General features: G+C 41.3%; 7 protein-coding genes across 16 annotated transcripts in view; 3 read left to right on the forward strand and 4 right to left on the reverse strand.

Moving 5' to 3' along the window:
- The first annotated feature begins 34,355 nt into the window (after window positions 1-34,355).
- Window positions 34,356-85,905, forward strand: adgre5.L (adhesion G protein-coupled receptor E5 L homeolog). 2 transcript variants are annotated; one of them, XM_041587195.1, is made up of 21 exons: window positions 34,356-34,909; window positions 44,760-44,813; window positions 47,156-47,209; window positions 49,054-49,107; window positions 50,350-50,505; window positions 52,322-52,483; window positions 54,594-54,743; window positions 56,358-56,507; window positions 73,029-73,072; window positions 74,858-74,938; window positions 76,431-76,596; window positions 77,475-77,582; window positions 78,901-79,097; window positions 79,410-79,568; window positions 79,693-79,896; window positions 81,004-81,221; window positions 82,288-82,354; window positions 83,435-83,526; window positions 84,279-84,447; window positions 84,610-84,705; window positions 85,103-85,905. In XM_041587195.1, the coding sequence occupies exons 1-21, from the start codon at window positions 34,864-34,866 to the stop codon at window positions 85,133-85,135; spliced, it is 2,460 nt and encodes an 819-aa protein (XP_041443129.1). In that variant the 5' UTR covers window positions 34,356-34,863; the 3' UTR covers window positions 85,136-85,905. The 2 variants fall into 2 exon arrangements, with proteins under 2 accessions (XP_041443129.1, XP_041443130.1); XM_041587196.1 differs by lacking the exon at window positions 56,358-56,507.
- Window positions 85,451-98,377, reverse strand: ddx39a.L (DEAD-box helicase 39A L homeolog). Its single transcript, NM_001087264.1, is given in 10 exon segments — window positions 85,451-85,664; window positions 86,952-87,099; window positions 87,193-87,337; window positions 88,836-88,945; window positions 90,689-90,820; window positions 90,913-91,031; window positions 92,208-92,391; window positions 92,531-92,751; window positions 94,098-94,310; window positions 98,357-98,377. Coding segments are annotated over 9 exon segments (1,284 nt in total). The 5' UTR covers window positions 94,306-94,310; window positions 98,357-98,377; the 3' UTR covers window positions 85,451-85,647.
- A 4,506-nt stretch (window positions 98,378-102,883) lies between these two features.
- Window positions 102,884-155,040, forward strand: pkn1.L (protein kinase N1 L homeolog). 7 transcript variants are annotated; one of them, XM_041587192.1, is made up of 24 exons: window positions 102,890-103,072; window positions 109,312-109,497; window positions 111,627-111,630; window positions 124,998-125,439; window positions 125,550-125,689; window positions 125,852-125,966; window positions 129,519-129,664; window positions 130,590-130,794; window positions 131,326-131,511; window positions 132,983-133,092; window positions 135,979-136,122; window positions 136,671-136,746; window positions 141,988-142,102; window positions 142,744-142,807; window positions 143,352-143,410; window positions 149,467-149,542; window positions 150,440-150,531; window positions 151,435-151,611; window positions 152,074-152,136; window positions 152,567-152,643; window positions 153,032-153,174; window positions 154,044-154,151; window positions 154,240-154,320; window positions 154,501-155,040. In XM_041587192.1, exons 2-24 carry the CDS (start codon window positions 109,484-109,486, stop codon window positions 154,702-154,704), a joined length of 2,841 nt encoding a protein of 946 aa, XP_041443126.1. In that variant the 5' UTR covers window positions 102,890-103,072; window positions 109,312-109,483; the 3' UTR covers window positions 154,705-155,040. The 7 variants fall into 7 exon arrangements, 6 of the variants coding, with proteins under 6 accessions (XP_041443126.1, XP_018109120.1, XP_018109122.1 ...); XM_018253633.2 differs by having other exon boundaries at window positions 102,891-103,072; window positions 111,627-111,725; XM_018253631.2 differs by lacking the exon at window positions 111,627-111,630 and having other exon boundaries at window positions 143,355-143,410.
- A 20,466-nt stretch (window positions 155,041-175,506) lies between these two features.
- ptger1.L (prostaglandin E receptor 1 L homeolog) lies at window positions 175,507-183,774 on the reverse strand. Its single transcript, XM_041587197.1, has 4 exons — window positions 183,296-183,774; window positions 182,050-182,872; window positions 176,778-177,008; window positions 175,507-176,573 (listed from the first exon to the last, which is right to left on the reverse strand). The coding sequence occupies exons 2-4, from the start codon at window positions 182,854-182,856 to the stop codon at window positions 176,445-176,447; spliced, it is 1,167 nt and encodes a 388-aa protein (XP_041443131.1). The 5' UTR covers window positions 182,857-182,872; window positions 183,296-183,774; the 3' UTR covers window positions 175,507-176,444.
- Window positions 183,775-201,553: 17,779 nt separating this feature from the next.
- Window positions 201,554-218,040, reverse strand: gipc1.L (GIPC PDZ domain containing family member 1 L homeolog). Of its 2 annotated transcripts, XM_018250814.2 has the most exons (7): window positions 217,796-218,040; window positions 215,185-215,508; window positions 211,761-211,946; window positions 210,537-210,717; window positions 208,805-208,914; window positions 207,212-207,293; window positions 201,554-204,375 (listed from the first exon to the last, which is right to left on the reverse strand). In XM_018250814.2, exons 2-7 carry the CDS (start codon window positions 215,467-215,469, stop codon window positions 204,224-204,226), a joined length of 996 nt encoding a protein of 331 aa, XP_018106303.1. In that variant the 5' UTR covers window positions 215,470-215,508; window positions 217,796-218,040; the 3' UTR covers window positions 201,554-204,223.
- Window positions 218,041-234,721: 16,681 nt separating this feature from the next.
- dnajb1.L (DnaJ heat shock protein family (Hsp40) member B1 L homeolog) lies at window positions 234,722-247,499 on the reverse strand. The gene is made up of 4 exons (XM_018253637.2): window positions 247,344-247,499; window positions 243,101-243,344; window positions 237,807-238,408; window positions 234,722-235,324 (listed from the first exon to the last, which is right to left on the reverse strand). The coding sequence occupies exons 2-4, from the start codon at window positions 243,309-243,311 to the stop codon at window positions 235,094-235,096; spliced, it is 1,044 nt and encodes a 347-aa protein (XP_018109126.1). The 5' UTR covers window positions 243,312-243,344; window positions 247,344-247,499; the 3' UTR covers window positions 234,722-235,093.
- Window positions 247,500-269,806: 22,307 nt separating this feature from the next.
- tecr.L (trans-2,3-enoyl-CoA reductase L homeolog) overlaps window positions 269,807-288,358 on the forward strand; it is a 21,246-nt gene continuing 2,694 nt past the window's right edge. Inside the window, 12 exon segments of one of the 2 annotated variants that reach the window (NM_001086992.1) lie at window positions 269,807-269,868; window positions 275,190-275,240; window positions 276,364-276,415; window positions 276,587-276,631; window positions 278,157-278,260; window positions 279,425-279,540; window positions 280,699-280,804; window positions 281,655-281,727; window positions 281,961-282,004; window positions 284,095-284,152; window positions 285,820-285,908; window positions 286,016-286,061. In NM_001086992.1, coding sequence (NP_001080461.1) covers window positions 269,854-269,868; window positions 275,190-275,240; window positions 276,364-276,415; window positions 276,587-276,631; window positions 278,157-278,260; window positions 279,425-279,540; window positions 280,699-280,804; window positions 281,655-281,727; window positions 281,961-282,004; window positions 284,095-284,152; window positions 285,820-285,908; window positions 286,016-286,061 — 799 coding nt within the window. In that variant the 5' untranslated portion in view covers window positions 269,807-269,853. 2 annotated transcript variants of the gene reach the window in all.

The following is a 288,358-nucleotide window of genomic DNA, read 5'->3' on the forward strand; positions in this document are numbered from 1 at the left end:
TTATCTTAGTAGTGGCCTTAGCCCAATTCTTCAACCCAAGGATGTCAATCCTGCTGGGATCTGTAATTCAGAACAGCTGGGAGGGAGTGTTTTTGAGATTCCTGGGTTAAAGGGAATATGTATCCTAATTTAATCTCAAATACCCTTTCTAGAAATCGTTTTAAAATATCCCCTGAGAATTTAATTATTTTTTTCCACAGAAAAACGACTTTCTCAGGCTCAGCCATCGAGTGATGACCACCAGTGAGGCTTTTATAGAAGGACAAGAGTTTAAAAAACAAAAGTACCACAAAAATGGTGCTCTCTGCCATCCTTATACCTTGGATTGTGACATTTGCAGTGTAATGACACACCCCCTGATTTGTCAATATGGGCACAATATTTGCACCTGTTTTGTGAACGTTGCGCCAGTGCGTGTGGTGTGAATAATGCAAAATTCAGATGGCGCAAGTGGGAGAGCTTGTAGGTGCAACATGAACAGGGAAAACATCCATAATATTCCTTGTGACCTGATCCCAATGAGGCTGCCATCTTTAGCTCCCTATAGTAGTAAGACAAAACAGAGGCGCCAAAAGGATAAAATTAGCTAAAAACACTTAAAAACCCAATGGGTAATTCAGAGGAGGTAGTAGTGGACTTACCTCCTCCAAGCAGACACCAACGAAAGTGGTAATTTTCAGTAATAGTTTATTCACAAAACAATATTGCAACGCGTTTCGCAGGCATTTCCTGCTTCATCAGGCAATGTGAAACGGGAGCAAAAACAACTAAAAACACAGGGACAGGCAAGTTTGTAAAATATTATTGTATACGGCTGTTGAATTATGGGGAAGTGTAGATACTGAGTGATGCCCTTGGGCCAAGTATATAGGGGGAAGGGGAAACAAGGGGAGGAGAAATAGTTCACAGCATGGGGAAGCAAGTGCTGATGGACATGGGGGATAGGCTGCTGGTATATATTATCTAAATTGGAAACCAAGTATCTGGGTGGGAGACATAATAGGAGACATAAAATAGTAACATAATAAAGAACGTGAACTAAGGTATATTTTTTTTTTTAGCTCCCTATTGTTGCATCATAAAGGTTCTATATACGTTGTGCTTTGTTTTACAACACAGCAAACCTAAAATGCAAACACAAATGCAAATACAGTTACTTGTCAAAGACCTGAATGTTAAAAAAAAGGTCTGACTGCGCCAATTTACAAATCCAGGATCTAGGATGCATTGAATTTGTTTTCTTATAAGTATGTGCATTTGTTTTTTCACTTCGCCTTTTAAACACTGAGAACCATCTACTTCCTAGGAATGATTCTTCTTTTGTTGACCTTCGTCTATTAAAGGAGAACTAAAGCCTAATTAGCTAGAAACGTTGTACATGATGTTTTGTGCTTCTTTACCAGCCCAAGGCAACCACAGCCCTTTAGCAGTAAAGATCTGTGTCTCCAAAGATGCCCCAGTAGCTCCCCACCTTCTTTTCTTTTTTTGATAGTTGTTTTTCTTGAGTTTTCACAATTTCAATAAAACAAAAAAAAAGAACAAAAAGAAAATATATCATAAAAGAAAACCAGAAAACAAAACAAGAGCTAAGGGTATTATAAGCATCATAGCAGATGTGGCCATTAGTCAGGCCTGGCTACGGCTTACAAATAAACATAAGAATATTACATATTCAATTGAGTCTTTTTATCTTATACAATTTATAGTAAGGAAGAAGTATTCCTGTAAACAAGTAATTCTAAGTCATTTCCATCTGTTGCTCAGCATGATTTGTTAATGTTTAATACCCTTAATAAACTGATAAACGTTAAACTGCTGTCGTTCTTTTGTTGATTTGTAAATTAAAATATGAGAGGGAGTAAAAGATTGGGAGAAGAAATAAAAAAAACTTGCCTTTATTCTTGTGTTATTGAAAGATGTTCATCTGCCCAAACAGATCAAATTTTGTGAAATTTTTTTGGGCAGCCTCTTTTTTTGTCTCAACTTTGTATAAGAGGAAGGTATTGGTTGACTAGAACAAGCCATTGGCGAGCTGTAGGTGCTAAGCTTGAATTCCGACTCATAGCTATGAATCTTTTGGCCTGTATAAACAAAAAAACAAAAAAGCTGTAGAGGGGGCAATATCTCCAATCTGAGGAGTAGGGCTAGCGGATGCATAGGTATAATAAGGGCTAAAGTTTGACTTGTCTCTACTTTTTGTGTTTGGGGATGCTGCTATACCATATGAAAAAAGTTTGCAAGAGTAAACCCACATTTTGGGCATAAATCTGGTATGTCCAGTGTAATCTATGTGGAGTAGAGATGCACCGAATCCAAGATTTGGTTCAGGATTCAGCCTTTTTCAGCAGGATTCGGATTTGGCCCAATCCTTCTGCCTGGTCGAACAGAATCTGAATCCGAATTTGCACATGCAAATTAGGCGCGGGGAGGGAAATCGCGTGACTTTTTGTCACAAAACAAGGTAAGTAAAAAATGTTTTCCCCTTCCCACTCCTAATTTGCATATGCAAATTAGGATTCGTTATCGGTCTGATATTCGGACGAATCTTTCGCAAAGTATTCGGGGGTCCGGCCAAATCCAAAATAGTGGACTTGGTGCATCCCTAATGTGGAGTAAGGTATGTTCGGTGTAAAAAATCTGAATTTTATCATCTTGTCCCGAACACTAATTAGAGGGACGTAGGCTAATTCAAGAATTTCTGACCATTTTCAGTATCTATTTTAGGAGTGTCTAGTATCCATTTGTCCCTCAGTTTCGGTAAAGGATCAGTGTTACTTTTACGTAATGTACTGTAAAAAAAAAAAGTTAGAGCTGTTTATGGAGGTTGGACTCCCATCTCCTTTTCTGCTGATTCAGTGCACATGCTCTGTGCTGCTGTCACTTACTGAGCTTAGGGACTCACTCACAATATACAGTACACATAGAATAGAAATGTCACAATATAAGGCTGATTAGTAATTAATACAGATAATTACTACATGGCAGCACAGGAACCAGTGCAATTAGCATCAGAATTTAATAATCAGCAAACCTGTAGCATCAGCTTATATTACAGTGGAAGCTCATTTTCTGCTGGATAATTAGTGACGAGCCCTAAGCTTAGCTTCTCAACAGCCAATCAGAGCCCACTGAGCATGTGAGTGTCACAGACACTTTCCAAGATGGTGACCCCCTGTGACAAGTTTGAAGTCCTGGATCATTGCTGCTATTGACAAGCTGAAACTTTAGCCTGGTGCAATACATTCAGTATATAAAATATGGCATTTTTAACTATATTCAGTTTTAGGGTTTAGTTCTCCTTTAATGTCTAGGTCTACTGTTTTGTGTGTTATATCTCTTACTAATGTCTTTTTGCTGCCTACCTTGATCTTATAACTTCTCTTTTTTAAAATAAGGTTATTTTATGCCTTTAGAAAAAGAAAAAAAAAAGAGAATTAATAATATCAAGGAAGGCAGCAAAAAGACATTAGTAAGAGATATAACACACAAAACACAATACCCTTATTTTGGATACTTCTCCTCATCTTGCTGAGCTTAGACATTACTGTTGGTTAGATATTAGCAAACCCTGTTAGCATTTTCATGAATGGGTTGTAGAAATGCACTTACCTGAGACCACTTGAGGTACAAGACAAAGTTTATTTGACACGAGCAGAGTGGATTCTGAACTCAGCAAGAGTCAGGATACCAAAATAAAGGAATCACAGGGTGTTTATAGACTTTTCATGGACCAGCGCACAAAGACAAGACCCAGAATTTTACATTGTAGTTCTGAACTCAAGGACACGGTAAAACATAACCATGGACATCCTAAGACAGCACTAACAATTTAATGGAGGCACAATGCTGCATCTGAAATCTGCCTATATAGATTTTTTCTTATTCAATACTTTGTCCACTAGAGGCTCTGCTTCTGTGTTTAGTTGAGGTTACATACAATTGCACTGCTAAAGAAGCTTACGTCCAAACATAAAGCTTAAACAGCCTCTAGGATAGGAGTTGGAGAATATGTTTCTTATGCTCCCTCCCTTGACTCTCTGACTGCACAGGGCATTGGCCCAACCAAATATGGGCTAGAAGAGGGTTGGTTTATACACATAACCCCTGACTTTTTTTTTGTAAGAATGGTGTCAGGGCGCCAATGATTGGATTTGTTATTACTCTGTTTCCTTCCCTTATGGTGTTTGGTATTTAAGCAACAATTTCTTACTTCCAAAAGCTTGGCTGTACCCAGCAAAGCTTTTGGTCTGTACCTAGCAAGGCTTTTGGTCTGTACCCAGTAAGGCTCTTGGGCTGCACTTAGTAAGGTTCTGGGCAACTCTTAGAAAGACTCCTGAGCTATACCTAGTAGGGCTCTTGGACTGCCCTTACTAAGACCTTTGGGTTGTACCCAATAAGACTTGTGGGCTGCACTCAGTGTAGGATGGGACACCAGGGGCCCACCCAAAAACCTTAGATCAGGGGCCCACGGTACTATTTTTCTTCCTCTCTTCACTCAACTTCTATGCTCCTTGTCTCTTTTCTATACTTAGTATAATCTATTATTCCATCTATTTGGTCTCTCTTTTTAATTTAGCCTAGAAATAAGAAAAAGCCATGAAAAAGGCCAAATGTTTAGAAACAGGGGGCCCACTGACATCTGGGCCCCCCGGGAGTTTTCCTGGTATCCCGGTGGGCCAGTCCGACACTGGCTGCACTCAATAAGGATCTTGGGCGGCACTTAATAAGGATTTTGGGCTGCATCTAGTAAGGCTCTTGATCTGTACCCAGTAAGGCTTTTGGTCTGTACCCAGCAAAGCTTCTGGTCTGTACCTAGCAAGGCTCTTGGGCTGCACTTAGTAAGGCTCTTAGGCGGCTCTTAATAAGGCTCTTAGGCTATATCTAGTAGGGCTCTTGGGGTGCCCTTTGTAAGGCTTTTGGGCTGTAACCAATAAGACTCTTGGGTAGGGATGCACTGAATCCACTATTTTGTATTCGGCCGAACCCCCGAATCCTTCGCGAAAGATGCGGCCGAATACCGAACCGAATCCGAACCCTAATTTGCATATGCTAATTAGGGGTGGGAATGGGAAATACATTTTACTTCCTTGTTTTGTGACTTAAAGTCATGCGATTTCCCTCCCTGCCCCTAATTTGCATATGCAATTTAGGATTCGGTTCAGCAAGGCAGAAGGATTTGGCCAAATCCAAATCCTGCTGAAAAAGGCCAAATCCCGAACCGAATCCTGGATTCAGTGCATCCCTACTCTTGGGCTGCACTCAATAAGGCTCTAGGACTGCATCCACACTTTATGACTGCGCCCAATAAGGCTCTTGGGTTGCAACTAATAAGGATATTGGGCTGTACTCAGTTAGGCTCTTGGGTTGCACTCCTTGTGCCCAGTAAGGCATTTTAGAGCTGCACTCAGTCAGACTCCATGACAAAGTATTTGTCCTCACACTCAACATGGAAGAAATATGAACTGAGTTTGAGACTTTTAACAAATGCATTGTTAAAAAGGCATTTAGTATGTTAATGTTGATCAGTTAAAAAAGCTTCAAACAATAATACAAGTGAAAAAGTGAGGTTACTAAGGATGTGGTGTGTCAGGCCATAATCACCTCAGAATGTTCTTATCAAAAGTAATTGGTACAGAAACCTCAACCTCAAATAGCAGAACACGGCTGAAGGAAGTCGAAGGGGACTAAGTACAACCACTTGTTTCTGCCATTATAGCAGGAAACAAAACCATAACAATTATCTACATGTTTTTGAGAAAATGTTTTACAGGGACAATATCATAACTAAGGATGGGCAAATCTGACCCTTTTCCTTTAAAATTAGGAAATTAGAGAAAATGTGCTAAAATGCATTGAAGTCTATTTGTCATGAATGCTGAAACTTCGCTATCAGCGTCCTATAGACACATGTCCCACATCACGTTGAAGGCTCGTGCAGTAGATACATTCCCTCCTCCCAATTCAACAAATGGAGTCCTATTCTTTACCCCTAATCTTTTTTCATGTTTTTTTTTAGCTCACACAGTTCTGACACTTCCCCATCCACAGTGTATTCTGTTCTTTGTGGTTTTGGGGGGGGGGTATACATTCCATTGTAGCTATGTAACTTTTATGCAGTGCGATAGGCTGTGCTCTACTCTGACTGGTAAATGAACCAGTCTTTCAAAATACAAAGTCTCTGCAACACAGGAATTCCCTCCTCCTGACACACTAGATAACAGAAAGCACACACTGCATATATAATAAAAACATATGTAATAAAAACATTAAAATGCACAACATAGGGGTCATTTAATTTCACAAATCTGATGCTTCTCCTAATTTATAACTGTGGCCACCACATTAATATATTACATTTTACCTTGATAAGAGTTACAGTTTTCTGATCCTCAGCTGTGTTTTAGAAATAAGGTGCAGAATCAGATATTGGATTCTTCTAGATGTCAATACTACCCAACGCCTTAGAGGGAGAGCGATAAGCGCATTTCACTTGCTTCAGCTGTTATTTCTCCTTTGTAGCTCACACTTTCCATCTGTCAATTAAAATTACCAGTTTTATAGTATCTAGTAGTGATAAATCTGAAGCAACTGGACTTGAGAACGTCACAGTAGCAGTATTCCCCGGCACGTTAAACCCTTAAGGGTAATAACAGTCAACAACATGCAAATTCAATGGTTCCACTGAACTTATTCAATTAGGTGTTAGCTGAACCATAAAGACGTGTGAAGGTGTGATCCAAACTCAATGGTACCATGAATTTCATTGTGGGAGGTGATAATTTTTCAAGTTACATAAGGGGAGGTGTGAATTGATGTGAAACCACCAGGGTGAAGCCGTTAAAGAGCCATTGTATGTTGCTGACAAGTTGTGTCGCAGGCCCCCTCCTCTGCTTACAGACAGTTTAAAATAAATGGCCTCCTTGGAACCCAGTTCAAACCATCCGTCTGCTAGTTCCAAAAGACATGCTTTGCTGTCCTCAAAGGAGTGTCACTTTTCATTTAGATGTAGATATACTGTTGAGTCTTGTACTGAGGAGTTTGCCCTCCTATGTTGGGCCTATTACTGGTATATGTTGGACAGTATATACCAAATTACTTGTGCTTCTGTGTTGGTTCTTTTGGGCATACCAGCTTCTGTCTCTGTGTGGTATGTTTGTGAAATGTTCTCCTATTTGTTCCTGATATTCCGGATTTTGCCTGCTGTCTCCCCATGTGTCTCCCTTCAGTGTGTTGTCCTGGTGTACTTGAACTTGATGCTGTTTTAAAATTTCTCTTTGTTTTGTAGTTTAGTATTGATAATACCCAGATGCTGTTCCAGTGGTGTAAAAATTCATAGAGATGCCGTTTTATGCTTATTCATTTTTCACCTCTTTTCCACCTCTCCCCTCCTTTCCTTTCTCTTATACTTCTCTTCTCATGCCAGTATTTTTCTGATATTCTGCACTCTTCTCTCCCCTCTTCTATTCTCTTGTTCTCATCCCAACCCAATGACGCTCAACTCATCCTCTTATTGCAATCACTTCTCTCTTTCCGCACTTCTTATGGGCTCTTCTTCTTTGCTTCTATTCCAAATCCTAATGCAATTATAAGGCAACGGGAGATTCCGTTCAGACCAATAAATATTTGGCTAGCACAAATATATACAATATAAATTGTTGAAGGAGTAGTTTTGGGCCCATATGTGGGAAATATCTGCTGCCTTTTGAGCAAAAGGTTTACTGGGATCAGAGCTAAATTTGGGGAAAGGTGACAATGGCCCATGCGGTGAAAGGTTTGGTGAGGAAAGGGTGTGCTCCTACAAAAATAAACGTTGTGTGTCTGTAATGTAAGCATAGAATTTGTGGTTAAGTCTCTTCAATGTCCTATGTCACTGTACTGGCATGCAAAGAATGAGGAGTAGTATCACAACAGAAGAGCATTCAGTCTTATGCTTGACTATTTCACTATGGTTAAGTATATGATTAATCTAATAGGGTCCCCAATCTTTTTTTTACCCCATGAGCCAGATGTAAAAAGAGTTGGGGAGCAACATAAGCATGAAAAATTCCATGGGGATGCAAAATGAGGGATGTGTTTGGCTATTTGTTGCCCCTATGTGGCCTGGCAGCCTACAGGAGGCTCTGTTTGGCAGAACACCTGATTTTTATACAACCAAAACTTGCCTCCAAACCATGAATTCAAAAATAAGCTCCTGCTTTGAGGCCACTGGGAGTAACATCCAAGGGGTTGGTGAGCAACATGGAGCTTATGAGCCAATGGTTGGAGATCACTGTAATAGAATATATTTCTGCAACTCTTTTAAATTAATAATAAATTACTTTCAAAACTGTCTCTTTGTGATTGAGGACCTTAATATGTAGGGTAATGCAATAATGCAAACACTCCAAAGCACTCATGACTTCACGCATATAGAAAAAAAAAATCTGTATAACTGTAACCTTTCATGCAAGGAAACCATTATAAAACATTCAAACCCATTTAACCCCCATTGCCGTCCCTTTTCTCTCATTCCCAGCTCACAGTACAGTTTCTATGAGATCAAATAAAAAAAATGAAACCAAAGAAACAAACGCTCTGTTAAAAATGACACAACGCTGCAGTTCAGATGTTAAAAATTCTTTGTAGATGAAAGCGAAAGTTTGCCCAAAAAAGTTACATTCACGCACTTTTTTTTTATTATAAAAACGGCTTTTCAATTAGCTTTGTGAGCTGGTCTGTTGTTCTATTGAATTGCTTGCCATAATACATTTCATAAACTTGTTCTACCAATATTTCATTAAGTTAAATAACTATATCAAGGTAACACTTTTGCAGATAAAACTTGTTCGGTATTAAACTATGAGGCAACGTTGAGCGGATTATTTTCAGAGGCTCGACAAAAGCTCTGTGACACCAAGGTTACCTGGCAATGGGGGAAAAGAGAACAGTGGCATCAAAGCTGTGAATAAAAGCTGAGGCAGATATCAGGGAGAGAGGGACGAGTGGAACAATTGAATGGCAAAGCTCTCGATTCACAAGAACAAGCCAAAAATATTCTGCAAGGAAGGTCTAGCACACATTCCGAGGTTTGTGTTGAAAGAGAGGAGAAAAGACTGATATCCTTACACCTCTCGATACTGAAATATATATATATTTTGCTATTTAAGGGGAACTTTTGTCACCTGAAAGTTTAATAAAGTTCCCTGTGCTACTATGATATTAGGATTTTACATGATATTGTAGGAGCCACTGATGTGGGCCATATTTATATTAAGGCCCTCGGGTGCCTATAAATGTACTTTTTAAATTTTCGTAGGAAATCCGGTGAAAGAGCTGGGGGTGAGGGGTAGGGGGCCGGCTGGTTGGCAGAGTGATGTCACGTTCGTGTTGCACGTGATGTCATTTCCGCACTTCACGTGATGTCACTTCCACGACCCTGCGCATGACATCACGAGAACGATGCACAGACGTCACGCAGTGTGAATCAGACCTAAATACAGTCCTGAGTGTGGCATAAGGAAGGGCAACTTATTTACATTGAGAATATGTGCACTCTCTGCTTGCATTAAAGGAGAACTAAATCTTAACTAAAGAAGTAGCTAGAAATGTACATTATGTTTTGGGTTTCTGTACCAGCCCAAGGCAACCACAGCCCTTTAGCAGTAAAGATCTGTGTCTCCAATGATGCCCCAGTAGCTCCCCATCTTCTTTTCTGCTGATTCACTGCACATACTCTGTGCTGCTGTCACTTACTGAGCTTAGGGACCCACTCACAATATACAGTACACATAGAATAGAAATGTCACAATATAAGGCTGATTAGTAATTAATACAGATATTTACTACATGGCAGCACAGAAACCAGTGCAATTAGCATCAGAATTTAATAATCAGCCCTGTAGCATCAGCTTATATTACAGACCAACCTCATTTTCTGCTGGATAATTAGTGACGAGCCCTAAGCTTAGCTTCTCAACAGCCAATCAGAGCCCACTGAGCATGTGAGTGTCACAGATACTTTCCAAGATGGTGACCCCTGTGACAAGTTTGAAGTCCTGGATCATTGCTGCTATTGACAAGCTGAAACTTTAGCCTCGTGCAATAAGTTCAGTATATAAAATATGGCATTTATCCATATTTAGTTTTAGGGTTTAGTTCATTCAGGGTCGGACTGGGGGGCTTGGGGCCCACCGGGGCTACTGCCCCAGGGCCCCGCTCCGGCCCCCACTGCTGCTCCGTCGTGCTTTTAATGGGCCGCCCAACTAAGTAGCGGATCTGGGCCGGCGGGGCCAACAAGAGCCCGGGGCCCACCAGGTTTTTTCCCGGTGTCCCGCTGGCCCAGTCCGAAACTGTCTCCATTAGGGAAATGCAAAAGACAGCCGCTTAAGTGTTCCACTTATATACAGTATACAGGTATGGGTTTCTGTAATCCATAATGCTTGTGATCTGTGGTTTTCTGGATAAGGCATCTCCATACCATAATTCGGTCCGGTATACGGCCAAATCTTTCACAAAGGATTCAGGGGTTCGGCCGAATCCAAAATAGTAAATTCGGTGCATCCCTAAAGGGATGTACCAAATACTGGATTTGTTTCTAAATTTGGTCAAATCCAATTGCCTGGCCAAACGCAATCCAAACCCTTGAAATTGCTAAATTTTAGACAAAGTGATTATGTAAATTGCCAATTAGTTTCTGTGTGGTTCACATGTGGATTTTTTATTAAAAATCTGGTTTGCATATACAAATTGGCATTATTATTTGGCTGTGGATTTGGCAGAATTTGGTTTTTGGCAAATGCAAAAAAAAGTGGATTCTCTACTCTAAATATAGAAATATATAGTCTAATAGAATATAGAAAACATGTCTAGAGGTTGACCTGTTTTACCAATATTTATTGAAATTGAATATGAATGTAGGGCTTGTGTGGCCCCTGTACCTACTGGGCCCCCTGCAGCTGTAGGATCTGCTTCACCTATAATTACACCCCTGTTAATGACCCCTTTTGAATGGCATATTTTTAATCTAAGCAGTGTTATTGGCTGTTAGCCTCTATGCTGTCATACATGGTTTTGATTTGAGGCATCTTTATGTTAGCGGTCATATGTCAAGGCCCGAAGGCGCAGTTTGCAGTGTGGAAGTAGAAGAACCTATAATTGGGCAAAGATTCAGGCCTCTGGCTTCCTTTTATGCGAGTTTTTGCGCTGGCGTCTTTATGCTGCGCCAGAATGGCTGGCGTCCGACATTGTGGCTCACCTGGGCGCCGCCATCTTGGGGAAGACGCCGGAAGAGAAGGGAGTGCCGGCGAGTGCTCCTTACATCATCTTACATAAGTATAGGGATTTGGCAATGATTAAATACAGGGCAAATACAGGCAACAATAAATTATATAGTTAACCTGACCAATTTATTCAGTTGATGGGCCATGATATATTTAGATTGCATCAGTATAACAGTGTGTGGGGATAGTTACACCCCTGAAAACTTTATTATACATTAGTATATATATAATGGAGTACGATGTTTTGTTACTTATAATGGGGATAGGTTATAATACGGGTCCCGTTTGAATAACTAGTGAATATGGTTTTAATTATGGTTTAAAAATGAAAAATGCACATGGTTTAAGAAGTTATTTATATGCAGGCATGGGATCTGTTATGCAGAATGCAAAAAAAGGAAAGGTTGTGGGAGCACTCCATGGCTTAATAAAAATGTACTAAAATACATTGGAAGTGCTACTGATCTGGCCAAATTAACTACAGACATAGAAAAAAGAAGAAAAATTGATCAATGCACATTCCCTGGTCCCCTGTCATATCAGTAATCTATGCAGATGCATGTATTTACAAAGACAGGGGTTTTTTAGTTACAAAGTTATGATCATAAGATTGATAAGCCACCATACCACGTCAAGGTAAAACCCATATGGCGGTCCCTAACTATTTACCTCTGGTCATAATTTCAAATGCTAAAGCCTCCCAGCATAAGAGCATTACCTGAAATAAAAGGTCTCCCGACCTGGGCATTAGTTTTCATCATAGGGTTTAGTCCTCCCCCGCCATTAGCTTTCAAAGGGGAGAGATAGCCTAGACCCCAGCATTGGTTCCATGAGATTAATCCTCCCCCGCTTGCGGCTTTTAAGAGAGAGAAACTGCCCAGACCAACACCCATTTCCAAAGGCGTTGTTCCACCATTTAAAGAGACAGGTGTGGGGGTGCTACAACCAGGGGCGTAACTATAGAGGAAGCAGACCCTGCGCCTGCAGGGGGGCCCAGGAGGTATAGGGGCCCCACGAGGCCCTAATTCTTATAGAGTTTCAATAAATATTGGTAAAACAAGTCAACTGCTAAAAATTTTGGGGACCTGAAAAATAATTTGCTGTGGGGCCCAGTAATATCTAGTTACGCCACTGGCTACAACCACATGGAAGCCTGGCCTGCAGCATAGTTGCTGAACTTCCGAACAGAATAGATCTGCTACAATACAAAAAGCAAAAAGGAAAGGTTGTGGGAGCACTCCATGGCTTAATAAAAATGTACTAAAATACAATGGAAGTGCTACTGATCTGGCCAAATTAACTACAGACATAGAAAAAAGAAGAAAAATTGATCAATGCACATTCCCTGGTCCCCTGTCATATCAGTAATCTATGCAGATGCATGTATTTACAAAGACAGGGGTTTTTTAGTTACAAAGTTTAAAATACGCTGCGTATTTACGTACAGTGTGGTTTCAAACGTGCAGATCCCATAGAGTCTATTGATTTGGTACTTTCTTGACGTATTGGCGTTTCTGCTAAAAAACGCCAATACCGGCGTCCTGTGGCGGATTTCAGCTTGCAAGCGCCCTGTGAGAATTGCCATAGTGCGTTTTCCATTAGTTTCAGTGGTAGTGCAGTTTATGCGTATTTACGCCTGGCTGTTCATTTTTAAAAACGCAACGTAAAAAATGCCACAAAAACGCCACGTCTGGCCTTGCCCTTACAGGGAAAAAACTACGAAATGTATCAACTAAATGTATCAATTTAGAACAATTTAGAGGGTCAATGACCCTCCCCCTCTAAAAGCTGTTTCAGAAAGACATGAAGATTTAAACTTTTATATAAGAAAAGTGGCCACAAAAAATGTCATTGAAAAAGTCTTCATTTCTGGGAAACAATCAGAAAACAACTGAAAAAAAAAATTTGGAAGGTGAACAACCCCTTTAGTGTTTGGATTTTAATGTGAATTTGGGGCATAATTATGGGGGATAATTTGAACTTTTCAATAAACCTTTATCCTATCTCCGTGAAGGCTTCCAATCTGTGGGACTACACTTTTTTCTAATATTTTTTTTTTTTTTGAATAGTCATTTTAACAGATTATAGAACTGTCTTTCTAATGAATTTTACAAGAAATGGTTCTCTCTATGGGGAGGCATGTTGAGACTGTGCTCGTAAGTGCAGCTTTCTTAATGCAGAAGGCATAAAAAAAACACACAGTTCTCAAGACATTAGGAGGAAGGAAGCTGACATAATATCGGGAGGAAATCAGAACAGAATAAGCAACAGAAAGAAAAGAGACTTTAAACTTATGCAAAGAGAATGGGCTGAAGCCCTCTGCTAAAATTCCTTTTAGGGATATGATAAGGACTTACCAGGCAAGTGTCGGACTGGGACACCAGGGGCCCACCAAAAACCTTAGGCCAGGGGCCCACTATTTCAGTACTATTATTCTTCTCCTAGTCTCTTTTCTTTACATACGGTAATCTTTTATTCCATCTGTTTAGCCTCTTTGTTCTCATAGAAATAGGGAATGACCATGAAATAGGCCAAATGTTTAGCAGCATGAGGGCCACTGACACCTGGGCCCACCGGGAGTTTTCCTGGTATCCCGCTGGGCCAGTTCGACACTGTACCAGGCTAAAGTATAGAAGCTCAATTTCAATGATTTACTTAATTCTGTACATTAAATCTATTTTCTGGCTAAGTTTCCATGTCATGGTTTGTTGCTTGCTGTACTCACTGCCTCTCCCTGTATAATGTTCTTGGGGTGGCAATACCCACTGCTTCTTACTGTACAACGTACTTGGGGTGGCTGGACCCACTGCTGTATAAACTGCTTGGAGTGCCAATACACACTGCCTCTCACTGTATAATATGTATTATACAGTGATTTCCTGTGAGGTGGTCATTGCTTGAAGCATTGAGTCAGAGAAATTATGTTGAATCGAATTAGTTTTTTCATTGTCTTTGTTTCACTCTTAGAGCCGAAGTGTGTATTGGTTGTTTAAGATTTGGCAGTATCCACTGCCTCTCACTATATAATATGATTGGGTGCCATTTCTCTGCCTCTCACTGTATAATGTGCTTGGGGTTGTAGTACCCACTGCTTTTAATTTGGGTAAGGCTGCTGCTGAGGATGACATTATTCATTGCACTTTCTGTATAATGTGCTGGAGGTGCCATTCATTATTGCTCTCATTGAATAATGTGCTGGAGATGCTAAAAGCCACCCACAGTATAAATCATAATCATGTGGCATAGATTACATCAATAAGCACCAATTATAACTCACTGTATAAGGTGCCTGGAGTGCCGATACCCACTGCCTCTCACTGTATAATGTGCTTGGGGTTGCAGAGCCCAGGCACTTTTGCTGGGAGTAAGGATGCTGCTGAGGATGGCATTATCCATTGCACTTACCGCATAGTGTGCTGGAGGTGTCATTAATTATTGCTCTTACTTAATAATGTGCTGGAGATGCTTGAAACCACCCACAGTATAAATCATAATCATGTGGCATAGATTACATCACTAAGCACCAATTATAACTCACTGTATAAGGTGCTTGGGGTTGCTGTATCCACTGCCTCTCCACTGTATAATGTGTTTGGGGTGTCAGTACTTATTGCCTCTAACTGCTTTGGGTAGCAGTACCCACTGCCTCCCACTGTATAAAGTACTTGGAGTGCCATTACCCACTGCCTCTCACTGTATAATATGCTTGGGGTTGCAGTGCCCAGGCGCTTTTGCTGTGGGTAAGGATGTTGCTGAGGATGACATTATCCCTTGCACTTACTGTATAGTGTGCTGGAGGTACCATTAATTATTGCTCTTACTTAATAATGTGCTGGAGATGCTAAAAACCACCCACAGTATAAATCATAATCATATAACCATGTGATACAGATTACATCAAAAGCACGAATTATAACGGATGGCATCATTAAGCACTGTTTATATAGGATATTTATGGCTCTCATGTATTATAAATGAATATAAACGTATATTGATTTCAGTCAGCTGCAGTCCCCATTAAAGGCTAAAATCTACAGCAGAAGATTTTGTCCTTTGTAGCAGTGGCGTTTATTTTCCCCACCTGGGTTGTCTCTGAATTTGGTGTTTATTTACACTATACCCTGGCCTTTAATATATAGCATTAACCACTACTCTCACTATACATTCTCTAAGAGGGGATTACCATTACCTCTGTTCTCAGAGTGCTAACAGATTTTTTTCACACCATAGTGTATCATGGGGGCTAGAACCACAGATCCATAGGAAAGATTGGTGGTGGATCCCTGAATAACCCATATAATAATCCAGTTTCACAAAGAACTTCTTTCACATTAGAGGCAAATGGGAAAGGTCAGACTCTGACCCTGAATATATGTGTATCACTTTGTCTATTTATTCCATACATGCATCTCATCTTTGGTTTGGGGTTTTATTAATCATAGTTGCTTTGCAGACGTGACATTTAGCTGGCATTCAGATTATTTTTTATTGAATAAGATATTGTCCTTTATTTACAAAAATCTGCCCTTGTGCCCTTGTGTTTGGCTTGTTCCTCTAAGCCAGTGATCCCCAACAGTAGCTCGTGAGTAACATGTTGCTCTCCAACCCCTTGGATGTTGCACCCAGTGGCCTCAAAGCAGGGGCTTATTTTGTAATTCCAGGCTTGGAGGCAAGTTTTGGTTGTATAAAAACCTGGTGCCAAACAGAGCCTCAATGTAGATTGGCAATCCACATAGGGGCTACCAAATGGCCAATCACAGCCCTTATTTGGCACCCCAAGAACATTTTTAATGCTAGTGTTGCTCCCCAACTCCTTTTAGTTCTGAATGTTGCTCACGGGTTCAAAAGGTTGGGGATCCCTGCTCTAAGCCCTGTAATATCTGTAATACAGATGGGTCCAAGGTCATCCAGTGTGGCCCTATCTCATACTGGAAGGATGTTTGTGAAGATTCTCATTCATCCAGGTCATGGTTTATCTGTAGGAATAAGTCAAATCAACTGGACTTGCTGTGTTTTTCTTGAAGGCGTTTCATCCAACTGGCTTTCATTCTGAAATGAGAAAGCCAGTTGGATGACTGGTGAAACGTCTTCAAGAAAAACACAGCAAGTCCAGTTGGTTTGACTTATTCCTACAGATATACTGGAAGAATATGAAGGCCTCAGGTCACACAGTGCTACAAAGTTTATACGATATGAGCAAAGCTTTGGATCTATCATAAATATTTTTGCACCGTGTTAGTTGCACCCGCACAATGAATTTGTATCTGGATGGGGTATTGTGCGCTACCTATATAGGCGTGTGTGCATACACTCTGCTTTGGTATTTATGCATTCGGATGCACGACAGTGTTTACACCGCTGTTTATTTGGAGGTGACTCAGCAATGATTAATCTGGTGGTGTTGGAGCAACATTTTATATTAACAGGTACTGAAAGGCGTAAGGCCTCATCATTCCACCCTGAACTCTTTGCTATTATTAGTATTTAGTGGCTTTACACTCATTCTGGGGATTGAATGCAATTTTGTCACGTCAATCTGACAAGAGTACTAGTAGCGTAAAATAGTAAAATGACACACGTTTGTTGGGTTCCGTCTTTTATCTATAACCTGCCTTGATCGAGAGGAAGGCAAATAACCCCTTCTGAAGCCTCTACAATTTGCATAGGGCGGGGAAATATTCCTCCAAGCTGCCAATCGGACCAGTCAGCCAGTACAACTGATTTAGGGAGATAATTCCACAGCTTCACAGCAAAATTTGTTCTGAATATTAAGATGGATCCTTCTTTCTCCTAATCACAATGGATTGTTTGTCAAGATCCTGCTGCAAGAATGCCTCATCCTGAATGGAACTAATTGGGCTGCATTGGTGAATCCTGTCAGTGACTCACAGCATCAGTGTTTAGGTTGCAGCCAGGATAAGAATGTTAGTTGAGCAACACACAAATAAATTGTTAAATATATAACAAACCTGCAAACACTGATACATTACTTACTCACCACAGATGTCACACTTACTGGTAGGGTTGCCACCTTTTGCCCAAAAAAATTCCGCTGGTGGGGGCGGGTACAAAAAGGGGGTGTGGTGTGACATCAAAGGGGGTGGGGTTTTGTTGCAAAGGGGCGGGGCCACAGCACGGCCAGGACAAGAACCGAAGGACAAGGTAAGTTTACAGGGGATTGGGGGCGGGCCGCGTGGGTCTTTTTAAGGGTATTAGAAATTTACCGGCAGCTATATTGCCGGTAAATTTGTAATACTGGCCCCGGCCTTGGCAGTTGTTTTACCGGCTAGGCCAGTAAAATACCGGCCGGGTGGCAACCCTACTTACTGGCCTATAATTGCCAGGCTGAGATTGTAATCTCCTTTTAAATATAGGAATTGCATCATCTTTCCTACAATCCTTAGATACCATCACAAATGAAAGAAAGTCTGAAAAAATTAGAAAAACACCTGGCTGAAACTGAATTAAATTCTCTAAGTAGCCTAGGGTGTATGCCATATGGCCTGGTGCTTTGTTAACTGCATGTAAAATCAAAGAATATGTTTTTTCTTTTTTAAATCCACTTTGAAGCCTGTCTGGTTGTCTGCAATCTTGTGCTGCAATTACCCAATATATATACTTCTCTAGCTTACATGGAAACCATCTATAGGTCAGAAGTTGTTGGCTGGAAACTCTGCGACTGAAGAAATGGCCACATAAACTAACATCCTGTTCCTCATTTGGTAGTTTGTTTACTGAATTTTGTTTACCCCATGTTTGTTAGAGTGCAATGAGGAGGCCCTATGTATGCGTATATCTGATATTTTGCATTTGTGTTGTAATGTGTGTAAAATTGTGGCGCACACACCCCTCTCCCAAGCATTATCTTGGTACAATGCTATACTATACTATACTATACTGGGGGTAATTTATGAACTGCAGAGCAGAGTGCAAAGTTTTTTGCACATTGCTCCCTGCACTTCTCTGAATTTCTGCAGGTCTCTATAGTCTGTGTACTAAACCATAAATACCCTAACTGCAGGGGTTATTAAATGGCCAGGGTGCTAGACACATTTAGGCCATCGGTTTAGGCTATAAACAGCATCTCTCCTTAATCTCTCTAATTACATCGCATGTAGACATAGTTCTATGATTTAGGGCCCAATATATAGATACTCAACCCTGATTTTATCCACTATTTATCCACTACTATTTCCCTTTCAACTCTTGTTGATGGAGGATAAAGCAATTCTCTGTGGAGTGACCTTATCCAAACAAGCACCCACATGCAAATCAGCTCTCTCTAAAGTTCTGTGTTGTACCCCCAGTACTGGAGAAAGGAATATGAAGTGCAAATGATTGACCTCTACAGAAATATCGGCGGAGAAATCAGTGATATGTCAGCAGAAGAGCCACCCGAGCAGAAGACATTTGCATTTGGGAGCAGTAGAGATCTGATAAGAAAGTGCTTGTTGTGTCACTCACACCTGATAAATATATTTATATGTCATGATTTCCATAACAACAAAAGCGGTGGGATATTATCTGTGTTATTACACGGCCGCAGCATCAGACAGTAAAGGGTATTTGCCGAGGGAAAACATTTGTCTTTGCACAGTGCATGATCATATTTGTACTGAGCTTTCAGATCGGCCTATGGGAAGAGACAATGACGGGGGTTTCTGTTGAAATGTGGCGGCGAGCCAAAGACAATGTTATATTGTTTTGTTCTGGCAATGGAATATTTTACATGTAAACTCGAAAATGCTACTGCTACCCTAGCACATCCTGTCTGTGTTTCTCCTGCCTTCAGCGTTTCCTCTGTCACCTCTTACTCGTAGTCTCACCTTTCTCTTTCTACCCCCAAAGCTCTGTATTTTTCCCTCCCTCTCTTTCCTCTCTAACCTATTACCTCTCAATTTCCTATTTCTCTTTCATCAACCCCCCTGTATATACAACACAGTGTCTCTTTCCTCTGACTCATCTCCTTTGGTCTTCTCTACCTTTTCCTCTACCACCCTTGTATCTCTCACCTCCACTCTACGCATAGCATGGCTCAAAAAAAGTTCATACTTTTTCTACAAACTAATTGATTAGTTGACTCATTGTTTGGTATATCATAAGCATTTCTTCTGGGTATTGCAAGACATCCTTGTTACCAGTTACAAGGCACCACCAAGGAATTACTCATTGACACCTTTCCTGGTAGGCACCTCCATAACCTGAGGTTGTTACAGTAAAGATACCCTTCATGTACTGATGATCAATTCTCCTATCCTTCAGTCTAACTTAATATCCTCTTGTCACCTGCACTGCCCTATGAAATAAACATGAATTAATATACAATCTGTCAACAGTAAGTTATAAGTCCTTTGGGTGGGTCTGGTGTGGTTAACATCATACTACCATAGTGTTTGGCCCATCAGATCACTGATAAGCCAGCTTATCTCTCCTTCCTCTTTCACATATCGACTGATCTTCCTCTTTTTCCCTCGTTTCTCGCTCTTACCACCCCATACATTTATTTTCTTCCTCCCTCTTCTTTCCTCCCAATATCTTCTGAACATAACCACAAGGGCTGTTGTGCTAAAAAGAACACAATTTTAGTATGCATGGACACTATTCATTAAAATGATTTGCATCCAAACATGCTTCTTTCACTTGCTTACAGTTTTACCACACTCCATTGCTTCCTGCACCTTCAGCTGAATTGGGAGCAATGGAGCCTATTAATGCAAGGGAACCCTGGTGCTACTGCCACCATGAATGTGGTGGTAAATCCCCGAAACGTTGAATATTTATTGTTGGTGGCATTAATAAAAGGGGCACAATCCCCGACTGCAATATTGGTGTGTGCGGACCGTTTTTCGAAACTACAAAGCAGTAAGGTGACCTGGCAAGGTCAACGGTGGACCAGCACCACTACGCAGAATAAGTGGAAGGAGGTGTGCGGTAACATAAAGTTTTAGTGGTAAATCCAAGGTCAGTAGACGTGTGTTCCCGTAAAACATTTAAATGCAAGTAGTGGAAATGATGATGCAATCCCGTCTCTTTTTTCACAATTTTGCCGAAGTTGCGTATGTTGTACTGCATTGGGCACAATTACTGCAAGTCCACATGCAACTGCAATGATGTTGAAATTTTTAAGGTTGCAGATGACCTTTTAATTCTCCTTATGTATCTGCATTTCCTTGTCTCTGCCTCTCCCACGCTTTCCTATCTTCTTCATCCTCAGCTTTCCCATTTTTTTCTTAATAATTCCGCCTCTGTTTGAGTGAGTGTACAGCATTGCACCACAATTCTTCATGCATAAAAACACGAATACAAAATACCAGATATACACATACTAAGGGTGTCTATTGTATCAGATCATGTAAGCAGCTAGCTAAAAATAAAATAAATGTAAAATGCTTGAAAATCAGATTCCCATATGCATATAAAGCAGAATAATCAGATCTAAAAATAGCAATTTCCTTTGGCAGCAGATAGCAGATTTCCCCTATTGGGCCAAACCCTTCAGCTTCGAACACCCACACAGAATAGACACAGTTTTCCTGTATATTGTAGGGAAGCTCGGCCTTTGTGACATCAAACTATGTATGGGAGTATGCAGCACATCTCATCCCTCTACACTGCTTTGGAATAGTCTGCATCATCTTTACAAGGAAACCTAGGAATAAGTAGCATCTGATTTCCAGACCCCTAACCCTGCTGGAGGTGGGGGGGGGGCAGAGAAAATAACAAAAAAGCAAAATAAAAAGCACATTTCATTTAATCCATACACACAGTGTGTGCCTTTTTTTTAGCATGCTGTATATAAAAAGTGAAATAAGGCAGGCTTACCTATCCATCAAAGCATAACGGATGAGATTATTTACATGAGACAAAACAGAGACAAGCCTTGCGCATTTCATGCCTGTTCATGTCTATGAGTAACTACCTTGTGTTCGCCCAAAAACACATAAGGCTTGTCTCTGTTTGACCCATGTAAATAATCTCATCTGTTATGTACATGGGAAAAAACAGAGACAAGCCTTACGCATTTCATGCCTGTTCATACCTATGAGTAAATACCGTGTGTAGGCACAAAAGCGTACGTCTTGTCTCTGTTTTGGCCAATGTAAATAATCTCACTCTTTATGCATAGATAAATGTGCCTCCCGCGTCTGTATTATTTATACCTTCCATTTGCCATTGCAGAATATGGCTTTTGAGCAGAGCACCCTATCTATTATTCAAGTCTACTTGAATGACTATTTTGGCCCTCTTCTCAATATATTCTATTCTGCCTGTAGACATTATGGGGCAAATTCACTAAGCCGCGAAGCGCCGAACGCTAGCGTTAATTCGCTAGCGTTTGGCATTTTCGCTACTGCGCAAATTCACTAACGAACGCTGGCGTAGTTTCGCTAGTGTTACTTCGCAACCTTACGCCAGGCGAATCTTCGCTAGCGACGGAACTACGCAAATTCACTAACTTGCGCAGTGTACTGAACGCTACCTTTTACGCTAGACTTCCTTCGGCACCTCAGACCTGGCGAAGCGCAATAGAGTAGATAGGGATTGTCCCAAAAAACGCTGGCGTGTTTTCTACATGATGGCTGATAGGCTGAAAAAGATCGAAAAATTTTTGGGGCTCCCCTTCCTCCCCCCTACATTTCCTGACTCATGGCAACTTACCTAGACAGTGGGCACATGTGTAGGGCAAAATAAAATTTTTATTTGCTGATTTGAAGGTTTTCTAGGCATTTATAGTGCAGATACGTGTTCCTCCATTGAAATTTGAATTTCGCGCCGTATGCAAATTAGCCTTCGCTAGCGTAACTTCGCTTTATATAGCTCAACTCCGCAACCTTACGCTACCCCTGTGCGCAACTTCGCATCTTAGTGAATTTGCCCCTGTGTCCTCAGGAGCAATGGAAATTAAACAAAAAAAAACACTTCTTCATGGGATACTCAGAAATATCAACCCCTCAGAGGTGATTTCCGTGAGGTTTTTAGCCATAACCCCATATTTAGCTCTAGACAGCAGTGGAAAAAACTTTGTTAGGGTTGGAAGGTTTTAAGATGAAACCAAGAAGCCCTGAGCAAATGCATCTTTTGTCCATTTCTTATAGCAGCCCCCTGGTGTCATAGGGCAAACAGGTGGATATTTGTGTAGTTTTGGTCATCTGGATCTTATAACCTTTTACTCACAGAATCATTTGTTTCCTGTATTGACGGATTGACTCTGGTATAAGGCGTCCACCCACGCACACACATTCACCCATTATCCATACACAACGAGGATAATTACATTACTCTGGTCCTCTTTTCTTTTATAGACGACTATAGACATCTCAGGTTGGTTCAGAAGGATCTCATAAATGTGACGTGGCTTTTGGTTTATTGGCTTATATATGCCATATTATTCTATCCATAAACAAATTCTTCAGCAGCAGATACCATATTCTGGTGATCTATTGCTCTCCTTGCCCATTGTGTAGCTACTAGTATATCATTGCCACCAGACATTATTTTCCCCACAGACAAAACCAGCTTTTTATATTAATTTCCCACTCCCTACAGTAAATAAAGGGCCACCATCTTGACCTTGCATTCACTCCCTCTTGTGATATCTCAAACGTTTCCCACCCTGACCATTATTTCTTATCTTTTGACATCACATTTCCTCTACTTTATGCGGTATGCTGGTCTTTTGCACATTTCTGCCCCCCTCCCTGTCCCCAAATCTGTCCTCTCTCCCCAACAACTACTGGCTGCACTTGCATGAAGCAATGGCAAGCTTAATGGTCTTTATTCAGTAGATTATTAGTGATATCTTTAAAATCAATTTTTTTTTTGCGTTTGTATTGGTCAAAAGTGCTTTTTAGCACAGAAATCAGATAATGTGAATTTCCTCTTTCTTTGGAAAGTGCCATCCTTTCATTTACTGTCCTGGGATTTTTTTTCAAACACATCAGTTAATAGTGCTGCTCCAGCAGAATTCTGCACTGAAATACATTTCTCAAAAGAACAAACACATTTTTTATATTTGATTTTAAAATCTGACATGGGCCTAGAAAAATTATCAGTTTCCCAGCTGCCCCCAGTCATGTGACTTGTACTCTGATAAACTTCAATCACTCTTTACTGCTGCACTGCAAGTTGGAGTGATATCACCTCCTCCCTTTCCCCCCCGCAGCCTAACAACAGAACAATGGGAAGGTAACCAGATAGCAGCTCCCTAACACAAGATAACAACTGCCTGGTAGATATAAGAACAACACTCAATAGTAAAATCCAGGTCCCACTGAGACACATTTAGTTACATTGAGTAGGAGAAACAACAGCCTGCCAGAAAGCAGTTTCATCCTAAAGTGACATATTAAACAATCTTATCAAACTGGTGTAGCGCTATAGTAAACTGCTTTATGTGAAGACAGTTTCAGCTACTTTCCTTTGTGGGCTGGGGCCACAGATGAGCTCTCTTTCTCAGGGGTAAGCCCTCGCAGCGGGGTGGAGGCAGGGTGTAGTGTAACTGTAACTGTGTGCAATGCACAAGAGATTCGGCGCCAGTAGTTTTATTTGCTTAAACAATAAACGGAGTTTATTAACCAAAACCAGAGTTCACCATGGAGCATGAAACATAGAGTAAAACAGAGATCCATCAAGGTTACAAAATATACTCACTGTGTGAATATAGAAAAACTCTCTGAGGAGTAAGGAGTACATGTAGAGAACAATGCAGCTCGTTGGAAGGTATTTCCCCAATCTTCAGGATTACCTTAAGTGGAACTCAGAAACTCTTACTTCCCTGAGTTTAACACTTAGGCCCTACTATGGGGTCAGTAATAACCGGGATCTTAATCCCTCTAATCTCCTCGGAGGAGCTTTGAGCTGCTCAACTAAATACCCTATCTATCACTCCTAGAGTGATCTATTAAAGGGTATAACTATCACTTCACTAAACTCAGGATGAGTTCCACCACCCCTAACCTCTGTGGCCTAACAGAGGAAAGGTTCAGCAGCAATGGCCTCTACCTCATGGCTTTCAAGCCCTTTTATATTATACCACAGTGCCTCTAGCATCCACTGTGAGAACTGCAGGGATGACATAAGCACAAGGTCCCCATAAGGACCCACTGAGGTGTCCATATTACTAGGGATGTGCCTGTCTGTAATGGGTAAGGGTGTCTAAGATTTTCACATCCCTACACTGGAATATATATTTAAGTAAATATCGTCCTTTTACATCTCTTGCCTTGAACCAACATTTCACAATGGTCTGTGCGCTTCCTCAGAGATCATCTGACCAGAAATACTGCAGCTCTAACTTAACAGTATGTAGTGTGGAAGCAAAAGACAGAACACTGTCTGTTAACTGGCTCATGTGACCTAACAAGTATAGTTTGTTGGGTATGTTTGTGTGCACAGTGAATCATACGATCCCAGGGGGCGGCCCTTATTTTTTAAAATGGCAATTTTCTATTTATGATTACCCAATGGAACATACTATTAAAAAATATTATTATGAAAATGGTTTATTTACATGAAGCAGGGTTTAACATATGAGCTATTTTATGCAATATATCTTTATAAAGACCTGCATTGTTTGAGGGTATAGTTTTCCTTTAAGTGCATTCTTTATTACAAGAACAATCCCCCGTATGGTGTTTTATACATTCATTGTTCTCTGGGGCAGAGAATGCCCCACAGTCAGTTAACATATTTTTAGCCCAATGCCCAAAAAAAGAAAAGCTGTTTGTATATGCGCATTTTATTTTCAGTTAACCACTTTTATTACATTCCCCACTAAATATTTAAAACGAAGTGATAGAAAAATACTTTTTTTTTACATGTAACTATATACCCACCGAAACAGCTTCATTTGAAATTGTTCAGGCTGCTCTTCTGACCACTTTATTTATTTATTTTAAGATATTTTAAGATATTAGCATTTTTACACTGCTAATATCTTGAATTTCTTACAGGAGTACCCCTTCTGCACTGGCCAGCCGGCTGGACACTTCTCTGCTTATAGGTGGCCATACACTGTAAATTTCCTTGTTTGGCTAGGTCACCAAACAAGCATATTTTCCCTCCAACAGCCCTTGGGTGGGCGATATTGTGGTAAAGGAATTGTTTGGCTCTAGGGTCAAATGATCGCATTACAATGAAGGGATATGAAAAGTCGGAGAGAGGACCGCATCAATTAGCTGATGCAATCCTAGATCCAACAGAAAAAGCAAGCTTCCCCGATCGAAATTTGGCTGACTTTTGGCCAGATATCAATTGGGGAGGCCTGTCAGAGGGTCCCATACATGTGCAGATAAGCTGCGAATTGGTCTAAAGGACCCAAATCTGCAGCTTAAATCTGCCCGTGTATGGTCACCTTTTGTCTGTCAGTAACAACGAGGGTCAAACCTGAGCAGAGAGACTTCCCCAGGGTCAGACTGGCGCATCTGGGGCCCACCGGGATCCAAACCTCAGGGGCCCCGAGCGCATGCGCAAAAGCCGGTGCACTGTGTGCATGCGCAAAGAAACTGCGTGACACTCGCATTCACAAATGTCAGCGTGCAATCGGTAAATCTTACACGGATGCGTGAAATCCATTGCACGTGCCGCAAATATTCTTTTTTAGTATTGCCCTATCGGCGAGCCGGTTTGGGCCAAGGGTGGGGGCTAGGGTTGCCACCCTTTAAAATGATCTTTACCGGCAGGTGGAGGGGCGGGGGTTAAAAGGGCGGACCGCGATGATAAAGGGGGTGGGCCGTGACGCGCTATTGGCTGGCCGGGTCGTGACGTCAAAGGGGGCGGAGCCAAGCACGGATTTGGCAAGAAGCCTAGCAAAAAAAGGTAAGTTTGAGCAGGCTGGGGGCAAGCCACGGGCTTTTTTTTAGGTGTATTACAAATTAAACGGCAGCTACATTGCCGGTAAATTTGTAATACCGGCCCCGGCCTTGGCTGCTGTTTTACCGGCTAGGCCGGTAAAATACCGGCCGGGTGGCAACACTAGGGGGGGCCCACCGGGTTTTTTCCTGTACCCGACGGCCCAGTCCGACCCGGGACTTCCCGCATGAGTAACTTAAGCTTTAGAAGTTGGGGCAATCCTGTTACAAATACAGCAGTGTAAAACTGCTAGTATCAAAAAAACTACAACTACTACTTACAAAATGCTCAGTAGAGGCAATTTCAAATTAAGTTGTTTGGGAGGGTAAATGTACCCTTTGAAATTAATCTGCCAGATATATATTGGGGAGGTTAGACTATCCCATTGCGTGAGGGTAAAGTTCCGTTCATTTGGCCAGGTCATCAGTCCAGGCCCATCCTTATGCTATGTAAAAGAAAAGCAATGAGTCTGGTGCCTTTGTTATCTAGCAAAGGGCTGTGTTTACAAAGTGCTGTTTCCTAATTAACTGTACCCAGTTCCACTGATTATCCCACTGACAACATAGACTGTTTGGTTTTCCATGGCACAATATCTATTTTTATTTGTTCCCATCATTGTGACATCATATAATAAACATTGTGTGGTTTTATGAGAATTGTGGGGAAAGGGGAATTTTTAGTTTTTGTCATTTAAAATTCCTCGTTATGCTGCCAGATTACTAAACCATGTAATTTGAGGCACATGCATGAAAAATTACTCAGATCTATTCATCTAAACAAGAATGAACCCATTTCTATTCAATATGCACCATGCCCCAACCACATCACCCAGACTCCTTTAAGTGTCCCCTCATTCCCTTGTACTTGTGCTTTTAATACAGAGCTGCACACACAGTGGGGTTGGCCATGCCAAGACCAGGTATGTTTTCAGTACAAATGCCCCATTTGGTGATTAACACCATGGAGCCCTGCTGCTATATCTATGGCTGATGGTACAAAAGGTTGACAAAAAAACGCCTGACAGGTGTGTATTTTAGCCCTAAATCTGCCTGTATGCATGGTGAAAGATTTCAGCGGCATACAGTATGGGTGATGACGGCATTTGAGAAATCTCCTGGTGCACCCATTTCCGTTTCCCTTTTTCCCCACTGCTTTTTATGTCCCCTTTATGAGAGGTTCCTGTTTCTTGTTATGTTAAAGGCCTGTATTATAAACCAATGTGATTGCGCATATGGACCCGGTGCTCGCGGGAAATAGAAAAGTGTGTCAGCTGGGACGTGTTGATACCTTGCCCTTTGCTTGTAAAATGTCAAAGTTAAATAAATAAGCTGTAACTTATGAAAGCTGTAGGTAAAAAACACAGATAAAAAGTGATATACCGTAAGCTGATGGCTGCAGACTTCCAGCTCATATAGTTATATTACACAAAGCCTCTGCAGATGCTCAGGGTTTGTTGAATACCTAGGGTTGCAGGGCTGCCTCCTGACTGCTATTTCTTTGAACTGAACTGATAAGATATTGCTCATGGTCTGGGCCCCATCCTAGTACTCAAAATCAGCTTGTGAATTCCAATGCCTATCACGAGCAGTATCCTTCTTCTTCATTCATGTCCATAACTATTGTGTCAGCCACGGCACTAATGTACTTGGTGGATTTCGGAGCAAAATGCAAAATATCATATAATTTCTTCACCAAAATCCACTGAGTGTGTTCATGCCACACTCAAGGATTCTGGATTTGAGTGAAGGAGGAGGATACTGCTCTTAGTAGGGGCTGAAATCGGTCAACGGATTTAAAGTGGACCTGTCACTCAGACATAAAAAGCTGTTTAATAAAAGTCCTTTTCAAGTTAAACATGAAATCCAAAAACTTTTTTTTTATTAAAGCATTCATAGCTGTTGTAAACTTGTTTAAAAATCTCAGCAGTCAATCAAATATTGTCTGTCCCTCCTCTATGCCTTAGGCATAGAGGCTGGCAAGCAATAACTTTCACTTTCCATTCAGCACTTCCTAGATGTCACTGCTCTCCCCACATTCCCCCAGTTCTCTTCACCATTTAATTGTGTATCCAGGACATGGGGATGGACATCAGGTCCCCCATTCTGGTGCACAAACAAGATACTGAGATGATACAAGACTTGTCTTAATAACAGTGTCCACACAATGCTCCTGCCTGCTTGCTATAATTACGAGTTCCCAGAATGAAGGAAACAAGATTCAAATAATTTATACAGTGTAACTGAAGTCCATTTTGCTTGACTAATGTGATAAAATAGTATTTGGAATAATTTTTTTGGGTGATGGGTCCCCTTTGAGCAGGCTCAATTCGGCTTTGTCTGACCTTAGCCTTAAGCAGTGATCCCCAACCAGTAGCTCGTGATCAACATGTTGCTCGCCAACCCCTTGGATGTTGCTCCCAGTGACCTCAAAGCAGGAGCTTATTTTTGAATTCCAGGCAAGTTTTGTTTGCGTCAAAACCAGATTTATTGCCAAACAGAGTCTCTCTCAGGAACATTTTAATGCTTGTGTTGCTCGCCAACTTTCTTTACATGTGAATGTGGCCCTTGGGTAAAAAAGGTTGGGAACCTCTGCTCTTAAACCATGCTCCGTTCTGCCCAGTGCATGCATTTTCTGCCCAGAGCACACACCCTTGTTCCACCCCTGCCGGATGTACTATATAAATACAGGTGACTCCCCAACAAGAAGGGTTATGATGTCTGCTAATAACTTAAACTACAGTCAAAGGAGGATAAATAGGACATATTCCCAACACATTTATATTCTATATCAATGTTTTACTTAAAAAATAAGCAAATTCCAGGCCCATGTAGCTATGACTTGAGGCAAGCTTTAGAGCTCCTCTACTCCTCCTTCAACAAGGGTAATGAGTAAACACAGAGTACAGGCCAGGGCTGTTTGATGCTGGCATGAATACCCAACCACTGATCCAGGCACACCTGTGTCTGTTGGCATGGCACTATAACACTTGGACCCATGAGATTAGCAGGGAGGACATTGGAGTAAAGTGGTGGTTATGCCTAATATTACTTACAGCTGCTATAGATCAGTGCTGTTGAAGTGCACCTCACAGAGGATGGTATGAGTTATAGTTCTTCAACAGCCAAGATGCCATAGGAATAATGAATAATGGGGTTCCCAGGCCCTGCCACGGCTAAAGTCCTGGACACCAAAAACATCTCTCACTCTCTGTATATAACAAAAACATTTCAAAATCACACCATCTCCCCTGCCTCAAATGTCAATCTGCTGAGTGTACTTGTGGGTTTCCCCATTTCCTGCCGCTCTACAAATATCTCTCTATCACAAACACATGCAGATCTGCAGATCCTTTGCGAGTAAACGATTCTACTTAGAACACCATGTTATTGATGAACACAAGTGTTGTGGACAAAGTGCAATTTCAGACGTTTTACCCAAAATGTGGCATCTTTCCCCATAATTCCAGTCACTGAAAAATGGATAAGAGAAGTATCAAAATGGACAAAATGGTCCTTGTGTTTCGACATGGATCGGGTGCCATTTATGTCTTGCATTTTTTTGGAGTGGAGGGAGTTGCGCCACTTCTGGAGAAAGCATTCAAAATTTTTGTTTGTATCTGATTCACTGGGTGCAAGTCTGGTGACCGCAGACCCGTGAAACTACTACCAGGGATCCCCAGCTTCAATAGATGCACTAGCATTCCATTCATTAGAAGAGGCAGGCTGGATGTTTTGCCAATAACATGGAAGTGCAGGAGCGTTTGGACCTTAATATTTCTTACTGAATTGAATCAATATTGCATTTCCATTGCGTCCATTTTTGAACACCCGTACTTGTGAATCTCGTGACACAGGGGCCATCTAGAATTCCTTCTTCAGAAATGTTTGATTGGCTTCCCCAAACAAAAATATTCTGAAGTTTTATCCATGGAATTTTTTTTAAAAAAAAACCCATGGTCTGGTTAACACAATGCGATCATGCCCTTGGATTTGTTGCTGGAGGAGGCCTCTAGTAATGGAGAAAGGTTATGACTATGGTGTATTATACATGAAATGTGCATTTTATTTATACTACAATGTGTTCCACTTTCAGACTTCCATTCAAGGCCCCCCTCCCCTTAAGGTTCCACCTTATATTACAAGGTTGAAATATATGAAAATACTGCAGTATCCGCAATCAGCCATAGTTCTGAGAATATCCAGGGCAGCAAGGGGTCACTTCAGCTATCTAACGGCTATCTCATCTTTATCATTATCCTCTATCTAACTGTTGAGAGGCCTCTAAGCACACATGACCCAGAAACATGCAGAAAACACATTTGAATGTGAAACCTATCATTTATTGTTATTAAAATAGATCAATTCTGAAATGCACACAGAGTGTGCTTTTCGACCTATCTAAAGCATTGTGCGTCAGTGTGTTCCTCTACAAATCTAATAAGAGCCTTGTGCGTCAGTGCGTTCGACTCCCAATCTAAAGAGCCTTGAGCGTCAGTGTGTTCTGCTCCCAATCTAGAGCCTTGTGCGTCAGTGTGTTCCGCCCCCCCAATCTAAAGAGTGTCTTGTGCGTCTGTGTGTTCTGCTCCCAATTTAAAGAGAGCCTTGTGTCACCGTGTGTTCTGCTCCCAATCTAAAGAGAGCCTTCTGCATCAGTGTGTTCCACTCCCAATCTAGAGAGCCTTGTGCATCAGTGTGTTCTGTTCCCAATCTATAGAGCCTTCTGCATCAGTGTGTTCCACTCCCAATTTAGAGAGCCTTGTGCATCAGTGTGCACTGCTCTCAATCTAAAGAGAGACTTGTGCGTCAGTGTGTTCTGCCCCCAATCTAAAGAGAGTTTTGTGCGTCAGTGTGTTCCATTCCCAATCTAAAGAGAGTCTTGTGCGTCAGTGTGTTCCACACCCAATCTAACTGAGTCTTGCGCATCAGTGTGTTCTGCCCCCAATCTAAAGAGAGTTTTGTGCGTCAGTGCGTTCTGCTCCCAATCTACAGAGAGTCTTGTGTGTCAGTGTGTTCCACTCCCAATCTAAAGAGTCTTGTGCATAAGTGTGTTCCACCTCAATCTAAAGAGAGCCTTGTGCGTCAGTGTGTTCTGCTCCCAATCTAAAGAGAGCCTTGTGCGTCAGTGTGTTCTGCTCCCAATCTAAAGAGAGTCTTGTGTGTCAGTGTGCACTGCTCTCAATCTAAAGAGAGACTTGTGCGTCAGTGTGTTCTGCCCCCAATCTAAAGAGAGTCTTGTGTCAGCGTGTTCCACTCCCAATCTAAAGAGAGTTTTTTGCGTCACTGTGTTCGCTCCCAATCTAAAGAGAGTCTTGTGCGTTAGTGCGTTTCGCTCCCAATCTAAAGAGAGCCTTGTGGCCAGAGAGCCAATTTCTGTTGTTACCAACAGCACACGATGTTCCATATTACCCTTGCAGAGCGTTGCTGAGGTGATGATGTGGTAGGAAGTTGCAGAGCACTTCCCTTTTCACTCAACCACTATTTGCTACAGAGGAACCAAGGCTGTGGTGCTTTTTATAGCTGCGTATATAAAGTAAGTTGTCCAACAAGACTCTCAGTCTCCTGTGGTGAGCGGTGCTTACAGTAGCTCCCCTTGTGCTGTCACATGGTTGCACCCTTGGGCCCAGAGTTTGCCATTGTCATGCGGTAGCATAAGCCTACACCAAAACTTCGATCCCAATTGGTAGGGTAGAGGGTCTTTTCTTTGCATCTCACCCAGTTCTAATATGCAAAACCAACTAAAGGCAGGGATAGTGTGTATTGTAATGAAATATGGTGTCAGCAGGAGGTGTAACAAGGGGAGAGTAACTGAAATAAATATAGATGGTGCCAGGGGACAAGGCAGTAAATGTGGGCTAGCCTTCATAGTAATACAAGATGCCGGTGTGAAAAGAAAGAGCTACAGTGTGTACAGAATGCAAGATAGATGTGGTATATTATGGATTTCTATTTATCATAATACAATCTCATATATTCCCTGCTGAGACTTGAGCTTACTCAGCTCTCAGAGGTTGCCCCACAGGGATCAGCTGCACGCTACTCCCGTTAAAGGAATTCTAGAACCGTTTCATAGTAACATAATAAGTAAGGCTGAAAAATGACACGTCCATCAAGTTCAACCTTTTAAGTCTATTCCCCATATGTAATATAAGGCACTCAGTTTGTCCAGGCGCAGTGACCTATAGCAACCAATAAGATGTTTGCATTCAAACAGGTGACAAGTAAATGCTGATTTGTTGCTATGGGTGACTGTACCTGGGAAAACGTAGTACCTTTTATTACATAACCCCCATATATATAACCTGCCTGCCTAACTGCCAGTTGATCCAGAGGAAGGAAAAAAAAAAACATCTGAAGTCTCTCCAATTTGCCTCAGAGGGGGAAAAAATTCCTTCCTGACTCCAAAATGGCAATGGGACCAGTCCCTGGATCAACTTGTACTATGAGCTATCTCCCATAACCCTGTATTCCCTCACTTGCTAAACACCATCCAACCCCTTCTTATACCTATCTAATGTATCAGCCTGTACCACTGATTCAGGTAAACAACTCCACATCTTCACAGCTCTCAAAAAATATTGTGAGGGGTTAAGTGTTGTGTATCAGACTGGTCCTACCACAGGGCATTGTGGCTACTATGAAGCAGGCCGGACTGGCAATCTGAGGGTTGTGGCAAATGCCAGATGGGCTGCCATATGATGCCATAGAAAGTCACTATTTAGTGAGCTGGTGGGGAGCTGATTGGGCCTCTCTGTACTTGGAATGCCAGGGCCTATTTTGACTCCAGGTCCAGACCTGCTATGAAGAGAAGCTTATTGCTATGACATTGAAGGTACAAACACATACCCCCCAATTGTCCCATTTTCAGAGGGACAGTCCCTTTTTGACAGCTCAACCCGCAGTCCCTCATTTGTACTGGAAAATCGCGTTTTTCTCTGCACTGAACAGCCACAAATAGAAACAACGTTTCTAACTTAATTGGCTCTTGGCAGAGAGCCCAGAACAGCTGCAGATAAGTTACTTTTGTAACAATTTTGAGATAAGCATATAATTGTAACAATTTAGATAACAGATCCCTTGGGAATAAGTTAGATTCACAGCTTAAAGAGCAATTCACCTTCATTAGCAAAACTGTAATAACTGAAAAAAAACACAGAAATATGTTCAAACTTTCATAACCTGCTAAATTTTGTAAAATGGATATGGTAATTAGGGGATGTGGCCACAAAAATGAGCGCAACAACTTTTTTTCCCCTTCTTTTATTTTCAAAATGTTGGGAGGTATGGAAGCAGGGTTTTATATATGAGCTGTTTTAGGGAGCTAGCACATGGGCAGATTTGGGGAGATTTAGTCGCCTGGTCCCCGAACTGCATTCAGCCTGCCAATGAACTCACGGCGCTTCGATTTCCAAAGTCGCCCGAAGTTGCCTCACGAGACAACTTCGGAAATCGAAGTGCCGCGAGTGCATTGGCGCTGACGTTTTCTCATTATAGCAGGGGGAAGGCAGTTCGGGGAGATTGCCACCCCGCAGAAGAGGTGATTAGTCGCCAGGCGACTAAATCTCCCCGAATCTGCCCGTTTGCTGGAACCCTTAAACCCAATATCTTTTTATAGAGACCTACATTGTTTGGGGGGTATAGTTTTCCTTTAAGTGTTGTGTATCAGACTGGTCTTACCACAGGACATTGTGGCTACTATGAAGCAGGCCCGGACTGGCAATTTGTGGGTTCTGGCAAATGCCAGAGGGGCTGCCATAAAAAGTCACTATTTAGTGAGCTAGTGGGGAGCTGATTGGGTCTCTCTGTATTTGGAATGCCAGGACCTATTTTGACTCCCAGACCAGACATGCCATGAAGAGAAGTTTATTGCTATGAAAGTACAAAACATTCACCTCACAGTGTGAGGGCAAAAAACACAGGGCTGTAATTTCCTGCACAAACTGGCAGAAGTGGTGACGCAATGATGCTGCGTCACGTCACTTACGCTGAACCAGTCAGTGAGTGCGGGAATTCGGCAGCCTCATGTGTGTATAACACCGGGCTAATTCTGGCCTGTACCATTATAGTTGCCCCTGATAAATTGACACGGTGTGTCTGCCCTTACTCTGTTCTGGGGATTTTCCTCGGGTTTTTTCGTCACTTTCCGATTAGTCTCCTCATTTGCTTTCGGTCTCTCACAACTTTGTGCTTCTTCTTCTTCCCACCGCCGCCCCCTCCTCTCTTTCTCCTGAGTCTGATAATGACCTCACTGTCCCACCCGCCCTCGCATTCACTTCCCCCCACTACACTCACACTGAAGCCTCGGGACACCGGTACAGACGTACGGGCGGGACAGCAGCAGAGCAGAGGGAGTGAGGGGAGAGTAACGGGAGTGAGGGGGAGCTGAGAGTGAGGAGCAGGGATACAGCGAGTAGAATACAGAGAGGGGTGTGCTATAACCCGGCCACTATGAATAGCAAAGGGATAAACTACTAGAGAGTAGAGTCAGAGAGTAGAGAATCCTCCAGACATAGTAAGTACAGCTGGGACTATAGAGACGGGTTACTGTTGAGGATAGACAGGCACAGGGAAAGGACAGACCATCTGAGCAGGGGGGGGGGTATTACTGGACAAGGAGGAGAGGGCAGGTGGGACATCACCTGGATAAAGGAATATATATAAGGAGCACCAACCAAAGGCAACACTGAGTGGCCCATCTCTATTAGTCACACAAAGAAAAGTCTCCCAACTGCAGAGGAAACCAGTAGAGAAGTTCTGGCATGGATCATCTCACATTCTACTGCGCCCTGTTCCTACTGATATTCGGTAATTGTCTGTGTGTGTCCCTTTCTGTGTTCCAGGCCGGGAATAGGAAGCTTGTCTGGGCTCCCTGTAGTGGAGAGAGGGGCTGGGAGTACCTGTGTCTGGGAAAGGACCCGCATGTCGTCATGGTAACAGTAAGAGGCGCATGAGGAGGGAGATGTTCTAAGTTAGAGGAAACTTCGACATGGCTTGAGGGTGCATGGAGCTGGGAGAGGAATGGTAGAAGTAGATGCAGGTATCTTGTTTGGCAGCTGTTAGAAAAAAGGTGGACCCATTACTAAATTGTATCCCATCCAGTTTTGTGTGTTCATATATACAGGTATGGGACCTGTTACCCAGAATGCTCGGGACCTGGGGTTTTCCGGATAACAGATCTTTCTGTTCGGTCTACTAGAAAATCATTTAAACATTAAGTAAACCCAATAGGCTGATATTTGCTTCCAATTATATCTTATCTGGGATCAAGTTCAAGCTACTGTTTTATTATTACAGAGAAAAAGGAAATCATTTTTAAAAAAATTGGATAAAATGAAGTCGGCCTTTCCGTAATTTGGAGCTTTCTAGATAAAGGTTCCCGTACTATGTGTTATTGTCTTCAAAAGGGATGCTAAATAGCCGGTGTAGTATTGAAGCACAACTGAACGGTAACTGTTTACAGAAGGAAGAATGTTTATCAGGAGAAATAAATATTTATATGTCTGCTGGTGCATTACAGAAGCACAGTAGAATCTGGCAGGCATTGTGGTTTGCCAAGATTTATTATCTGTCAGGGGATTCTGGGAACTGTAGTTTTATATACCCTAATACATGGCTCTAAATTCAGAGCTGGATTTGCAGAAGAGAGAGCTTCAATTAGAGGGTTGGAACCTTAAAGGGGAACTATTATATTTAATATAAGCTTCATCATACTGAAATAAGAAAATTTCTAAATACAATCAATTAAATATCGTTTTTGAAAAATCAAGTTTATCTTCACTATCCACCTCTCAGCATCTGTTTCTCTTCATTCTCTCTTCATTCAGGAGTTGGGTGTCAGATATTCATTGACAGTTAGATCCAATATATCTTATAGGGGGGCTCCTTTTGCCTAGAAGATGTATTAGAGCTCACTCTATTAAACTCACCAGACATCATGTCTCTCTACATGCAGGATTTGTGCAAATGGCAGTTATTTTGTTAGATTTTGTTTGTACTGGAATCATTTATTTAAGCTATAACCTAGCAACCTATCAGACTTTTGCTTTCATTAGTTTAAATGTTGTTGACAGATCAGAGCCAGCTGTTGATTGGTCGCTGTGAGTTAGTACTCCACAATAAAATCCCCACCTGTTTTTTGCCTTCCCGTCCCCAGGGGTGTATGTATATCTACAGCTAAGTCTCCAGAACTAAATATATCGGCATCTGTTTGTTGGATAAAGTGGTTGCAAGAATCCATTTCGACACTCTCCTCGGTTCCTGTTGTGTCTTTCTCTACTGAGACTACAAGCAGATTACAGTCAGAGGGCAGATATAACACAAGGGAAATAGTGTATATATACTTGGCAGCACCAACTCACAGTTTTATACACTTAGGGGCACATTTCCTAAGGGTCGAATATCAAGGGTTAATTAACCCTCGATATTCGACCACCAAAGTAAAATCCTTCGAATATCGAAGTCGAAGGATTTACCGCATTTCCTTCGTTCGTACGATCGAAGGAAAAATCGTTCGATCGAATGATTCCAAGGATTTTAATCCATCGAACGATTTTCCTTCGATCAAAAAAACCTTCCCCATAGGCTAACATTGATGCTCCGTAGGTTTTAGGTGGCGACTTATATCCTTCGACTTCGAATATTTCCTACGATCGAAGGAAAAAATCGTCGAACGATTAAATCCTTCAAATCGAACGATTCGAAGGATTTTAATCCATCGATCGAACGATTTTCCTTCGATCAAAAAAAGCTTCGCCATAGGCTAACATTGATGCTCGGTAGGTTTTAGGTGGCGAAGAAGGGGGTCGAAGTTTTTTTTAAAGCAACAGTACTTCGACTATCGAATGGTCGAATAGTCAAACCATTTTTAGTTCGAAAGGTTTGATTCGAAGTCGTAGTCGAAGGTCGAAGTAGCCAATTCGATGGTCAAAGTAGCCAAAAAAAACATTCGAAATTCTAAGTGTTTTTTATTCTATTCCTTCAGTCGAGCTAAGTAAATGTGCCCCTTAGGGGCACATTTACTAAGCTCGAGTGAAGGATTCGAATGAAAAAAACTTCGAATTTTGAAGTATTTTTTTGAGTACTTCAACCATCGTATAGGCTACTACGACCTTCGACTTCGATTCGAACGACTCCAACTAAAAATCGTTTGACTATTCGACCATTCGATAGTCTAAGTACTGTCTCTTTAAAAAATACTTTGATTACATACTTCGGCAGTTTAAACCTACCGAGGTACAATGTTAGCCTATGGGGACCTTCCCCAGCACTTTTCTAAACTTTTTTTGATCGAAGAAAAATCCTTTGATTCATCGCTTAAAATCGTTCGAATTGTTTGACGAATTTGAAGGATTTTTACTTTATTTGCGCTAAATCCTTCGAATTCGATATTCGAATTCAAAGGATTTAACTTCGAGGGTCAAATTAGAGGGTTTATTAACCCTCGAAATTCGACCCTTGATAAATGTGCCTCCCCATCATTTATCCAAAGCCTGACACTTATTTATTGTAATGACAGGAGCGATCAGGAGTAGCGATGAGTGAAATTACTCGCTGAGTTTTCCTGTCAAAATGATGCCCATAGACTCCAACGGGTGAAAAAATTTGTCGCTTGTCAAAAAAATGTTGTTTCCCATAGACAATGCATTTTGGCAATTTTTTCGCTGTTTCGCGAATTAACGGCGAAACTAGTCAGAATCACCCATCACTAATCAGGAGCAATTTGTAAATCCATGGGATGGGGTCAAAGGTAGTGATGTGCAGGTCACAAAAACTATGACCCACACCAGACCCTAGTTAACCCCACCCACCTGAGCCCACAGACCCTTACTTTAAACCAAACCCACAAGTGATGTCAAGGAGGTGGGAGGAGCCTACTACAATTACCGACCGTGAGGGCGGTAAAAGTTAACTAACAGTGCTCTAAAGCAGTTCTCTCTTGCTTGATGGTAGGGATTGTAGATAAAAAACTATTAATATTGGTGTGTAGGTGCATCTCAGGTCATTTTGCCTGGTCATGTGCTTTCAGAAAGAGCCAGCACTTTAGGGTGGTGGCACACGTGGCTACTGGGGGAGATTAGTCGCTCAGCGACAAATCGTCTCTTCTTTGGGTGACTAATCTCCCCTAAATGCCTTCCCCCAGGCAAGAATTTAAATCGCCCTTGGGATGGCACTCGGATTGCTTCATTTTTCTGAAGTCGTCCGAAGCTGCCTTACGAGGAAACTTTGGACGACTTCGGAAAGTGCCATCCCGCTGGCGATCTACATTGTAGCCTGCAGGAAGGCATTTAGGGGAGATTAGTCGCCTGAAGACGAGCCGATTTGTCTCTGGTCGACTAATCTCCCCAAGTAGCCACGTGTGCCACCACTCTTAGGATGGAACTGCTTTCTGGCAGGCTGTTGTTACTCCTACTGAATGTGTCGCAGTGGGACCTGGATTTTACTATTGAGTGCTGTTCTTAGATCTACCAGGCAGCTGTTATCTTGTCAGGGAGCTGTTATCTGTTTACTGGTGATTTGTGGGCCGGCCCGATACCCGCGGGTTTACCTCGCACCCCCCTTCCGGGCCTCGGTTTGAGCTCTTCTGCCTGCTCTCCATGCCTCCGACCTTACAATGCCAGCTTCCGATTCCGACTTCCGGGTTCAACTTTTATAGACGCGCGCCTGCTTGCCCTGCCCCATTTGTGACGCCATTGGTGGGGCGGGTCAGCGCGCTTCTATAAAAGGAACCCGGAAGTTGGGCGGTTGCGGGTGGAAGGAGGGACGGCTTATATTGGGAAGGTGCCCTTTCCATTGTTCTGTTGTTAGGCTGCTGGGGGGGAAGGGAGGGGTGATATCACTCCAACTTGTAGTACAGCAGTAAAGAGTGACTGAAGTTTATTAGAGCACAAGTCACATGACTGGGGGCAGATGGTAAATTGACAATATGTCTAGCCCCATGTCAGATTTCAAAATTAAATATAAAAAAAATCTGTTTGCTCTTTTTAAAAATGTATTACAGTGCAGCATTCTGCTGGAGCAGTACTATTAAATGCTGCATTTTGAAAAAACAAATTCCCTTGACAGTATCCCTTTAAACAAAACATGGTTAGAGAATTGGTAAAGTGATCTTGTTTGAGATCAGTAGCCTCCAAAGCTGTAGTCAGGAGGTGGGGCAGCTTGACTGTCAGCCAAGATAAGATTTAAGATGATACTAAACTGTCATTTTCAACACTCTTGTAACTCTATAGCTGAGAATACACTTTTTTACCGAATTTGGGCGATCTCATACATAATAATATAAAATATAAACATAATTCAGAATTATAAATACTTGCACTCTGCACCTCATGGGTGATTAGAATTATCCTGTGATGATAAATGACCCCTGTTGTGTTTTCAAAATCTTTTATTGGTCAACATAATGTCACATCATTTTTAACTGTTCAAAAATCCCAGCAGCAAGTAAACTATTCCCGTAAACCCACAAACTTTTCTCGGAAAGAAACCCAAGCATGTCTCCTCCTCTCTCTCTCTAGTTCCACTGCATGTTGGGTCATGTTGTTGGTCCTTTTGTTTCTTTGGGGAGGAAGACATAACTCAGGGACAGCTGGAGTGCTGTATTGAATATATTAGTTATGCCCACGCATTTATAGAATCCCAGGCCAGGCCTCCCATAGGAACCCAAATCACATCCGTCAGATTCCCCAAAGAAAATCACTTTTCCTTTAGAGAATTAAATGTCCGCTGTTTGATTGTGGGGGTGAACCAGTTCTCAGTTAAAATATGCAGTGGTTTCCATATCTAGAGATACCCAGTGGTGATGTGTGGGTTGACCTGAAAACCACGGGACCCACTAGTTGGCTGATTCAAGTTGATATTTGGGGTACCATTGTGGGTTTGGATTTGGGTGGGGGTGAGATACTCTTCCTCTGCTTCTAAAGATTTCCTGTCTTGGAAGACATGGGTACTGATTGGGCATGGCTTCTACAATGGCAACATTTTGCGGGTTATGGGCAGGTGACAGTTAAAATTTTGCGGGATAAGTCATGAGAGTGGGGGCATAACAGGAGAAGTGATCGCACCTGGGCTCACACCCTCATGGGGCCCCCCCGGAGCTAGAATAAGTCTTATAGCAGGGCAGGAGATTTCGTCTTACGATTTGTAGGGGGTGTGAATCCAGCACCCAGGCCCGTCGGTAACTAGTCACACTACTGCTAGTTAGCATGAGATTTGGGGGGGATTGTTTGCTGGCTTGAATTAGCCGACATGTGACCTTTTGCAGAGAAGCAGTAGAACCGTAGGTACTTGACATATCATTTGATCATTACACCTGCTGCTCCCTTAACTTATAGTCTCATATACAGGTAAGGGACCTGTTATCCAGAATGCTCGGGACCTGGGGTTTTCCGAATAACGGATCTGTCCGAAATTTGGATCTCCATACCTTAAGTCTACTAGAAAATCATGTAAACATTAAATAAACCCAATAGGCTGGTTTTGCCTCCAATAAGGATTAATTATATCTTAGCTGGGATCAAGTACAAGTCACTGTTTTATTATTACAAAGAAAAAGGAAATCATTTTTAAATATTTGGATTATTTTATTATAATGTAGTCAATGGGAGATGGCCTTTCCAAAATTCACGGGTTTCTGGATAACGTTTCCTATACCTGTATAGGCATCTAGCCACAGATTTCAATTATTTGTGTAATGCAGCCTCATTATTTATTTGCTGCAAACTATTCTACTCTATTGCGCAGACTGGTGTTTATTTTCTGCCTGAAGGTGGCACACCTGTTCCATCACAGATCCAGTTTAGTTCAAGAGCAGGAATTTTTGATGCTGACTTAACAAAGCCTGGGGCTTAGTGTTTAAGCAGAAAGGGGTAGAAGTGGATGGTATATAAATGAATGTGGCGTTAAATGGGTTTGTTCACCTTCCAAACACCTTTTCAGTTGAGTTGTTTTAAGATTGTTCTCCAGAAATAAAGACTTTTTCCAACTACTTCTACTTTTATTTTTTACCGTATTTCCAAAATCTAAGTTTAAAGTTGAATGTTCGTGTCTCTGGTGTTTGAGTCTGGCAGCTCAGTAATTCAGGTGCAGATTCTGAACTGTTACAATTTTACAACATTTAGTTGATACATTTCTCAGCAGCATCTCTGGAGTATTAGCAACTATTGTATCAAGTCTAACAGCTGCCTGTAATGAAACGCAGGGATTCTGCTCAGCAGGGACAAAGATAAGAAATGTATCAACTAAATGTATCAATTTAGAACAAATGCTTTAGGTCAGGGGTGTCCAACCTTTTGGCTTTCCTGGGCCACATTGGAAAAAGACAAATTGTCTGGGGCCACCCATGAAATACACAAACACTTTTGATTTGTAACAGTAAAGAAATACACAGAAAGAACTACAATATCAGATGGAGCTATACACTAGAATATGGGACACCAGGATATTAAATAGACTTATAATTATACTAGACATTAAGCCCGTTAAATTAATGGGCGCTAGAACATATGTAGAAAATTCGCCAGAGACGGTCCGTGGGGCACATGCGCAGTAGCGCAATCCCACGGACACAGGGACTGGACGCAGAGACACTTCAACTTTATTATATAGGATTGTTATTACTTACTGGGCAATGGGAAGAGTCCCCCCCTCCTATATCTTTTGCGACATGACGTTTCCTCGGGAACCGAGTGGTTCAAGCTCGGCCGCAGTCATATCCATCCTGGGCCGCAGGTTGGGCACCCCTGCTTTAGGTGAAAAATTAAACTTTACTCTTCAGTATAAGAAAGATGGTCACACATAGAAAATAGAAAGTAATTGGAAAAAGTCTTTATTTTCTGGAGAACTATCTGAAACTAACTGAACTAAAACAAAAAGTTTGTAGGTGAACCAGCCCTTTAAATTTACTTTTAGTATGATGTAGAGAGTGAAATTCTGAGATAATTTGCAATTGGTTTTTTTTTTCAGAGTTATTTAGCTTTTTATTCAGCAGCTCTTCAGTTTGCAATTTCTGCAATCTGGTTTCTAGGGTCCAAACTACCCTCGCAATCATGCATTGATTTGAATAAGAGACTGGAATATGAATAGGAGAGGGTCTGAATAGGGTAAGTAATAAAAAGTAGCAATAACAATACATTTGCGGCCTTACAGAGCATTTGTTTTTTAGATGGGGTCAGTGACCCCCCCCATTTGAAAGCTGGAAAGAGTCAGAAGAAATCATGGTTGTGATTTCCTCACCTGTCTCTGCCTTACCAACATTACATTAAACTGTGACAGGGCTTCAGGGGTTTAATTGGCAGTTTACTATGTGCTTTGAGAATCTACATGATTAGTTTGCTGGGGTTAAAGTTAACAGGATCCAGTTGAGCTGCACTTCCTGTTCTTAGAAGGTTCCATCAGTGCATGTGAGGGCTGCTGCCTGGTTCTCATCTCAAAGCAGCTTTTTAAAGAGAATACTAACCTCAAGATATAAAGGTTTCTTGGTTTGGGGGGTGAGGGGAGAAAACACTGCTGTAATGAGTATTTTCTCAAACCTATAACATCCTCTAGTTCCTAGTTTATGGTAAACCCCCCCCAAAAGTCTTCTTATATTATTATATACAGTGGCATAACTATAGAAGCAGACCCCACAGTCACAGGGGGGCCCAGTAAAAAGGGGGCTCTGGACTGCAGAGTCCGCTTCCTCTATAGCTAACAAGAAAACTCCCCCCACCCCGGCTGCATTGTGGATGGGGGGGGGGGGCGGAAATCCAGACAGGGAGGGGAGTGAGCAGAGGTGGGGCGGGAAGTGGGCGGGAGGGTTGGGAGTATGAGGATTGGAGTGCACCGGGCCCCTTTGAAGATTTTTTTGCAGGGGGGCCTGGCACATGCTAGTTAAGCACTGCAATGAGGCACGGAGCACCACAAAAGGAGAACGTTAAATATAACTTAAACGTTCAATGCTTTATTCATCCAGCACTGAATCGCCCATACATCAAAGAACCATCTTCTTACATAATTACATAGTTAAATTGGGTTGAAAAAAGACAAAGTCCATCAAGTTCAACCCCTCCAAATGAAAACCCAGCATCCATACACACACCCCTCTATTCACTCACATAAATTATATATACCCATATCTATACTTACTATAGAGTTTAGTATCACAATATTATTATATGATATTATGTCTGTCCAAGAAATCATCCAAGCCTCTCTTTTAAAGGAGAAGTAAACATCCCGTTAATCAAAAATCCCCATCCATCTATTGGCCCCCCTCACTGCTTTCTCCCTCCTCAGTGGAAAAAGTGTCCCTGTCATGTACCTTGGCATATTCATGCAGAGTAGCGCAGTGGAGCTCTCCGGTGCCATCTTCTGTATCTACTGGTTCTTCGTGGAAGTGAGCGCCAGCACGGAGCTTTTTCGCACATGCGCAGTTAGGACCATTCTGGTATTCGTTCCTACTGCGCATTGGCGGAAAGCTCCGAAGATTGCCGAAGGAAAAGAAGAGTATCCGAAGATACAGAAGATGGCACCAGAGAGCTTTGCTGCGATACTCCTGCATAATTATGCCAAGGTACATGACAGGGACACTTTATCCACTGAGTTATTAAGGAGGGAGAAGGCATTGAGGGGGCCAATGGACCGAACCGGATGGGGAATTTTAATTAACAAGGGATTTAGTTCTCCTTTAAAGGCATTAACAGAATCAGCCGTCACCACATCACCCCATGGCTACACAGCAGCTTGTTTTTATAAACTATAGTAGTACTTATCTGTTATCTACTGTGTATCCTGTGCTTGAATGGCTGCCCCCATGGCTACACAGCAGCTTGTTTATATAAACTATAGTAGTACTTATATGTTATCTACTGTGTATCCTGTGCTTGAATGGCTGCCCCCATGGCTACACAGCAGCTTGTTTATATAAACTATAGTAGTACTTATCTGTTATCTACTGTGTATCCTGTGCTTGAATGGCTGCCCCCATGGCTACACAGCAGCTTGTTTTTATAAACTATAGTAGTACTTATCTGTTATCTACTGTGTATCCTGTGCTTGAATGGCTGCCCCCATGGCCACACAGCAGCTTGTTTATATAAACTATAGTAGTACTTATCTGTTATCTACTGTGTATCCTGTGCTTGAATGGCTGCCCCCATGGCTCCACAGCAGCTTGTTTATATAAACTATAGTAGTACTTATCTGTTATCTACTGTGTATCCTGTGCTTGAATGGCTGCCCCCATGGCTCCACAGCAGCTTGTTTATATAAACTATAGTAGTACTTATCTGTTATCTACTGTGTATCCTGTGCTTGAATGGCTGCCCCCATGGCTACACAGCAGCTTGTTTATATAAACTATAGTAGTACTTATCTGTTATCTACTGTTTATCCTGTGCTTGAATGACTGCCCCCATGGCTACACAGCCGCTTGTTTATATAAAGTATAGCAGTATTTATCTCAGGTCACTGAGCATGTGCTGTGAAGTAACAGGAAAGAAGTCATACTGGGGACACGGGCTGGTTCAGAAACCCACATGTAACAGTAATTCTTTGTTGAGCTTCAGTTCTCCTTTATTTCAGTTTGTATGCAGATGTCTGTTGTGTTGAATGGCAGTTCTGTTTAAGTATATTGTCATTGAGCCACATCAGTAGAGTAATATAAATATCTTTCTTTTAGGTTACAGCACCGCTGCAAATGACAGTGAGGAAATCAACGAGTGCATAATACAAAGTAACTATCACCTCCACTTCTAATGATACAGAACAGAAAACAAACCTTCTGATTCTCCATCACATCTTCCATTTCATTTTGTATAGTCATAAGTCGGCTATTTCAGTGGAAACCATAGGCGAATTTTCATTAAGACTAGGAGAGGTTAAGCCTCCCCAAACCTATCTGACATGTAAATTAAAACAAAATAAAATCTGCTCCCCGCTGACTGTGCTGTTTTTAACCCTTTAAGTGCCACAAAACATAGATTCTACGATCGGCAGCACTTCTGCTTTGGGGAGCGGACGATTGGCTTTTCAAGCTGCTTGTTCCATCCCCGCTTGTTCCCCCACCCCTCGGCAATGAGCAGAGTGTGGTATCGAGTGGCCCCTGGAGCACCATTACTGAGGGCCCAAAGACAGCAGATGGCACGTGAATTCTACATGTCCTGCTGCTGCAATCACTTTTTGGGAATTTACAAATCTCAACAATACAACCCAATAACTCTAAATCCATTCAAAACCTCAGACCTCTATATAGTAACTCACTTTACTATTATGCAAAAACTATACAATACAGCGCAATATTTGTCAGTATATCTCCAAGGAATAGTGCTGAAAACATGTTGGATATAATGAAATATCAAAGTTGCCAGTGAGTAATAATGTATGTGTTTTTAATAGACATCTGCACTGCCAGGTCTGCACATTATAAACATCATAAAATATATATGAATTTAATTTGGCAGAAATGTTGGATAGTGAATACATGATAATGATAACTTTGTGGGCAGGACATGTTGTAAGATTATGATATACTAGACATTAAGCCCGTTAAATTAACGGCGCAATCCCACGGACACAGGGACTGGACGCAGAGACACTTCAACTTTATTATATAGGATTAATACCCCTCACCCCTTACTAGAGTTATGGTTCTTTTGAGCAAGCAGACACAGAATCCACACCAAGGGGCAAATTCACTAACTGGCGAAGTGGCTAAAGCTAGCGAAAATTCGCCAATTTACTAAAAGTGTCCCTGGCAAAAATTCGGTAGCGAAGTAGATAGACTAGCGCAACTTCTCAGCCTAACGCCAGGCGAAGTTGCACTCTGGCGAAGGGGCGAAACTACCCAAATTTACTACGTTTTTTTTTTTCTGTTACCTCTTTCGCCAGAGTACTTCGCCAGGTCAGACCAGGCGAAGTGCAATAGAGGAGTTTGTAAAAAAAAAGTTGAAAATTTTTCTAAGTCCCAAAAAACGCTGGCTTTTTTTTTACTTTTTATAGGATGATAGGCTGAAAAAGATCGGAATTTTTTTATGGTACCCTCCTTCCCCCCTACATTTAGGGCACCTAAACTATACTGTGGGCACATGCGTAGGGCATTAGAACACCTCTATATAATTTTATTAAGTTTCCCTGGGCTTGTGTAGTGTTATTTATTTGCTGCAGCATGTACGGTCATTCAAACTTATATATTGCGCTGTATGCAAATTTCCGATCGCGAGCGTAACTTCGAACCGCTGATCATAACATCTTCGTGAATTTGCACAGCCCTGGCGAATCTACGCCTAGTGAAGTGCGCGCAGTCAACACTGGCGCAACTTCGAAGGTAAGTAAATTTGCCTCCAAGTGTATAGTAAAACAATTATAAATTGAGTAGTAAATCAATGGACTGGTACGACAATTAAACAATATTTACAGTATTTACAGTTACAAATGATACAGTTACATGATTGTTATCAAAAGAGTAATGGAATAAAGTTCAGCTTCATTATGGCTTCTCTCTGGTCTGCAGTCCTCACATACTGTCTTGTACCAGGCTCCTCCCTCTCTTCTCCCTGGCTGCTCTCATCTCCAGGCTCTCCCTTTAGGGCAGAGACACACATGGAGATTCGGGGAGATTAGACGCCCAGCGACAAATCACCTCTTCTTTGGGCGACTAATCTCTCCACAATGCCTTCCCGCAGGCTAGCCGGCAGGGTGGCACTGGGAGAGATTTGTTTTCCGAAGTCGCCGAAGTTTCCTCGTGAGGCAACTTCGGGCGACTTCAGAAAACGAAGAGGTCCGAGTGCCATCCGCTGGCGATTTAGATTCTAGCTGGCGGGAAGGCAGTTCGGAGATTTATGGTCCCCACATCAGATATAGGAAACCCTTTGTTATGACAATCGGAGTTTAATGTAAATTTACTGGGCAACTGCTTTCCTATTTAATACACATTAATATAAGATGGCAATTTCTTACAATGCTATATGACACGTACAGTATTTATAGTATACATTTATAGTATTTATAGGGATTTGTCTGAAAGTATTACTGTCATTGGGTCAGATCAGTAGAGTAATATGAATATCTTTGTTTTAGGTTACAGCACCGCTGCAAACAACAATGAGGAAACCAACCAGAGCATAAAGCATGGTAAATATCACCTCCACTTCTAATGATACAGAAAAGAAAGTAACTGCTGATATTAATTTTCCATCACATCTTCAGTTTCATCCTACTTTTCAATTGGTCTTCATTATTTATTTTTTATAGTTTTTAAATTGTTTGCCTTCTTCTTCTGACTCTTTCCAGCTTTCAAATCGGGGTCACTGACCCCATCTGAGAAACAAAATTCTGTAAGGCTACAACTGTATTGTTATTGCTACCTATTATTTATCAGGTTTCTTTTCAAGCCCTCTCCTATTCATATTCCAGTCACTTATTCAAATTTTTTTAAACTGGGGAGAATTTCTCAGGCAAAAAAATACCATGAGCATAGAGTGAAATCCAAGGAACCCAGAAATTAAAGGGGACCTGTCACTCAGACATAATAATTGGTATAATAAAAGTCCTTTTCAAATTAAACATGAAATCCAAATTCTTTTTTTTTTATTAGCGCATTCATAGGTGGTGTAAACGCATTTAAAAATCTCAGCTGTTAATCAAATATTGTCGGCCCCTCCTCTATGCCTTAGGCATAGAGGTGGGCAGGCAACTACTTTCCCTTTCCATTTAGCTTGCCTAAATAACAGTGTCACCAAAATGGCTCCTGTCTGTATGCTAAAGTTATGAATTTCCAGACAGAAGGAAACAAGATTCAAATAATTCATATAATGTAATTAAAGTTTATTTTGCTTGAATAACGTGATATAATAATTATTTTTTTGGGTGACAGGTCCCCTTTAAATTTACACCTTCCTTGTATGTATAATACAAACAAGGGAAAATTAGACGACCAAGGTGCTATTCATAGATTGGTATATCATTGCTCCATTGCAAACATTGATCCTTTTCCAAGCATTGTATGTAGAGTCTAGATAAGGAAATGACATGAGGAAAAGTCTCCTTGGAGTAATTAATTCTGCTATGAAACAATTGTGCCATCATCTGCATTGTGGCATCAACAATTATTTCACCCCTAAATTGTAGCCTTCAAACCTAGTGTAATCTGTTTTACTAGCATAAGGGTAATGGTACAGGTATGGGATCTGTTATCCAGAAACATGTTATCCAGAAAGCTCAGAATTAGAGAATGGCCGTCTCCCATAGACTCAATTTTATCCAAATAATCCAAATTTTTTTTGTAATAATAAAACAGTAGTTTGTACTTGATCCAAACTAAGATATAATTAATCCTTATTGGAAGCAAAACCAGCCTATTGGGTTTATTTAATGTTTACAGGGGTTTCCAGTAGAATATAGTTATGAAGATCCAAACTACAGAAAGATCAGTTAACCCCAGGTCCCAAGCATTCTGGATAACAGGTCCTATACCTGTATCTACATTATATTTTGCATTCTGAGCTTCAGGCAAATAACAATTTACATTTCCAATAGACATATTTCTCCTTATTTAGTTTATATAGATGTATTTGCATTGAATGTCAGTTACTTTGAAGTATATTGTCATTGTGCCATATCAGTGGAGTAATATGAATATTATTGTTTAGGTTTTAATGACACTGAGAAAATCAACAAATGCCTAAAGAAACATTACTTTCACCTCCAATTTCAATGATAACAGAAAGCAAAACGAATCCATCAATCTTCATTCTTCATCACATCTTGCGTTACTTCCTCCATCTCTCTCTAACAATTCATTCTTCACCTCATCTCATCTGCTTTCCAACCTCCAATTCATAGTTTAGCACTTTCTCTGGTGGTCCTTCTGTCTCCTTCTGCCTGTTTCATCCCAACCTGGATATATTCATCCCAACCTGGATTTATTTATCAGTAAAAAACATTTTATAACTCCTCTTATCTGTGATCACTTACAGTGAAAGAAGAGAACTGCATTTCTGTGCCTGGATTTTATTTACCAGAATGTGATGGTGAGTATATTTTGGAAGTAGATGGGTATTTCTGTATGTCATGGGGTGGTACCTAATGTGAAGAATTTACAGCATATGTTCAAATGAGCAAAATTATATTTTTGGTGCATCATTGTCTGTAAAATAACAGCTGTAGTAATTATTTATGTATCTATTACTGTCTGTAGAAAGTGTGGGGCGGAGCTATAGTGGTAGGGTTTCCACCTTAAAAAACAAAAATTAGAGAGTCACATACAATAAGCGGGGATATGGGTGGATCATGTGAAGCTGGCTGTGAATGGGGCAGGGATTCAGTTTAATTGGTGGCATTGACTGGATGGGTTGAGACAGAACAGGTGTGTAACTGGGCATGCCAGTGGTGTAAAAACAGGGAATTCTTTTTTTAAAGGAGACATATAGGATAAATGAAAAAAACCTAATTTTGTAGGAAATTATAAGTAATATATGGTGTTGGTTTTACATGGTGCTAAAAAGTAATATTATTTATTTATTTTGAAGCATAGTGGGAGGGGCAGCCAATCACAGCCCTGCAGTCACACAAGCAAAGACAGACTTCAGTTCCCTATCAGGTCCTGCTAGCTGCTGATTGGTTCCTGTCCTACAGTGCAGTGAGTTGAGAGCCGCCAGCTCCCCTGCACAGCCTGGGAATTCAGGGAGCAGGAAGTGGAAGAGAAGGGAGGAATTATTAGGATTGATGCAGAAATATTCAATAAATCAGCCTGAAACACTACTTTTTTTTAAAACACAATTCTTCTATATCTAAATGAGTATAACGCACTAGTACATTCTTATTTTGTTTATACAAAATGTCTCCTTTAATAAATGGATAGGTCTGCTCATTTGGCAATGCTGCTGCTGTTGGAAGAAACGTCACACTATCATATATTATATTTTACTGAAAAATATATTTAATTATATATATTAATATATAAAACTTTACATCAATTCTTGCTCATAGCTTTTCAATATGCAGATATATACCATAATAGAGAGTCTGAGTTAGAGAAAGTCTAAAAGTGAGAGAAAGAAAGAGCCTTAGGTTAGGACCGCAGAAAAAGAGTGACTTCATAATTGGGGGTACAGTGGATCCAGTTTTTATTTTCACCATCCCTCTGATCATACACGTTCCCTGTGCACTGGACTGTATGTATGTACATGGCAGTGTGTGGCCTCAGGTAGTGTATGTAATATGTGCCCACAGTGCAGCCTTATTGGTGTGACAGAACTTGTGTTTATTTGCAGATATAAATGAGTGTTGGGGGAACCCAAAGCTCTGTGGTGCTCATACACAATGCAACAACACTGTGGGAGGATACAAGTGTGTGTGTGAGTCTGGCTTTCAGACAAAACTAAACAAAACAGAATTCTGCCATAATGAAACATATAATACATGTGAAGGTAAGTAAATAACCAGGACAGGAGCACACCAATGTGTATGGGGTACAGGGAGATTGTAAATCCATCTCAGTGTGTACAGTGATGATCCCAATTCCCATTCCGAAGGACTGAGTAATACAGCAAATAGCTGTTTTGAGGCAGTAAAGAATATTTTTCCCATGGCAGTTGGTCTGCTGGATGCATATTTTTTTGCTTTTTACTAGATCAATTTACACAGTGTTTTCTAAAGGATGAACTTGATGTCTTTTTTTAAATGATTTTAAAGAATCAGGAGCAATTGTGCTGCAGTGTGGGGGGAAATGACAAATAGCACCCAGACAATGCACTTTCCATACTGTACTTCATTTGTAAATGACACTTCTAATGTACCTGACTACCCTCTAAATCTGTCCTCCCCTAGGATTATTAGCAGAATACTGTAAATTCTTCCTCAGTTGGCATTAAAATCATGGGACCTGTAGAAATGCTGTGACCTAGAGGCAATATAATTTTCATTTGTCAACATTTGTTTCACCATTTTGTCAATTCTTTCTCTTTTTTGCATGCTCCTTAAAGGAACAGTACCACCAAAAAAGGAAAGTATTTTAAGTAATAAAAATATAATGCAGTGTTGCCCTGCACTGGTAAAACTGGTGTGTTTGCTTCAGAAACTCTACTATTGTTTATATAAATAAGCTGCTGTGTAGCAATGGGGGCAGCCATTCAAAGGAGAAAAGGCTCAGGTTACACAGCAGATAGCAAATAAGCTCTGTCTGTCTAATGGTGTTATCTGTTATCCATTATTTATCCTGTGCCATATAGCCGTTTTTCAATTTCCACCATTGCTCCACAGCAGCTTGTTTATATGAACTATAATAGTGTTTCTGAAGCAAACAGATCAGTTTTACCAGTGCAGGGCAACAGTACATGATATTTTCATTACTTTAAAACACTTTCATTTTTTGGTGTTACTGTTCCTTTAATGTGTAACCTACATGGGCAACAGCTAGCTCCTCCCCTGGCCTCAGCCTGATCTGATTTTTATTTTAATTTTTATTTCTTGCAGATACTGGAGCCAGGCTAAACCTTTACTGCATTTTCTTTTAATATTTACACATTTACCAACAAATCAACATCCATTTAACAAGTATAAAGAATATGTTGTTATTCCATAAAGCTTGTACCCTTTCAAATTTATACTTTTCCCTAAGGATTAAGGATTAGTTAATAATAATAATTTAATAACAATTGATATTGGTTTAAAAAGTGTAAGATTTTTTTTGTCCTGCTGAAGATTTTCAATTTAAACTTTGCTCACATTGGCCAAGGATACCAGCTAACACTATTATTGTTCAGATTATTATTACTGTTATTATTATTAATATGCTTGTTGTGCATCATTGCTAGTGTCATTTTGATGCATTCAAATATCAAAAGTGTGAAATTAAATGATGAGATATGCTGCTGAACCTCTAACTAATAATCATGAAGCTTATGCCAATACCTACAAGTGGGAATGTCAGTTTTTGTGATCAGTTTTTTGTACTGAACATGATCATCTGACCATTTTAAAGGCCATAAAAGTGCTTCCTCTTTCACTTTCCAGCTTTTCCCAAAGGAGACATGGGAAGTTGCCCATAATACATGTTAATGTTGCCATAATACATGATAAAGTTGCTGGACTGCAGTGATTGCATGATCCCTGGTGACATTATTATTTGGATTATACTCAAGATCACAAGATTTACTGTGGACCACAATATCGTATGTAGTACTTGTATACGTAGTGTTATGTCCCAGATTTTACCTTCACAATATCTGTTATTTTGTGTTGCAGATATAAATGAGTGTGATACAAACACCCACAAATGTGGCGCTAACACAAAGTGTAAAAACACAAAGGGAGGCTACCTGTGCCTGTGTAATCCTGGATATCTCAAGAAAAACAACACAGTTAAATTCACCCCCACCGATAATAAGGAGGATAATAAATGTGAAGGTGAGTAATGAAGGAATAACAGAGCATAAAAGACCCAGGGTGAGTCACCCATAATCTTTCCAGCTGTAACAGAACTACAGCTCCCAGCACTTCTGCTACTTTGATGCATTGTTCTGCTTAAACCTGAATTATTCAAGAAGCCGAAGCTGAATGGCGTGCAGTGTTGTGTTTATGGTCTAGTTCGACTCGAGATCAACAACAAAACAGGTCTCTCTTACTGTATACCAGAGCTTTTCAAACTTTTTTTTAGGTTTTTGTCCCCTTTTAGGGCACACGATTTTATAATAGCACCCACTTAAATCATCACATGGCTTCAAAGAACCAAAAACCATTGCAGTCAGGTTCCCCCTGTTATGTACATTGAGGTCATGAGAGCAGGTGTGAAATAGCAGTTCAGCAATATACAGGGGGTGAAAACAGTTCAGCACTGCCAATGGATTATTTAGGGGGGGAATAATACAGTAGAGCGGGGCAGATGGGTTGGTGGGATAAAAATTGACCCATCTATTTTCTGATAAAAATTATATTTTGATACAAGAAGTTGTACTTGCTTTGTATCTATACGAGTGACCTGTTTTAGTTATTTTTCCTTCACTGCACTGATATTGCTCTTATGCTGATCTGTCTCTTCTTTTTCATGCTGCTGCCAACCCTCCCTCCTTCTTTTCTGTCTGTGGTTGCTTTCTATTATCTCCTCCTGAGCTCTCATCAGCTGTAGCCTTCATCTGTGGTCTCATACGGTACTTGGGCAATTGGCTTTAACACCAAGGGGCTGATTCACTAAGCTCGAGTGAAGGATTCGAATGAAAAATACTTCGAATTTCGAAGTATTTTTTTGGTACTTCGACCATCGAATTGGTTAAATTCGTTCGAATTCGAACGAAATCGAACGAATCGAACGAAAAATCGTTCGACTATTCGACCATTCGATAGTCGAAGTACTTCCCCTTTAAAAAAAACTTCGACCCCCTACTTCGGCAGGTACCGAAGTCAATGTTAGCCTATGGGGAAGGTCCCCATAGGTTTGCTAATCTTTTTTTGATCGAAGGATTTTCCTTCGATCGTTGAATTAAAATCGTTCGAATCGTTCGATTCGAACGATTTAATCGTTCGATCGAACGAAAAATCCTTCGATCGATCGATCGCAGGATTAGCGCTAAATCCTTCGACTTCGATATTCGAAGTCGAAGGATTTCAATTCGAGGGTCGAATTTCGAAGTATTTTTAACTTCGAAATTCGACCCTTAGTGAATCTGCCCCCAAAAGTTGAATGAGCCGTGACCTTATTCTGATCAGGGAGGAAATAGTTTTGAACCCAAGCATAGATCAATGCCCTGCTGCATCAGTTGCATCGGCAGCCAACATCCTCCACTGTATAGACATCTTAAGGTGGCCATAGATGTTACAATTGTGATCTTTCCTGGAAACGTTGTTTGTTTCAATAAACACGTGTAGAGCTGAATCGTCAGATATACAGGTAGGAACAATAAAATTCTATCTGTATCTGATGATTCAGCACCAACAATTGGGGTGTCTTCAAAGACACCCAATAAAAATTTTCCCGCCTGGCCGATCGACCACCCCGACCAACATCCAAGTCTTCTGCTGATATCAGTCGGCTCATCTCCCACCATACACGCACTGTATATTGTTTTGAAGGATATTATTGGTGCATCTATGACCACCTTAAAGGTGAGTTACATTACAGCAATGTAACATATATTCCAGGATACATGGAATAGGAGGCATCTAGGTGGGTAATCTCATGCCTAACCAGGCAAATGGCGAGACAACAAATACAGTCCAAACAAATGCACAGTGTCTATATGATCAATTCTCAGTGCCAAACTTGCTATGTTAATGGAATAATATAAACTGGTTTGCTGCAAAAGTCAAGTGGAAGTTGCCCATTATACATGTTAATGTTGCCATAATACATGATAATGTTGCTGGACTGCAGTGATTGCATGATCCCTGGTGACATTATTATTTGGATTATACTCAAGATCACAAGATTTACTGTGGACCACAATATTGTATGTAGTACTTGTATACGTAGTGTAATGTCCCAAATTTTATCTTCACAATATCTGTTATTTTGTGTTTGCAGATATAAATGAGTGTGATACAAACACCCACAAATGTGGCGCTAACACAACGTGTAAAAACACAAAGGGAGGCTACGAGTGTCAGTGTGAGCCTGGATATCACACAAAAAACAACACAGTTAAATTCACCCCCACCGATAATAAATGTGAAGGTGAGTAATGAAGGAATAACAGAGCATAAAATACCCAGGGTGAGTCACCCATGATCTTTCCAGCTGTAACAGAACTACAGCTCCCAGCACTTCTGCTACTTTGATGCATTGTTCTGCTTAAACCTGAATTATTCAAGAAGCCGAAGCTGAATGGCGTGCAGTGTTGTGTTTATGGTCTAGTTCGACTCGAGATCAACAACAAAACAGGTCTCTCTTACTGTATACCAGAGCTTTTCAAACTTTTTTTAGATTCTTGTCCCCCTTTTAGGGCACACCATTTTATTATAGCACCCACTTAAATCATCACATGGCTTCAAAGAACCAAAAACCATTGCAGTCAGGTTCCCCCTGTTATGTACATTGTGGTCATGAGAGCAGGTGTGAAATAGCAGTTCAGCAATATACAGGGGGTGAAAACAGTTCAGCACTGCCAATGGATTATTTATGGGGGAATAATACAGTAGAGCGGGGCAGATGGGTTGGTGGGATAAAAATTGACCCATCTATTTTCTGATAAAAATTATATTTTGATACAAGAAGTTGTACTTGCTTTGTATCTATACGAGTGACCTGTTTTAGTTATTTTTCCTTCACTGCACTGATATTGCTCTTATGCTGATCTGTCTCTTCTTTTTCATGCTGCTGCCAACCCTCCCTCCTTCTTTTCTGTCTGTGGTTGCTTTCTATTATCTCCTCCTGAGCTCTCATCAGCTGTAGCCTTCATCTGTGGTCTCATACGGTACTTGGGCAATTGGCTTTAACACCAAAAGTTGAATGAGCCGTGACCTTATTCTGATCAGGGAGGAAATGGTTTTGGACCCAAGCATAGATCAATGCCCTGCTGCATCAGTTGCATCGGCAGCCAACATCCTCCACTGTATAGACATCTTAAGGTGGCCATAGATGTTACAATTGTCATCTTTCCTGGAAACGTTATTTGTTTCAATAAACACGTGTAGAGCTGAATCGTCAGATATACAGGTAGGAACAATAAAATTCTATCTGTATCTGATGATTCAGCACCAACAATTGGGGTGCCTTCAAAGACACCCAATAAAAATTTTCCCGCCTGGCCGATCGACCACCCCGACCAACATCCAAGTCTTCTGCTGATATCAGTCGGCTCATCTCCCACCATACACGCACTGTATATTGTTTTGAAGGATATTATTGGTGCATCTATGACCACCTTAAAGGTGAGTTACATTACAGCAATGTAACATATATTCCAGGATACATGGAATAGGAGGCATCTAGGTGGGTAATCTCATGCCTAACCAGGCAAATGGCGAGACAACAAATACAGTCCAAACAAATGCACAGTGTCTATATGATCAATTCTCAGTGCCAAACTTGCTATGTTAATGGAATAATATAAACTGGTTTGCTGCAAAAGTCAAGTGGAAGTTGCCCATTATACATGTTAATGTTGCCATAATACATGATAATGTTGCTGGACTGCAGTGATTGCATGATCCCTGGTGACATTATTATTTGGATTATACTCAAGATCACAAGATTTACTGTGGACCACAATATTGTATGTAGTACTTGTATACGTAGTGTAATGTCCCAAATTTTATCTTCACAATATCTGTTATTTTGTGTTTGCAGATATAAATGAGTGTGATACAAACACCCACAAATGTGGCGCTAACACAACGTGTAAAAACACAAAGGGAGGCTACGAGTGTCAGTGTGAGCCTGGATATCACACAAAAAACAACACAGTTAAATTCACCCCCACCGATAATAAATGTGAAGGTGAGTAATGAAGGAATAACAGAGCATAAAATACCCAGGGTGAGTCACCCATGATCTTTCCAGCTGTAACAGAACTACAGCTCCCAGCACTTCTGCTACTTTGATGCATTGTTCTGCTTAAACCTGAATTATTCAAGAAGCCGAAGCTGAATGGCGTGCAGTGTTGTGTTTATGGTCTAGTTCGACTCGAGATCAACAACAAAACAGGTCTCTCTTACTGTATACCAGAGCTTTTCAAACTTTTTTTAGATTCTTGTCCCCCTTTTAGGGCACACCATTTTATTATAGCACCCACTTAAATCATCACATGGCTTCAAAGAACCAAAAACCATTGCAGTCAGGTTCCCCCTGTTATGTACATTGTGGTCATGAGAGCAGGTGCGAAATAGCAGTTCAGCAATATACAGGGGGTGAAAACAGTTCAGCACTGCCAATGGATTATTTAGGGGGGGAATAATACAGTAGAGCGGTGCAGATGGGTTGGTGGGATAAAAATTGACCCATCTATTTTCTGATAAAAATTATATTTTGATACAAGAAGTTGTACTTGCTTTGTATCTATACGAGTGACCTGTTTTAGTTATTTTTCCTTCACTGCACTGATATTGCTCTTATGCTGATCTGTCTCTTCTTTTTCATGCTGCTGCCAACCCTCCCTCCTTCTTTTCTGTCTGTGGGTGCTTTCTATTATCTCCTCCTGAGCTCTCATCAGCTGTAGCCTTCATCTGTGGTCTCATACGGTACTTGGGCAATTGGCTTTAACACCAAAAGTTGAATGAGCCGTGACCTTATTCTGATCAGGGAGGAAATGGTTTTGGACCCAAGCATAGATCAATGCCCTGCTGCATCAGTTGCATCTGCAGCCAACATCCTCCACTGTATAGACATCTTAAGGTGGCCATAGATGTTACAATTGTCATCTTTCCTGGAAATGCACAGTGTCTATATGATCAATACTCAGTGCCAGACTATGGAACTGTTAAAGGAACAGTAACGTCAAAAAAGAAAAGTGTTTTAACCCTTTACCTGCCAGCCATTTTGTCCTAGATGCGAACATCTACTGCCAAGCAGTTTTTAGATATTTTGCACTCTTTCACTTTAAGGGCCTTTCCTGGGGCGGTCTTTTAGTTTACCCAGCAAAACAATATATTGTTTTTTTCAGGACAACCTGAACTTTCAAAATATGCAGGAATTTTGGTGTAATTCTACTTCTGTAAAAAAATATTGGCTTCTAAGTGTCCAATAAAATGAAAAAAATCATGTTTCACAAAGAACAATCACATATATCAGAAACATCATTTACTTTATGTATGAGAACACAGCCTATTTGGAAAGGTCTATGTCTCCTGAACGCGGCAATTCCAAATATATATAGTTTTATGGAGATTTCTCACTTGTATAGATCAAAATCTAAAAGCAGTACACAACCAAATTTCCAAAGCTCCACTCCCCAAACGGCATACTTCTGCTTTCAAGGCCAAACATTCCACTAACAGTAGGTTTACCCTAGAAAACTACCCATTATTAGAAAGAACAGATTCTGGTGAATCAAAAATGGGTAAATATATCGTTGTACTCCAAACTACCAAGTTGCAATTGTTTCCTAAAGTTATAATGTTTTATAGAAATTGGTGAATTTTTTGAAAAATTACCTCAAAGCTTCCAATCTACAGAATCATATCTCCCACAAATCATTAGGTATCAATGTAAAACACCCCAAATATGAAAGCCTGGGGTCCGCTGAACAATTTGATGCCCAATATATATAGGTGTACCCAAACATGTGGCATATAGGGGCCCTAAAATATAGACACCTCATTTGAGCTATCAGTTCTGTAATTCCAGATACTGCAAAATCAACACATTTGCATCGTTTTGGGGGGGGTAAAAGTAGAAAAAAGTAAGTTCACCCCAGAAAACCGTATATTTTCGGAAAGTACACATTCCCACGAATCTAAATTGGGTATGCATGTCTTTGTACTACAAAGTACCAAGCTGCAAATCATTCCTAAATGTGGTGATTTCGGTGACATTTCCAAAAATCACCTCAAAATTTCTACCCTGCAGCATCGTATTACCCACATACTTTTAGGTATCAAGAGAAATCACCCCAAATATGAAAGCCTAGGCTCCTCCGAACACTTTGATGCCCAATATGTATAGGTGTACTCAAGCACGTGGCATACAGGGGCCCCAAAAGGAAGACCCCCATATGGTCTGTCATTTCAGGTACAGCAAAATCAACACATTTACATCGTTTTGGGGGGGGGTCAAAAGTAGAAAAAAGTAAGTTCACCCCAGAAATCCATATATTTTCGGAAAGTAAACATTCCCACGAATCTAAATTGGGAATGCATGTCTTTGTACTCCACAATAACAAGCAGCAAACCATTCCTAAATATGGTGATTTTGGCGACATTTCCAAAAATCACCTCAAAATTTCTACCCTGCAGCATCGTATTGCCCACATACTTTTAGGTATCAAGAGAAATCACCCCAAATATGAAAGCCTAGGGTCCTCTGAACAGTTTGATGCCCAATATGTATAGGTGTACCCACGCACGTTGCATATAGGGGCCCCAAAAGGAAGACCCCCATATGGTCTGTCATTTCAGACACTGCAAAATCAAGACATTTACATCGTTTTGGGGGGGGTAAAAGTAGAAACGGGTAAGTTCACCCCAGAAAACCATATATTTTCGGAAAGTACACATTCCCACGAATCTAAATTGGGTATGAATGTCTTTGTACTCCAAAGTACCAAGCCGCAAACCATTCCTAAATTTGGTGATTTTGGCGACATTTCCAAAAATCACCTCAAAATTTCTACCCTGCAGCATCGTATTACCCACATACTTTTAGGTATCAAGATAAATCGCCCCAAATATGAAAGCCTAGGTTCCTCTGAACAGTTTGATGCCCAATATGTATAGGTGTACCCAAGCACGTGGCATATAGGGGCCCCGAAAGGAAGACACCCATATGGTCTGTCATTTCAGATACTGCAAAATCAAGACATTTACATCGTTTTGGGGGGGTCAAAAGTAGAAAAAAGTAAGTTCACCCCAGAAAACCATATATTTTCCGAAAGTACACATTCCAACGAATCTAAATTGGGTATGCATGTCTTTGTACTCCAAAGTACCAAGCCGCAAACCATTCCTAAATTTGGTGATTTTGGCGACATTTCCAAAAACCACCTCAAAATATCTACCCTGCAGCATCGTATTGCCCGCATACTTTTAGGTATCAAGAGAAATCACCCCAAATATGAAAGCCTAGGGTCCCCTGAACAGTTTGATGCCCAATATGTATAGGTGTACCCACGCACGTGGCATATAGGGGCCCCAAAAGGAAGACCCCCATATGGTCTGTCATTTCAGATACTGCAAAATCAAGACATTTACATCGTTTTGGGGGGGGCAAAAGTAGAAAAGGGTAAGTTCACCCCAGAAAACCATATATTTTCCGAAAGTACACATTCCCACGAATCTAAATTGGGTATGCATGTCTTTGTACTCCAAAGTACCAAGCCGCAAACCATTCCTAAATTTGGTGATTTTGGCGACATTTCCAAAAACCACCTCAAAATATCTACCCTGCAGCATCGTATTGCCCGCATACTTTTAGGTATCAAGAGAAATCACCCCAAATATGAAAGCCTAGGGTCCCCTGAACAGTTTGATGCCCAATATGTATAGGTGTACCCACGCACGTGGCATATAGGGGCCCCAAAAGGAAGACCCCCATATGGTCTGTCATTTCAGATACTGCAAAATCAAGACATTTACATCGTTTTGGGGGGGCAAAAGTAGAAAAGGGTAAGTTCACCCCAGAAAACCATATATTTTCCGAAAGTACACATTCCACGAATCTAAATTGGGTATGCATGTCTTTGTACTCCAAAGTACCAAGCCGCAAACCATTCCTAAATTTGGTGATTTTGGCGACATTTCCAAAAACCACCTCAAAATATCTACCCTGCAGCATCGTATTGCCCGCATACTTTTAGGTATCAAGAGAAATCACCCCAAATATGAAAGCCTAGGGTCCTTTGAACAGTTTGATGCCCAATATGTATAGGTGTAACCCACGCACGTGGCATATAGGGGCCCCAAAAGGAAGACCCCCATATGGTCTGTCATTTCAGATACTGCAAAATCAAGACATTTACATCGTTTTGGGGGGGGGCAAAAGTAGAAAAGGGTAAGTTCACCCCAGAAAACCATATATTTTCGGAAAGTACACATTCCCACGAATCTAAATTGGGTATGCATGTCTTTGTACTCCAAAGTACCAAGCCGAAAACCATTCCTAAATTTGGTGATTTTGGCGACATTTCCAAAAACCACCTCAAAATATCTACCCTGCAGCATCGTATTGCCCACATACTTTTAGGTATCACAAGAAATCACCCCAAATATGAAAGCCTAGGGTCCTCTGAACAGTTTGATGCCCAATATGTATAGGTGTACCCACGCACGTGGCATATAGGGGCCCCAAGAGGAAGACCCCATATGGTCTGTCATTTCAGATACTGCAAAATCAAGACATTTACATCGTTTTGGGGGGGCAAAAGTAGAAAAGGGTAAGTTCACCCCAGAAAACCATATATTTTCGGAAAGTACACATTCCCACGAATCTAAATTGGGTATGCATGTCTTTGTACTCCAAAGTACCAAGCCGCAAACCATTCCTAAATTTGGTGATTTTTGGCAACATTTCCAAAAATCACCTCAAAATATCTACCCTGCAGCATCGCATTACCCACATACTTTTAGGTATCAAGAGAAATCACCCCAAATATGAAAGCCTAGGGTCCTCTGAACAGTTTGATGTCCAATATGTATAGGTGTACCCAAGCACGTGGCATACAGGGGCCCCAAAAGGAAGACCCCCATATGGTCTGTCATTTCAGGTACTGCAAAATTAACACATTTACATTGTTTTGGGGGGGGGCAAAAGTAGAAAAAAGTAAGTTCACCCCAGAAAACCATATATTTTCGGAAAGTACACATTCCCAGGAATCTAAATTGGGTATGCATGTCTTTGTACTCCAAAGTACCAAGCCGCAAACCATTCCTAAATTTGGTATTATGCCGACATTTCCAAAAACCACCTCAAAATTTCTACCCTGCAGCATCGTATTACACACATACTTTTAGGTATCAAGAGAAATCACCCCAAATATAAAAGCCTAGGGTCCCCTGAACAGTTTGATGCCAAATATGTATAGGTGTACCAAAGCATGTGGCATATAAGGGCCCTAAAATTAAGACCCCCCCCCCATATGGTTTGTCATTTCAGGTACTGCAAAATCAAGACATTTACATTGTTTTGGGGGGGCAAAAGTAGAAAAGGGTAAGTTCACCCCAGAAAACCATATATTTTCGGAAAGTACACATTCCCACGAATCTAAATTGGGTATGCACGTCTTTGTACTCCGAAGTACCAAGCCGCAAACCATTCCTAAATTTGGTGATTTTGGCGACATTTCCAAAAACCACCTCAAAATATCTACCCTGCAGCATCGTATTGCCCACATACTTTTAGGTATCAAGAGAAATCACCCCAAATATGAAAGCCTAGGGTCCTCTGAACAGTTTCATGCCCAATATGTATAGGTGTACCCACGCACGTGGCATATAGGGGCCCCAAAAAGAAGACCCCCATATGGTCTGTCATTTCAGATACTGCAAAATCAAGACATTTACATTGTTTTGGGGGGGGCAAAAGTAGAAAAGGGTAAGTTCACCCCAGAAAACCATATATTTTCGGAAAGTACACATACCCACGAATCTAAATTGGGTATGCATGTCTTTGTACTCCAAAGTACCAAGCCGCAAACCATTCCTAAATTTGGTGATTTTGGCGACATTTCCAAAAACCACCTCAAAATATCTACCCTGCAGCATCGTATTGCCCGCATACTTTTAGGTATCAAGAGAAATCACCCCAAATATGAAAGCCTAGGGTCCTTTGAACAGTTTGATGCCCAATATGTATAGGTGTACCCACGCACGTGGCATATAGGGGCCCCAAAAGGAAGACCCCCATATGGTCTGTCATTTCAGATACTGCAAAATCAAGACATTTACATCGTTTTGGGGGGGGCAAAAGTAGAAAAGGGTAAGTTCACCCCAGAAAACCATATATTTTCGGAAAGTACATATTCCCACGAATCTAAATTGGGTATGCATGTCTTTGTACTCCAACGTACCAAGCTGCAAATCATTCCTAAATGTGGTGATTTCGGTGACATTTCCAAAAATCACCTCAAAATTTCTACCCTGCAGCATCGTATTACCCACATACTTTTAGGTATCAAGAGAAATCACCCCAAATATGAAAGCTTAGGGTCCTCTGAACAGTTTCATGCCCAATATGTATAGGTGTACCCAAGCACGTGGCATATAGGGGCCCCAAAAGAAGACCCCCATATTGTCTGCCATTTCAGATACTGCAAAATCAAGACATTTACATCGTTTTGGGGGGGGCAAAAGTAGAAAAGGGTAAATTCACCCCAGAAAACCATATATTTTCGGAAAGTACACATTCCCACGAATCTAAATTGGGTATGCATGTCTTTGTTCTACAAAGTACCAAGCTGCAAATCATTCCTAAATGTGGTGATTTTGGTGACATTTCCAAAAATCACCTCAAAATTTCTACCCTGCAGCATCGTATTACCCACATACTTTTAGGTATCAAGAGAAATCACCCCAAATATGAAAGCCTAGGGTCCTCTGAACAGTTTGATGCCCAATATGTATAGGTGTACCCAAGCACGTGGCATATAGGGGCCCCAAAAGGAAGACCCCCATTTGGTCTGTCATTTCAGATACTGCAAAATCAAGACATTTACATCGTTTGGGGGGGGGGCAAAAGTAGAAAAGGGTAAATTCACCCCAGAAAACCATATATTTTCGGAAAGTACACATTCCCACGAATCTAAATTGGGTATGCATGTCTTTGTACTACAAAGTACCAAGCTGCAAATCATTCCTAAATGTGGTGATTTCGGTGACATTTCCAAAAATCACCTCAAAATTTCTACCCTGCAGCATCGTATTACCCACATACTTTTAGGTATCAAGAGAAATCACCCCAAATATGAAAGCTTAGGGTCCTCTGAACAGTTTGATGCCCAATATGTATAGGTGTACCTAAGCATGTGGCATATAGGGGCCCCAAAAGAAGACCCCCATATGGTCTGTCATTTCAGATACTGCAAAATCAACACATTTATATTGTTTTGAAGGGGGCAAATGTAGATAAAAGTAAGTTCACCCCAGAAAACCATATATTTTCGGAAAGTACACATTCCCAGGAATCTAAATTGGGTATACATGTCCTTGTACTCCAAAGTACCAAGTCGCAAGTCTTTCCTAAATTTGGCGATAAAAGCAACGGTTTTTACATTTTTGAAAATCGCCTAAAAATATTGCAATTGGCCACATTTATCTCACCCAATTTCTTGCATACAATTGTAAAATAACATAAATATTTATGCCAAGGGACGACTGAACAGTTTGATGCCCAATATGCATAGATACACCAAGGCAGCTGGCATGTGCAGACCCCAAATAAAAATAGTGCATATGAGTTTTCTCCGCTGCCGATTCGCCTTCTGTGAACATAGACCATTGACTTCATATTATGTGCCTCAAGACCCTCCTTACAGCAAAGACCCCCCAAAACCATATGTTTTTGGAAAGTACACATTCTGACGAATCCAACAAAGATAAAGACGTCTTTCTACACCAAACTACCAAACTGCAAAGCTTTTCTAAACTTAGAGGTTTTTACAACATTTCTGAAAATTGCCTAAAATGCTGCAGTTTGCCGCATTTTTCGCACACAATGTTTTACGTACAAAGAAAAATCACCCTAAATATGGACGTCAGAGGTCTGATGAATAGCTTGATGCCCAATATGCATAGATTTACCCAAGTATGTGGTGTGTACGGACCCCAAATGAAAAACATGCATATGAATTTTCACACTAGCCAACTAAGCTGCTGAAAACAGTACTCCAACTTTGCGTTATGTGTTGTAAGACCCCCAAACTGTAAAAAGCCCCCAGAACAGCATACATTTTTGGAAAGTACATATTCTGACGGATCAAACAAAGTAAAATCTATCATTCTATACCAAAGCACCAAACAGCAAAACTATACTAAAGATACATAAGGAAAAATAATGCAGGGATAAAATTGCAATAAAACCACAAAAATTGTGTAAATCAATGAAATAACAAAATTACTGATCCAACAGCATAATTAGTGGCCAAAATCGATTACCCAATAGTCATGCTGCCAAAACAAATGGTTTTTAGGGGTAAAAAAACACAAATTAGTAAAATGAAAAAGTAAAAAAAAAAATCCCTCTTTGTGAGTTTTTTGTGTATACATGTGTATACACTTCTAAAAGTGGTGTGACAGTGTGTATATAAGTGTGAAATAAGTGCAAATAAGTGTACATAACTTTCCAAAAAAATTAAAAAAAAAAAAAAAATCTTTACTAAAATGACTGTATAACTGTGTACAGATCTATACAATGTTGTGTAGTGTGTATGTAGTGTTTGTGTAGTGTGTAATTTAGCAAATAAAGGCCACTTACCATTGCTGGAGCAGGGGAGAGAGTCTAATCCTCTTTCAGCAGCGTGTGTGCTGAGTCACTGCAGTCAGGAAGTGCGTGGGCGTCGCCAGAGCAGCAGAGAGCAGAAGGAAGACGGAGGAGCTGGTAAGTTGCTTCTTTTTGCGATTTTAGGTCGATCCTGCAACAATCCTGTTGCAGGACCGACATGACAGCCCCCCAGCCTTGTTGCCCAGGGGGCTGTCAGCACTGCTAAGTCTCTGCAGAGGCGGCTAAAGCCGCTGATGCAGAGTACAGCATGTTAAACTGCAAGAACGTACAATGTACGTGCTTGGCAGTTAAAGCCCTTGCCTGCCAGAACGTACAGCGTACGTGCTTGGCAGGCAAAGGGTTAAAGTAATGAAAATATAATGCAGTGTTGCGCTGCACTGGTGTTTGCTTCAGAAACACTACTATTGTTTATATAAATAAGCTGCTGTGTAGCAATGGGGGCAGCCATTCAATGGAGAAAAGGCTCAGGTTACACAGCAGATAGCAAATAAGCTCTGTCTGTCTAATGGTGTTATCGGTTATCCATTAGTTAACCTCTGTCATGTAGCCATTTTTCAATTTCCGCCATTGCTCCACAGCAGCTTGTTTATATTAACTATTGTAGTGTTTCTGAAGCAAACACATAAGTTTTACTAGTGCAGGGCAACACTACATGCAGGCCCGGACTGGCAATCTGTGGGTTCTGGCAAATGCCAGAGGGGCTGCTATAAGGTCCCATAGAAAGTCAGTATTTAGTGGGCTGGTGGGGGCTGTTTGGGCCTCTGTGTACCTGAAATGCCAGGGCCTATTTTAATTCTCAGTCCGGACCTGACTACATGATATTTTCATTACTTTAAAACACTTTCATTTTTTGATGTTACTGTTCCTTTAAGTTAAAGGGTCAATATAAACGATGTGACACTTCCTGAATACCCTTGGGGACACTTGATCTTGCCCTCTACATCGCTAAACAGTGCAATTATTATTGCTGGTTCTGAGGAAAGGGAATTTGGAGTTGGGAAAGAATACTGCGTGAATTTGTGGGTCCTCTAGAAAATGTTTCCTCTGAGCTGTGCACACAAATTTTGAGGCCAAAAATTGTGGTGCGCACAAAGAATTTTTAAAAATGCACACACAAGTAATACATTTTTTGTACACGTAGCCAAGAAGGGATTAGAGGGACCATTGCTTCTAGATCTGCTTGAGGGAGGATCTACAGGGCAGGCCTAAAAGCTTGACTATAACAGAAATGACGACTGGGAACAGACCCCTTGTACTCTTCATCATGTACTTATTTATGTAGCGCCTACCAGTTACAGTGCTGCACATTCATTTATAATGAACAAGGGGTCTTAATTTAATAAACGAGGGTAACAAAATAGAAATAGTTCCAGAGGCCCCTACTAACAAGAGCTTGTACTCCGGAATACCTTCCCATTACAAAACAGCTGCTGTCACCCCTGCTCATCATCAGAAACCAATGGTTTTCCGATTTGTCCTTTACAACATTTGCCCACTCACACCTTCCTGTATTCTGATGTATTAGCTATTATAGTTTAGTGACCCAGGAGTGACTGCTCAGTTTAACTGAGCAGAAATACACCATATATTACAGTAAATGTAGGATAAAAACATAGACCTCAGTTATTATACAGAGGGACATAATGATCAGTATATTGTTTTTATGAAATGTTGGAGTTGCCTTGCCTCAGTCAATCTCAAATATTGTAGTACCTTTAGTTTACCTAACTGAGCAACCCACTGGTAGTCAGAACAGTGTCTCGCAGAATAGTAAAGGCTTCCTACAGCAGGTTTGCATCAGTAGAGGCACCACACTTTCACACAAACTAAATGGTTATCTGGTCCCTCTCCTCCCCACTCATACCTGCCTTGAGCCAAGGGGAGGGGGATGAAAACAACCAAATAGAGAGATCCCACATCTCCTCCCACTGGCAGTCAGCAACACCTAGCCCAAATAACAATAGATCTCATGGGCCTCCATTTAAAGAATGTCAGCCTTCTTTATTAGCTGTTTCTGACTGGAAAAGGTCCCATTTAGGCCACACCTCTTTACAAATGCACCCCTCTAAATTGGATGCGGCTGTGAGCACATATTGATGCATATTGACTAGTATCCAAACACACTCTCGAACTTCCACATGGTTGCCAATGTGTCCACTCTGTGTCTTTGCCTGTTGACCCTGGAAAACTCTGGAGCTTTCGGACCTGGAGAGGCTTCCTTCGGAAGCAAACATTCTAGAAGCGATGCAACCCCCTACTCTGAAAAAGGTAGGCACAACTTGCACCCGATTTAAAGCAAAACTCAAAATTCATTTGAGCACATCAGGTGCAGTTGTGACAGAAGCAGACATGCTGTAATTACATGTAACATCGCACTCCGCATACCACACTTGTGGTCACAAATGACCTTTATAAACTCCAACAGACAGGATATGCCTAAGGACAAAGTCATATACATTTTTAAGTAGTGTTGAATTAAAGTGCCTGTAACATCTTCACATGATATTGGCCGAAAACCTCAGAAGTCATAAATACTCGAAAAAGACAGGCCAACAGCACAAGGGCAAAACAAAAAACATCTAATACATAATTTATATAAAACCACAGATGGAAATGATACGGTCATACTTAGAACTGTATCTCATGCAATGATGTCAGAGGGAATTACTCCTACAAGCCATACAAACACCCTACCTGAAATGGAAGGTTCGGCTGGTGATTGTCCATATTCAACTGAAATATTCTGAGACAAATGTTATTCTTCCTGATGTCATGACCTGGAAGCCATATTGACCCCAGCCAGGAAATGAGGTCACATAACAAGAATGCAAAGATGACCTACTTCCTGCATGTCTCAAGAACATTGGTTGAACAAGTTTCTTCAAGATCTGTACCGTTATTTATTGTGAAGACATGTGAAGGCAATAAGTCCCTGGCCACCTTGACTGAGGTCCACTGCCTAGGGGCAGCACCTAAATACAGACCAATCAAAGACACAATTGTATACTGGGTAGAGAACATTGATGGATGAATGGAATATAGAGATGTTTATTGTTAGTCATGGTTTGTTCATACACTAGCTGGATTTGTATATCTGGCTGAACCTAATCCCAATTTGCATATGCAAATTATCGGCGGGAAGGGTCACAAAACAAGGAAGTAAAAAAAAATGTCCCACTTTTTCCTTTCCGCTTCTAATTTGCACATGCAAATTAGGATTTGGATTCGGTTTGAATCTTTCAGAAAAGATTTGGGGATTTGGCTGAATCCAAAAAAGTGAATTCGGTGCATCACTAGTGATTAGTGTTCAAAACATTCTGTCATCTAGTCACACTGTGAAATTACAGTTTTATTGGCAAAAATAAGTAATTAATAGCAATATGGGGCTAAAAAAATGCAATAACATCAAGCAATCAATAAAATTAAACAATTGAAGAGACAGACAGATTAATGGTGAAAATACTTCCCCAATAAAACAATATACACTAGTCACAATGGACAATAAACATTGTGGGACAGATTTACTAAAGGGCATCGTCATTAGTGAAAATTAACCAGAAATCCTATCCACAGGCACATCGCCAATTTACTAACATGCGTAGAGGGCAATTCTCTAGCGATCTCTCCCTATCGCCAGGTGAATTTTTGCTCAGGCGCACGAATGTGACTCTGCAAATTCACTAAAGTGCAAATTTTACAGAACGTTACCTCTTTCTCCAGAGTTTCCTTCCCCACCTTAGACCTGGTGAACTGATAAGATGAAGCTACATCCTCCTCAATCTTACGTCAGTGACATCATATCCTGTATGCCGGAAAGTCATAAAAGTTCTAAAGAAACACTGTTGTTTTTTCATATTTTAAAGCGGGATTGCCTTCAAAAGTCCTAACTAGTAAAGATTTTTGTGTTCATTTTTTTAACTAATTTGAGGGGCATGCCACATTTGTTTTAGGGAGGGCTCATGTATAGGGCATTAGAGGATCTCTTTTGTCTTTATTTTGCATCCTTGGACATTTTTAATAATAAGTGGCCTCTTCTAATATTTGCACCAACATCTCTAATAAAGACATATATATGACCCATATGTACCCGCCCTATTCAAATTGACCTAAGCGTAAGAGTATTAAAGGGATACTGTCATGGGAAAAAACATTTTTTTCAAAATGAATCAGTTAATAGTGCTGCTCCAGCAGAATTCTGCACTGAAATCCATTTTTTTAAAAGAGCAAACAGATTTTTTTATATTCAATTTTGAAATCTGACATGGGGCTAGCCAGAAAGCATTTCTCTCCTAAAGTGCAGGCACAAGTCACATGACCTGGGGCAGCTGGGAAATTGACAAAATGTCTAGCCCCATGGCAGATTTCAAAATTGAATATAAAAAAATCTGTTTGCTCTTTTGAGAAATGGATTTCAGTGCAGAATTCTGCTGGAGTAGCACTATTAACTGATGCGTTTTGAAAAAAACATGTTTTCTGATGACAGGATCCCTTTAAAGACGTTTTGCTAGGCAGAATTGAATGCTAGTGAAAGATGAAATGCTCACACTGACAAATTAATGCTAGCAAAACGTTGCTGGCATTCAGCTGCTGAAACACAACCTCTCAATTTAGGGAATTAGTGTAATGTTAATACATTTTGGTGAATTTTTCGCAGGAGGAAATTTGCCCTTCAGTGAATTTGCCACTGTAAGTTGTGTGCACACAAAAGTATGGAAAATAGAAAAAGAAGTAGTTGTCACACGTCTACTTGTTCACATACAGTGGTGTCTAAAGAAACCAATAACGTGCATTACAGGACGTACCAGAAAACACAGAATCTAATTTGCTGCCACTTTGAGCCTGTACCTGTAATCTTTATGCTGGACACATAAAGACTTAATAACCTATGAACAAGTCGAGACAGGACAAATTAACCAAATTTGCAAAAACTGTACCTTTAGATAATTGTCTAGGACCTGTTGTAATAAATCTGAACTGATGAAGTTGAATAGAATGCTCTTAGCTTGGAAGAAAATAATACCTCCAGGCAGTAATATTGAAGTGATGCAGATATGGACTCTGAAGATGCCTGTGAGAAATGAGATCTCCTAGTTGGAGAAGAATCAAATAATTCCCAGGACATGTCTGCATTAACTGTGAGAACCATACTCCAAAATGGAAGAATGGTTATTGCTGGGGTCGCATCCTAAAAAACGTTCCTGATAACTCTGGTGAATATAGTAATCGGTGGGAAAATATAAGCCAACAGAATTTCCACCTGTTCATCATTTCACACAGGGCTCATGGCTGACACTCTCTTGCCATTCTACTTGTTTAACATAAAATTCACCTTTGGGGTCTTCCACTGTTGCAATTATTTGTTAAATCTACATTTTCAAAGGAGTGTTCCTTGGGATCTACATTCGACCTGTTCAATTGAGCCATGGTATTGGCTTCCTCCCTGGTGTCATGGCAGAAATTCTCATCAGATTGATATTGGCCTACAGAAGAATCCTTTGATGTTCTTTAAATAGAAGCTGAGTTGTCAGACTGCATCTTCACAGCTTTGCAAATGACCACAAAATCATCTCTGATCTACCTGAAATTGGAGGAAAAGCAGTTTTCCATGGTAGTACAGCTTCACACATGCTCCCCATCTTCTATGTATCGTATCCTGAGAACATTATCCAGGTGGAATTAAAAACTCTGGTTGAAGGTGACAATTAAAGTCTCACCCTAGGAAGTACATTGAAGAAGCCGTGCTGAATGTCTCCCAGAGACATACATGAGAGGGGATATGGTTTCACAAGACAAATAATGTGATGAGACAAACTATCTGGGGAATCAGGGAAATCAACATTATATTTATGTATTGAAGAGCATTCCTGGGAACTGCTTCTTTCTAAAGGGCTGATATAAGGCAAATTAACTAGAGTGGCAACTGCCACCCCATTACCCCATAATGACCAACGGATTTCTAATGCTACAAAATAAAAAACTGAAGTGTGTGGACAAAAAGCCTTATGCCCATCCATGCTCCCAAGCTCATTATAATGGATAATTAAAGTCTGAGGTCCGTGCTTGTTCTGCCAAAGGGGAGTGGAGATATGAGGATTACTGCTGTATAGGACATTGAATAAATGTAACTAATACAAATGAAGAAGTGTTTCTGGGTTTCATTTTCCTGATTCTCACATGCAACTTTTCACTGAAATGAAACCTTATTGAGGCTTCATATGCAATTCTATTTCCAACACTAAGGGGCCAATTCACCAAGGGTTAAATATCGAGGGTTAATTAACCCTCGATATTCGACTGGGTATTAAAATCCTTCGACTTCGAATATCGAAGTCGAAGGATTTTAGCGCAAATAGTTAGATCGAAGGAATAATCCTTCGATAGAACGATTAAATCCTTCGAATCGAACGTTTCGAAGGATTTTAATCCAACAATCGAAGGATTATCCTTCGACCAAAAAAACTTAGGCAAGCCTATGGGGACCTTCCCCATACACTTACATTGAGTTCAGTAGGTTTTAGATGGCGAACTAGGGCTTCGAAGTTTTTTCTAAAAGAGACAGTACTTCGACTATCGAATGGTCGAATAGTCAAACGATTTTTAGTTCGAATCCTTCGATTCGTAGTCGAAGGTCAAAGTAGCCCATTCGATGGTCGAAGTAGCCCAAAAAACACTTCGAAATTTGAAGTTTTTTTACTTCAAATCCTTCACTCGAAGTTAGTGAATTGGCCCCTAAGCGGCCCATTTACTTATTTCGAGTGAAGGAATAGAGGAAAAATAGTTCGAATTTTGAATGGTTGAATATGGCTACTTCGACCATCGAATGGGCTACTTCGATCTTCGAATCGAACGATTCAAACTAAAAATTGTTCAACTATTCGACCATTCGATAGTCGAAGTACTGTCTCTTTAAAAATTTCTTCGACCCCTTAGTTCGCCCCCTAAAACCTACCGAGGCCAATGTTAGCCTATGGGGAAGGTCCCCATAGGCTTCCTAACAATTTCCTAATCAAAGGAATATCCTTCGATCGATGGATTAAAATCCTTCTAATTGTTCGATTCGAAGGATTTAATCGAACGATTATTCCTTTGATCGTTCGATCGTAGGAATATCGCAAAATCCTTTGACTTCGATATTCGAAGTCGAAGGATTTTACTTAGACGGTCGAATATCGAGGGTCAATTATCCCTCGATATTCGACCCTAGGTAAATGTGCCCCTTAATATGCATGAGTCTCCGTCAAAGTCAAAGTTGTTGGTCTGCAGGCCAATTGAACAGAGAGCTTATGTATGGCCACCGTAAGTCATGGAAACATCTAAGATTTTATTGAACACCGTAGACTTAGTGGGACTAGGTTTGGGCAAAAGAGAAAAGATGATGAACACGGCAATGCTGATAGCTAACAGTGATTATAAAATGTAACATCTACCTATTGTTTTTACATAGACCGTATGGAAATAGCTGGTATGTTAATTCAAATTCATTATTGCAATTTTTCGGGGAACTGATTTGAAGCATATTAGACTAATAATAAACCTGACTTTTCCTCCACCAACAGAGGACCTCTGGTACTGCTACATATGTAAGTTTTTTCACCTTATTCTGGATAAGCAAGAAATTAGGCAAGAATTATTTAAACAAATGCATTTACCCCTTCTGTTGCCTATTAGCAAGGGAGCTGCAGTGGTGTGGAATATCTGGGTGAGAACCCTCACACATATTCTGCCTTGTTCGGGCTCTTCTTCTAGTGATTGCTCACACATTCCATTTTCTTTCTGTCTGTTGCTCCATCTCTCAACTCAATGTAACAATCATTATTACTTATTACATTATTATCATTATTATTATTATAAATAAAACTCTTTGTCTTTTAGTGAAATGTAACGGAAGTGACAGTGGCATGAAGTCCAGTGACTTGGTAAGCCACCCATAATGTCTATTGACTACATAGACTCTTGCCTACAGATATACCTGGTCTATCATGTATTTAAAGTTGTAATGTGGGGTGTATTTTAAATTAACTTTTTAAAAAGATTTATAAATATCCCCCTAGCTGATTTTTTTCCTAGTACAGGGAAATCCCTATGCTATCAGATCCTGCTCCCCATATATTTGATGTCACAGCATGCTAGAATATGCTCCAAATAACTGTATGCTGCAGTCCTAATTTTGTGGCAGATTGACAGAAATACTATTATTCAGAATGGAAATTGTTTAAGTATTTATAAATGTTTATAAATGTCAAAGCAACAATGATACAGAAGCTCAAAATAAAGTGCATTACAGTCGTGTTATCTGTCATCTGCATGCACACTATGGAGCAGATTTATTAAGGTTCAAATTGGAAATTCGAATTTTCGAGTTGGATTTTTGGTCAATAAATAATCCAAACTCGAAATGGAATTCGAGATTTACCATACCTACAATTCAAATGAGACTATTCACCACCTAAAACCTGCCGAGTTCATGTAGAAGTCAACAGGTCCGGACTGAGAATTAAAATAGGCCCTGGCATTTCAGGTACACAGAGGCCCAATCAGCCCCCAACAGCCCAATAAATACTGACTTTCTATGGCATCTTATAGCAGCCCCTCTGGCATTTGCCAGAACCCACAGATTGCCAGTCCTGGCCTGGAAGTCAATGGCAGAGGTCCAGTGATCCATTTAAAGATGTTAATAGCCTTCCTGACATTTCAGAGAAAAAACTCGTTTCAAGTTTAGTCGAATTTGATTTGTTTTTAGTCGGTAACATTCCTTCGAGATTTAGATATTCTATCTTTTTGTTAAATAAGATACTATTCAAATTCCGAGGTCATTCCAGTTTATTCTAATTAAATTAACTCTAATATTCGACCTTTGATTCATATGCTCCTTTATGACCAAAGGTATCTGGCTACCCCATCTAAAATGACATGTTCTCAGTTGCCGTTCAATACGGTAAACGGTATCCAGAGTCAAATTCATGTAAGAACTATTCTTAAGCAGTGCAAGGGTTTTATGGAAGGCAAACAAATCAAAGATCACCACAATGACAATGTTCAGATATAGAGCATTGTAAAGGTTCACCGCCTTTGGACTCTGGATCAGTGGAAGTGTGTTTTCTGGAGTGATAAATGCAATTTCCTTCATATGGCAGGGTCAGATGCCAGGAGATGACTACCTGCCTGAATACATAGTGCCAACGGTAAAGTTTTGGTGGGGAAGGAATACTATTCTGGTGCATGATGTGGGTTAAAGCTCAATGTCCTATTGAAAGGCTAAATCATACAATGATGTTCTTGGCAATTCTGGCAGGAGTTGGGGGAAGGCTCTTCCTGTTTCAGGATACTTTTTGGCCCAATAGACTTCATGTAGTTCAGTGAATGTTTTGTTCAATTAATTAGAAAATTCCTTTGTGGCATACGAGTCCATATTCACTTGTTGGACAGAGATCAGCCTTGCCAGGGCCGCCGGCTAATTTCAAAAGTGTAGAACAGCCAGGCCCCCCTTTAGGACTGGGCCTGGTACAACTGTACTTCCTGTGCCCCCCTGGTGGCACCCCTGAGCCTTGCTGTAAATACTGCTGATGGTGTTACTATCCTCCTATGCATATTCCTGATTATATATCTCATTAAAAACATCAAATAGATCAACCATAATTCTTCAGTAAGATTAAACGCGGAGGTGTGTAGTGTGCCTGCTGAAATTGTCTTCCTCTGTCCAGTTTCAGTGTTTCATGGATAATTTAATTTCTTCGTTGGCTCCATCGTCTAACAAAGTAGACCATTTCCAAAGGATCCAGCAGGTGAGAGACAAATGCTTCCTGTAATTAATGGAACATGCCAATAAATACTTATTTCTTCCGTTGAAGCTCTATTTTCCGCCACTTTGAAGTGCCAAGGGCCCTGAGATTGAATCACAACATCGGAGATGGCTGTTGGGAGTGAGGACTGCATCAAAGAGCCAATTGGGTCCTTGCTCCAATGGGATTTTTAAACCTGTCCAGTTGAATACGGCCAGTTTATGGGCTGATTTCAATCAGAGGGCCTCATACATGGTCCGAGTCTGTTTGCAACTTTTGTTGCCAGTGTATGGCCACCTTAAGTGTATGCACTGCATCTAATCTAGGCTTTCTAGGCCTACATTGTTTTCTTATGGAAACAGTAATGATGCACAACATTTGATCTAGGCTTTCGGGCCTACATTGTTGGAAACAGTTATGGAGGGAGAGCTGGCCTTTGGGTTCTGTACTGTGGTTGACAGTTTGCCTTGAATTTACAGCAGAAGGTGCCAAATGGGAGTCCATTTCTATCCCATCTAGAATAAATTAGTTGAACCTAAACAGGATCTGATAATGTATGCACGAGATAAAATTGTACATGTTTATTGTTGCTGTATCCAGGCTTCCGCCTCATTCCTTTAAAGGGAAAATACACCTTCATAAATGAAAGAAAATGTCATTCTAAGCAACTTTTCCAATCAAGATCCATTACGCAATTTCCATTGGTTTTAAAAGTCTATGTAAATGTAACTGCTGTTGTTTGTCCTTTTGTTTTTTTTTTGATTCTCTGGGTCTGACTTTTAGAGTAATGTAACAGGAGTCGGGTCTACTCCAACGCTTTTAATCAGCTGGCTTGCTACATTGTGTCATGAGTCAGAGCCAGGGGTGCAGAGAATGTAAACAACCAGTCAGATACTGATTTTAATAGCATTTCTGTTTATAAACCCTTGGAAATGCATAATGAATGTACACTGGGAAATTGCTTAGAATGACAGTTTCTTTTTCCTGTGCAATAATTAGTCCTGCCTGGCTGATCAGTACTCACTTCAAATGGATAAATATATACTGAATCTTACTTGTGTTGCAGCATTTAAGACATGAAGAAGCAGCTCCAAAGTTTCAGTAAAAAAATATATTTTTTTATACAACTTTCCATTACTGTACACCTACCCTATACTGTACTTCTGTACTCCCCATACTGTATATACAACTTTCCATTACTGTACACCTACCCTATACTGTACTTCTGTACTCCCCATACTGTATATACAACTTTCCATTACTGTACACATTACTTATAGTATAGGGAATGTGTACAGTAATGGAAAGTTGTATATACAGTATGGGGAGTACAGAAGTAGAGTATAGGGTAGGTGTACAGTAATGGACTATAGCACTATAGTATATTGCATTATGTGGTTGATAGGGTGATATGCAGTTAGCAGGCTGCATGGGTTCCCTATATATGTCTAGCTATAAAAACAATGATATATTTACATTCCCTTGACCCCCACAGCTTCTGGACGAGCTGAACGGTATTATCGACAGAATCCCACGTCGATCCATACAGGAAAGACTGAGAGGTACTGGGAAGGTACTGAAACAAGTGGAACGCATAGTCCGAAACTTGTCTCTTTCATATGGTGGAAATATCACAGCCAAGAGCAAGAACAACCGCACAGGTAAACCTCTGCCGAGTTGAACCTGGATGTCTACATGGAGTTCTCCCCGGCGTTGCGCTTGCACAGATTGCATGTCTGCAGGGCATTGTATTGTAGAGAGCAGATTGCATAAGTTGAACCAACTAGAACACATAACACTGTCATTAACACGTATGAGCACAAGAACAGGACACTTAGAGGCACATTTATCAAAGGTTGAATTCATGTGCGTTTCTAAAAACTCCCCTAAACTCCCATAAATTCGACCAATCGAAAATGTATTATTAAAATCGAATTGGATGAACTGAAACGACTGTAAATTGATCCCTGGACCTCTCCCATTGACTTATACAGCAATTTGGCAGGTGACATACAGTCGAATTTGAATTCTTAAAGGGCCAGAGTATGATAAATCTCAAAAACTACATTTTAAAAAAACAAAACAAAAAAAACCTCAAATCGAATTTGAATAACTCCGTAGTAGAATTTGACAGTTCTGACCATGAAAAATTAGAAAATTCGGATTCAAATTAATAAGTCTGCATACAGAGGCCTGTCTCCTGTCCTGGGTCATTCTGCGCCTTGTGCCGATACCGACATACCAATAGCTATTGATTCAACATATCTGTGTTACATGTAATCCTATAGGGGGAGAAAAATATTGCATAGCAACGTATAGCAGCAGCAGCAGCCACGGCTCATGGCACATGAACATTTGATCATTCACATTAGTTGTGGTTTCAGTAGATATTATATACCAGGGACATACTAGGTTCATGAGTGATCCAAGCAACCATATTGTGCACAGGACCCGCACACTAGCAGTGACCAATGAACTCTGTCAGCGCTCTAACTGGTCTTTCTGCAGTGCCCACTAAACTGACAGTTTCTTTTCACAGAACTTCTGACCCTGAGTGGCAGCCGGAAAAGCAAATTGATTTCTCTGCAGAGCAGACGGAGCCGTTTACAGGTGGATCCACAAACAGCGGCGGCAGACAGCGGAGATGGTAACAGCGCCACGTTTTATAGCGCCCCCCAGAAACAAAACATTGATGCTCAGAGCGTGGGACATCGGTATAATAACAAAAAAAAACAAAATAAAGAAACTTCTAAGGGGACGTATAGCCACCTACATCCTATGCACAATTTTTTGCTATTTACACGATTTTTTTTTTATTCTCATTGGCTGTTTTTTCATTAGCTGTTTATTACTGCTCATATAATGAACATATAACAAGAGAGAGACTCTGCCAAACTGAGGGGATGCAACTGAGCAGAAGTGACAGGACATGCTTCCTGCATCAGTAACTTAAAGGGGTGGTTCACCTTTAGTATGTTATAGAATGGCCAATTCTAAGCAACGCTTCAATTTGTCTTCATTATTTTTATTTTAGTTTTAGTTTTTGAATTATTGGCCTTCTGACTTTTTCTATCTTTCCAATGGGGGTCACTGACCCCATTTAAAATTAAATGCTCTGTAAGGCTACAAATGTATTGTTATTGCTACTTTTTATCGCTCATCTTTCTATTCAGGTCCTCTTCTATCCATATTCCAGTCTCTTATTCAAATCGATGCATGGTTGCTAGGGTAATTTGGACCCTAGCAACCAGATACAATTGCATACTGGAGAGCTGCTGAATAAAATGCTAAAGAACTCAGAAACCACAAATAAAAACCAATTGCAAATTGTCTCAGAATATCACTCTCTACATCATGCTTAAAAAAGTGAACAACCCCTTTAAGCTTTTGTTTTTTTGGTCTGGCCGCGCCAGAACAGCAGGGGAGCACCTGTTTCACATTATTGATATTTGTGGTGTTTATTTAGAGCTAAATTAAAGGGATACTTTCGCTTTTCTAAACACATCAGTTAATAGTGCTGCTCCAGCAGAATTCTTCACTGAAATCCATTTTTCAAAAGAGCAAAAACAGATTTTTTTTCTATTTACTTTTGAAATTTTGGCATGGCGCTAGACATATTGTCAGTTTCCCAGGTGCCCCCAAATCATGTGACTTGTGCTCTGATAAACTTCAGTCACTTTTTACTGCTGTACTGCAAGTTGGAGTGTTTGCATTGCTAAAAGTGCTCCCTAGCCCCACCAAGTGGTAGACATGAGAATAGCCGGCATAACTTGGGTCGTGGTGAAATACAATGGGAAGGGGAGAAACCCTTAAACAAGATTAAAGAGTGTTGCTCTTTTAAAGATAATCAAAAAACAGTGAACACAAATGGGCGTTTTCATTTCTATTGACGAACCAGAAATGGGCTCATCTTTCTATTTCCCTCCTCACCCGCTTGCTTTATCCTGCACTTTTCTCTTCATCAGATTTCCCATTTGTCGGTTTTCTGGAGTATAATTCTCTGGCTCCTTTACTGGAAGGAGCTGGGATTGTTGGGGGATCAAATTCTAGTACCGTCCATCTCATCTCGCCGGTGATCAGCACTTTCCTCAGCCGAGAAAACACCTCCAGTCTGAACAGCTCTATCACTTTCCGACTGCAACATACAGCAATAAATATCACGGTGAGACTGGTAACGGCACATTCGGGAGTGTGGCGTTACAATAATTGATGGGCAGGCTTTTGGATTATGTTACTGATCATTTGGGTGAGAATTGTCCTTCCACTTACAGAGCTGGTTCAAAAAGCCCAGACCAAAAACAAGGGTTGTTTACTAACTCAGTGCAGTGTGTAATGCACAATTTTTGCACCCATATCCTGAAGCTTTTACCTACAATTCCACTTTTTCCCCCCAGATTTCCAAATCCCAGAATGTGCAACGGTGGGACACTGCTTGATCCACAGGTTATTGACACATCTAATTGTTCCCCTACAGATTGACCCCAGCAAGACAACCTGTGCGTTCTGGTCACAGGAAGATGTGGCCTGGAGTACCGCCGGGTGCATCACATTAGAGAGCTCCAAGCAAGAAACCAACTGCAGCTGTGTTCATATGACCAGCTTTGCCATCTTGATGGCTACAAATAACGTTGAGGTAAGGAATGTGGATACGAGGATCCTGTCTGGCAGTATCTTGGGGCACCGGCTCTACATCTTCACTCTTTCTTCCCTATTCTTCCCTACTGTACATCTTCTTGACTTATATGTTCTTCTCCTAGGAGCTCGTGAAGAGTTGGCCTCTCACCCTCATCACACGGATCGGGCTATCAATCTCCATCATCTGCCTCAGCCTCTCCATCATCACGTTTATCTTCTGTCGGTCTCTCCGAGGGACACGCAACACCATCCACACACACCTGTGCATCAGCCTCTTCCTGGGACACTGCATCTTTTTGCTTGGGATAACAGCCAATCACAACCTGGTGAGTTGAGTTCCATGTCTCAACACGTTACTGGCAAAACCGTCTTCTACGTCTCTGGATGGAGTTGACTAGGATTGGGTATAGTAGAAGGTGCACTACATGAGTGTAATAGTTACTAAAAGAAAAGCAGACATGTTCCTGCTCATTCCTAGAGGCACATCTATCAAGGGTCGAATTTCATATTCATGTGAATTTTTTAAACTCCAATGAATTCCAAATTGCGAATTGCCAAAATGTATTAAAAAAATGGAAATCTTAAAACTCGAATGAATTTAAACGCCCAGAAAACTCGAATCGAATCCAATTCAAATTTGATCAAACTCGATTCGAGTTTCTTCGGAGAAAAAAACTTGAATGTCAGGGAGGCTGCAAACATCTCCAAACTGACGGACGTCTCCCATTGACTTAAACAGTAATTCGGCAGGTTTTAGGTGTGGAATAGTCGAAGCCAGAGTATGATAAATCTCTAAAACCCAATTCCAATTTTTTTCAATCGAGTTTGGATAATTCCCTAGTCAAATTTGACCCTTAATAAATCTGCCCCTTACTGATGTAACTAGAGAGAAACACGGGGGGGGGGGGTAATTGGAAAGTACCTACAGAAGTGTGTTTGAAGGGACTCACATGTGTGCTTTGGAGGTTTGGCCACAAGTAACATCTACAGCTATAGAGAGAGCCAGAAAATGTTACTTTAATAGGAGGCCAAGACTAGTGATGCATTGTCCATCCCCAAAATCCAAGGGTCAGATGGGTTTACGCGTCAGACTGGTTTGGGCCAACTGCTTCTGGTGAAGGAAGAGGAATCTTCAGATTTCCATCTCCTCACCTCCCATGTCTACCCCATACAATGACATCTCCATGCCAAACTGTGATATCATTGTGGGGGTGGAGGACAGAAGAACCATCATGCCCAAGTAGGTTGTTTGGAACAGATGGTCTAGGGTTGTCCATTTACGAAAGGTTGTGTAAATTTTACTCCAGAACGGTAACACATAGCAACCAATCACCCCTTGCTTTTTCTTAGTGATCACTGTTAATTGCTATTGGTTGGTTGGAGAGTAACTCTACGTGGATGGCGTCTTGATGACCTTCTTTGTACATCCCCAGGTTGCCTGTAGTGTTGTCGCTGGGCTCTTACACGCATTTTACCTCGCATCCTTCTTCTGGATGTCTCTGGAAGCAGTGGAGCTCTACCTAATGTTGGTGAAGGTGTTTAACACTCATCTCAAGAAAAGATATCTCCTGCTGATTGGCTACGGAGTGCCACTTGCCATCGTCACCATCAGTGCATCAGTGTATCCTGGAGGATATGGGACCAAACTACAGTAAGGATGCACCATGGTAGTCCATAGTAATCTTGGTATAAATGGGTGATCAGTGTAGAAAAGCATTGGCAGTTTGGGCTGCTGTAGTCAAGTAGGAGTAGTACGGGTTTCCTGGGGTCCTGTTTTTATGGAACAAGAGCTCCCTCTAGCTGCCAAGTTCTATATTTTTTCTATACATAGACCAGGGGTCCCCAACCTTTTTTGGGCTGGAGAACAAAGAAGAGCCAAATTGTTTTTTTTTTTGTTTTTTTTTGCAAGGACTGGGGGTGGTGGTTTGGAGGGGGTCTGTGTCCAATTGTGGCGTTCCAGCATCCAACTTGGGCGCGCCACGCTAATTGTTCGGAGGCCCACTTCAGGACTGTCCGCGGCCCGGTGGTTGGGGATCCTTGACATAGATAAGGGCCAAACTTAGCAAAGGTCGTATTTGAAAATTCAAAATTAGAATTTTCGAGTTTTTTTATGGTCAAAACTGTCAAATTCGACTAGAGAGTTATTCAAATTCAATTTGAGTTTTTCAAAAAAATTTGATTTTTCGAGATTTATCATTCGCTGGCACTCGAATTCGACGATTAGCCACCCAAAACCTTCCCAAATTGCTGTTTAGGTCAACAGGAAACGTCCAGGGATCGATTTGGTGATGTTTGCAGCCTTCCTTGCATTCAAGTTTTTTCGGAGAATTGAGTTTTTAGAATTCAATTCGAGTTTTCGGTCCTATTCACCCGAGTTTAAAAAATTTGATTTTTATTATAAATTTCAAGTTCATGGGAGTTTTAAAAAACTCACATGAAATTCGACCCTTGATAAATGTGCCTCTAAAAGTAACAATAAAAAAAAAACACATATAAGCCCCACCCCTCTCCCCGAACATTGGGAAGAGCAATAGAGAAGCAGAAAGTACATAAGACTGGGAGTAATGGGCTGGTTGGCTAAACGTACTTACCCAAGGAGTGGACTTGCACCTAATTACGTAATGAGTGAGCTGCACTAGGCATGAGTAGAAATGGCTGTAGGAAAATGTTTTATTTGCTTTCCACGAGACTTGAGTCGGATCCTCCTTGTGTTCCAGCTGCTGGTTGTCACTTGAAAGGAATTTTATCTGGAGTTTCATGGGACCAGTCTGCATGATTCTGCTTGTAAGTACAGACGTCGGACCCTTCTCTTCCATCTTAGCATGACTCCGCCCATTTACATTCACCTTGATGGTTTGACAATAACCCCCAAGCCTTCCGGCTGCCCCCGTACAGGTACGGGATACATTATCCGGAAACCCGTTATCCAGAAAGCTCCGAATTACGGGATGGCCGTCTCCCATAGACTCTTATTTTATTCAAATAATCCAAATTTTTGAAAATGATTTTCTTTTTCTCTGTAATAATAAAACAGTAGCTTGTACTTGATCCCAGCTAAGATATAATTAATAGGGATGCACCAAATCCAGGATTCTGTTTTTTTAAGCAGGATTCGGATGAAACCTTCTGCCCGGCCAAACCGAATCCTCATTTGCATATGCAAATTAGGGACAGAGAGGGAAATTGTGTCACTTTTTGTCACAAGACATGGAAGTAAAAAAATATTTTCCCCTTCCCACCCCTAATTTGTATAAGCAAAATAGGATCCGGTTCGGTATGAGGCCGAATCTTTCACGAAGGATTCAGGGGTTCGGCCGGATCCAAAATAGTGGATTCAGTGCAACCCTAATAATGAATTTGTATTGGAAGCAAAACCAGCCTATTGGGTTTATTTAATGTTTACATGGTTTTCTAGTAGACTTTAGGTATGAAGATCCAAAGTACAGACAGATCCTTTATCTGTAAATGCCTAACGTACAGCTGGCTTGATAAAAAAAGGTAATCACTGATTACCTGTAGGTTAGGTACTGAAAGCAATCATCTGATTGGCTGCCATAGGTTACTGGCCAGGTGCAAATTTATAAAAAAGCCCAATTGGTGTTACTGTTCCTTTAACTCTGTCACATGCCTCATTGTGAGGAGCTTAATAGGGGCGCATTTAACATTGGAGACAAACCTCACCAGTGATGTTGCCTACAGCAACCAATCAGCAATTAGACTTGACCAGTCACCTACAAGTTAGAAGACGAAAGCAAAAAATCTGATTGGTCGATATGGGCAACATCACCGCTATTTGCCTCCGTTGTTAATAAAATAAGCCCCAGTCATTATAGTGATAACCACTCGGCCTTCTCCTCTCACCAGGTGAATTCTGGGATTTTTGTCCTTACCGTGTGGAAGCTGGCAGAGAAAATGTCCCAAATCAACCCAGAAATGGAGAAATATAAGCGAATCAGGTAATGTAGGGTGAAAGCACTCATCAGAACAGGAAATGATTTATTCCATCCATATGGCATTTTTAGCCACATTCATTATTAGTGTTTAGTTCTCCTTTAAGGGGGGGAAGTTTACTTTAAAGGGCATGTAAAGTCTAAAATAGAATAAGGCTTAGAAATGATGTATTTTGTATACTAAATATAAACATGAACTTACTGCACCACAAGCCTAATCAAACAAATAATTTATGCTTTCAAAGTTGGCTACAGGGGGTCACCATCTTGTAACTTTGTTATACATCTTTGCAAGACTAAGACTGTGCACATGCTCAGTGTGGTCTGGGCTGCTTAGGGATCGTCATAAACAAAGCTGCTTGAGTTCTGCATGGCTGGGAAGTAAGGCGGGGCTCCCCCTGCTGTTCATAAGTATGATTGTTTCCCTGCTCAGCAGTTAGGGACCATCTGACAATTCCTATCCACAGCAGTAAATGAAGGGAGAATTTCACTGCATAGTCAGGTTTCTTATAAAAATGGTACACATTTTTTAATTAAAGTATATTGGAGATATGTTTTTCTCATTAAAGTAAAAATGGGATTTTATTTTTTTTGCCTTTACATGCCCTTTAAGAGAAGATTTAGGAGGTTCTACACAAAATTGTTACAAGCAGCTTCTCAATTGGTCTTTATTGTGTATACTAAAAGTTGCCTGCAGCGCTACTGAATGCCCCTAGTCTATGCAAGTTGCCCTCATTGTTCTATACATTCTCCTGCAGGTCTCTTACAGTCACTGCTGTGGCCCAGCTCTCTATACTGGGGTGCTGCTGGGTGTTCGGCTTTCTGCAGTTTGGCTCCACCTCCCTCTTTTTCGCCTACGCTTTCTCCATCCTCAACATGTTGCAAGGTTTACAGATCTTCATATTCCACTGCTTGATGAATAAAAAGGTAAGCCGTGTGCAAGGCCAACAAATGCAGAGAAGTCACATGACCTGCGACTGATCCCACAGGAACTCAGTTTGAGGTCGGACATCCCCGTATACTAAATGGCAAAGGATCTGGCAAGATGGAGGTCAGTCAGCAAATCTAATAAAAATTGTGTCTTTAAAGGTACGGGCAGACTATGCCAGGTGGTTGTGTGCAATCGCTCATTTCAAGGCTCCCAGCTACTCAGAGTTCAGCAGCAACAGCCAAACACAAACCAGGGTAAGATTGATTTGTTGTAAATAAGCCAGTCCCTAAATACAGCTCCTAGATATTGTAAATAAGCCCTAAATACAGCTCCTAGATATTGTAAATAAGCCCTAAATACAGCTCCTAGATATTGTAAATAAGCCAGTCCCTAAATACAGCTCCTAGATATTGTAAATACGCCAGTTACTAAATACAGCTCCTAGATATTGTAAATAAGCCCTAAATACAGCTCCTAGATATTGTAAATAAGCCCTAAATACAGCTCCTAGATATTGTAAATAAGCCAGTCCCTAAATACAGCTCCTAGATATTGCAAATACACCAGTAACTAAATACAGCTCCTAGATATTGTAAATACGCCAGTAACTAAATACAGCTCCTAGATCTCATAACTGTCTTTTCCCTGCAGAACAAGAATACGAACAAGGACTCCAGCCTCTAGAAGAGGTCTCCAATATGGCCGTTATCTGCACTTACTTCACGTGTACCTACAACAGACTTTACTGTTGAACTGTTGCTTCTGCAAAAGCATCCGACCCAGCATCTAAAGGGTTCAAGTCTACGTGTTGCTTTGCAGGAGGTCCTTATTGTACATACGACCTACAGATTTCTCACGTGAGAGCAAACAAAGCGGTGTAACAGGCTTCCCTGCAGTGGGAAAAACTGCCATCAGCGGGAGCACCCATCTGTCACATGCAGCCCCCCGGACAACCTCTCACACAAATGGAGAAAAAAAAAAAATGTTGGGAAACGCTTCTCATAAGAACAAGTTTTTTTAATAATAAAAAAAAAGTTTAATCTTTTTTACCCTTCTTTACACAAAAACAAAAACATTTAATAAAAAACCCAAACAGTAAAACCAAAAACATTTCATTCCCTGCATGGGTGCGCGGGCAGACGAAGGGAGCAGAATGGAGGCCAGCGCCACGGTCAACTCGGGGGAGGAGGAGGCGGTTATCGGCTCTGCTCAACTGGAGAAAGAGGAAAAAATAGAAAATTGCCGCAATCAGTCGATGGACAAAACCTTCTCTGGTAGAAGCAGTTGGACCACATTCAGCATTTTTATTTTTTTGAGAGAGTTTATTGTAGCCTCAAAGACTGGCAGTTTTATAGCCCTAACCTGGGAATCACTCGTCTGTTGTTCTTTGGCTTCAATGTTATTTTAAGCTTTATGCCTCTCTATTTTCTAAAAATAAAAACTTTTGTTCATTACTTTCCCTTAAAGGAGACATTGTGTAAAAAAAAAAAATAAATGTACCAGTGCTTTATACTTAATTATATATAGAAGAATTGTATATTGTTTTATACAGATTTATTGAATATTTCGGCATAAACCCAAATAATCCCTCCTACTGCGCTTCTGGCAAGGGACACACCCACCTCTTTTATAAAACGGGAACCAGTGAACATCTATATGGACCTCCAATAAAGGGGCTATTGTTAAAGGGACACTGTCATGAGAAGAATCCATTCAGTAAATGGATTTCAGTGCAGAATTCTTCTGGAGCAACACTATTAACCGATACGTTTTGAAAAAAAAAAACATGTATTCCTACGACAGTATCCCTTTAAAGATTTTTATTAAAGGGGTGGTTCGCCTTCAAACAACTAGTTGTTTTCAGATAGATCACCAGAAATAACGACTTTTTCCCTCCAACGACTTTCTATGCGTCATTTTTTCTAATATACTTTAGTGTAAAGTGTCAGTTTTCACCTTCTAAAGCAGCTCTGGGAGGCGGTCGCCGACCCTGTAACCTGTTCTAAATGGATGCCTTTAGTTATTACATTTAGTTGATACATTTCTTATATTTGTCTCTGCTGAGCAGAAACTCTGGGTTTCATTACAGGCAGCTGTTAGAATTGATACAATAGTTGCGAATACTCCAGAGATGCTGCTGAGAAATGGATCAACTCAATGTTGCAAAATTGTAACCGGGACATGCTGTAAACTTTAAAAAAAAAAAACTAAAAAAAAAAACTAAAAAAAACACTATTTCACAACTGAACTGAAAAAAGTGTTTGGAAGGCGAACATGTAAAAGCCAGACTATCAGCCTCCAAAATTAGGGTTTTCTTCATTTATATGTCTCCTTTAATTTCATATTCTCCCTGCAATCTGTTGCATCTGTTGTGCAGCCGCTGTAGTAAATGCAGCACTATGTGTAGGGTTTAAAATGAACTTGTAGTTTAACTATACGTCCGACTATAAACAAGCGAGTGGGAGATTGATGGATTAAATATTTGGATTCTTGCACTTACTGTAGGTGGAAATGTCTATTTCTTCAGGCAATTCTCCCACGTTCACTTCAAACCGATCTTGAACATCGTTAAGGATTTTGGCATCTTCCTCGTCGGACACAAAAGTTATGGCCAAACCCTTTGTGCCGAATCTTCCTGCACGGGCTACCTACAAGAGCAAATGGCAAGTTGTTGTATCACCTGGAGCCATTACATGAAATACAAGGGATAGGTGTGTGTGTGGGGGGGGGGTCGCACTCACCCTGTGCAGGTAAGTGTCAGAGTCTTCGGGCATGTCGTAATTGAAGACGATATTCACTCGCTCGATGTCCATTCCTCGGCCAAACAGATTCGTGGCCACCAGGATTCTTCTCTGAAAGTCTTTAAATTGCTGGTATCTGGAGAGCCTGCAAACATGGAGAAGGGCAATATGAACCAGGAGAGCAGATGGGCCGTGTTAAAGCTGGACAGTGGGGGGGGGGGGGGGGGGGGTTTCAGGGATACCCTTAAAACGATTGTTCCCCTTAAAATGATTGTTCCCCTTTAAATTAACTTTTGGTATGATAGAGAGATATCATGAGACCATTTTTCATTTTTTCTTATTTGTGGCTTTTTATTCAGCAGCTCGAGTTTGCTATATGGTTGCCAGGCTCCCAAGTGACACTAGCAACCAGGCATTGATTTGAATAAGAGACAGGAATATGAATAGGAGGCCCGACTAGATAAAAAAGTAATAAAAAGTAGCAAATATATTTGTAGCCTTACAGAGCATTTGTTTTAGTTCTATAAAACGAGTTTTGTTTTTTTTGTTTTTTTTGATACCCTGAACTCTCAAATTCTAAATGTATTAAAAAAAAAAAAAAAACACAAATTTTTAAAACAGATGAATTAAACCGTCCAGAGAACTCGAATCAAATTCGGTTAGGATTTAAAAAAAAAAAAAAAAAAAAAAAAAACCTTCATTCGAGGGGAAAAAAAAAAAATAAAAAAAAACTGTCAGGAAAGCTGCAAACAACCCCAAATTGATCCCTGGACATCTCCCATTGACTCAAACTGGTATTCTGCAGGTTTTAGGTGGCGAAGGGTCGAATTCTTAAAAGGCCAGAGTATGGAATCTTGAAAAAAAACTTGAATCTCATTTGAATAACTCCCTAATCAAGTTTGACAATAAATAAAAAAAATTTTTTTACCCTTGATAAATCTGCCCCCAAGAGTTAACTGAAAGGTGAACCATGGCTACAGACATGACAGACTGCTGTTGTACCCCAGAACCTCTAGGAGAAAGTCTTTACCCCAGACATCACTCTAATTAGCCTTCAGGATGGGTTCCAGCAAAAACTAAAGCCATTCCAGTGTCTCGGACTAAATGGGCTTCGGGTCAACCATGTTAACACTTGGGGGCAGATTTATCAAGGGTCTAAATGAATTTCAATAGTCCAAATTCGAAAATCAAAATTTATCATGTACTGTCTTTAAAACTTCGACCATTCACCATCTAAAACCTTCCGTTTTAGCCTATGGGGTGACCACCTAAAACCTATCAGGAGTTAATTGAAGGACTTTGAACCGAATAAGATTGTATTCGATTCGAAGTATTTTCAAAAAAAAATAAAAAAAATTTGATTTTCCAAAAACGATTGAATGCAGCCTATTCACCCGCAGAATTTTTTTTTTTTTTTTAAATAAATTAGTTTTTATTCAAATTTCGAAGTTATGGGAGTTAAAAAAAATAAACTCCCGTTACTTTGAAATTCGACCCTTGAAGTTGCATTTTGGCAACATTTGTAGCACATGCAGAACACTGCTCTTAAGGACAAACCAAATGTGAAGTTACAGAAACGTTAGACATTGGTTTGTTCCGCCTTAGCAGAAGCCTCTGAGTGTAATAAAGGCACCAGCACTGACCTCTCCTCCTGAGACATGTTTCTGTGAATAGCGATCGCAGGGAAGTTCTGTTCAATCAACAGCTGAGCAAGAGCCATACATCTCTGCACCGATTTCACAAAGATCACCACCTGCGCGAGACATTACACGTTACACTAATTCACATTCAAACACATTCAAACAGAAATTGAAAAAAAATATATAAATAAAAAAAACTCATTCACTGACCTGGAGATAAAGGAATGTAAATCGCAATTTTGTTTAACACGAACTGAGCTTCCAGTATAAAGGTTTATAAACATTAGGGATGCACCGAATCCACTTTTTTGGATTTGCAAAAGATTCGGCCGAATACCAAACTCGGTATATGCAAATTAGGGTTGGGAAGGGGAAAACATTTTTTTACTTCCTTGTTGTGACAAAAAGACACGTGATTTCCCTCTCCGCCCCTAATTTACATATGCAAATTAGGATTCAGTTTGGCCAGGCAGAAGGATTCGGCCGAATCCTGCTGAAAAAGGCAGAATCCCGAACCGAATCCTGGGCATCCCTAATAAACATGTGGAAATGTAATTGCCATTGGAGGCAGTATGTCCCCTTTGTGATTTGCACTGCTGGTTCTGACCTTTGAGACAATGCAGCAGAAGCCAGGCAGTCTTAAAGGGGTCGTTCACCTTCCTTCAGTTCAATCGTTTTCAGATTGTTCCCCAGAAAGACTTTTTTCAATTACTTTCCATTATTTATTTTTAACTGTTTTTCCAAAATCTAAGTTTAAAGTTGAATGTCTCAGTCTCTGGTGTTTTTGCAACATTTAGTGGATACATTTCTCAGCAGCATCTCTGGAGTATTAGCAACTATTGTATCAATTTTGTAATGAAACCCAGAGATTCTGCTCAGCAGGGACAAAGATAAGAAATGTATCAATTTAGAACAGTTTACAGGGTCGGCGACCCACCCAGAGTTGCTTTAGAAGGTGACAAGCGACACTTTACACTTCAATATTAGAAAAACTGTCAAAATGAAAGATAAAAAGTCATTGTAAAGTGTCGTTATTTCTGGTGATCTATCTGAAAACAACCTCTTTAAGGTTTCTTACAGACGAGCGTTACCTGCGCTACAATGTCATGCATTCAGCCGCAGGAGTAGACGCACAGAATTCTTTTCAATGGGGCTGTACATGCACAGACGCATTAAGCGCCAAACACAGGTCGGGACTCAGCACGTTGCATTTTACCTGCATTCAGCGATTACATGCTTCTGTGCAAATACAACCCCCATCGAAAATAACTTGTGCGCCTATTCCTGCGGCTGAACGCATGAAACCGTAACGCAGGTAAAAACACTCGTCTTTAAGAACCCTAAAAGACATACATAATCCCTTCTGCTCTCTTGATTGTGCCAAGAGAGCAGCAGGGAAAGGCAAGAGCACAATATTCAGAAACCAGATTATTAGATCTATAAAGAGAAACCAGATTATTAAATCTATAAAGAGAAACCAGATTATTAGATCTATAAAGAGAAACCAGATTATTATAACTATAAAGAGAAACCAGATTATTATATCTATAAAGAGAAACCAGATTATTAGATCTATAAAGAGAAACCAGATTATTAGATCTATAAAGAGAAACCAGATTATTATAACTATAAAGAGAAACCAGATTATTATATCTATAAAGAGAAACCATATTATTATATCTATAAAGAGAAACCAGATTATTATATCTATAAAGAGAAACCAGATTATTATATCTATAAAGAGAAACCAGATTATTATATCTATAAAGAGAAACCAGATTATTATATCTATAAAGAGAAACCAGATTATTATATCTATAAAGAGAATACAGATTATTATATCTATAAAGACTTACCTGATTAAACTCTAGTACATCCAGTAGATCAAAGAGCTTGCGGTTCTTCTCGCTGTCCTTTAACTTGACATAATATTGCTGCAGACCATGAAGCGTTAGCTTTGTCTCATCATCCACAAATACCTCCATAGGCTACAGAGGAGGGGGAGGAAAACAAAATGTTAATTACAGACCATTATAAAATATTAGGGGCCGCGATGGCGAGTCCCAGCTGAACGACTTACATCTTGCATAAATTTCCTGCACACAGGACGGATCTCTTTACTCAGGGTAGCGCTGAACATCATGCATTGCTTCTCATGGGGCGTCAGACGGAAGATCTCCTGCACGTCTCTTCTCATGTCTACAAGGGACACAATTTCATCCACAGGTGAGTGACTGAGAAGTGCACTTGCATTAAACATCTTTACCCCCCATCCCTAAACCCCTTGTGTAACATTTTACATTGTGTTCTGGATTCATACGACACAAGCTGAATCAGGGGGGAGGACACTGCTTATGGCAGGACTAGTTACCCTTTATATGAAAGGGTCGTTTATGGGTAAGTGGAGTGCCAGCCTAGAGTTTTAAGTTTCCAAATAAACTGGGACCCCTAGTCAGAAATGTTATTCTTTAGAACTTACAAAATAGGAACCATTATAGAATATCAACATCACTAAGCGTGCAACATTCTGAACAGTTAAACGATACCCCCCAAACAATGTAGGTCTCTATAAAAAGATACTGCATAAAACTGTTTATATGTAAAACCCTGCTTCATGTAAATAAACCATTTTCATAATATACTTTTCTAGTAGTATGTGGCATTGGGTAATCATAAATAGAAAATTGCCATTTCAAAAAAACAAGGGCCGCTCCCTGGGATTGTATCATTCACGGTGCACACAAACAAACCATACATGTTAGGTTGCATGAATCAATTAACAGACAGAGTTCTGTCTTTTGCTTCCTCACTTCTTCCTGTTAGAGTTGCAGCATTTCTGGTCAGGTGATCGGAGGCAGCACACCGACCACCACAAAATGGTGGCTCAAGGCAAGAGATGTAAAAGGGCAAGATTTACTAAAATATATAGTCTAGTTTGGCAAGATTCTTTAATATGTCACTTAATTTGATATAAACGGTTGCTTAAGTGTTCATTTTGGGGGTATAGTTTTCCTTTAAAAGTGCAATTAGCATAAAAAATTAATCTGCCCTGTAGCTTCAGTTTATATTACAAGGTAAGCTCATTTTCTGCTGGATAATTAGTGACGAGCCCTAAGCTTAGCTTCTCAACAGCCAATCAGAGCCCACTGAGCATGTGAGTGTCACAGACACTTTCCAAGATGGTGACCCCCTGTGACAAGTTTGAAGTCCTGGATCATTGATGCCATTGACAAGCTCAAACTTTAGCCTAGTGCAATAAGTTCAGTATTCAAAATATGGCCATATTAAGTTTAAGGATTTAGTTCTCCTTTAAAGGTGAACAACACCTGGGGCATTTCTTACTAAAGGGAACATTTCCCCCTCCATTATCCTCACCTAACTGCTCCAGCATCTTGTCACATTCGTCCAGCACAAAGTGTTTCACGTTCTTTAAATTCAGGATTTTGCTTCTGACCAGCGCCAGGATACGGCCCGGTGTTCCAACAACGATATGGGGACAGCTCTTGCGTATGGTGTCCTCGTCTTTCTTAATAGAGAGCCCGCCAAAGAAAACTGCCACCTGGGAGCAATAGGGAGATTTAAGGGGGTTAAGTATGTTTTCATTTTAGAACAGGCACCCAACTTATTTCATGTTAATGGATATACACAGAGACATCTAATGCCGGTATATGAAGGCAGAAAACGTCTGAATGACTTACTTTGACAGTGGGCATGTATTTGGAGAACCTCTCGTACTCCTTGCTGATCTGGAACGCTAGCTCACGCGTGTGGCACATGACTAGGACAGACACTTGCCCTTCCACTGCTTCAATTTGCTGCAGGGTGGCCAGGACAAAGACAGCGGTCTTGCCCATACCAGATTTCGCTTGGCAAAGGATGTCCATACCCAGGATGGCCTGCGGGATACACTCATGTTGGACTGGAAGAAAGGTGGGAGAGCAATGGAATTAGAGTAGGAGTAGACCGCAGGGGGCAGATTTATTAAGGGTCGTATATTCCCTGTTTGCTATAGCTGCAGTAAAGCACTGCGTATCTTGACAGCGCTATATAAATAAATGATGATAGAAAATTTAAAAAAAAAAATGTTATGGTCAAAACTCATTTGTGAATTATCCAAACTCAAGAGATTGGTCCAGGGACCAATGCGGACAAATTACTAGCCTTCCCGACATTCATGTTTTATTCCAGACAAAATAATGCCTGTTCCTATTTAACCCTTTTATTAAGCCGCCATTAAAAGGGACCCATCACCCTAAAAATTATTCCAAATTCTATTTTCTCATGTTAGTCAAGCAGAAAGAACTTTAATTAAACTGTATAAAATGATTTGAATCTTGTTTCCATCAGTCTGGGAATTCGTAATTATAGCAAGCAGGCAGGAGCCATTTTGGGGACACTTATGAAGACAAGCCTTGCGTCATCTCAGAATCTTGTTTGTGCACCAGAATGGGGGACCTGATGTCCATCCCCATGTCCTGGCTACACAATTAAATGGTGAAGAGAACAGGGGAATGTGGGGAGAGCGGTGACATCTAGGAAGTGCTGAATGGAAAGTGCAAGGAATTGACTGCCCTGCCTCTATGCCCAAGGCATAGAGGAGGGGCAAGCAATATTTGATGGACAGCCGAGATTTTAAAAGAGTTTACAACAGCTATGAATGCTTAAATAAAAAAAGAAAGAATTTGTATTTCAGGTTTAATTTAAGAAGGACTTTTATTATACAGCTTTTTATGTCTGTGTGACATGTCTGCTTTAAGGTAAACTGCTGCTAAATTGCTGGGGACAGGGACCTAAACAAAGACACAACCTTACAGGTTGTAGAAAGGCAAAACACTTGTAGTAATAGTAGCTTTCTAGTTGGTTGGGCTACTTAAAGTAATATTAATGAAGTTACATCTGCATAAATATTTATGTCTAAGGTCCGATTCACAACTCTTACTAAACTAAGTCATTCAAACTGCTGGGGACAGTGACCTGAACAAGGACACAACCTTTAACTTTAACAGTGGTAGTAACTTTGATTGGTTGGGTTACGTAAATACACATTTGCATTTTCATAGTGACTACACCTTTTATAAAGCAGCCATTAAGGCATTCAAGATGTTGCCAAATCCCTGGGGTAAGTGACCTAAAAAAAAAGCAGATAAGTGTTGACCTGGAATCAACTTTAAAATCCAGGAAAAAAAAAAAAAAGTTACGACAGGTACTTGTGTATGGTCCTCTGCTGGCAGATATTTTAAAGCCCATGCATAGACATTGCTTTACCTTCAGAGGGATGTTCAAAACCACAATCTACGATGGATCGGAGAAGTTCGGGTTTCAGCAGGAAGTCCCTGAAGCCGGAGCTGTGGATGGACACGTAGGAGCCTTTCACCTCTTTTCGAGCGATGGGAGCTGCAGTTTCAGCAGGTGCCTGAGGCTCGTCGTCTTCTTCGTAGTCCAACAGCTCATTTTCAACGTCCTGTTCTGTCATGATGTCTGCAATGGAACAAAATCCATCATTCCGAGCCTTTATATATGTTACTAACTAAATAGATACTTTTTTTTTTATTATTTTGCATGGCCTGTGTATTTACCCAGTTTTTATTTTTATACTGAACAATATTTTTAATTATGTTACTATAAATGGGGTTATGGAAGAGCTGCATAATGCACACCCAAGCAAGTCACTACATCTGCTACTGACCCGGAGAAAAAGTCCTGTGAATGGGGACAAACCAGGAAACATACAAACAACTAAAATGAATCTGTGCCCTTTAGTGAATACAGAGCAATTGTTCTCTTGGGACAAAGAACAGGTATCAGAGAAGGTGCGAGTAGCAAAGCTGTTCCCTTGCTGAAAGTTTTACATAGCTTAAGCCAGTCTTGAATCGGAAAGAAGTCGGTAAAATAAGAATGTCGTTTCTCGCGCACAGTAAATTACTTCATATTATTGTTCCCAATAACATGAAGTAATTTACTGTGTGCGAGAAACGAGATTCTTAATTTACCGACTAGTATTTTAAAATAATCTCACACACCGCCTGTAATAATAAAGCAGTTAAATTCAATTTACATGTAGAAGTGAGCGCTGCCACTTTGTTAAGAATCTGAAAGAAGTGCCTAGAATTAGAGCAAATTAAAAACAAAATTGGACATTTAGGAGGAGATTTAGCCTGTAATTCAGCTACAACTCCGAGAGTTTTCCTGGAGACAATTCCACAAACACTGGACAATCTAAACAGCAGAAAGGTAAACAGTGATGTACAAACAAGTCAACAGGATTTGCGGTTGATCTTTCCAGTTCCCCATTCAGACTATACAACCTGGTTGCGTCTGAGGGTCAGTGGCCAAGATACGTGATGTGTGTTTAGGTGGTGCTTCTGGGGCTGCCGTAATCCCAAGCAGCCCTGACTAGTTCTACTTAGACTATTTGTAGCCTCTCAAGGCCAAGAACATGGCATTACATAAATTAGAATTATGAACCGAGGTGGAGGCAAACCTAAAATAAACAATCAGTTTGCTGTGCTCAAAAGGTGCAATGTAAAGGAAAAGAAAACCCTAAAATGAAAATGGCTAAAACTGTCATTTTATATAGTGAACTTATTGCACGAGGCTAAAGTTTCAGCTTGTCAATAGCAGCAATGATCCAGGACTTCAAACTTGTCACAGGGGGTCACCATCTTGGAAAGTGTCTGACACTCACATGCTCAGTGGGCTCTGATTGGCTGTTGAGAAGCTAAGCTTAGGGCTCCTCACTAATTATCCAGCAGAAAATGAGCTTCCCCTGTAATATAAACTGATGCTACAGGGCTGATTATTAAATTCCGATGCTAATTGTACTGGTTTCTGTGCTGCCATGTAGTAATTATCTGTATTAATTACTAATCAGCCTTATATTGTGACATTTCTATTCTATGAGTACTGTATATTGTGAGTGGGTCCCTAAGCTCAGTAAGTGACAGCAGCACAGAACACTTGCAGTGAATCAGCAGAAAAGAAGATGGGGAGCTACTGGGGCATCTTTGGAGACACAGATCTTTACTGCTAAAGGGCTGTGGTTGCCTTGGGCTGATACAGAAGCCCAAATCATGCATAACATTTTTACCTACTTCTTTAACTCTCCTTTTAAGGAATGTGGGCACTTGCACTAGTACATAATTTTCCCACTGCAGCCAAATCACTGCTGAATTGGGGCTCAAGTGATCAGTGGGATGCAGTGTGTCCATGCCCAACTGGAGTCAGAAGCCCATTTCTCACATACGTGTCAACTAATCAGATCTCAAAGATATAATCCACGTGTGCCCATGTACCTATATGCATATACACAGTCACAAAGAACTGTTTCTTTGCATTATCTCTAGCAGTGATCCCCAACCAGTGGCTCATGAGCAAAAAGTTGCTGCTTGGATGTTGCTTCCAGTGGCCGAAAAGCAGGCGCTTATTTCTGAAATGCAAGCTTGGAGGAAAGTTTTAATTGCATAAAAACCAGTTGTACTGCCAAACAGAACCTCCAGTTGGCTGGCAGTCCAGATTGCAGCTGACAAACAGCCAATCACAGCCCTTATTTGGCACCACACTTCAAAGGGGTTGTTCACCTCGATATAACCGTTATTATGATGTAGGGAGACGATTTGCAATTGGTTTTCATTTTTCATTATTGAAGGTTTTTGAGTTAGCTTTTTATTCAGCAGCTCTTCAATTTGCATCTTATCCAATCTGGTAACTAAGGCCCAAATACCCCTAGCAACCATGCATTGCTATTAACAAGAGACTGGAATATGAATAGGAGAAGGACTGAATAGAAAGAGGAGGAATAATAAGTAAATACATTTGTAGCCTTTGCAGAGCAATTTTTTTTTTTTTTGAAGGGGTCAGTGACGCCCATTTGAAAGCTGGAAAGAGTCAACAAAAAAAGATAAATAATGAAAACCAATTGAAAAGTTGCTTAGAATTGGCTGTTCTATAACATTATAAATGTTACCTTAAAAGTGAATCACCCCTATCAAAACCAAATCTCTCCCCGACTGGTTTTCAATACCGCCGTCCGCTGTTTACTATAACAGCCAGTACCACAATGAGGGAAGCGTCCATTGCAAAACCTCTGCCATAAGTGGAATTCAACCTGTTTCTCAATGAGCGTTGGGGAGCGCGTGTATAAGTTGTCTTTGTCTGACTCGTCCGCCGGGTTCTATGAGCCTCTAAAGGCGGCAGTAAATTGGGCAAAATAAATTTAAACCACTTCCTCGCGCCAACAGAGTCCCCAGGCCTGCAAATGTCATTGGCAGTTGAAAAGCAAAGACAGTATGGACTATCGTAGGACAAGATGCAGCCCAGTCTCCCAAACTAGAGAACAGCAGGGGAGGGTTTTCTGAAGGGACCACATATAAGTGACACTGGAGTTCAGTTTGGGAATCTGATCTGCATATTGGCTTAAAAATACATATAAATTATGTTCCATGGAAAAATTGCCATTTGGGTCAAGTAGGAACCTCCAAAATGCCAGGTTGAAGCCAGTTGTGTGGCAGAGTGTAAGGGTCAGTCCACACGTGGAGATTCGGGGGGTTTTTGTCGCCTGGCGACTAAATTGCCTCGTCTTCTGAGCGACAATCTCCCCGAACTGCCTCAGCGTGTTTTCCCATAGGCTACAATGAAAAGTCGCCTGCGCAAAAGCCTCTCGGGGGAAGCTTTGGGCGACTATTGAAAACGCATCACCGTGTGTGCTTTAGCGCAGGAGACTTTTCATTGTAGTCTATGGGAAAACACGCTGAGGCAGTTCGGGGAGATTGTCGCTCAGAAGACAAGGCAATTTAGTCGCCAGGCGACAAAATCCCCCCGAATCTCCTCGTGTGGACAAACCCTAAATGAAAGAAGGGGTGAGATCTGGGGGTGAAAGTTTATTGCACAAGTATTAATACAAATACAAGGCATACTATCATCTCCAAGTCAGACATTAAAGGCTGTTGGGCCTGGAGAGAAAGAGCACCGTCACTACTTTATAGGAAGGACTGGATGTGCACAAAACAAACATGGCCTCCGTGTCTATAAAACACAAGTGTAGGTTGTCGAGAGAAGCCTCAGCCTTTTCCCACACATTTGTGTACGCGACTTCCGGTTGAGGCATAAACCTGTGGGGATAATCGCCGTTTCCAGGTCAGCGCTTCCGGTTTCAACGGGCCGCGCGCTGTGACCTCACAGAGACTAGGAGCGCGGTATTACCCCAGGGCCGGGAAGCAGCGTCACCGCTTTCTAGAATGTACGTGTGGAGCGTATTTTACAGCGACCCCGCCAAATCTTTCATTCATAAGGAGCAGTAGGCCCCGCCGACTACCGCCCCCTCCTGTTCAATTACTTAAATCCGGTCATCCCTAATAAACCATGGTCCATAGCGTTCCTCTTAAGGGGAGTCCTGCAGGTGGAACAGTCCCGGTTCCACACAATGGATATCGATCTCAGATTCATATTTTTTCCATTCCCCCTACATACATAATCCCGGCCTTTACAGCGCGCCCTATCCACTCCATTATAAAGCTGACGGCTCTCACCTCTTACTGTGCTGCAGCTCCTGCTCCACGTGTGCGTCACCCGACCGAACCCACCAGCCCAAGTAGACGAGGCCTAGTAAAGCAATACTCCGCCCACCGACGCTGATTGGCCAGCCGCAACGCCAGCTCCCGCCACTTGCTGCAGTTGATTCGCTGGCCGTGAGGGGCGTGGAAAAATAAAAAAAGAAGGCGGAGGCCGAGACTAGAACAAGGAAGACGCGGGCCTTTTGTTGAGGTGATCTCGGCGCCTAATTGGTCGGCCGCGGTAATGACGTCAGCAGCGAATCCTATTGAAAATATACGTTTTTTTTTTCGCTCAACAAAACTTTATGAAGTGGCGCCGGCCGCCAGCCGCCATTTTGTTCTTTGATTAGTCAGTCGATACAATATGGAGTTGTTTGTAGCCTGGCTGCCATCTTGTTCAACTTTTGTTGATGTGGTGGTGGTTAGAAAGCAGCCCTGAAATATAGTCGAATTGAATATCATATGGCTCTGTTTAAAAACGTCATTGAAATGTCATGTGATTTAGAAATAAAGCTATAGTGTTGATGAACATTCTGTGTTTCCTTGGGGAGTGTTTAATGGTTTTCTAGTCAGGAGGAGTCCATGAGGCGGATTTGTGTGGAGGGACAAGTCCCAGTCCCAGAGTCAGTCACAGTGAATAAGTTATATCAGATCTATGTCCCAAGGCTTCTTTGTAGTAAAAAGAAACTATTAATAATCACATTCAAAAGTTTTTGGTACGTACTGACCCCACCTTACGCGTTTCGTACGGGGCACAAACTTCCATTGTTGTAAATATAGTATTAGTTACAAAAGCCGTCACAAATTCATTCGATTTGGAGTTTTGTAGGATAAACATAATTCCATAACATGGGGCGGATACGAAAGGGGAGAGAGAGACTTTTGGTTTTAAGAGAAAAGGGGTGGGATTCCTTGGATTTAAATTCTGTGTTCAATGTGCCACCGACAGAGACACCAATGACTAAGTGCCGGAGGGTGCGAAACGCATAATCTGAGGTCAGTATGTACCAAAAACTTTTTAATTTGATAATTAATAAATAATTTATTTTTACTACAAAGAAGCCTTGGGACATAGGTCTTTCTGATATAACTTATGCAGATTGTTTAATGGTGCCCAAGTGATGTGTTGGGTTGTCACCTTTTAATTAGGGATGCACCGAATCCAGGATTCGGTTCTGGATTTGGCCAGGATTCAACCTTTTTCAGCAGGATTCGGATTCGGCCGAATCCTTCTGCCCAGCCGAAACAAATCCTAATTTGCATATGCAAATTAGGGACAGGGAGGGGAATCGCGTGACTTGTTGTCACAAAACAAGAAAAGTCAAAAATGTTTTCCCCTTCCTACCCCTAATTTGCATGTGCAAATTAGAATTCGGATTCAGTTCGGTATTCGTCCAAATATTTTGCGATGGATTTGGGGGTTCGGCCGAATCCAAAATAGTCGATTTGGTGCATCCCTACTGTTAATAAACTTTCCACCGGCCAGTGGAGGGGTCGGGAACAAAGGGGTGGGCCGTGACGTCAAATGGGGTAGGGCATAATGGCAAAGGGGGCGGAGCCACTGTACGCGATTGGATGGGGCGGATCTTGACATCAAAGCAGACAGAGCCACGGCATGCAAAGCCGGAGAAAAGGCACGTTTTGACCAGACTGGGGGCAGGCCGCAGGCTTTTGTTAGGTGTATTACAAATTTACCGGCAGCTACATTGCCAGTAAATTTGTAATACCGGCCCGGCCTTGGCAGGTGTTTTACCGGCTAGGCTGGTAAAATACCGGACGGGTGGCAACCCTAGTGATGTGTAGGTAGGGTTGCCACCTTTTCATAGAAATTCCCAGGTGAGGTCCCTTGGGAAAAGTCAGACTCACACAGCTTAAAGGGCAATTCACCTTCATTAGCAAAACTGTAATAACTGGGGAAAAAAACACAGAAATATGTTCAAACTTTCATAACCTTTGTATTTTGTAAAATGAACATGGTAATTACTTGTCATGTTAGCCATAAGCAACCAATCCCCAGCCACTTTTTTTAAAAAAAAAAAAAAAAACTGGTTGCAGTGGGTGACTATTTATGGGCAAATGGGTCATGTTTTAATACATTGATCTAATTGTAATTTTCCCATTCTATTTTCATTCTGTAGCTGAAAAGAAAATGTTTTTATGGGAGTTCAGGGGAGTTTAAAAAAACTCACATGAATTAAAAATTCGACCCTTGATAAATGTGCCTCCTAATGCAGAAAACTCCTAACAGGAACTAGATTCAATCAATAGGCAGAAACAAGTACATGTGACTGATGTGTGTGTTGTGAATAATGTCTGTAAAGTGCTGACTTGCAGCTGTTTTGCTTTCCTGCACACTGAGACTCCTTGCATAATTGCATAATGGTTTCTCGACTTCAAACAGAAATAGCAGTACTTACAGTAGGGTATTGGGTACTATGGAGCTATATTAACACTGGTTTGCAGGGCACTAATTATCCACTACAGCCATGAAAACAACATTGTTTATATGGTATGTGTAATTCGGACACCTCCCTCTTTCCATTGCTATAACAGCCGCTCCTGGTAGATCTTTCCATTGGATATTGGAATAGGTTATTAAACAGGATTGCTTCTATTTAGCTACAAAAGCAAAAGTGGGCTGGACAGAAAAAAAAGTTTTGTAAAATTTTAAAAGGAGTAAAATATAGACAATAAAACATAAGATTAGATGAGACACGCAACCCAAATCTATACCGGCACCAAAAATCCTACCCTCATCCTGCAGGGCACCTTTTTTGCGGGTAACCATACCTTCCAACCGTTTTCAGTGGGACAGTCCCACTCAACCCGCAGACCCTTGTTTGTAGTGGAAAGTCCCGATTTTCTCTGCACTGAACAGCTAAAAAAAGAAACAATGTTTCTAACTTAATTGGCTTTTGGCAGACAGCCCAGAACAGCCACGAGGCTCAGATAAGATACTTTTGTAACAATTTTGAAATAAGCAAATACGTAATTGTAACAATATAGATAACAGGTCCCTTGGGAGAAGTTAGACTCACAGCTTAAAGGGCAATTCACCTTCATTAGCAAAAATGTAAGAACTGAAAAAAAAACACTTTCATAACCTGCCAAATTTTGTAAAATGAACATGGTAATTAGGGGCTACGCGCAACAAATTTTTTGTCCCTCTTTTTATTTCCAAAATGTTGGGAGGTACGGGTAATTCGCAGGTACCTGACCCGCTGCAGGACTCTAGTTCATGCTATTGGTTTTCATGCAGGCCAGTCGAGTTTTTCCACTCCCATCTCCATGGGCTGATTTTAATGAAGGCTTGGGGAGGCTAACTGGGGCATTTGAAAGACTAATTCAGCAGTGACTTTGTTTCACTTGCCGCTCCGTAGTCCAGGGTTGCCAGGTCTAAATTTCAAAACCAGCCAAAGTCGGCTACAAAACCAGCCGAAAACTAGCCAAGAGGCACTTCAGAAGTAGCACAAAAAATAGCAGAATATGTGCAGTTAAAAAAGTCTAAAAATTAAATAAATTCATATGAAAAAAATGCCTTTTTCAAATTTTCAGTTTGGCAAATTTTTCCATGAAGCAAAATGGTACAGATTCGACCACCGCCAGGGTGGTAACTACAGAGGGGGGCCCAGGAGGTATAGGGGTCACACAAGGCTCTAATACATTGGTAAACCTCTAGAAATTTTGGTGGCCAGCAGATTTTTGCCCCCAAATTTTCTGAAATTGAGGAAAGCCACCAGAAAATGTAAGAATGCTTAAGAGGGACGGGAGAGTGGGGTACAGACAGGACCGCCATCAGAAATCGCAGGAACCCGTACAACAAAATTTACTGGGCCCCCTGGGCTGCGCCCACCGCAAGCCCCACCTACAGGTCCGCCCTCCCCACCACACAGTAAAAAAACAAAAAAAATATTGGTGGCTAGGATTCCCACATGTTAATAAAAAATAAAAAGATATTGGTGGTCAGGGCCCCCCCCCATTAAAAAATATTGGTGGCTAGGACCCTACATGAGAAAAAAAATTGATGGCCAAAATTGGTGGCCAGCCCCCCCCCCCATTATAAGAAAATTGGTGGCCAGGGCCCCTTAAACGTCCATGCCTTCCCGAAGTCAGCAAATCTCAGAAAGATGGGGGGCCCGGCTAATCAAGTAAGTGGGGCGTGGCCAGGGCCCCCTTACCCTCAGGGCCCCCTACAACTCTCCCCCCTGTCCCCCCCTGATGGCTGCCCTGGGTACAGAGCCCAAAATCTGGTAACTCCCGACTTCTACACAAGTCAGTCCCATTGCATGCTGGGTATTGTAGTCTTACATTAAACTCGGCAGTTGGAAAAAATTGTTATACAAAAACTACATTACCCAACATGCACTGGGAGACGCAGGCTTGGCACATTAGGGCAAGAAAAAAACATTGGCTGGTTTCCAAAGTACAAACCAGCAAAAAGTAGCCCAAATCCGGACCTTGACTAGGTTGTACTTTCAAACCCCGCCTGGGCTTTAATTTAGTAGCCCAATTTGGCTGGAAAACTGCCAAACCTGTCAACAATGCCTAGTCTGACACAGGCAGCCGGCTGAGAGATCAGCTGACGGAGGGAGGGGACGGGACCTGCAGAGCTCAGAGCTGATCTCCCTGGAAGAAGCACTGCTAAATGAAGCCTCAGGTTTAGCCAACATGTGCAGCATCTCCAGGACTACAGTGAGTGAAAGAAATCCCAAGTAGTTATAGATATTTATTTATTTATTCCACAAGTTTGACATTTATATTTATTTATGATGTCACTGAAACATTTCACATACATTCAGACACTTGGGCAATGAGGATGGAGCAATGATTTGCTGTGTCTATAACTAGGGTTGCCACCTTTTCTGGAAAACAATACCGGCCTTCCTATATTCTTGCTGTTTTTTCCTATTAATAACATTGACATAATGCATCATTTTTACTGGCCAGGCCAGTAAAATACCAGGCCAGGTGGCAACTCTATGTATAACGTATTTGCAGCTCCTTTATCTGAGTCTGAGCATTTTTACCCCTTCCATGCCAAGATGCGCTTGTCACATAGGGTTGCCATCTGCCCGGTATTTTACCGGCCTGGCCGGTAAAGATTAAGCTTGATCCCAATGTTATTAATAGGGAAAATGCATAAAAATATAGGAAGGCCGGTATTCTTTTCAAGAAAAGGTGGCAACCCTATTGTCACATGGAATCCCGGTGACAATACTAGAGTGCAGGGAGGAGGACAGTGAAGAGAAATAAAGCAAGGAAACACTGTTTTTTTTTTTTTATTTAGAGACACTAGCCTTAGTCTGTATCTGTTTCATGTAATCACGTGACTTTATATTTTGGGGAAAATGTATTTTATTTTAGGTGAGGGCTTCCACTAGCTTCCCAAAATGAATTTCTGACATACTCTATACCAGGGATCCCCAACCTTTTTAACCCGCGAGCAACATTCAGAAGTAAAAGGAGTTGGGGAGCAACACATGCATGAAAAATGTTCTTGGGGTGCCAAATAAGGGCTGTGATTGGCAATTTGGTATGCCCTATGTGGATTTTCAACCTACATTGAGGTTCTATTTGGCAGCAAACCTGGGTTTTATACAACCAAAACTTGCCTCCAAGCCATGAATTCAAAAATAAGCTCCTGCTTTGAGGCCACTGGGAGCAACATCCAAAGGGTTGGAGAGCAACATGTTGCTCACGAGCTACTGGTTGGGGATCACTGCTCTATACTATGCTATACTTGGGGGCAGATTTACAAAGCTCGAGTGAAGGATTCGAATTAAAAAAACTTCGAATTTCGAAGTGTTTTTTTGGCTACTTCGACCATCCAATGGGCTAGTTCGACCTTCGACTACGACTTCGACTACGAATCGAACGATTCGAACTAAAAATCGTTCGACTATTCGACCATTCGATAGTCGAAGTACTGTCTCTTTAAGAAAAACTTCGACCCCCTAGTTCGGCAGCTAAAAGCTACCGAACTCAATGTTAGCCTATGGGGAAGGTCCCCATAGGCTTGCCTGTGTTTTTTTTGATCGAAGGATATTCCTTCGATCCTTGGATTAAAATCCTTCGAATCGTTCGATTCGAAGGATTTAATCGTTCGATCGAACGAATAATCCTTCGATCGTACGATTAGCGCTAAATCGTTCGACTTCGATATTCGAAGTCGAACGATTTTAGTTCCTAGTCGAATATCGAGGGTTAATTAACCCTCGATATTCGACCCTTAGTAAATCTGCCCCTTGATGTTTACTCTGCATTTATTTTTCAGTGTTTGTCAGGGATGTTATACACTATACATGGAACCAGTTTCTTTTATCACGGCTGTTACTGGATTTTATAGAGAAGCTGGTATACAAAACATATATATATATAATACACAAAAGCCATGAATATCTTGTAAATTATATCCTTATAAACGATGAGTTCTGATGTCATCAGTTATAAATGGTGAGTTCTGATGTCATGTCTGTCACATGACTCACTGAAATTTATGTATTATAATAAATAAAGTATCCCCACTTGTAAGATATGAGGATATTAGAAGTTACCTCGGAGTTCCATGACCTGTATAAAAACACTCCGCCTTCGGCCTCGTGTTTTTATATGGTCATGAAACTCCTCAGTAACTTATAATATCCTTATATTTTACAAGAGGGGGGTACTTTATTCACTATATATATATATATATATATATATATATATATACTCCAAGGAAGACCAGCAACACCAGGGTTTCAGTGTAACAAAGCAAAGTGTAGAAGAAGAGAACATTTTCTTGGATTTTATGAACGGATTTACTAACATTTAACTCTTTTTCAAAGAGTTTCACAGTTATTCATGAAAATATTTTCTCTCCGTTACAAGAAGGCGACAGTTCATTCTAAGAACATTTCTGATTCTAAAAAATTAAATTTGGCACATTTTCAGTCTGTGATTTGGACAGAATACCTGAAACCTCGCCATAGATTTTCCATAGGTCATAATTTTTTTTGGCACCAGACAAAACACTTTTACATAGGGGAAAGAGAATAAAAACATTCTCATCTGGCTAATCCCAGGGGAAGATTTGACTATTTTGACCTGACCTTTATCTTTCTGCAGTAGAACTGAATGTATTGAGATGCATTTTACTGCACACTTAGCATTGCTCCCAAACCCAAAGCAGAGAGGTGATAATCATCACAAAAACACTCACACTAAATAATTGTGGGTGGAGATAAAATGTAAATGAACCAGGGTATGCACCTTTACTTCTGGACTAGTGATCCTCCTCTAGGATGAATAGGGAATAGTTCTCATTATTGGTAGTATTGTTATTCTTGTAAACCTCTGCATATTACATTTGTATAATCGGATGGCACTGCAATGTATGGAATATTTGGCAAACACTATACTCCTATTGTAATGGAGAAATATATTAAAATTCACCCAGGAGTTCCATGAGTATGATCATACAAATGAACAAGGTCTCAGGATGAATGATTGTATACAAGTCATGGAACTCCAAGGTCACCTTCAGTTTCCTATGATAAACTTATATATTACAGAGAAGGTTTTTCTCATGATTTATTTATGTTATAAAAATAAATTTACAGGAACAGTCCCCCTTGACACTCAAGCCTTCTCCTCCCAGATCAGTCGCTCACCCTTGCTCCTGCCAAAGGGTCATCATTACAGGCTGCTGTCAGAAGCTACTGTACTGAGCAAAGGTCAGGGGTTCAAAAAACTAGATAAGCCACTATTACTACTCAGGGGATGATATCCACTCATGCATATATTTCACGAATGTACATTTTTCATTTTAGATTCATTTATGCCTATTGTTCACAAAGTATACCCATATGTAAACTATAAAGAAGCCACTGTGAACTGTAGAAAGCCTGTGGTCTGTGGCTTTGTGCCTTTATATGGTCACAGAACTACTTAATGACTTCTAATATCCTTATCATTTACAGTAGGGGGTACATTATCCCTTATAATACATGAGTGATACTCAGAGTTCCCTGTATAACTCAGCCTGCAGCCTTGTGTCTTTATATGGTCACAGAACCCCTCAGTGACTTCTAATATCCTTATCATTTACAGTAGGGGGTACATTATCCCTTATAATACATGAGTGATACTCAGAGTTCCCTGTATAACTCAGCCTGCAGCCTTGTGCCTTTATATGGTCACAGAACAACCCCTCAGTGACTTCTAATATCCTTATCATTTACAGTAGGGGGTACATTATCCCTTATAATACATGAGTGATACTCAGAGTTCCCTGTATAACTCAGCCTACAGCCTTGTGCCTTTATATGGTCACAGAACAACCCCTCAGTGACTTCTAATATCCTTATCATTTACAGTAGGGGATACATTATCCCTTATAATACATGAGTAATACTCAGAGTTCCCTGTATAACTCAGCCTGCAGCCTTGTGCCTTTATATGGTCACAGAACAACCCCTCAGTGACTTCTAATATCCTTATCATTTACAGTAGGGGGTACATTATCCCTTATAATACATGAGTGATACTCAGAGTTCCCTGTATAACTCAGCCTGCAGCATTGTGTCTTTATATGTCTTGCAGTTCTTAATCGGAAACTAATCTGTACCGCATGTATCCATATGCTGAGAGTTTAACAACAGCTGGGGTGCAGTAGGATAATCTATCACTAATCCTCCCCATACATGGGCTGTTGCAGCAATGTATTCTTAAGGCAGGCAGAGGGCTACACATAGACATCCTCCTATCCCCTTCATTCCCCAAATTGTGCATCATTCAAAGTTGCAAGTGGGGGAATAGGCCCAAACTGGCAATCTCTGGGTTCTGACAATTGCCAGCAGGGTTCTGGTAAACTGCTATAGACAGTCACCATGTTTGCACCTGTAGGGGGCTGTTTGGGCCTCTACATACTGTGAATGCCATGGCCCATTTTTGATCTCAGTCCAGATCTATTAGTGTGCCCTGTGCTTATTGCCTGCCCTAGGGTAGTTGGCAAGGACAGGGCTACACAGCACTTGCCAGTAACAGACTCTGGTAGTCGCTGGCCTGCCAGTCCCTTGGTCTTGTGTAACTAGGAGTTCAGAGAAGCTTATCAGACCCTCTGATTACACCAACCTTATTATTTCAGTTTTCTAGATGATCACACTACTTGTCAGTCTTCTGTTTCTGACTGCTAATTCCCTGGCCTGCCTCAGGACACCATTTAATAACACATCCCTTACCATAAAGTTGTTTATACATGGAGTGAAAAAAACAACTCACCCGATCCCCATCAGCAGCTTATGAGCCCATGTATAGGAGCTTTCTAATGGCATGCCTAAGTGATATCAGCACAGTATCATTCTTCATAGGCCTGCAGTGTGATTTGTTGGCCTGGAAACCCCCCAATGTTTTGTTGGCCTGGAAGCCCAACAATCAGCACAATTTAGCCCAGCAGGTGGGTGGCCAAAGAGGGAAAAGATCTGCTATGTTGACAAAGCACTGCGTATCTTGACAGCGCTATATAAATAAATGATGATGATAATGATGATCTGCTCATTCAGCAACCTTACCAAACGCTATCAGACACTGGGCACACTGCACTGAGCAATGGCATTTAGGAAGGAAAGCCCTTATCTAATTGTGCTTCATTTTTTACTCACTGTTGATCAGTATCTTTAAAGAAGAACTAAAGCCTAACTAAAGACGTAGGTAGAAATGTTGTACACTATGTTTTGAGCTTCTGTACCAGCCCAAGGCAACCACAGCCCTTTAGCAGTAAAGATCTGTGTCTCCAAAGATGCCTCAGTAGCTCCCCATCTTCTTTTCTGCTGATTCACTGCACATGCTCTGTGCTGCTGTCACTTACTGAGCTTAGGGACCCACTCACAATATACAGTACACATAGAATAGAAATGTCACAATATAAGGCTGATTAGTAATTAATACATATAATTACTACATGGCAGCACAGAAACCAGTGCAATTAGCATCAGAATTTAATAATCAGCCCTGTAGCATCAGCTTATATTACAGGGGAAGCTCATTTTCTGCTGGATAATTAGTGACGAGCCCTAAGCTTAGCTTCTCAACAGCCAATCAGAGCCCACTGAGCATGTGAGTGTCACAGACACTTTCCAAGATGGTGACCCCCTGTGACAAGTTTGAAGTCCTGGATCATTGCTGCTATTGACAAGCTGAAACTTTAGGCTGGTGCAATAAGTTCAGTATATAAAATATGGCATTTTTAATCATACAGGTATAGGATCCCTTATCCGGAAACCCGATATCCAGAAAGCTCCGAATTACGGAATGGCTGTCTCCCATAGACTCCATTTTATCCAAATTTTTTAAAATGATTTCCTTTTTCTCCGTAATAATAAAACAGTAACTTGTACTTGATCCCAACTAAGATATAATTAATCCTTATTGGAAGCAAAAACAGCCTATTGGGTTTATTTACTGTTTAAATGAATTTCTAGTAGACATAAGGCATGAAGACCCAAATTACGGAAAGACCCGTTATCCAGAAAACCCCAGGTCCCGAGCATTCTGGATAACAGGTCCCATACCTGTATTCATTTGTGGGGTTTAATTCTCCTTTAATAGGGATGTCCTCCCATTAACTGCTAGTGAATGTTTCCTTGCAGCAAACAACAAACCTTATAGCAAAATTGATTCGCCTATATTTAGCCGCAGTATTTCATTGTTCACACTTACTTATATTACATTCCAGCCCATGACACACCTTAAAGCACTTTCTAAAAAATCTAGGGTTTGACCTATCCCGAAACAGATTAAAAATAGTCACTCTGTTACGTTTTAGAAATTACTTGTGTTGTTGTTTATTTTTTTACTTAAAGGCTTTAGTGTGATGCCTTTCCTTGTGTAGCACAGTTACTCAGTGGCTCACAAATAGTTGCATATTGCCTTGCCGATCTCTACATCCACAGGAAATGCAGGGAGGGACCGACAAAGAGAAGCAGCCTCTGTGTGTGTGTGTTCGAGACTTCAAGATCTGTCCTGCGTGAGACTTCTGGGAGGCAGCAGGGACACTGTGAGTGTGAGCGTCACAAGGTGTGTGTCGCACCATGCCGCATACTCCGACTGGGCCAGGGCCGCAGGATGGAGAGCTACAGGTGTGTATGCAACAATATAAAGGACAATATGGGTGTTACTGGTACAAGCCCAAGGGGTTGGATGGAATGGTGCAGGTGTGTGTATCCGAAGGTGGGACCCCATTGATTTGCTTTGGGCCTTAAATTTCCTGTTGCCTGTGTGACTGAAAGGACGAGAGGAATGGATGCAGAGGTGTTAGTGCCTCCAGGGCCACTCCACAATCTTTGTTTGCACTGTTTACTTATGTTCATTGGTTTGTATTTGTGATTTGACACTGTCTAACCCTTATATCTGATATAAAACACAAGAGCCATGAATATCCTGTAAATCAGTTGTGCCCAAAAGGTAGATCGGTGATCAGTAGATGTCAAGACACTGTTAACAATCAGCTTGTCTAAATCACCCTCCTATGTCATACTTTTCATTCAGATATTTATTATGTGAAGTATAGATAAGAAATAGATGTTTAAATAGAACACTATACGTTTTTATTCTCATAAAGTCAATATTTTAGTCATATTTTCCATGGAACAGAATGCTAACAATGCTTTTATGGATGTAGATCATAATGGGACAACATCACTAAAAAGGTGACTTTGCATTAGTAAAGTATGGGCACTCCTGCTGTAAATTATATAGTGAATAAAGTACCCCCCTCTTGTAAATTATAAGGATATTATAAGTTACCGAGGAGTTTCATGACCGTATAAAAACACAAGGCCGAGTGTTTTTATACAGGTCATGGAACTCCGAGGTAACTTCTAATATCCTCATATTTTACAACTGGGGGTACTTTATTTATTATAATACAAATTTCAGTGAGTCATGTGACAGAAATGACATCAGAACTCACTGTTTATAACTGATGACATTAGAACTCACCATTTATAACTGATGACATGAGAACTCACCGTTCATAAGGATATCATTTACAAGATATTCATAGCTTTTGTGTATTATATCTTTATAATACACAAAAGACATGAATATCTTGTAAATTATATCTTTACGGTGACTAGTGATGTCATCAGTTATAAATGGTGAGTAGTGATGTCATTTTTGTCACATGACTCACTAAAACTTGTGTATTATAATAAATAAAGTACTCATTGTTGGAAATATGAGGATATTAGAAGTAACCTCAGAGTTCCATGACCTGTATAAAAAGTACTTGGCCTTCGGCCTCGTGCTTTTAAATGGTCATGAAACTCGTTGTTGACTTATAATATCCTTATATTTTACAATAGGGGTACTTTATTAACGATATAAATGGTGCTTAGTGATGTCATCAGTTATAATCGGAGCCTCTGTCACATGACTCGCTGAAACTTGAGTATTATAATAAATAAAGTACCTCCTGTTGGAATCTCACTGAGAATCAACCTCGTAAATGTGCCTTTGAAGTTTCCTGTGTCAGTGAAAGAGGGCAACATATATCAATTAAAGAATGGTGTATATATGAAACAGGGAGAATGATAGATAGGGGGTATGTGAGTGACCCAGAGGCCTATGTCAATGTAAAAGTCCTTCATACAGTAGAACTCCCATTTTATGTTTTTCAGGGGACCAGAGTAAAAATATGTAAAATCAGGGAAAATGTAAAATCAAGGAAATTTATTATGCATAATATATAGGTGGGGCCACAAAAAACAAAGTGAGGGGGAACTTAAAATCAGGGGATGTAAAACTGTATTTTACAGAAGGTACCATAATGACCCATGTCACATAGATATACTATAATACTACTACATCATGTATGTGTGAGAGAAATATAGATCTGATTTCATAGTGAAAGTATAATATACACTGAGTGTCTTTTTATCTCACTGAGAGCACAACACGTGAAATTGGGAGTGGACCTCAAAAGCGATTCCAACAGAACTTGGTGACCAATAAATGGGAATATTTGGGTGTGTGTGTTGCTGTGAATGGCTTATGGGTGGGTTTCTAAGGTGCCAGGACTTTTTTTGTTTCAGTGTGTACTGTAAATAAGTGTAAGTGAATATAATTTGCGAGGCTTTAAATGTTATAGTCCCTAGTTAATTCCCCGCAGGACTTTTCCCTTGTGTTTGTCACTTATCCATTGTGTCACCTCCCCTGTAACTGTAACTGCATATCAATGTGTCACACCATTGTGCCTTTTCATCAGCGAGGTTAGTGCACTTCCTCTATGCCGGACAAGTTTTGATCTCGAAACCATAAACAAAGCGAAGGGCAACGAGGGGGACAGCTGAGTGAAGATATGTGGGTAGGTATGGGTTACTGCATTTATTACAGGCATTATGGGGAGGAGAGGGGTTAAAAAAAAGTAATAACTTTCTGCAGGAGAGGAAGGACATTTCTGCTACACTGCACCAGATTTGGGGGTACCGACGCTGTATGAGTTAAACAAACAGGGATCAGTCAGGAAGTGAGGAGTTAAGGAGGTGTTAGTCTGTAGGGGGTCGGGTACAGGACGGGGTTAATGGAGTCACAGTAGCACAGCAGGGAGTGTGCCAGGAAGTAAAGCAATACGGAAGTTACAACTGTCTGACCATATGTCTTTTCAACTATGTGCACTTGTGAACATGTGTCTGGGTATCAGTGTATCTGCCTGGAGATATCTATCCCCGGTATTAGGTTATTGCTATAACTTGTGCCAGTGAGAGGCTCCCTTTTTTTTTAAAGGGGATGTCAACGTAGAAATAACATTTTGCATAATGGAAGAAATTGTCGCTGCCAGCAACTTCCCAATGTTGCAATGGCTTTAACATTTTCTGTAAATTGGGCCTGGAAGCGGTATTTGTTGCTCATTTACTGTATGTTCTCCGGCCTGGCAATTCTGAGTATTGAAACAGAAGCCGTCTGATTAACGGGCCTGTGATGACTTCAGCTACATTGTTTCTAGAGACTGGGCCAGCAGTGCAGAAAGGGATAAACAAATACGCTTTCAGTAGGAATTACATTTACAGATAACTTTAAGGGGTAAATTTACTAAAGGGCAAAGTGACTAATGCTGGCGACAATTCGCATTACAACTTTGGGCCACTTTGCCGATTCACTAACAGTCGCAGGCGACAATTCGCTGGCGAAGAAGACAGACGCTAGCGTCGATCCGCACTCTCACGCCAGGCGACTTTTCGCTCTGGCGAATAGACGTTACTCCGCAAATTCACCAAGATGCAGATTTTACTGAACGTTACCTCTTTGGCAGACTTGCCTTTACCAGCTCAGACCAGGCGAAGTGCATTGGAGTACATAGATCTTCCTCAATCTTCAGTTACTTACATCATAATTTTTGAGTGGAACGAAATTGCACTAGGCAGATTTGAACACTAGCACTTCTTCGCTTTGATTTGCTCGCATTGCCGAAGTAACACTAGCGAAAATTTGCCAGCGTACGACGCCCAGGAAGAAACTTTGCATTCTAGTAAATTAGCGTTGTCTGAGCAAATTTTCAGCTGGCAAAGTGTTGCGATGGCTGTGAAGTCATCACTGGCGAATTTTGAGTGTTTCATCAGAGCTCAAAATTACATTTGTTCCATTATGCAAAATGTTATTGTTGAGTTTACATATATTTTAAATAAGTGTTGTATTTGTGTGTGCATGTGTATAATTATTTATGTAGCACTGTTATTATATTCCACAAAACAGAGAAGGAAATCATTCACATTAGGCCCTGGGTGCAGGGGGAGAAAGGGGGTTGTTGTGCTCAGCCCACTGAAATCTTCATCTGAAAGGGGGGCGGCCACTTCACAAAAGTTACGCAAATTGCGTAAAAAGTTACATTAAAACTTACACAAATTACATAACTTCCACCACAACTCCCTTGACTTGTCTAGAGCTTGCGTATGTATTGAGCAATGAAAATGCAGAGAAGCTTAAAGGGATCCTGTCACCAGAAAACATGTTTTTTTCAAAACGCATCAGTTAATAGTGCTACTCCAGCAGAATTCTGCACTGAAATCCATTTCTCAAAAGAGCAAACAGATTTTTTTATATTCAATTTTGAAATCTGACACGGGGCTAGACATTTTGTCAATTTCCCAGCTGCCCCTGGTCATGTGACTTGTGCTCTGATAAACTTCAATCACTCTTTACTGCTGTACTGCAAGTTGGAGTGATATCACCCCCCCTCCCTTTCCCCCCCCAGCAGCCCCTGGTCATGTGGCTTGTGCTTGCACTTTAGGAGAGAAATGCTTTCTGGCAGGCTGCTGTTTTTCCTTCTCAATGTAACTGAATGTGTCTCAGTGAGACATGGGTTTTTACTATTGAGTGTTGTTCTTAGATCTACCAGGCAGCTGTTATCTTGTGTTAGGGAGCTGCTATCTGGTTACCTTCCCATTGTTCTTTTGTTTGGCTGCTGGGGGGGGGGGGAGGGGGTGATATCACTCCAACTTGCAGTACAGCAGTAAAGAGTGATTGAAGTTTATCAGAGCACAAGTCACATGACTTGGGGCAGCTGGGAAATTGACAATATGTCTAGCCCCATGTCAGATTTCAAAATTGAATATAAAAAAACCTGTTTGCTCTTTTGAGAAATGGATTTCAGTGCAGAATTCTGCTGGAACAGCACTATTAACTGATTCATTTTGAAAAAAAACTTTTATCCCATGACAGTATACCTTTAACAAGGACAGGCAAACTCCACTGGCCACCAAAGTTAAGGTAAATTCCACGTGAATTGTTTTATGAAATGAAACGCTTAATGCACTTGGGGGTGCCAAATGTTAGGCACCCCCAAGTGATTGTATTGACTTACCTGAGACCCCGGGCCTTGCTCCTATCAGCAGAAAACTGCACCGGCCCGGGGTTATACCAGTGAGCACCACGGAGTGATCTTCTTCCGTCTTCCTCCTTCCTTCGCATGGCTGCGCAGTGGAACGAAAAGCCAAACCTTAACTTAAAAATCTGCTATTACGTTCAACTGCGCATGCGTTTGCCCCCGGAAATTTGAAGAAAGAAGAAGCCGGAAGAGGATCGATCTGGCTCGGTGGTTTCAGGTCAATACAATCATTTGGGGGAGCCTAACATTTAGGACCCCCAAGTGCACAAAGCCTTTGCTTCTCCTTTGATGAACTTTTCAGCAGTGGAAGGACCAGTTTAGACTTATGCAATTTACAAAACATATGCAAAAACGTTTCGATACATATGCAAAAACATACGCTACGTAAGAAACTTATGTAACTTGTAGCGACGAGATAATTTTTTTTGTCATGTGTGGTTACAAAAAAGTTGCGAGGTAAACGAAAAAGTCACGCATCAGATTATCCTCCCCTCTCTTATATTAAGCAAGGGCATTTGGTATTTCAGCACCCGGATATTATCTGTTGGTGGTCCGATTAATTACCGTATATACTCGTGTATAAGCCGACCCGTGTATAAGCCGAGGTACCTAATTTACCTAAGAAAACTGGAAAAATGTATTGACTCGTGTATAAGCCTAGGGGCCCCATGTCAGATTTCAAAATGTGAATGTGACCCAGCCGCAACAATTGGGGGACACTGGGCAGGTACCTGTTACTGTCTGTGACTGACTGTGTCGCCGACCGGATTTCATGTTTGCTTCCCTCTGCCACCCCTATTTCATGTTTGCTTCCCTCTGCCACTTCCCCCCCCATCTGTCGCTCTCCCCACCCTGGCTGCTCTTCCCTCTGTCCTTCCCTCTGTCACCTCTGCTCTTCCCTCTGTCCTTCCCTCTGTCACCTCTGCTCTTCCCTCTGTCCTTCCCTCTGTCACCTCTGCCCCAGCCGGACTGCCTGTGACTGCCTGTGTCGCCGCCCGGAGCAGGTCCAGGAGCTCCGGGCGGCGCGTCCTTCCCTGCCGGCGTTCGCTTTCAAAATGGCGGCGCCCATGGCCGCCACGTGGGTAGCGGCGCCGGCCGCTACCCACGTGGCGGCCATGGGCGCCGCCATTTTGAAAGCGAACGCCGGCAGGGAAGGACGCGCCGCCCGGAGCTCCTGGACCTGCTCCGGGCGGCGACACAGGCAGTCACAGGCAGTCCGGCTGGGGCAGAGGTGACAGAGGGAAGGACAGAGGGAAGAGCAGAGGTATGACCCGCGTATAAGCCGAGTTTGAGTTTTTCAGCACATTTTGGGTGCTGAAAAACTCGGCTTATACGCGAGTATATACGGTAGTTGTGCCTGTGTTAATATGCCAGTACAGGTATGAGACATGTTATTCTGAATGCTGGGGACCTGGGGTTTTCCGGATAACGGATCTTTCTGTCTTTGGTTTGAATAGAAAGATGAGTAAAAGTTGTATTAACAATAAAATTGTAGCCTCACTGAGCAATATTATTCTGGCTGCTGGGGCCATTTGAAAGCTGGAATGAGGCAGATGTGGAAGGAAAATAATTAGAAATCTATAAACAATTGTATTTAAAACCATTTGAAAATTGCTAGGACATTCTTTAACATACTAAAAGTGACTTTAAAGGACAAGTTAAACTAAAGAAGTAGGTAGAAATGTTGTACATGATGTTTTGTGCTTCTGTACCAGCCCAAGGCAACCACAGCCCTTTAGCAGTAAAGATCGATCTGTGTCTCCAAAGATGCCCCAGTAGCTCCCCGTCTTCTTTTCTGCTGATTCACTGCACATGCTCTGTGCTGCTGTCACTTACTGAGCTTAGGGACCCTCTCACAATATACAGTACACATAGACTAGAAATGTCACAATATAAGGCTGATTAGTAATTAATACAGATAATAACTACATGGCAGCACAGAAACCAGTGCAATTAGCATCAGAATTTAATAATCAGCAAACCTGTAGCATCAGCTTATATTACAGGGGAAGCTCATTTTCTGCTGGATAATTAGTGACTAGCCCTAAGCTTAGCTTCTCAACAGCCAATCAGAGCCCACTGAGCATGTGAGTGTCACAGACACTTTCCAAGATGGTGACCCCCTGTGACAAGTTTGAAGTCCTGGATCATTGCTGCTATTGACAAGCTGAAACTTTAGGCAGGTGCAATAAGTTCAGTATATAAAACATAACAGTTTTAGCCATATTCATTTTTAGGGTTTAGTTCTCCTTTAAAGCTGAACCACCCCCTGTGATGCTTTTGCACTTGAGCTTTAATACTGGCACATGTTGGCCCACATGTCTCCTTTACTTCCCATGTTACTGCAGCAGGGTCAGGGAGCAGACTGGGAGTAGTGATCTTATTACTTTAAATTGTTCACTATTATATATAAGTATAAAGTATTAGAAAATAGTTTTTATATAGCTCAGGAATCTATCTATCATCTATCTATCTATCTATCTATCTATCTATCTATCTATCTATCTATCTATCTATCTATCTATCTATCTATCTATCTATCTATCTATCCATATATGTAGACTGTATAACTATCAGAGCTGTGGAGTCAGTACACAAATCCTTTGACTCCCAACTCCTCATTTTATGGTAACCCCTGCTCCGACTCCTCTGTTTTTAAAGGACCAGTAACACCAAAAACTGAGTGTATCAAAGTAATTAAAATATCATGTACTGTTGCTCTGTACTGGTAAAATTGGTGTGTTTGCTTGAGAGAGACTATTATAGTTTATATAAACAAGCTGCTGTGTAGCCATGGGGGCAGCCATTCAAGCACAGGATACACAGTAGATAATAGATAAGTACTACTATAGTTTATATAAACAAGCTGCTGTGTAGCCATGGGGGCAGCCATTCAAACACAGGATACACAGTAGATAACAGATAAGTACTATTATAATTTATATGAACAAGCTGCTGTGTAGCCATGGGGGTGGCCGTTCAAGCACAGGATACACAGTAGATAAATAAGTACTACTATAGTTTATATAAACAAGCTGCTGTGTAGCCATGGGGGCAGGCATTCAAGCACAGGATACACAGTAGATAACAGATAAGTACTACTATAGTTTATATAAACAAGCTGCTGTGTAGCCATGGGGACAGCCATTCAAGCACAAGATACACAGTAGATAACAGATAAGTACTACTATAGTTTATATAAACAAGCTGCTGTGTAGCCAGGGGGGCATCTCTTCAAGCTGGAAAAAAGGAGAAAAGGCACAGGTTACATAGCACATAACAGATAAGCTCTGTACAATACAATGGTGTTTTATATGTTAATTGTTACGTAACCTATGCAAACGCACAGCTTTTACCAGTGCATGCTAACAGTATATTATATGTTATTTACTTTTACTAAAAAGCTTTCCTATTTTGTTGTTACTGTTCCTTTAATAAACTAATGTAGTTTCCATGTTAAGTACACAATTGAAAAGGCATTTTTATCACTGCCAAAGCTCAAAAATATAAACACCATCCTTTAGTTATTCTAAACTGAAGTCAAAGTTAAACTTCATATAACAAAACAAATAGAAAACCTAAAGCAACTTAAAAAGGGGTCGTTTGCCTTTTTAATATGTTATAGAGTGGCCATTCTTAGCCAACTTTTCAATTAGTCTTCATTATTTATTTTGTATAGGTTCTGAATTATTTGCTGTCTTCTTCTGATCCTTTCCAGCTTTCGAATGGGGGTCACTGACCCCATCTACAGCCTGCAGGGTGAATGAATTCACTAAACACCATGCAATGTGCCCTGTGCATCTGTCGCAGCTCTATGTGCATCAGTGTGTCATTCAGTAATATCAAAAGAGATATAAAGGATAAATAAAAAAATCCTAATTCTGTAGGCAATTATAAGTAATATATGGTGTTGCTTTTACATGCTGCTAAAAATTAATATTACCGTATCTTTAAAAATAGCCCCTTTATTGGAGCTCCCTATAGATGTTCACTGGTCCCTGTCTGTGTTTCAAATGAGGGGTGGGCGTGTCCTAACGGTCCCTCCCAGTAGCACAGTAGGAGGGGGACAGCCAATCACAGCCCTGCAGTCACACAAACAGCTTCAGTTCCCTATCAGGTCCTGCTAGCTGCTGATTGGTTCCTGTCCTACAGTGCAATGTGCTGAGAGCTGCCGGCTCCCCTGTACAGCCTGGGAATTCAGGGAGCAGGAAGTGGAAGCGTTTTTGCAGAAAAATTCAATAAATCAGCCTGAAACACTAATAATTTTAGCACAATTCTTCTATATCTAAATGAGTATAACACACTGGTACATTCTTACTTTTTACACAAAATGTCTCCTTTAAGAACAGAAAGTCGATGTGCATTTTGCAAGGCAGGGGGTCTTTCTATAAGACAAATATTTTGACCTCTAAAATTTAGGGTGGGGCAAAAAGCCAAGCAAGAGCCCAACCTCATGCTCTAACCAATGCTTCTTAATCCATCGTGGCTTAACTGTCAACACTCTATAACTGGTGTGATCTACATCCTTAGAGAAAACAGCTTCAAAGCGGGAAGTACTGCGCCTCGCCAAACAGGGACTTGAACCCTGGACCTTCATATTAAAGGGATACTGTCATGGGAAAAAAAATTTTTTTCAAAATGAATCAGTTAATAGTGCTGCTCCAGCAGAGTTCTGCACTGAAATCCATTTCTCAAAAGAGCAAACAGATTTTTTTATATTCAATTTTGAAATCTGACACGGGGCTAGACATTTTGTCAATTTCCCAGCTGCCCCATGTCATGTGACTTGTGCCTGCACTTCAGGAGAGTAATGCTTTTTGGCAGGCTGCTGTTTCTCCTTCTCAATGTAACTGAAGGAGTCTCAGTGGGACATGGGTTTTTATGATTGAGTGTTGTTCTTAGATCTACCAGGCAGCTGTTATCTTGTGTTAGGGAGCTGTTATCTGGTTACCTTCCCATTGTTCTTTTGTTTGGCTGCTGGGGGGAAAAGGGAGGGGGTGATAATCACTCCAACTTGCAGTACAGCAGTAAAGAGTGATTGAAGTTTATCAGAGCACAAGTCACATGACATGGGGCAGCTGGGAAATTGACAAAATGTCTAGCCCCATGTCAGATTTCAAAATTGAATATAAAAAAATCTGTTTGCTCTTTTGAGAAATGGATTTCAGTGCAGAATTCTGCTGGAGCAGCACTATTAACTGATTCATTTTGAAAAAAAATTTTTTTCCCATGACAGTATCCCTTTAAGTTTGATGTTCTAATGACTGAGCTATCCAGGTTCTGCTGCTATTACTACTAATTATATTTGATCCCGCGTATTCTATTATGTCACAGGCAAAGCTTGCTCTCAGGGCGGAGGAGCATGGGTGTGTTACCATTCTCTTTATGAGATAAGAAAAGGCGGCCTAAATTTGCAACAGTATCCAGTTGTTGGCAGGAACAGGAGGTATTATGGGACAGAAAGGGGAAGCACCTTATCAGTCCTGGTATTCGGCAGGTGGAGCTGCTGGTTTGCTGCAAGCAAAGATGGGGGTTAGCTCAAATGGTAGAACGCTCGTTTAACATGCAAGATGTAGTGAGATTGATGCCCAGATGCTCACCTAGTTCAGCCCAGGGGGCAGCAAAGCCTTTCCTTGCATTTTATTTGAACCAAGAGATTCGTGATACGTTACTCAGGCCTCTCATCCTTTTCGCAGTGGAACGGCTTTATTTCTTACCCAGTTGAATGGAAGTCGACAGAACCCTCTCAAAAGTGTGATTCCACTACTGCACAGGCTGCAGTTTCTACAAGTGAGATCAAGCCCCTTTTGAACAGTGGAAAGAAGGTGTTGGGTAGCCCAAAGCCCTGCGAGGTGCCAGAATCACGCTTCTTTTCACCATAGTGAGCTGGCAACTGCAAAACATTTTTGGACGGCATCAAATAACCAAGGGTTAAAGTCATTCTCAAGCAAAGGCAGCACCAATTCCTACTTAGGTCATCCTCTATCATAGAGGCAAAGGTGTTTCTATAACACTCTTCTATGCCTTGAGAAGAGAGAAGAGAGCTTTTCCCAGGCAAGTCAACAGACACACACAGAGGTTTTCTCTCATTATGGAAAACATAGCTCTTGTGACTCCTGCTGGTTTGCGAGCTGTATGAGAGATACAGCACTGGCGGATTTCTGTTGTGGTTGCCTGTGCCACTTTGGCCTTTGTTGCAATAAAAGACCACCGGCAAGTATGGGAAACTTTGAAGAGCCAGGAGCAGGGCTGAGATACCTTTACCATTTCAGTGCATCCTCCATTCGAGGCAGCTGGAATCGCAGAGCACATGCCCACCGGCCCCTGGCGGTCTTAGTGGTATAGCCGTGAGCTATATAACTGCTTAGGAGCGGCAGCCAGACTAAGCTGCTACGGTGTTGTTGGTATAGTGGTGAGCATAGCTGCCTTCTAAGCAATTGACCTGGGTTCGACTTTTGGCAGAGTGTGCCCAGACCAAATTCCTTTTTCAAAAGGAGTTGTCACCACAGTGACCCATAGAAGTCACCATCATGTCTGCCAATGCAGAGTACAGTGCAAAAACACTTCCACCATGTTGTCATGCTGGAATTCTTAATTGTTACAAGCTGAATTTGTGTGTTTCAGCACCGGAACAGCAGTTGCAAACTCAAGATAAAACGTCCTTCGAGCCGGAATTGAAGAAAGTAGAAGCAGGAAGGGGGTCACATAGGAAGAAAGGAAGAAAGAATACAGTATTTGTTTTATCATTCATCTGATTGGAGGCTATTAGTAGCTGGATTTAGGACCCACAGAAGCCAGTCATTGATGTTTGCTATGCTGCCTTTTAATAGGGCAATAAAGGGATTTATTGTCTCTTTCCATTCCTCATGGTCTTTTTCATATGATTTTTTTTAGCATCGTTTTTAAGAGTTGGAGTAGAGGGCTACTGTCTTTTGAGGAAACTGTTCTTGTGCTTAGCCCCAGCAGCACCATAGCTAGAGTGGACTAGGGATATGCCAACTGGGCTGTCACCTCCAGGATCTACTATCTCAGGCACAGAAGACCCCAATGTGAGCCCCATTCCGCCCCATGGTCTCTTGCTAGGTGAACTCACCTAATTTAATTAATATTGCAAAAAGACTGAGGGATAATGTACTATGGTAAATAAGCACTAGGGTGCAGGGAAAAAAACCCACTATTAAAGGGATACTTTAACGGCTACAGTAAGCATTCCACCCTCCAAATAATTTCACTTAAAAAGCAAGGAAAATCTTTATGATTACATCATAAAATATATGTATATCAACCCCACGATCTACAGCCTTACGCATTTCATGCCCAAATGGCACTTAGTCATAGGCAGTAAAACCCTGCAGCATGTATAGTGATAATTCTATTGGCCTCATGTATATGTATGTTTACAGGGTAGGGGAAGAGCCAGTACTGAGGAAATGTTCGGTAATTGGCTAATGCTTGATTGAAGGGGTGGGCTTTATGTTTTTAAATATTGTACCCACCTGGAGCTTGTTACTGCCTGTGACTAAGTGCCATTTGGGCATGAACTCACCTAACTCTCTACAGCAGTGTCTCGTAGCCTGTATCTCTCACATACTGTAGTTATCTGTAAATCTAATTGCTGTTGACAGCAGTATCTGGCAGCATATATACTTTGCTCTGCTGATCTGACTCCTAACACAGTGTAACAGAAGTTTGCTGACCTGACCAACAAACCTGGAGGAAAGACAGTGTCAGACTGGCCCACCGGGATACCAGGAAAACTCCCGGTGGGCCCAGGTGTCAGTGAGCCTCTTGCTTCTAACAATTTGACCCATTTCATGGTCATTCCCTATTTGTTTATGAGAACAAAGAGGCTTAATAATGGAAGAATAGAGTATAGTATGTAGAGAAAAGAGACTAGGAGAATAAAGAGATTGAGTGAGGAGAGAGGGTATAGTAGTTTGGAAAGTGGGCCCTCAGCCTAAGGTTTTGTGGTGGGCCCCTGGCATCCCAGTCCGACAATGAGGAGAGATGACTTCTGTTGCAGAGAAAAAAAAAGGAATAGACAAAGGATTTCAATGGCTAATACAATTACAGTTGCTTAAGCTGGCCATAGACACAAAGATCTTATCGTACGAATTGAGGATTTGTGTGATTTTCGGACCGTGTGTGGAGAGTCCAGCCATTTTTCGTCCAGCGGAGATCGGTCGTTTGGTTGATCGGACAGGTTGAAGATTTCGGCTGCCAATAATATCTCTGCCGATCGTACGATTTTAAGTGGGAGACTGTCACCAGCTTAGTTGGACATCTGATCTGTTCTTTTCTACTTTATTTACTTGATTGGAATGGTTAGTGGCAGGTTGGGAGATGGGGAAGTCCGATCGTGCGATGATTCGTACGATCGGATCATTGCGTCTATGGCCAGCTTTAGAATTACAATTTTATTTTCATTATGCAAAAAGCCGTTTTTGGATGGAGTTTAACAAAGTACATGCATGCTACTTCATTCTCGTTGTTCACACGATTGCCAGTGGAGGGAGTCGAGCTTGTAGAGATTTCTGATGTCTCCATAGCTTCTCTGACAGCACACCAGTATTTCTCCTGTGTACTCCCAAATCCTACAGCTGACAAATGCAGCCGGATTAGCCAAGACTAGTCATCTCTGTGTTCATTATCAATTACCTGGGCTGTGTCAGGAGCTTTGCTGGAAATGCACATCAATTCTGATTATTCCTACTGAGAAAAATGCTATTGACCTGAGCTTGGGATGAAAATAACCCTGTACAGGGCCTGGAGATCATTTGAAAACAGACCTGTTCTTTTTCTCCGGTTAATTCCCAAAGACAGATGCAGGAACGAGCATCAGGAAAGGGGCCACATCTGCTCATATATGGTCCTGTCCCCTTGTGTATGTTTGGGTAGAACAAGTGGCGGTATTAGTGGAATTTAGTGTTATTCCTGGGTCATACATACATTATATCAAAATGTATAGGAAGGAGACAGAAATACACTTAGACTAAGTGCCGTCTTAGTATAAAGTTGTACTTGAAGTGGGCTCTTCTATTATCAAACAATTATCTAAAAGGCAACATCTGTAGAACCTGATGATCAAGTGAAAATGGGACCTCATTATTTAATGGGTGGTTCATCTTCATCTTGTTATAGAATTCTAAGCAACTTTTCAATTGGTCTTTGTTATTCGTTATAGTTTTTGAATCGTTTGCCTTTTTTTCTTCTGACTCTTTCCAGCTTTCAAATGGGGGTTACTGACCCCCATCTAAAAACAAATGCTGTATAAGGTTACAAATGTATTGTTTTTTAATACTTTTTACTCATCTTTCTATTCAGGCCTCTCCTATTCATATTCCAGTCTTTTATTCAAATCAATGCATAATTAACCCCTTAAGAAGTGCTTGATCAACACAATAATGTGAAGCGGTATTATAAATAAATTGCTTATTAGGGTCATTAGTTAGAATTGCTGCTTAGGGGCCGAATATCGAGGGTTAATTAACTCTCGATATTCGACTAGGAATTAAAATCCTTCGACTTCGAATATCGAAGCCGAAGGATTTAGCGCAGATAGATCGAAGGATATTAATCCAACGATCGAAGGAATATCCTTCGATCAAAAAAAGTTAGGCAAGCCTATGGGGACCTTCCCCATAGGCTAACATTGACTTCGGTAGCTTTTAGATGGCAAACTAGGGGTCGAAGTTTTTTTTAAAGAGACAGTACTTTGACTATCGAATGGTCAAATAGTCGAACGATTTTTACTTCGAATCCTTCGATAGTCGTAGTCGAAGGTATAAGTAGCCCATTCGATGGACGAAGTAGCCCAAAAAAACTTCGAAATTCTAAGTTTTTTAACTTCGAATCCTTCACTCGAAGTTAGTGAATCGGCCCCGTGTCAGGCAGGTTTTATTTAACTGACCAGCAAAGATTACCATGTTGATGTAGCCCTCATCCTGACGGTCTGTAGCCCCCTCTATATGATCTGTCCATTAGCCATCATCTAGGAATGTGTGTGACACAAGCAGAGATGTGCAGCAGAGTGGAGGCCGATAACCCGATTTTGTAAGTTACTTGTTGCTTAATAGGGTGCCATGACAAAAATGTCAACTCTGCAATAATCTAGGATTTTAGCAACAGTGTTTAATATAGACTGAAGGGGAAGAGGTTGGATTACTTCCCTGTTGGTGCTATAAAATAAAGCTGACCATATGTGTCAATATAGTCATAGAGTTTAGTTATTTCTTACTGAGCTGTATACATGTGTGGCACCCCCAAACAAGGGCTTTGTTCATGAACCATCAAAATGAAAACATATGGTTGGCTGATTCATTGGCCTCCATCAATTAGAAAGGTGAGACCGTATTAGTGTAATCGACATGTTTTCTACTAATACACATTGGGGATCATTTATCAACACAGGGCAAATTTGCCCATGGGCAGTGACCCATGGCAACCAATCACATTGCTGCATTCATTGTTCTACTTGCAGCTGGCTTTAAAAAGCTAATCACTGATTGGTTGCTATAGGTAACTGCCCATGGGCAAATTTGCCCAGTGTTGATAAATGAGCCCCAGTGTTACCAGTCAGTACATATAACTTTAAGAGGTTGGATGGCTTATTAGCAAGTGAGGGAATACAGGGTTATGGGAAGATAGCTCATAGTAAAAGTTGATCCAGGGACTGGTCCGATTATTCCCCATAAATATTTATATACCTTTTGATGCTGTTAAAGTAAATAACAATGTATGTGTTATATTTCACAGGTTAACAATTGTGCTCCCTGCATTTTGAAAGTAGAGAGCAGGGGGAAAGGAAGAGAGACACAATCAGAAGAAAGACAACCAGAGAAAGTCCAGGAGAGGTGTCCAAGCGATGTCATGGACCCACAAAGAGAAGGGAGGAAGATTAAACAAGAGGACTCTGTAGAGGAAACAGAGGGACTGGAGAAAGGAGACCCTCAGGGGTTGGAGGGAGAGAGGGGGGAAATACATGGGATGGAAGTAGAAAGAGATCGTCTCCGCAAGGAGATTAGCAGGGAGCTGAAGATAAAGGAAGGTGCTGAGAAACTTCGAAGAGCCACCACAGAGCGTAAGAACCTGGGACATGTGGAAACCATGTTATGGACATGTGAGAGGAGACTGGAAAGCCTAAAACAGGAACTGGATGGTTTAGAGTCCACTCCTACTTCTCCGGTCTCTACTGGAGGTATTTCATCTCCCAACATATTACTTTTGCCTATATCACAGATTTCTATCTAGCATAACTAAGAGTATGTGTCTATCTAACAATGGCTATTTTTTCCCACTTTATCCCAGCCTGCCCCATCTCTCCAGGTCTGCGGGGTGATAGGCAGAGCTCTAAGATATCGGGACTGGAGCGTCAGTTGGACATTGAATTGAGAATGAGAAAAGGAGCAGAGAACATGTTGCAGATGTACAGCCAAGGAGGAGCCAAGGTGAGGGAGAAGCGGATCTGAGACTGTTTATAAGTAAAGAGCAAAATGCAAATGGGGCTGTCAGTAGTAATTTGGGTGAAGAATTGATGAACATTTATGAAGGAAAAAAAAACAGGACAGTGAAATCACTGGTTGATGCTTGATTGTGTCATTGTGTTACAGGATAAGAAATTACATTCGGCTGCCCATCAGATGTTATCTGAGAGCGATATAAAAATCCGCTTCCTACGTGCACAGATCTACAAAGAAAGTCAGGACACCTCTGGAGCAGGGGATGGTAATAGTATATTTATTATTATTATTATTATGAATTGTGTCTGAGCATAAGCAACCAGGGGTTAGATTCACAGGACAAGGGGGTAATACATAGTTAATCTGGGTTGAAAAAAAACCATCAGGATTAACCCTTGTTATGCACTGCAACCAACCAGATGTTTGCTTTAAAAAAAAAAAAAAGAAATGATGGTTAAATGATACCTGCATAATAGTGCTACTAGAACCAGGGCAAAGCTTTCACCTGTTACTGCATTAACCATGAGGTAGACTTTGGAATGAATCTGGGATTTTTTTGCATCCCTAATGCCTGTAAGTGTAAGTGACTGGGGGAGCAGAACTTTAGAATCAGCTTTGGTGCCAGGGGCGTAACTACAGAGGAAGCAGACCCTGTGGCTGCAGGGGGGCCCAGGAGGTATAGGGGCCCCATGAGGCCCTAATTCATATACAATTTCAATAAATACTGGTAAAACAGGTCAAACTCTAGACATTTGGGGGCCTGAAAAATAATTTGCTGTGGGGCCCAGTGATATCTAGTTACGCCACTGCTTGGTGCCATTGGCCTAAAATGCATTGAACCTCAACCTGTGTTGCTCTCCAACTGTTTTTATTTTTGAATGTGGCTCACGGGTAAAAAAAAATTTGGGGGCCCCTGCCTTTAAAGCATTGAACCTAAACCAGTGGCTTGCGAGCAACATGTTGCTCACCAACCCCTTGGATGTTGCTCCCAGTGGCCTGTAGGCAGGTCCAGACTGAGACTTAAAATAGGCCCTGGCATTTCAGGTACACAGAGGCCCAATCAGCCCCCACCAGCCCACTAAATACTGACTTTCTATGGCACCTTATAGCAGCCCCTCTGGCATTTGCCGGAACCCACAGTTTGCCAGTCCGGGCCTGCCTGTAGGCTGCCAGTCCACATAGGGGTCACCAAATAGCCCATTACAGCCTATATTTGGCACCCCAGTAAGTTTTTGCATGCCTGTGTTGCTCTCCAACTGTTTTTATTTTTGAATGTGGCTCACGGATAAAAAAAAAAGTTGGGGACCCCTGACTTAAAGCGTTGAACCCCAACCAGTGGCTTGCGAGCAACATGTTGCTCACCAACCCCTTGGATGTTGCTCCATTTACTAAAGCGCAGTTAATTTGACTATACGTTTCCGCGTGTTATCTCCAAAATATTCGCAGCGACTAAGTTTACTAAACAGCGATGCGCTCAGATGTCATTGCGATCGCTACTTTATCGTTACTTTAATGAACCAGCTTACGTTAGCGGTAATTTTAGGGAGTTGCTAATTTTCTGGCGACAAATTAAGTTTGCGAAAATTTATGCCCTATAAAATAGTCTTGTTTTATGGCGGTTATTATGGCAATTTTTACTGGGACATTTATGGCCAGAAATGCATCTTCAAAACTCATAAACTTTATTGACTGATGATTATAAAATCCAACAACATTACCAGAGTAACACCAATCAAACATATAAACCGATACTTCATCCATCCAATCACAAACCCTTCTGCCAATAAAATCATATGAAAAAGAAATTCTTACCAGTCAATCTCTTTGCATCATATAAATGCACAGTTTAATGTAGCCAATCACAATGAAACCAAACCCCCTGCCAATTGGATCATAAAGTTACAGAAATCAAATTTATACATCCAATAGACACCTGTCATTTCATAATACACCTCTGAGCCAAAACTGCAGGAGCCAAACATCCTATCAGCAATAGCTACAGATCTCTCTCTCCTGTCAGCAATGGTTACAGCAAAGAATGATGGGTAAAAAAAATATTATGAAATATTTCCTGTTCCCTTGCAAATTTTCTGACGGAAAAAAAAAATTACCGCCACTATATAGATGACAGTAACATTTTGCAAATGTTCTGACGTAAATGATGTCTTTTACACATTTCGCTGTTTAGTAAACCAGGCATTAATGTATACGTAGCGTTATTTTCAGCAAATTCGATAACTGCCGAACGCATATTCTTGCGCAAGCAAATTCGCAAATTTATATTTACTGCAGGTTATTAAACTGGCGAAAACATATTCGCCGATAAATTTGTCTATCTATTGTGATACCTCCTCGTTTTGAATGGGGCAGTCCCTCTTTTGACAGCTCAACCCGCAGTCCTGCATTTGTACTGGAAAGTCCCTATTTCTCTGCAATGAAACAGCCAAAAAAAGATACGTTTCTAACTTAAGATACATTTGTAACAGTTTTGTCCCTTGGGAGAAGTTAGACTCACAGCTTAAAGGGCAATTCACCTTCAATAGTAAAACTGTAATAAAACATAAAAACTACAGAAATGTGTTCAAACATTCATAACCTGACAAATTTTGTAAAATGGGCATGGTAATTAGTGGGTGTGGCCGCAAAAAGGGGTGTGGTCAAAACATGTTTGTTATTTTCATCCCTCTTTCTTCACTTGGTTCTTGCGCCAGCGCCGCTTTGCCGCGCTTCGCCAGGTGTATTTTCGCCAGCGCTACGCAAATTCACTAAAATCCAAAGTTGCGCTCAGGGGAAGCGTAAGGTTGCGGAGATGCGCTAGCGTTAATTCGCCAAGCAAAGCAAAATTACGCTAGCGATGCTTAATTTGCATACGGCACCAAATTGAAGTTACAATGGAGGAATATGTACAATCACTACAAATGCCTGGGAAACCTTCAAAACAGCAAATAAAATTTTTATTTTGCCCTACACATGTGCCCACTGTATAGTTAAGTTGCCATGAGTCAGGAAATGTAGGGGGGAAGGAGGGTAGCCCCAAAAATGTTTTCAATCTTTTTCAGCCTATCACCCATAAAAAAAGAAAAAACGCCAGTGTTTTTTGGGACAGAAATTTTTTTTACTTCTTTTGAAGCAATCCCTATCTACTCAATTGCACTTCGCCTGGTCTGAGGTGGCGAAGGAAGTCTGGCGTAAAAGGTAGCGTTCAGAATAATTTGCGCATCAGTGAATTTGCGTAGTTACGTCCGTTGCGCTAATTCGCCAGGCGTAAGGGTGCGAAGTAACACTAGCGAATTTACGTCAGCGTCCGTTAGTGAATCGGCGAAATTAATGAAAATGCGCTACGCTAGCGCATTCACGCTGGCGTTAGGCGCTTCGTCGTTTAGTGAATTTGCCCCTCTGTTTCCAGAATGTTGGGAGGTATGTTTTGTGCGCCTATTTTTACTGCGCTTTAGTAAACGGACATCTTGTATACTTCCAAGTCTCCTGTTAGCTGCCAGTCCACATAGGGGCTACCAAAAAACTATAATTTTCTTACTCCGTGTTATATTTACCATTTGGGATCAGCTTCTTCACATCCCTCTTTATCTGTCATTAGTGATGGGCAAATTTATTCGCCAGGCGCAAATTCACGGCGAGTTCCTGCGATTCGCCGTTGGCGAATAAATTTCCGAAACCGCCACAAAAAATTGTTGGTTTTTTTTACGCCGAAAATTCAATTTTTTTTTTACGTGGGCGCATTTTCGCCAGCGAATTTGCTATTCTGCTATTGTGCCACATCCCTTTATCTACATTGAGAAGTGGAAACTTTCTCCTGCAGGTGCCCCTGAGGTGTTACACAATGAACTGCGCATTGAAGAAGTGAGGCATCACTACCGCGTGGAGCGAGCCGTGGCTGAGGGGGCTGAGAATGCGCTAAGAATGCTGGGAGCTGCAAGAACTCAGGACAAGAGTGCAATCAATGAGGTGACATCTGTTGTTCTCTTTATAAAGGACAAATCTACATTTTATTTCTATCCAATTGTATTTGTCTACATGCCAGCCCCACTTTTATTTATAGTAACATAACAATCTTTATGTTTCTGATACACAGATCTTTTCAAAGGAAATACAGTATAAGCACATTGCTAGTTTATTGAGATTCTGTCATGATTGTTATGGTGTAGTTTTTATTCCTAAATTACACTGTTTACACGGCATTTAAATCACTCTACCATGTAAAATTTCATTCCTGACCCAACAAGTAGGTTTTTTTTAGTTGTAATATTGGTGTGTAGGAGCATCTCAGGCCAGCACTTTAGGATGGAACTGCTTTCTGGCAGGCTGTTGTTTCTCCTACTCAATGTAACTGAAGGAGTTGCAGTGTGACTGTGATTTTTACTATTGAGTGTTGTTGTTATATCTACCAGGCAGCTGTTATCTGGTTATCTTCCCATTGTCCTGCTGACGGGCTGCTTGGGTGGGGGGGGGGGGGGGGGGGAGGGAGGGGGTGATATCACACCAACTTGTAGTACAGCAGTAAAAAGTGACTGAAGTTTATCAGGGAACAAGCTACATGACTAGGGGCACCTGGGAAACTGACAATATGTCTAGCCCCATGTCAGATTTCAAAATTAAATATAAAAAAATCTGTTTGCTCTTTTGAGAAATGGATTTCACTGCAGAATTCTGCTGGAGCAGCACTATTAACTGATGCGTTTTGGAAAAAAAAACATGCTTTCCCATGAGAGTGCTTCTTTAAAGAAAACTACAAAGCATAAAGTGAAACGAAAACAACCAATAAGTCTATAAGTAAACAGCAACATTTCTTGAATATGGGTCATACTTAATGTTATGTCTGAGACGACCCCTTGAATCCCGCAGGACGCATCACGAATGTCTCTTTTTTCAGGTCCAAGCTCGTATACTGGAGTCTCAGCAGAGGACAGACCTGTTGGCGCTCTCCCTCCAGAGGTGCCTTGATGAATTACCCCATGATCACCCTAAGAGATGTATCTTGCGAGAGGAGCTGACTCTTCACAGCTCTGCCTCCAGACTCGGTGCACCTTCTCCCCTAACTCCCTACAGCAGTGTCTCCAAGCCTGCCCCTCTCACAGGTAAATCTATATATTGAATAGGACTTTGTCTTTTTAAATGTTCATTCCTAGCTGTTTTAATGTTTTTAACCCGCCAGCAAATTATTGTTAGTTATACCTGCATTGTATTATTTTTCCTTTGCAGTTGTCTAATGGGAATATTAAAGCGGCACTGAAACATTAACATTCTAATTGATAGGAACATACCACTATCTGATTTTGAAAATCCCCCTCAAGCCACCCCATTTCAGAGGTATTTGCAGCAACAGACGCCTGTAATCAGGGAGAGCCATTTATACTGTAGGGCTGGAGCAGTGCAATTCTTCTGTAGGCTTTCTATACAGTAATAAGCAATGGTGGCCTGTGAGGGGCACAATTAGTGACTAGTGACTAACACATTCCTATCAATTAAAGAAATGTATCAGTATCACTTTAATGTCAGTGGGACATGGCGTAGTTCCAAGCATTTTGCAGTCTGCAAGATTTCTAGGTTGGTGGGTTTCATTGCATTTCGCATTAGCACAGACATTTAAGATTCTATTTTTTTTTCAGGTGTCTTAGAGGTTTGTATTGTGGACTGCAGTAAAATCCTGGACACGGTCCCTGGAAGAACACGAGCCTCCCCTTCCCGGTTACCAAACAACGTGAGCCCTTTAGAGGGCCTGGCCATGAGAACTCGAACTGGGCGGAGCATTTACTCACGCACAGCCAGTCTGAGTCGCAGTGAAGAACCGTCAGGTACACCAACAATATAGATGCTCAGCTCCAGAGATGCAGATAAAATGATCATTGCGATTTTGCCAAATAAATCCTACATGGAAATGTTGTTCTCTCTAAATTTCAAAGCGCCAAAGTTCAAAATCAGAATTTGTTTTAGCGTGATCATTTTAATATCTAAAAAAAAATACCTAATTGGTATTATAATTTGTATTGGATGTATTAGTATGCAATCATGCGTTATGTTGTTTCGTAGACCCACCTTTTGCCTCAAAAAAAAGGCCTTTTGAGTAATAATGTTTCATCTTTCCACAATGTTCAGGATGGATTTTTTCCCATTCTATAAAACAGATTTACTGTAGGATGTTCAGGTTATCCAGATTACACTTTCACACCTGAATTTTTGAAACCTGCCACAAATTCACAGTTGGATTGAGATGAGGGCTTTGATTGAGCCACTTGCTTCTGTTTTAATAAGACTCCCTTATCCCTGCTGATAGAAAGCAGCCGCCACCATTATATTTCATTGTAGATAGCTGGCACAGAAGAAGCTATCAAGTTAAAGAGAGAAGCCATATCTGGGATTTGCCAAACAATTTTACCAATTTTCATGTTGGAAAGATTTTATGGTGAGGTGAAACCAAGACATGACTTTGGCCAAAGCAATATGTGTGGCACAAATCTAGGACTTCTCATAGTTCAAATACATCTCACCTACAGAGAAGTATACTGGAGTTATCATAATGCCACGGAGGCTGCTTTTCATTAGCAGGGGGCAACAGAAGAAGGGAGTGTCCAAAATACAGTGAAATACTGCAAGAATTAAGCTGAATCTTTGGAGAAGGTTCTATGGAGAATGTTGACCATTCAGCAGGACAGTGATTCCAAGCACAATGCAAAGTGACACTGCAGTTATGATTGTGATTGAAGTGGACAATCATCTTCCGACTACAGGTGGCCATACACGGGCCGATAAAAGCTGCCGACAGACCGAGTCAGCATCTTATTTGCTGTGTATGGGGCCCCCCAACGGGCTTCCCCGATTGATATCTGGTCGACAGTCGGCCAAATCTCGTTCGGATAGGACTAAAAATCCCGTCGGATCGCGGCCGCATCTGTTCGTTGATGCGGTCCCGCGATCCGACCGCCTGTTACCATTCATTAGGATCCGATCGTTGGGCCCTAGGGCCCAGGATTGGATCATCCCGATATTGCCCACCTCAAGGTGGGCATATCGGGGAGAGATCCGCTTATTTGGCGACATCGCCAAATGAGTGGATCTATCCGTGTATGGCCACCTTTACCTGAACCCAAACCAACCTGAGCTACACAGGAACTCAGTCTGGAAAAATGGGCCAAAATAACTCAAAAGCATTGTGCAAAGCTGATGCATACTAAAAAGTCTGGTGGCACTACAATTTTTTTTTAAATTAGTTGTTGAAGGGTACATACACACTTTTCTTTACATTAATATGGTGGTCTGTGCCCCTAGATGAGATCAGCGTTGTGCTGAGACTGGATAACACTGTGGTTGGACAGACGGCCTGGAAGTCTGAGGGACGAGACACATGGGATCAGATATTCAAACTGAAGCTGGAAAGGGTAAGTGTGTACAGAGAAATAAATTGGGAAAGGGATATAAGATACATACCCCCATATGTGATAAAAGGCACTACATTTGCCTGGTAGCAGTAATTCATAGCAACCAATGAGATGTTTGCTTTTAAACAGGTGGCCAGTAAATCCTACCTGCTGATTGGCTGCTATGGGTTGCTGCTCCTAGGCAAACATTGTGTCTTATATTACATAACCCCCATAGAAATCTAGCTGGGAGCCAAAGTACCATCTAGAAATATTTAGATGGAGAGATGATGGAGGCAAAAAATGGAAAAGAGTAAAACAGTGATGGATGTTTAAGGATAGACAAGGGCAGGGATTTTTAAAGACAATCTCCTAAGGTTTATATTTAACCATCTGAGAATAAGAGAATATGAAAACCTGTTAATAGGGCAACAAAATAAAAAAAAAGGAAATAAAGAGGAATGAAGGATAAGCAGAGAAACCCAGCAGAATAATAAGCATGTCAATTGAAGTGGACCTGTCACCCACCACACAAAAATCTGTATAATAAAAGTCCTTTTCAAATTAAACATGAAATCCAATTTCTATTTTTTATTAAATCATTCATAGCTGTTGTAAGCACATTTACATCTCAGCTGTCAATCAAATATTGCCTGCCCCTCCTCTATGCCTTAGGCAGACAATTACTTTCACTTTCCATTCAGCACTTCCTAGATGTCACTGCTCTCCCCACATTCCCCCGTTCTCTTCACCATTTAATTGTGTAGCCAGGACATGGGGATGGACATCAGGTCCCCCATTCTGGTGCACAAACAAGATTCTGAGATGATACAAGACTTGTCTTAATAACAGTGTCCACACAATGGCTCCTGCCTGCTTGCTATAATTATGAATTCCCAGACTGAAGGAAACAAGATTCAAATAATTTATATTGTGTAATTAAAGTTCATTTTGCTTGACTGATGTGATAAAATAGGATTTGGAATAATTTTTTTGGGCGACGGGTCCCCTTTAAGCTTCAAAATATCTAGTGTATATTTTACATGATATAACTTCTGATCAAAATAAAATTAAGATGTACAATAAGTTTGAAATATAAGTTGCATTATTGATCCACTATGGTAGATAAGTTTCTTTATTCATTTTTTTAACATTCCATGTGTTTATCTGTTCATTCAGAAAACTGTTTCTTGGCAAACAAAAACATTTTGTAGAGATCTATGAATTGCATTGGACCCCTGTTTTATCTTCTTGTTCTATAACTAAACCCATTGTATTTTAAACAGTTTATCTGTTACCTGCTATGTAAAGCCTTTTCCCCTTTTCAGCTTGAATGGCTGCCCCCATGTCTACACAGCAGCTTGTATACGTTTGTTATAAACTATAGTAGTGCTTCTTATTAGAGTAGTGACACATGGTAAGATTCGGGTATATTTAGTCACCCGGTGACAAGTCGCCTCTTCTTCGGGCGACTAATCTCCCCGATAAGCCTTCCTGCTGGCTAGAATCTAAATCGCCAGCTGGATGTCACTTGGAGCGATTTGTTTTCTGAAGTCACCCGAAGTTGCCTCACGAGGAGACTTCGGGCAACTTCAGAAAACAAAGCGCTCCGAGTGCCAATCGGGCGACTAATCTCCCTGAAAAGCCTTCCCACAGGCTAGAATCTAAATTGCCGGCGGGAAGGCTTTTCAGGCAGATTAGTCGCCTGAAGAAGAGACGATTTGTTGCTGGGCGACTAATCTCCCCGAGTCTTACCAGTTGTCACTACCCTTACCAGTGCTGGGTAACTACATTATATTTGCATACATCTACGTGACCATCTTATTTTTCTGTTTCACTATATGAACTGGAACTCTCTCATTCTTCTCTTTTGGTAAAAAAGTCCTTGGGCAATAGAGACATTTTTCTCGAAATGTTTTGGTATTAGCAATCTTCCTTTAAAACCATTTGATGAAAGCTCATCCATAGCAGTGTAGTGTTGTGATGAGTGGGCCTATAACCTCTGCGACAGAATGCTCTGTTATGAGTACAGGTATGGGACTGGTTATCCAAAATGCTCAGGACCTGGGGTTTTCCGGATAATGGATCTTTCTGTAATTTGGCTCTTCATACGGCAAGTCTACTTAAAAATCATCTAAACATTAAATAAACCCAATAGGCTGTTTTTGCCTCCAATAAGGATTAATTATATCATAGTTGGGATCAAGTACAAGCTACTGTTTTATTATTACACAGAAAAGGAAATCATTTTTAAAAATTTGGATTATTTGGATAAAATGGAGTCTATGGGAGACGGCCTTTCCATAATTCGGAGCTTTCTGGGTTTCCGGATAACGGATCCCATACCTACATAGCTAAGGCTCTTCTGTTCGTATAGGAGACACAACCACCAACAGGAAACACGATCACCTAATGAAGCACAACAGTTACCATAGATTTACTAAATTACTGCTTTCCAAAACAATTTTTACAATAAGATTTTTAGGAACAAACACACTGAACAGCTCTTTTCTTTGTATTGTATACACTGGCCATTTTGACACCTAGGGGCAAATTTACTTATGGTTGAATATCGAGGGCTAATTAACCCTCGATATTCGACTGCCGAATGGAAATCCTTCGACTTCGAATATCGAAGTCGAAGGATTTACCGCAATTCGTTCGATCGAATGAAAAATCGTTCGATTGAACGATTAAATCCTTTGAATCGTTCGATTCAAACTTATGGTATGGTGATTTAATTATGGACAGATAACTTATTGGGAAAATCTGATGTCCCAAGCATTCAAAATAAATAAATCCTATAACTGTACTAAAACCAAAAATATAGCTAATATGGCAAATTCCTGCTGCAAGCAGTTGTAAGTAATACTAAGTGTGCATGATTCTTCTGAATTTTGTGTTCAGGCTCGAGAGCTGCAGCTGTCCGTGTACAGGAGAGACTTCCGCTCACTCTGTGCTATTAAATACCTGAAGTTAGAAGATTTTCTGGATCATCAAAAGCATGAGACATACCTGGAACTGGAACCTCAGGGGACCTTGTTGTGTGAGGTATGGGATACAGGATGGGCTCTCTGCATAAACATAGAGCCTTCAGTGAAGGTTGATAGACAATGTCCCAGCTCATTACTTGAGCAAATGAACCATGAAACCCTATATGCAGCACTGCAGTGTCAATTTCACTTAGAATTGATAGTTGCGCCTGTAGAGAATTTCTTTTTCCAAAAAGCAACAAGAGTTGGAGCAAAATGATTCAGGTTCCAACATAGTTATCAACCCAACACAACCAACTCAGGTCTAGAATCTCAAGGTCAAGGGTATTGCTGAAGCTCTGCATAGCATTTAGCTCATCTAGCAATGACTAATCTGTGTTCTTATGCTACCGTTGATTAATGTTTCAGTAAATGCTACCTGCTGATTGGTTACCATGGATTACTAGACAGTCTAGTCTTTAAACATTACTGGTAATATACTAATTCTTAATGAAGCACAAGGTAACTTATTTACCACACACACACACATATATTGATTTAATAAATATATTGTCATATGCGTAGTTGGGGGGTACACAACTACTCATTTATGTATTTGCTGTTTAGGTGGCCTTCTATAACCCAGTGATTGAAAGATTCTCCAACCTGCGCAGACAGAAAAAGATCTTCTCCAAGGAGCAAGGTAAATTTGGGAAGATAGATGCAGACTGGGTGTTGTGGGTCAAATCCAGAAGCGTTTAAAGAGCCAGTAACATCAAAGTTGAATATTATGTCGGCACATTCGATTTTTCATTCCTGTTCATGTAAAAAAGTTTTCAAGCAACTGGTTTTTATTGCAGTGAGTTTGCTATGATGTCTGTTATATTCTGCCGTCTTATATCTGTTCTCAAACAAATCCCCATCCAGACTTATGTATTCAGTGATGCTCTAGAATAAATAATACCTACTTATTAACTAACCCCAAAAGGTCTATCAGTCAAAAACATCTAAATATAAGGAGAAACCACTTATGGAGAGAAAATGGTAATACTGTATGTCAGTAACGTACAGTAACTAGAGGGGGGCGGGCTGTGGCGCGGGATGTGCAGCCGGGCCCCCCCCCGTACGCCCGGAAATCCGCCAGAGTCAGTGGCGCGCAAGCTGCCGGGCGCCCTGGCCCAATCGCACCCCCTGCTCCCCCGGTAGTCACGCCACTGCAGTATGTGCCTATAGTACTGGGGCCGCCATACTTTTTTTTACCCATGAGCATATTGAGCCACATTGAAATGTGAAATGAGATGAGGAGGAACACAAGCATGAAAAAAGTCCCTGGAGGTGCCAAATAAGGACTGTGATTGGCTATTGGTAGCCCCTATATGGACTGTCTGTTTCGCTGTAAATCTGGATTTATTCAACCACAACTTGCCTCCAAGTCAGGAATTCAATAATAAGAACCTGATTTGAGGCCCCTGAGAGCATTGGGCTATGGGCCACGTCAGGGCAATTCTTGGCTCATCATTACTTTTATTTATTCATTCACAGGACGGTAATTGGCGACTGCGGACGTAATTTTAATCAAACTTATCCTTGACTCTTTTCTTATTCTATTTTCCTTTCCAAGAGCTGATGGGTTTTGGGTTATTTAGGATATATTAGCCTCTCTCCTGAAAAAGAATAGAAAAGGTAATAACCAAGACCACAGCCCTTTGGCCTCTGCCTTCTCCCACTTTGTGTCCCCAGGGACTAGATCAAACAATGTAGTTAGATTCATTGGGAGCAACTCCACCAACTAGCAATTTTCCTTTGCCTCAAATCAAGGATTAACCTTCAGATATTTGAACAAAGGGACCTATTAGTAACCACTTGCACTTGTCACTTTATATTTATATTTTTTTATAATGAATTGATGGTGGATATGCAGTGAGATTTATTTAATTAATTAATTTTTTTAAGAAAGAAAGATTGATTAAAGGGGTTGTTCACCTTCAAACAAATAGTTTTTTTCAGATAGATCACCAGAAATAATGACTTTTTCCAATTACTTTCTATTTTCTATTTTCTAATATTGAAGTGTAAAGTGTAATTTTTAACCTTCTCACCAGCAGCTCTGTGAGGGGGGGGGTCACCGACCCTGTAAACTGCTCTAAACTTATAGATTTAGTTGATACATTTCTTATCTTTTTCACTGCTGAGCAGAATCTCTTGGTTTCCTTAAAGGCAGCTGTTAGAATTGATACAATAGTTGCTAATACTCCAGAGATGATGCTGAGAAATGGATCAATTACATGTTGCAAAATTGTAACAGTTCAGAATCTGCACCTGAATTACTGAGCTGCCAGACTCAAACACCAGAGACAGGGACATTCAACTTTAAACTTAGATTTTTGGAAAAACATTAAAAAAAAAAAATCATGGAACGTAATTGAAAAAAGTCTTTATTTCTGGGGAACAATCAGAAAATAACTGAACTGAAAAAAGTGTTTGGAAGGTGAACAACCCCTAATTTAGTACACTTGGTTTATTAATTAATTAAGGGGATTTTAATAATTCTGAATTAATCACAATTGTAAGGAGTATTGGATAAAATAATCACAAATTAATTAATTGGTCTCTAATTTTAAGTGATAATATCACAAAGACTTGGAAAACTTATTTTTACAGAAAGTATTGGAAGGAGATTTGATACAGTCATAAACAAGGTTTCTTCCTTCACTTTCTTTTTGTTAAAGTTAAAAAAAAAGCACACGTCTTTGCAAATTACAGTCTGAAAAATAAAGGAGGTCCCATAGCTGATCATCTGTTGCCTGTTAAAGGAGAACTAACGCTTAACAAAAGAAGTAGCTAGAAATGTTGTACATGAGCCAGAAAAATAAGCTCCACCGTCTGTTTTACATTTTTTATTTAATCTAAACAATGAATCATGGTTTGCTTAGACACCCCAGGGTTTGTTTATGTAAAACTGCTCTTTCCCCTCTAAATCTCCATAAATATAAATCGTGTTTTATTTATATTTAGTGCTAATACTATTATCGTATTTATTTCAGAAGCAACCAGTTTGCACATTGTGTATAAATACCATAACTATAATTGTCCATGTAGGAATCCTTAGAAGCCCCTATCAGTGTGTCCTCAGGGCCGCCATCAGGGGGGGACAGGGGGTACAAGTGTCCCGGGCCTGAAGGGGGGCCCGGCAGTGAAATAGCCAGGTCCCTCTTGACAGCGCCAAAGCAGTGCGGCCATTTCTGGAGTCCTGAACAGCCGAAGTCCTGAAGCGACGAAAAGACCCGAAGTCATGAAAACAGCTGAAATTGAAGTCCTGAAGCACCGAAAAGACCCGAAGTCATGAAAACAGCTGAAATTGAAGTCCTGAAGCACCGAAAAGACCCGAAGCCATGAAAACAGCGAAATTGAAGTCCTGAAGCGCCGAAAAGACCCGAAGTCACGGAAACAGCCAAAATTGAAGTCCTGAAGTGCCGAAAAGACCCGAAGTCAAGGAAACAGCCGAAATTGAAGTCCTGAAGTGCCGAAAAGACCCAAAGTCACGGAAACAGCCAAAATTGAAGTCCTGAAATTGAAGTCCTGAAGCTCTGAAAAGACCCGAAGTCATGGAAACAGCAGAAATTTAAGTCCTGAAGCGCTGAAAAGACCCAAAGTCACGGAAACAGTCGAAATTGAAGTCTTGAAGGTGCCGAAAAGACCCAAAGTCACTGAAACAGCCGTAAATGAAGTCCTGAAGAACCGAAAAGACTCGAAGTCACGGAAACAGCCGAAATTGAAGTCCTGAAGCCACAAGTTCAATTCTACACCAATGTGTGTTTTTTTTTAATCCCCTGGCGACTAATGTATTATTTTAATACTCTATAGGCCCCTGCCACCAATGTTGTTTTTAAAAATATTCTTTGGGGCCCCAATATTTTTTTTCTAACATGTAAGGGGGGGCCTGGCGCTAATGTTTTTCTCAAAAATATTCTTTGGGGCCCCAAATTTTTTTTAATTGTAAGAGGGGGCCCTGGAACAAATACTTTTTTTAAAAAAAAAACTTTTATGGGGGGGCCCTGGCACCGATAAATATTTTTTTAACTTATAGTGGGGCCCTGGTCCCCAATAGCTTTTTATACTTGTGTGGGGGGGGGGGTTACCTTTTTTAACGCTGATGTCTGTGTGGTCTTTTAACTGTGATGTGGGGCGGGCGGGATCTGGGGAGGGGCTGGTGGGTGGGGCCCAAGGGGCCTGGAAAATTCTGTTGTACGGGGCCCCGTGATTTCTAACGGCAGCACTGTGTGTCCTTATATCTGGGTAGTTATCTAAAAAGGCTAAGGCAAATTATATGGCAATATTTGTTTTGTGAGTCTATGTGCATTGCATAGGAAGTAAATGCTGGATCCCATACAATGCGGCCAAACTGAAAAATTTATACAAAAAAGGGAAAATCAGATTCCAGACAAGTGAGCAGTAATTAATGTTTCTTTCAGCCCTGGGAAATATGTCAGTATATACGGCAGATAGTACCAAGGCTGCAAGACTTGTATACATAAGAGGGCTTTTATATGGCCTTGGGCGCCGGCTGTTCAGAACCAGTCTGGGCCTGTGGAGCTTGCCATTCTCTGTTACTGCCCTGCTAAAAGTTCCTATAATATTTATTAAGGCTCCAGTATTTGTAAGTGTATCTGCACGTAACCCCCTTTAGGACTGAGCCTCGCTCTGAGTAATGTCGGGAAGATTATAGCATTTGTTTTTCCAGCTACTTGTATAGGCTGGATTAGGAAGTATTATATGCAGCAATGTTAGCTACAAATCCCTTTGGATTTAGTTGGGGGGGATGGTGGGGGGCAATTTGTTGGCGTGCTGGTATTCCTAACAAGATCTCCAGTAAAACAGTCTATTCAAACAGATTCGATGGAATGGGAGTTCTGACATTTGTATTCTGTCAGATTCATAATATTATGTGAATTTAAAGGAGAACTATCACGAAAATGTAATATAAGCTTCATCATACTGAAATAAGAAACGTTCTAAATACAATCAATTAAATATTCTGCATTGTTGCCAAAATAACTAAGTTTATCTTCACTATCCCTCTCTCAGCATCTGTTTCTCTTCATTCTCTCTTCATGCAGCAGTTGGGTGTCAGATATTCATTGACAGTTAGATCCAATATATCTTATAGGGGGGCTCCTTTCCTAGCAGATGTATTAGAGCTCAGTCAAATAACTGATTCCAGTACAAACAAAATAACTGCCTTTTGCACAAATCCGGCATGTAGAGAGACATGATGTCTGGTGCTTTTAATAGAGTGAACTCTAATACACCTTCTAGGCAAAAGGAGCCCCCCTATAAGATATATTGGATCTAAATGTCAATAAATATCTGACACCCAACTGCTGCATGAAGAGAGAGAGAGAAAAGAAACAGATGCTGAGAGAGGGATAGTGAACATAAACGTGATTATTTCAGAAACGGTACTTCATTTTTAATTGATTATATTCAGAAAACTTCTTATTTCAGTATGATGAAGATTATATAAAATTTTCAAGTTCCCTTTTAAATCCAAAGCTCAAACATCAGAACACTGTGCATATTTGTAATATACATTGCGCTCTCTCTCTTCCTCTCTCTCTGTCTCTCTCTCTCTCTGTCGCTCTCTCTCTCTCTCTCTGTCGTTCTCTCTCTCTGTCGTTCTCTCTCTCTCTGTCTTTTCCACAGCAAATATGCAGTTTTCTGCACTAGAAAACAATATTCGTAATGACTCTGCTCGGTCTCATCTCTGTCCTCAGCTGCTTCTTGGTTCCTCCTCTATTGTAGCTGTGCATGTAACACAAATACTATAATAATAATAATAATAATATTACAGAGTATTGTCTATGGAGAGAGCCCAATAAACATAGCATAAACCTTATTTAGGCCTAGAATTTAAAGTAATTCCTCAATGCTATATCTCACCCAGGAAGGGCATTTCTTCGTGCACGACAGATGAATATTGACCCATTAACATGGCTCCGCCTTCTGCGCAGAGGAGTCAATACCAGCAGTGGAGCCGACAGCCCTGCAGATCGAGGAGCGTGAGTTCGAATTCTCCTTTTCTGGGTCGCAATGTGATTTTTTTTTATGATTTCTTTGCTCTTTAAAGGAGAAGGAAAGTTATCGAGGCAGTTTATTGCCAATAGATTAGCCACAATAGTGCAAGCTATAAGACTATATTTATTCTGCAGAATGCTTTAGCATACCTGAGTAAACAGCTTTAGTTTGTTTAGGATAGTAGCTGCCATATTAGCTTGGCGTGACATCACTTCCTGTCTGAGTCTCTCCCTGCTCACTCATAGCTCTGGGCTCAGATTACAGCAGGGAGGGGAGGCGTAAAAGGGAGGGGGAGGAGCAAACTGAGCATGCTCAAGCCCAAGCCCTGGAGGTTTAAGCTGAAAACAGGAAGTCTGATACAGAAGCCCATGAGTACACAATAGAAGGAAAGAAATGCTGCGTTTCTTTTGACAGAGGATTCAGAGCAGCATTACTTTGAGGGTTTACTGGTATATTTATATAGACCTTTCTGATAAAGTTTACTTAGTTTTAGCCTTTCCTTCTCCCTTAATGGGCTGTTGCAATGTGTTTAGTTCGTTTTGTATTGACTATAGTCTTTTCCCATGTACCTCTTCACTGATCCACTGATGCTCATTATCTTGTCTTGGTGTTTTTTTCTTATTAGAGAGTTGCAGCTGGAATCCCTTGCCCTGGAGATAAAAGAAGATGTTAAGGAAAATAAGAAAGAGGTGAGAGCCAAGTCAGACAAGTTCTGTTTGTTACTCCGCTTTGCACCAATAATTCAAATGAACTAAAATGGAATTGAGGACTAAATCCCAATTAAAGTATAGATCATTACCTTGACGTGGTATGGTGGCTTATCAATATTATGATCATAATTTTGTAACAAAAAAAACCCTGTTTCAAAATTACATGCACTTGCATATTTACTTGAATTACTTAGACAGGGCTTTATACTTTTTGAAATTGGCCTCAGGTGTGCACCCACAACCCCCCCATATTTATCATTACCTTCAGCACAAGAGATTTTTAACCCCTCCGCCTCAGTCAAGATGCAGGTGTTTGAGGTCACTAATGAATTTAGTTATTATTTCTTGCCTAGCCACTGGTTCCAATCATCCATATTCATTGTCATCGCCCTTACAGTCTGCACCCTGTTCATTTGTTAGACCCCAGTCCAAAGGCACATGATTTGAATAGCTAGGCAAATATATATATTTATTTAAAGGGTGTATTTCTGGCAGGTGAATGACTGCCCTATACTTCTTTTAGCAGGTTCCTGTTGCAGAGGAGAAGCAAGTCCCAGTAATAAGAAGAGAAAGCCAAAGGAGGTAAGCAGAAACACAATTGACGGGTTATTTAATTGTTTATGGTATCTAGTGGAATTAAGCTAAACTGAAGATGTTGGGATGTTTTTTCAAGAAAAATCCATTTGCTGTCGACTTCATTCTACTAGATACTGTATATTATGATCTGGATGAATAGAAATCTTCATAGACTTAATTGTTTATGGTTCCTAAGAGTGTTTGGCCAAACAATGTAGGGCATACCCTGCACAGCTACCCCACTGATTTGCCCAAGCCTTGTCCACTATCTGTAAAGCCCCCAAATCTTTTCTGGAACTGGATTTGGGACTGTCCCATCGGGAATTCTGTGCAGCTAAAGGAATGGAAGTAGTATCAGCCCTGGCCTCAGCTTAAGTAATGGCCGAATTTGGCCCGTTTTGCTTCGGCGCGAAAAATACACGGAATGGCGATTCTGACGCCGGCAAAACTTTGATGCCAGTGTCTGGAACCTTCTTTTTGTGGCAAAGTCGCAATGTTATTCGCCAGCAGCGAAACGCACAAATATGCCGCGAATTCGCCCCTGCCGAATAAATTCGCCGATCACTACTCAGCTTGTGTTTTACCAGTGGTGCATACAGTATCTTTCTAAACCCGTCACTTACATTGAGTTGGGAATCTCACATCCATTTTCCTGTCTGTTTTTCTATGCTGTTTCCACTCTCTTATCCTTCCTTTATAGAGATGCCATGTAATATTTAAATAAGGTGTTTTTCATGGGTTAAAAGCTCCACTTCTCCATGGTTTAATTCTTATAAAGCAACTCTTAGGGGGTTATTTATCAAAGTCCGAATTTATCTCTATATTTTCTGCTACAAACTCCGATCAAATCCACTCGGGTTTTATGCGCTTATTTATTATAAAATTTTTCTGAAAATTTGCTTTGCAGGAAAAAATCTAATTTTTCGGATTTTTCGCCGATATTGCACAAAACCCAGCGCACATCAAAAGATCATTGGGACCCCTCCCATTGACTTATATGCAGCCTCGACAGGTCTGAGATGCCGGATTTTCAAATTCTGACTTTTCTATCCTCAGGGTTTCATAAATGCCAAAAAATGAGTCTGATTTTATAAAAAAAAAAAATCACAATTTTTTCTTGATTTTTGCATTCGGAGTTTAGTAAATAACCCCCTCAGCTATATAACCTTTCTATTTGTGGCAGTATCTAGCAGTTAGGCAGGTTGAACTTGATGGACGTGTGTCTTTTTTCAACCTAATTAATATGTTACTATTCCCTTATGCATCCCACCGGCTCATAATTTATGTTCTCCTCTTCCTAGGAAATGTATTTAAAGCTATGTTAGAACTACAGATAATGCAGTCACTCAGCTTTTTATATCTTTCCTATTGCTTATTGACATTGTATTCCCTCTCCTCACCTCTCGTGACGCACGGTTCCTGGATCTCTAGATGAATTGCGCTCTCAGAATGTTCTTTTGACTCATTACAAAAGGAATGTAAATGTAGTTACTCAGCCACTACTCACCTAAATAGTGATTAACTCTCAGCACATTGTCTGACACATTATCATGGTGTAGGATGCTGGGAGTTGTAGTGTAGCAGCATCACTGCTGGATAAAAGTTTTGGCCAGGTATTAGGTTCAAACAGCCAATGATTGCGTGACCCTGTACAGAGAATCCTGCCTGCTCTGTGTATACTTGGTTGTCTATTACTTATTTATGCAAGAGGAGAGAGAGGCAACATTTTATATGTCTCATCTATTACTGCATCCAGAGCAGTGTTTTTACTCTGCACATTGTGCCGGATTAAAATTCAGCGACACTGTTTGGCCACAAGGCAGCCTTACACCTAATGTCTGCCAAACTACAGGGCTATCCATTGCATTCCCTACACTGTATGTCTGAAGGATGTGCAAGCTAGGGAGACATTCTATGGGAGACATCATGTGCCAAACAAAAAAATCTGCCCATAAAGATTTTAGTGGTGTGAATGCCGGCAGAACTGTATTGAGAGCTGCTCTCTGTTCTCCAGAGAAACACAGACAAAAATCCAGTCTGTTCAGTATTTGGGGTGAGGGGGAAGGTTAATTTGGTTTGGGGAGACTTCTATATTTGTTTTTGCTTTAATAAATGGGGTAACCACCCTATTCACTGCAGGCAGAAGTAAAGCGAGTATTTCAGCACTATATATAAATAAAGGATAAATTGCAGTACTGTATACATACATCAAGGGTTATTTATTAAAGTCCAAATGGCAAAAACTCGAAAAATGTGAGTTTTTTGGGATTTTTTATACCCTTTGGATGGAAAAAGTCAGAATCCGAAAATCTGGCATCTCAGACCTACCAAGGTTGTATATAAGTCAATGGGAGAGGTCCCTATCCTATTTGGAAGTTTCTGTGGTCTGCTCTGGAATAAGGCCGAAATATTTTGGACTTTTTTTAGGCAAAAATCCAAAAAATTCAGGCTTTTTCGGAAAAAGAGACCAAAAAAATTGTACCATTCGGGTTTCCGCTAGATTTTATCGGGTTTGTCCCCAATCCAATTAAATCGTTCTTTTTTAATACTAAATAAGGTCCCGTCGTGGATTCTAGTTTGGTTGGACTTTTTTATTTTAAAAAATTCGGATTTTGATAAATAAGGCCCCAAAAGTTCAAATGTGTATGAGGATAAAGTGTTAAACAAGAGATTTCTTTGGGTCTCCTCAAGGGGGAGCTAACTGTTTATAATCGTTACCTTTGTTATTCTGCAGCCGAGACGACAGAAATGCACTTAAGTTCAATACTGCAAGATAACCGACAGTAGGATACATTTCTGTGGATATAAGGGTAAGGGCACACACACTAAGGGGCCGATTCACTAACTTCGAGTGAAGGATTCGAAGTAAAAAAACTTCGAAGTTCAAAGTTTTTTTTGGGCTACTTCGACCTTCGACTACGACTACGACTTTGAATCGAAGGATTCGAACTAAAAATTGTTCGACTATTTGACCATTCGATAGTCGAAGTACTGTCTCTTTAAAAAAAACTTCGACCCCCTAGTTCGGCATATAAAAGCTACCGAAGTCAATGTTAGCCTATGGGGAAGGTCCCCATAGGCTTGCCTAACTTTTTTTGATCGAAGGATATTCCTTCGATCGTTGGATTTAAATCCTTCGAATCGTTCGATTCGAAGGATTTTATCGTTCGATCGAAGGAATAATCCTTCGATCGTACTATCTGCGCTAAATCCTTCGACTTCGATATTCGAAGTCGAAGGATTTTAGTTCCTAGTCGAATATCGAGGGTTAATTAACCCTCGATATTCGACCCTTAGTGAATCGGCCCCTATGATTCGGGGAGCTTCAGTCGCCCGGCGATAAATTACCTTTTCTCGTGAGGCAACTTCTGTCGACTTCGGAAAACGAAGCGCACCACATGCCATCCTGACGGCGATTTACATTCTAGTAAGCAGTAAGCCTTTATGACCCACCTGCTGGACAGTTAATCATTGGTTTCTGTGGGTAACAACACTGGTGCAATTTAGCACCCATGTTGGGGAATGAGTCCCAGGAATTGCTCTATATCGTTGTATAGGCCTATGGTAGAAATAAGAAAGGTTTAATGGAAAATGTTGCTACTACAGGACAGGGATCCCCAACCCTTTTACCTGGGAGCTGCATTTAAATATAAAACAATACAAAAAATATAAAAGAAGTTGAAGAGCAACATAAGCATGCAAAAGTGCCAAATATGAGCTGTGATTGGATGGAGGTGGGCTGGCAGCTTACAGGAGACTGTTTGGCAGTACAACTAGTTTTTATACAACCAAAACAAGCCTGGAAATCAAAAATAAGCACCTGCTTTGAGGCCACTGGGAGCAACATCCAAGGGGTTAGGGAGCAACATGTTACTCATGAGCCACTGGATGGGGATCACTGCTAAAGGGCATGAGCCCACCAGTGTATTCCGTGGTTTTCTAGCAAACCAGCCTGACCCTGGAGAAATGCAAACTGGCAACATTTGCTCTTGGCCTTTGTCCCACAGCAACCAATAAGATATTCACCATCAAACTGGAATGGGTGGGGGGACAAACAATAAGTTTATCAGAAGACGATGGTCTATAAAGTGGTCCATGGAATTCGAAGTGAGAACTAACTGCAGGAAGAGGTCATGGATCTGGCCCGGCGGGGCCCACCAGGTTTTTTCCCGGTGTCCCGTCGGCCCAGTCCAACCCTGACCATAGGACTTTGAACCCTAATTATTGGTAGGCCCCTCCTGGTGGAGTTCCTGAATACTGATCATTTGCATTACACTGGTGACTCTCTAGTGATACCAGAAGGCTCAGCCTACAGGAAAAGCTGGATTTACATTCAGAGATGGACAGGCTGTGCAACCAACCAAAGTCCCTGCCAGGTATCTGCTCAAGGGAGAATTCTCACAAGGGAATAAAGGGTTGTATTCGGAGGTTATTTTACTGTTCCAGTTTCAGTAAGAGATGAACATGTGATTAATGGTCGATAACATTCTGCAGGAAAAGTCTGAAAGGAATCCTGGAACCTGATTGTCTGTGCAAGTAGACAGATTGCTTTGTAACTGCGCCATAACCGTTTAAGATATTCAATTATTCTGCACAAAAACATTTAGCGGGGCATTAGAAAAAAAAATCAAGTTTCACTGAAAGAGATTTGTCTTTGCCATTGCATCTCGGTGTGTTGGCTGCCGATTCCCTTCACATGACTCTTTCCAAAGAAGGCTAGCCCTCTGCATTTTTGATACGTTCAACTCAAATTAAAATACAGTTTAAGGGTAAAATAGGAAATACTCTTTAGAGTCTATGCAGGAGCCTAGCGAATGCAACGGACCCCTCTTTGTGTAGTCGGAATGAAAGCAAAGCAGGCATAAATAAGCGACAAGTAATTGTTAATGCTACTTGTTATTACTCATCTTTCAATTCAGGCCTCTCCTATTCATATTCCAGTTTCTTATTCAAATCAATGCATGGTTGCTAGGATAATTTGGACCCTAGCAACCAGATTGCTGGAACTGCAAAACAGTGAGCTGCTGAATAAAAAGCTAAATAACTCAAAAACCACAAAGCAATTACAAATTGTCTCAGAATCTCTCTCTCTCTCTACATCATTCTAAAAGTTAACTCAAAGGTGAACATCCCCTTTAAGTCAGGTTTATGCTTTATTATATAAATATCTGTTATATGCACAGACTTGCCTAACTTCTACTTAAAGGAACAGTTCAGTGTAAAAATAAAAACTCCTTGAATAGATAGGCTGTGCAAAATAAAAAAAATGTTTCTAATATAATTAGTTACCCAAAAATATAATGTATAAAGGCTGGAGTGACTGGATGTCTAACATAATAGCCAGAACACTACTTCCTGCTTTTCAGCTCTCTAACTCTGAGTTAGTCAGTGACTATAATGGGGGCACATGGGACATATCTGTTCAGTGAGTTTTAAATTGATCCTCAGCATTCAGCTCAGATCCAAAAGCAACAGTTATAACCCATGTCTGCCTGGTAACCAATCAGTGGAAACCAAGAGAGCTGAAAAGCAGGAAGTAATGTTCTGGCTATTAAGTTAGACATCCAATCACTCCAGCCTTTATACGTTACATTTTTGGCTCACTAACTATATTAGAAACAGTTTTTATTTTGCACAGCCTATCGATTTACCCAGTTTTTATTTTTACACTGAACTGTTCCTTTAAACCAGGGGAAGCCTTCCTCAGAGGTGAAAAAAAGTTGTTTGTGACACCAAAAAGGCAATAATGCCAGTCCCTGGATCTTCTTTGTAAACCACGATTTGAGGAGCATTTAGATGTCATCAACAACAAGACAGCCTTCTTTTGTTTTCTTCTTCTCTGTACGCCCCATGGTGGTTCATACCACAGGTTTCCCCAAGTCTGACCAAACAATCACAGCCTACTAACCTTGTGAGCCTCTATTTCAAGCCCTGCAGTCTTTCTACGGGCATCTAAATCCTTCCTGAAAGTCTCTAATAAAGGAACCGGCATTGATGCAGATGTTCATATGCCTCTCTGTTATAGAATTAACTCTGTATCCTGGTGTCTCTTTGTTACATAGAACGCAGAATGTCTCTCAGCTGTCTTTAGACAATTTCCGGCTGTTAGCGGTGCTGGGAAGGGGTCATTTTGGGAAGGTGAGTATCCTCAGAACAGACCTTGAATTCAGTCTTGCAGTGACCCTGATATATTGGCCATTGTTATATAACCATGTTTATTTCTATTTCAGTTTTTTTGGGCTGGCTTTCCTCCAGACCTTAGTTTTTATCTGGTTAGCTCTCATGTTGTTTATTCAGGGTCAGGGCCATCTCTCTCATTCATCGCAGCCTCTCTCTGTATATTCCCTTTTATCTCACTGTCTGTCTGATACTGTGGTTGGGTTGTGTATGTAGGACTTTTTTAACTGCCCTGTTTTTGGGGGTGGGAATGGAATTAGTTGTCCCTTCCTATATCACACAGGCTTATCACATGCAGGTAGTTCAAGATGAGCTCAAGGCCTCAGGTTGGAAATCTTTATTTTATTATTCATGTATTATGGTTTGGCCCCCTGCCTTTAGATACTGCTGGCCCCAGTTATGGTTCTGTATATGTTCCTAATAGGAAACAAGCAGCAACAATCATTTCAAAACAGACCATAAATACATGTGTGACTTTTAAAAAGTTTACAATCTTAAAGGAATAGGATTTGTTGCATTCAGGGGAACTGCATAGCATTTGGGCACACTCCAACAGCCATACAGCATGCTGGGGATTTCACTTGACGTCAAGACAAAACTGACAGTAAACGAGAATCTCTAAAAAAGGAAAAAAGTAGGTTTTCTTAAATAGGGTTCCAAACGACTCATTTGTTTAGTGCTACTCTGATAACAATTACAGTTCAGTTGCACATGGGCAAGTTGCATGAAACTTGAAGCTGCTATTTGTCATGTAAATATAAAAATATATATATTTTAGCACAATAAAACCTTTTAATTCTGTCTCTTTAGATCCAATGTCTTTAATTCATTGACCTGCTCACTAGCTTTTTATATCAGGTCCTGCTGTCTGAGTACAAGGAGACTGGGGAATTGTTTGCTGTCAAAGCCTTGAAGAAAGGGGACATCATCGCTAGGGATGAAGTGGAGAGGTGAGGCAGCACAAAAGGGCTTAAGAAAACCTTTTCAAATAGTATTTCAAAAAATAAAATACCCCCTGTATATATATATATATATATATATATATTCTTGTCCTTACTTCTTGTATGCCAGCACATAACTAGTAACCAAGGAATTGTTTCATGAACTGCTACATTTTGCTTAGCGTAACAACCAATCATGATTTAGCTTTTACTTGAGCAATCAGAATAGAGGAAGCTCACATCTGACTATGGTTTTCTCTGACTCAATACCAACCAATCATGAGTTAACTTTTACTGGTCTTGTGCAATCAGAATAGAGGAAGCTCACATCTGACTATGGTTTACTCTGACTCAATACCAACCAGTGATGAAAAAAGAAACCCTCAGCTGCTTGTTCAGAAGTATCTGCAGCCAATCTGTTTCAAGTGTTGGCCAGACAATTGTTGATGTCTACAGTGGATCTTCCAAGATCTTAGATCTTTTAACAGCAGATGCAAATGGGATAAAAGGAAACAATGTGGCCCTGTACCAAATGATTCTTTCCTGCATGAGTAATAGTCCATATAACACTACAGAATTGGATGGATCTCATCAACAGCAGGTCTGAGTTGCCTAGATGAGTATGGTCCATCAAAGTATGATGAGATTCATCCGAAGTCTACTGTTGTAATAGAGTTTTCAACTCTATTAATTTCTATAGAGATGCATCGGATAAACACTGGCACGCACAGCCAATCTATAATGTCATAGGAACTTGCCAGCGGGCAGCAGAGTGCAAATTAGTACCTCCAAGTGGGATCAGTAGGTGCACTGCAGGCCACTCTTCTAGTTATCCCTTTCATGAGGGGCTGCTGCACAGTGTTCAGAATATGTTCCATTTCTAGCTGACAGTTGTCTCCTCTTTACCCCCAGTCTTCTTTGTGAGAAGCGCGTCTTTGTTGCAGTAAGTGATGCCTCACACCCGTTCCTGCTTAGCCTCCTGGGATGTTTCCAGACTGCGGAGCATGTCTGCTTTGTCATGGACTATATGGCAGGGGGAGATCTCATGACACATATCCACAGCGAGGTGTTCAGCCAATCACGTGCCATGTGAGTGGATAATGTCAATGTGTTGGTGCAACAATCACTGGAGCCAGGACAGGCAGCTTTAAGCACCCCATCTGTTTAAGTGCCAGCTTCATTTGTAAGGGAATGCTGGAGCACAAGCTCAAATGGTTGCCTTTCCCTTGGGTATGATATATGTACATTGTGTATATTATAAGTCACCAAGAAGTCCCATGACTATATAAAAGGTCATGGAACTCCGAGGTTTTTTTCTAATAGCCTCATATTTTACAGCAAGGGGTACTTTATTTATTATAATACACAAGTTTTAGGGAGTCATGTGACAAAAATGACATCAGTACTCACTGTTTATAACCGATGACATCACTAGGCAGCGTTTAAAAGGATATACAGTAATTTACAAGATATTCAGGGCTTTTGTGTGTTATATATATAGATAGATATAGATAGATATATACACTTACCTGTACATGTACTCTTCCTCAGGTTCTACGCTGCTTGTGTCCTCTTGGGCTTACAGTTTCTGCACAGCAGGAACATTGTGTACAGGTGAGTTTAGCAGTCAACATTAAACTAAGCAGATCGTTGGATTAACTAGAAGGTCTATGTAGAACTGTTGATCCCAGGGTGCATTGATGCCCCAGTGTTGCCCATGGCCACCCTACCCAAAACTCACCAAGCTTTAATGAATGTGAATTGGGAAAGGATCATTTTGAGCCCAGGCGTGAGCAGATTTAGGCTGCTTTTTCAGCTAAACGTGACTTTTTGTTCATGGGTGTGATGCTGAATGTAAAATATAGATATGTAGGAACATACAATGTAGGCCATGGGAGGAGGGTGTGGTATATAGAACTCTGTAAAGCAAAGACACGCAGCTTGTAAGCCATTTGTAGGGAAACAAGTTTCCCACCCTGCTGTACGGAGACATCAAGCAGTTGTGGGAGACTGGAGAATAACAGATTGTTGGCTCCTCTCACAGGGATCTGAAGCTGGATAATCTACTGCTGGATTCAGAAGGATATGTGAAACTGGCTGATTATGGACTCTGCAAAGAGGGTCAGTAAAGGCTCTAAGGTTCAGAGAGATGATTGGCTGGGTTGTGCTTGCGCCTCCTCACATGGCTTATACTCCGCGTCTCCTATACATTCTTCCTGCTGAAGTCTTGACTGTCACAGCTGGTTCCCTTTCTCTGAATCTGAACTGTATCTCATATAGTGCAAGTTTTACGTCTATGTATAGAGCTAAGTCATCTTAGTATTCACAGTTTATTAACCTTGCTATCTCTGGATTAAATCTTCTGTCACATTCCTGCGAGGACAAGTTCTGTATTCCCACTTCTCTACAGTTATTCTCACATAACAGCATTCTTTCACTTCTACCCACAGCCCCACACACTGTCCTTATGGGATATCTCATTGTTTCTTCTTGTGACTATGTGCATTAGGTATGGGCCCATCTGATCGCACGTCAACATTCTGCGGCACACCGGAGTTCCTTGCCCCTGAGGTCCTCACGGATGCCTCTTACACTCGAGCCGTAGACTGGTGGGGATTTGGGGTCCTGATCTATGAGATGATGGTTGGAGAGGTAAGGGAGGAGCACATGGTTGTTGTTATGGAGGTAGCCATGGAGTACTTTGTACCCATTGTACATTTCCGTAGGTTGTATTATGCCAACCATGTGTTACGTAGGGTATCCCAAACCAAGAACAAATGTCAAGGTTCCTGTCACTTCCCACACTTTTGCCTATAGCAGCTGCCTTTGGCTGTGGGTGGAGCCCTCTGCTACTCAGATGCCTCCAGTTCTTATTGTGGGAGAACCAAGGAGAGAGTTCTGAGCGAGCACAGGAACTGAGCGTCTACGAAAGGGACGGGGGGCGCAGTCAGCATAGACAAGAACAGGCCAGGTCAAAACAATTTGTCTAAATGGTACCAAATCAGAGAGCAGGAACAAGGTCGAGTTCACAGGCCAAGGTCATACACAGATCAGATGAGTAGTCAAACATGGGCAGGGGTCAAGTCTGCCAGCAGACAGGTTCAAAAAATGAATATCAGATTTAGAAACACCCCCAGGAACTTTCGAAGGAACCTTTACGTTGGGCAATCAACATTAGGCTAAGAGCCCTTTAAATATTTGAACTTCACACCAATGCGTGATGACGTCAAGCGGTGCTCCAAATAAGAGCGAAGATACCCGAGCGCCGCACAACCTGGAAGCGGCAGAATAGACGCAACGCACGGATCACACAGGAGGAAGTGACGGGTGTCCCTGTAGGGGGGTGGCGGGCGTCCCTGCCAGGTCATTTTCTCCCACCATGGTGCAATATGTGGTGCATCTTGCAATAATCTTGGAATAACCTCTACAGATATCTACCATTCACATCTCCACCATCCGACAATTCTTTTCTTCCTTGTTTCTCTCAATCTTTTCAATAATTAATGCCTTTATTGTTTTAGTCTCCATTCCCAGGTGACGAGGAGGAGGAAGTGTTTGACAGCATTGTGAATGATGAAGTTCGTTACCCACGTTTCCTAACTGCTGAAGCTATTGCCATCATGAGACGGGTGAGCATACTGTCTCCTCTCTCCACGCTTGCCTGCTTTCCCTTGGGAGCCATGCGTCACCTGCCTTTCTATGTTTCTCTTCTTGCAGCTCCTGCGCAGGAATCCTGAAAGACGGCTAGGCGCAGGAGAGAGAGATGCTGAAGATGTGAAAAAGCAACCGTTTTTCAAGGTCAGCAATAAAACTTACTGGTGTCAGCCCCAGTTCTATAGCCTGATGGAACTGAGCACTCTGATGAATTGTAGTAGAAAGATGCATTTGTACCATAGAGTTGCTCAGTGCATCTGTCCTAGCATATAATAATGTCATGTGTAACTTATCCAAAAACATTTCTATTTACCTCTCCTCAAGGACATGGATTTTGAAGCCCTCCTCTCCCGTCGATTACTGCCTCCTTTTACCCCATGCGTGAAGGGACCACATGACATCAGTAACTTTGACCCTGAATTTACATGTGAGGGACCAGAACTGACTCCTCCACGGGAGCCTCGTCTTCTGAAGCCTGAGGAGCAAGAATCTTTCCATGGATTTGACTATGTGAGGGAGGGTGCATAAAGGAGTAAAGCTGATGAATGAATGCAGTTCTTTGTGTTCTTCCTTTCCCCTCTTCTCATGTTCTCCGTATCATTCTCTAGCTCAAGCTGGAGGTCTGTGGGCCAGATCTTCCCCTCCAATAGATTTATGTGGCCTTGTCCAAAGCTTCAACTTTCTTCTCTGTACAACATAATTTTATTTTAATCCAACCCACAAATATTAGGTCTAGTGGATAATCGGCCAGTACCTGAAAAGAGTTGGATGTGCATTCTTCTTCCCTTCATTAACTCTTCCCTGCCCTTCTGTGCCTCCTGCCCCCTCAGTGAAAGCCGTGTAAATAAATTTTTTTGTAACGTTTTATGTACTTTTGCTGTGTTGTATTTGAATGTGTTTATGTCATAGACCTGGGCTCATATATATATATGTTTTATTTCCCAACCAGCAATGTAGGAGTATGAACCCTAATACAGTACCCATCATTGCTTTTCAGAGGCATTGAGGCAAATTTATTAAATGGTGAAGTAACTAATGTTAGCGAAAATCGCCAGCGTAACGTCATTTCGGAACTTCACCGATTCACGGTCGCCGGCGTAACTTCACTAGCGAAGGAGATAGACTCTAGAGGTGCTTTGATCCGTAACGCCAGGCGAATTTGCGGTCTGGTGAATGTACGTAACTACTCAAATTCACTAAGATGTGAATTTTACTGAACGTTACCTCTTGCGCCAGACTTGCCTTTGCCACCTCAGACCAGTCGAAGTGCAATAGAGTAGATAGGACTTCCTAAAAAAATTGTTGAAAAAAACGCTGGCGTCTTTTCCTTTTTTTCAGGGTGATAGGCTGCAAAAGAGTGTAACATTTTTTTGGGGTAACCGTCTTCCCCCTTACATCTCCTAACCTATGGCACATAAACTATACACTGGGCTCATGTGTAGGGCAATATAACAACTTTATTTTATTTCATTAAATTTTTTTTTCAAAATGAATCAGTTAATAGTGCTACTCCAGCAGAATTCTGCACTGAAATCCATTTCTCAAAAGAGCATTTTTTTATATTCAATTTTGAAATCTGACATGGGGCTAGACATTTTGTCAATTTCCCAGCTGCCCCAAATCATGTGACTTGTGCCTGCACTTCAGGAGAGAAATGCTTTCTGGCAGGCTGCTGTTTTTCCTTCTCAATGTAACTGAATGTGTCTCAGTGGGACATGGGTTTTTACTATTGAGTGTTGTTCTTAGATCTACCAGACAGCTGTTATCTTGTGTTAGGGAGCTGTTATCTGGTTACCTTCCCATTGTTCTTTTGTTTGGCTGCTGGGGGTGGGAAAGGGAGGGGGGTGATATCACTCCAACTTGCAGTACAGCAGTAAAGAGTGATTGAAGTTTATCAGAGCACAAGTCACATGACCAGGGGCAGCTGGGAAATTGACAATATGTCTAGCCCCATGTCAGATTTCAAAATTGAATATAAAAAAATCTGTTTGCTCTTTTGAGAAATGGATTTCAGTGCAGAATTCTGCTGGAGCAGCACTATTAACTGATTCATTTTGAAAAAAAATTTTTCCCCATGACAGTATCCCTTTAAGGTTCCCTGGACTTGTGTATGTATTTGCTGCAACATATATGTCCATTGAACTTTAACTTCCCACCGTATGCAAATTAGGCAACACTAGCGCAACTTCACTTTGCTTGGCACAGTAACGTTAGCGCAACTTCGCCACTGTTCCGTGCCCTGGGAGCAACTTCGGATTTTAGTGAATTAGCGTTGACCTGGCGAATCTACACCTGGCGAAGTGTTGCGCTGTGAGTGAAGCCATTGCTGGCGAATTTTCGGAGGTTAGTGAATTTGCCCCATTGAGTTTTAGATATATAAGAACATATTAGTCATCCCAACATAGGTCCTTGAATTGACAGAGCCTTGAGGAACTCCAACAGAAAGACGTAGGGAGAAGATGCTACTCCATTGTAGAAGATACTGAAGGAATTATTAGTGAGGTAAGAAGAGAACCAGGACAGGGCTGTGTCACGAAGGCCAAGTGAATGGAGGGACTGGAGGAGGAGAGGGTGATCCACAGTGTTAAATGCAGCTGAGAGATCAAGAAGTATTAGTAGTGAGAAGTCGTTTTTGGCTTTTGCTCTTATAAGGTAATTCGTTAGTTGGGTTAGGGCAGTCTCAGAGTAGTGTTCTTACCTAAATCCAGATTGTAAGAGGTCTGTTTAGTGGATAGGGGAAGGGATAGGATGGTTTTGATCAGAAAGCTTTTCATGGAAAAAATTGAAAGCTGAGTGAATACAACTCTGGCAGGAGCACAGGAGACATCAAAACAAGTATATTTGAGTATATAATAGTATCATAAGTGGAGATTTAAACATAATTCCTCATCATTTCTCTAGCACCAACTACACCAGCAGACATGGCAGCAGTCAAGGACGACACTTAGACTTAGCACAAGTGACAGCTAATGATCCCTATTGTCTGTATAGAATGTCTCCAATCTCATTTTAATGGTTCATCTCACCCAGACACAAAGCATTTATGTCATTTATTCTGCACAAATCTAGATGTGGCAGCAAAGACCAAATGTCGCATTCGCAAGATTAGGCATTTAGATTAGTCATTAAGATCCGCTCACTGACTGTATATCACGTTGAGTTACAACATATTTGGCTTTCCTCCAGTGACAGGAGCTCTCTTCTGAGCTGCTTGTTTTATATCCCTCTAATTGGATATTATTTGTTATTATCTGCCGATAATTGGTTATCACTCGCAAATATCACCCCAGGGATATCCTTTAAAAGGGGGGCGACTGCTGTTATGATCTAATTTGCCTTGGAACCATCAATAAATAATATATTGTATTTCCCAGTTTGTTTTACAGTTCTGCTGAATCTTCTTGTCTAATTGACTTTATATATAAATATATAAGTGCCATTTCTTGTAAAGCTGTTTTCCAATCTCTTCTCGGGGAAGAGCTCTTAAGAATGAGCCTTTGGGTAATTTGGAGGAGTGCTGTGTGTGTGTTCAAAATGGGCCAAAATATATATACAGACATGGGAGCCAGTGATTTTTGTAGAATTAACAAAAATATTTATAAGAACAGGGCAAATAGAATCAGTGTTCAGCAAAACACACAGTACCGCCATTGTTACAGTATTAACTTTTGAGCGCTCCACACTTGGGTGAACCATCATCTTGCTAATCCTTATTTGTGGGGCACCCTTGCCCTGATCGGACTTTCTTTAAAGGTTCCGACCACAGGTTCTAGGATACACGTCCCTTCGTTAAGAGGTTCTAAGTGGCTTGTACCGACCCTTTTAGGGAGCTAGCACACGGGCAGATTCGGAAGATTTAGTTGATTTAGTAGCTGCAAAGTAAAAAGTAGACGTAGACATCCAGTCACTCCAGCCTTTATACATTCCACTTTTGGATAACTAACTATATTGAAGCCTATCTATTTACCCAGTTTTTGTTTTTATACTGAACAACTTGTTCCTGCCTATAAAAATACATTACTTTCCCTCTTTAATAAACACAAATCGTAGGGCACAACCATAACTGTGTTTTTGTAGGTGTTTTATAGTGCTAATTATTATTATTATTATTATTATTATTATTATTAATAACATGTATTTTTAGAGTGACAACCAAGAGAGCTGGAAGTAGTGTTCTGGCTATTATGTTACACATCCAGTCACTCCAGTCTTTATACATTACATTTTTGGCTAACAAACTATATTAGATACATTTTTTATTTTTCACAGTCTATTTACCCAGTTTTTATTTTTATCCTAAACAATTCCTTTAAAGTAATACTATTATCCAAAGAAGAAAAAAAAAACTGCTGAAAGGCCTGGGCAAAGGGGAATTATGTATGAATTGTACGAACAGAGTCCCAAACCCAGAACTAGCACTAAGGACCTGGTCACGGCTCACTCTTCCGCCTATAACAACCACCTTTTGCTTCAGGAGGAGCCCTCCACTACTAGGGTGCCACAAGGTCTTAAAGGGCATGTAAAGGCAAAAAAATAAAATCCCATTTTTACTTTCTTTAATGAAAAAGAAACCTAACTCCAATATACTTTAATTAAAAAATGTGTACTGTTTTTATAAGAAACCTGACTGTATGCAGTGAAATTCTCCCTTCATTTACTGCTGTGGATAGGAATTGTCAGATGGTCCCTAACTGCTGAGCAGGGAAACAATCATACTTATGAACAGCAGGGGGAGCCCCCGCCTTACTTCCCTGCCATGCAGAACTCATGAACTCAAGCAGCTTTGTTTATGACGATCCCTAAGCAGCCCAGACCACACTGAGCATGTGCACAGTCTTAGTCTTGCAAAGATGTATAACAAAGTTACAAGATGGTGACCCCCTGTAGCCAACTTTGAAAGCATAAATCATTTGTTTGATTAGGCTTGTGGTGCAGTAAGTTCATGTTTATATTTCGTATACAAAATACAGCCTTTCTAGCCATATTCTATTTTAGACTTTACATGCCCTTTAATGTGAGAGGACCAAGGAGAGAGTTCTAGGCAGGCAAGAGAACCAAACGTGATTAATGGAACAGAGAACAAGGAACGTGGTCAAGGGACAGGCCAGGTTGAAAACCAGGAGAAGCAGGACAGATTCAAGAGCCGAGCGTAGTCAAGGTCACAGGCCAAGTCAAAAACACCAGTATCACAGTACAAGGCAGGATCTGAGAGAATAGTCAGTACATGGGCAAAGTGAATAATGTGTGAATACTTTTTGTGTGCAAAGCAGCAATGGTCATCCAATAGTCTTCTAGCTGCTGCACCTCTACTCCCAAAATGCTTTAGGCTATAGTCCAACAGCTGCTGAAGGATCACTTATAGGACAACGCTGATATACAGCAGTTATATTAATAAAGATGCATTACTGTTGGTATGTGAAACATGTTGAGTACATTAACGACCACATTAATTACAATGTCATTATTAAATGGATTCTCTATGCGCATATGATATAGCAATTAGCCTTCCCATTAAAATTTTGCTTATAAGTGCTGACTTTGGTAACGCCTATAACATGATCTTACACTTCATCATGGCTCAATCACGTTCCATTACAACCAGCCACTTCTCTTGTTCTTCCCCCCCCCCTTGACTAAGACATTGAGCTTATGGGGGAATGTCAGACCACATCCATATTGTCCCTAGGCCACACCTTTTATCGTTGGCTTCTTGTAATGGCACTAAAAAAATAGACTTATAGGACATGACAATGAAGCTTATGGCCAACCAGCCTGGAAGAACATGGCAGCTTAGGCAAGAAACTGAGCCAGTGCCTCCTCCTTGGAAAAGGGAATAGACAAAAATAAATAGTGTGGAATAGAATACCGGCTCTTAAAGATGCAGCAGATAAAACAGAACTCTGGATCTACAAAGAACATTTTATGATCGGATGTCTCTGGCACGCACGTGTTGTATTCATGCCGCTTGTCTTTGAAGTGTTCTTTTTTTTTGTATGGAATGTTGGCCTCTGATAAAGCACGAAGATATTCAACTTTCAAAAAATATTAATCACCAAAAAATTGTCCTCTTGGGAATATTCTGTGAACTCCTTAAAAAGAACTTCTAAGGTTATCTTCATACTCCAAAAACACACATTAAATAGTGATAAAGAAGTACATGCCCGGCTTTGGTCCTGCAGTTATTTACTGAACATGTATGCCAAGTCTGGGCTGATTCCACAGATCATCCTGTGATCATTGCAGATGACGTGGGTTTCCTCCAGGTACTTCCCTTTCCCTCCACACTCCAAAAACATTTAGGTAGGTAACTGCCTCCTGATAATATTGACCATAGTAACTGGAAGTCCCCAATTTTTTTTTTACCCATGAGCCACATTCAGATGTAAAAAGAGTTTGGGAGCAACATAAGTATAAAAATGTTCCTGGGTGGTGCAAAGTAAAGGCTATGATTGAGTGTTGGTATCCTTTATGTGGACTGGCAGCCTACAGGAGCCTCTGTGGGCTAGTTTAAAACTCTGCAGATGAGCACAAATGAGGGCAGACAGTAAAACAAGTCCTTGAAACAGACTGAAGGGCAAGGGCAGGTGGCAAACAAACAAAATCCAGGAAACAGGCCAATGGTCAGGACAGGCAGAGGACTAGCAGAGTCAAGAAACAGGCAGTGGTCAAACCAGAGAGTAAGAACCAGAGAGTACAGGGCAGGGACAGGAACAGGAACGGAACACAGTCACATAATCAGGAACAAGATCTACAGGAACTCAGAGCTTGGAGTCTGCAGAATGTCCAATGATCCAGCATTGGGGAGTTGGAGAAGTGGGCTTAAATAGCCCTTTAAAGGGATACTGTCATGGGAAAAAATTTTTTTTCAAAATGAATCAGTTAATAGTGCTAGTGCTGCTCCAGCAGAATTCTGCACTGAAATCCATTTCTCAAAAGAGCAAATAGATTTTTTTATATTCAATTTTGAAATCTGACATGGGGCTAGACATATTGTCAATTTCCCAGCTGCCCCAAGTCATGTGATTTGTGCTCTGATAAACTTCAATCACTCTTTACTGCTGTACTGCAAGTCGGAGTGATATCACCCCCCCCCAGCAGCCAAACAAAAGAACAATGGGAAGGTAACCAGATAACAGCTCCCTAACACAAGATAACAGTTGCCTGGTAGATCTAAGAACAGCACTCAATAGTAAAAACCCATGTCCCACTGAGACACATTCAGTTACATTGAGAAGGAAAAACAGCAGCCTGCCAGAAAGCATTTCTCTCCTTAAGTGCAGGCACAAGTCACATGACTGCCACATCTCCACAGCTGGGAAATTGACAATATGTCTAGCCCCATGTCAGATTTCAAAATTGAATCTAAAAAAAATCTGTTTGCTCTTTTGAGAAATAGATTTCAGTGCAGAATTCTGCTGAAGCAGCACTATTAATTGATTAATTTTGAAAAAAATTTCCCATGACAGTATCCCTTTAATAAGCTATTGCTCACAGCTGGACAGGGGGAATGAGGGAAGATTGACTTGGAGGTAGAGTCAAAGATGATATTTTGGTATTGGCCACTTTCCACACTGCCTCCTGTGGCTCAAGGTTCTAATCCAGGGCTTTCCTGACACTTTGGCAGTACAACTGTTTTTTATACAACCAAAACTTGCCTCCAAGTCTAAAATTCAAAAATAAGCTCCTGCTTTGAGACCACTGGGAGCAACATCTAATGGGTTGGTGAGAAACATGTTGCTCATGAGCCACTGGTTGGGGATCACTGCCTTAGACTGTAAACTTCACTGGGACAGAGACTAATGAGAATGAATAATACAAAATTTCTTATTGTTCAGATTGTCGGGTAAAACAATGGAACAATAAGAAGTTAGCCATGTTGTCAATGACCACTCAAGCAGTTTACATGGCTTTGGCCTGTGGGTTGATGGGCTGTAGAGCATTGGTTCATCAACTGTGGAGTGGATCTATTAGGGGGCCTCAAGCAGTTCTTGCAGGGCACCCAACCTGAAGCAATTTACAAAAATCGCACACCCTCAAAGAGATCAGCCCCATGCCCAATATTAGAGGATCAGCAACCTCACAATTGGATATAGAAGAAGGATATCGGCACACGAGTGTGCCGATATCCTTCTTCTACACCCAACCTGAAGGCCATTTGGGTTGACTGATTTTCTCGAAGCCCATCGGAAAGGCTAATTGAAATTAGAAGACCTTTAGAAGTCCTAATTATCCTTGAAACTATTGCTAGATGTCTGTTACCATAATATTTCAGACATTTGTTATGAACTAAGGGGAAAGCAGACCAAATCTTGGACCTAAAATGAGTCGGAAAAGCTCTGCTGGAGAGCATCCACCATTGTTAATGTAGAAATATAAGACAACTTCCTTCTCAGAAAACCATAGAAACCGATGCTATTAAAATTGTAACTGCGCCAGTAGCCACAAACTGCTCACTGGTTACTATAGAATACTGTACCAGGGGGACATTTTGCCAGTGTTACTGAAAAACCACAAATGTTTTCACCTGGATACAAAATGCAATATTATAGGTATATTAAAGAGTATATTATAGGCCAACAGGAATGAGATAACACTGACGGCAAGTGCATTTACAGTCCTATGTTTCCCTGTTTTAAATATTTCTCCTACAGGTATGGGACCTGTTATCCAGAATGCTCGGGACCAGGAGTTTTTTGGATAACGGAACTTTCTGTAATTTGGATCTTCATACCTTAAAATGGACCTGTCACCCAGACACAAAAAGCTGTATAATATAAGTCCTTTCCAAATGAAACATGAAATCCGAATTATTTTTTTTTATTAAAGCATTCATAGCTGTTGTAAACTCATTTATAATCTCAGCTGTCAATCAAATATTGTCTGCCCCTCCTCTATGCATTAGGCAATTACTTTCACTTTCCATTCAGCACTTTCTAGATGTCACTGCTCTCCCCACATTCCCCCGTTCTCTTCACCATTTAATTGTGTAGCCAGGACATGGGGATGGACATCAGGTCCCCCATTCTGGTGCACAAACAAGATTCTGAGATGATACAAGGCTTGTCTTAATAACAGTGTCCACACAATGGCTCCTGCCTACTTGCTATAATTATGAATTCCAAGATGGAAGGAAACAAGATTCAAAAAAATGGATATAGTGTAATTAAAGTTTCTTTTGTTTGACTAAAGTGATAAAATAGGATTTGGAAAAATATTTTTGGGAGACAGGTCCCCCTTTAAGTCTATTAGAAAATCCTGTAAACATTAAATAAACCCAATAGACTGGTTTTGCTTCTAATAAATATTAATTATATCTTAGTTGGGATCAAGTACAAGTTACTGTTTTATTATTACAGAGAGAAAGGAAATACTTTTTAAAAATGTGGATTATTTAGATAAAATGGAGTCTATGGGAGACGGCCTCTCGGTAATTCAGAGCTTGCTGGATAATGGGTTTCCGGATAGCGTATCCCACACCTGTACTACTAATATAAATTGACATGTTTTAAAATTGCAGTGGAGTTATTTCCTTTGCACTGCCGAGCTGTCTTTTCTCTCTGCTCTAGTAAACATTACACATGACATTATTTTGAATATAGGGTCCCTATAATGCATACCTCAAGGGAAAGTTCTGAAAAGCACAGAAGTCAGGGACGTAACTACAGAGGAAGTAGACCCTGTGGCTGCAGGGGGGCCCCATGAGGCCCTAATTCATTCGCAGTTTCAATGAATATTGGTAAAAAAGGTCAAAATCTAGACATTTTGGGGGCCTTAAAAGTAATTTTCTGTGGGGCCCAGTTATATCTAGTTACACCACTGACTGAAGCCCCTGCCGTGCTTGGCTGATGGGAGAATTGGGAAGATGCTGCTGACATTGCCCAGAGCAGGATACAAGGGGGGTGGCCGGAGGAAACAGCCTATTCACTTATGAAGGGACAGGATCGTCACATTCTTTTCCTCTGTTTGTATAATTATGTTTGGCTGAGGGAGAGAAAGGAAAGGCACCTGCTTTGGAATCAGTAGATGAGCTTCATATTTCTTAAAAAACAAAGTCTCAACCACAATCAAATAAGCCATAGAATCTCAGACTTCAGGCGGCGTATGAACTGCAGGTTGAGACAGACCAAGTCGGCAGCTTATTGGCCCGTGTGCGGGGCCCTCCAACTGGCTTCCATGATTGATATCTAGTGAAAGTCGAGCAGATGTCAATTGAACAGAGTTAAAAATCCAGTCGGATTGCAACCGCATCTGTTCATTAATGCAGTTCTGCGATCTGACCACCCGTGTTGCCTACATTATTCTTGCACCGTCATAGCTAAAATTCCTGCATTGCCTTGTTATCAAAGAGACCAACTATCTTCTCTTGGCATTTTACACGCCATCTTCTACGCTACTACCACTGCCAATATAATGCCAGGACTGAAATATCTATATTGTAACAACCCTCTCTAGACAGATCTTCATGAGCCTATTGAAGCTAATAAACTAATATGTGCTATAAAGCATAAACACTGTAAGCCTTACTCCATCTTAGTATATAGATCTCACTATAAAAAAAGATGTGTAGCTTTTCTTAAAAAGGAATTATGCCCAAGTAAGTAATATTTTATGCAGAGTGGTGATGATTACTATGACGATGAGTAGACAATGACTATGACAATGAGTAGACGATGAGTAGACGATGACTATGACAATGAGTAGATGATGAGTAAACAATGACTATGACAATGAGTAGACGATGAGTAGACAATGACTAAGACAATGAGTAGACTATGAGTAGACAATGACTATGACAATGAGTAGACGATGAGTAGACAATGACTATGACAATGAGTAGACGATGAGTAGACAATAACTATGACAATGAGTAGATGATGGGAAGACAATGACTATGACAATGAGTAGATGATGAGTAAACAATGACTATGACAATGAGTAGACGATGAGAGTATATTTTCTGGTGATCACCATCCAACTGATCTCTGTGCATGATTCTTTAGGCACATATTACCACTTGTCACTGTGGGAACCCATTGACCTACGTCTACCTTGATGGTGGTGGTAGTTCCATTGTTCCTCTGCATCAATATTTATACTTTCTGAACAGAAGGCAGGACAGACACAAGGGCACCAAACTCAACTATACGGAATTGCATAGAGCAGCTTTGGACACAAGTACCTTTTATAAAAGGCAAAAAGGAAAGGTTGTGGGAGCACTCCATATCTTAATAAAAATGTACGAAATTACAATGGAAGTGCTACTGATCTGGCCAAATTAACTACAGACATAGAGAAAAAGAAGAAAAATATATGAATGCACATTCCCTGGTCCCCTGTCATATCAGTAATCTATGCAGATGCATGTATTTACAAAGACAGGGGTTTTTTAGTTACAAAATTATGATCATAAGATTGATAAGCCACCATACCACTTCAAGGTAAAACCCATATGGTGGTCCCTAACCATTAACCTCTGGTCATAATTTCAAATGCTAAAGCCTCCCAGCATAAGAGCATAACCTGAAATAAAGGTCTCCTGGGCATTGGTTTTCATCATAGGGCTTAGTCCATTAGCTTTCAATGGGGAGAGATAACCTAGAGCCCAGCATTGGTTCCATGAGATTAATCCTCCCCCGCTTGCGGCTTTTAAGTGAGAGAAACTGCCCAGACCAACACCCATTTCCAAAGGCGTTGTTCCACCATTTAAAGGGCCTTATAAAAGGCCGACTTTATCCATTTTTGTACAACTGTGGTCATATATGACAAATAGTAAATGAAAATAAATATGCCATGGCCCGAGTAAGTTCACAATCCTTGTCCAGCTCAACTTGTATCCCTTCAAGCCTGATTCACAACAGGATCCGGTGCCAAATGAAAGAAAATTTAGTGTGATATGACAGTGGGAATTATCAAATGCACCACATATGTGTTGACCCTGTCCACCTGCAACGCCTCCTTAGGGAATAGAGATTTTACTCTAGAAAGTTTGTATAAGGGACGTATCCAGCGGCCAATGAAAACATTCTCGGAAGTTGAAGAGCAGTAATATGTATTCCTCACTCTTCAGCTTCAGTTATTTCCTTCGTGATGATGACCTCTTTTTCCACAATGTTGCTGTCATGTTTATACTTTCTTTTATTAGCAATGGCATTAGCATAGATTTTGATGTACAAATGTCTCCTTAACGGGAAAAATATTCTGGATTAACCTTTTTTTTAAAAACAGAAAGCCTTAAAAGGAAAAAGCTTCCTTGTGTAGCTGTCAGACTATTATATAGGATTCTGCTGGTCTCTAGGGCTCAACTCAAAAGCAACTCATTAAATATTTAAAACACAATCATTATAGCAATAAGTAGGATCAAATGATGCATCTGATTTCTTTAAAACACTCATTAACAAAAAAGATAGGTGCCAAAAGCCAATATGGGTACTACCCGGTAAGTAATGTATCAATAGTAGATGCAAACAAAATATTACATGGGATGGAGGATATACTCACAGTTCATCCCAGTCCACGGGTGCATATCCATGAAAAAAACAATAATTGTGTGTTCCTCCAAAAAAATCAATCAAGGGTAATTAAAAGTAAAAAAAACAGGACATAATGAATGGAGGCCTAACGCGTTTCGTGCCTATTAGGGCACTTACTCATAGTCCTACTGATTCATTATGTCCTAATAAATGTTTTTGTACTTTTAATTACCCTTGATTGTTTTTTTTGGAGGGATTCACAATTATTGTTTTTTTAAACACTCATTGATGAGTTTCTTACTGTCTGGAACAAAGTCATATTTACACCACTGGGTCATGGGCTGTTTTTCATGTTTTTTGGGTACAGTACCTGGTTCTAGTGAAAGCCTCTACACCACTTAATTAGATTCCTAATAATCCTATGCCTACTTCTTTGTGGTCCTTTCTGGTTTCAACACCAAAATGCCCCAATATACAAAACGAATTGATATGCTGGGGTTGGAGCAGAATTAATTGGCTGGACTGCACGGTAGTGATGTGTGGGCCGGCCCAATACCCACAGGACCCTCCCCCCATTTGCGGATGCCGGGTCAAGCTCTTCTTCCTGCTCTCCCGCCCACCACCTTGCACTGCTGGCTTCCGGCTTTATAGCCACGCGCCTGCTCATCCGCTCATTTTGTGATGTCATTGGTGGGGCGGCAGGGGTCTATAAAAGGAACCTGGAAGTCAGGTGTGGGTGGGCACGAGTGGAGGGAGGGTTCCGATCGGATGCGAGTCGGGTAAAACACATCACTACTGCACGGGGTCCTGACCTCAACCCACAACATGACTGTGAGCCAGGCCTGATCACCAACCTTACCAATGGTCTTGTGCCCAAATGGATCAAATCCCACCAACAATGTTCCACCATCTATTGGAAACCTTCCCAGAACAGTAGAGACCATTATAGCACCAAATGGATAAGCACATCACTACCTGCAATGGGTCCTGATCTCAACCCACAACCTGATTGTGAGTCAGATGCCCAACATAAGTTTCCAATCTCAATAATGTTCTTGTGGCTGAATGGAAACAAATCCCACCAGCAATGTTCCACCACCTAGTAGAGACCTTCCCAGAACAGTAGAGATCATTATAGCACCAAAGGGAGGATTGTATTTATATCAATACCTGCAGGGAGTCCTGAACTCAACCAACAACCTAATTGTGAGTCAGGCCTAAAGCCCAACATAAGTGTCCAACATCACTAATGTTCTTGTACCTGATTGGAAGCAAATCCCACCAGCAATGTTCCACTACCTAGTGGAGACCTTCCAAGAACAGTAGAGACCAGTATATATCAAGGTATTTGAAATAAAATGTTGGACTGTCAGGTGTCTGGAGACTTTTGCTAATAGGGTGTACAGGGTAATATATAGTAGATAGATCAGATCTTTAAATGTGTAAAAATGTTTTTCACGTTTCATGGGTTTCTGGAGCTTTGACTAGAGCAAGGAAAACTGCCAAGGTTTAAAAATAAATCTGGTCATGAAAATCAAATGTTCGTGAGACAGAAAATAAAACAAAAACAATTGTGATGACAGTTGGACAGAAGCAGCAGATGAAAGGAAGAGGCTAAAGATTCTGCTGGGTTTAACTATGTTTTGCTTTAATGTAAGCAAAGAAAAATTCTGATTTACAAAACAATCTGAAATAGCAGCGGCTGTTATTAGCCTGGGTGTTGGCTCTTACACGGAAGAGCATCAGGAAATCCCACTGTATCCAGAGGCCAAACAAACACCTTCTTATTGTTTCAAGGCAACGTGGTGATACTCCTCTAATCAACAGCCGTTTCCACTTCGGTGATGTGCCACCATTTTTAAAAAAAACTTGGAATAGAGTAAACCTGGTGCTCAAAAAGAATAAAATCTTCTATAAACATATATGGGGTAGACACTAATGGGTGATTAATCAAAATTCAAATTATTGCCACAATTTGAATATTTTTGCACAAAAACTCACAAATTCAAATTATATTTTCAAAATAGTTTGGTATTTAATAAGCACAAAAACATAAATGTGAAACGTCAGCATTTAAAAGCTTGGGAGTTCATGCAGAAGCCAAAGGGAGTTGCCCTAGGCAAAATTCAAGCCATTTATTTTTTTAATTCAAGGTTTTTTGAGTTTTTCGATTTTGTATGAACTTGTAGACTGAGTTTTTTGTTGTATTCAATCAAAGTTTTTATTATGTTTGGACTTTTTGATAAATAGGCAAATGTTTTATTTATTTTTTTTTAAATGTGAGTTTATTCGAGGTAGAAAAAAAACCTTTAAAACCTCATAAATTTAGATTTTTTGATCAATAAGCCCATACGACTTTAAGAAGGATCTGTTGAGGCAAAAGCTTGGTATCAGCTGTTAAAACTGCTAATATCTCAGAAAACAAAAAATAGAAAATTAACGTAAATTGGAAAAATGCTTAATGAAGCACTTTTTAGATCTCTTTAAAGGGCATGTAAAGTGTAAAATAGAATAAGGCTAGAAATGCTGTATTTTGTATACTAAATATAAACATGAACTTACTGCACCACAAGTCTAATCAAACAAATAATTTATGCTTTCAAAGTTGGCTACATGGGGTCACCATCTTGTAACTTTGTTAAACATCTTTGCAAGACTAAGACTGTGCACATGCTCAGTGTGGTTTAGGCTGCTTAGGGATCGTCATAAACAAAGCTGCTTGAGTTCTGCATGGCTGGGAAGTAAGGCGGGGGCTCCCCCTGCTGTTCATAAGTATGATTGTTTCCCTGCTCAGCAGTTAGGGACTGTATGACAATTCCTATCCACAGCAGTAAATGAAGGGAGAATTTCACTGCATACAGTCAGGTTTCTTATAAAAACGGTACACATTTTCTAATTAAAGTATATTGAAGATAGGTTTCTTTTTCATTAAAGTAAAAATGGGATTTTATTTTTTTGCCTTTATGCCATTTAAGGTGCAGCTTTTCTCCCTGTAAAGTAATGGGAAAGTGTGTGTAGAGCTTGGGTTGGTGTTGACCACAGTCAAGCCAAGACAGTGTGACAGAAGAGTTCCGCCAAACCCTTTCGAAAAGCCATATCACTAGATCGGGGGTCCCCAATATTTTTTACTCATGAGCAACATTCAAATGCAAAAAGAGTTGGGGAGCAACATAAGCATGAAAAAAGTCCCTTGGAGTGCCAAATGAGGGCTTCGATTGGCTATTTGGAAATCCCTATGGGGCTGGCAGCCTACAGGAGGCTCTGTATGGCAGTACATCTGTTTTTTATACAACCAAAACTTGCCTCCAAGCCTGGAACTCAAAAATAAGCTCCTGCTTTGAGGCCACTGGGAGCAACATCCAAGAGTTTGGAGAGTAACATGTTGCTCATGAGCCACCGGTTGGTGATTACTGCACTAGATGTTGGGTTAACACTGTCCACTAGTATTGGTGCTACTCCAAAAAGTCTTCTTGCCTTTTGCCTGTACTGTGTGTGTCCACTTCATTTACACATTGTAGGTGACAGTTCTGCATGCAAAGTAGGCAAGAGGGTGATGGACATTGGCCTAATTGACTCTGTCTTTAAAACCCCCTGGCCAACTTCCATCTTAGCCTATACAACTCTGCTGTTCCGAGCATCAGATCCTTTGATTTGCAGCCGGCTGTTACAGAGTTGTATGCCTTTTTACTTCGTTTACTGTATATAACTGACAGATGTGGTGTTGTGTTATAAATGAGCAGAAGTAAAATAACAGTACTTATTGGGTGGCCATGAAGATATGTATTTAGCACAGCAGTGGTATTTCCTTGGAAGAGACTTATCACAACAGTTAGCAAGTTGGGAGGGAGTAACAAATTCCAAATTCCACAACTAAAACATGTATCTGTAATTCCTATGAAGAACATTTTCATTGCCAACCATTGTCCTTTTGGGTCATATACTATTGCCTTCTCTTCTACTTGGGACATTTATGAAACACACAAGAAGTGAATAATCTATGTGGACCTGAGTTACATGGCAGCCAATGTTCCAACCATTGGGTGAAATGCGGCAACAGATTCAGAAACTTCTCACTTTCAATATGTTATTGGAAAGTAAAGCAGGTACAGAAGGAACAAGTTGAAGCACAAAGCAACACATGTGGCTTCCAAAATAAATAAATTGGCATGAGATCAAGTTTGGAATGAAAGGGACAAATGGCAATGGCTGTGATTTCCGGTGGTCACAATAGATGCCATTTTGGTTCCTAATGGTTGTAAAATGTGGCAGACACAAATATAATTCATAATCCTTGGGAGACATGACAGGCATCAATATGGTTCCTACAGATTAGGAGACATTGCAGATACAAATATGGTTCCTAATGGGTGTCGGACACTTATAAGGTCCCTAATAATGTATGTAAGAGATATGACAGCTATAATTATGGCTCCCAATGGCCAGCACACATCTGGGTTACATGAGTTCAAGTTGCTCCTAAATTTCTGAGGTCTCATATCCTCCTACTCCTGACCCACAGATCCCACCTTGAGGCAGAGGATTCAGCAGGAATAGTTTCAGCTGCGAGGAAGACCCATGTAGGGGTTGCTTGGATATGTTCCATATTTGTATTGGAAGAAATCATATCTCTGGAATAGCAGAAGAATTTCCTGCTGAAATAGTTGACACGTTCGGAGCTGCATATGAAACGAATTGATGGCTTATGCAGATGGTTTTAATAATGAGCCATATGGGATTGAGAACAATGAAAGTACATTTTGTTTACTATCATTATCTTCTCCTATTATTTTACATGAAGGTGGACAAAGAGTCCTTATTACCTCAGGGCGGGCACAACCCTTCAGCCTAGTGCCAACAACAGGAGACTTTAAGGGTCATTTGTGAACGCATGTGCAAATTGCTGCAAATCGTTACCCATAATGCAGTGTTTTCTACCATAATGCCTTCGTTGTGGTGTGCCTGGTCACACAAGCAGCTGTGGAAACCCTGGAGAACCCTTCTGGGGTGCCAAGAACTTGCACCAGTTGCCACCCATTAATCAAAGAGGCAGTGCAGGAGCATATTTCATTGTAACTTAATGAACTGCATCAAAATTTGCTCTCCACGTGCTCTTTATTTGGAAATGACCACTCATGTCCATAGCAGCTGACTGATAGAATAGCAGGCTCCTTGCAGGCTTCCTTTGCACTAGTTGCGCCATTTCCAAATCGAGCACTGCTCCACTTATTGACCCAGGGGAACTCTGGAGCTACTGCCACCTCCTGACCAGGCTGTATCTCCAGGGTTCCCTTCTTGCCCAACAATAGGTAAAGAATCAGACACAAAAGTCACTGGCCTGCCAAACGCCAGATATGGTGCCAGGCAGACCACAACACAATTGCGTCCGATTTGCAGCTGTAAATTACCACTTATATGTGGCCAGGGCCATGCACAGGGGGTATTCCTGTACCGGGCCCAGGCCTAAAGGGGGGGCCTGGCTGTGCTGCACTTTTTGAAATAGCCGGACTCCCCTTGACAGCGCCAAAGCGTGCCACCTCTTCCTGAACCGCTGAAGTCCCGAAGAGCCGAAGTCCCAAACAGGCAAAATCCCGAATGCCGAGAAAAGACACAAAGTCACGAAAAGAGCCAAACTTGTGGTCATAAAGCTGCGAAAATACCTAAAGTCACGAAAAGAGCCAAACTTGTAGTCCTGAAGCCACATAAAGACCCAAAGTCACAAAAAGAGCCAAACTTGTAGTCCTGAAGCCGAGAAAAGACCCAAAGTCATGAAATGAGACGAAGTTGAAGTCCCAAAGCCGCAAAAAGATCCAAAGTCACGAAAAGAGCCAAACTTGTAGTTCTGAAGCAACGAAAAGACCCAAACTCACAAAGCCATGAGTTCAATTCTACTGAACACCAATGTGTGTTATTTTTTTAGCCACCAATGTATTATTTTAAACTTTATAGGCCCCTGCTACCAAAGTTTTTTGTAAAAAATATTCTTTGGGGCCCCAATGTTTTTTTTTAACTTGTAAGGGGAGCCCTGGAGCCAACATTTTTTTTAACTTATGGGAGGCCCTGGCCACCAATGATTTTTAAAAAAAACTTTTATGGGGGGCCCTGACACAAATGTTTTTTTCACTTATAGAGGACCCTGGTCACCAATTATTTTTTTTAACTTAAAGGGGGGCACTGACTATGGCTTTTTACTGCTTTTGTGTGGGGGGTTTACCGTTTTTTAGCAATGATGTTTGTGTGGGGTGGGATCTGGGGTGGGGCTTGGGCCCTGGTGTTGAAGGGGCCCAGGGGGTCCCAAAAATGTTGTTGTATGGGGCCCCGTGATTTCTAATGGCGACCCTGTATGTGGCAGCCTATTTTGGGAAATTCCCATCCCTCTGTAGGGGTCATTTACTTTTGGAAATTACACTATAAATTAGAAGAGACCCAATAGTAGTAATGCAGCAGCCAATGTAATTATAAAAATTAAAAAATCTTTATTAGGGCGTGTAGCCTAATGAGTTTGTGCTAAATGGGCACTTACTCATTTACTTTTCTCAGGGATGCAAGTGCTAGAGCTTGCATTTCTATCTTGTCTTAAAACAGAAATGGTATATGACTATTAAAGGGGTACTCCACCCCAATACTATCTGGCTGTTTATATTCTTTGCAAATCTGGTTCTGACTCGTGCATTGCTCCTGTGATGAATAGAAGTTAAAACTTAGAAGTTGGGTTGCCTTCTCAATCTTATATTCACAGCCTGGTGTTTAAAAATGATGCTTGATGCTATTAATAGGGCAGAAAGATAAAAATACAGAAAACTGGGTATTTTATTCCGGAAAAGGTGGCAACCCTAATTTTTCCCCCAGAGCAGAGTATACGAAACACTACGTGAGAGGCGAGTGGTGACAGATAAACGTTGCTTAAAAAAGCTTGAGTTTCCCATGGGAAGAGCATTTCCCATACACTGATATGGAAATAAGTGGCAGGTGATTTCTGTCACATAGGCCTTAAAGGGCATGTACAGGCAAAAAATAAAATCCCATTTTTACTTTCTTTAATGAAAAAGAAACCTATCTCCAATATAATTTAATTAAAAAATGTGTACTATTTTTATAAGAAACCTGACTGTATGCAGTGAAATTCTCCCTTCATTTACTGCTGTGGATAGGAATTGTCAGACGGTCCCTAACTGCTGAGCAGGGAAACAATCATACTTATGAACAGTAGGGGGAGCCCCCGCCTTACTTCCCAGCCATGCAGAACTCAAGCAGCTTTGTTTATGACTATCCCTAAGCAGCCCAGACCACACTGAGCATGTGCACAGTCTTAGTCTTGCAAAGATGTTTAACAAAGTTACAAGATGGTGACCCCCTGTAGCCAACTTTGAAAGCATAAATTATTTGTTTGATTAGGCTTGTGGTGCAGTAAGTTCATGTTTATATTTAGTATACAAAATACAGCATTTCTAGCCTTATTCTATTTTAGACTTTACGTGCCCTTTAAACTTAGCCATGCAAATCATCAATCCTCATCCATCAAACACTAACAAATTGCAACGTTTGCCCTAGACCTGAAATTTGTGATTGAGAGCATTTTAAGTCAGATTAATGGAGCACCAACATTTGCTTTCCATTTCCACATTTACCTGGGGCACAAATGTAGTATGACTTAAAGTCAGCTGGAAGGTACAGGGTCCAAAGCAGGTCATGTTGGTTTGCACCTGACAAATGATGAGGCACATTATGATAATACAGCATTTCTATTCTATTTTAGACTTTACATGCCCTTTAAAGGGGATGTGCCCCAAAAAGTGTGTTTATGCATAATAAACACAAAATGTAATTTGTACCATGTTCCAATAAACATTCATTACACCTTTTAAGCAATTTTGAAAAGCCATTTCTGTCTGTTACTTTGCAATTGTTTCCTGAACACTCACACCATCCAAATAATGTATCAATAGTTGGTTCCCCTTCAGCTAAGACCAGTCCCAAAGTGCCATGTGTTCTGTGAGTAACAGACCTGAGAAGGAAAATAACAAAAAGGTGCAGGGCATTGTGGGACCTGAGTCTTGGCTGGAGGGGAGTTGATTTCGCATCCATTGTTGCTGTAGTCTGGCAAACTGAGAAGACAATACCAACCGACAGACAGAAAGTGGCTTTCAGTCGTAGTCTCCTTTAAAAATAACTTTATACAAGTTAAATATGTTCATTATTCAAAGAATAATATATTATATTATATTATATGCGCTTGTGTTGTTCAGGCCTAAGTGCACTGCCCGGGGTATTGCCTACCTGCACCTGAATTTACAAGTATGAAAGAGTATTCATTGCAGTTGACATTTGGTTGAGGTCCAGTTTGGTATAATGGTGACTTGAGCACCTCTAACTTAAGTCTTTATTGAATGGTTGGCAATGATGGAAGTGGCATGTGTGTAAGATGTCTGCACTCAGCACGTTGCCTAATGGTGGAGAAGAAGGTGGTAATAGTCACATGAAGTCATTGTGAAGACCTTCAGTGCAATAAAAACATCATGGCTGCTCTTGACTCCTCCACCCATTGCTGGTGGGTCATAAATCTACTCACAAATAGACACAGCTCTGTCCCTATCTATAACCAGCAGGTCTTTGTAAATGACCCCCAACGTGGTAGCTACTTCCTATAAAGGCTGAAACATTTATCAAAAATGTATTTCATAGTTTTTATGCAAAAAAGATAAGCCATCAGATTTTGTTTTCCTTTTGCTGTGCAGTTTTATTGTTACCCCGGCCTTATCAGTCTCTCGGTTGGGTTTCTGCTATCCAGGCAGGTTCTGTCACTTGGACAACCTTTAGGACAGAGACACACGTGGAGATACGGGGAGATTTAGTTTCCCGTTAACAGATCGCCTCTTCTTCTCCCCGAAGTGCCTTCCTCCTTTGTTGTGAGACCAATTTGTTCGACTTCGGAAAAAGAATCGCTCCAAGTGCCATCCCGCCAGCGTTTTAGATTCTAGCCAGGAGGAAGGCACTTTGGGGAGAAGAAGAGGGGATTTGTTGCCGGGAAACGAAACCTCCCCAGATCTCCACGTGTATCTCTGCCCTTAGAGAAATGATATGCAAATTTGTGGGTATTTTTAATTCTGAATGTTTAGTAGTTTCTGAGACATGTTATGAGCGTATTATGAGCTTACTACTTCTTATTTTATAAGAATAATGCCCCCCATGCTGCCATGTTTCACTACTGCAACTCCTGATAGTGGGTATCTCACATTACTGCCACTTACCTCTATATCAACATAATATACATGGAACCTGGGGGGGGGGGTAAAACTGGCACAACATTTATCCTACAATGTATTCTGGGGTTATTATAGATGAATTATGGACTATAGACAGTGTTTTCCCCATGTGTTCTTGGGCGTTATATATGGCATTGGACCCAAGACACCATAGCGGTATATATGTAGGCTTGTGCTTCCAGATATCAGTTCCCCCTTCCAGAACTAATATATAAAATATATATATATATATCAAGAAATATATGTACAACATTAAAGAGACAACTTGGTAAAACAAATTCTGAGGTACTAGTATATTAAACTGTTACATAGATATAACATTTTGTGAGGACTTATATAGTATAATTAAGCCTCTGCCCATGTGATGTTTACTGTAAAAACATCTGAGGTTTCTAAAGTGCCGAGTCCATCTTGAGTAGAAGTCATTGGGTCAGAGCTTTAACTGCAGCCATGGCTTATCCACTGTAGTCGTCTTCTTCTACCAGTTTGTTGGTAGGGGTTTCATACATGGTGTTACTGACCAAGGGTGTTGTAAGAGTCACACTTTTTGAGGAAGACTCTCAGCTTCAGTGGTGTTCTTAGTGAGTTGGGTACTTCTCGAAAGGTTTGATTTAACGAACAGGCCCTCATTTTGCAGCACTCTTAGGATTTTTAACACCTGGGTCCCCTTAAAAAAAAAAAAGAAAATAGACCTCAGGACATTTTTTTGTAATGAGGGTCACTCAACAAACATAAATTTTTGCATGGGCAAAAATCAGTATTGTACTCTATATTCTTCCCCTGCATGCTGGTCCATTTCTCTTTTAGAACTGAATCTCTGGTAGATATGACTTCTCCCCCTTATTTGCATGCCAGGCTACACATGGCTAACCTCACTCCGCTCAGAGCTCTGGAACTCTCCAGCATCCCAACGACTCAGCTTTCCATTTCGCACACGGGTAGCCCGCACAAAGATGCTGTATAGGCGGAAGAGCACTGACCGCCTCAGTAGGATGTACACCCATGGATCTAAGATCTGGTTCAGTGAAGCCAACCGCACTGTGAAGAGCAACCAGTCAGGACGAGGTAGGGGTATACCAGTGTGCAACATCACAACGGAGACCTAGTAGGAAGAATTCAAAGAAATAAAACATATGAGAGTCATGAAAAATGGATAAAAAAATCCTTTACAATTCAGAACATGGGCCTCAGAGCCAGCAGAGTAAAAAAATAGACCTTAGACTTAATAATTCAAGAGGAAAGGGATTCTTTTGAAATGGGAACCCATGAACTATAGGTTTATGGACAAACACTACCAACATTTTCCAGAATTTCTGCATAACTCTGAGAGTAAATGAAAAGAAGAATGACAGTTTCAGATCAGAGTGTGGATATAAACAGAGGGGTGTTGGAGTGGGTAAAGTCCTTTGGCAAAAGGCAGATTTAAAGAGCAGCCCAGATTTGCAGAGCAAATACTAGAGTAATAAGAGAACTTCAGAAAGAAAATGCATGAGAAGACTAGATAAAAGGTTTCAGGGAAAGAAAGCTGAGAACCAGAGCAAGTAGCAAGAGCTAGAGCAGATACTAACAGGGCTGCAGAGAGAGAATATAGAATATGCAAGGAATTAATTATTGGTATGACATTGAAAATAAAGAGTGTTGTAGACAGAACCAGAGATAGAGAGGGGAAATAGAAAAAAGAGACAAAGAAGGAAAAAAAGAGGAAAATAATTGAGGTGATGAAGGAGAAAATAAAACTGCACTATATACAGAAAAGATTTTCAGTGAGTAAGTAGACAAAATGAGAATTGAGATAAAGAAGAAAGAATTTAGGCCAATCAAGTGAAGACTACCATAAAGTGGGAGAAAGTAGAGAGGGTTTGGGCCAATCAAGTGAAGACTATGGTGAAGTGAGAGGAAGTAAGAAGGGTTTGGACCGATCAAGTGAAGACTACCATGAAGTTAGAGGAAATGAAGAGGGTTTGGACCTATCAAGTGAAGACTACCATGGAGCGAGAGGAAGTGAAGAGGGTTTGGACCGATCAAGTGAAAACTACCATTAAGTGAGAGGAAGTAGAGAGGGTCTGGACCGATCTAGTGAAGGATACCATGAAGTGAGATGAAATAGAAAGTGTTTAGGTCAATAATCTGAAGACAACAATGCAGTGAGAGGAAGTTTAGATAGTTCAGGACAATCAAGTGATGACTACCTTGAAGTGAGAGGAAATAGAAAGGGATTTGGCCAGTAAATTGAAGGCTACCATGAAGTGAGAGGAAGTACAAACAAATTGAACTTATACTGATAAAGATACTGAGCAAAGTGGAGACAGTTTGCTTGAGCCAATAAACAAACTTTACTAAATGGCACAACATTTTCACAGCAACAAAAGAACTGCATTGTGGGAAGCAGCATCTAAAATAAATCAAATATAGTTTTGATCTGCTTTGTTGTAGCCTATCACAAAATGTGAAACCAGTTACCATGGAGACTTTTGATTTGGGCTGCTGCAGCACGAGATCTGCTTTATTGGGGAACAGTTGCTCCACATTGCAGTTCAGCAAGAGAAGAGTTGTGACATCACTGCTTGACATCACAGCTCTGTATCTCACATTCTTGTAAATAAAACAACTAACTTGCACCGCTGGCTCCAATCTTTCATACAGCAGCAGTTTTTATTTACTGTATATCTGTATATATACTTATATTCAAACACACTGCTCCTAACAGGGAGCTCTAGAAATCCCTTTAAGTTATTCTGATGACAGTAGGTACAGCCATGAAGCAGTGTCTGCTGCTGCCCCGGAAAAGGCAAAGGGGGAAATATACACAATAACTGGAATAACAGAGGAACAAACCAAAGCATCCGGAATTTTCTTTTATTTGCGTTACTGTAGACTGAATTGGTTGTTGTGTTTTTACTTTGCCTGCAGCTGAAAATCTTTCTGGTTGTCAGAGTCATTGACCCCAGCATTCAAAAAACAAATAGAATGCGGGATCGGCCGGGCCGACTTCCACACATTTTTTAGGTCGTGCGATGGCTTTCATCTCTGGCAGCCCCCATTTATAGGCGCATGCCAGCCCCACTCCTTTTTGTGGCATCAAAGTGGAAAAACGGCCAGCAAACTGGAAAATGAGGTTCAATGTTGATAAATGCAGGTTATGCACTTTGGCAAAAATAATATAAATGCAAGTTATACACTAAATGGCAGTGTGTTGGGAGTTTCCTTAAATGAGAAGGATCTAGGGGTCTTTGTAGATAACACGTTGTCTAATTCTGGGCAGTGTCATTCTGTGGCTACTAAAGCAAATAAAGTTCTGTCTTGTATAAAAAAGGGCATTAACTCAAGGGATGAAAACATAATTATGCCTCTTTATAGGTCCCTGGTGAGGCCTCATCTGGAGTATGGGGGCAGTTTTGGACTCCAGTCCTTAAGAGGGATATAAATGAGCTGGAGAGAGTGCAGAGACTAAGTGCAACTAAATTGGTTAGAGGGATGGAAGACTTAAATTATGAGGGTAGACTGTCAAGGTTGGGGTTGTTTTCTCTGGAAAAAAGGCGCTTGCGAGGGGACATGATTACACTTTACAAGTACATTAGAGGACATTATAGACAAATAGCAGGGGACCTTTTTACCCATAAAGTGGATCACCGTACCAGAGGCCCCCCCTTTAGACTAGAAGAAAAGAACTTTCATTTGAAGCAACGTAGGGGGTTCTTCACAGTCAGGACAGGGAGGTTGTGGAATGCACTGCCGGGTGATGTTGTGATGCTGATTCAGTTAATGGCTATAAGAGTGGCTTGGATGATTTTTTGGACAGACATAATATCAAAGGCTATTGTGATACTAAACTCTATAGTTAGTATAGATATGGGTATATAGAATTTAATTAAAAGTAGGGAGGGGTGTGTGTATGGATGCTGGGTTTTCATTTGGAGGGGTTGAACTTGATGGACTTGGGGTTTTTTTCAACCCAATATAACTATGTAACTATGTAACTATAGAAATATGTAACTATCAGAGATGGGCAGGTAGGGCAGGTCGAGCATGGGTCTATAAATGGAATTTCAGTTCAGGGCGGGTTGGGAGCGGCAGGTTAGGGTTGGGTGCAAGTCGAATTTTTGTCGACCTGCACATCACTACCAGATCCCCCGGATACCCCAGTCTGACACTGACAGATTGAAAGCACTTTTTTTATACTGATTATCTTACTTTTCAGATCCTGCACCATCTATTTAGACCACCAAACAGCTGCTTAGTAACATAAATACATAACTAAGTTGGGTTGAAAAAACAAAAGACAAAATCCATCAAGTTCAATCCCTCCAAACAAACCGCAGTGGTTGCTAGAGTAATGCAGACCTAGCAATCATATTGCAGTTGATATACAGTATCTTGCATGAAAGTTGCAGTACAAAAACATATAACTATTTTAAAAACCAAAAAATGAAGACTAATAGCAAAGTGCCTTTGAATATTCCTATCTACTATGGTGTAGGTTTTAGTTCATTTAAAGGTCAAATAGCATTTTAAGTCTAATACAGTTGGAAAAAATCAATCTGCCGTAAATCTGAAGGTGTTCTGGATATTTTTGGCCTGCTGTAGTCGTGTGACTGTACCTACATTCCTTCCGATTCGTAACGAAAAACAGACTCGCAATCGTGCTTAATAAGTGGGATGGTAGACTATTTTTATTGAAGAAAGTGAGTCATGAAAGAGTCATAGATAGGAAAGCCAAGCAAGTACCAAGTATATTCCATGTGCCAAAAACTTTTTAGGCGTGAAAAAAAAAGTGACGTCAAATTCAGTGGATTCTGAAGAATACATGTCCAAACTAGGGAATTTCAATACCAAAATTATGAAATAATTGCAGTGAGGACAAAGACGCTCTCTTTGAGCGGTAGATAGCTTCAAAAAGTATTCGTAAATTTGCTAAAAACTTGATGGACGGGAGTCGTTATTCAGCCTCTCCTATTGCGTAACTATATACAATACATAACTATGGGACTTGCCACAACAGAGCAAATCTGTCTCTCGGGATTTCTGTTGTTTACATCACTGCAACCTGGGCAGACCATAACAAAAGCCAGAGGGATGATAATATTTACTCTACAGGAGCAAAGCAAACCCACAACTCTGCCATATACATGGTTTTATGGACTATTCTACAGAGCCAAAAACACATCAATCGAATTATTCTTGGAAAGGGCAGTTATGTGCCGACAGTCAGAATAGACTATATCAACCACGGCTGTCACTTTTTATTCCAAGAACGGGAAATGAAATCCTTAGGGAGTAGAGGGCAGTTTAGCTGAATTCATTTACAATTTTGTCTCCACGTTCGTATTGTAATCCTTGATAACTGCCACAGTAGATGAAAGGAAATTAAATTCTAAGCAAGTTCCCAAATTATAATATTATTAATGTTTCTTTGATTTGTAAATGTAATTACTAATAAAATCAGTATATGCTTCTTGCTATGCTCTCCAATGCTTCTCCAGAAGAGCTCAAAAGCTTGAAGAGGCTCAAAATCTTCCCAAATATTCTCATATTCCCAGCACTTACATCTAAGACATTGAATCTGGATCCAAAATAGAAGTCCAATGCAAAGTGCAAAGCACAAGTGTATGGCAGTCCTGTACCTAAAGCTCTTTAACACCATGATGCACCCACCAGCACTCCATAACTTCTTCATCTCAATGACTATACCCATCCTGAATACAGCCCTGCCGAATGCAGTTACTGAGAAGACCAGGTCCATCCTCCACTCTAAAACAAAAAGAACCTTGTCTGTGGGTGCTCATGGAGTGGAAGGGTCTATGGTGTCAAGAGTTCAAGTAGAGATGAAGAGCAGTGTAGATGAAGATACTCAAATTTACAATTAGCTTTAAAATTATTGAAACTTTGTATTTTTTTATTTTTCTATTTTGTGTTTTGGAGTTCCCCTTTAAGGATCTGTGAATCTGTGATAAATGTCCCACCAAGTGTGTCCAAAAAACTTGGATAAACTTGGCAGGAGAAGGACATTCTGGGGAAATCAGACATAGACAACAGGAAGCTTAGGACTCTGTGACACAAGACACAACACTTCACCAGTGACTAAATACAGCTAAAAATAGTGACCATTATGGCACGACTGCTATGCATCTGTATCTGTTACTTACCAACAAGGGGGTCCAGGACACACATGATACGAATGTAATTGCCAGCAGTTGCACCACCATCTCTAGGTCATGAGTATGTGAACGACTCTGTCTTCTTCTTCTCTCCTCCTTTGGGGGTCTTTGGAGCCGGGCCCTTACCAAAGTTGCTCCAACTAGTACATTGCACACAAGTGCGGCTCCCAGGCATCCTAGTCCCAAACCAGAGAACAGTAAGCAGAACCCTGGGGGTCCCTTGAGAAAACACCAAGTCCCTGAAGGCTGAAGGTCATATGCACCATAGCCCAGAAATGGGAGAACGGACACAAGAAGGGCCACAGCCCAAGCAATGGCAAGACTCAAGCGAGCTCGATTTTGTGTGACCATCTGTGAATGCCAAAGTGGTCTAGTTAGGCCTAGACACCGTTCACATGCCATGAGGAGTCCAATTAGTAGAGGAGAAAGACCAAAAAAGACCATGCAACCTCCAAGAAACTGGCAGCCGGCTACTGGAAGTCCTCCATGAGAATACAGCCACAATACAAAGGAGCCAGCGATGAGGTGTCCAGCAAAATCAGTCAAGAGGAGTCCTGAGGCCAAGAGAAGAAACTGTGCCCTGGATCGACGCTGGCGGCGGGATAAGGAGTAGGCTCGAGCCAAAATCCACAAACCTAGTGCATTGGAGGTGATCCCAAATGCCATAGAAAGTGAGGGAAGGAGAGGGACAGAGGAAGGAGGACGGGGGGAAGGGTATGGTGGTGAAGGAGAAGTGGGAGGCAAGGTTGAGAGGACAGAGGGAAGGGATGAGTTATATCGGTGATAGGGGAACATGGAAGAGCAGGGTAACCTTGGGGGGGAGAGGAATCATGAGAAGGTGATTTGTTTGGAGACGTTGATGGAAAACCAAAATTTAGATATGAAAGGGCAAGGAGAATGACCAGAAATATGAAGGAATCAGAGTAAGGGAGAGATTAGTAGGGGAGAAAGGGAAACAATAGAGAAATGATTGTCAATCTTTTGCTTTTGCAGCACTACTTTAACATCTGAGCGATATCAACTCACACACTGCTCTTCCACTCTTCCACTGCTCATGCACAGCTCCATTCTCAGACACAGAGTTAGGGCACCTTCTGAGGCCAGGGGTCCAGGCTTAATACCCTGTTTAAATGACCCTGACACAAACTGATACAGTGCAATGTCCACACCTACTATCAGACTCACACACACAACGCTTCGCTTTTCCTCCACTCACACTTATACAAGTACTCACCTCAGTAATGCTTCAACACTCTAATTCTCTCTCTTCCCTTGCATATGATTAATGTCATAAGTCTGGGAATCATCCACAATCCATAATGTGGGATTTCTTGCTTCTGTTCAAGGATGTCCTGAAATGTAGTCATGTCTGTGCCTTAAAGTCCTTATTCTTCTCATTAGTTACCCATCTATGGCATTCTCTCTTACATTCTCTTCTAACTGCCTTTTCTGTCTCTTCTCGCTCTTTCTGCACTTCTCCTTCTCATGTGCCCGTCTCTCTCAGCCTGTTCCTGGTGTGTGCATCCCCCTCGTGTATCTCTCATCCACCCCTGGATGGTGCCTCCTCCTTTAGGACCAGAGACGCTGAGAGGAAGGAAAACTGACAGATTGGGCTGGGAAAATGCAGGAGAGGAGGCGAGCTGGGAATTTAGACACAGGGAAGTGTAAATAAGGAGAGAAGCGTCAGAGGAACTAGAAATGAAGTAAATATCATGTATTGGATGGTAAAAGGAAAAGGATAAAGAAATTGCTCATCCAGTGACCTGCACTGTTCTCATCCCAAACTTCAGCTGCCATGATTTATTAGACAAACTTCACTAGACGGGAAAAACGTATGTAACTAACTAGGAACCAGTGACCGGGCAGAGGAATCTGCTCACATCTATGACAGAGACAGACCAATGACTAGACTCACCATAGGGACTGCTCATTCCGTCTCATACAAAGGAAAGGGCATCTTCTACATGAGTTGGACCGGCTCCCTTCTTATAGGCTTGTCTCTAGCGTGGGATCATATGTGGCAATTTGGTTGTCTGTGTCTGTGGCTCATATTGAAGTGGACGGGGATGGAACCAACCTGCAGCCAATCTGATTATACTGCCCTTTACACAGTGGAGCCAATAAAAGCATTGGAATATACTCAATCATAAATATAGTCGACAATTAATCATATGGTAAATACGTGCATTTATGAAATAAATTTATGCATTCAACGTGATTCCTTCCTGGCCTGGCTCTATATACAGTATCATACAGTCAGAACGTGGAGGAATCATGTTCAGAGCCGGATTAAGACTAAACAGGGCCCTAGGCAGGGTAGTAATTTTGGGGCCCCGCCAACTCCAACCACCAAAAATGAGCAGTAAAAGTAGCGCTGTTATGTACCTTTATACCTAATATGGACAGTTGTATTAGCAACACTGTTGGGAAACTGAAAGAAGATATTCCTTCTGTTTTTTGTGGTTTTTATTTTTTGCTTGGTTCTGCCTGGCTGCTCCCCTCCCTCACCCCAATCAAAATTGTTGCGCACATAAAAATTGTCACGCGTCAAAATTATTTGGACGCCCATTGACTTTAATGCATTTGGACAAAATAGTCGCACGTATACAAATTTACGCTCTCGTCAAAATGACGCCATTGACTTCAATGCGTTTTGCTAATTTTTCCGCTGTTTTGCTAATTTTTTCCCCGTTACGCAAATTTTTTTTGCCAATTTTTCCGGCAAAGTGAAACAGGACAGATTCGCCCATCACTAACCATTTGAGCGTGTGAACCAGGTTACCTGGGTGAGGGGGGCGAGAAGAGCAGAGCAGGATCCAGGGCCGGGCCCCTAGCGCTAGGCGGGCCCTAGGCAGGTTGAATGCATGAACTTTGTTTCATATATAAACGTATTTACCATATCACTTAGCAGTTAATCTGCATTGCGTGCTTTCTCTCAGTTCCATTGAGCTATTGGATCATTTGCTACACCTGGAGCGGGGGTGTCCTACTGAGATAGAGAGCCTGAAGTACCCCAATACCCAGTCATCCTTATTTTGTGTATTTACCATATGATTAGTTGTCGACTATATTCATGTTTGAGAATATTTGAATTATTATTATTATTCCAGTTTTCTCTGTATCTTTCCATTTGTATTAGTAATATTCAGAACCGTGGGTCGGGCGGGATCGGGCCAACTTCTGCAAAAGATTGCTGCGTTGAGCTCTTCCTTCCGATCTCCCAACCCCTGACCTTACTATGCTATTGCTGGCTTCCGACCCCAGTGAGAGCTTTTTATAGATTTAGATCTGTGTGGCCCCGAGCCCTTCAGTGAAATCATGGCGGGGAGAGCGTGGGTCTATAAATACAAATGTCCGCGGAGTTAGGGTCACGTGCAGGAGGTGGAGGGGCGGGTTAGGGTAACTATTACTCAACCCGCACATCACTAATTTGTATCATCTTGGCCATGTCCCATAATGCTCAGATCTCACCAATAACCTTGGCAGTCTAAAACTGCTAATATCTCACAATCCACTGAAAACTAAAACAGCAAAAGTTCTTGGATGAGCACTTTAACCAAGTTTACATTAATTTTCGATGTTGCATTAGACAACACTAATGCTAACGGCTAATTAGTGTCACAAATTGAGATTTCTCTACATTTCTATTCTTCTCTGTCAGTGTTTTGTTCAGTATATGTCCATGTTTGTAGCTGTGACTTATTCTGAGCCCCGGCCCCCCATCCCTTTTTAGTCTGGCAGTGATCTACTGTTTATCATGACTCCAGGCCCATTGTCTGATATCAAACCTTATTCCCCCCACCCGCCCCTCACACAGACACACACTCCTCAGCACATTCAGTGGGTGACATCCCTAATAAGGAATTGAATCCCTGGACAGCCCCAAATTCCAGGACTCTGGAAATCTTCATTCTTTCCAATGCAACTTTGTAGCAGAAGCAGAGGAACTCAGAGCAGAGGAAATAACAAGCAAGTACATGGGCTGCAGTGGCTGAAGGCAGACGCACAGTAGTAAGTGCACTGACCTATAGCACCTGACACATGAGGATGGGCAAACTCAGTTCTATTATAGGAACTATAAGCCAGAGTGATAGAGGTGGAGATAGAGAGTGATAGAGGTAGAGATGGAGATAGAGAGTGATAGAGGTAGAGATATAGAGTATAGTGTGATAGAGGTAGAGAGAGAGAGTGATAGAGGTGGAGATAGAGAGTGATAGATGTAGAGAGATTGAGTGATAGAGGTGGAGATAGAGAGTGATAGAGGTAGAGATAGAGAGTGAAAGAGGTAGAGATAGAGAGTGATAAAGGTAGAGAGAGAGAGTGATAGAGGTAGAGATAGAGAGTGATAGAGGTAGAGAGAGAGTGATAGAGGTGGAGATAGAGAGTGATAGAGGTAGAGATAGAGAGTGATAGAGGTAGAGAGTGATATAGGTAGAGAGAGAGAGTGAAAGAGGTAGAGATAGAGAGTGATAGAGGTAGATATAGAGTGATAGAGGTGGAGATATAGAGTGATAGAGTGATAGAGGTAGAGCTAGAGAATGATAGAGAGAGAGAGAGTGATAGAGGTAGAGAGAGAGAGTGATAGAGGTGGAGATATAGAGTGATAGAGGTAGAGATAGAGAGTGATAGAGGTAGATATAGAGAGTAATAGAGGTAGAGGTAGAGATAGAGAGTGATAGAGGTAGAGAGAGAGAGTGATAGAGGTGGAGATATAGAGTGATAGAGGTAGAGCTAAAGAATGATAGAGGTAGAGAGAGAGAGAGTGATAGAGGTAGAGATAGAGAGTGATAGAGGTAGAGATAGAGAGTGATAGAGGTGGAGATAGAGAGTGATAGAGGTAGAGATAGAGAGTGATATAGGTAGAGAGAGAGAGAGTGATAGAGATGGAGATAGAGGTAAATATAGAGAGTGAAAGAACTAGAGAGAGAGAGAGAGAGAGAGAGAGAGAGAGAGAGAGAGAGAGAGAGAGAGAGAGAGAGAGAGGTGGAGATAGAGAGTGATATAGGTAGAGAGAGAGAGTGATAGAGGTGGAGATAGAGAGTGATAGAGGTAGATATAGAGAGTGATAGAGGTAGAGAGAGAGAGAGTGATAGAGGTAGAGATAGAGAGTGATATAGGTAGAGATAGAGAGTGATAGAGGTAGAGAGCGTGATAGAGGTAGAGAGAGAGAGTGAAAGAGGTAGAGATAGAGAGTGACAGAGGTAGAGATAGAGAGTGATAGAGGTGGAGATAGAAAGTGATAGAGGTAGAGATAGAGAGTGAAAGAGGTAGAGATAGAGAGTGATAGAGGTAGAGATAGAGAGTGAAAGAGGTAGAGAGAGAGAGTGATAGAGGTAGAGATAGAGAGTGATAGAGGTAGAGAGAGAGAGTGATAGGGGTGGAGAGAGAGAGAGAGTGATAGAGGTAGAGATAGAGAGTGAAAGAGGTAGAGAGAGAGAGTGATAGAGGTAGAGATAGAGAGTGATAGAGGTAGAGAGAGAGAGTGATAGGGGTGGATAGAGAGAGAGTGATAGAGGTAGAGATAGAGATAGAGAGTGATAGAGGTAGAGATAGAGAGTGATAGAGGTAGAGATAGAGAGTGATAGAGGTAGAGATAGAGAGTGAAAGAGGTAGCGATAGAGAGTGATTGTTACAGGAATTACAGTTGGCTGGGAGAGATATTATAGGATTAGTATTGACAGATGAGTTACAGAGAAGAGTAAGAGTTATAGGCAGAGCAGAGACAGGACAGCATCAGAGGAGCAGCATTATGCAGACGTAGCAGCACTTTAGAGCAACAGCAATAGATCTGCATTACAGAGATAATGAGGTGTTTGAGTTTAATAGCACAGCCTATATAATGTAACATTGGCTTGTATCCTGGAGATATTGGCTAAATTGTTATGCTTTTCTACCCACAATGCAGGGTTTTCCCCTGGAATTCTAATGCAATAGAGACTGTAGGTTGCAACGTTTGCCACAGACTTGAGAGCGAGGAACCTATAGGGGGGCCAATTACCACCTGTTTTGGAAAATCCAGTGAACTTCTCTGTAAGAGTTGGTACAGGTGGGTATATTAGAGGAGTAGGAGTAAGAGTTGGTACAGGTGGGTATATTAGAGGAGTAGGAGTAAGAGTTACATAGTTAGTTACATAGTTAAATTGGGTTGAAAAAAGACAAAGTCCATCAAGTTCAACCCCTCCAAATGAAAACCCAGCATCCATACACACACCCCTCCCTACTTTTAATTAAAATTCTATATACCCATACCTATATTAACTATAGAGTTTAGTATCACAATAGCCTTTAATATTATGTCTGTCCAAAAAATCATCCAAGCCATTCTTAAAGGCATTAACTGAATCAGCCATCACAACATCACCCGGCAGTGCATTCCACAACCTCACTGTCCTGACTGTGAAGAACCCTCTACGTTGCTTCAAATGAAAGTTCTTTTCTTCTAGTCTAAAGGGGAGGCCTCTGGTACGGTGATCCTCTTTATGGGTAAAAAGGTCCCCTGCTATTTGTCTATAATGTCCTCTAATGTACTTGTAAAGTGTAATCATGTCCCCTCGCAAGCGCCTTTTTTCCAGAGAAAACAACCCCAACCTTGACAGTCTACCCTCATAATTTAAGTCTTCCGTCCCTCTAACCAATTTAGTTGCACGTCTCTGCACTCTCTCCAGCTCATTTATATCCCTCTTAAGGACTGGAGTCCAAAACTGAACTGCATACTCCAGATGAGGCCTTACCAGGGACCTATAAAGAGGCATAATTATGTTTTCATCCCTTGAGTTAATGCCCTTTTTTATGCAAGACAGAACTTTATTTGCTTTAGTAGCCACAGAATGACACTGCCCAGAATTAGACAACGTGTTATCTACAAAGACCCCTAGATCCTTTTCATTTAAGGAAACTCCCAACACATTGCCATTTAGTGTATAACTTGCATTTATATTATTTTTGCCAAAGTGCATAACCTTGCATTTATCAACATTGAACCTCATTTTCCAGTTTGCTGCCCAGTTTTCCAGTTTAGACAGATCACTTTGCAAAGTGGCAGCATCCTGCATGGAACCTATAGTTCTGCACAATTTAGTATCATCTGCAAAAATAGAAACAGTACTTTCAATGCCCACCTCCAGGTCATTAATAAACAAGTTGAAAAGCAAGGGACCTAGTACAGAGCCCTGCGGTACTCCACTAACAACACTGGTCCAATTAGAAAATGTTCCATTTACCACCACTCTTTGTAGTCTATCTTTTAGCCAGTTCGCTATCCAGGTACAAATACTATGTTCCAGGCCAACATTCCTTAATTTAACCAGTAACCTTTTGTGTGGCACTGTATCAAATGCTTTAGCAAAGTCTAAGTAAATCACATCCACTGCCATCCCAGAATCGAGGTCTCTACTTACATTCTCGTAAAAAGAAATTAAGTTAGTCTGGCAAGATCTATTACGCATAAAACCATGCTGGCACAAACTCATAGTATTATGATTTGCTATGAAGTCCAGTATCTTATCCTTTATTAACCCTTCGAAAAGCTTTCCTAATACTGACGTCAGACTAACTGGCCTATAGTTTTGAGGCTGAGAACGGGATCCTTTTTTGAATAGAGGCACCACATTAGCAATTCGCCAGTCTCTTGGCACAATACCAGATCTCAATGAATCCTGAAAAATTAAGTAAAGAGGTTTGGCAATCACAGAGCTAAGCTCGCTAATTACCCTGGGATGAATACCATCTGGCCCTGGACCTTTGTTAATCTTAACCTGTTCAAGTCTCTTTTGAATTTCTTCTTGTGTGAACCATGCATCATTAGTTGTATTACTAGAATTGGGAGTGTTAAGAAGGAAACCTTCACTTACTGGTTCTTCATTTGTGTAAACAGATGAAAAATACGAGTTCAGAATCTGCGCTTTTATTTTGTTTTCATCAACCAGCTGATCCCCCTCTGATAGTAAGGGTCCCACCCCTTCCTGCTTCATTTTTTTACTATTGACATATTTAAAAAATAATTTGGGATTTTTTTTACTGCTTGCTGCAATATCCTTTTCTATAGCAATTTTAGCTTGCCTTATAGCTTCTTTGCATGATTTATTGGCCTCCTTGTACCTTATAAATGTTTCGGCTGTACCAGCTAACTTGAAAGCCTTAAAAGCACGTCTTTTCTTACCCACCTCAACACCAACGCTTCTATTGAACCAAAAAGGTTTTGCTTTGCAACGACGTTCCTTGCTTACAAGTGGAATATACTGACAAGTATATTTATTAAGCAGCATTTTAAAGACTTCCCATTTTTGTTCTGTGTTTAACCCTGTGAAAAGCATTTCCCACTTAATATGTTGCAGAGATGCCCTTATACTGTCAAAGTTTGCACGTCTGAAATTTAGTGTTTTAGTTACTCCCTTATAGAATTGCTTCTGCAACAGAATCTCAAAGGAGACCATGTTATGATCACTATTCCCTAAATGCTCACCCACACAAATGTTAGAGATGAGTTCAGTATTGTTAGTTATTACAAGGTCCAAAAGAGAGTTATTCCTAGTAGGTTCTTGAACGAGCTGGAATAAAAAGTTGTCATTCAGCATATTTACAAACCTACTAGCTTTTTCTGTCTTAGCAACCCCATTACCCCAGTCAATGTCTGGATAATTGAAGTCACCCATAGCAACAACTTGACCCAGCTGTGAAGCCGCTTGTATCTGCAAGAGTAGCTGGGCTTCATACTCGACACTTATACGAGGTGGTTTATAGCATACACCAATGATAATTCTTTTTGATACCTTTTGCCCAGTCGAAATCTCTACCCAGAGTGATACAGGTGGGTATATTAGAGGAGTAGGAGTAAGAGTTGGTACAGGTGGGTATATTAGAGGAGTAGGAGTAAGAGTTGGTACAGGTGGGTATATTAGAGGAGTAGTAGTAAGAGTTGGTACAGGTGGGTATATTAGAGGAGTAGGAGTAAGAGTTGATACAGGTGGGTATATTAGAGGAGTAGGAGTAAGAGTTGGTACAGGTGGGTATATAAGAGAAGTAGGAGTAAGAGTTGGTACAGGTGGGTATATTAGAGGAGTAGGAGTAAGAGTTGGTACAGGTGGGTATATTAAAGGAGTAGGAGTAAGAGGTGGTACAGGTGGGTATATTAGAGGAGTAGGAGTAAGAGTTGGTACAGGTGGTTATATTAGAGGAGTAGGAGTAAGAGTTGGTACAGGTGGGTTTATTAGAGGAGTAGTAGTAAGAGCTGGTACAGGTGGGTATATTAGAGGAGTAGGAGTAAGAGTTGGTACAGGTGGGTATATTAGAGGAGTAGGAGTAAGAGGTGGTACAGGTGGGTATATTAGAGGAGTAGGAGTAAGAGTTGGTACAGGTGGTTATATTAGAGTAGTAGGAGTAAGAGTTGGTACAGGTGGGTTTATTAGAGGAGTAGTAGTAAGAGTTGGTACAGGTGGGTATATTAGAGGAGTAGTAGTAAGAGTTGGTACAGGTGGGTTTATTAGAGGAGTAGTAGTAAGAGTTGTTACAGGTGGGTATATTAGAGGAGTAGGAGTAAGAGTTGGTACAGGTGGGTATATTAGAGGAGTAGGAGTAAGAGTTGCTACAGGTGGGTATATTAGAGGAGTAGGAGTAAGAGTTGGTACAGGTGGGTATATTAGAGGAGTAGGAGTAAGAGTTGGTACAGGTGGGTATATTAGAGGAGTAGGAGTAAGAGGTGGTACAGGTGGGTATATTAGAGGAGTAGGAGTAAGAGGTGGTACAGGTGGGTATATTAGAGGAGTAGGAGTAAGAGTTGGTACAGGTAGTTATATTAGAGGAGTAGGAGTAAGAGTTGGTACAGGTGGGTTTATTAGAGGAGTAGTAGTAAGAGTTGGTACAGGTGGGTTTATTAGAGGAGTAGTAGTAAGAGTTGTTACAGGTGGGTATATTAGAGGAGTAGGAGTAAGAGTTGGTACAGGTGGGTATATTAGAGGAGTAGTAGTAAGAGTTGGTACAGGTGGGTATATTAGAGGAATAAGAGTTGGTATAGGTGGGTATATTAGAGGAGTAGTAGTAAGAGTTGATACTGGTACTGCAGAAGAAAGGATGTCAGGACTGACACAAAATCAATAATACAAAAACCCACATGAGTAGTTATTGGAGGTGTATAGGAGGAAGTAATGATAGTGATGTGTAAGTACATCGGGCCAGAATGAGCAGTGATACATATAAATTACAGGAACAATGGAGGAAGCCAAGCCGCTCAGTCAGGTCACATAACAATAACCCCCTTTCATCATTCTACGCCCATTTTATTGGCTGACGTCTGTGACTAATCCTGAGCGACCCAGAGAATCCATTGTAGTCTCAGGCTGACATGAAGCAGAGCCAGCCCTCGGGGACAAGTGTCCTGTAATGTGCACCCCAGTAACCCCAAGAATCCCACCACTATGCAGAGCCCCAGGGAAGGGAATCAGAGACAGGAGAAGACAATTACTATTAGGAACACCCTAAATAAGTTACTGGGGTCACCTTCAATAGCAACTCATGAGACACGGCCTGGGACAACTGTGTAGTATAATCAGCCTGAACTATAATCATCCCTGGAACTGAGACAGTAAAAATGGATGTTTGTCTCCAGAGGTCACAACCCAGACCCTCTAGGGATCACTATTAGGGGTTAATGGAGGGAAACTCAGAGGATTTAGGGCTGTCACTGTTTAGGGAACTGTTAATCTTCTCACTGAGCCAGCGAATAAATCCCACAAACACACACAGACACTCCGACACACATATTAAACATATAACACAATTATTATTATGTTTCTAGCCCGCACTTCAAGGGGAACTTGTATGAAAACATTGCTTTTAAAGGCAGTTTAGGATTTAAAGGAAAACTAAACCCTAGAAAATAAATATGGCTAAAATGGCATATTCTATATAGTGAACTTATTGCACGAGGCTAAAGTTTCAGCTTGTCAATAGCAGCAATGATCCAGGACTTCAAACTTGTCACAGGGGGTCACCATCTTGGAAAGTGTCTGTGACACTCACATGCTCAGTGGGCTCTGATTGGCTGTTGAGAAGCTAAGCTTAGGGCTCGTCACTAATTATCCAGCAGAAAATGAGCTTCCCCTGTAATATAAGCTGATGCTACAGGTTTGCTGATTATTAAATTCTGATGCTAATTGCACTGGTTTCTGTGTTGCCATGTAGTAATTATCTGTATTAATTACTAATCAGCCTTATATTGTGACATTTCTATTCTATGTGTACTGTATATTGTGAGTGGGTCCCTAAGCTCAGTAAGTGACAGCAGCACAGAGCATATGCAGTGAATCAGCAGAAAAGAAGATGGGGAGCTACTGGGGCATCTTTGGAGACACAGATCTTTACTGCTAAAGGGCTGCGGTTGCCTTGGGCTGGTACAGAAGCACAAAAAATAATGTACAACATTTCTAGCTACTTCTTTAGTTAGGCTTTATTTGGTATATTTGGTAAATATGATCGTAGCTCATGGCAACAAGACAGTAGCTGGGGTGTCATGTGACATTGGGACTGAGACGAAGACCCGATAGGCTGGAGACTTGGTTACACCGATGCTTCAGCCTTTTCAGTTTTTGCTCCAGTGGCCTGGGGAAAATAAGAGGCAAGGGGGTCTTCTTTATAAACATTTTAAATAGAGGCTTATTAAAGTATTGGTATGGGACCTGTTATCCAGAATGCTCCGGATAAGGGGTCTGTTTGTAATTTAGATCTTCATACCTTAAAGGGCATGTAAAGTCAAAAAAAATAAAATCCCATTTTTACTTTCTTTAATGAAAAAGAAACATGTCTCCAATATACGTTAATTAAAAAATGTGTACTGTTTTTATAAGAAACCTGACTGTATGCAGTGAAATTCTCCCTTCATTTACTGCTGTGGATAGGAATTGTCAGACGGTCCCTAACTGCTGAGCAGGGAAACAATCATACTTATGAACAGCAGGGGGAGCCCCCGCCTTACTTCCCAGCCATGCAGAACTCAAGCAGCTTTGTTTATGACGATCCCTAAGCAGCCCAGACCACACTGAGCATGTGCACAGTCTTAGTCTTGCAAAGATGTATAACAAAGTTACAAGATGGTGACCCCCTGTAGCCAATTTTGAAAGCATAAATTATTTGTTTGATTAGGCTTGTGGTGCAGTAAGTTCATGTTTATATTTAGTATACAAAATACAGCATTTCTAGCCTTATTCTATTTTAGACTTTACATGCCCTTTAAGTCTACTAGAAAATCATGTAAACATTAAATAAACCCAATAGGCTGGTTTTGCCTCCAATAAAGATTAATTATATCTTAGTTGGGGATCAAGTACAAGCTACTGTTTTATTATTACAGAGAAAAAGGAAATCGTTTTCAAAAATTCGGATTATTTGGATAAAATTGAGTCTATGGGAGACGGCTTTTCCGTAATTTGGAGCTTTATGGATAATGGTTTTCCGGATAACGGATCCCGTACTTGTAATACAAACTTATTCTTGCACAAAGCAAATGCTAGTATCACTTTAAAAATGCAGGTGTAGGATCCATTATCTGAAAAACCTGTAATGTAGAAAGCTCAGAAATACAGGAATGCCGTCTCCCATAGACTCCATTTTAATCTAATAATGCAAATTTTATAGAAACTATTTCCTTTTTCTGTGTAATAATAAAACAGTAGCTTGTACTTGATCCCAACTATGATATAATTAATCCTAATTGGAAGCAAAACCTATTGGGGCTTAATTAAATGGCTTTTAAGTAGACTTACAGTATGGAAATCCAAATTACAGAAATGCCCATTATCCAGAAAACCCCAGGCCCCGAGCATTCTGGATAACAGGTCCCATATCTCTACAAATCTAACCTTTGCTAGTCACTATGCTGAGGGACCCTAGCAACGACCAAGTCAAGGAATAAGCATAAGTCATTTTACAACATTCCCATCGACAGAGAGCTGTAATATAAAGACAGGCTCCATGGAGGGAAGTTCTTTTCTCTGTAACTCCAGCCGTGGTTAGTAGTGGCTGTGTCTAGTGATGGGCGAATTTATTCGCCAGTCGCGAATTCGCTACGAATTCCCACAATTAGAATAAATTCGCAAAACCGCAGCGAAAATTCGCCCGTGTCAAAAAAATGGACGCCGGCGCAATTTCGCCAAAAACGGACGCCGGTGTCCAAAAAACGGACGTGGTCAAAAACGAGACGCCGTTTTGCAAATTTTTCGCTGGAAATTTGCAAATTTGACGGCGAAGCAAAACGCCCCAAATTCACCCATCACTAGCTGTGTCTCTTGTGGGCTCTGCAGTCACTTTATGTGTGATGGGTGCCATTATCGCGTGTACTGCACAGAGACAGGTCCCACGGGGAATGAATAAGAAATGATGAGAGAGAGCCGCGCCCAACTTAAACATTCATCCACACTGTACAAAGTTGGAGACAGGGTTAAAAAAATTACAGCAGAATTTCCAAAGAACAGCAGATAAAGAACCTTCCTTAAAGGGATCCTGTCATCGGAAAACATGTTTTTTTCAAAACGCATGGGAAAATTTTTTTTTTCAAAAAGCATCAGTTAATAGTGCTGCTCCAGCAGAATTCTGCACTGAAATCTGTTTCTCAAAAGAGCAAACAGATTTTTTTATATTCAATTTTGAAATCTGACATGGGGCTAGACATTTTGTCAATTTCCCAGCTGCCCCTGGTCATGTGACTTGTGCCTGCACTTTAGGTGAGAAATGCTTTCTGGCAGGCTGCTGTTTTTCCTTCTCAATGTAACTGAATGTGTCTCAGTGGGACATGGCTGCTGGGGGGGAAAAGGTAGGGGGGGTGATATCACTCCAACTTGCAGTACAGCAGTAAAGAGTGATAGAAGTTTATCATGACTGGAGGCAGCTGGGAAATTGACAATATGTCTAGCCCCATGTCAGATTTCAAAATTGAAAATAAAGAAATCTGTTTGCTCTTTTGAGAAATGGATTTCAGTGCAGAATTCTGCTGGAGCAGCACTATTAACTGATTCATTTTGAATTTGTTTTTTTCCCATGACAGTATCCCTTTAACTAGGAACAGAATAATTCAGAGCGGGATACAGGGGGCGGGGACAGGACAGTTTCCGAATCTATAGAAGAACAGACTGGGGCGCACTAGTGATGTGCAGGTCTGCATTTCCCCGATCCGCACCCGCCCGCAGGGTCGTGGACATGAGGGGCCCACGGGGTTACTATTCTCCTCTACTGGCGCATCGATTCAATATTATTTGGGGGCCCGGAGATCGAGGGAGGGGGTCTGGGCCAGCAGGGGCCCATGAGGGCCAGGGCCCACCGGGTTTTTCCCCGCCAGTCCAACGCTAAACCAACCGGCCTTCACCCGCGCCTGCCCAAGCCCGACTTCTGGGTTCCTTTTATAGACCCGCCCGGCTGATGACATCCCAAAAGGGGTGGGGCAAGCAGCTGTAGCGTCTCTAAAAGAACTCAGAAGTCGGAAGCTGGCACTGCAACATGGCGCCCACACCCGCCTGCCACCCGCAAGTGCGAGGTCGGCCCGAACCAACCAGCAGGTATGAGGCCGTCCCTCACACAATGGGAGGCCTATTTATCAAAGGTCGAATTTCGAATTCATGCGAATTATATTTAATTCAAATATACTCACAATTCAACTGGGAGGTTACTTAAGAAAAATTTGAATGTCTAATATTCGACCGAATGGTTCCGACCCGAAAATTCGAATCATATCCTTTTCGTACGAATGGAGTCAGAAAGGCTATTAACATCTATAAATGGCTCAACGGACCTCTGCCGCTGACTTGTACATGAACTCGGCAGGTTTTTGGTGGTGAATATTCGAATTAGGACTGTTTCCATGGTCAAGGTGTGATAAATCTCACATTCGAATTTCACATCTGGGGGATTAAAATTCAAATTACTTTGACACTCGAAAATTCTACTTTACTATTCCACCCTTGATAAATCTGCCCCTAGGAGTAATGATAGGCCTAACCCAAGGCAAGTGCAGGATGCCCAATGCACAACTGCCAGTATGGGACTTACTAACTGCCAGTATGACTAAAGGTGGTCATAGACGTAACAATTACGATCTTTCTTGGAAAAGATCTTGCCAAGAAAGATTGTTTGTTTCAATACACACGTGTAGAGCTGAATCGTCAGAAATACAGGTAGAAACAATACAATTCTACCTGTATCTAACGTTTTAGCACTAACAATGGCCGATGTTCGGGCGCCCAATCAAAATTTTCCGTCCAGCCTGATCAACGAGCCAATCGATATTTTAAGTCTTCGGCTCTTGTCCCACCTAGAGATGTCGCGAACTGTTCGCCGGCGAACTTGTTCGCGCGAACATCGGGTGTTCGCGCTCGCCGGAAGTTCGCGAACGTCGCGCGACGTTCGCCATTTTGGGTTCGCCATTGTTGGCGCTTTTTTTTGCCCTCTCACCCCAGACCAGCAGGTACATGGCAGCCAATCAGGAAGCTCTCCCCTGGACCACTCCCCTTCCCTATAAAAACCGAAGCCCTGCAGCGTTTTTTCACTCTGCCTGTGTGTGCTGAAGAGATAGTGTAGGGAGAGAGCTGCTGCCTGTTAGTGATTTCAGGGACAGTTGAAAGTTTGCTGGCTAGTAATCGTTTTGATACTGCTCTGTTATTGGAGGGACAGAAGTCTGCAGGGGTTTGAGGGACATTTTAGCTTAGGTAGCTTTGCTGGCTAGTAATCTACCTTCTACTGCAGTGCTCTGTATGTATCTGCAGTGGGCAGCTGTCCTGCTTCTGATCTCATCTGCTGACTGCTGCAATAACAGTAGTCCTTGTAAGGACTGCTTTTATTTATTTTTTGTTGTTTTACTACTACTACTACTACTACTATAAGAGCCCAGTGCTATTAGTCTAGCAGTGTTGGGGAGTGGGACTGGTGTGCTAATCTGCTGCTCCTAGTAGTTCAGCAGCACCAACTTTAATTTTTTTTTTTAATATTCATTTTTTTTTTATTTTACTTTTTTTTATTTTACTACCGCTGTAGTAGTGTATAAGTTGACCTTTTAGGCATTATTTGCCCTGTAGGCATTATTTGCACAGTGTTTTCTTCAACCCGCCATCTAGCTGTGTGACCTTGTTCACATTCTGTCTAAATATCCATAATATTACCGTCTCCAGAAAAAACACCGGAGTGACTTTTTTCAAGCAGCCATAATATATTTTACGTAATCCGTATCCACCGCTGTAGTAGTGTATACGTTGACCTTGTAGGCATTATTTGCACAGTGTTTTCTTCAACCCGCCATCTAGCTGTGTGACCTTGTTCACATTCTGTCTAAATATCCATAATATTACCGTCTCCAGAAAAAACACCGGAGTGACTTTTTTCAAGCAGCCATAATATATTTTACGTAATCCGTATCCACCGCTGTAGTAGTGTATACGTTGACCTTGTAGGCATTGTTTGCCCAGTTTTTTTGGCCGCAGCCACTGAAGCACAGAGGCCAGAAAAAATATGCCATATAAATGCTGAAAATAGTCATTTTTTGCCATACGTTGACTCAACGTATATGGCAAAAAATGACTATTTTCAGCATTTATATGGCATATTTTTTCTGGCAACTGTGCTTCAGTGGCTGCGACCAAAAAAATGCATATTTTCTGCATTTATATGGCATAATTTTTCTGGCCTCTGTGCTTCAGTGGCTGCAACCAAAAAAATTTATATTTTCAGCATTTATATGGCATAATTTTTCTGTCAACTGTGCTTCAGTGGCTGCGACCAAAAAAATGCATGTTTTCTGCATTTATATGGCATAATTTTTCTGGCCTCTGTGCTTCAGTGGCTGCAACCAAAAAAGTTTATATTTTCAGCATTTATATGGCATAATTTTTCTGTCAACTGTGCTTCAGTGGCTGCGACCAAAAAAATGCATATTTTCTGCATTTATATGGCATAATTTTTCTGGCCTCTGTGCTTCAGTGGCTGCAACCAAAAAATTTATATTTTCAGCATTTATATGGCATAATTTTTCTGGCAACTGTGCTTCAGTGGCTGCGTCCAAAAAAACTGGGCAAACAATGTCTACAAGGTCAACGTATGGCGAAAAATGACTATTTTCAGCATTTATATGGCATATTTTTTCTGGCAACTGTGCTTCAGTGGCTGCGTCCAAAAAAACTGGGCAAACAATGCCTACAAGGTCAACGTATGGCAGTTGTTTAAAGAGAACAGCAGATTACTAGCCAGCAAAGCTACCTAAGCTAAAATGTCCCTCAAATCCCTGCAGACTTCTGTCCCTCCAATACAGAGCAGTATCAAGCAGATTACTAGCCAGCAAACTTACTATCATCTGTCCCTGAAATCACTAACAGCTCTCCCCCTACACTATCTCTTCCAAGCACACACAGGCAGATTTTTCAGATACATTTTTGCCCTTGATCCCCCTCTGGCATGCCACTGTCCAGGTCGTTGCACCCTTTAAACAACTTTAAAATCATTTTTCTGGCCAGAAATGTCTTTTCTAGATGTTAAAGTTCGCCTTCCCATTGAAGTCTATGGGGTTCGCGAACCGTTCGCGAACCGCTCGCGTTTTTGCGCAAGTTCGCGAATATGTTCGCGAACTTTTTTTCCGACGTTCGCTACATCCCTAGTCCCACCATACACTCACCGAATATCATAGAAAATTAGTTTCGTACGATATAATCTTCGTGTCTATGGCCACCTTAAGTGCCCTGGAGGCCACGAAATATGTAGGGACAGTGGAGATATTGTTCCTTTATTAATGAATTTACAATAAATACGGTAATATATTGTTTGTGTAATATTTGGGGGCCCTTGTGGAATTTTTTTTCAGTGCCCGGCATTTAGGGCTGTACATCATTTAAATATACAGTGAAAGGAAAAAAATCCAAAGGATAATTATTCCCCATTGTATCTTTCATTACTCAGTTATAAGGTTTATATCCCCTTTAAATGTACAGAAAACAGGTAGCGGCAAGAGCAACAGCACCACCTTGTGTTCATAAAACAGAATTACTATAACCCCTTGTACCCCAGCTTGAGCTGAACATTGATTTCTCCTGATTAAAGCAATAGGCAAAAACATGATTTTGTAGAAATTTCTTGAGCTACAAATGGACAAACAGGGAAATTGAAGCGACTCCATATTTGGTGCTTGCGAGGTAGATAATTAGATTTTAAAAAAAAAGGTACCACAAGGGGTGGGTTTGCTTTCTGCTAATCTAGGAACAAACATGGAGGAGCTTCCATTTCCATATTTGCCCTGTTTAGCTCAAGAAATAATGATAAAAAAGGAGTAAAAGAATAAGCAAAAAGAATGTTCAGCACAAGCCCTATTTTTTGTTCTCATGCTGAATACTGCCCCTTTAAATTACACATCATAACATTAGGCTTGCCACTAGTGATGTGCAGGTAGGTCCGATACCCACGGGACATGCAGGTTCGGTCTGACCCCGCATCTCCATCTGAAAAGTTGTTTAGAATTGGCCATTCTGTTCTAGTACTTTTGAGCACAGTATTTCTTGGATTTGAGCGCACCCTCCTTTTTCTCAACAAGATAAAATTATGTCAAAATGGTTGTTTGTTGCCTTCTTACTTATTCTTTCATATTGCAGTTTCAGCCTTGCATAAGCTGCCATTGTCTTAAAGGAGAACTAAAGCTACAAATGTTGTACATAATGTTTTGTGCTTCTGTACCAGCCCAAGGCAACCACAGCCCTTTAGCAGTAAAGATCTGTGTCTCCAAAGATGCCCCAGTAGCTCCCCATCTTCTTTTCTGCTGATTCACTGCACATGCTCTGTGCTGCTGTCACTTACTGAGCTTAGGGACCCACTCACAATATACAGTACACATAGAATAGAAATGTCACAATATAAGGCTGATTAGTAATTAATACTGATAATTACTACATGGCAGCACAGAAACCAGTGCAATTAGCATCAGAATTTAATAATCAGCAAACCTGTAGCATCAGCTTATATTACAGGGGAAGCTCATTTTCTGCTGGATAATTAGTGACGACCCCTAAGCTTAGCTTCTCAACAGCCAATCAGAGCCCACTGAGCATGTGAGTGTCACAGACACTTTCCAAGATGGTGACCCCCTGTGACAAGTTTGAAGTCCTGGATCATTGCTGCTATTGACAAGCTCAAACTTTAGCCTCGTGCAATAAGTTCACTATATAAAGAATTTTTAGGCATATTCATTTTTAGGGTTTAGTTCTCCTTTAAGGAATTAACCTTCTATTCTAATTCATGTGTCTTGTAATGTCCATAAAAGCAGAAAGAAGCACCAAGTAGAAGTTTCCCCCAGTACTAAGCAGAAATGTGCAGCAAAGAGCAAGAATCATGCAAATAACACGTGGGTTAAAGTGCCGCACACTAGTGGAGGAGAGGGCACCCATGTGTTGTACATAATGTAGGTGTCAGCACCCTGGACAATGGCAGAATGATGCCGAGGAATAACTGTACATTCCTGGATCTGATAAAAATCACACAACCGGAGTCAATAAGTATAAAATATTTTAATAAACTCAATATTTTCTCTTACAGTCATAAAATGGGCAAAACCGCGTTAAATTAAAAAAAAACAAGACAAAAAGAGAAGCGAGTCCATTAAGAGAAAAGCAGTAGTAGAGGACTCCCGTACGTTATTAGTGTCAGTCACTTTTGTGAGATGAGAAGTTACAGATGTACATGGGACTGATCATCACTGGGACTCTCTCCATCACATGCTGAACTACATTTCCCACAATCCCATGCTCAGGATCACCTGGAGAAAGGCTCAGGTAGACGATCTCTGTGCTAACGCAACACATACCTTACGCCTATAAGGAGGAGGCGGGGCATCAACCTGTGAGAGTTGAACTACAGCTCCCATCATGCCTCAGTAACAGCTGGAGAGCAATACAAGTTAAAGATACTAAAACTGGGGACAATGTTACTCTGTATTTACTCCAAAACCTCCATTTAGATTAACCTGGCATCATCTCAAATTAGGATAAGGTGTTAAATGGGGTGATCCACCTTTAAGTATGTTATTGAATGACTAATTCTAAGTAACTTTTGAATTGGTTGTCATTATTTATTTATCGTTTTTTTAAATTATTCTGACTCTTTCCAGGTTTCAAATGGGGGTCACTGACCCCATCTAAAAAACAAACGCTCTGTCAGGCTACAAATGTATTGTTATTGCTACTTTTTATTACTCCTCTTTCTATTTAGACGTTTACCAGTCTCTTATTCAAATCAATGCATGGTTGCTAGGTTCACTTGGACCCCTAGCAACCAGATTGCTGAAACTGGAGAGCTGCTGAATAAAAAGCTAAATATCTCAAAAACCACAAATAATGAAAACCAATTGCAAATTGTCTCAGAATATCACTCTCTACTACTGTTAAATCAAATGTGAACAACCCCTATTAGATATATCTAATCTGTGCTACTTTCAATGCTGGTGAACTACAACTCTCAGCGATGCTGAACTGGGTCTGTGCTGGAGGTTGCAAGCTGGAAATCTAATTCTATGAGACTTCATTGTATCTCACACACCTGATCAGGTTATCTTGGTCCACAAAATCCAAGGAGGAATGTAACAATGACATGGCTGGAGTGTAGTGTTAGTTACGTTAATGATGAAACGTTGTCCTGCCCAAGTCTAGGCCTGACGCAGCTCTGTAACAGTCCTCGCTATGAGGAAAAATGGGGACGGAGAGCTAACAGTCTATCTAAGAAACTATGGCTTCCACCTCACGGGCTTGGACAGTGGTTAAAGGGATTCTGTCATGATTTTTATTAGGGATGCACAGAATCCACTATTTTGGCTTCGGCCGAACCCCCGAATCGCTAAATATTCGGCCAAATATCGAACCGAATCCTAATTTGCATATGGAAAGTGAAAACATTTTTAACTTCCTTGTTTTGTGACAAAAAGTAACGTGGTTTCGCTCCCCATCCCTAATTTGCATATGCAAATTAGGATTCAGATTTGGTTCACCCGGGCAGAAGGATTCGGCCAAATTTGAATCTTGCTGAAAAAGGCCGAATCCTGTCCGAATTCCGAACCGAATCCTGGATTCAGTGCATCCCTAATTTTAATCGTGCTTTGTTTCTAAATGACACTATTTACACTGCAAATAATTCACTCTACAATATAAAATTTTATTGCTGAACCAGCAAGTCATTTTGCCTGGTCATGTGCTTTCAGAAAGAGCCAGCACTTTAGGATGGAACTGCTTTCTGGCAGGCTTTTGTTTCTCCTACTCAATGTAACTGAATGTGTCTAAGTGGGACCTGGATTTTACTATTGAGTGCTGTTCTTAGATCTACCAGGCAGTTGTTATCTTGTGTTAGGGAGCTGTTATTTGGTTACCTTCCCATTGTTCTGTTGGGTGATATCCAACAGTACTGCAGTACAGCAGTAAAAAGTAGGGATGCACCGTATCCAGTTCGGCCTTTTTCAGCAGGATCCAGATTCAGGTAAATCCTTGTGCATGGCCCAACCGAATCCGAATTTGCATATGTAAATTAGGTTTGGGAAGGGAAATCACGTGACTTTTTGTCACAAAACAAGGAAGAAAAAACATTTCCCCCCCACACCTTTTCCTTTCCTGCCCCTAATTTGCATATGCAAATTAGGATTCCAATTCGGTTTGGTATTCGTCTGAATCTTTCACTGAGGATTCGGGGGATCGGCCGAATCCCAAAAAGTGGATTTGGTGCATCTCTAGTAAAAAGTGACTGAAGTTTATCAGAGCACAAATCACATGACTGGGGGCAGCTGGGAAACTGACAATATGTCTAGCCCCATGTAAGATTTCAAAATTGAATATAAAAAAAATCTGTTTGTGCTTTTGAAAATGGGATTTCAGTGCAGAATTCTACTGGAGCAGCACTATAAACTGATGTGTTTTCCCCATGACAGAATCCCTTTAAAGACCAGTAGAATTGTTTAGCAAGAGTCGCATCAGGTCCAAGTTCCCGTCAGCTGGGAATAGTCTACTATACGTATAATGGCAGGTGTATGTAACAGTCTCTCCACTCTTTATACAATGGCAGTGTCTCTTAAAATCAGTCAGCCAATGAACCTCGGTCTTTTCACGCTGGAGCGTTCCATGATGTTGCAGAAGGGGCCGAGGCAGCAGCAAATGTTTCTCTTTAAAGGGAATGTCGCGGGTTAATAGCGGCCAGCCTTGGCATCTCCTATCGCCCCCCAAACGTCGAAAACAAACTCGTCTGGGAAGGCAAAGTCTCCTAGTGCTCGGTCCAAAGCCTGAGAAAAATCATCGGGATTCTGTTTATCCATACCCAGTTCCACCATAGTGCCAGCTGCAAGAGTGGACAAGACTATTAGAGACAGACATTAAGATGCTACAATAACTGAAGCTGCTCAATACACTAATAAAGAACAAGTAAAGGAACACCAACAAATGAATGTGTATTAAAGGGGTTGTTGAGTTAAAGGGATACTGTCATCGGAAAATGTTTTGGTTTTTTTTCAAAACACATCAGTTAATAGTGCTGCTCCAGCAGAATTCTGCACTGAAATCCATTTCTCAAAAGAGCAAACAGATTTTTTTATATTCAATTTTGAAATCTGACATGGGGCTAGACATATTGTCAATTCCCCAGCTGCCCCTGGTCATGTGACTTGTGCCTGCACTTTAGGAGAGAAATGCTTTCTGGCAGGTTGCTGTTATTTCTCCTACTTAATTAACTGAATGTGTCTCAGTGGGACTTGGCTTTTACTATTGTTTTTAGCTCTACCAGGCAGCTGTTATCTTGTGTTAGGGAGCTGGTTACCTTCCCATTGTTCTGTTGTTTGCCTGCTGGGGAGGAAAGGGAGGGTGATATCACTCCAACTTGCAGTACAGCAGTAAAGAGTGATTGAAGTTTATCAGAGCACAAGTCACATGACTTGGGGCAGCTGGGAAATTGACAATATGTCTAGCCCCATGTCAGATTTCAAAATTGAATATAAAAAAATCTGTTTGCTCTTTTGAATGATGGATTTTAGTGCAGAATTCTGCTGGAGCAGCACTATTAACGGATGCTTTTTAAAAAAAACATGTTCTCCCATGACAGTATCCCTTTAACTTTTAGTATGATGTAAGGTTCAAGCCTGATATTTCTCAGAACCAAGGGCCGTGGACTTTAAGGGATTGTTCACCTTTAATTTATTCCTTAGTATGGTGTAGAGAGAGTGACATTCTAAGACCATTTGCATTGGTTTTTATTTTTCATTATATGTTTTTTGAGTTATTTAGCTTTTTATTCAACAGCTCTCCAGTTTGCAATTTCAGTTATCTGGTTGCTAGGGTACAAATGACCCTAGCAACCATGAATTGATTTAAACAACAGACTGGGATATGAATAGGAGAGGCCTGAATAGAAAAATGAGTGAGGATGCACCGAAGCCAGGATTTAGCCTCTCTCAGCAGGATTCTTCTTCGGCTGAATCCTTCTGCCCGGCCCAACCAAATCCAAATTGGCCGGAGGGGGGAAATCGCGTGACTTTTTGTCACAAAACAAGGAAGTAAAAAATGTTTTCCCCTTTCCAATCCTAATTTGTAAATGCAAATTAGGATTTGGTTCGGTATTCGGCCGAATCTTTTGCGAAGGATTCGGGGGTACGGCCGAATCCAAAAAAAGTTGACTTGGTGCATCCCTAAAAATGAGTAATAAAAAGCAGCAATAACAATTAATGTGTAGCCTTACAGAGCATTTGTTTTTAGATGGGGCCAGTGACCCTTTGAAAGCTGGAAAGAGTCAGCAGAAAAAGGTTAATTCAAAACTATAAAAAATAAACAATGAAGACCAATTGAAAAGTTTCCTAGATTTGACCATTGTATAACATACTAAAAGTTAAAGGTGAACCATCCCTTTAAAGTAATGACAATATCATGAAGTGTTGCCCTGCACTGGTAAAACTAGTGTGTTTGCTTCAGAAACACTAGTATAGTTTATATAAACAAGCTTCTGTGTAGCCATGGGGGCAGCCATTCAAGCACAGGATACACAGTAGATAACAGATAAGTACTACTATAGTTTATATAAACAAGCTGCTGTGTAGCAATGGGGGCAGTCATTCAAGCACAGGATACACAGTAGATAACAGATAAGTACTACTATAGTTTATATAAACAAGCTGCTGTGTAGCCATGGGGGCAGCCATTCAAGCACAGGATACACAGTAGATAACAGAAAAGCTCTGTAGTATACAATGGAATTCTTCAGAACTTATCTGTTATCTACTGTGTATCCTGTGCTTGAATGGCTGCCCCCATGGCTACACAGCAGCTTGTTTATATAACTATAGTAGTACTTATCTGTTATCTACTGTGTATCCTGTGCTTGAATGGCTGCCCCCATGGCTACACAGCAGCTTGTTTATATAAACTATAGTAGTACTTATCTGTTATCTACTGTGTATCCTGTGCTTGAATGGCTGCCCCCATGGCTACACGGCAGCTTGTTTATATAAACTATAGTAGTACTTATCTGTTATCTACTGTGTATCCTGTGCTTGAATGGCTGCCCCCATGGCTACACAGCAGCTTGTTTATATAAACTATAGTAGTACTTATCTGTTATCTACTGTGTATCCTGTGCTTGAATGGCTGCCCCCATGGCTACACGGCAGCTTGTTTATATAAACTATAGTAGTACTTATCTGTTATCTACTGTGTATCCTGTGCTTGAATAGCTGCCCCCATGGCTACACAGCAGCTTTTTTATATGAACTATATATTTTTTTTATTAATGCAGAGCTACAGTACTTTATATTGCCATTCCTTTAAAACACTTATTTGTGCTGTTACTGTTCCTTTAAAGGCACCTGCACATCTCTATGATTGGATGTCAGTAAAACCTCTATAAAGGCGTCTCCGTGGGCTTCTGAATTGTATCTCCCAGCATCCTCAGGCAGACCAAGGCTCTCCAATATGTGCCTAAGTATATGTACGGTATATAACAAAAGATAACTAAAAGTGCGGGTCTAGTAGCTCTACACAGTTGATTTCTAACACAGTGAGCAGATACTTCTCATAGAATCTAGGACAGGCTGATAAACATTACTTGGATCAGTATCTCTGAGCAGAAATGTAATAGGGTTATTTATTATGTGCATTTCCCAGCGACTAAAGGACAAGCACAGATACATTACCCAGTTCGTTGTCTCTGATTCCCATGTAACTTTCCAGCAGATCATCCACTTTCTGCACAGCTTTCTCTTCAATAACAGACACCTGCAAGGAAAAGACAAAAGTAAAACACATGCGATGCCATAATTCACCTATTTCCTACACCAATAAGCTTAAAGGATAAGTAAGCCTTTAAAATTAGCGAATGTAAAATTGATGAGGGGGATATTCTAACCACTTTTGCAATGTACACTCATTATTTATTATTTGTTAATTCCAAGTTATTAAAGGAGACATGTACTGTTACAATGAATGAATTTAGTTACAACAGCGCCACCTGCTGGTCAGTTTCCCACCAGTCTGACCACCAAGTAGTCAAGGAAGTTGTCAGGAGAAAGAAAGAGGCTGCTTTGATGTTCTTCTGTTTAGAAAAGATTTGAGAAAGGTTTCCTCCTGACAACTTCCTTGACTACTAGGTGGTCAGAATGGTCAGAAAAAGACCAGCAGGTGGCGCTGTTGTAACTAAATTCATTCATAGTAACAGTACATGTATCCTTTATTATCTTGGAATTAAAAAATAATAAATAATGAATGTACATTGTAAAAGTGCTTAGAATAGCACCATCAACAATTTTACATTCACTTATTTTAAAGATTTACTTATCCTTTAAGCTTAGGGGTTGTTGCTAATTATCCAGCAGAAAATGAGGTTCGTCTGTAATATAAACAAATGCTACAGGTTTGCTGGTTATTAAATTCTGATGCTAATTGCACTGGTTTCTGTGCTGCCATGTAGTAAGTATCTGTATTAATTACTAATCAGCCTTATATTGTGACATTTCTATTCTATGTGTACTGTATATTGTGAGTGGGTCCCTAAGCTCAGTAAGTGACAGCAGCACAGAGCATGTGCAGTGAATCAGCAGAAAAGAAGATGGGGAGCTACTGGGGCATCTTTGGAGACACAGATCTTTACTGCTAAAGGGCTGTGGTTGCCTTGGGCTGGTACAGAAGCACAAAACATCATGTACAACATTTCTAGCTACTTCTTTAGTTAGGCTTTAGTTCTCCTTTAAACAAATTGTTTGGGATAAAAATATAAACTGGGTAAAATGTATCTAATATAGTTAGTTAGCCAAAAATGTAATGTATAAAGGCTGGAGTGATTGGATGTCTAACATAATAGCCAGAACACTACTTCCTGCTTTTCAGCTCTCTTGGTTTCCACGGATTGTAACCAGGCAGTAACCAATCACAGACTTGAGGGGGGGGGTACATGCGTCATAACTGTTACTTTTGAATCTGAGCTGCTGCTAAGGATCAATTGCAAACTCACTGAACAGTTATGTTCCATTCTCCCCCCCCCCTCAAGTCTCTGGTTGGTTACTGCCTGGTAACCAATCAGAGGAAACCAAGAGAGCTGAAAAGCAGGAAGTAGTGTTCTGGCTATTATGTTACACATCAAATCACTCCAGCCTTTATACATTACATTTTTGGCTAACTAACTATATTAGATACATTTCTTATTTTGCACAGCCTATTTACCTAGTTTTTATTTTTATACTGAACAAAAAAAGTTCAGTGCCTGAAAGTAATAGACAGTTACAATTTCTTACCAGTTGCTCCACAGTAGGGGGACCCTTAGACCGGAGGCGCAGTGTTCCTCTGCCAGATGGAGATGCCCCAGAACCGACGCCAGAAAAGCCGGAACGTGGGGCAATCATTTCTGAGGAGAGAAAGCAACTTCAGAGTCTGGTGTGTGTATCACAGAGAAGACATGGCTGAAGCAGCAGTAAGTTTCTGGAAGACTTTAAAGGAATTGTTCAGTGTAAAAAGAAAAACTGGGTAAATAAATAGGCTGTGCAAAATAAAAAAATGTTTCTTATATAGTTAGTTAGCCAAAAATGTGTGTGTATACACTACTTCCTGCTTTTCAGCTCTCTAACTCTGAGCTAGTCAGCGACTTGAGGGGGGCACATGGGTCATATCTGTTGCTTTTGAATCTGAGCTGAATGCTAAGGATCAATTACAAACTCACTGAACAGTTATGTCCCATGTGGCCCCCCTTCAAGTCACTGACTAACTCCAAGTTAAAGAGCTGAAAGCAGGAAGTAGTGTTCTGGCTATTATGTAACACATCGAGTCACTCCAGCCTTTACACATTACATTTTGGCTAACTAACTATATTAGAAACATTTATTTTGCACAGCCTGTCTATTTACCCAGTTTTTATTTTTACACTGAACTGTTCCTTTAACAGCTTCATCCAAAAGCATTCCTCCTCAGGCAACAGTCTATGCACCACTCTAATGGGATTTACTATTGCTTTGTGTCGTTTACCGGAACTTGCATTGTATCTGGGTTTATTTCATTGTAAGAGCTTCTGTTCTCATGAAATGCAAAAATTAACATAGGGGGACATTTGCAGAGGGTTTTTGCCTTCACCAAAAACTTGAAAACTTTCAACTTGCCTATTTTTTAATGCACTTACAAGCATTCTTAAATAAAGAACACAAACAGATTGCATCTGGATTTTGCATTCTAATACTCACTGTCCCCCTGGTGTCTATAAAGCTGTGGTGCATTTAAAAATGAGAACCCTAAAGGGATACTGTCATGGGAATTTTTTTTTCAGAACACATCAGTTAATAGTGCTTCTCCAGCAGAATTCTGCACTGAAATCCATTTTTCAAAAGAGCTAACTGATTTTTTTATATTTAATTTTGAAATCTGACATGGGGGTAGACATATTGTCAGTTTCCCAAGTGCCCTCAGTCGTGTGACTTGTGCTCTGATAAACTTTCACTCTTTTACGGCTGTACTGCAAATTTGAATGAGATCACTATTTTGGATTCGGCCAAACCCCCAAATTCTTTGCGAAAGATTTGGCTGAATACCAAACCGAATTTGCATATGCAAATTAGGGGTGGGAAGGGGAAACCATTTTTTAAGTCCTTGTTTCTTGACAAAAAGTCAAGCGATTTCCCTACCGGCCCTAATTTGCATATGCAAATTAGGATTCAGATTTGGTTCAGCCGGGCAGAAGGATTCGGCCGAATCCGAATCCTGCTGGAAAAAGGCTGCATCCTGGCAGAATCCCGAACCGAATCCTGGACTCGGTGCAACCCTAGTACCTAATACTTGATCCAAACAAAGATATAATTAATCCTTATTGGAAGCAAAACCAGCCTATTGAGTTTAATTAATGTTTACATGACTTAGTAGACTTAAGGTATGAAGATTCAAATTAAGGAAAGACCAGTTATACAGAAAACCCCAGGTGCCTGGATAACAGGTTTCATAAAACCCGTATCATAAAACACCCAAATCAGACTTTAATGTACGTACCAAAGGCCTTCAGGGGCTCACATAATTTCAATGTGAACTTGCGCCCACGGGGCAATTCTTTCAGTATTCTGGCAACCTCAAAGTGACGGCTGCCAATCAAATTCTTCCCGTTGATAGCCTCGATCATATCTCCGACTCCAATTAACTGCGTGCGGTGAATGATACTGCCCTCCTTAATGCGCTGGTGAGAAAGGGAGAGAGGGGGTCACTTCTGGAACAGAAGGAAAGGAGCAAATGCAATGATGGAACCGGAATGATCTACGGAGATCTACCTTGAGTCTTTTGGGCAGGACTTCTTTGTATGTGTATTAAACGAACAGTAATATCAAAAACTAAAAGTGTTGTTTTAAAGTAATAAAAATATAGCGCAGTGTTGCCCTGTACTGGTAAAACCGGAGAGTTTGTTTCAGAAACACTACTATAGTTTATATAAATAAGCTGCTGTGTAGCAATGGGGGCAGCCATTCAAAGGAGAAAAGGCTCAGGTTACACAGCAGATAAGCTCTGTAGAAAATAATGGTGTTATCTGTTATCCACTATTTAATCTGGGATCTGAGATAATCAGATCTGTAAACACAAGCTAGGGGAGGAAATGTATGAAAGAGTAATAGGAAGAGCACTCGCTCCATCTGCCCTAAATATTGGTTCACCTTTAAGGTAACTTTTAGTCAGTTATAGAATGGCCAGTTTTAAACAACTTTTCAACTGGTCTTCACTGTTTATTTTTTATATATATTTTTTAATTATTTTTTTTTGATTCTTTCCTGGTTTCAAATGGGGGTCACTGACCCCATCTAAAAAACAAATGCGCTGTAAGGCTACAAATGTATGGTTCTCACTAATTTGTATTACTCATCTTTATATTTAGACCCTCCCCTATTCCGATTCCAGTCTCTCAATCAAATCAGTGCATGGTTGCTAGGGGAATTTGAACTCTAGCAACCAGATTGCTGAAATTGCAAACTGGAGAGCTGCAGAATAAAAAGCAAAATATCTCAAAAACCACAAATTACAAAAAAAGGAAAACCAATTGCAAATTTATTAGAATATCAGTCTCTACATCATACTAAAAGTTAATTTAAGACCCTCCCTTTATTATGAATTAAATAAATGGTACAATTAAAGATACACAAATCACACTACATGTCATTTACAGGTATGTACACATCCCAACAGTGTAGATGACAAATAAAACAAGGACAAAATAAACACAGGACAGCCTACCTTGATGAAGGGAAAGCCTGCTCCATTATCTGTGATTGTCAGCCCAAGAGAGTCCTCGGACTTATAGACTTCCAGCTCCTTCTTCTGTCCCCGCACATGAGCAAAGATAAAATCCTCCAGACCAATCTGTCCTCCCAGCAGCTTATCCATGTCCAGCCGGTGAGTGTTCAGAGTGCAGAACATCACCTGGGAGAAGAAAAAGAGGTGGGTTAAAGGGTAAATTTAACTTAACATTAAAGGGCAGATTTTTTCAAGGGTGGAATTGAAAATCTGAATTCGAAATTCAAATTTTCAAATGTGTTTATGGTCAAAACTGCCAAATTCGACTAATTCGATTTAAAAAAAAAAAAAATGTAATTTGATTTTCGAAATTCATCATACTCTGGCTCTTTAAGAACTGAAATTGAGTTTTTAAAATTAGAAGCGAATTCGATTCGAGTTTTCGGAACGATTTAATTCAGCAGGGTTTATAAAAATTAGATTTTATTAATAAATTTATAATTAGTGGGAGATTAGGGGAGTTTTTAAAAACTCACATGCATTCGAAATTCGACCTTTGATAAAGGTAAAGTTTCGGTCAGTTGTAACACTTTACCGTTGGTGCTTTTTTTATGATTGCTTGCCTATTTATTCCGCCTAGTTCCATCTTACAGTACAGGTACGAGATCTGTTATACAGAAACCCAACATCCAGAAAGCTCCAAATTACCAAAAGGCCCTCTCCCATAGACTCCATTTTATCCAAAAAATTCAGTTTTAGCAATGATTTCCCTTTTCTCTGTAATAATAAAACAGTACCTTGTACTTGATCCCAACTAATCCTATATAATAAAGTTCAAGTGTCTCTGCGTCCAGTCCCTGTGTCCGTGGGATTGCGCTACTGCGCCCCACGGACCGTCTCTTACTGCGCATGTGCCCCACGGATACAGGGACTGAGATATGTGCCAGGCGGTTCCCCTGCTATGTGCACGTGTGTATAATGCAAGTTATATGTTGCTGTAATATGTTCCAGCGTGTGCGCAAGCGTGCACTCGCGCACATGTGTCACAGCGCGAGTACTCAAGCTGCCCCAACCCCCCCTTAACTCATTTGCTCACCAGCACTGTAGTATATTCTCTCCCAGGCCAGCGAAAGCGAGTGCAGCCAGGATTCACCGCACTGCAGTATGGCAGCTCCCTATCTGACGCTCGCTCCCCCCCCATGTGAAGGAAGCCGGCCGTGACATCATCATCAGGCGCACAGCAAACACATGATGAGCACAACTACGGAGCGGAGCACAGCACGCAGCGTCAGGAAGCATCTTTGCGAATTGGGTACTAGCCGACACTGCACTGAAGGTTTCACACGAATGGGGAGCAGCAGCGCGGAGTATAAATAGAGGCAGAGCCCGCAGGCTGGGAGATCAGAGTGAGATACAATCCAGGCTGAGGGTTTAGGATCTAGCCAAGCCTCACACACACAGCACTCGCCTTTACACTGGCGATAGCAACATCCGCATCACTAGCCCTATCCGGATACAACGTCTGAACATGCCTGCAGATAGCATGGAGAAGCCTACAGCCTCCCCCATTGCAGGGGCACCGGCCAACTCAGCGCAGACTCCGGATAAACCCAAGAGTGCCAGCGAGCACAGAAAGGTAAATGTCGCTCTGTGGTGATGACCTGTTCATCCTGAACCTGCCCACCAGGAATATTGCCAACTGGCGCTAAGTGAGTGAGTCGCTCAATTGTCTCTCCTCTCTGTTTTACAGTCATCCAAACCCATCATGGAAAAGCACAGGAGAGCGCGGATCAACGAGAGCCTGGGGCAGCTCAAGACCCTCATCCTGGATGCGCTCAAAAAAGATGTGTTCCTCTCTGGATCATATACCCCTCATATATCCTATATAATAAAGTTGAAGTGTCTCTGCGTCCAGTCCCTGTGTCCGTGGGATTGCGCTACTGCGCATGTGCCCCACGGACCGTCTCTGGCGAATGTTTGACTACATATGTTCTAGCGCCCGTTAATTTAACGGGCTTAATGTCTAGTACATAAATAATCTTAAAGCACTGCATAACTTGTCGTTGCTATATAAATAAATGATGATGATAATCCTTATTGGAAGTAAACCAAGCCCATTGGGTTCGTTTCATTTTTACATGAATTTCTAGAAGATCCATTCTCCGGAAAACCCCAGGTCCCAAGCATTCTGGATAACAGGTCTCATACCTGCACTGGGTTGTTCACCTTTAAGTTAAATTTAGCATGTTATAGAATGATCATTCCGAAGCAACATTTCAATTGGTCTTCATTATTTATTTTCTTGCTTTTTTAAATTATTTTCCTTCTTCTTCTAACTCTTTCCATCTTTCTGATGGGGCTCTATAAGGCTGCACATTTATTGTTATTACTACTTTTTATTATTCATCTTTCTATTCAGGTCTCTCCTATTTATATTCCTGTCTCTTATTCAAATTGATACGTGGTTGCTAGGGTAATATGCCCTTTGCAAAGTACAGGGTTTGTGGGAACCATGTGCAAAAGGGGAGTGTGAATTACAGCGATTGTTTTAAAGGAGTGGTTCACCTTTGAGTTAACTTTTAGTATGATGTAGAGAGTGATATTCTAAGACAATTTGCAATTGGTCTTAATTTTTTATTATTTGTGGTTTTTGAGTTATTTAGCTTTTTATTCAGCAGCTCTCTAGTTTGCAATTTCAGCCATCTGGTTGCTAGGGTCCAAATTCCCCTTGCCACCATGTACTGATTTAAATAAAAGACTGGAATATGAATAGGAGAGGCCTGAATAGAAAGATGAGCAATAAAAAGTAGCAATAACAATATATTTGTAGTCTTACAGAGCATTTGTTTTTTAGATGGGGGTCAGTGACCTCCATTTGAAAGCTGAAAAAAGTCAGAAGAAGACAAAAAAAACCTTGAAAAAGGTCACAGACAACGATTGATATACAGACACACACACACACAGTACCTGGGTACATCGAACACACACACACATAGTACCTGGTTAGGTGGGATACACACACACAAAGAGAACCTGGGTGGGTAGGAGCACATAATATCTGCTGAAGGCATTAACCACCTCTTGTGATCCTTACATAAACTCTGACACATAATAGAACACTCAATTTTAATTTCACACACTTGTTACAGGCTCCACCTGCTTATTAATCATTCTATTTGAGCTTGCCAAATAATAGTCACTCTATGAAAAGAACACACACCTAGATATGAAAAGCCCCTCCCATTAGCTTGGCTTGACTCAAAAAAAAAAAAAAAGAAAAAAAAAAAGAAACAATGTGAGATTGCTTATGCACTATGGCACAAAGCTGACTGTCTTCTTGTAATGCTGCTGAGACGGATGCATTTGTCAAAGTGGACAACTAATTGTATTACTGCCGTTCCCCAAGATTCCTCAATTATCTTACCTCCCCAACAGGAATATTGAATGCCTCTGCAATCTTCCCGTACAGTTCCTTCACATTACTGAATCCCTCGATCCTGCCTGTTGGACTCCCGTGTGCCAGCTGAGCATGGAAGACCAGTCTGGGGCGCAGCGCAGGTGCAGGAGGGGGTAATCCAGGAGGAATGGAAGATATAGAACCTCCAGGAATGCTGCTTGTCTGGGAAATACCAAGTGCACTGCGCTCACTCACATCTTCATCCTCCATCAGAGGAGATGCCTTCTTTCTGCGGCCAAGACCAAGAGGCATTGGAACAGTCCAGTATCACTTTCAGGGGGGGGAAATAAGCTGTGGGCACAAAGGAGAATGCAAAGGGTTATCATCATAGCCATTGCTATTTCTGAAATTGTGTGCAAAGGAAAACCAATTTAAAAACCAAGATGAGTGGCAAAAAGGTTCTGCCTTGCTCCACCCTATGGACTTATTTCGAAAGACACTTAGACCCATGGTACAATCTATTAGCATTTACCACTTGGCAGGGGAATACAGCAGGTATAATGGGTATAGTAGGGAGAGATGGTGCCTATAGCAACAATGGGATAATAGTCTCTGTGAAGGGAGTGTGACTGTGGGATAGCAGGTATAGTAGGGAGAGATGGTGCCTATAGCAACAATGGGATAATAGTCTCTGTGAAGGGAGTGTGACTGTGGGATAGCAGGTATAGTAGGGAGAGATGGTGCCTATAGTAACAGTGGATAATAGTCTCTGGGAAGGGAGTGTGACTGTGGGATAGCAGGTATAGTAGGGAGAGATGGTGTCTATAGTAACAGTGGATAATAGTCTCTGGGAAGGGAGTGTGACTGTGGGATAGCAGGTATAGTAGGGAGAGATGGTGCCTATAGTAACAGTGGGATAATAGTCTCTGGGAAGGGAGTGTGACTGTGGGATAGCAGGTATAGTAGGGAGAGATGGTGCCTATAGTAACAGTGGATAATAGTCTCTGGGAAGGGAGTGTGACTGTGGGATAGCAGGTATAGTAGGGAGAGATGGTGCCTATAGTAACAGTGGATAATAGTCTCTGGGAAGGGAGTGTGACTGTGGGATAGCAGGTATAGTAGGGAGAGATGGTGCCTATAGTAACAGTGGGATAATAGTCTCTGGGAAGGGAGTGTGACTGTGGGATAGCAGGTATAGTAGGGAGAGATGGTGCCTATAGTAACAGTGGGATAATAGTCTCTGGGAAGGGAGTGTGACTGTGGGATAGCAGGTATAGTAGGGAGAGATGGTGCCTATAGTAACAGTGGATAATAGTCTCTGGGAAGGGAGTGTGACTGTGGGATAGCAGGTATAGTAGGGAGAGATGGTGCCTATAGTAACAGTGGATAATAGTCTCTGGGAAGGGAGTGTGACTGTGGGATAGCAGGTATAGTAGGGAGAGATGGTGCCTATAGTAACAGTGGGATAATAGTCTCTGGGAAGGGAGTGTGACTGTGGGATAGCAGGTATAGTAGGGAGAGATGGTGCCTATAGTAACAGTGGGATAATAGTCTCTGGGAAGGGAGTGTGACTGTGGGATAGCAGGTATAGTAGGGAGAGATGGTGCCTATAGTAACAGTGGATAATAGTCTCTGGGAAGGGAGTGTGACTGTGGGATAGCAGGTATAGTAGGGAGAGATGGTGTCTATAGTAACAGTGGATAATAGTCTCTGGGAAGGGAGTGTGACTGTGGGATAGCAGGTATAGTAGGGAGAGATGGTGTCTATAGTAACAGTGGATAATAGTCTCTGGGAAGGGAGTGTGACTGTTGGATAGCAGGTATAGTAGGGAGAGATGGTGCCTATAGTAACAGTGGATAATAGTCTCTGGGAAGGGAGTGTGACTGTGGGATAGCAGGTATATTAGGGAGAGATGGTGCCTATAGTAACAGTGGGATAATAGTCTCTGGGAAGGGAGTGTGACTGTGGGATAGCAGGTATAGTAGGGAGAGATGGTGTCTATAGTAACAGTGGGATAATAGTCTCTGGGAAGGGAGTGTGACTGTGGGATAGCAGGTATATTAGGGAGAGATGGTGCCTATAGTAACAGTGGATAATAGTCTCTGGGAAGGGAGTGTGACTGTGGGATAGCAGGTATAGTAGGGAGAGATGGTGCCTATAGTAACAGTGGATAATAGTCTCTGGGAAGGGAGTGTGACTGTGGGATAGCAGGTATATTAGGGAGAGATGGTGCCTATAGTAACAGCAGATAATAGTCTCTGGGAGTAGGAATGACATGATTCCCTGTATATCACACAGTTGCCCAACCTAAAGTACAAGTGTAAGCAGCAAATAACGAGGACTCGCTAGAAGGAACGAGCACTACAGTGAGTCCCAGGCTGTCAGTCTGTGTGTTGCTCAGGGATATAAAGATGGAGGATCAGGGAGATATAAGGCCCAGGGGACATGACTTCAGTACTAGACTATTTGTATCCACTGTACAACAGTAAAGTGAATGGGAGCACAGAGATTGGAGCAGCCTGGGAAACCTATAAACACCTGTACAACAAAACAAACCCACGTCACGACCCTGATGTAACACGTCCAGCTGTCATTAGACTTCATATGCGGCTGAACTACAAGTACCGTCACCCCTCACCTCAGCCTCCCGCTGCAGCAGCTCAGTAGCAGATACACATCCACGGACAGCAAATCTCACACAGACATGTCCGCCTTCCCGTACACTTTCAGCCCTATCGAGATATGCGCCACTCTCTGCGGTGAGTCACTGAGGCTTTCCGGTTTCGCTCACTATTCCCGGTACCGCTTCCGGTTTCAGGGACCCTTCCTTTTTTTTTCCAAACGCGAATGGGCGTGGCCGCTGTGGATATAGGGCAGAATACTAACCAGTCTTCGCACAAATCTCGCGGAGTAGGCGCGACCATTCATTGGCCAATAGTAATCGAGGGCGCGGCCTCGCTGTGGTTTGTTCACAGGAGCGTGTGCCAATAAAGTTGGTTTGATAGCGGAGTGGTCTTACGCAGTACAGTTACCATGGAGATTTGCTGAGCGCGGGAAAAGTGTGTTTTATGCTGTTGGAAAACCCATGACAGTAACAAAAAAGAAAGAATGGGAAAAACTTAAATTAGAGGTGAACAACCCAAAAACTCCACTTGATTGAGTTTTCGAGCGAAACCCACCAAAAAAAACTTGAACGCCATGAAGGGGTTGTTCACCTTTAATTCAACTTTTAGTATGTAATAGAATGGCCTATTCTAAGCAACTTTTCAATTGGTCTTCATTTTTTCTTTTTTTTATAGTTTTTTATAACTATTTGCCTTTTAATTCTTTCAAATGGGGGTCACTGACCCCATTTAAACAACAAATACTCTGTAAGGCTACACATTTATCGTTATTGCTACTTTTTATTACTTATCTTTCTATTCAGGCATCTCCTATTCATATTCCAGTCCCTTATTCAAATTAATGCATGGTTGTTAGGGGAATTTGCAGCCTAGCAACCAGACTGCTGAAATCATACCTCCCAACATTTTGGAAGTAAAAAGAGGGACAAAAAAAAATTTTCCGCATGTAGCGCAGCAATTTTTTGACCACACCCTTTCTGTGGCCACACCCCCTAATTACCATGTTTGTTTGAAAATATTTCTCCTTATCTAAACTGTGTTTTTGTGTCTCAAAATTGTTACAAATTATCTTATTTGCACCTGTTAGCTGTTCTTGGCTCTCTGCTAAAAGCCAATTAAGTGAGAAACTTTGTTTCTTTTTCAGTGCAGAGAAAAGAGGGACTTTCCAGTACAAATGAGGGACTGCGGGTTGAGCTGTCAAAAGAGGGACTGTCCCTCCGAAAAAGGGACAGTTGGGAGGTACGCTGAAATTGCAAACTGGAGAGCTGCTGAATAACTTGGGTAATCATAAATTCAAAATGACCATTTTAAGAACTAAGGGCCGCCCCCTGGGATCCTACGACTCACGGTGCACACAAACAAAGCAAGGGCACACATACATGTTAGGTCACATGAGCCAATAGAGGAAGTTCTGTCTTTTGCTTCCACACTTCTTCCTGTAACAGTTAAAAGTGCATTGTTTTTGGTCAGATGATCTCTGAGAGAGCCCATAGACCATGACTAAATCGCACCTCCCAACATTTGAAAAATGGAACGATGGACAGAAAGCCGTGTGCAGCATGTCAGAAAATGTTTTGATCATGTCCATTTTATGGCCTCACCTCCTAAATACAATGTTCATTTAACAAAATGTGGCAGGTTATGGAAAGTACTTTGATCATATTTCTGGGAGTTTTGGGCCATGTTTTATATAGGGTTGCCATCTGTCTGGTTTTGATCTGGACAGGCAGTTTTTTGAAGGTCTGTCTGGGTCAAAACTACCTGCCCGGTTTTCCAAATTAGTCCAATTGCTAGGGTTGCCACCTGTCTGGTTTTGACCTGGACAGCCTGGTTTTTTGAATTCAATAGATAGGGTTTGTGACGTCAGTGGGTGTGTCTGTGACGTCAGTGGGAGGACCTGTGATGTCAGCGGGCAGGGCTATGATGCGGCGATCAGCGATTGCCCGATCGCAGTGTCAATCAAGGGAATCCCACCCGGTTTTCCTTATTTGGAAAAAAGGGCAGGAAGTATAGACCCGGGCAGCCCCTCAAAATACCAGGCTGTCCGGGTCAAAACCGGACAGATGGCAACCCTAAGTACCCCCGAACTTTTATTGGTGCGGAGTACAAAAGATGAAACTTTCAGAGTATCACTGACGAAGGGCTCGTGATACCTCTGAAATGTTTGATCTTTGTACTCCAATATTTTTCTGCAATTTTGGGTTTTTGAAGGGCTGCCCAGGTCAAAGTTGCCTGCCCGGTTTTCCAATGGGATTGACGTGAAGATCCGCCAATCAGCAATCACCACGTCATAGCCTTGCCCCTGATGCTGTGGCACTCCCCCATCATGGACCCGCCCCCATTACATTGTGGTCCCGTCCCCAACACAACCTGCCCGAAGTTCTACTGCATAGAAGGTGGCAACCCTACCAATCACCGATCACCACGTCATAGCCCCGCCACCAATGTCACATCCGCCCCCGCTACTTAATACCCTGCACCCTCTATGTCACGGTCCCGCCTCCCCACTAGGGTTGCCACCTTTTCCCAAAAAAAATTCCGGCTGGTGGGGGCGGGTACAAAAAGGGGGCGTGGCGTGACGGCAAAGGGGTGGGGTTATGCCAAAAAGGGGCGGGCCACAGCGTGGCCAGGACAAGAACCGAAGGACAAGGTAAGTTTACAGGGGATTGGGGGCTGGCCTAGGGGGTCTTTTTAAGGGTTTAACAAATTTACCGGCAGCTACATTGCCGATAAATTTGTAATACCGGCCCCGGCCTTGGCAGGTGTTTTACCGGCTAGGCCGGTAAAATACCGGCCAGGTGGCAACCCTACTCCCCACCCAGAGTTAGTTGGGAGGAAAGGTTTATAACAATTACCATCCAGATAAGCGGCGGAGTGGGTGATGTAGGTGACACCACGGGGTGAAGCAGTGACACCAGAGGGCGGGTTATGATGTGGCTGCCCATGATTAGCTGAATTACATGTCAGTCAGGGCAGAGTCCTGTCTGGTTTTCAGACTTCTGAAATCCAGACAGGCATTTTGGAACCGGACTGTCTGGTTTTAAGGGGCGGTTCAATTTTAAAGTTCACTTTCAGCATGTTATAGAATGGTTAAGTCTAAGCAATTTTTCAACTGGTCTTCATTTTTTCTTTTTTACAGTTCTTGAGTTATTTGCTTTCTTCTTTTGACTCTTTCCAACTTTCACAAAAGGGTCTCTGACCCCATCTAAAAACCAAATGCCCTGTAAAGCTACACATCAGCTGTTGCTACTTCTTTTACTCATTTAGGGCCTCTCCTATTAACATTCCATTCCTCTTATTAAAATCACTGCATGGTTGCTAGGGTAATGTGAAACCTAGCAAGTAGATTGCTGAAATTGCAAACTGGAGAGCTGCCGAATAAAAAGCTAAATAACTCAAAAACCACAAATAATAAAAAACAACAACCAATTGCAAATTGTCTCAAAATATCGCACTCTACTACTAAAAGTAAAGGTGAACAAACTCTTTAAAAACAGACAGGTGGCAGCCCTACCCATATACCTAGTGCTCAGTGGTGTAACTACAGTGTACCGGGTCCCCTGCAAAAAAAATCTTCAGAGGTATCCCCACCCAACCAGCCCACTTCCCACCCACATTCCACCCACATCCTATCCCGACTCTGCCCACTCCTGCCCGACTTGCTTCCCACTTCCTCGCCAATAAGAGAGAGTGGGTGGGGAGGAGGGTTTTTCTTATTAGCTATAGAGGAAGCAGACCCCAGGCCCCCCTGTTTCCCGGGCAGGAGCGCCATTAGAAATCACAGGGCCATGTACAACAAAATTATCGGGCCCCTGCAGATCAAGCCAGCGAGCCCCACCCCAGATCCCGCCCACTCCACACAACAGTTAAAAGACCACACAGACATCAGTGCTAAAAAAGGTAACCCCCCCTACACACAAATTATAAAAAGCTATTGATGGCCAGGGCCCCCTTATAACTGTGTTGCCAGGGCCCCCCTTGAATTTTTTTTAAAAAATTGCTGGTCAGGGCCCCCCTACAAGTTAAAAAAAAATAATTGGTGACCAAGGCCTCCCTATAAGTTAAAAAAAAAAAAATTGGTGACCAGGGTCCCCCTATAAGTTAAAAAAAAAAAATTGGTGACCAGGGCCCCCCTATAAGTTAAAAAAAAAAATTGGTAACAGGGCCCCCCCTATAAGTTAAAAAAAATAATTGGTGACCAGGGCTCCCCTATAAGTTAAAAAAAATACATTGGCGCCAGGGCCCCCCTAACAAGTTAAAAAAATTGGGACCCCAGAGAATATTTTTTTTAAAAACATTGGTGGCAGGGGCTTTTAGAGTAATAAAATAATATATTGGTGGCCAGGGGATTAAAAAAAAACAAAAAAAACACAAATTGGTATGGAGTAGAATTGAACTCATGGCTTCAGGACTTCAACTTCATATCCTTTCGTGACTTTGGGTCTTTTCGCTGTCAAGGGGGGCCCGGCTCTTTCGAAAGTGCAGCACTGCACTGAAGGGGGGCACGGGACACCTTTACCCCCTGTCCCCCCTGTTGGCGGCCCTGTCCCCGGGCCCCCTGTACTTCCTATATAGTTACACCACCAAATAGCGTGTTAAAAACTCGGACATATTTTACCGACACGTAGTCGAATTCGACCAAACTCAATTCAAGTTTTTTTCCCTGAAAAAAATGTTAATGTCAGGAAGGCCACAAACCACTCCAAATCGGTCGCTGCACCTCTCCCATTGGCTTGTACAGTAATTTGGCAGGTTTTAGGTGGCGAATAGTCGAATTCTTAAAGGGCCAGAGTATGATAAATGTCAAAAATCAAATTAAATTTTTTTTAAAACAAGTTTGGATAATTCCCTAGTCGAATTTAACAGTTTTGACCATAAAGAAAATAGAAAATTCGAATTCTCTCAATAAATCTGCCCCTTACTGTTCTCCAAAATAATTACTTGAATGGAGAGAAAGTAGTCTAATGTAACTGCATTGCTTTATATTCAGATATATATACAATGGATGGAGCTGCAGTTTTGGTGTGACCCGGGTCTTGTATCTGACTGGTATCAAAACACAGAGATCTGGAAAGACCTTCCTAATTGTTTGTCTGTACAATGGTCTATTCAAGTTCAAGTTCATGGAACAGAAAGATGTTTTTGCTACAATAATAGTCATATTTTGATGTTACTCTAAGATGACCTTCGACGAGACTCTGGAAATCTGAAATGGGCAGCACTCCAAACTTTCATTAAAAAGCTTTTATTCTTATCAGCAGGGCAACAGTAACAGCAACGTTTCCAGCCTGTCACGGCTCTTTACCAAGCTCTACAAGCCTGTCCCACATTATCTCCCTACTTCCCAATTGTCCCGTTTTCAGAGGAACAGTCCCTTTTTTGACAGCTTAACCCGCAGTCCTGCATTTGAACTGGAAAAAAACGACTTTCTCTGCACTGAACAGCCAGAAAAAGACACAATGGGGCTCATTTATCAACACTGGGCAAATTTGCCCATGGGCAGTAACCCATGGCAACCAATCAAATTGCTGCATTCACTGTTCTACTTGCAGCTGGCTTTAAACAGCTTTTCACTGATTGGTTGATATGGGTAACTGCCCATGGGCAAATTTGCCCAGTGTTGATAAATGAGCCCCAGTGTTTCTAACTTAATTGGCTTTTGGCAGAGTGCCCAGAACAGCCACAGCTGCAGATAAGATACTTTTGTAACAATTTTGAGAAAAGCAAATAAGTCATTGTAAATATATAAGATAACAGGTTCATTGGGAGAAGTTAAGGTAGCCATAGACGCAAAGATCCTATTGTACGAATCGAGGATTCGTACGATTTTTGGATCGTGTGTCGCGTGTGCCGTCATTTTTCGTCCGGCGGAGATTGGTCGTTTGATTTTGATCCGACCGATCCCGACTGATCCCTCCGGAGCCCATTGCGCATCATAATCAGATCGTCCGCCATACGGCCGAACGTTCAGATTACCCCCCGATATAGCCATGCTCGTTAATGGCATATTGGGGAAAGATTCGCTCGTTTGCCGATGTCGCCAAATGAGCGGATCTTTGCGTCTATGGCCACCTTTAGCTTAAAGGGCAATTTACCTTCATTAGCAAAACTGTAATAATTGAAAAAAACCACAGAAATATGTTCAAACTTTCATAACCTGCCAAATTTTGTAAAATGAACAATGTAATTGGGGGTGTGGCCACAAAAAGGGGCGTGGCTAAAATAGCCGCCCTACGTGCGGCTACATTTTTTTGTTCCTCTCTTTATTTCCCAAATGTTGGGAGGTTTGTGCATGTAGCAGTCTAACACACGTATCGTTTTTGTGATTTATGATTTTAATGCCGCAACTTTCCAAAGAAGCTGCACTGTGCCTTTTCTAATTTTAAAATGAGAATGCTGCGCAATTCACGAACAGCTTCAGTTAAACGAGTGCAGAATATTATAGGTTGCTTTTATAGTTTTCAGTGTGGTAAAGGATAAGTAAACCTTTAAATTAAGTAAATGTCGAATTGGTGAGCACTTTGTCATTTACTTTATTTTTTCAATTCAAGGTATAAAAGGATACATGAACAGTTAATATTAATGTATTTTGTTACAACAGCGCCACCTGCTGGTCAGTTTCCAACAAAAAAAATAAAAAAAATAAAAACCTTTCTTAGATCTTTCCTAAGCAGAAGAACATCAGAGCAGCCTCTTTTTCTCCTGACAACTTCCTTGACTACTTGGTGGTCAGAATGGTCAGAAAAAGACCAGCACGTGGTGCTGTTGTAACAAAATTCATTCATGTTAATAGTACAGTATCCTTTAATATATTAAAATGAAAAAATAATAAATAATGAATGTAAATAACAAAAGTGCTTAGAATAGCACCCTCATACATTTTACATTCACTTATTTTAAAGGTTTACTTTTCCTTTAAGGCAGCAAATATCTGAATTTAAAGGACAAGGAAACCCCCTTATTCTTACTTTGCAGAATCGTTGACATCATACCCTCTTCTGAACTGCTATGTTTTTTTTCTTTGTCTGAATTGGCACCCAGAGCAGTTTCTGACTGCCATATTGTTTCCATATATGTCAGTGCTATTGTCACTAATTTAGTTGTGTGCATGTGCACCTGTCTCCTGGTCGCTGATGATGCGAGTGATGCCCAACTCAATTCTATTTTGCAGCGCTGACAGACTTCGCAGGGCATGGGCATCGCTTCTGTGCAAGAGTTTAGTCTTGGTCTGAGGCTCTGAACTGGAATTAGGTGGATGTGATTTAGCTCACGTTCTTGGAATCTGCATGTTTCTTAATGAACTGCTGTAAACTGAGTAGAACGAGCACAAGGTTTGTAAGACACTAGCCATTATTTTTAATGTAACCATTCATGCGAACAAAGGGTTGCCACCTTTTCCCTGCGGTAACTCCGGACGGGGAGATGATGTCACAGGGGTGATGTAGTGACGTTGTGAGGGTGGGTTGGTCTGCGACTGGCTAATCACTGCGTTAATCTTAGTGAATGCCCGGTTTTCCAAATTAGGAAAACCGGACAAGCAGTTTTAACCCAGACAATAGAGATCTGTGGGTCGACTAAAACTGGACCTAACCCTAACCTGGCTCCTTCATTTATATACCCACGCTTGCCCTGGCGTCACAGAAGGGGGCAGGGCATGTCCAGCATGAATATATAAAATATCGTGCAGGTCCTGCTGGTTTTTATGCAAATAAAACTTGCCTCCATGCCTGGAATTCAAAAATAAGCACCTGCTTTGAGGCCACTGGAAGCAACATTCAAGGGGTTGGAGAGAAACATATTGCTCATGAGCCACTGGTTGGGGATGAGCCACTGGTTAGGGAAGAGCCACTGGTTGGGGATGAACCACTGGTTGGGGATGAGCCACTGGTTAGGGAAGAGCCACTGGTTGGGGATGAACCACTGGTTGGAAATGAGCCACTGGTTAGGGAAGAGCCACTGGTTGGGGATGAACCACTGGTTGGGGATGAGCCACTGGTTAGCGAAGAGCCACTGGTTGGGGATGAACCACTGGTTGGGGATGAGCCACTGGTTAGGGAAGAGCCACTGGTTGGGGATGAACCACTGGTTGGAAATGAGCCACTGGTTAGCAAAGAGCCACTGGTTGGGGATGAACCACTGGTTGGGGATGAGCCACTGGTTGGAGATGAGCCACTGGTTGGGGATGAGCCACTGGTTAAGGAAGAGCCACTGGTTGGGGATGAGCCACTGGTTGGAAATGAGCCACTGGTTAGCGAAGAGCCACTGGTTGGGGATGAACCACTGGTTGGAGATGAGCCACTGGTTGGGGATGAGCCACTGGTTGGGGATCATGAGTATATAGGCACTCACTAACTTCACCATACTGACTTAAGCTCCCACTCTGCGTTCCATGTAGATTGCATTTGTCTTTGCCATTTTAACATGTAACATCACCACCCACACGTATGTTTTCACACCACTGGGACTTCTATCGTAATTTCTGCAGAATACGTATAATAGGACCCTTCTTCAAAATTCTGCACCCCCACCCCTATTGTTTTGATGGTCCTAGTCCTCTTTTATAACATTCTGTACTTTCTCTGTGTTGATCCACTACATTAATAAGGCTCCCTGCTCAAGCTGGAGTTGAAGAGATAAGATTTATACAATGTTCAGTCCTCTCAACACACGTTCGGTTGTGTTGCCTGATAACTGCCTAGTTTGATTTGCAATTCTTATCATTTTTATACCACAATAAGAATGAATTTAACTCAAAAGTCACCAAAAAAGGATCCACGCTTTAGGAATCTTACAGGAATCTCATAAAAACGGAGAAAAAGCTGGAACGGCCTTAATTTTGTATATTATCAAAACAAACCCATCTTCTTCCAAAGGCTTGTGGGAATGGACATGGAAATCGCATTATTAGACTCAGAACATCATCATCTCACATTTTGTTTGACAGCTCCCCTCGACTTGAAAGAATCAGTAATATTAACAACTCCTGCTTTCTGTAAATTTGGACATTTTTATTTTTCCCGTGGTAATATTGTTTATAAATCATGTTAAACCCATTATTTATGAAATCAGCTCCAATGGAGGAAAAAGAAATTCAAGGGTCAGGCACTAATGAGAGTGGGCCGGCTGCTGTCAGTGCAGTTTCAGAGAGGCAACGCAGCTGTTGGATGGCTTGGACTGATTTTTAAATATAAAGGGAATAGGGGGATATAAGCACATTGCATTGTTAACAGGGATATTATGGTGGCTTTTAAAGGAACAGTAACTAAAAGAAATGAGTGTTTTAAAGCAGAAGGAAAATCTTCTACTTGGGGGTGCCAAATGTTAGGAACCCCCAAGTGATTGTATTAACTTACCTAAAACCCCGGGCCGGATCAGTTTTCTGCTGATAGGAGCACCGGCCTGGGAGGTTCTTCCAGTGAGCACCATGGAGCGATCCTCTTCCGTATTCTTCTGTCTTCAAATTTCCCGGGGCAGACGCATGCGCAGTAGAACGAAATAGACGACTTTTTTAGTTAAAGTTCAGCTTTTCACTCTACTGCACATGAGCAGCCGTGAGAAGAAGTCAGAAGAGAATCACTCCGTGGTTCTCACTGGTATAACCCCGGGCCTGTGTCGTTTTCTGCTGAGCATCGGCCTGGGGTTCGCAGAGAGCGAAATTGCGCTCTCTGCACTAGAAAAGCCGAATTTCCAGTTTAAAAACCGGAAATTCGGCTCTTAAAGTTACAAGGATCGGCTTTTTGCTGCCCCTTGTAACTTCTGGGGAGATGCCGTCTGAGGCAAAGTACTCACCTTGCCTCATGGCAGAAACGCCCCTGACTGGCGTGTTTGCTTCAGAAAATCTACTATAGATTATATTAAAATAGTTGAGAAGCCCTGCTATAGGCATGGCCTATAGAAAAAAAAATCTGCTGTGTAGCCATGGGGGCAGCCATTCAAGCACAGGATACACAGTAGATAACAGATAAGTACTACTATAGTTTATATAAACAAGCTGCTGTGTAGCCATGGGGGCAGCCATTCAAGCACAGGATACACAGTAGATAACAGATAAGTACTACTATAGTTTATATAAACAAGCTGCTGTGTAGCCATGGGGGCAGCCATTCAAGCACAGGACACACAGTAGATAACAGATAAGTACTACTATAGTTTATATAAACAAGCTGCTGTGTAGCCATGGGGGCAGTCATTCAAAGCTGAAAAAGGAGAAAAGGCACAGAATGCACAGCAGATACCAGATAAACTCTGCAGTATACAATGGAATCACTCAGTACTTGTACAGTATCTGTTATATACTGTGTATTATGTGTTTGAATAGCTGCCCCCATGGCTACACAGCAGCTTGTTTAAATAAACTATAGTAGTACTTATCTGTTATCTATTATGTATCCTTTGCTTGAATGGCTGCCCCCATGGCTACACAGCAGCTTGTTTAAATAAACTATAGTAGTACTTATCTGTTATCTATTATGTATCCTTTGCTTGAATGGCTGCCCCCATGGCTACACAGCAGCTTGTTTATATAAACTATAGTAGTACTTATCTGTTATCTACTGTGTATTATGTGTTTGAATGGCTGCCCCCATAGCTACACAGGAGCTTGTTTAAATAAACTATAGTAGTACTTATCTGTTATCTATTATGTATCCTTTGCTTGAATGGCTGCCCCCATGGCTACACAGCAGCTTGTTTATATAAACTATAGTAGTACTTATCTGTTATCTACTGTGTATTATGTGTTTGAATGGCTGCCCCCATAGCTACACAGGAGCTTGTTTAAATAAACTATAGTAGTACTTATCTGTTATCTATTATGTATCCTTTGCTTGAATGGCTGCCCCCATGGCTACACAGCAGCTTGTTTATATAAACTATAGTAGTACTTATCTGTTATCTACTGTGTATTATGTGTTTGAATGGCTGCCCCCATAGCTACACAGGAGCTTGTTTAAATAAACTATAGTAGTACTTATCTGTTATCTATTATCTATCCTTTGCTTGAATGGCTGCCCCCATGGCTACACAGCAGCTTGTTTATATAAACTATAGTAGTACTTATCTGTTATCTACTGTGTATCCTGTGCTTGAATGGCTGCTGCCATGACTACACAGCAGCTTGTTTATATAAACTATAGTAGTACTTATCTGTTATCTACTGTGTATCCTGTGCTTGAATGACTGCTCCCATGACTACACAGCAGATTTTTTTTTTTATATAGGCCATGCCTATAGCAGGGCTTCCCAACTCTTTTACTTGTGAGTCACATTCAAATGTAAAAAGAGTTGGGGATAGGCCCGAAGTATTAGGGGTGGCATGCTGCCCAGCCACTTTCTCGGGAGCACTGGGGATGCGCAACTCCTCAGTGCTGCGGCTCCTCCCTGCTTCTCGTGCGGGCGCTAAGGGGATGCGCCCAACTGTGAAATCGGGCCCTGGTTGGGAAGCAAAATGGGGGTACCAAATAAGGGCTATGATTGGTTATTTGGTAGCCCGTATGTGGACTGGCAGCCTACAGGAGGCTCTGTTTGGCAGTACACCTGGTTTTTATGCAACCAAAACAAGCCTGGAATTGAAAAATAAGCACCTGCTTTGAGGCCATTGGGAGCAACATCCAAGGGGTTGGTAAACAACATGCTGCTCACGAGCCATTAGTTGGGGATCACTGCCCAATAGCAAATACAGCTCCCTAAGTTTTGTAGCATCTTGTGCACAGTAGTAAGAGCTATGCAGCATAGGCAATCTCCTCCTAAGCACTATTAAACAAAATATTAGGGAATATTGATACAAATAGCCCACAACAACCAGAAGACAAGATTGCACAGCTCTATGGCAGCAATATGTAGGGCAATGGGGCTGTCATAGAGGTAGAGGTTGGGAGTCCCAATCTGAAGTCTAATTATAGTAGAATTTGGTCCCTAATAAATTCTTGCCCATTGGCATTAATTGCCAAAAGTCTCCCTGAATTGTTTTGCCCATTCCCGCTCCTACTCCTTGCTGATAGCTCAAGCATATCAATCAAATTAGGACTTATCATACCTTACCATATAACAGTGTCTGACCAGCCTTGTATCAGAGTCCCAAGGCTCCACTAGGATTTGCAGACCTAGGAGGAAGCTACAGTTCAACACAGTTCAAGGTATCCGAAGGGGTTGAAGAAGAATAATCAATTCCAGACAAATGGTCAATTACAGGCAGCGAGTGCTTAGCCAATATAACAGGCCGAGGTCAAACACAGGAAGCAATAACAATCTCAGAAATCACACCCAGGAACATAAGAAGTAGAACCTATTATTGGGCAAGGTCTGTAGTATTCTGGCGTCTTATATAGGCTGGTTTTCAAGCCAAACTAGTGGGATGACGTCACGTTACGTGCTGATGTCACGCATCAACGTTGCACGTTTTGACGCACCGGCTTCATGGCGCTGCACATGTTTGTTGCGTTGGCATCAGGACATTGCGCACGTTTTGACGCACTGGCGTCAGAACTGACCACGAGGGAGGACTGGGCGCCGCCATCCTGGCCATGGCATCGGCTAGAATCTGCAGACCGGTAAGTATTCCTTGGAGAGAAGCAGCAGGAGTGCAACAGGCAGCGTATTGGGCTCCATCATTGGACTTAGGCAGCTGTGATGAAAGTTAGTGCTGTCTTTGTGTCTTATATACAGAGTTTACAGGATTGGTACCGATCTGACATAAGAGAAAATTGATATGACAAATACTTCTTGAAATTTTCTTTTCCTGAGACAGTGGTCACTAACAGGGGATTAACCAGTTTGGGACCACTGCCATGTTAGAATCAGAAAAAGTCTTTATGCTAATTAGTTATCAAAATGTTCTTTTCCCGAGAAGTAACATGGCAGTGGTCACAAATGGGTTAATCCAGCTAGTAACCACTGCCATATGAGGATCAGGAAAAGCTGTATTTTGCACCCTCGGAGCCCAAGATCTGCTCTACTTCACACTGGCTCAGAGTGGTGGAGCCTGCACATTGGTGATACCAACGGGTTCGGGCCGACCTTGCACTCTTCTTCGTCACCGTCAAAAGCCAGCTTCTGACATCCGTTTTTTTTTTCTTTTATAGACGTTGCTCCTGCTCGCCCCTCTGCTTTTGGGACATCATCGGCGGGGTGGGTCTATAACAGGAACCCCGAAGAAGGGTGGGTGCGGATCAGGGAAATCACAACCCGCACATCACTACTGCACATGGCTACAGAATGCATTGAAACATAACCAGAGAAAGGACAATGACATTACAAGGCATCAGGCTCTACCATTCCAGACCAAAATGAAGTTAAGAACCTGTTGATTAGTGAGAAATTCTCGTCCCCCACCCGACTCATGAGGGCCCGCACCTGAACCAGGCCGCGGTTCCACATTAAAGGGCATGTAAAATGTAAAATAGAATAAGGCTAGAAATTCTGTATTTTGTATACTAAATATAAACATGAACTTACTGCACCACAAGCCTAATCAAACAAATAATTTATGCTTTCAAAGTTGGCTACAGGGGGTCACCATCTTGTAACTTTGTTAAACATCTTTGCAAGACTAAGACTGTGCACATGCTCAGTGTGGTCTGGGCTGCTTAGGGATCGTCATAAACAAAGCTGCTTGAGTTCTGCATGGCTGGGAAGTAAGGCGGGGGCTCCCCCTGCTGTACATAAGTATGATTGTTTCCCTGCTCAGCAGTTAGGGACCGTCTGACAATTCCTATCCACAGCAGTAAATGAAGGGAGAATTTCACTGCATACAGTCAGGTTTCTTATAAAAACGGTACACTTTTTTTAATTAAAGTATATTGAAGATAGGTTTCTTTTTCATTAAAGAAAGCAAAAATGGGATTTTATTTTTTTTGACTTTACATGCCCTTTAAATGAATGCTAGTCTTCATATTAGTATCCCTTAATATAGTAGACATATCTACAAATAAAAATAATACGTAAAGTTTATTAGTTAAAAGGACACAAATGCGCTGCATATATCCTTAAGGGATGGATGCAGGGAGGATCTTGGTCCCCCAGTTTCTATTAGGCTCTGCTCCATTTAGGAAAACAACAAAAATAAAGTTGCAGTGTGATTGGTCCTATAGATTAAGCAAATATTTCATAAGAATGTTTTAATGTATAATTACAGCTATTAACCAATTCTTTATACATTAAAGTTCAGACCTGGTCTGTTTATCTGTTTTTATCTTGTGATGTAAACATTTTACTGTTATTAATAAGATATGTCATATTTATGACTGTATGTTCTATTTTAAAAAAAAAAAATTCAATAAAAATATTGAAACCTAAATGAATGCTAGTCACAAGAAAAAAAAAAAAGACACAGAAATGTGAATCAAAATAATGTTTTTATTTACGGCCAGGAGCATCAGAAGCAATTTCCTGGGCTTAGAGATGTACAACAGTTACACCCTTAGATTCTTTTAGTAGTATAACTTATGTGGAGTATCACCTGCCCGTTGTTTGTGTAATAGCGACTTCTGTTGTCACTTACCGGCTTTATAAACCCTCCAACATCACAGGTTTTTACATCCATGCCACAATGGCATCTTCCTGACATCACTTATATACAAAAAAACTTTACAAAACATAGTACAGATATGCATAACATATAAATACATGGATTCAGTTTGTCACCCACACCAACGAGGCTTAGGCTGCAACCAGCAACATAAAGGCCATGCAACCGGCATCTTCAGTTTCACCCAATACTTCCATAACAATTTCAGTATAAAAACCCCATATTTGTTACAAAAAAAAAAAAAAAAAAAGCTTCCCATTGACTTTGCGGTTATTACTGCACTGCATTATTAAAAAATAAACATTTTAAGAACTACAAGGTATCATTTTTTTACAACAACAAAATACACTTTTTCTGTTTCTGAGAAGAGAATTCATTCCCGTTATATTCTGTATGTATATGTCACGGAACTATCCGGATAAAATAGGGATGCACCTAATCCAGGATTTGCTTTGGGATTCGGCCTTTTTCAGCAGGATTCGGATACAGATGGTGCCTGGCCTAACTGAATCTGAATTTGCATGTGTAAATTTGAGGAGAATCCAACAGAATGCGGAGTGGAGATGTCGGAGCTCATCCGGCTCTCGCGATATCCCAGTTACTTGGCTCTGGCTTCAGCAAGACTTTATATCGCGAGTGCCAATCAATAGACACAAATCGTGCTATTATCTAATCTGGCTTTATTAATATCAAAGGTACATCGGTGGGTAAAAGCGAACGCATTTCGTGCCGATTAACCTAGGCACTTCTTCAGCGTACTAACGGATTCAATTCATGTGTGCTTCAACAGGCTCTTTGTAGCCCCCAGGTGCAAGCTGTACCCCCTGCCAGGGCAAAATTACATGGATCAATGAAAACAGCAGCACTCCGGTATTATTGGAAAAAGTGAAGCACTTTAAGTGCCTAAGGTAGCGTTTCGGGCTATGATTTTTTCGGCCTGAGTAGCCCGAAACGTTGCCTAAGGCACTTTAAGTAAAGTTCTTCACTTTTTCAATAATACCGGAGTGCTGCTGTTTTCATTGATCCATTCTTCAGCGTACTAGGCACGAAACGCGTTAGTTTTTACCCACTGATGTACCTTTGATATTAATAAAGCCAGATTAGTAAAGTAGAGGAGGGAAGGGAAATCATGTGATTTTTCATTACAAAACAAGGAAGTAAAAAAATATGTTTCCACTTCCCGCCCCTTTTTGCATATGTAAATTAGGATTTCGGTTCGGTACTAGGGCCAAATCTTTCACGAAAGATTTGGGGATTTGGCCGAATCCAAAATAGTGGATTCGGTGCATCCCCAGTATATCCATATATACAGTACACAGAAAACGGGGAAAAAAAAAAGTCATGTTAATAATAAATCGCATGTTGCATACATATACACATTACACAAATATAACAACTTTGTACGGCACCACACAAGATAGCCCTTTTGTCTATCAGGACTTTCCATAACGTGAACCATCCGGCGCGTCAGCGATGCAGCACAAAGGAGTGGAATATATGAAAGTGAAAAATTGAAGCAAAAGTTGTTTTCAGCCAGCCGCATAAAGGGATTTTGCGGCTACGCGTATCCAGTTTATATCTCCCGACAGTTATTTCCAGAAAGGGTAACAAAATAAATGGACTTCTGAAGAGTCTAAAGGTGGTGCCCGGATGATCAGACCGTATTGTCAAATTGGCCAAACTGCCCAACCAAATCTTGGCATGTAGGGGCGGCTTTAGTGAATGTAGACATGTTGTCTGACCTGCCCCTTTAACAAGATGAAAGAGGCAAACGTGTGGATACCACAAGGGTACTGCCATTTGATCTGTCACCTTAATACTGTGGCCGTTTCCAGTTCAACATTGAGGCACAATATCTCAGCACTAGACAAAAGGCAACTACAGTCGCTACACTCAAAAATGAGGTGTTTTCGGACTGAATAGATCCCTGGACCCCAAAAGGAGTATTATTTGTGGCTTAAAGGAGAACTAAACCCTACAAATGTATATGGTTAAAAATGCCATATTTTATATAGTGAACTTATTGCACGAGGCTAAAGTTTGAGCTTGTCAATAGCAGCAATGATCCAGGACTTCAAACTTGTCACAGGGGGTCACCATCTTGGAAAGTGTCTGTGACACTCACATGCTCAGTGGGCTCTGATTGGCTGTTGAGAAGCTAATCTTAGGGCTTCCCTGGCTGTAATATAAGCTGATGCTACAGGGCTGATTATTAAATTCTGATGCTAATTGCACTGGTTTCTGTGCTGCCATGTAGTAATTATCTGTATTAATTACTAATCAGCCTTATATTGTGACATTTCTATTCTATATGTACTGTATATTGTGAGTGGGTCCCTAAGCTCAGTAAGTGACAGCAGCACAGAGCATGTGCAGTGAATCAGCAGAAAAGAAGATGGGGAGCTACTGGGGCATCTTTGGAGACACAGATCTTTACTGCTAAAGGGCTGTGGTTGCCTTGGGCTGGTACAGAAGCACAAAACATAATTTACAAGATTTCTAGCTACTTCTTTAGTTAGGCTTTAGTTCTCCTTTAATGCAAATGATCAGCATTGCCACTCCTAAAACTTTTCCCAAGTCCATTAATATAACAAAGTGCAGTTTAGATTCATGGAATAAACATATAAATGGGGGTGGGAAAATGAATATGTGATCACTATTAAGGTTACCAATTGAGATATGGCACCCCAACCATCATCCCTCCCCCCTCCCCCACGCCCCCTTGAGCAGATAGGGTACAATTAACCAGTTTGCTTTGGTCGCGGTGCCTTAGGCAAAGGCTTGTTCCTTATGCAGGAAGGACCCTTTCCAACATTTCACGGGTACTGGCCGTAAGCCTTTCGGGAAAACGAATGTCGAAATCTACAATTAAGTCACCGCGCTGGTCAGGAGATTTTGGTAAGGGAAGTCCTTCGCTAGTTATTCGCCTTTTGGTTCCGGGACGGATGATGTCAGTAAATGTGAGCGGGATTGTGCGGTTATCCACCGTGGGGATATTGACTGAACAGCCACACAGAGCCTGTTGGGAGAATGGGTTTAAAACATATGAAATAGATGGAACAATATACATCTATCAAAGTATACATGGCAGCATAGTAATAATCAGCAAAACTGGCCAATTAAAGGAACAGTAACACCAAAAAAATAAACTTTGTAATGAAAATATAATGCACTGTTCTTCTGCAATGGTAAAACTGGTGTGTTTGCTTCAGAAACACTACTATAGTTTATATAAACAAGCTGCTGTGTAGCCATGGGGGCAGCCATTCAAGCACAGGATACACAGTAGATAACAGATAAGTACTACTATAGTTTATATAAACAAGCTGCTGTGTAGCCATGGGGGCAGCCATTCAAGCACAGGATACACAGTAGATAACAGATAAGTACTACTATAGTTTATATAAACAAGCTGCTGTGTAGCCCAGGGGGCAGCCATTCAAAGCTGAAGGCACAGGAAATACAGATAAACTCTGTAGTATACAACTGGATTCTTCAGAACGTATCTGTTATCTACTGTGTATCCTGTGCTTGAATGGCTGCCCCCATGGCTACACAGCAGCTTGTTTATATAAACTATAGTAGTACTTACCTATTATCTACTGTGTATCCTGTGCTTGAATGGCTGCCCCCATGGCTACACAGAAGCTTGTTTATATAAACTATAGTAGTACTTATCTGTTATCTACTGTGTATCCTGTGCTTGAATGGCTGCCCCCATGGCTACACAGCAGCTTTTTATATAAACTATAGTAGTACTTACCTATTATCTACTGTGTATCCTGTGCTTGAATGGCTGCCCCCATGGCTACACAGCAGCTTGTTTATATAAACTATAGTAGTACTTATCTGTTATCTACTGTGTATCCTGTGCTTGAATGGCTGCCCCCATGGCTACACAGCAGCTTGTTTATATAAACTATAGTAGTACTTATCTCTTATCTACTGTGTATCCTGTGCTTGAATGGCTGCCCCCATGGCTACACAGCAGTTTGTTTATATAAACTATAGTAGTACTTATCTGTTATCTACTGTGTATCCTGTGATTGAATGACTACCCCCATTGCTACACAGCTTATATAAACTATAGTAGTGTTTCTGAAGCAAACACGCCCATGCCCATACAGGGCAACACTAAGTTTTATTATCATTCTTTTAAACACTTTCATTTTTAGATGTTACTGTTCCTTTAAAACCTTTACCTAAAGGTGGACAAAAAGCTGATTCAGCTGCCTATGGACATGAGCATGGGCTTAAACTACCCTTTTTTTAAATTTTTTTTTTTTTTTAACACCTTGTTGTTCAGTATCTAACTCATCAATATATTGAAGCCAATTAGATCAATGTGGTCCATGACAGGTCTCTACGTGATTTAATTATTGGCCCAAGGATTGAAATCAGCATTAAGGCCAACAAATTAGCGAAAGTTCTCTTCAAGGGGGGTTGTTCACCTTTAGAATAACTTTTAGTATGCCATAGAGAGTGATATTCTAAGACTATTTAGCATTTTATTCAGCAGCTCTCCAGTTTGCAGTTTCAGCAATCGAGTTGCTAGGGTCCAAGTTACCCTAGCAACCATGCACTGATTTGAATAAGAGACTGGAGTTTGAAAAGGACAGGAACTGAATAGAAATATGAATAATAAAAAGTAGCAATAACAATAAATTTGTAGCCTTACAGGATATTTGTTTTTAGGTGTGGCCAGTGACCCCCCATTTGAAACCTGGAAAGAGTCCACTAAAGGGAATAATTACAAAGCTATAAAAATGAAAACATTAAGCCCTGTAGAAAAGTTGCTTAGGATTAGCCGTTCTAGAACATACTAAAACTTAACTTAAAGGAGAAGGAAAGCTAACAAGCCAGTTTATTGCCAATAGATTCGCCAACATAGTGCAAGTTATAAGACTATATTTATTCTGTAGAATGCTTTACCATACCTGAGTAAAAAGCTCTAGAAGCTCTCTCTGTTTGTTTAGGATAGCAGCTGCCATATTAGCTTGGTGTGACATCACTTCCTGCCTGAGTCTCTCCCTGCTCACTCATAGCTTTGGGCAGGTAGAGACAGCAAGGAGGGGAGGAGGAAGAGGGGAAAAAGGGAGGGAGGGAGAGAGGAGCAAACTGAGCATGCTCAAGCCCAAGCCCTGGAGGTTTAAGCTGAAAACAGGAAGTCTGATACAGAAGCCCATGAGTACACAATAGAAGGAAAGAAATGCTGTGTTTCTTTTGGCAGAGGACTCAGAGCACCATTACTTTGAGGGTTTACTGGTGTATTTATATAGACCTTTTTGATAAAGCCAACTTAATTTTAGCCTTTCCTTCTCCTTTAAAGGTGACCCACCCCTTTAATGGCCGAGCCAAAACGAGCAGATCTTTATGTATATGGCAGAATTTGTTCAGTTCTCATGGTGTCAGGGACTCCGTTTTTTTTAATGAAAATATTAGCAGTTTAAGTGACTTTAATGCAACGTGTGGCTGGAATTAGCCCTCGGCATCCATCTTACCTCTCGCAGGCTGATCTTGGCTGTATACACCACATCAGATCCTTCTCTTCTGAACACAGGGTGGGACTTGTCCTTCAGCACAAAGACAATATCTGCGGGAATGTTGCTGGGAGTCTCGTCGCCTTCTTTAGGGAAGGTGATCTTCGTGCCTTCTTTCCAACCTTTCTTCACCTGAATGGTGAGGATCTTGTCCTCGTTGCGCACACTTCTGCCGTCCGGCCCCAGTCTCTTGTGCGAGATTTTCATTTTCTTTGTGCAACCATTAAACACTTCCTCAAGGGATACCGGGAGTTCACGTGTAATTGGAGGATCCTGCTTTTTGGGGATATTCTCCCGTCGACCTGGTGCAGACCGAGGAAAGCCTCCCATGCCCCCCATGCCTCCCATCCCCCCCATGCCTCCCATCCCTCCGAAGCCCCCAAAGCCAGCAAAGGGATCATCCGTTTCCATATCATCATCAGTGCGGCCAAAGAAGCTGTCGAATGGGTTACGACCACCGAAGAATTCAGAAAAGACCGCGTGAGGGTCACCGTGGAAAGTGTAGCTATAGTTCCCATTGGGACAGCTGCTTCCTCCACCCCCACCAGGAGTTCCTTTCAGGCCTGATTGGAGCATAAAATAAGATCATTTAGAGGCAATAAAAAGAATCTGGCGAGATGGCAATGTAGGAATAAAAGACGGCACCTCCACATTTCATTATATTTACCCACAGTGCTCTGCTTCAGCCAAGGGAGCTCAGACTATGGGCACTTTAGTTCTCTTTTAAAGGAGAACTAAAGCTTAACTAAAGAAGTAGCTAGAAATAGTGTACATTATGTTTTGTGCTTCTGTACCAGCCCAAGGCAACCACAGCCCTTTAGCAGTAAAGATCTGTGACTCCAAAGATGCCCCAGTAGCTCACCATCTTCTTTTCTGCTGATTCACTGCACATGCTCTGTGCTGCTGTCACTTACTGAGCTTAGGGGCCCACTCACAATATACAGTACACATAGAATAGAAATGTCACAATATAAGGCTGATTAGTAATTAATACAGATAATTACTACATGGCAGCACAGAAACCAGTGCAATTAGCATCAGAATGTAATAATCAGCAAACTTGTAGCATCAGCTTATATTACAGCCAGGGAAGCTCATTTTCTGCTGGATAATTAGTGACGAGCCCTAAGCTTAGCTTCTCAACAGCCAATCAGAGCCCACTGAGCATGTGAGTGTCACAGACACTTTCCAAGATGGTGACCCCCTGTGACAAGTTTGAAGTCCTGGATCATTGCTGCTATTGATAAGCTGAAACTTTAGCCTCGTGCAATAAGTTCATTATATTAAAGGGGAACCGTCACCCAGAAAAATGATTCAAAATCCTATTTTATCACATTAGTCAAGCAAAATAAACTTTAATTCCACTGTATAAATTATTTGAATCTTGTTTCCTTCAGTCTGGGAACTCATAATTATAACAAGCAGGCAGCAGCCATTTTGTGGACACTGTTATTAAGACAAGTCTTGTATCATCTCAGAATCTTGTTTGTGCACCAGAATGGAGGACCTGATGTCCATCCCCATGTCCTGGCTACACAATTAAATGGTAAAGAGAACGGGGGAATGTGGGGAGAGCAGTGACATCTAGAAAGTTCTGAATGGAAAGTGAAAGTATTTGTCTGCCCTGCCTCTATCTTTGTATGCAGAACAGCACCAGACTGTGAAACTTGTGTGTTTAAAAAGCCTTTATTTCAGCTTTGGGCATTTTTAAACACAAAAGTGTCACAGTCTGGTGCTGTTCTGCATACAAAGGTTGTCGTGATATCAGTGGAAAGTGGCCACTGAGGAACGTGCACCAAGTCTCTACAGGAGAGATAATCGTTGTGCTGACTACTTTTCCAAGATTCTGCCCTGCCTCTATGCCTAGGCATAGAGGAGGGGCAGACAATATTTGATTGACAGCTTAAATGTCTAAATGAGCTTACAACAGCTATGAACGCTTTAATAAAAAACAGAAATTGGATTTCATGTTTAATTTAAAAAGGACTTTTATTATACAGATTTTTGTGTCTGGGTGACAGGTCCACTTTAAATATGGCATTTTTACACAAATTCATTTTTAGGGTTGAGTTTTCCTTTAAGAAAATGCAGAATGCGCATCTTAAAGATACAAAGGTAGCTGGATATGGTTCAAGAAAGTTCCAGGAAGGAATGCAGGAGACTGTGAAACAAGCTTGGCTTTGCAGAACACAAATAAATGAACAAGACTGAACATGCAAGCCTTCAGAGGAAGGGAATTCTACCTTTTCATGAGCAGGGATTAATGTCCTTTAATCAACTATACTTTAAAGCATGGGAAGATAAAGCCTTGCTTATCAAACAGAATTATCATAATCCAATATACTGACTGATTATAACCCCAACATTGCTAGAATGGGAGCTACTCCCCGAGTCAGAATTCCCTAATTATATGGTGGCTGTATGATACAATATTTTCTGCTGTACCAGAGGCTATATCCCCACTATACACTATACTGTACTACACCACATGCTGCAAAAAAAAAAAAAAAAACAAAAACAAAAAAAATAATAACGGCATGCTTAGATCTGTACAAGACAGGGTTAAGGCTTAGTCCACACCAGGCGATTCGGGGACATTTAGCGCTCTGGCGACTAATCGCCTCGTCTTTGAGGCGACTTTTCTCCCCGAACCGCTTCCTCTTCTCCTGCGCCGGCTGTAATGAGAGTCGCCTGCATTATGACACACGCGGCGCTTCGTTTTCCGAAGTTGCTCGAAGTTTCCTCGTGAGGAAAATTAAGTGCCGCGTGTGTCATAACACAGGCGACTCTCATTACAGCCGGCGCAGGAGAAGAGGAAGCGGTTCGGGGAGAAAAGTCGCCTCAAAGAAGAGGCGAATCGCCTGTTGTGGACTAAGCCTTAACCCTGTCTTGTACAGATCTAAGCATGCTGTTATTAGTCTTTTTTTTTTTTTGTTTTTTTGCTGTGGACTAAGCCTAAAAAATATAAATGCCGACAGTATCAATGGGAATGGGGCAGAACAATGGGTTTTGCATATGAAAAGTTTCCCTGTGCTTGGCCACATCGGTGTGTCTGATCTGCACAGGGCACAAGAGAGTTCTTTTATAGTGATTTGCACACCCAAGCACAAATGCCTTAGGGCTCTTACTCACGGGCGTTTGAAGCTGCGTTCCGGTTTTATGCGCTCAGCCGCAGGGGAGCACAGGCGTAGACGCGATGAATTCTTTTCAATGGGGCTGTACTCACACAGACGAATGTAAGCGCCGGACGCAGGAAAAATGCAACATGCTGCGTCCCAACCTGCATTCGACGCTTACATGAGTCTGCGTGAGTACAGCCCCATTGAAAAGAATTCATCGCATCTTCTCCTGCGGTCCCTTGCAGCTGAACGCATAAAACCGGAACGCAGGGGAGCGCAGCTTCAAACGCCCGTGAGTAAGGGCTCCAACATGTACAGTTTTTTGAAGTTTCTCTCCCCATTCAGGAAATCCTACTTAATTTAGTGCTTTGCCCATTCATGTAATGTGAGTTTTAGTTTGTATACAATACTGTGAAGCTGATCAGGGATAATACGGGCCAATCAGAACAATTTTAACTGATCTCAGATAATACAGGCCAATCAGAACAATTTTAGCTGATCACAGATAATAACTGGCCAATCAGAACAATTCTGAGCAAACAGATCTGATATCTGCCATTATAAGTGGGCACACAATGAGCTGCATTTCAGGATGATACTCGTAAATCCCCACTCCTTTTGGGTGTTAAGTCAGTTCGCAAAGGGTTTTAGCCCTGAAAAGTCCTCTCAACAACCTTGTGTGACATACTGCAACCCCTCGTTATGAATTAGAGATGAACGAATGAAGGACTCGGTGTGCAGGACATGAATTTGGCTTAGGGTCTGGATTTGGTCTACTAAAAGATACTTTAAAGGGCAAGTCAACCCCAAAATAAAAAATTGGCTAATAAAAGAAAACACAATCTAAGCAAATTTGCAATATACATTTATTAATTTTTTTTTTATGGTTTTAAAGTTATTTGTATATGCATTGCTATTGAAAGCAGTGTTGGTCTGTACCTTTCTACTACCTGTCCTGATGTCTAAGACTGTTGATACAATGTAAGGCAAGGCAGTTGATTTACAGAAATATATAATGAACAAGCAACTGGAGAGCCTTTTCAAGTCTTGGTGTATTTTATTTGAGTACTACATGTTTTGGACCACACGGGTCCTTCCTCGGGTGCTCAAATAAACTACACCAAGACTTGAAAAGGCTCTCCAGTTGCTTGTTCATTATATATTACAGATTTGGAGGTGGCTACTCTATAGATTGTGGCAGAGCCTAATGGAATATTTGTAACAAACTGTAGATTAAACTGGAAAATCTGTTATTGGCATCTGATTAACAGACCTGTCTTTTCTGGGGAACCAAGACTTTTGCAACATTGTTTAAAAAGTAACAACCAGGAGTTAAGCGAATGTTGCTATGAATAGCAATCATTTTTACAAATAACTTTAAAAGCAGTGACAACATTTAATCAATGTATATTGGAAAGTTGCTTGGGTTGTTTTTTTCTATTAGGCAAATTTTTATTGTGGAGTTGAGTTGCCCTTTAAGCTCTTGACAGTGACAATTTTGGATTCAGAGTTGAGGCACGTTTTTTTGATTGATCTCAAATTTAAATATTCAAATTAGCATTTTAATTCTATTTGATATTCAAACAGATCTTTCGTGGAGGACTCTGTTGAATAGGAATATTATGCATTTGTTGCATCCCCGTTATGCAAACAGACACATTTACAGTCTAGCAAATAAACTCAAGGATCTGCACCACAACTAGTAATGTGCGGGCTGGCCGGATACTCGGGTGGGTTTGGGCCGACCTCGCACTTCGCGGGTGGAGCTCTTCTCCTGCTCTCCCTGCCACATTCAACTGCCTGCTTCCGGCTTTATAGCTGCGCACCTGCTTGCTCCGCCCCTTTTGTGACATTATCGGCGGGGCGGGTCTATATAAGGAAGCCGGTAGGAGGGTACGGGCGCGGGTGGAGAGACATTGGTCTTTGGGCAGGAAAAACCCGACCCGCACATCACTAACCACAACCTCTACAAGATACTCGAGTAATTAAGCACAGCTTCTACATTGCATAAGAAAATACAGAAAGAATACACGTGCGACTTGTATTAGCCAATCGACTTTCTACAAGTTTGATCAACTTCTTATACAGCAATAAAAAAGAAACGTCAAGTTCAAACAGCCACCTACATATACTCACCCTCTTCTCCATATTTGTCAAATACTTCCCTCTTCTTAGGGTCACTGAGCACATCGTAAGCCTCGGCAATCTCTTTGAATCGATCCTCGGCTCCCGGGTCCTTGTTTTTATCTGGGTGATATTTGAGAGCTTGCTTCCTATATGCCTTCTTAATTTCTTCCTCCGATGCTCCTTTGGAGAGCCCGAGAATTTTGTAGTAATCTTTGCCCATGTTAGTGGGTATTCTGTTGCCCTACAGAGATAACTGCAGATAAAGAGGGAACATACATCTGTCAGCATTCACACTCGATTTTTCCAGTCCTGATTAAATATTGAATAAAGTAACCCCTATTGTAAAATATAAGGATATTATAAGTCCCTGAGGAGTTCCATGACCGTCTTATACAGGTCATGGAACTCCAAAGTGATTTCTAATATCCTCATATTTTCCAACAAGGGGTACTTTATTTATTAGAATACAGAAGTTTTAGTGAGTCATGGGACAAAAATGACATCACTACTAACCGTTTATAACGGATGACATCACTAGTCATTGTTTATATAGTGAATAAAGTACCCCCTCTTGTAAAATATAAGGATATTATAAGTTACCGAGGAGTTTCATGACCATATAAAAGTACGAGGCCGAAGGCCGAGTGTTTTTATACAGGTCATGGAACTCCGAGGTAACTTATAATATCCTCATATTTTACAACTGGGGGTACTTTATTTATTATAATACACAAGTTTCAGTGAGTCATGTGACAGAAATGACATCAGAACTCACCGTTTATAACTGATGACATCAGAACTCACCGTTTATAAGGATATAATTTACAGGATATTCATGGCTTTTGTGTATTATAAGGATATAATACACAAAAGCCATGAATATCTTGTAAAACGGTGACTAGTGATGTCATCAGTTATAAACGGTGAGTAGTGATGTCATTTCTGTCACAGCCTCACTGAAACTTGCGTATTATAATAAATAAAGTACCCCAGTTGTAAAATATGAGGATATTAAAAGTAACCTTGGAGTTCCATGACCTTCGGCCTCTGTAACTTATAATATCCTTATAATTTACAAGAGGGGGTACTTTATTCACTATACAATTTACAAGCCATTCACCGATTTTGTGTGTTATAAACATATATCAATATGCCCCATGATCACTTTCTATCTGTGCCCATTTGTACATTGCCCCAGCCTATGTCTGCAATGGATAGTAGATCGACAGTGCAAGAGAAAAGAAAATGAAGCTGCAGGAGCTCCTGTGTAAGACCCATGCTTTAGAATTAGAAACAGAATACATACCCATAACAAGAACCCAACAAAATGAAAGTAAAAGAAGGAAAATGGAACACAAATATAAGGACGTGGACATGACGCACACTGTTGAGAAATGCAAACTAACAGGGTTATGCAGTTACCTGGGCAAAGTTTACCCTGGCCCAGTAACCCATAGCAACCAGATATTTACTTTCATTCCTCTGGCTGAGTTGTAGTACAAGACTAGTAACTTACTAGTAAGGGTGACTCCTGCTTGGCTATTTTACAGCATTTCCTGACAAAGGGATATTAACGGGGTGGTTCACCTTTAAGTAAACTTTTAGTATGTTATAGGATGGCTGTTTCCATTGGCCTTCATTTTGATAAGTTTCTGAATTATTTGCCTTTTTCTTCTGACTCTTTCCAGCTTTCATTAAATGGAAATTACTGACCCCATCTAAAAACAAAAGTAAGGCTACAAATGTATTGTTATTGCTCTTTATAATAACTCATCCGTCTATTCAGGGCTTCTCCTATTTATATTCCAGTCTCTTGTTCCAATTATTGCTTGGTTGCTAGGGTAATTTGGACTCTAGCAACCAGATTATCCGAAACTGCAAAACTGGAGAACTGCAGAACAAATAATAAGCTCAATAACTGAAAAACGACAAATAATAACAAAAATTAAAACAAAATGCAAATTGTCTCAGAATATCATTCTCTACGTCATACTAAAAGTTAATCTAAAGTTGAACAACCCCTTTTAAACACTGGCCTATGGTCTGCAATAGCAATTCTAATCAGCCACCCAAAAAAAATAAAAAATACCATCAGTTTAAATCAGTTTCTTCCTCCCTCCAGCAATGGGTTATATTATACTGACTTGCTTAGGCTCTTACCGAACTGCTCTTACCACTGCATCCATGTACCTTAGTTTTAAGCACCTCTAGATCATTTCTCATTGGTTAATGTTAACAATCCCCTTATTGTGTATATATTCATTCAAGGAAATCTGTGCCTATGTGTCAAAGCTAAACCACCCTCCCTGCCCCACATTTATAATAAGCAACAAGAAGGAAAGGGGGATTCTCCTACAATATATATATATTGGTTCTAGATTAGGCATATGCTCTGGAATAGTCTGAGATTCTGAATTTATACTCACATACTTCCAGAATAAGCACATTTGAAGCTTTTTAGTGTAAGGAACACACCAGCCTGGGAACTCCCAATTTGGCACAGCACATACAGTATCTCCCTATAGGGCGTCACGCTTCTGTTAGGGTGGGGCCCCAATATCTACCAAACTTTTATATGGTACATAATGATTAGTGGAAAGGACAGGGCAATAGATTTTTTGACAATCCTACTATGACCCAGCACACAGGCTCTTTAGATATAAACATTATTTATGGCTACACAGGGATTTCCAACCAATTGTTGCTGAGCTTTGATATCCATAAACCGCTGGCAGTGGTGCTGGGAGGGGTTAATCAGCCAATGAATGGTATTGTGCCAAGTTGCACCAGGGCTGCCCTCAGTAATACTGTATTGACCACAGACCAACCAATAATGTCGTATTAAAATGGATTTTTGTACAATATTCGGTGCGTTAGTGATGTGCCCTTCAAATGCCGGCTTACGACTTTATAGCCACGCGCCTGCTGGCCCCGCCCCTTTTGTGACATCATCGGTGGGCAGGTCGGCACTGATCTATAAAAGGAACCCGTAGTCGGATGCGGGCAGGTGTTGGCTGAGGGAGGGTTGGTTAGAGTCAGGAAAAACCTGACTCGCACATTACTACAGTGAGTGTATGGTGGGAGACAGGCCCGGACTGGCAACCTGTGGGTTCTGGCAAATGCCAGAGGGGCTGCTATAAGGTGCCATAGAAAGTCAGTATTTAGTGGGCTGGTGGGGGCCGTTTGGGCCTCTGTGTGGGCTGATTGGGCCTCTGTGTACCTGAAAAAGCCAGGGCCCATTTTAATTCTCAGTCCGGACCCGGTGGGAGACGAGCTGACCGATATCAGAAGAAGACTTGGATATCGGTGGGCTCGTTGATCAGGCCGGACGGAAAGTTTTGAAGGCAACAGAACATCGGCCATTGTCAGAGCTGAATCGTCAGATACAGGTAGAATTCTATTGTTTCTTCCTGTATATCTGACAATTCTACACGTGTGTATTGAAACAAACGAGCTTTCCTGGAAACATCTTTTCCAGGAAAGATCGTAATTGTAACGTCTATGGCCAAAAGACAACCGAGCGACAGACTGGGGACAATGAATAATAGCCGGAGAGCACACCTTTATGTGTGCAGGATTGTCTGCGAAATAAAAATGGAAACCTTTTAATACATAAAGGTGTGCTCTCCGGCTATTTTTTGATTTACTTGGAATCTTTTGCAATCTGGCAGGGGGACTGCGGCTCGTTGAGAAGCACTAAACACACGGAAGACCACTATAAGGACAATTTGATATTGAATCTGACAATGAATAATAATACAATATGGATTATTATGCCAGTTCCCGTAAAAAGAATAATTCCAATGGGCTCCCACTAGTACTTACTAAGCAATATTACACACTGGGTATCAGGAATAATGGGCCTCAAGTACAGCTGCTCCCCAATATGTCTAATATAGGTTTGGACCTGTCACACTGCCATTCCCCCCACAGCTGCATTTATACTGGGACTTACTGCTCGTGATTTTAACAAGAATTAAAGGGAATTCGCTTTTAACAAAGAATTTTTGGAAGTGGACTGTAGAGAGGCAGGAGGACCCCTAATCACAATAAAACAGAAACACCACTATCCCTCTATGGACACATTTCTTGTTATTAGTATTCTATAAGGATTAGTGGCACCCCTATTATACACCAGGAAATGGAACATTCCCAGATAGCCGGAAAGTGCTACAAATGCAGATGTGACATAAACAAGACAGAGCCATAGGCAGGAAGACTCCCATCTCTAGCAGTGTCCAGCAGTACTTACCTTTGCACCAATCGCTTGTCCGTATGCTGCTCCCGTAAATACTCGGCCCCTCTCTTGTAGGTGCAGCTCCACCTCCAGAACCTTCCAGATTTTTCTTCCGTACTCTGGAAACAACATCTGCCCGCCCACCCCGAAGCCGACCAATCATAGAATAGGTTGGTTGTTAAGGGTGACTGTTGTGACCAATAAATAAAGTAGACTGTCGTTAAGACGCCAAGGCGTTTCGGTAGCTTCAAACTAATGGCTGATCCAGTGACACTAAGCAACGCCCCTAAAGGGATGATTGGTCGGAAGTTAAATCACTCAGTGAGGGCCACGCCTACTGATTCTCACGGCTACTGCTGCTGAGGAGGGACGTTTTCTTTGAGAATTTACGTACATTTCCCAGTAGCCCAGCAGCTCTGTGACACTCCCTTGGGAAAGAGGAGGCAGATTTCAAAGCAGGCCCGGGCTGGCAATCTGTAGTTTCTGGCAAATGCCACAGGGGCTGCAATAAATTGCCATAAAAAGTCACTATTTAGTCGTCTATTGGTGGCTGATTAGGCCTCTGTGTAACTGAAATGCCAGGGCCTATTTTTGACTCTCAGTCCAGACCTGTTTCAAGGGGTATTTTGTTTGTTTAGCCTGTGTCCGGTTGCTAGGGTCAGATTTAAGGTAGCAACCGGGCAGTAGATTGAATGAGCGGCTGGAACACTTATAGAAGAGGGTCTGAATAGGATGAGAAGTCAGTAGCAATAAAATTGTAGTTTTCTGGGCTGCTGGAGTCTGTGACACCCCCCTCAGCCACAACCAAGGCTGGAAAGAGCCGGAAGGAGAAAGATTCAAAAAACCATAACAAAAAACCCAATTAAAAAGTTGATAATAATCGAATATACTCTCTGGAATGTACTTAAAATGAACATGAAATACTCCTTTAAAGGAGAATTCAACCCTAACGTTAAAAAAAACCCCTACCTAGGGTTGCCACCTTTTCTGGAAAAAAATACTGGCCATCCTATATTTTTATGGTTTTTCCCTATTAATAACATTGTCACCAGGCGGCATTTTTACCGGCCAGTCCGGTAAAATATTGGCCAAATGGCAACCCTACATAGACCCCCCTCCCTCCAGCCTAAGGGGCAAATTCACTAACCTCCGAAAATTCGCCAGCGACGGCTGCGCTCATAGCGCAATACTTTGCCAGGTGTAGATTCGCCAGGACAACGTTAATTCCGAAGTTGCGTCCAGGGCGTTGGACGCTGGCAAAGTAGCGCTAGCGTTACTGCGCCAATCAAAGTGAAGTTGGCTAATTTGCATACGACGGGAAGTGAAACGGACATATATGTTGCAGCAAATACATTACATTATACAAGTCCAGGGAACCTTAATAATATAAAATAAAGTTGTTATATTGCCCTACACATGAGCCCAGTGTATAGTTTATGTGCCTTATGTAAGGAAATGTAGGGCGGAGCCCGGGTACCCTCAAAAACATTTACGCTATTTTTCAGCCTATCACCCTGAAAAAGGAAAAGACGATAGCGTTTTTTGAGGAAGGCCGATCACAATTTTCTCTAACGTTAGTCACTTCGCCCTTTAGTAAATTTGCCCCTACGTGTTACCCCGTGCAAATGCCCCTAATGTTTTACTTACCCCTCGGTGCAGATTCAGGCATCGGAGTTCACGGGCGCCATCTTCTACTGTTCGGAATGAAACTGCGCATGTGCTGAAACTTTGCCGAAGCGCTAGTCTCATTCCAAAGATTACAGAAGCGGCTGAAGATGGCGCCCGTGAACTGCGATTCCTGAATCTGCACCGAGGGGTAAGTAAAACGTTATGGGCATTTGCCCGGGTTAACACGGTGGAGGGGGTCTAGAGTAACATAGTAAGTTAGGTTGAAAAAAGACACATGTCCATCAAGTTCAACCTTTTAACTCTTTTAAACCTGCCTAACTGCCAGTTGATCCAGAGGAAGGCAAAAACCTCATCGGAAGCCTCTCCAATTTGCCTCAGAGGGGTAGAGTAGAGGGGTCGGGGTTTTTAACGTTAGGGTTGAATTCTCCTTTAAGGAACTGTGGATCCACATTGGAGGGTCCCTGAATCCCCCAGCTGTAGGAGCTTAAAGTGTGATTCGCCTTTAAGTGAAATTTTGGTATGTTATAGAATGGCCAATTCTAAGCAACTTTTTAATTGGTCTTCATTATTTATTTTTATTATAGTTTTTAAATTATTTGCCTTCTTCTGACTCTTTCCAGCTTTCAAATGGGGGGTCACTGACCCCATCTCAAAAACCAATACTCTGTAAGGTTACACATGTATAGTTATTGCTACTTTTTATTACTCATATTCCAGTCTCTTTTTCAAATCAGTGCATGGTTGCTACGTTAGTTTGGACCTTAGCAACCAGATTGCTGAAATTGGGAACTGGAGAGCTGCTGAATAAAAATTGGTGGATTTTTTTTGGGAAACACTACTAATCGAATTCGTTCGAATGCGATATTGCTTCGATTCGTACGATTCTAATTCGCCCGAATACAGACCTATTCGATCGAAAACAGACCTATTCGACCAAAAAAAAAACTTCGACTTAATTTCGGTTGGTCTTTTTGAATTAGAATTTAGAAGTTTTTTCAATTCAAAAGTCCACCCTTGATAAATATGCCCCTTAGTGTCAGAGGCACCGAACTGAAAAGATATGTATTAAATGCATGTGAATTTGTATCCTTGAACTGTTTTTCTCCTTTTTTTCTCCATGATCAGGGGAGTAACTACAGAGGAAGCAGACCCTGCGGCTGTGGGAGCCCCAAGAGGTAGAGTCCTGCAGCGGGTCGGGTACTAACCGCGGGTTACCTGCAAAAAACTGTGGTAACCTCACGGGTTGCGGGTAGAAGTTCTGGGTGTGGGTATAGACGCGGTTCTGTGGGTCGCAGCTTGGGCCACGGGTCTTCTCAATAGCGATTTTTACTCCTTTTTTCTGACCACGCCTACTTACGATGATGTCACTTCCAGTTTACAATGACAGCACTTCCTGTTTTACTCCTTTTTTTCTGATCACGGCTGCTTACAATGATGTCACTTCCGGTTTACAATGACAGCACTTCCTGATTCTTGATGGTCAGCGGGTCGCGGGTCCAGGTTGCGGATAAGGTACTTGCTGGTCAGGTAGCGGGTCCCAGCAGGTAAGAATGCGGGTTGCAGGTTGCAGGTACGGGTTCCATAAAATGGACCCAAGCAGGACTCTAACAGGAGGCACAAATTAATGAGCAATTTCAACATATATTTGTAAAACAGGACAACTTCTGTATATGTTGGGGGTCCCTAAAATGAATGCTGCGTGGCCCAGTAACATCTAGTTACACCACTGTCCATGATATTGTGTTACATTTTTAATTGGAATAAAAAATTACTTACAAAACAACCTAAACTGTAACATGAATCTGCTTGGAAGTAGAAGACCAATCGCAAATCATTTCACAATATTGATGTGAAATTACTACTATCTCTATTCTAACACGAACTATCCCTTTAATAGACTTACGGGTGATGAACACTTTGTACAATAAGTGGCATTCAGAGCATTTTCTGCCAAAAAAAAAAACTTTTTTTCTTTGCAAAATGAAAGAAAATAATCAACTTAGAAATACATATTCTTATTAAACATTGTTCATGGATCATAAATATACATTAAGGTTGTCAATGTAAATTGCATTTTGAGGGTTTTTTTTGTAGTCACTCCCCCTAATTACCATGTTCATTTTACAAAATGTGGCAGGTTTTGAAAGTTTGAACACATTTCTGTGGTTTTTCTGTGTTATTACAGTTTTGCTAATGAAGGCGAATTGCCCTTTAAGCTGCAAATCAGTTCCCCCAAGAGACCTGCTTATCTTAAATTGTTGCAAAAGTATCTTAAGTATCTATTCTGGGCTCTCTGCCAAAAGCCAATTAAGTTAAGAAACATTATATCTTTTTCTGGCTGTTCAGTGAAGGAGATCAAATAGCAAGTTGGGACATTTCAGTACAAATGCGGGACTGCGGGTTGAGCTGTCAAAAGCAGGATTGTCTCACTCAGGGGGACAGTTGGGAGGTATGAAATACTATATGGTGTTCGTTTTACTTTGGGCTAAAAATGTATATTTTCTATGGTCTGCTATGGTCCCTGTTTCAAATGAGCAGTGGGTGTGTCCTAACAGTCCCTGCCAGAAGCACAGTAGGCGGGAAATAGCCAATTGCAGCCTTGAAGCAAAGACAGACTTCAGTTCCCTATCAGGTCCTGCTAGCTGCTGATTAGTTCCTGTCCTACAGTGTAGTGTGCTGAGTAAACAAGTATCCCGGTGCATGGTGAAACAGGAATCAGCAATGGACTTTTTCCACGTGTAACCCCCTATGGGTTTTATTGTTGGACTGTTGGACTTTTCTATGTGGACATTAATTTGGCCTTTTGCACTACATTGATTCTACAACTTACCTTTTATAAGCACTTGTTGCCACGCCCTCTCATTATGTTCATTGTTTACCCTTTAAATGCTATGTGCACTTTATGCTTGATAAAGGGGTTTTACCCCAAAACATTGCATCACGCAATAAATTAGCAAGGGCTCACTCTGCCAGCACTAATCCATTCAGCTAATGACTGCTTGCACATGTAGCTGCATATTGTTCACTGATCAGATTTACCTTAGGACAACGCAGATACATATATAATAGAGAAACACTCTCTGTATACCTGCTGTGCTTTCACCTTAAAGGGATACTGTCAAGTCACATGACTGAGGCAGCTGAGAAACTGACAAAATGTCTAGCCCCTTGTCAGATTTCAAAATTGAATATAAAAAAAACTGTTTGCTCTTTTGAGAAATGGATTTCAGTGCAGAATTCTGCTGGAGCAGCACTATTAACTGATGTGTTTTGGAAAAAACATGTTTTCCCATGACAGTATCCCTTTAATATATGTATTAAAGGGGTGTTCATATTTAAGTTAATTTTCAATATGTTATAGAATGGCCAAGCAACTTTCCAATTGGTCTTCATTATTTATTTTTTATAGTTCTTTTTCTTCTGACACTTTCCAGCTTTCAAATGGGGTTCACTGAGCCCATCTAAAAACAAATGCTATATTTGTACTTTTTATTACTCCTCTATCTATTCAGGCCTCTCCTATTCACATTCCAGTCGCTTATTCAAATCAGTGCATGGTTGCTAGGGGAATTTAGACCCTGGCAACCTGATTGCTGAAATTGCAAACTGGAGAGCTGCTGAATAAAAAGGTAAATAACTCAAAAAACACACATAATTATAATTATTTATTCATGATAATACTACTCAACACCAAGTACTAACAACTACTGGTGAGCAGGTTGGCTCGGCTCTTCAGTTTGGGCCAAATTTGATGTAGAGTCTTCATCTTGGTCATATGATCGTGCCAATCCCACTCATCTGTGGTCTCAAGTTGGTCTGGGTTATAATATAGAAAGATTTCATGGGTGGGAAGACATGTCAACTCACCCATGTTTTTTGGGAGTCCTTCTGGTTTAACAATTTTTAACCTGCTTACTGGTAGTCAGGGCAGGGCCGGATTTACAAAGTGGGCGCCCCTAGGCCTGTTGTCATTCGTCGCCCCATCTCCCCCCTTTTATTGGCTCAAATTTTCATCATCAGGACCAGAGCAATGGGGATTGGTGTACGGGAAATTTAAAAAAGTATCTTATCTCCTGCATATCCCTAGCATTTCTAGACCAATGTGGGTGTGGTTGGACAGCCCCCTAAAATCCTGCCACCCTACGCTCGGGCCTTGGTGGCCTCTCCACAAATCTGGGCCTGAGTCAGGGCCACTATCAGGAAATGAAGGGTCCTCCCACCTATTGCAAAGCCCCACACATGATGCTCCCAAACTCCTGTTTTTATGAATCTTGGGGCCTTCAACTTCAGAACCACATGTACCCCCTAATAAGTGAATATCTACGAGCAACTGCCTTCCCCACAAACCTATCTTTAGGGGGATCCAGTGCTGAGCTGTGCAAACACTGTAGCCCCTACCCACATGGTTAGCTGTCCCCGCACACATCAATGAGGGGGAATACAATAAAGTAGTAGTCACTCCACTGCCCCTAATTACTGCCCATAGTAACAGCTTCATTTCCGGCTCTTTGCACCCTAATCATAACTTTAGGTGGCCATACAAAGGCAGATTAAATATGCAGATATCGGTCTTTAAGATCAATTCGGCATCTAATTTGGGGCTTCCCTGATCGATAAAAAATGGGCCTATTGATAAGGCATGTTTGATTCTTCCTGCGATTGATGACCGTATCATCTAGTTAATTCGGTCCTACGACCCGTCTGAGCCCATTTCCTTCGTTATGATCCAATAGTTTGACCCTAAGGCGAACGAGTGGATGAACCAGAAATAGCCCTGCCGTTGGTGGGAATATCGGGTTAAGATCCACTCATTTAGCGACCTCCCCAAACAAGCGGGAGTGTATGGCCACCTTTACCTGAGCCTTTGAAAAGCATAGGATTGTCACAAAAAATCCGCAGAAGCAGGGAGCTCAGTTAAGGGGGACTGGGTCTAGGTGGAACCAGGGCACAACAAGGGGGGTTGGATGATGTCTTCATCGCTATCTACCACCATATAAAAATGGAGCAAATTTACCATATCAATAGCGTGAAACGCATCAAGAGACAGGGAGACAGGCAGACAGGGTGAGACACTGCCTTGTGGTGTGATATGGCAAAGGTTTTTTATGTGAATTTTCCAATGACTTAATGTTATTTATATTATTGGTGATTTTGCACAAATAAATGTTTGAAGTGAGATAATGTGCACATCTTGAAATTATAATTATTATTGCTACTGCCAAAAAATGGCACTGTCCATTGAGAGGAGTGTATTGTTCAGTTTTTTTTGAGATGTGACTGCTTGGATGAAGATGTGGGTTGTGTAGATGTGGTATGTGGCCCGAACAGTGTTGCCTTTCCAATTGGAACTCTTGGAAGGCATTTAGCAAGAACAGTTTCCTTGTAGTGTAACATGATGAAAGCTGGAGGCATGCGATTCAAGAAGGTCAGTGTTTGCAAAAAATCAGTTGACGCGCGTCCATCTGCTGCCTGAGCCATAAGTACAATCCAGGGAATCCAGTCCAGATGCCTGGGATATTCTGAGGATGAACTCAGCTATAAGCAAGGCTCCTGCTGCCTTGGACAAGATAAACTTTGGTCAGACAGCTGCAGGCTTTCCAAGCGAGAGATTTTATATTTTATATACATGGATGTATTATTGTACCCTCCCATTACAGCAAAACAAATACGATGTCTGTGATTGTACGGGGAATATGTGTTATAGTTTTCACAAAAAGAAATATGAGAGAGAAACTGACAGTTAGGCTAGAGATTCTGGTAATTTCTGTCTCCCCCTAGTGGTCAGTGCCAGAGCCTACAGGCATTTACTTCATGGCGCCAGAAAAGTGTACCTAAAACCTTTCAGAAGAATGGTAAATGCTTTAAAGTGGTAATGCACCTTCAAAACAAATGTTTAATATTAGAATGGTGTAACTATATTCTAAATTTGCAACCAAGTCTTCATTTTCTTTGTGGTTTTGAATAATTTACTTTTTTGTTGTGTAGCTGTCAGGTTTGGAATTTTATCAGCTGTCCAGCAGTTTGAGCTTATTTCTCCTAGCCACTAGCCATCAATTGGGAAGTGGAGTGGGAGATGTATAGTATGGTGCATGAATACCCATCTAAGCAATTTAAATAATAATATTAATAAAATGAAAGTTTTTTTTGGGTGCTGAACTTTCAATTGCAGACTGATGGGTGCTGGCCCCATCGGGCTGGCACCCCAAGGGCCCCCGCGCCCCCACAGGGCCCGCCATCATACACCCTCCCCCGAGCGCGCGCAAATTAAACCTACCTTCAGTGCATCAGGGGAGGGAGATCAGCGGCCTGGGGAGCGACGACAGGGTTTGGGTCTGGGCCAGTGACCCACCAGGTTTTTTCCCGATATCCCGCCAGCCCAGTCTGACCCTGATTGCAGGTCAGAAAGGGGGAAGAACAGTAAGACTACTAATCTGAAAACCATAGGGCCATTTGAAAGTTTGCTTAGCATAGGCCCATCTATAACACACCAAAAGGTATTTGAAATCTAACACCCCCTTAATGTAACCCAACTGCTTTATGGGGCCTAATAAAAAATAGTGTTTAGAAAGGTGGGAAATAAAACTATTTATTTTTTCATAGAATGTGAGCCTTGCATAGCAACCCAAGCTACATATTGTTACTGCACTTGAAAAAGGGGGTTGCCCCGAAACGTTTGGTGAGGTCTCAAATAAATATTCACATTGATTGCACATTGCGGAGTCGTTTAAGTGCCATTTGGATATTGCAAGATTTACTTGGTGCTGCAGCCCGTGAGCCTTGGAACATCAACATCAGCCACATCTTGATACTGGGTGATGTCACTACTAGCCAATTCCATCACTTGGGCTGCCATATTTTCTGGGCAAATATATATATATATTCCATTGAGAAAGGTGCACACCAGGATTTTTCAATTAAAAACTTCATATTTATTAAATAAGTTTAAAACTTTAACAACGTTTCGGTCTTTCTCTAAGACCTTTATCAAGACCCCTTATATATATATATATATATATATATATATATATATATAGAGAGAGAGATTTGCAAAATAGCGGCACTCACAGGATTTCTTAGTGCAAATAAAAGATTTTTATTGAACTCGACGTTTCGAGCCCACACAGGGCTCTTCGTCCTGAAACGCGAGTCCAAGTGGATATATAGTTTGGACACTGTTGTTCCCCGTGGCCTGAATGAGACCCTGCCCCTGAGCTGTTTTTTATAAATCATTCCCAATTGCAATGGACATATATGATTATTAGTATGATGATTACGATGTTATGTCATGCTCACATGTCTATGGACGTTTTATAATGCCACTGTTGTATAACAAACTGACTGCACAGTATATTTGGGGCTATGTTATAACTTATCCGTTGGCATAGATTGTGTCTCTTTTCCCCTATGCTCTTTCTCTCTAGACTTACCAAACCTCTATTCTCCATATGGCTTATTGAACATGCCAATTACCACTCGCCCCGGCAGCCTGGCATGACAGGCTTGGAGTACCTGGTTGACGGTCATATGTGGGGTTGGACAGAAGTACATGATTATCTCTGTTTATTGCTCTAAGAGTTGTACGTGGGCACGACACTTAGACTCTCCTATTTGGGATGAGCTGACATGGCTGGCCTATGGCGCTGTTCAGGGCGCTTTTGCAATAATTAAATATGTTGCTCCTTGCACAGGAGACTGCTGCCTATAAGTACATTTCCCTCTGGCTTTTGATTGTGGCGCACACACTAGCCGTTGCTAGGATTCATTGGCGTAGGAGACCATGTACTGAAGTCCAGTGCCGTTCTCGGCCACTCCCACCTCTAAACCGCATACGGATTGGGCAGGCAGACCCGACCCGCTCCTCTGATTGGCCGGTTTATTATGGGCTGAACTGGTGGATTGAATTTGACACAATGAGCCATTCTTTCTCATTTTTCCTTCTCTTTACCGTTTCTTTGGCGCACTGAAGCGCCAGGGCTGTCTTAGCCTAGATATGCCTATGGGATCTGTTGTTTTTATTACACATATACTTTGTACTACGAGTACTGAGCACTGGTGAGCGTTTGGGTCGCCATGGCAACCTATGTTTGGCGCCAAATGAGGGCTTAAAATGTATGGGTTTGTGGGGACTCTGTTTGTTCATTTGTTTTCTCCTGACGAAGAGCCCTGTGTGGGCTCGAAACGTCGAGTTCAATAAAAATCTTTTATTTGCACTAAGAAATCCTGTGAGTGCCGCTATTTTGCAAATCTCTATTTACCTTCATTGCTGAGCACCCAGGTATTGCCTTGGTCTACGGAGTGCACCTTTGGAACTGTATATATATATATATATATATATATATATATATATATATATATATAACAAACAAGGGAAAGTTGTGCTCACCACTATTTTTTAAAACCATTAGGCGGGGGTGCAATGAGGGTGTGACCACAAAATATGGACAAACAATCCCTGTGTTGTTTAAAGGGTAAGGCATTTTTTAGTAGCAGTATGCACAAAATGTCGCTGTCTTAAATATATTGATAATGGGTTGAGTGCAGAGGACCTCTTGTAGTTGACTATATATATATATATATATATATATATATATATATATATATATATATATATATATATATATATATATGTATGTAGCTCCAAAGGTTGCCAGCACTCTCGAAAAAAGGAATTAATTTGCCTGGGTGCAGAAACAACAAAATATCTCCCAACAACGTAGAAAGATCCACACTCACAGGTCTTATAGAGAAAAATCATTTATTTGTTACACAGGACTGACGTTTCGGCCTCCCCAAGGCCTGTCACTTGTCTTTCCTGCAATGTTGGCATGATGAGGTATCACTTTTATTAGGCAAGCTGGGTAGGCAGGTTTCCTTAGGCAAACCAGGCCTGCTGACCACCATGCAGCAGAGGGAAGAGAAGGAGGGAAGAGTGACAGAGGGTAGGGGAGAGAGGCAGAGGGGAGTAGGGCCAGAACTAGGGGTAGGCAGAAGAGGCACCTGCCTAGGGCGCAACAATAGAGGGGTACCTGCCTACCCCCAATTAGTGTTTGCTCACCTCTGTTTTCTGCCCTCCCCTCTGTCACTCTTCCGACCCCTGCCCTCCTCTCTGCTGCTCTTTCCTCCTCTGCCCTCCCTTCTGTCACACTCCCCACCTTGCCCTCCCCTCTGCTGCTCTTCCCTTTACTGCCCTCCCCTCTGTTTCTCTCCCCACTCCTGTCCTCCCCTCTGTCGCGCTTCCCTCCCCTCTGTTTTTCTCCTCACCCCTGTCCTCCCCTCTGTCATACTTCCTTCCCCTGCCCTCCTCTCTGCTGCACTTCTCTCCCCTCTGTTTCTCTCCCCACCTCTGCCCTCCCCTCTGCCGCTCTTCCCTCCCCTGCCCTCCCCTCTATTTTTCTGATAGATAGATAGATAGATAGATAGATAGATAGATAGATAGATAGATAGATAGATATAGGAAAAAGTTTGCTCGTTTAACATACAGTCACAAAAAAACACACATATTATACATAGTTACATTATGATACATTACACATCATAAATAACTAAAACAAACACAACTACCTGCTTAAAAGAGAAGAATTAAAAACAGCAATAGTTGCAGGTAAAAAAGATCTCTTATAACGATCAGTAGTACATCTGGGTAAAACCAATCGATTAGTAAATGAGCTACGAGATGACTCTAAACTTTCATGTAAAGGATGGGAATCATTTCTGAAAATACTAATTAATTAAGAAATCATCTTCTTCTCTGAAACCATCTCTAAGGTCTCTAATCTCATACCTAAAACAGAACCTGCGCTCCTAATCTCCTAATCAATTCATTAAGTCTATTAAGTCTATTTACATCAACTACCTTCAGTGGACTTCCCCAGCACACCACACCAAAAAACATAACACCACCTACCACTGAATGATAAAACATTTGCATCATTTCCTTACAAACATTGAATGATCTTTAATCTTCTAAGGAAGAAAAGTCTACTCATGCCCTTCCTATATATAGTACCTCTGTGTTTTTGGCCCAGTCCAACCTATTATCAATAAAAATACCCAGGTATTTATATTCCTCTACCATATCTACAACCACCCCATTTATACAGACTGTATGATCTTCTCGTGCTGCAGGCTGGTGTGCTGACCCGACTCATCTAGAGAGTGATTTTGAGAGTGGTGATTGTGAGAGAATGTTTGGCAGAAGCTACAGTGCTTAAGATTGCTCAACTTGCTGATGTTTTATAGGAAACACTGGCTAAGGCTACGTTGGCACGGAAGTCTGAGAGAATGAGTGGGGGCAACTGTTATGTGCATGCCAAGGTTCAACATGTCAGCAAATATCAATCCAGGAATTGAGTAGGCAGATATATAACAGAGTGTCCTTTGAAAACTTCACAGAGAAGGATTTATGGTCAGGCTGCAATGCAGAACCCCCTTATAATACTTAACACTTTGCTTTTAAAAGGGACATTAGTGACAAGGATTTGCCATTATTATTTTTATCATTATTTATTTATAGTGCCAACATATTATGGAGCATGTTAACATCATTCACAACAAATCCTGCCCCAGTGCTCATATTCTCCCCCACACACACACACTACAGTCAATTTTATCAGGAGCCAATTAACCTGCCTGTAAGTATTTTCGGCTAGAGACACATGGTCAGATTCGGGGAGATTAGTCGCCCGGCGACAAATCTCCTCTCTTTCAGAGCAACTAATCTCCCCGAACTGCCTTCCCACTGGCTAGAATGTAAATCGCCGGAGGGGGCACTCAGAGTGCTTCGTTTTCCGAAGTTGCCTCGTAAGGAAATTTCGTGCGACTTTGGAAAACGAAGCACTCCGAGTGTCATCCCGCCGGCGATTTACATTCTAGCTGGCGGGAAGTCCATCGGGGCAATTAGTCGCCCCGAAGAAGAGGACATTTGTCGCTGGGTGACTAATCTCCCCGTATCTGACCGTGTGTCTGTGCCCTTAAAGGAACAATTTAGGGTAAAAATAAAAGCCCTAGGCCTGGGCCTTTGTGATGTGCCTGCAAAGTTAGCCAAAAATGTCATCTATAGAGGCTGGAGTAAATACATTTCTAACATAGTAGCCAGAACCCAAGTTGCTTCTTTGCAGCTCTCTAACTCTTAATTAGTCAGCGACTTTAAGGGGGGTCACATGGGACATAACTAGTTAGTTTGCTTTTGATCCCTAGCATGCAGGTCAGATTCAAAAACAAACTTACTGAACAGTTATGTCCCATATGACCCTCGTTAAAGTCGCTCACTAATTAAGAGTTAGAGAGCTGCAAAGAAGCAACTTGGGGGAGCTGCAAAGGAGGATGTTGGGTTCTGGCTATTATGTTAAACATCTGTTCACTCCAGCCTTTATACATTACTAACTATACTGGAGACATGTTTTGCACAGCCTATCTATATACCAAGTTTCAATGTAATAATAATTTTTTATAGCCATTGGAGTCTATGGGTGTCATTTTCACTGTGAAACTTGGTGAAAAATTTCGCTCATCACTAGTCCCTAGGTCTGTACACTTGGTCCTTACTCTAGGACCCTGAGATTCTAATGCTTACCAATCTCCTTGGTGGAGTTTCAGGCTGCTTGGCTAGCTAGCCCTACTTCTATTTATCCAGATTAAAGCTAACAATTTACTAGGTCTGAATATACCTAGGTTCCACTCTGGTCTTACCTGCCTGCTCAGGTAAGGACTTATGGAAATGAACCCACAGCACATTTACTCCAGCTTATATACTATAGAACAGTGACACCCTCTGGTCAACTATGGAACTACAAAGGTCATACTTTGACACAGGAAGGGGGACTTACTGTACTTCCCAACTATGCTAAGGACCCACATTCTGTCTAGCCTTAAAGGAGAAATCAACATGTGGGGAAAAAAACCCTACCCCCCACCCCAGGTAACCCTCCCTCCCTCCTCCCCCCCCAGGCTAACTACCCCTCCACGGAGATGCCCCATACTCCATACTTACCCCTCGCCGCAGATTCTTCCAGCGGAGTTCCATGCATCCATCTTCCAGCTCCTCGGTAAGCTGACTGAGAGATTGCCAATTTCCGTGAAATTCCATGCATGCACAGTTGTCACAAACCGGCAAACTACTCCAACGGCTCATGCGCAGAAATACCGGTCTCTCAGTCAACTTACAGAGGAGCTGGAAGATGGACGCGTGAAACTTCGCTGGAAGAATCTGTGCCGAGGGGTAAGTATGGAGTATGGGGCATCTGGAATATGGGGTAGTTAGTCTGGGGGAGGAGGGAGAGTTACATGGGGTGAGGATTTTTTTCTCCCCACAGGTTGATTTCTCCTTTAAATTAGGGCCCATTTAGCTGGCCAAACCTTAGGGAACTAAGCAACTATTTTACCAGTCCCCTAAACATATATTTGTGCATTTGTTTACTACATTTTAGATTACAGTGTCATAAAGGGAAAATACACTTTACATTATGTAAATTTGTAGTTTTTCCCCATTTTCTAAATACAATGAATTAAAAATGATGCACCTGAATAGATACCTGAATAGATATAATTAATTAATTTCACCTCATAGCGGATTTTACCCATATTGGCACAGCATTTAAGCATATTATGGAGATAATTGCATATCTACAGTTAGAATATAATAGTTAAGAATAAAGCTAGCTTTTCAAGGGTAACAAGAAATAAGATGATTAGTACAAGGTCCACCATACTGAGGAACTGAGGAAGAGCATCAGCACTTACTGTATTTAATTCATTAGTTCAAAGTTCACTCTGACATTTTTAACTCTGGGTTCTATTTATGAAGCAGCGAGGTAGTAAAACCGGTCAAAGTTTGTAGATTCCACAGGTTTATATTCCTTCAACTTTGACAGATGCTGTTCTATCTGATAAATCTTTGCCTTCGGCTGTTTTTTTTTGTTGCACTGAAAGTACTTTGTTAACTCAGACAGGTGACTGTCTCGGTTTTTTAAACAAAAAGACCGAAAAGTGTATTTTTTCTAGGAATGCACCAAATCCAGGATTCAGTTTGGCCAGGATTCGGCCTTTTTCAGCAGGATTCCAATTCCGCCAAATCCTTCTGCCCGGCCGAACCAAATCCAAAACCTTATTTTTTTATATGCAAATTAGGGACGGGGAGGGCAATCGCATGACTATTTGTCACAAAACAAGGAAGTAAAAATGTTTCCCCTTCCCACCCCTAATTTGCATATGGTGTTCGGCCGAATCCAAAATAGTGGATTCGGTGCATCCCTAATTTTTTCCTTTTTGTATTTTAAAGGAAATTAAATGTGATTGAAATAATGGTACAGGTATGGGATTTATTATCTGGAAACAGGACCAGACTGTGATTCAAAATAGGCCCTGGCATTCCTAGTACACAGAGGCCCAAACAGCCCCCACCAGCCCACTTAATAGTCACTTTCTATGGCATCTTACAGCAGCCCCTCTGGCATTTGCCAGAACCCACAGTTCGGGCCTGTCTGGAAACCCTTTATCCAGAGAACATCAAATTACAGGATGGCATCTCCCATAGACTCCATTTTATCCAAATAATTAAAATTTTAAAAAACAATTTCCCTTTTCTCTGTAATAATAAAACAGTAGCTTGTACTTGAACCAAACAGATATAATTAATCCTTATTAGAAGCAAAACCAGCCTATTGGGTTTATTTAATGTTTTCTAGCAGACTCTAGGTATGAAGATCCAAATTATGGAAAGATCCATTATCCGAAAGCCCCAGGTTCCGCACATTCTGGATAACAGGTCCCATACTTGTACTACTTTTCCATTACAAGATTTTAGAAACAGAACCCTATTCCTGTACGTGAGATGTATATATTTATTCTGTTTCAGTTGACCAAGACTGAAACATGTATGGTTTAAGTCTTCCTTTGAGGGCCAGCATTTGACCTGATTTAGGTGCCCTTCCTGGGCAGCAGCTAAACTGATCTACTGGCCAGTGTCTGAGGTCTCAGGCCATCAGTGAGATCATTCATGGTTTTCCAATGCAGTTTCTGATTGCTGGTTGGAACCTCTGACTGGTCCGTAACTCATTCAAAAGGATGCCCCATCTTTACTTTGTGGATCCCAAAGTCAGAAGACCAATCATGTGTCATTAGGTAGACCTCTCTTTGGGTCACATATCAGTAAAAGTGTCCAGGTACTCCCCCATTGGCTGTTGCAGTAGTTCTGAGCCTGTTCAACAGGAAGACTTGTCAGTTTTCCAAAAGCTTGCTTGTCTCTAAGCACATGAAACAATATATATCTGAAAATAGTTGTGCATCCTAATCTGAATTCTGAATATGGCCTATTTACAGAAACCATGAAAACAGCAGCACAAAAAATGTAAAAAGCATCTTTATTTCAGAATACATTTAATTACCAGAGACAGAGTTAGTGTTTACTCAATATAAGTAGAATGTGACAATACAGGTGCATAGGAATACATAACAGGATGAAAAACGCGATGTTGGAGACAGACCCACAGCAGTATTCAGTCACAAAACTGTTTATTTTTTTTTTGCAGCTTAAAATGGTTCCTATATATATATTCTGCATGTACCATTTTCTCAAATGATTAAATTTTACGCTTATACCAGCTAGAATTTTAAGATAAAACAGTTATGTCTAAGATTTTCCATGCCATGTGTCACGGTCAGCACCCAACACCAGAACAAACACCAGGCACCCTGGTCTCGGCTCGTGCTTCACCAGTAGTGTGACCGCCTTTGGGCCTCGGGAGGAGCCCTCGGCTTACTTGGATGCCACCTGGACTTAACAAGAGGTGTAAGATGAGAGTTCTGGATAAGCAGAGGGGCACGACTGCAAAGCAAAGTCTTTGGACAGAAGATCGTAGTACAAGGCGTTAAGCAAAAGAGTAGTCAAATCAGGCCGGGTCGAGGCAGGCAGAGAATAAACGTTATCAGGCAGGCAAGGGTCAAACCAGGAAGTCAATCAGAAGGGATTCAGCAGAAGGGGTAGTTGGTATACAGGCGAGGGTCAGGATCCAGTGGTCAGAATAGTCAAAAGCCAGGCAGGGGTCACAACAGGAATCAAAACAGGTTCAGGATACAAGATAGCAAGAAGCTCAAAAGCACCAGGTATAAACCTATCACGGGCAAGGTCCCACAGCCCTAATGGGCTTTAAATAGCGTTTGAATTACGCGCCATTGCGCGCTGACGTCACTACGTCAGCACGCCTGCGCCTTTAAATTACACAAGAACGCACCGCGCGCACCGTGCGCGCCTTAAGACGCCGGCGCCTACGGCCTAAAAGAAGCTGCTCGTTTCGGTGGGCGTCCCCGCCGAGGGTGCGGCAGGCGTCCCTGCCGTCCCCCCACTAGACCACCAGGTACGTTCCTTACACCATGGGCCAATTATCATCTCTTTCATGTGCGAGAGTGCTGGAAATAAAACTAAGATATCAAACATGGGCATCTTGGACATACTGGGGGTGAATATCTTGGAGGGCGGCATCTAACCCTGGGCCTCCACTTGGACAGCCCTGTTTTATAGCCTCAGAGTACAGTTGCCAATAGCACCAAATCAGCAATTAGGTGTTAGATCCACTACAAGTTGTTAAAGGGATTCTGTCATGATTTTCATGGTATAGTTTATACTGCGCTATAGCGATCTCTGCACTAGCGGAGCCAAATTGCCAACCCGGAAATTTTGGCTCTTAAAGGAAAACTATACCCCCCAAACAATGTAAGTCTCTATTAAAAGATACCGAGTAAAACAGCTCATGTGTAAAACCCTGCTTCATGTAAATGAACCATTATCATAATAATATACTTTTTCAGTAGTATGTGCCATTGGGTAATCATAAATAGAAAATTGCCATTTTAAAAAATAAGGGCCGCCCCCTGAGATCGTAAGATTCACTGTGCACACATACAAACCACATGTAAGGTCACATGAGCCAATTAACAGACAGAGTTCTGCCTTTTGCTTCCTCACTTCTTCCTGTTACAGTCAAGTGTTGTAGTATTTCTGGTCAGGTGATCTCTGAGGCAGCACAGATAGAGTCACGAAATGGTGGTTCAAGGCAAGAGATGTAAAAGGGCAATATTTATGTAAATATATATTCCAGTTTGGTAAGATTCTTTAATATGTCATTCAATTTGATATAAACTATCTGTTGCTTAAGTATTCATTTTGGGGGTATAGTTTTCCTTTAAAGTTACAAAAGCAGCTCTATGCCGTCCCTTGTAATTGGCCACTCACTGCTGCCCGAGGCAAGGTTCTCATCTTGCCTCATGGCTGGAGCGGCCCTGGATATCACTCTAACTTGCAGTAAATCAGTAAAGAGTGACTGAAGTTTATCAAGCACAAGTCACGTGACTGGTGGGACCTTGGAAACTAAGAACGTCTTACAGGGATCTTGTGAGCAACATGTTGCTCTCCAACCCCTTGGATGTTGCTCCCAGTGGCCTCAAAGCAGGTGCTTATTTTTGAATTCCAGGCTTGGAGGCAAGTTTTAGTTGTATAAAAACCAGGTGTACTGCCAAACAAGGCCTCAATATATGTTGACAATCCACATAGGAGCTACTAAATGGCCAATCACAGCCCTTATTTGGCACCCCAGAAACATTTTTCATGCTAGTGTTGCTCCCCAACTCCTTTTTACTTCTGAACGTTGCTCACGGGTTCAAAAGGTTGGGGATCCCTGACTCTAGCCCCATGTCAGGGGGTGGTTCACCTTTAAAGGAAAACTATACCCCCAAAATGAACACTTAAGCAACAGACAGTTCATATCATATTAAGTGGCATATTAAAGAATCTTACCAAACTGGAATATATATTTAAGTAAATCTTGCCCTTTTACATCTCTTGCCTTGAGCCACCATTTCATGATGGTCTGTGTGCTGCCTCAGAGATCACATGACCAGAAATACTACAACTCTAACTGTAACAGGAAGAAGTGAGGAAGCAAAAGACAGAACTCTGTCTGTTAATTGGCTCATGTGACCTAACATGTATGGTTTGTTTGTATGTATGTGAGTACAGTGAATCCTATGATCTCAGGGGGCGGCCCTTATTTTTTAAAATGGCAATTTTCTATTTATGATTACCCAATGGCACATACTACTAGAAAAGTATATTATTATGAAAATGGTTTATTTACATGAAGCAGGGTTTTACATATGAGCTGTTTTATGCAATATCTTTTTATAGAGACCTACATTGTTTGGGGGGTATAGTTTTCCTTTAAGGTACGTTTTAGTATGTTATAGAATGGCTGATTCTAAGCAACTTTTAAATTGGTTTTCATTGTTTATTTATTTTTTTTAGTTTTATAGTTATTTGCCTTTTTCTTTTGACTTTCAAATGGCCGTCGCTGACCCCTTCTAAAAAGCAAATGCTCTGTAAGGCTACAAATGTATTGTTATTGCTACTTGGCATCCCTCATCTTTCTATTCAGGTCCTCTCCTATTCATATTCCAGTTTCTTATTTAAATCAATGCATGGTTGCTAGGGTCATTTGCAGCCTAGCAACCCGATTGCTTAAGATGCAAATTGAAGAGTTGCTGAAGAAAAAGCTAAATAAGTCAAAAATCTTAAATAGTAAAAAATAAAACCAGTTGCAAATTGCCTTATAATATCACTCTCTACATCATACTAAAAGTTATCTCGAAGGTGAACAACCACTTTAAAAAACGGATTTAAATGCAGGATTACTATTAACTGATTATTTGTAAAAAAACGTTTCCCATGACAGAATCCCTTTAAATAAATAAAAAAAAAACATGACTTATTGGCCTGTGTATAAGACTGACAGTTAGATAGCTAATAGGCAGGTTAGGAGCCTGCCTCTCCCAAAAGGTCCGCTTAGGCCTACTTTATGATCTGATCTTTGGCCCCAGGCTTAAATGATCAGATCAGCTTATTTTTGCCCAACATGCCAGTGACCAAATTGGGCAAAGATGCCCTCATTTGATGACTTCCATAAAATAGCAGATCTCTAAGTGTACAGCTATCTTAAAGGGGACCCATCACCCAAAAAAATGATTCCAAAACCTATGTTATCATGATAGTCAAGCAAAATGAACTTTAATTACACTATATAAATTATTTGAATCTTGTTTATTTCAGTCTGGGAATTCATAATTATAACAATCGGGCAGGAGCCATTTTGTGGACACTGTTATTAAGACAAGTCTTGTATCATCTCAGAATCTTGTTTGTGCACCAGAATGGGGGACCTGATGTCCATCCCCATGTACTGGCTACACAATTAAATGGTAAAGAGAACTGGGGAATGTGGGGAGAGCAGTGACATCTAGGAAGTGCTGAATGGAAAGTGAAAGGAATTGTCTGCCTAAGGCATAGAGGAGGGGCAGACAATATTTGATTGACAGCTGAGATTTTTAAATGAGCTTACAACAGCTATGAATGCTTTAATAAAAAAAAAAAAAGAATTTGGATTTCATGTTTAATTTGAAAAGGACTTTTATTAAACAGGTTTTTGTGTCTGGGTGACAGGTCCACTTAAAGAGCAGCTACCATGAAATGATTGGCCCACAATGGTGCTTCTTTCATAGACTTCTGTGAAACAGTGCCCTCTCCTGGCCAAACCCTCAGGTAAGACAATAGGATAGTAGCATTACCAAAGCAGCAGTGTCAGAACCAACGATGTTCCCTCTAAGCTGTGCACTCGCGCACACGCACACAGATTTTGAGGCCAGCATATGTGCTAGGGTCGCCACCTGTCTGCTTTTGACCCAGACAGTCCGGTTTTTGGAAGGGCTCAAAACTGCCTGCCCAGTTTTCCAGATTAGGAAAAATGGGCCGGACTGACAGTTTTGCATAGATTCTTTTCCAAATTAGCAAAACCAGGCGGAATTCTCCTTCACTGGAGCAGTAATTGGCCAATCATTACGTCATATTCCGGCCCACAACATCACTCCCCGCCCCCCCCACATCACTCCCCCGCCACACAACATCACGCGCCCCGCCCCCTACATCACACGACATCACGCGCCACGCCGCCTGTCTGGATGCCACTTAGAAGAAAGATGGCAAGCGCACAAAGAGTTTTGCATTTAGTCTGACCTGAGCACATGTAAGAATAAGAATTTCTTTGCACACACACATCGGAGAAGGAATTAGAGGGAACATAAAACACAAAGCATACCCCCCAACCGTCCCGTTTTCTGCGGGACAGTCCCGTTTTTGGCTGTCTGTCCCGCTGTCCCAGATAGTGGACTCAATGTCCCGCATCCCGCCGGCGGCGGAGGGGAGGGAGGCGGCGATGGCACGGATGGCTCCGGAGCAGCCCGAGTTCTTCCTGGAAACACGTTTGGTAGCGACAGAAGTAACCGACGGGGCCAAGTCCCGGGGCAGAGCCTTCTGTCATTTCAGACAAACAGAAGATACCGAACCAGGAAGTTAGTAGGCGGACCAAGCCGTAATTGCGCAGGCGCATAATACTGGGCAGCTTGAAAGAACCGCCCACGTAAGGGCAAGATTATGCGCGAGCCGTCATCATGTCTCGAAAAAAAAAAAAGGAAACGCGAACGCAGAAGAGACTGTGTGGTCGGCTTCTGTTGTGGAAATGGACTGTTGCTGTGCATGCTCAGAAAGTGATTTTATAGAAGCGTTTGACGGAAATTTACCAGTACTGTAAAGCGCCTTAGTGAGGTCATGTGACAGAACCAGTTGGAGTGACAGCTGTCAGCCTGGTCCTCTTACCATACAGTTTGTGTGTGTCTGTTTATCAGCTATATACATAGCAAGTGTGTGTGTTGCTGTGTTGCTGTGTGTCTGTGCGTGATGCTGTGGGTGTTACTGTGTGTGTGTGTTACTGCGTGTGTCTGTCTGTGTGAGTTACTGTGTGAGTGATTGGTTCATTTGCTGTTGTGTGTGTGTGATGGCAGCTGTGCCCACACTCATGCCCCTTATCCCCACTCTATTCACACAGTGCCGAGGCAATAAACTCACTCTATTTTACCATTGGTCTACACTGACATCAAAGTTCCAGGCACAGATTCTTTCCCCTCCTCTCTCCCCACTAGCCCTGGGCTAAGGTTGTAGCTCTCTGGGTGTTGGTGCTGGGAGTTGTAGTTCAATAACCTGTGGAGAGAAGCCAGTTGCAGTATGACTTCTACATCCCCCTTAGTAGGGACTGCCATACAGCTCTCCCTGCCCATTTAAAGTGATACGGCTTATTTACAATTTGTAAAATGAACATGGTAATTAGGGGGTGTGGCAACAAAATAGGCGTGGCCACAAAAACTTTTTGTCCTTCTAATCTCCAAAATGTTGGGAGGTATGCACAAAGTATGAAAGAATCTTTGCAAAGCTTCCCATAACTGGTGAAACACAAGAAGCCTTTTATACTAAAGTACTAAAGCCCCTTTACACCCGCCCCAGATGATTGTGATGTACTAAAGCATGAAGCAGCCAGTGCCAGGCTCTGGGAGGATAAGGCTCCATTATCCGACGCTTTTTACTAGCCACACCCCGCCCCCTACTTTACAAAGATACCCAGCCGGACCCTCCAGCAAACAGCATTCCCTTATTATCAGCAATAGAGTTCTCCACAAATAGCATAGTGGATGCCTAGCAACGCAAGCACCGCCGCCAGTCAAACAACGTAACCTTATTGGCTACATTTCCGCCTGATCAAACGCTTCTCTACAATTGGTCAGACGGCCATCAATCGTGCTGTTCACATCATTGTTACCCAACCCCTTGCACCTTTAGCCCCATTCTTCCTATCAAAGAGCTCCATCGCGTTGATTGGTTCCCAAGCGTTACTGAAACGCCAGTTTGACCTCCGTGGGCGCTGATTGGTCGTACGATCTGTGCGTCGTTCTGTTTCCCCGCCCCCGGCTAAAGCTTAGCTGCAGGTAGAAGAGAAGCGTGCTTGTTTTAAGGGATCCCTGCGGAATCATGAAACACCACGAGGTAAGGGTCGGCTGCGCGCAGTTATAGAAAACACAGTGCGCCGTTCATTACCATCCGGGGACCTGTGGGATTGGTACAGTCTCGCAGGTATGAGGTTAGATAGAAAAGGACTATAAGTGGCTGCAGAGTATGGAAGCCGGAAGAGTCAAAATTAGTCGTACGGCGAATGTGCAGCAACAGCTGAGTATTAGAGTGACAGAAGCAGGTGACGTTTAGTATAGTGGCGAGACAGGCGCGCCTTCTGGGAAAAAAAGGAGTGACAGCTATAAATACTGACCGTGTGACTGACAGGCGCTTATAATCAGATCCGCTCTCACTGACACCGACAACATTCTTCATTCCACAGCTTGATAGGCAGTTGCCTCGTATTTTTGTTTCTAGGCAACAGAACAGCAGTGCTGGGGGGAGGAGAGGACATTGTATCACGTGGTGTCAGTTCAGGGGCAACTTTAACTCCTCCCCCTTTGCTAATGTGGCATTAATGGGCCCCTTGTGTCAGACTATAAAGTCTCTAGGGAAGATGTCCAGCCTTTATTTATTATTATTATTAATGGGGAGGTTCAACTTATCTTTTAGTATATCATAGACTGACTAATTCTAAACAACTTTTCAATTGGTTTTCATTATTTTTTGTGTATAGTTTATGAATTATTTGCCTCCTTCTTCTGACTCTTTCCAGATTTCAAATGGGGGGGTCACTGACCCCATCTAAAAACAAATGCTCAGTAAGGCTACACATTTATTGTTATTGCTACTTTGTATCACTCCTCTTTCCATTCAGGCCTCTCCTATTCATATTCCAGTCTCGTATTCATATCAGTGCATGGTTGCTAGGGGAATTTGGACCCTAGCAACCAGATTGCTGAAATTGCAAACTGGAGAGCAGCTGAATAAAAAATGAACTAACTCAAAAACCACAAATAATAAAATATGAAAAACAATTGCAAATCGTCTCAGAAAATCACAGCACACTATGGGGCAGATTTATCAAGGGTCGAATTGGAATTTCGAAGTAAAAAAATTTGAGCTATTTTTGTGTACTTTGACTAGGAAATAGTCCAAATTCGATTCAAATTTGAAAAAAATTAGAATATCGAAATTTATCATGTACTGTCTCTTTAAAAATTTGACCATTCGCCAACTACAACCTGCCGAATCACTGTTTTAGCCTATGGGGGACCTCCTAGAACCTATTTGGAGTCAATTGGTGGACTTTAAAAAAAAAAAAAATCTAAGTTTTTTTTTAAAATACTTTGAATCGAATACGATCTTACTTCGATTCAGAAGATCGAATACAGCCTATTCGCCTGCAGAAAAAAAACGAAGTTTTTTTTTTACATAAATTTCGGTTGGTCTTTTTTTATTCGAATTTCGAACTTAAGGGAGTTAAAAAAAAAAAACTCCCATTACTTCGAAATTCGACCCTTGATAAATCTGCCCCTAAAAGTTAACTTAAAGGTGTACCACTCCTTTAACCTCTTGAAGCTCTCATTGTTAGGGGTTGGTCACCTTTTATTATGATAGAGAGAGTGATATTCTTAGACAACTTGCAATTGTTTTTATTTTTTTATTACTTGTGGTTTTTGAGTTATTTCGCTTTTCTTTTTATTCAGCAGCTCTCCAGTTTGCAATGTATGCAATCTAGTTGCTAGGGTCCAAATTCCCCTAGCAACCATGCACTGATATGAATAAGAGACTGGAATATGAATAGGAGAGGGACTGAATAGAAAGATGAGGAATAAAAAGTAGCAATAACAATAAATGTGTAGCCTTACAGAGCATTTGATTTTTGATGGGGTCAGTGACCCCCATTTGAAAGCTGTAAAGAGTCAGAAGAAGGCAAATAATTGAACAACGGTATAAAATAAAAAAAATTAAGACCAATTGAGAAGTTGCTTGGAATTAGCCATTCTATAAGATAATAACCACCCCTTTATCCTGCCCCAACTGTGAGAGACGGAGACATAACTAGAATCTACTGGGCTCCACAGAAGTGTCGGGCTCTGCTTCCTCTAGTTATGCCCCTGACAAGAGAATTTGACAGTTACAAATGGATGTTTCATTCTGAATGTTCATTCTTCCGATGCTTCAGTAAGTGAATAGCATGCAGCATGCCACTCCATTAACCTCTACCCCTCCATAATCATACAATGATAACATATCTGTCCCTCCCCTACCAGAGACACAAGCAATTCCCTATCTGTCTTCCCTTTGAATGCAGATGGATTCCTATTTAGCCCTGGCAGAAACAAGAAGATTGCTCTGTCTCATTCTGTCCTGCAGACTGGGGCTTCTTTAGGGTTAGGGCACACTGGCAGATTCGGGGACATTAGTCGCCCAGCAACAAATCTCTTTTTTGAGGCAACTAATCTCCCTGAACTGTCTCCCCTGCCATCCCGCCGTCTAGAATGTAAATTGCCAGCGGGATGACACTCGGATCGCTTCGTTTTCCAAAGTCGCCCGAAGTTGCCTCACCAGGAAACTTTAGAAAACGAATTGCAGCAAGTGCCATTCCGCTGGTGATTTTTCATTAGAGCCAGTGGGAAGGTAGGGGAAGGCAGTTTGGGGAGATTATCGCCCCTTAGAGGTGATTTGTCGACTAATCTGCCCGTGTGCCCTTACCCTTAGCTTCTTAGGGCAGAGACACGGTCAGATTCGGGGAGATTAGTCGCCCGGCGACAAATCACCGGCAGGATGGCACTCGGATCGATTCATTTTCCTAAAGTAGCTCAAACTTTTCACTTGAGGCAACTTCGGTCGACTTCGGAAAACAAAGTGCTCCGAGTGCCATCCCGCTGGTGATTTACATTCTAGCTGGCGGGGAGGCAGTTCAGGGAGATTAGTTGCCCCGAAGAAGAGGAGATTTGTTGCCGGGCGACTAATCTCCCCGAATCTGACCGTGTGTCCCTTGCTGTTGTGGGTGGCCTAGTATTTGCAGGTCTCATTTAAAAAAAAAATTGTTTTCCCCAACTGCTTAAAGGGTACAACTATATACATCTTTGCTCATTGTAAGAACAATAAATAGGACTTGTGTTCACAATGCATTCTGCCTATTGTTTTATTAAAAAGAAAATAAACATTTTCCTAATTCTTTGCCAGCGATGGAAAGTTGTTTTTCTGTATACGCCCCCTTCTCCTCCTGTTTAATCTGTTTAAATTGAGGTATTGAGCTCTGTATAAACAAAACAGAATCAGCCTTTTCCTAATCTGCAGTCTTTATCAGCCTTTCTGATTGATTTCACAGTGACTGTTCTATCAGCACAATCCTGATCCTGATTTCTAGAAATTACTGGGCTCCATCGCAAATTTCAATTTAGCCCCCCCACCTAAGCTTTAAGAATACGAAATGTTACATAATAATATTTTAACTATTTTGATCTTTAAAGGGGCCGTTCACCTTCCAATACTTTTTTTCAGTTCACTGGTTTCGGATTGTTCACCAGAAATAAAGACTTTTTCCAATTCATTTACCATTTTTCTAATATTAAATTGTCTAATTTTTCACCTAAAGCAGCTCTGGGAAGGGGGGGGGGTCACCGACCCTGGAAACTGTTCTAAATTGATACATTTAGTTGATACATTTCTTATCTTTGTCCCTGCTGAGCAGAATCCCTAAGTTTCATTACAGGCAGCTGTTAGAATTGATACAATAGTTGCTAATACTCCAGAGATGCTGCTGAGAAATGTATCAACTAAATGTTGAAAAATTGTAACAGTTCGGAATCTGCACCTGAATTACTGAGCTGCCAGACTCAAATACCAGGGATATTCAACTTTAAACTCAGATTTTAGAAAAACGGTAAAACAATTAAAAATGGAAAGCTGAACCTGCTGTTTGCAGGACAATAGTTGATAAGTAATACTCTGCTCATGCTGCAGGCAAATTCAAGAATTATAGCACAAGAACAATTAATACAGGTATGGGATCCATTATCCAGGAAATCTGTTTCCTGGATTATAGAAAGGCCATTTCCCATGGACTCTGTTTCAAGCAAATTATTATTATAAAAAGCTTTTGCTTGATCCAATCTATGGTGCATGATTCCATATTGGTGGCAAAACAATCGGGTTTATTAAATGTTTAAATTATTTTTTTAGCAGACTTAAGGTATTTTAATTCAGTTTACGGAACCTAAAAAAAACCCAGCTCCAGAGCGTTCTGGATAATCGATCCTATACCTGTATAGCACTCTTTGCAGCATGGTGTTGGGTTATTCAAAGGTTGGGTTGGTACAGAGAAAGCTCCACGCAGTTGTTAGAAGTTAAGTGAATGGAATGGTGCACAACATGAAGCAAACTAAATATACTCACATTTGCTCTTTTTTCCTCTGTCTGTGTTTCCATGGAAGTTGCCCTTTGCGTGGGGTGCATGTTGCATGCTCTGTCCCCGGGGGTCTCACCTCTGTTGTGCTGGAAGGGATGGAGAGGGGAGCTGTCTATATATAGAGTGCTGGGACTGAGCCCAGATATTTGCTGAGATCAATGAATACCAAGAGACAGCCACAGAAGTGTAGAGAGACATTAAGAAGGGGCTGGTGAGAAATAAACAAGAAGGTTGGAAGGGTTGCAGAGGAACAAGAGACAACCACCTAAACTTTAGTCCTGTTGCTTTGCGGTCTCTGGGTGGAGTGTAGGAGTGGACGTTGGTGTAACTGTGTGTGAAACTCATCAGTCTTGCTCACAGAGGGTGTGAAACTTGGCAGCATGTGGGGTCTCAGGCAGCGGGAGTCTCAGTAGAAGTACAGAAACCTGACAGATGTGAAAAAGCCTAGTGAGTGATAAATTTAGAGTCCTGTTTCATGTTCCATCTGGATACCAAGACAGGCTGTGTCTCCAACGGGGGAAGTGAGAGTTAACTTGAGTGAGTGAGCCTGGGATGTCGGTGGAGAGTGAAAGGGATTGTGAGATGGAGGTGAGGGAGGAATAGAGGTACAAAGACGGAATCGACAAAGCAACTGCAACTTTGGAGACATCACCTGAAGTTGTGGGAAAGGGGCTGTTTGATTTCTTCTATATCGACTGAACTGGACAGTAGAGTGAGAGTTTTATGAGACTGCTGTCTGATACGTTAAAGAGTGTAAGGTACAGCTTCAAAAATTAGACGGAACAAGGCAGCGTGTTTGGGGGATACCTAGACGGAGTGTAAAAGAACAGTTCCTAGCAAGAACGTTGGGCGAACCTGCTTCGCAGCCATGGATATGAACTCGGTGGTCTCAGAAATGCGCCAGCCTGCCAAGGCCACTGCAGAGGCCTCAGCGGCCACCAAGCGCGCTACTCCTAAACCTGCCAAAAAAGCTAAACGTGCTACTGTTTATTTTGAGGTGGAGATCCTGGATGCCAAAACGAGGGAGAAGCTGTGCTTCTTGGACAAGGTGAGTAGCGATAAATGAGGTTGGGGCATGGGTTGGAGGGAGGTGTCATGGAAAACAACACTGTGCAACGCTTTATACATGTCGGAGATTCTGAACGCAGCTAAAAATGTGTGCTTGCATGGAAACTTTACCAAGACCCCATTTTCTCTCTTTTTTTATATAAAAGGGATAGCACATTTGTTTAAGCCATTAAGATGTCCCTGTATTTAGGTTACAAATGGACCACCCGTTTGGCACAGAGCGCACAGGCATCGATACGCTTCGTTGGCTCTAAGTTACACGGTCCTAGCTATCATGTAATCGATAGGCTGTAAGTGTAAGTTACAGGGGTAACACGTGCAGAATAGGGCCTATAATGCACAGGACACTGGGAAAAACAGTTAGACCCCTCCACAGAAATAATATTGTATGATAATATAATGTGTATATATAATAATGTGTATGGTACTACACTAACTGCTCCCAGTATTGTGTCGGGATGTTGGGAGTGAGCCGCATGTCATATATACAATTGGTAAAAGAATTGCAGCTCCGAGATATGAAGTATGATGTTGGATACAGGTTATGTATTACATGGGTGGTCAAGGACTACTGACTTGTGAATTTCCTTCTATATAAAGTAGGGATGCACCGAATTCGGCCGAAGCCCCGAATCCTTTGTGAAAAATTCGGCCGAATACCGAACCAAATCCGAACCCTAATTTGCATATGCAAATTAGGGGTGGGAAGGGGAAAACCTTTTTTACTTCCTTGTTTTGTGACAAAAGTCACGTGATTTCCCTCCCCGCCCCTAAATTACATATGCAAATTGAGATTCGGGTTCGGCCAGGCAGAAGGATTCTGCCGAATCCTGCTTAAAAAGGCCGAATCCTGGTCGAATCTCGAACCGAATCCTGGATTCGGTGCATCCCTAATATAAAGCCATGAAACACACAATACAGTAATATTTCTATTATTTAATTCAAATGCCAAGTATAAGCTGAAAGTGAAGATATCGAAACATTTCAGATTGTTGAGGGGTGACCATTGCTCAATGGTCTGTTCACCCCCAGGCCGGCCTGTATATGTTCTTTCAGTCTTACTCTGGAACCATTTCTTACCATTTGTGTCTTGTGCCTTTCAGGTGGAGCCCCATGCCACCATAGCAGATATCAAGAACATGTTCACCAAATCCCGTAGGTATCTGTTTAGCACTGTATGGCTGGGTATTAAATCATATTCGGTGTAATAGGCTTTTCCATTCAAAGTTTTTGCTTGATGTTGAGTCACTTTAGCTTAGTCTCATTCCCTAAATTCACTGATGGATTGAACGTGGCCCCTTTATAATATTTCTGCTTGTCTCTCAGATCCTCAGTGGTACCCTGCACGGCAGTCGCTGCGGCTGGAACCCAGTAAGTAGTCTTGGTCTGTTTCTAGAACGAACCTGTGAACCACATTCAAATGTAAAACGATTTGGGGAGCAGCATAAGCGTGAAAAATGTTCCTGGGTGGTGCCAAATAAGTGCTGGGATTGGATATTTAGTAGCCCCTATGTGGACTGGCAGCCTACCGGAGACTCTGTTTGGCAGTACATCTGTTTTTTATTCTACCAAAACTTGCCTCCAAGTCTGGAATTCAAAAATAAGCACCTGCTTTGAGGCCACTGGGAACGATATCCAAGGGGTTGGCGAGCAACATGTTACTTATCAGCAACTGGTTGGGGATCACTGGTCTAGAAAAATTATATGGGTGGGGACTCAGCACTTAATTGGCTTACAATCTTTAATACATTGCTGGACCTCAAAGGAGAACTAAACTCCTGTTAAACAAAAATCCCCATCCCCTTTCCTCAATTGGCCCCATCCCTGCTTTCTCCCTATATACCTTAGCTGAAAAAGTTAACCTTAGCTGGCATTAACCTTGGCATATTTGTGCAGAGTAGTGCTGCGGAGCTCTTAGGCGCCATCTTCTGTATCTTGGGGTTCCTTGCGGAAGTGAGCGCCGACACTGAGCTTTTTCATGCATACGCGGTTGGGGCCATTCTGGTATTCGTTCCTACTGCGCATGAGCTGGAAAGCTCAGAAGTTTGCCGAAGGAAAAGAAGAGGATCTGAAGATACAGAAGATGATGCAGAAGAGCTCCACTACAAGGTTAATGCCAGTGACACTTTTTCAGCTAAGCTCCTATGGAGGGAGAAAGCTGGGAGGAGGCCAATGGAGTGATGAGGATGGGGAATTTTGATTAATGGGAGTTTAGTTCTTTAATAATTGGGAGGGGGGAAAGAAGGCATTTTCGGTTAACCGAGGGCAGTTATTGACCACAAATGGCTGGTTAGCATGTGCACCTAAAAGGCTTGCTCAGAATGTAGAAGTTTAGACTCTTGCTCTACTAGGTCTCTGATGACCCCATACGTGCACTGGGTGGAGCACATGCATGAAATATCAACTGTCGAGTTGGGTCAGAAATTAACGGAACTGGCTGAAAAATGTATTTGATTAATTCTGCCTTTAATAGATTTGAGCTGAGGTGGTATGACCAGGTGACTGAAAGAGAGCAAACAAAACCGTTAATCTTATTATATTCAAAGAAAACTGGTTATTAGGTGATGACTGTAATTGATATGCTGCAGTTTTAAATTAACTCTAGGCTAGGGTCTCCTGCAGCCCATGGTCCCAGACACAGAACGAGGGTCTGCTGACACTTGCGTCTTTACTGTTGCCTATGGGGAATACAGGATATTGTGTTCTACCTGCTGCCATTTATAGGATTCTAACTGTCAGTTTGGGCACATGAATGGTCCGTATCTAAACCAATAATAATCGGTTAAAAGATTGAGGAGAATAGAAAAGCTGAACCCATTATCTTTTGTGGTTGTGCTTGGTCAGTGTCTGTGTGGCCAGTATCACAGCTTCCCATGTTCTTGTCTGACCCTCACAGAGGGAAGGTCACTAAAGGACGAAGACATCCTACAGAACCTACCAGTGGGGACAACAGCCACCCTGTACTTCAGGGACCTAGGTGCGCAGGTCAGCTGGGTGACGGTGAGTATCGTCTGATAAAGAAATGAGTAATATGTGTAGTTTTTTAATTTTATTTTGGCTAAGGTGCAGATCAGCTTTTAGGTTGGGTGCAATAAGATAGTAAATGTTGGTCTGTCTCAGACTTATTGCAAGGATATACATTTGTAATTTAGGTTAAGGGGATTATTTATCCAAGGTCTAGTTTGTGAGTTTTTTTTCTGCGTCGAATAAACTCACAACTTGAATGTGAAATAACCTGAATGTAAATAACGTGAACGAATGCATTTGGGGGAAAAACTCAAATACTCAAATTGATCAAGTCATTGGCAATAAAAAAAAAAACAACAAAAACCTCATAGTTGAAATTGATCGAGTTTTCAAGTGCAAACCACTGGAAAAAAACACCCCAAAATCACAACGGCTAAAAACGTCTTCAAATCCCATTAAATTCTACATGATCTTGACCGGTGTTAACTGAAGTATTTTCGGATCCAGAGTTTTTGCAGCTTCGAGGCATAATTAATCTCGAAAAACTAGATTTTTTTTTATCTTGAAAAATTTGGGTTTTTACTGAAACTACCCTCGATTAACTCAAATCATTCTGGAAAAAAACAACTTGACTTTTAATAAATAACCCCCTAAATGTATCCAGCACATCAATTAATTTTAAAGGCACTGGCCTGGGATCACGGCTTCAGCATGTGCATCGGACTTTCAGAGTGGCCTTGCAATTGTTCACAGTACACACAGTGAGGACAAGGAAATTCTAATTTACCGGGGGTTGCCAAAACACCCCTCAATGGATTCAATGTTTGATTTTTCCCATTTTGGAATAAAAAAAAAATACAGTGGCCCAGGGGGTATTTCCCCAGCTGTCTCTCACTTGACCCAGAGATTTATTAATAATCCCTATTAAACATGATCTATGTTTTATTTCAATAATCTTCAGCATTTTTTTCGAGTAGACAACCCCCCCCCACCGTAATTAAAATTAAAATCATAAAAAAATCTTGCCATCTAAAGCCTGCTGAGATGATGAAGTCGTGGACAGTAAAGTAAATATATGGGTTGGTTGGTGGGTGCATGGAATAGACTACCAGCAGGGGTGAGCTCCTATCTGCACAGACCTGATTTACAGCATTAGACAGCATTGTGAGGTTTGTGTTTTTATTCTCTCTTTTTTAGGTGTTCCTCACAGAGTACGCTGGGCCTCTCGTTATATATTTGCTGTTCTATTTCCGAGTTCCTTTTATTTATGGTCCCAAATATGACTTCATTACCAGCCGGCATTCTGTGGTACAGTAAGTATTCCTTCCATCCTTCTGGGATTGGCCGTCATATTCTCAGTTCATTTACTTATCTGGTGCAAAATTCTGGTGCAACTGGGCAAGTTATTATTTTTCTTTTATTTTCTATCCAATGGAGTGATGTGTGCGGTGCCAGAAAGGTTGCCAATGTTTGCCCTGGACTCCCTTGAGCCTGTGAATCCCATACTTTGCACCCTCTGGTGCAATTTATTAAAGATGGCTGACGTGCATATTAAAGTTATACTGACACGTTCCTATAAAAATCATAGGAACGTGTCAGTATCAAGTAGTTGCTGCACCTGGAATATTTTCCCTGAAAGCTAAGGATGCACCGAATCCAGGATTCAGCCTTCTCAAATCGAATCCTTCTGCCCGGCCGAACCGAATCCAAATCCTAAATTGCATATGCAAATTAGGGGCAGGGAGGGAAATCAAATGACGTTCTCACAAAACAAGGAGGTAAAGAATGTTTTCCCCTTCCAACCCCTAATTTGCATATGCAAATTAGCATTGAGTTCGGTATTCGGCCACATCTTTTGTGAAGGATTCGGGGGTTCGGCTGAATCCAAAATAGTGGATTTGGTGCATTCCTACTCAAAGCCGCCCCACGAACCTTTGTGCAGCTGACCTGCTCACGCTGGCTGGGGTAGGAGTAATTCTTCCATAGGCTGAAGTCCTGTTTTCATTCGTAATTAGCCTATGGAAGGATTGTGCCACCCCCAGCCCAACGTCACTAAAACTGCACAGAAGGTCAGTTAGCTGTGTCTGAGGGTCGGGTAAAAGCATTGTATTCTATTACAAACCTTATACTCTATTATTAGCCTAAATGGCTGCCCCCATGGCTACACAGCAGCCTTTTTATATAAACTATAGTAGTCTTTTTAAAGCAAATACATCGCTTTTATCAATGCAGGGCAGCGGCACATTATATTTTAATTACTTTAAAATATTTTTTGGTGTTACTGTTCCTTTTAAAAAAGTGCCCACCCAGCTGGGTGTCCAGTTTTAAGGCATGCCTGTGTTTATAAATAGGGCATCAGAAACAGTTCGAACAAAATCCTGTTTGTGCACATTGCTTAAATGGGGCTGCCTGTGCCCAAAATAAAAATATCTCCTTACCCTTGTAATAATGTTTCTCTGTATACCTTGCAGCCTGGCCTGTATCTGTCATTCTTTCCATTACATTAAACGTCTGCTGGAGACCCTGTTTGTGCATCGTTTCTCTCATGGTACAATGCCCTTCCGGAATATCTTTAAGGTAACTGCCTACAATAAATAAAATCTGGTCTCCATTTCCATCTAAATATATGGCTGGCGTAAACAATTAGCTTGCGGGCGTAAAAATGGGGTGGAGACTGCATTGTCCTTTGGCAGGGCTATTGCATCCATTGTTTGCTCCTCGTGGGCTGGCCTTGAGCACTGCAACAATAGGCCTCATTTACCATACAAAGGGCCAGAAAAGACTGCAGGTCGCTGCTGTATTAGGGAGACACGTTCAGAGTTGCAGTCCACATTGGGGTCCTGTCCTTCAGACAGGGTTGAGCTATTCTCTTTACTGAGATCTGAACTGGCACTTAATGCTGAGTAGGGATGCCTCGAAGCCAGGATGGGATTCGGCCTGTTTCAGCAGGATTCGAATTCAACTGAATCCTTCTGCCCGGCCGAACCAAATCCTTATTTGCATATGCAAATTAGGGGCGGGGAGGGAATTCGCATGACTTTTTGGCACAAAACAAGGAAGTTTAAAAATGTTTTCTCCTTCCCACCCTTAATTTGCATATGCACATTTTGAATTCAGTTTGTTATTCGGCTGAATCTTTCGGAAAGGATTCGGGGGTTCGCCCGAATCCAAAATAGTGGATTCGGTGCATTCACAGTGCAGAGAGAGCAGCAACCCTGGGGGTTCGTAAATGACCCCTATTGTCTAAAAGTTTATTTTGGGTCCATTTACCCATTTATTTGAGCACCTGCATATGGGATTGTTTATATGCTTCTTCTTTTTTGGTGGAAGTAGTCCTTTTTCTAGTTAAATTTACCCTTGGCTGTAGTCTTAAATTTCCATATTCTAAGATAAGTGTTAATTCTGATATTTTTTTTTTCATTTGCAGAACTGTATGTATTACTGGGGGTTTGCAGCCTGGATGGCTTACTATATAAACCATCCACTATACACACCACCGGGTGAGTAAAAAGTATATATTGTGCACGTGTTGTTATAGAACTGTAAACAAAAGCCGATTGGGTCCCTGGGTGGTAATAATACACTGATTGCTTTTAATTTGGTTGCCTTGCTATGCCCATGATATAATGAGTAAGTGTTGTTGAAGGTAGCACAGTTGTATGGTGTGTCAAAACTGCACCAATTGGAAAAGATGCATGTTCTCAAGTCAGTGTCTTTTTTTGTTTCCCTGCAGCATTTGGAGAACATCAGGTGAAGCTGGCGGTCATTATATTTCTGGTAAGAGACTGTTGTCATAGATGCTTGCATTCGTTTGCATGCTTACCTAGGGGTTTTCTGTCAATCACAAAACAGGGATATCCAGTGTTCCAGTTTTGGCTGGAAAAAATCTTGGGCCGGCTCCACCAAGTGTTCCTGTCGTCTTTAAATTCCTTAAAGTTATAAGCCAAAAATCGGTGAAGGAAGCCTCAGCAAGCAGGTCTTTGCTGCAATTAAATTTATTATAATATGCCACTACAGCATATTATAATAAATGTAATTGCAGCAAAGACCTGCTTCCTTCACCGATTTTTGGCTTATAACTTTAAGGTTTTCTGTCAACGTTTGGTTCGATCTTTTGAGGGGGATACAGTGGCCTTGTTAAAGGAAAACTATACCCCCGAACAATGTAGGTCTCTAAAAAGATATCGCATAAAACAGTTCATATGTAAAACCCTGCTTCAAATAAATAAATAATTTTCATAATAATATACTTTTTAGTAGTATGTGCCATTGGGTAATCATAAATAGAAAATTGCCATTTAAAAAAATAAGTGCCGCCCCCTGTTATAATAGGATTCACGATGCACACAAACAAACCATACTTGTTAGGTCACATGAGCCAATTAACAGACAGAGTTCTGTCGTTTGCTTCCACACTTCCTGTTACAGTTAGAGCTGCAGTATTTCTGGTCAGGTGATCTCTGAGGCAGCACAGAGACCATCATAAAATATCAGTTCAAGACAAGATATGTAAAAGGGCAATATTTACAGATATATATACTCCAGTTTGCTACGATTCTTTAATATGCCACTTAATTTGATATAAACTTGATATAAACTATCTGTTGCCTAAATATTCATTTTGGGGGTAAAGTTTTCCTTTAAACAAAATGTTTATTTTGTATATGCCAGTGTCCATATTGATATCCATACATCACGACTGGTGGCATAACTATGTAGGAGGCATACCCAGCAACTTCAGGGGGCCCACGAGTGTAGAGGGACTAGTAGGGCTCTAATTAATAAGCAATTTCAATTTATATATTGGTAAATCAAGTCAACTGCTGAAAGCTTTGGGGGCCATTAAATGAGTTTGCTCTGGGGCCCCTGGAACATCTGGTTAGGTCATGACTAATGGTTGCATTTCCAAAATACGGTTGCCAAACTACAGTGCAAACTAATACAGGTATGGGACCTGTTATCCAGAATGCTTGGGACCCGGGATTTTCCAGATAATGGATCTTTCCATAGATCTTCATACCTTACGTCTGCTGGAAAATCATGTAAACATTAAATAAACCCAATAGGCTGGTTTTGCTTCCAGTAAGGATTGATCATAGCTACTGTTTTATTATTACAGAGAAAAGGGAAATCATTTTTAAAAATTGGATTATTTGGATAAAATGGAGTCAGCCTTGCCGTAATTCAGAGCATTCTGTATAACGGGCCTCCGGATAATGGATCCCATACCTGTATGTAATAAGTTGGACAGCAACTAGAAACTTTCACCCTGGATATATGATTTTAATCGACTTTTTTTTAGACTTGCTGTGATTGGATCTTCTGCCCATGAGCTGACTCAGTGTAAATGTGACTTGCTTCAGTTCATGGTTGTTTACTGCTGCTGATGTGTCCCCCAGTATTCCTGCTCCTCCCTGCACCTCACTAAATACCCTCTTCCCTTCTTCCTCCCCCCACACCGATTTCATAACCAGCCTGCTTGCGCTCTAGAATGCCATGTGTCAAACCCCTCCAAACAATATGATATATGGAGGCCCGTGTCCATTTTTACACGCTGGGAAACCAATCTCTAGGCCCAGATATCAGGTGTTGGCTCAAGCACAAACTTCTCATAGGGAATGTACCATTTGTTGCTTTGGGCGTATAAGTTACCCTGATAATCAAACCCTGAACTGAGTTCATATTGAACGTGTAAGTGAGTGCACACGGCTCTGTACAATAAATATGTTGTTGTATTTTATAAAGCATCGTTGAAAGCTATAGGGCCTTCAAGTCTAGAAGTTTATATGTGAGTAGACACTCATGCATAAATTGATCCCTGTAAAGTTTGTATATAAATCATTCATTTCTCGGTTTGTTTTTTCCAGTTTTGTCAGCTGGGTAATTTCTCCATACACATTGCATTGCGAAATCTGCGACCTGCTGGTAAGTCTCTTGATATAAAATACCATTTTCTTCTGGTTATGCCCTAATATCAGCAATGTTTATAACCTGTAGCTACCGACCAGCAGGCCCGGATTTGGGGTCAGGCCACAAAAGCCCGGGCCTAGGGCGGCAAAATTTTAGGGGCAGCAAGCTGTCCAGCCGCATCCTAAGGAGCACTGGGTGCTCCGGTGCTTAAGAGCGCGCTCATGAGCGAACAGGGGTTTTGCGTCTAAAGGGCCCGGCGCTAGGACCATGTAGCAATGGTGAGTGGCTTGTTCTTAAAGGGCATGTAAAGTGTAAAATAGAATAAGGCTAGAAATGCTGTATTTTGTATACTAAATATAAACATGAACTTACTGCACCACAAACCTAATCAAACAAATGATTTATGCTTTCAAAGTTGGCTACAGGGGGTTACCATCTTGTAACTTTGTTAAACATCTTTGCAAGACTAAGACTGTGCACATGCTCAGTGTGGTCTGGGCTGCTTAGGGATCGTCATAAACAAAGCTGGGCAACTGGATGCTCTGGGTGGCTGCATGACAGGCTCCTCCATAAGAATGAGGGTGATTTGAAATGCATGCTGCAAAGTTCTCCCTCCTCCTCCTCTGCACTACACGTTACAAGTGCATTGAACAGGCAGCCCTGGGGAGGTTTGAGGCCAGCGCTTATGTTCTCTCACCCGCACAGGGATTAAGTTTACCTGATGCCGTTTACGCTTTGGGCTCTAGGTAGAATTTTGTGACTTGCCGCTGCCAATAGAGAATCAGGGTCCCCAAAACAAAAGCCTTGGTCATAGCTCTGTTTTAGGCCAAGCACTTTTGGTTTGTGGCTTTCAAGGTACTTTACTATGTCTCCCAGTGACCCTCCAGCTGGGATTTTAGGAGATGTAGTAATACAGTTAGAGGAGAGTATCTCTGGTTAAAGGATAAGAAAACCTTCAAAACAAGCGAATGTAAAATCGATGAGAGTACTATTCTTAGAAATGTTGCAATATATATTCATTGTTTATTTCTTTTTAATTCCAAGATTAATTAATTCCATGTACAGTTAACAAGAATGAATTTTGTTACAACACCGCCACCTGTTGGTCTCTTTCCGACCAGTCTGACCACCAAGTAGTCAAGGAAGTTGTCAGGAGAAGAAAGAGGCTGCTTTGATGTTCTCCTGGTTAGGAAAAAAAATAGAAACCTTTCTGACATCTTTCCTAAGCAGAAGAACATCAGATCCGCCTCTTTCTTTCTCCTGACAACTTCTTTGATTACTTGGTGGTCAGACTGGTCGGAAAAAGACCAGCAGGTGGCGCTGTGGTTTGAAAATTCAGTCATATTAACTGTACATTTATCCCTTAATATCTCGGAATTACAATTAATAAATAATAAATTTACATTGCAAAAGTGCTTAGAATAGCACCCTCATCAATTTTACATTCACTTATTTATTTAAAGGCCGACTTATCCTTTAAGGCCGAGCGTTCCAGGCCAAGATGAAGCCCCATTGTCTTTAGGACAGTGTCCCTTTGTGGCAGTTTCCCGGAGGGGCGCTGGGACCATTCGGCCTCAGGGCGCCACTTCCTCAAATCCGGCCCTGCCGACCAGCAGTTTTAATTGTGTTAGAAATAGGACTTATTCTGATTAATTTTTTTCTGTGCCCCCTTTTCTCACTAGGCTCCAAGACCCGTAAGATTCCTTTCCCCACACGTAATCCATTTACATGGCTGTTCCTATTGGTTTCATGTCCCAACTACACATATGAGGTAAGGTGCAGTGGGTGAGCCTGGCTTTCTTTAGAGTTTTACATGAAGGGGGATCTGTAATAATGGTTAGGATTTATACGGTTGTTTATTTTTCTTTCTCTTTTCAGGTTGGTTCTTGGATGGGATTTGCCCTCATGACCCAGTGTCTCCCAGGTAGGTCTATAATAATAATAATACTGCCCATTCTGCATTTACCGTTCAGCTCTTGGGTTTCCCCTTTTTACTCCTAAATCTTTCCCACTTGTAAGGGATCCTCATTTTTCATTTCAATAAGATATACATTGCATTTCCCTTGTTGAACTGTTTCCCCTTAGAAGAGCCAATAATCAAGTGCTCTATTGAACACACACGGGACTATTTATTAAACCTCCAAATTTTATGGTCAAGTTTTTAAAGGGGAAAACTTGAAAATTTAGAGGAAAAAAAACCTTAGATTTTTAGAGATTTATTATACCCCAAAGCTGCTAGAAATCCATATCTGTAAATACTCCAACTAAAACCTGTTGAGGTCTTGTAGAAATCAAAGGCAGATGTCCCTTTTTGGAGCGTCAAAAGTTGCACGAAAGTTGCGATTTTGTCGCACCAAATTTTTGGAGCTGATTTTTTGATAAATGAGTTAAATTCCTGAATGGGAGTTAGGGCCACTTTGTTTAAATAAAAAATCTACATAAATGAGTGTTTTAGTAAATACCCCACATAGGCTCACAAGTCAGCACTACCATAGATCAGTTTCAGATCACTGACTCTAGTTATTTCACTTGTAGCTTATTACAGCAGTGTTCCTTTAAAGCAGTGATCCCCAACCAGTGGCTCGTGAGCAGCATGTGCTCACCAATCCCATGGCATGTTGCTCCCAGTGGCCTAAAAGCAGGTCTGCATAAAAACCTTGTTTACCACCAAAAAAAAGCCTCCTATATGCTGCCAGTTTGCATAAAAACCTTGTTTATCACCAAAAAAGCCTCCTATAAGCTGCCAGTTTGCTGCCATTTTCCATAAAAACCTTCTTTACCACCAAAGAAAGCCATCTATATGTTGGCAATATGCATAAAAACCTTGTTTACCACCAAAAAAAGCCTCCTATATGCTGCCATTTTGCATGAAAACCTTGTTTACCACCAAAAAAGGCCTATATGCTCCCATTTGTGTAAAAACCTTGTTTACCACCAAAAAAAACCTCTTATATGATGGCAGTTGCTTAAAAACCTTGTTTACCACCAAAAAAAGCCTCCTATATGCTGCCAGTTCGAATAAAAACCTTGATTACCACCAAAAAAGGCCTCCTTTATGCTGCCAGTTGCGTAAAAACCTTGTTTACCACCAAAAAAAAGCCTCCTATATGATGGCAGTTGCTTAAAAACATTGTTTACCACAAAAAAAAGCCTCCTATATGCTGACAGTTTACATTAAAGCCTTGTTTACCACCAAAAAAAAGCCTCCTAAATGCTGCCAGTCCACATAGTGGCTAGCAAATAGCCAATCATAGCCCTTATTTGGCATCCCCAGGAACTTTTTTCATGCTTGTGTTGCTCCTCAAATCTTTTTACAATTAAATATGGCTTACTTGTATAAAAGGTTGGCGACTCTTACTTTAAAGGGTCTTTAAAGTAAAGGTGAAACACTAGGGGTGCCGAGTGATTCTAACCAATGATGCTGCCACAGGGCAATATTTTGTCCCAGATTCCTTGGGCAAGTGCATGCACTTTACAGAGATTCTTTGCATATTTCTGTACAGTGCAGAGGATACATGCTGGGACACAGAAGGAATCACTTTTGGGTGCTTAGAAAGTTGGCACCTCCAGTGACTATATTTGTCCTTCTCTTTTAAATTAAGGAAGATTGAGTTCAGATGTAGATACAGTAATTTTTATATCCAATTCTGAATTCCCGAATGGACCTTATTTATGAAGAAAAAAGCCCGAAAAAATAGGGTCGGGCAAAATGGGAAAACTGAAGAGCTTTCCCCCGAAAACTCCAAATTGTTCGGAGTTTTCCACAAAAAGATTTTTTTAGTTTTGAGTTTTTTGCTCCGAATCCCCGAATTCATCAGATTCGATACAGACATTGGTGCAGACACTGGGACCTTCCCCATTGGCTTATACAGGACCTCGAGAGCTTTTAGATGCTGGGGTTTCCGATTCTGAGTTTTTAGACCATCGGACTTCAATAAATCTCGAATAATTCGTCTGCTTTTTTTTTGCTCCGAAAACTCTGAATTATTTGAGATTCGGAGCTTGATAAATAGCCCCCTATGTGTCTATATAAGTTCAAGGTGATGTAGAAGAAGCTGTAGCTCTTGAAGGGACTCGCAGTCTTCAGGACCTCTGATTTTCAAGACACTAGAAGCAGAAGTAAGAACCATATTCATGCACTTGGCGTGCCCCCATTTATTTCTAAGGGGAAGTTTAAAGGGATCCTGTCATCAGAAAACATGTTTTTTTAAAAACACATCA

Source organism: Xenopus laevis, chromosome 3L, assembly GCF_017654675.1.
Source record: "Xenopus laevis strain J_2021 chromosome 3L, Xenopus_laevis_v10.1, whole genome shotgun sequence".
NCBI classification, from domain to species: Eukaryota; Metazoa; Chordata; class Amphibia; order Anura; family Pipidae; genus Xenopus; species Xenopus laevis.

Coding starts and splice junctions, on each gene's coding strand:
- adgre5.L (XM_041587195.1), top strand. CDS start 34,864: ATGGATCATCTCACATTCTACTGCGCCCTGTTCCTACTGATATTCG. Junction 83,527..84,278: donor GAGAAATATAAGCGAATCAG/GTAATGTAGGGT, acceptor ATTCTCCTGCAG/GTCTCTTACAGTCACTGCTG. Junction 84,448..84,609: donor ACTGCTTGATGAATAAAAAG/GTAAGCCGTGTG, acceptor GTGTCTTTAAAG/GTACGGGCAGACTATGCCAG.
- pkn1.L (XM_041587191.1), top strand. CDS start 109,450: ATGCCGCATACTCCGACTGGGCCAGGGCCGCAGGATGGAGAGCTACAG. Junction 133,093..135,978: donor TCAAACTGAAGCTGGAAAGG/GTAAGTGTGTAC, acceptor TTTTGTGTTCAG/GCTCGAGAGCTGCAGCTGTC. Junction 154,152..154,239: donor CTATTGCCATCATGAGACGG/GTGAGCATACTG, acceptor CTCTTCTTGCAG/CTCCTGCGCAGGAATCCTGA.
- ptger1.L (XM_041587197.1), bottom strand. CDS start 182,856: ATGTTCCCCTATCACCGATATAACTCATCCCTTCCCTCTGTCCTCTCA. Junction 177,009..182,049: donor TGTCCTGGACCCCCTTGTTG/GTAAGTAACAGA, acceptor TCTTCCTACTAG/GTCTCCGTTGTGATGTTGCA. Junction 176,574..176,777: donor AGAGCTCTGAGCGGAGTGAG/GTTAGCCATGTG, acceptor TTTTTTTTTAAG/GGGACCCAGGTGTTAAAAAT.
- gipc1.L (XM_018250814.2), bottom strand. CDS start 215,469: ATGCCTCTTGGTCTTGGCCGCAGAAAGAAGGCATCTCCTCTGATGGAG. Junction 208,915..210,536: donor TGAGCCCCTGAAGGCCTTTG/GTACGTACATTA, acceptor TTCTCTCCTCAG/AAATGATTGCCCCACGTTCC. Junction 204,376..207,211: donor AATCAGAGACAACGAACTGG/GTAATGTATCTG, acceptor CCACTCTTGCAG/CTGGCACTATGGTGGAACTG.
- dnajb1.L (XM_018253637.2), bottom strand. CDS start 243,311: ATGGGCAAAGATTACTACAAAATTCTCGGGCTCTCCAAAGGAGCATCG. Junction 238,409..243,100: donor TGACAAATATGGAGAAGAGG/GTGAGTATATGT, acceptor TGCTCCAATCAG/GCCTGAAAGGAACTCCTGGT. Junction 235,325..237,806: donor CCAAGATCAGCCTGCGAGAG/GTAAGATGGATG, acceptor TTCTCCCAACAG/GCTCTGTGTGGCTGTTCAGT.